Here is a 288,358-nt window from a genome sequence, read left to right as displayed (position 1 = left end):
TAAATGAACTTAAATAATTAATTAAACCACTGAGATAAGAGGACGCTCTACAAATCCATGAAATAGCTAATTTACCCACTGTTTATTTTTCATCCAGTCACCCAGTCTCAATGCCAGCTACTTAACATCACATAAGATACCTCACCTAAACTGAGCTAAACTAGACTCAAATAACGTAACCTCACCTTGCCTCACATCACTTCACCTAAACTAACCCAAACTAAGATAAACTAGGCTTAATTAAGCTAAAGTAAGCTAAACTAGCCTAAAGTAAGCTAAACTAGGCTTAACTAAGCTAAACTAGGCTAAAGTAAGCTAAATTAGGCTTAACTAACCTAAAATAGGCTAAAGTAAGCTAAACTAGGCTTAACTAAGATAAACTAGGCTTAACTAAGCTAAAGTAAGCTAAACTAGGCTAAAGTAAGCTAAACTAGGCTTAACTAAGCTAAAGTAAGCTAAACTAGCCTAAAGTAAGCTAAATTAGGTTTAACTAAGCTAAACTTAGCTAACTTGACCCTCTCCTAACCTAACGTAATTTCGCGCTCTGAGCCACTTCCAATCATGAACACACAACCATTTCAACAATAAACACTAGTTTTAAGAGTTTTTACGAACGTGAGGACGAGTAAACAAGTTATAGTTTACTTACGACTGTAGGAGCTGTGTTCTCCCAGCAGCTGCCACGGAGCTTCTCCACAGGTGAAAAAAGACGCAGCTCCCACAGGCTTCAGAGCTGTGTTGTGATTGGCCGCTGTGAGCTCGATTAGCTCTGCGCTTGATTGGTCATTCTGTGTACCCCGGATGTTTCCCTGAAATTTTTCGACCTGAATTTTTTTTACCTGAATTTTTACAACCTGAATTTTTAATCCCTGAATTATTTTTTTGCTACATGATTTTTTTTTTACTTAAAAATTTTGTACCTGAATTTTTTAAAACAGTCCTTATCTGAAATTTCAATACCTGAATTTTAAATATCTAAATATTTGAAGGTAAATTTTTCAAGAACACCAGATTACACACTCTTTATTTTCAAGAATCATGTTTTTTTGTTTCAGGTTCTGGTGACACTGATTTAACTCCATAAAAGGGCTTATAATGCCTTTCTTTAATAATATCTGTTCATAAGCACATTGTACAATGTAGTGTTGTAATGCACTATAACACAGATTTGGTATATTTTGGTATAATGCATTACAATATGCAGCTATGATTTCTCAAACTAAGCTTTTATATAAGTGAAATGAATTTTCTATGCTTTTTAAACATGAAGTAAATTTTATTATGCCTCACTATAATGTTTTGACAGTAATGACTGTATATAAGGCTTTATAATGTGTTACGCACTTATATAAAAGCTTAATTTGAGAACTCATAGCTGCATATTATAATGCATTATACCAAAACATACCAAATCTGTGTTATAGTGCATTACAACACTACACAGTACAGTGTTCTAATGAACAGATATTATAAGGCATTATAAGCCCTTTCTTAATAAACCCTTATACTTGTAGTTTATAATGTGTTATGAATGTCGCTGTAAGTACTTATGAGTTATTATACAGGCTTATTACAGTCATTATAATGTATTATGCATGTCATGTGATGCATTATTAATGCATTTATAATTATGAATACAGGATTTATAGGAAGTGTTACCGAAGAATGTAGAAGGTTAGTGATGTAAGTGGGTCACAGGCTTGATGTAGCAAGGGTTTGCAACTTAATATGAAGTTTTAGTCACTTTAATCTGTTGTAAGTTTATCTGTTCCAATACTTTTTCAAACAGGAAAACTGTATGAGTTCAGATAAAAGGTGGAATCTTCTAAACTGTGCACAATAGGCCATGCTCTCTCTCTCTCTGGGTGGGTAGAAGGTGCTCTCTCTTTCCCCTCATCACTCCAAAGGGTGATGTAGATCAGCACAAGGCATCTGTGAGCTGGTGTATCAGAACCAAGTCGCTGTGCTTTCCTCCGAGTGCGCTGTGATGCTACTCAGCATTGCTGCATCAGCAGCAGTTTGAAAAGAGGCGGAGTCTGACTTCACATGTATCGGAGGAGGCATGTACTACTCTTCGCCCTCCTGGTGTTGTGGCATCACTAGTGATAGGGGATATACAGCTGAGTAGCAGGTGAATAGGTGTGACAATTGGCCAGATAAATTGGGAGAAAATGGGAAAAAATAATAATAAAAAATTTGAATGAACTGTGTATCAGATCCAAATGTAAATATCTGGAATTAAAAACTGAAATGTTGATCTTTTGGCTCATATTCATCTTTTAATGACAACCCCAAATGTTTTCAGTCTACAGCAGAAATAAAGGAATCAAACTCCAACTGTTCCAATACTTTTAAAGCTTAATGTGTTCCTAAAAGAGGTTCAGAACAACGTCTACAAAGTTTAGTTTCTTAGCCAGACATTTTAACTTCATTTCTATTCTCTCTTAAAATGAATTACATTACATTACATTACATTACATTACATTTGGCAGACGCTTTTGTCCAAAGCGACTTACAATAGTCAAGTACAATGTAAAATAAGTTTAAAGGTAAAAACATCTTTGGATAGGGATAAAAGGAGGACAAAGGGGAATAATAGGATAGAGGAGTGAAGGAGAGGAAGAAGGAAATGAGGTTAGAAGTAGTTAGTGTGTTAGAGGTGTTAAGAGAGTAAGTGCTCTTTGAAGAGCTCTGTCTTCAGGAGTTTCTTAAAGATAGTGAGAGATTCTCCTGATCTGGTAGTGGAAGGTAGTTTGTTCCACCATTGGGGAACTCTGTATGAGAACAGTCTGGATTGCTTTGTGTGAATGTTTGTTTGGCAAAGCGAGGCGACGTTCACTGGAGGAGCGCAGCGGCCGGGAGGTAGCGTAAGCCTTCAGGAGCGAGTGCAGGTAGGAAGGAGCCTGTTCTGACATCACCTTGTAGGCGATTGTAAGAGTTTTGAATTTGATGCAGGCATCAACTGGTAGCCAATGGAGCTCAATGAGCAGCGGGGTGACATGTGCCCGTTTTGGCTGGTTGAAGACCAGACGTGCTGCTGCGTTCTGGATCATCTGGAGTGGTTTTACTACACAGGTCGGGAGGCCAGTTAGCAGGGCATTGCAGTAGTCGAGGCGTGAGATGACGACCGCTTGCACCAGGAGTTGGGTGGCCTGTTGCATCAAGAACGGTCTAATTTTTTGGATGTTATAGAGCGCAAAGCGGCAGGACCGAGCAACTGAGGCCACATGGTGCGTGAAGGAGAGTTGGTCAATTAATCTGTATTAATTGTTTATCCACTGAGGTACTTCTGAGGTGCTTCCAATGACAGTATTTCAGAGAAGTGCAGCCTGGTTTCAGTGATTTCGGTAGAATGGGACAACATGATATTTCTAAAGAGAGACGTCTCCAGTGGAAACCTCCCACCAATCTCAGGCTATTTTTATTTTCATTTTAAAGCAGCATCGTTTCATTGTTTCATCAGTCAGCGCTGGAGCAGACTGAGGAACGAGTGATCAGATCTGACTTTGTGTTCTGGGTGAGCTGAGGCTATGACTGTCTGATTATACAAAGCAGATGTGAATCCTGGGACTTGTTTCTCTCTAAGTTCTTGGAACCAAAGATAAAGTTCTGTAAAAGGAGCTGGAACGCCTTCCTGACTTCAGATCTGGACCTTCTGAGGAAACGTCCCCCAGCTTTCCAGCTGCAGCACTGAGGCCTGACGTGATTTTTAAAGACCACCAAAGATTACAGTAATTAAAACTGGTGGGTTCGACAGCTCTGCGTTTGCATGATTATCAGTTTGGTATATCCCACGCATCGAAGGTGTGATTTTTCCCACTCAGCCTCGGACTTGAGACCGACTGGAGACTCAATGAGCTTCCTGAGACATTGCATAGAAGTAAGAAATATTTACAAAAATCTTATATTATAACCAATATGTTTCACTTATGTTGCTCTTTTGGAACTACGGATGCTGAGAATAATTAAAAACTACAATTATTTAGCAGAAAATGTCAGGAAAAAGTATGGATTATATGTATGTGTTGAATCAATTTGTTGAGTCTACAGGATAGCCCAAACCATTGTGAGCATTTATACTTGTGTGTTGTTGAGTCTGCATTGCTCTGCAGAAGGGATTTACAGGCAGGACCATGAGGCTCAGCAGACCAATCACAGTTGCTGCTATCTTCATTGCCCCAATGTGTAGTAACATTTCTAGGGAAGGGCACATCAGGCTACGTGGAGGCCACGGCATAGCGTGCGCAGCTACGCATAGAGTACAGTGCAAAAGCATGAATTGCCCTTTAGGGAAAAGATATAAATATTGATATTGAACAGTGATAGGCTTTGTAAAGTTGGACAGGGCCCCTTAGCCAGCATGCTAACATCAGTGTAATGAACCTGGACAAGACCTGTAACTAGCATGCTAACGCCTGTGTAATAATTTGGGACAAGACCTGTAACCAGCATGCTGACACAGAAATAACAGCCTCTAAACGCTTCCTATAGCTTCCAATGAGAGTCTGACTTCTGGCTGAAGGTATTTAGGATCATTCTTCTTTAAAAAACATCAGTCAAGTTTGCATACCACAGATTTTCAATAATAATATTCAGGTCTGGGGTCTGAGATGATCATTCTGGAATGTTGTACTTGTTCCTCTGTATGAATGCTGAAGTAGATTTTGAGCAGAGTATATAACTCAATTTTAATTTTATCAGTTTATTGCACCTTATTTCAAAATGAAGCTGGATTGTCTAAATGTGTTTTAGCATACCTCAAGCGACTCTGTTTGTGGCATGTGAACAGAAAAGGCTTCTTCTGCATTTCTCTCCCATACAGCCTCTCCTTGTGTAAAGTGCTCTGAATAGCTGAACGATGCACAGTGAATCCATCTGCAGCAAGATGATGATGTAGGTGTTTGGAGATCTGGAGGTCTGTGGGTTGACTATGACTGTTCTCACCATCCTTCTCCTCTGATTATCTCAGATTTTTTCTTGATCTGCCACTTCAGGTCTTAACTAGAACTGTGCCTGTGTTTTTTTTATTTCCTCACAGTGGAAACTGCAGCTGAAATCTCTGAGAGCTTTCTCTGAGCTTTTTGTATCCTTCCTCTAAACCATGATGTTGAACAATCTTTGTTTTCAGCTCATTTTAGAGTTGTGTTTTGAGGCTCCCATGTTGCCGCTTTTCAGAAAAGATGCAAAGAGGAGAAAAACTAGCAATTGGCGCTAGAATTATTGGTGCCTCATAATTCTCAGGTCAAAGGTCAATGAGCTTACCAAATGTTGTATTCCAATAATTAGTCCTAAAGTAATTCGAATCAATAAAACGATATACGTGCCCAGATTTATGCACCTGCCTAATTTTGTTTAAGGAATTATTGCACACTTTCTGTAAATCTTCTTTCTAAACTTCATTTCACTTCTCAAATATCACTGTGATCATCTTCTATATGATATATTTAACTGAAATTGCTGAGCCTAACAATCAATGACATATAAAGGAAAATCATAACATTTATCGAGGGTGCCCAAACTTTTTCATACCACTGTAGTGGTTATACAATAGCAATGTTGCAAAAATTACACAACTGTGTCAGCAGCCATGGCTAACGCATTAGCCGCTAGCAGACCCGTTTCAGAGTTATTTCAGCAGATAGGTTAAAAAGAAAGCCTCTTATCCTCTCACTATTACACTCTATTGTTTATACTGGTGGTATTAGGCTTATTGTAAAAATGGTGGTGTTTAATCAGACCCGCACTGGCCCTCAGGGAGGGATTAGCAAAGATTAGCGACTGTTTTCATAGCAGAGGATCATAATGAAGAGAGCCCTTGAGAATTAATCTGACTTTAAGTTGCGTCTAATTGGACGTTTTCATTTGCGAATGGCGTCCCCCCACCCCCCCTCGCCAGCCTGAGCAAACACACCAGTGATCTAATCTTCAGTTCTTCAGTGGGGTGGAGGAAGCTTGGCGACAGTGGTTATGGTGACGATGGTGATGGGTTCTTCTGCACAGTGTGAGGGAGTGAGAGGTGTGCAGTATGTTGGAGTGACGCGGTGAGTGACGCAACTTCCGTACCTGCTTGCTGTTTGTTTAGCTCCTCTCTGTTTTAGCTATTTGTTTACGTTTTCTACTACTTATTAATTTTTAACCGTCTTATAACCTTCCTAAACTTATAAAATCCCTCTGGTAGCCATTATTTTTGTGTTATTTATCGATTTTTGCTCTCCTGACACTCAGCGAGGAGCTCGTCCGTCTGGATCAGCAGATCCACCGCCTGCTCGAGAGGCAGTCGGAGCTCCACAGGCAGAGGACGAGGCTGAACGAGCCGTTCAGCCGCCTCTACGCTCTCCACTGCTGGCTGCGGGACTGGTGCTCTGCTAGTGGAGTTGGCTACGTGGACAACTGGGAGAGTTTTCGGGAACGTCCAGCCCTCTTCCACCGAGACGGGCTTCACCCCAGCCGCCTGGGATCCACCGTCCTCTCTGGTAACATTGAGGCGGTGCTACGCCAGGACTGACTGGCTCTAACCAGTCATACCGGCCAGGTTAGTGGTCTAAGTAATGGGCAGTTTAGTAATATACATTGTTCTAATGAGTTATCTTGCCACTTTCCTGTGCATAAGGCTGTGAGTTTTAATTATGTGCCTTTTTCAGATACAAGTGAAAAACTCAGAAAATCTGTTTTAATAATCTTATTAAAATTAAAACAACAGCATCCGTCTCTCAGAGTACCAGCAGCGTCCGTATGAAACTAGGGCTATTAAATATAAGATCGCTAGCACCAAAATCAGTTATTGTTAATGATATTATTACTGATAATCACCTTACTGCACTATGTCTGTGTGAAACCTGGATTAAACCTGATGAATATATCGCTTTAAATGAGTCTACCCCCCCAGGTTTTAGCTATTTCAGTTACCCACGCAGCTCTGGTCGTGGCGGTGGTGTTGCCACAATCTATGACTCAATGTTAGGTATATCTCAAAACTCACAATTGGATGCTAAATCGTTTGAAGTTCTTAGTCTTAAAGTAGCAGGCCCGTCTCCTGCTTCCAAAACGCAGCTTTCGTTTCTGCTTATAACACTGTATCGTCCTCCTGGACCATACTCAAATTTTATTAGTGAATTTGCTGACTTTCTAGCAGCAGTAATTCTTCTTTCTGATAAGATCATAATTGTTGGAGACTTTAATATCCACTTTGAAAAGGACCAGGATCCACTAAAAATTGCATTTAAATCAGTTTTAGATGCTCTAGGCTTTAAACAAAATGTAATTGGCCCCACTCACCGATGTAGTCATACATTAGACTTAGTTTTGACACTGGGTATTGAGGCTGAGAATATAGTTACTCTTTCTCAACATGACTCAATATCCGATCATTATCTAATTATGTTTGAAATAGTTTTTAATCAAAATATCCTCCTCCCGCCCCGCTATATCAGCAAGCGTAAAATAACAACCGCAATTGCTAATGAATTTGTAAGTAAACCATCTCCCTTCCGTCCTATGAGCATGATCTCGAGCACAAAACAGAAAATCTACAAACTGTGCTCCGCTCTAACCTTGACCGCGTAGCGCCGACAAAAATAAAACAAATCAGGGATAAAAAGCTAGCACCGTGGTATAATGACCACACACGTACATTAAAACAAACCGCTCGTAACTTTGAACGTAAATGGCGACACACAAAACTAGAATTTTTCCGGCTAGCATGGCAGCATAGTCTCACAGACTACAAAAAAGCCCTAATTAAAACAAAATCCCAGTATATTTCATCGCTTATTGAGAAAAATAGAGACAATCCTAGATTCCTTTTCACTACTGTGGCTAAACTCACCGGCAGTCAAAAACAAACTAGCTCCGTTATCCCTGTCGACATTAATAGTAATGATTTCATGAAGTTCTTTGATGATAAAATTAATAGCATTAGACAAAAAATTCAGTATCACCCCCAAAATTTACTTATAGATATCGATGAATGCTGCTCCAGCTCTGAGACACACCTAGAGTGTTTCAGCCCGGTTACAGAAAAAGATTTACTTAGTGTAATTAACTCATCAAAATCGACATCATGTATATTAGATCCAGTACCCACACAATTATTGAAACAGGCACTGCCAAAGGTGGGAAAATCATTACTAGAAATAGTAAATTCATCCCTTAGCATGGGCTACGTACCCAATTCTCTTAAATTGGCGGTCATTAAGCCCATTATCAAAAAGCCAAATCTGGACCCCCGTGAGCTTGCTAATTATAGACCAATTTCTAATCTTTCCTTTATAGCCAAAATCCTAGAAAAAAATGTGTTTAACCAGCTGCGCTTGTATCTACAAAGTAATAGTATTCATGAGGTTTTTCAATCTGGATTTAGACAAAACCATAGTACTGAAACAGCTCAACTTAGAGTAACTAATGATTTACTTTCAGCTCTTGATAGGGGCAGTAATGCCATCCTTGTACTGCTAGATCTTAGTGCTGCCTTTGACACCATAGATCACGCTATTCTTCTTGATAGGTTAGAAAATCTTATAGGAATGAAAGGATCAGCCCTCACCTGGTTCAGATCTTATCTGAGAGATCGATTCCAGTGTGTTTACTTAAATAACGAATGCTCTTATCAGTCTAGAGTAAAGTATGGTGTCCCTCAAGGATCAATACTGGGTCCATTACTCTTTACTCTTTATATGCTACCACTGGGTAAAATTATCCGTAGGCATGGTATTAACTTTCACTGCTATGCTGATGACATGCAACTTTACATATCTGCTAAACCCAACGAGGAGCTCTGTATAAATCAAATAACAGACTGTATTAAAGACATTAAAAATTGGATGACACACAACTTTCTCTTACTTAATTCTGATAAAACTGAGGTCCTTCTATTAGGTCCTAATATTGATAAAAACATAAATGTTAATACTGTAGACATAGACGGTCACTTAATTATACCTGGTAAAACTGTGAGAAACCTTGGGGTCATCTTTGACCCAATTCTTTCGTTTGATGCTCACATATGTAGCATAGTCAAAATTGCATTCTTCCACTTAAGAAATATAGCTAAAATCCGCAGTATACTCTCTCTCGAAGATGCTGAGAAGCTGGTACATGCATTCATAACCTCCAGGCTGGACTACTGCAACGCGTTGTTGGCTGGAAGTCCACATAAATTACTCCATAAACTCCAGCTAGTTCAGAATGCAGCCGCAAGAGTGCTTACCAGAGCTAGAAAGTTCGATCACATTACACCTATTCTTTCATCCCTACATTGGCTACCTGTTAGATTTCGTATAGATTATAAAATACTTCTCCTGACGTATAAATCCCTCAATGGTCTGGCCCCGCATTATCTACAGGAACTCCTTACTCCTTACAATCCGCCGCGTTCACTCCGCTCCCAAGACGCTGGCCTGTTATTAGTCCCGCGTATTAGAAAAAACTATGCAGGAGGAAGAGCGTTCTTTTATAAAGCTCCCCAACTTTGGAATAGCCTCCCTATTAATATACGGGACTCAGACACACTCTCAATCTTTAAATCTAGACTCAAAACATTTCTATTTGCTCAAGCTTTTGAGTAATGTCTCATTACAATTTTCTTCCTCTTACAGCTTATCCAGCAAATATAAACCCTGTCCTAATCATCTGCTTTCTCTTTCTCTCCACATGTCCTGAGCTGCTGCTACCAGTGCCCATCCCACTCCAGCAGAGTTTTATAAAACCATTCTAACCCCTTTTTCTTCCCTCCCCTCTCTGTTCTCTCTCTCTATCTTTCTCACATGTGCTGAGATGCCCGGCTGGCCGGTCTTCCTGGATGTGTCCGTCTGTGGTTCCAGCTTTCAGGAATCAGCCCTGTCCTTCTACTCATCAGAATTATTTCACAACCCTTCTAACTCCTGCTTTTTGTTTCTCTTTCTTTCCTTTCTGTTTTCTCTATCTATCTCTTTTACATGTATGGAGATGCCCTGTTCCTGATGTTCCCAGCCTGGCTCTCCACTGCCCGCTGTGTTGTTCTCCGGCTCTGCAACCCTGCACTGATTACCATTAACACACTCAGTATCTGTTTCTGTATTAGCCATAGCTCTATAGTTTGTGCCCATCACATTCTTATATTCATAAATTAGTACCTGTTATATTAGCCATAGTTCACATTAATTCTCTGTACTGTTTTGTTCTGTTATTTGTTTGTTGTTTGTTGTTTGTTTGTACTGAGCGGGTCAACCCGAGTAGGATGGGTTCCTCGGACTGAGTCTTGGTTCCTTCCAAGGTTTCTTCCTCTTAAAGGGAGTTTTTCCTTGCCACTGTGTCACCATAAAATTGGCATCTCTGTGGTGCTGCTCATAAGAGGCGTGGACCTGTTTTTCCTGTAAAGCGGCTTTGTGACAACCTTTGTTGTAAAAAGCGCTATATAAATAAAATTGAATTGAATTGAATATGTAGGTCAGGATCCAGATAGCTGTAGGTGAGGGAAGCTGGAAGCAGTGAAAGTTGTGTTGTACCAGTGAGCCTGGGGCAGGCATGGGAACTGAGAAGTGTCTCTTGATGCCCTGCAGGCATTACACACCTATACCATGATACCAGGTCCTTGTCTGCTCCAATCTGTAGCTAGAACATGGAATGCTCGCCTGTGAATTCTCCTGGCTGTAAAATTCAACATTTATATATTTTAATTTCTTTAAGGTGAGCCGGTTCAAACACTAAATATGTTTTCTCACATAATTGTTGGAAAAATCTGAGTCCTCTGTGTAAGGCAAGGCCCGTTCACATTCTCTCACTTTTATATTTCTTTCTTTCATTCTTTCTGTCTCTCTCGCTCGCATAACAAGGTCATATTTACAGCTGATGCTTTAGCATTTCTCTCGCTCTTTTCTCTCTCAGTACATTTCTGTAGTGCAGCACTAATGCAGAAAAGTACATTGAGTTCTTAAAGCAACATATGCTGCCCTGGGATTCCCATGCATTTTTCAACAAGACAATGCTAAACCACATGCTGCACTTACACCTGAAATGTCAGAACGTCTTTTAAGTAGGGATGCAACTAATGACTACTTTGGTAGTCGACTAATCTGACGATTATTAATTTTTTATTAGTCGCGATTATTTTGTTATGCCCTTCATTTGTACTTCCTACTGGAGAGGGTCCAGATCCAATGCATGTTTTACTACACATTGACTGTTAAACTTTGAGGCCCTAGACCAGGGGTGTCCAAACTGCGGCCCGTTTCCGTTTCCTTTTTTGGCCCACTGTTAAGCAGGTTTTTATAATGTGAGATTCAAAGTTTGAATGCTAGGTGTCAGAAACGGGCCAGAGAGTCTAAAAGCGGTGAGAGTGAAGTTGTAACGCAGAAAAACGGGCCAAAGAGTCTAAAAGCAGAGCGGGTGCTCAGTTGTAGTGCAGAAAAACAGGCCAGAGTCTAAAAGTTGCCGTAATTAAGGAGTTTAATATTAAGAGACATCATTAAAATTAAACATCAATTTACTGTCAAAGATAGATAAGGATAATAAGTCAAGGAAAATGATGTGTAAATGAAAGTAATCAGGAATATGTATTATTTAAAGTGGTATATTTCATTATTTGTTTTATCATAGAGTCTGTGGCCCGTGACTTTAAATATATTTCTCCTCCTGGCCCCCAACAAAAAAAGTTTGGACACCCCTGTCCTAGACCAATTGTGCAGTACACTTTGATAATTTGACGTAGATATATTAACTGACAAAAAAAAATGACAAAGTATATTATATTGAAAACATTCACGCAGGCTGAATTTTACTCTAGGATACATAATTTTAATGTAATGGACAGAATACAGTATTTCCTTAACACTTAGCCAGCTACTTTAACTAACGTTAGTAATGTTACTGAAGGAGTTAACCCTGTTTAAACTCACTATATCAGGCCTTCTGCAGTAGTTCAATCCGCCACAGGTATATACGTAGATGTTAGTGTTAAACTGTGCAGCCAGCAGACCTGTCGTTATTTCACCCCATCCAGCAAAGACAGACTAGAGCAGGGGTTCCGCTCCATAAACTCTCATTGTGAGTCTGAGCCTGGTTTAAACCCTACATTTTTTAGTAAGTAGAAACTGACCTTTTTAACTACAATTCCAAATTGTAGGTGCTGTACCTCCTAATTTCTGCCCCCAAAAGTTCCATCATGTCTGGCGGCCGCATCCGCGACTCCACGTGGTGCGCAGCACACCGATTTAGCAACGGAGCTTTTGATTTAAATGGGCGGAGGCAGCTGCACGTGCTGCACAAAAAACGTTGCTCTACCTCACAGACCATTTTCTTGAGAGAATTATCGGGTCTGAGTAGACAATCTATCGCTCTGTCTCTCGCTGCAAGTCCCACCCTACCTGAAACCTCACTGGCTAACTGAGCATGAGAAGAGGCCAATCAGAATGCTCTATTTCTCACTATGTGCATGTGTGTCTTCCTCGCTCACCCCTTTTTTTCCTCACAAGTGGGCTGCGTCCAGAAACTTTTGCTACTCCTCCTCTCCTACTCCTCCTTTCCTACTCCTCCTCTCCTACCCAGGAAGAAGGTGGAGGAATCGAGGAGAGGAGAGGAGGAGGAATGGAGGGAAGGAGCTGAAATTGGGGAAATGGGACAGCTGTTCCTTTTAGATAGGATGTTGACAACCAATGAACTGAGCCAATCACAACGCTCACTTTCAGCACATGTTTCAGAACCTTACTATCACAGACAGATAAAAATTCAGATATTCCAATAAAATCAGAGCCGCAGCCGCATTTTTGGCCTCATCTCCAGACAGTGAAGCTGGCAGCCCTGTCTGACCTCAGCCTTATGAGGGTTTCAGTTTCCTCATCAGTCCCTAAGTAAAAAAAAAATAAATAAATAGATAAAATAAAATTATATATATTATTATAATAATATATGTATGTATATGTATAACATGTTACAAACAGGGTCATTAATATAGTTTTACTGAACATACAGCTTATCTAAACTATTAATTATATCACTGCTTTACTGGCTGTTTAATTAGATAAGGAACCTAGTTAATTAATACATTTATGATTTATATTTGTGCGTTGTCTTCTCCATTTTTGCGTGCTTTGTGGGCGTAGATGAAGTGATGTCATTAAAAATCCGTAAAAGTCTTCCGGAGTAGGATCCTCCTACAGAAGGATTTTAAGCGAGTTCTTTCGTCTCCTACGGTATTCGGACAGGCGGCAAGATGGCGTCACGAAATCAGTTTCTGGGTCACGGAGGAGAGGAGAAGGATCAGTAGGAAAAAGGAGACACTTTTGGGGTTTCTGGGTTTCTGGACTTCACTCCCTCAATCACATATTAATTCCATGTCAACAATTTTTTATAGTTGACGTTGTAAATGATGTCTGCTTATCATTGCAGGCTTATTTTTAAATGTTGTGGGAATGGCAACATTACAAAGTCATGCATGCTTTTGTTTAGAATATGCAATAGGGCTGAATGCAGAAATGGATGTATAAATATAGGTGAAGTGAAGTTGAGCAGATTAAACATGAATATCTTGGGTACCCACTGTCTGCAATCTAATAAAAGACTAAATAATTGGAAAAAACATGATTTGCATTAACTTTTTTTGGAAAGGGTCATCCCAAAACTGTTCTCACAAAGTTGGGAGCATGAAATTGTCCAAAATCTTATGTTATGTTGAAGCATTTGGAGTTTGTTTCACTGGAACTTAGGGCCCAAACCCAACTCCTAAAAAGAAACGCAACACTATAATCATGATCCCCCCTCCACCAAACTTTACCCTCAGCACAATGCAGTCAGACATATACTGTTCTCCTGGCAAACTATCAAACCCAGACTCGTATATTGGATTATCAGACAGACAATAGTGATTCGTCACTCCAGAGAACAGTCACAGCATGCTTTACACCACTGCCTCCACTGGTCTGCATTGCGTTTGGTGATGTGAGGCTTGGATAGAGCTGCTTGACCATGGAAACTCAACTTCCTACTGTTGTTGATTTAATCTGAATCTACATGCAGTGGCGGACTTAGCAATTTGGGGGCTCAAGGCGAATTTAGCTAGGGGCCCATCAACATTAATATGCGAGAAATAAGTTTCAGATATAACACCATTGTATGTCAAAATGGAAAATATTTATTAAAAAAATAGTTAAAAAAGAAAATTGAAGCTTTCAATGCTAATTGTACTTTTTATATTTTCAATCAATAAACATATCTTTAAATAAAATATACATCCGAATGCCAAAAAAAAAGTAAAGCAGTGTGACTGAGAGTCAATCAGTAATTTTTATCTAGAATTGTAACTGAACTTAATGATAAAGAATAATTATCAATCACATCAAAATGTACAGTGAAAATATGAGAGGAGGCAGAGTTTGTGTAAGGGTGTTTGATCAATAAAATACTAAAAATATTTAAAATGAAAAAAATAATTAATATAAAATACAAACTCATTTAAAACACAATCAAAATCTATAGATAGATATATATAGATATATCTAGTGCGCAGAATAATATCAGTTTCAGTTAGTTTCAGTTTCAAATAATTGAAACAGCTCACCAAAACCTCAACGTATCCTTTATATTTGACAATTTTTTATTAACTTTACAGGTCCTCACTCATCTTAATTTATTAAACTAACATGAGTTTTCAAATTATTTCTAGCCTCGCGCTGAATTCAGCTCTGCGCTGCGGAAGAGAGAGAGCTTTCCTTGTGAGTGACGGTAAACTGTTTGATCCAGCTGTTATATTATATCAGGGATGGGCAACTGGCGGCCCGGGGGCCGCACACGGCCCTCGTCATCACTCAGTGCGACCCGCGAATAGATCAAAAATAATTTCATAATTTCATAATAATAAAAAAAAAAAAAACGTAATTCTACTTTTGACCGCGAGAGGGCGCTGCCAAACAACCACGAAAATTGACATTGACATCCAGTCCATTGTAAGCCAGCAGGCCAAACCACAGCTCTCTCATTAGCTTCAATAAATGTTGGGCCTCTGTGGTCTAGTTTTCTGCTATTATTGAATGAGCTATTTGCAATCAGTTTTTAAATCTTTTTTGTTCTTTGTTATAAATGAGTTCAAATGCCTTTTGCACTTTTATAAGCAAATGTTTTGTCCTTGTTGCTTATGAAGGACTTGTTATAATGAACTTATTTTACACAGAGGAACTACTGTATTTGCAATCAGTTTTTTAAGCAAACTTTTTGTTCTTTGATATGAAGGACTTCCTTTTTGCACTTTTTTTAAGCAAACGGTTTGTCTTTTGCCGTATTAAAATGCATTAATATGCAGAAAATAGTTGTTGATAAATGTTGGTGCTGTAAACATACAGATATAAATTCATATAAAATTTGTTCTTATTGAAAATCATTTGTAGCGTTTTTCATATTCAATTATTTGAAGTGCGAGGTCATGTGGCCCTCCAATGGTCATGCTGAAAAAAATGTGGCCCTCTCCATCATGGAAGTTGCCCATCCCTGTATTATATTATGTTATATCAATACCATTTTAACGTTTTTCGTTTCTATGTTTTGAAATTCGTTAGATTATATTTTTGTCAACATTTTGGGTTTATTTTCGTTTGTTATTTTTCTAAAAATAATAGAATTTACCCTACCTACACAACCCTAGTACGGCACCTCCTAGTCCCCCTCCTCCACCAAAACATTTGGGTTCGGTGGTGCTGACACACTAAAAAAGCTCATTAGTTTTGCAAGAGCATCTGTTTTTAGTTTAGCCTCTTCCTTCTTTTTTCTTTTTTGTAGCGCCACTTCGGTAGTGGCGCTTCATGGCTTCGCTCACAACCCACTTGTACACTTAATTTCACCCTAATTCCGTCTTTCACAAGCAGCGCGTTCGCGGTTCACCGGCATGGATGGAATATTCCATTTTAACGGGAAAGAGAGGGGGTGTGGACGGAATCTGAATTCCTTTGTAATTTATTGTGTTGTCTTTGTTTCCATTTTAAACATACAAGAATCACCATTTATGATCTGTGAATTACTGTCCAAAGGGCCCCAATTACCAGCTGTAGGTCTATGGGAAGTTTGCAGCTAGTCAGGGGCCCCTACAGTGGGCTGCAGTGGGAGGGGCCCAAGGCAGTTGCCTAGCAATGCCTCTATGCAAAGACCGCCTCTGGCTCCATGAAGTTTGGAGGTGTGTAGTGATGTAGTGACACTGACAGTTGGCTGTGGAATATTTAGTAGTGAGGGATTTTTTCACGACTGGTTACCAGAACGCTGGAGTTCACTGAGCTCCTGAAAGCCTGAGACCCATTCTTTCACTAATGTTTGTAGAAGCAGTCTGCATGACTATCTGCTGATTTTATACACCTGTGGACATGCAAGTGATTGGAACACCTGAGTTTACTAAGTATTGCCATATTTATGGCAATATAGTTATACAGCTCTGGCAAAAATTGGAGACCACTTAAAAATGATGAGTTTCTTTGATTTTACCAAATTGAAAACCTCTGGAATATAATCAAGAGGAAGATGGATGATCACAAGCCATTCAACCAAACTGAACGAACTGCTTAAATTTTTGCACCAGGAGTAAAGGCATAAAGTTATCCAAAAGCAGTGTGAAAGACTGGTGGAGGAGAACATGCCAAGATGCATTAAAACTGTGATTCAAAACAAGAGTTATTCCACCAAATATTGATTTCTGAACTCTTCAAACTTTAGAAATATGAAATGGGAGAAATATTGTACACAGTTTATAAACAACAATGTTCATTTTACTCAAACATATACATATAAATAGCAATATTAGAAAAAACTTATTTAGAAATTGAAGTGGTCTCTTTCCACAAGGTAATTTCTCCGTCGTCGTCAGGAAGGACTGTCCACAAACCTGCAGCAGCCAGAAATAATCTGGTCCGGGTTAAGATTCAACAAATCACAATATACTACAGTACTGTTAGCAAGGTGATATACTGTAATAATTTAAATTTCTAAATAAAAAAAAATATATAAAAAAAAACTGTATAAAACATCATGATATTTATACAAATTGATTTAAAAGGAGGACTTACTTTTATCCAATCAGATCAGTGGAATCTAGAAAAAAAAATTCTCTCTATTACGCAATATAAGGGCAGCACCTATATAATTGTACCGCCATATATTAAAATGAATCAATATTTTTTCATAAATCAATATTTGGTTGAATAACCCTGATTTTAATCACAGTTTTCATGCAACTTGTCATGTTCTCCTCCACCAGTCTTACACACTGCTTTTGGATAACTTCATGCCACTCCTGGTGCTCATGTGATCATCCATCTTCCTCTTGATTATATTCCAGTGGTTTTCAGTTTGGTAAAATCAAAGAAACTCACCATTTTTAAGTAGTCTCTTTTTTTTTAAGCTCTGGGGGCCTGTTACAATGCTTTGCATCCCTCTTACAATGTGGCAATATTGTCATGTGTCATGATCACCACCAACACAGTGATGATTTTAGAGATTAAGACATTTTTTAACTCTCATTATTAAACATTTGGATATCAAACATTCTGATCTCAGATCAGCTGCTTGGGACTGTTTGTTGCTTCAGGGTCTGGACAACTTGCTGTAATAAATGGAACCAGGAATATTGCTGTTTACCAGACAATCCTGAAGGAGAATGCCTCAAGCTCAGATGTACTTGGGTTCTGCAGCAGGACAATGATACAAAATGAAAGTTTTGGAGTGGCTGATTGAGTTGAGCTGTTTATGCTGGAAAACAATCCAATGTGGCCAAATTAAAACAAGTTTATAAAGAATAGTGGAACAAATTCATTGCAAGTTATCAGTAAAGCTTGATTGCAGTTGTTGCCACCAAGGGTGGGCCAACCAAATTATTAGGTTTAGGGGGCAAACACTTGTTCACACAATGCTAGACTGGTTTAGTGTTTTTCCCTTTCATAAATAAAACCATTTAATAAATAAAACCAAAATCACTTATTCCTGGTTGAAAATGTGTGGATGCTATTGGACAGCTTGTGTATTTTGCATATAGCACTGCTAGCAATTCCAATGTAACTATGAACTAGAGGTGATAATATCTCACTTTAGAATCCCATGAGCCAATAATATTCAGTTGTGGCTTGTGTAAAAGGGGGCATGACTCGGATAAACCCATCCTCCACTGAGGGCTTTGAACTTATGGGATGACAAATAGATCAATAAAGCATGCAATAAAAGAGCAACGTGTTAAACGTTAATAAAAATGTAGTGCAGAGTTGGCAGCAGTGCAGGAAAAGGCTGTGAATCATCCTGTGTTTGATTGGTCAGAGTGTTATGCTCTGTTCAGGCAGAAAGGAATATATTTTTCTATGTCTTTACTCTTCCCAGACAAGAGTTACTAGTCCGCTATTGAGACACGTAAGAATTTAAATTACACTTAATTATGGTAGAAAATGAGGAAGAAAAAATAGACTGACCAGGTGGTTGTTATGGTGTTGCTATGGTATCCTAAGTGTGTGCAAGGGGGCTGGTATAGAGCAGCCGTTCCCAACCTTGTGCAATTCACGGCCCCTTTTAGCTTAACGCAAAATTTTTCCACAGCCTCCTCCTCTCCACAATGTATATGTACAGCTCTGGAAAAAATTAAGAGACCACTTCAGTTTCTGAATCAGTTTCTCTGATTTTGCTATTTATAGGTATATATTTGAGTAAAATAAACATTGTTGTTTTATTATATAAACTAGGGACAACATTTCTCCCAAATTCCAAATAAAAATATTGTCATTTAGAGCATTTATTTGCAGAAAATGAGAAATGGCTCAAACAAAAATACATATGCAGAGCTTTCAGACCTCAAATAATGCAAAGAAAACAAGTTTATATTCATGACGTTTTAAGAGTTTAAAAATCATTATTTGGTGGAATAACCCTGTTTTTTTTCACAGTCTTCAACATGCCTTGGCATGTTCTCCTCCACCAGTCTTACACACTGTTTTTTTTTTCAGAGCTGTATATTGTTTATGAGAATAGAGCTTAGATCAAGATCAAAAAATCCAGCTTGACTCAAACCCGAACCCACTCTGCCTGAGCCGAACTCAGCCACGCCATAAACCATCAGTATGAGACCAAACCCGATTTAAACCTCATATTTCTTTAGTATGTAGAATATTTCTGCCCCCAAATGTTTCCATTATCATTTGTACTACCAAATCAACTGCTTATCATCTTATTAATTAACTTCACATCTTAAATAACATTTGCTGAACTATTTATATATTGAAAATAATTTTCACTAAACTAAATAGAAAGAAAAATATATTTACCTCTGAGGCACACTGGGGGGGCCACGGCCCACAGGTTGAAAACCACTAGTAGTTACTAGGTGGTTACTAGGTGGTTTCTATGATGTTGTATCCCAGGTGCTTGCTATCAAAACGCTTAGTTAAAAAAAAATAGCCTGAATCAACAACCTGGACCTGGAATGGTGTTAATATCCCGAAAACTGTGGGATAAGCAAAATGTAGCTAAAGAAGAAATATACCAATATTATTTTGGCTTTGCAGTGTGCAATCTTACTTATTTGGAGATTTCAACTGAAACGAAGGTAGGATATCCTGTAAAACATGTGTTAATGGGAAGGTCAGAGGGTGTCTTACTCTCGCAATCCAACAAGTTAGGATATTGTTTTGCACCCTGTGCATGCTGAATTTTGGTTACGGATTATATATTTGCATCTTTACTACTGGGTGAATATTAATTCTGGTAGATTAAACATGGAAATGAGAATAGATTTAAAAAATATTCTTTAAATTTTGTACTAAGCAGCAAAATTTTCCCAAATATTGTCAATGCGTCTTATAATCCGGTGTGCTTATGTATGAATTTTACAAGTCAGGTTGTAAGAAGCAGTAAAGCCACTCGACTGAAATACAGTGTTATACAGGAGTTTCAGTTTAGTTCAGTTTGAGGCTAAAGCAGCATTAGCATTACCTGCTAACTAAACTTAGATCTTTTGCAGTTTAAAGGTGGGTATATTGGACTATAGCCTGCACATTTACCATGATGAAACAAGCGACGTAAGATGAACTGCTAGCTAATATTGCCGTGGCTCACCATAACACTCAGGGTTCCTCAGTGTAGCGCTGTCAAGCTGAATTTACTAGCACTTACTTGTGGCTAGCAGTTAGCCCTAATTCTAATGCTGCTGCACCCAGGCTTAGTGGAAATCTGGAAATCTAAGTTTACTGTAAATAAACGGAAGTGCTTTACTCACCCAAATAAACAGTTTTCAGAAGATAAATCTGTGTAGATTAACATCCAGCGCTCATCTAACTTAAAAAAAAAATATATATATATATATATATATATATATATATATATATATATATATATATTTTTTTTTTTAAGTATTGCAGTTTTGTTTACTTAGCTTAGCTTTACTTAACTCACCACCACCCAGTGGCAACACCTGCTGAATTAGAAGGAAAACATAGCAACACCCCTGTTCCTTACTAGTGTTTCATAATGCACCTTATAATCTAGTGTGTCTTATGTATGAAAATAGACCAGAAAACAGATATTCATTGAAAGTGTGCCTTATAATCCGTTGAGCTTTATAATGTGAAAATTATAGTATATTATATTATAATGTGCAGCCCCTAAATGAAACTATTAATATAAAGCACTTCAAATCTTTAAAACCACAATACTCAATCACACCAGTCACAAAACACCGTACAGACTGTAACCAGTGATCAGTTGTGAATTCTTGGTTCTGCCCGTGCCTCCTCTGCCTTGCTCTGGATCAGAAGTCGGCCTGGAGGACTTGTGTTATCAGTGGGAAGATGGTGCAGGATGTTCAGTGTTGTTCTCGGCAGTGTGGGAGTGCGGTTCGGCTGCAGAGCAGCGGGGAGTGTGGGGGAGAACAGTGTCAGCTGCTGACTGGATTTACGCTCTATTGTTTACCCTGGATTTAAGCCTTGCATGAACTTGTTGTTTATAACCAGTCTACTAGCCGTTATCACGAGCCTGGAGTCGCGCTGCGTATAGATCATCTACACCTTCACACCTCCACCACCCACACACACACAGCGGTTCAGTAGTTCAGTTCAGGTGGAACAAAATATCGATATCAAAATATATCATATGGTTTTTATTTGCAATACTGTATCAATACATGCCGTCAAATATGGATACTATTATTGGAACCTAGGCGATCTAAACTTCATAAACCCTGCCCATAATTAAACTGTTTCATTACCTCACGTGGTGCCGGAATAATCAAATGAACAGGTTAAACCTGCGGTAAAATATATTGGTAGTTAAATTGTGTAAAACTGAGACCAATAAATCCATAATTCCTGGTATTTAATTATTTAGCAGTATTGTATCCACTGCAGTATCACAGATGCTGTGAAGTATCATAGAGAAATGTATTTTGATATATCACAGAGTATCACACAATCACAGTGTAGCCCTGGCTAAAAATTAAACTCTCTAGTTCTAAAATAGAGATACTAATAAATACAGTAATAAATGAAGCCATATAAATTTATAGGGATGGTTTAAAAAAGTACTAAAACGGTTAAAAATAGTCATTATGTTGGTGTAAATAGTTTAAAAAGCATACAAAAGCAGTACAGAGTAGACATTTTATTTATTTTCTGTGTTTTTGCACTAAGGTCACTTAAAAGTGGTTAAGGGAGCTACTCAGGGAGAAGTGTACAGGTGAGGGGTGGAGTACTGGATTGGGAGGAGCCCGCCCACGGGCCAGACAGAGAGAGACAGAGAGAGAGAGAGAGAGAGAGAGAACGGCAGCGAGGCAGGAGTAGCAGGCGAGGAGGAAAAAGTTCCTCACTGGGTGAACTAATAATCAGTATTAATTGCTCACTCGGTAATTTTAAGGACAAAGACGTCCATACTGAGCGGGTTCTAGTAGATAAAGCTGGGAAAATCTCTTTAAGCAAGTTCTTCTGGCCCGGTTAGCTTAGCCAGCTCGGCTAAGTATCTAGGTAGCCTCGTGTATTAGCCTGCTCTGCGCTAGCTCCTAAAGACTGTTCTCTGGACTGGCTCTGGACTCTCTCCCGACTTCGCTGGACACCAGGACCAATAATCCTGCCACCAGATAGCGCTTTGAGTCCCCGCGCGGCTCAAAGTTCCTCTGGCTCCGAGGGAAAACGCTCCATGCGGCCGGAACACGTGCTTTGCTCCCGTTCCGATTCACGGACTCTGAGGTACTCTGAAACCCTTTGTTTTGGCTCGTTAGAGTGAAGCGGCCATTAAGTTTTTAGGGCACAACGCACGCCAGCATCGAACCAGGCCTGCACCATTTTGTTTTGTTTCTTTATTCCGTGAATTTGAGTGTATTATTTATAAGTGGGCCCACATATTTAATGTAAGGTGGTAATTTATTTTATAAGCAAACTATTAAGGATACTAAGGTTAATTTCTGTTTAAGGGTGTAAATATATCACTCAGTGTATTTCTAAAAGAGAGAATAAGGGGTAAATTAACTAATTCTAAACTAAAATCTAAAATCCTGTTCCTAAAATTAATCCTAAAATATAATTCTGAGCTACAATAATCATCAAATAATTGGTAATATTTGGTTATTGAAATAATTAATAGTAATTAAATAATTTGGGTACTGTATAAAATCTGACTTTATAATTGGTGGTTTAAAAGTTACACTTGGGTATTTTTACACTGCATATTTGTACTATTGTTTGTGAAGAAAGGTACTATCTAGCTCTGTTTAAAAAGGATATAACTATTGTCAGTTAAAGCCTGCTATTTATTTGTTTTTGGTTTAAAGCACAGAAAAGGACACTCAATTCTTAGACTATTCATCCTCTAATTTTATACACTCAGTAAAGTACTGGCTATTTTGTATACATCTGTGTGACAGTCCCTTTTGTTGTGTATTATACTTTTAATTATTTTATTTAATTTACATTTATATACTTTATTTAATTTTACCAAAATAGAGACGGAAAGAATAGAAAGAGCTCAGGCCCTTATTTCTTTAATTTAACTGGGGATAGGGGTTACAACAGTATCATGTTATCATCGCTCTTAAGGGCAACATACTGTGATATCATAACGTGAGATGCCCTCTGATAACTTTATATTTTTATATTATATTAACTTTGATATTGTAAGGAGTGCTTGTTACTTCTACATGCAAACTACACACCCTGAATAAGGCCCCTTGCCTCATAAAAGCAATAGATTCACCGGTCATATATATATTTACACTTTTTGTTACACACATTGTCCAAAAATAGCATAAATATTTACACCCATGGAAAATGTAGGATTGTAATGCCATTTTTAAGAAAGATAAATTCATCCAATGCAGCTCTAATATTCTCACACAGTTCCTTTAGATTGTGTGGTAGAGATATAAGAGTGTTGATAGAGCGTCTAATAGCATCCCACACATTTTCTATGATCAGGGATAGGTCTGGAGATGCAGCTGGACATGGTATACAGGGGTTGGACAATGAAACTGAAACACTTGTTTTTAGAGCACAATCATTTATTGTGGTGACGGACAGTTCTTGTAGAAACAGGAGAGTCGAGGTGCACATTGAATTCTGCCGTGATTTGGGTAGCTGTGGTTTTATGTTTGTTGGATACAATCCGGGTTAGCAACCAAACATCCCTTTCAGACAGCTTCCTCTTACAGCGTCCACAGTTAATCCTGTTGGATGTGGTCCGTCCTTCTTGGTGGTATGCTGACATTACCCTGGATACCACGGCTCTTGATACATCACAAAGACTTGCTGTCTTGGTCACAGATGCGCCAGCAAAACATGCACCAACAATTTGTCCTCTTTTGAACTCTGGTATGTCACACATAATGTTGTGTGCATTGCAATATTTAGAGCAGAACTGTGCTCTTACCCTGCTAACTGAACCATCACACTCTGCTCTTACTGGTGCAATGTGCAATTAATGAAGATTGGCCACCAGGCTGCTCCAATTTAGCCATGAATCCTCCCACACTAAAATGACATGTTTCAGTTTTATTGTCCAAACCCCTGTAGTATCTGCAGTGTCTTCAAGTCTCAAAGCTCTTGAGACAGCAGCAGTATGTGGACAAGCACTGTCCTGTTGGAATAGTGCACCGTTAACAGTGTGTGTTCAGAAAAAGTAGTCTGTCAGTCCTGTCACTGTCTATTTTCCCACAATGCACCTGCGCACATCCCTCTATACACGACAGACATGCCTGATCACATGACGCATCGGTGTCATGCTTCGGTGCCATGCTTTTAGATTGCTAGATTGACAGATCTGGACTTTTATAAAAAGCCCCTGCTATCTCCAACATATTGCACTATTCACATAGTTCTTCTACTTCCTGTTACTTTAGGTTTTTTACCGTTTGTTACCAACCTGTTTTCACTGAATATGAATACTTACTCCTCCCTCCCTCCAAGCATTAGCTCTGCTATGCCTGTCTTGTCAGATGTTTGTCACTCTCTCAGAGCATGCTCAAAGTCATGACATGATTGTGATTGGATAATCAGGATTCTCTCAGTAATCAGCAATATTAACATCATCCATCTGCAGCGTATTTATTGGTTTAGAGACAGAAATATGGCATGTCCATTGCAGTGGACGCTGGGTCTGAAGGGGTTAAACTTAAGCGCTTGTTATGTTGGGGCCCATTTAGTGGGTGCACTATAAGAACAGAGACGGAAAATGATTTGGAGAGTTAGATTTATACATCGGTATCGCAACATATTTGATCACAGAGTGTCGTACCTGGGACTAGCTTAAGCCCTGTCCGGACGAGATTAGTTTTTCAGGAGAAGGTCTGTGAAAAAGATTTCACACTTATTGCATTCGGACTGCAATTGAAAAAACAGGAGGACCAGTGAGTTTTTTGGCTTTCTCTATCACATTCAGTAGCTCCTCCATTTCCACTGTTGTGTTTACATAGATCTCTGTGAAAACGTGCGCCCAAAATGTAATGTAATTAAGGAATTGGGAATTGTTTTAAATAAATTATTTATAATGTTTAAGCTACTGTGAACTGTGTTATCTACCCAATCTCAAGAATCTGGAATTTATTGTTTTTATTTTGTTACATTTAATTAATTTTATGTACAAAAAAAAAGTTACTGTTGTTTACAAAATAGACTATTTTTAAGTTTACAGATTTTGAATGTTATGGAAAATAAAACTTTAACATCATAATTAAATAATTAAACAGTATTAGCATCTAATACTGAGTTGTTGATTTCACTGCTCTGTAAAGTCCTCAGTCTCCTGGTGTCTCTCAGTGTTGAATGAATCCAGAGGAATCCAGATGATTTCAGCAGAATCACTTTTATTAGATGAAGGCTTTCAGAGATTCTGCAGTCATTTAAAAACAGCTCATTGCCGGAAGGAGACAGGTGAACCTGGTCTCTGAGGAAGAGTCGGGGGTTGTGGAACAGGATATCCGGGTGATGAATAACACCCCCCTCCACTCCCAAGATGAAATCGGCCATCTCGCGGTTTACCCATTTCCGGGCCGCGTCGATCCTCTTGGGGTGAATGGTGGACCTCCACTGACGTCTTGGGGTGATATCCGACAGCATGATCGTCATGTGTGGGAAACGACGGTGGAGATCAAGCAGATCCACCTTCATCTGTGCGCTGAGATGAACGGCGTTCATCCCTCCAAGATCGTTCCCCCCACAGTGGATGATCAGCACGTCCGGAGCCGCTCGTAGAAATTGGTTAAAGAACGGAACAAGTCCTCGCCACCTCAGTCCTCCCCAGCCGAACCAGCTGATCTCGGCCTGCACTCCCAGGTCACCTCCCAGTGAGCTCCTCGCCATCTCCTCCCCGCGGCGAATATAGCTGTCCCCTATGATCCATACCGTGGGAGGAGCTGTAAAAAGAAAACAATAAAAAGAATATTAAATCATTGTATTACAATCACAGCAGATAAATATATACTTAAATATAGTATAATTAAACAGTTAAAGAAGTACTGCAATACAACAATTCATGCTTCATCACCACCATAACATCACTAGTGCTGTCTGTCTACGCAGAATTAGCTAATTGGTTGCTATGGTGTTGCTACATGGAAACCAGATTCCTGAATTCTGCCCCATAACGCACCTCTCTCCAGCTGAAGCCTGGCCTGTTTCAGTGCAGGAGCGTCCTCATGTGCGTCCATTAACCCGACGTTTCTCTCTCCTGCTGGGGCGGTTGGTCTTCCCGTGCTGGAAGTTCTCCCAGCTCTGCCGGTTGATCTTCACTGGCTGCTGAACCGCCGTCTTTACCGAGTTCAGTAAAGACATTCTGCTAAAGCTGCTCGTCCTCAGTAACTGCAAGATTCCCTCCGAAGTCCTGATACTGCGTCTCCCAGCTCTAGCCTGAACTCCAGCTGACGGAACTCCTGCTTGTATATGCTCAGGTGCGTGATCTCACAACTGTGATGTCAGTGGAATCTCTTCTGCAGTAACCATGGTGACCACCAAGCTAGCAAGCTAGCTAGTGCCACTAAATCCACTAGTTACCTGTTAATTTTAAGGTATTAATACTATTAATTAATTACTGTTTTTAAACATCTTCGTGGCCTTTATTTTAGTGATATGATTGTTAGGTATGTTACGGCTTGGTCTCTCAGGTCTTTATTCTTCTGGATTTGACTGAAAATAAACTAGTAATCGGGATATTGGGATGTTTTCCAGCTTATTTAACCCCCAGATCTGACGAGGACACTTTGTGTGTTGGTAAACAGCTTTAGGATGTGTTTTAGCTAATGTTAGCTATGTTATATATGTGTGTTAGTTAGTTAGCTAGGTTATATGCGGTGTTCTCAAGTCTCACGCTTTGAGCGTGTGACACATGCACCTCAGCGAGTTCACACGCCACACATGGTATTTCTCACGCCTGCCAATCCATCGGCTGTATATTATAATGTACTCTTGTTGAGCCAATCAGAATATAGATCGCTCTGTTGTTAGGCAGACCTAGTCAAAAAGGGTTTCAGCCAGAGTGTCGGGTCAGATTTGAAAACACACATCGGTGAACAACTGAAGGAGAATGGCGGCAACCATGAATGTGTGGCTGCTTCACACACACAGAGATCCAAGAGAAAGAGAGGGGGAGGGGAGCTGTGCAGGAAACTGCTCTACACAGCTACACCAAACTCAAGAGAGAAAGAGATAGGGGAAAAATCGATAGGGAGAAGAATGCCAGCGATGCTGTCCAGAACTCACTCCAAAGCACAGGCAGGAAAACGACACTTGCCGTGGACAGAGCAGAGAACTCACTCGGAAAACCGGCATAGATTCGCTCTGAGGAGCATCAAAGATCCAGCGTTGAGTGGCTGGTTGGTGTTGCTTTTAAGGTGTTGATAGCAGGTGTTTTAGTAATTACCGGAGGATGCCTCAGTTGGCCACAAGCCCTTACAAGAAGACACAATTGCGAGCGTTAGCTGTGAGTCAAACAAGCTAGTTTCAAAGAAAAACACCTCTGCTGCAGTTTGGCAACATTTTGGATTCGTTCCAAATGAAAAAAGAGAGCAAGCAAACCTAGAGGAACCAGTATGTAAGATCTGCCTACAGAAAGTCTCCGCCAAAGATGGAAACACATCTAACATGCATTCTCATCTTAAAACGAAGCACCCTTGCATTGCCGCACATACATCGACCTTCAAGAGCCACGTTGCAGCTGCAAGAAAAGCCCTGACTCAGTTATCACAACAGACTTTAACTGAAGCTTTCGCCAAATCCACAAAATACAAAAGAGACAGTGCACGGTGGAAGGCGTGCAGATTAGCGGTGACAAAATATCTCGCTAAAGAAATGGTTTCATTCCATACAGTCGAAAAAACGCAGTTTAAAAACATGATTAAAACACTTGATTGCCAGTACGAGTTACCTGGTAGGATTTTTTTTTTCTAAAACAGCAGTTCTTGACTGGTACAACAAAGTTTGACAAGATGTTCAGATGCTGATGTCCAGGGCAGACAGTTATTCGTTGACAACATACATGTGGTCGTCAGTGAATATGACACCATACATGTCCCTGACAGCCCACTTCATCACACCCGACTGGACATTACAGTCTAAATGTCTGGAAACAACATTTTTTCTGGAAAATCACACCGCTACCAACATTGTTGATACGCTCCGTGATGCGGTCCGAGATCGGCAATTGGATGAGAATAAACTCGCAGACATAACTACGGATAATGGAGCTAACATTGTAGCCATTGTAACATTGGTGTGTTGGGGCATTACTAGTGATAGCGGCAGTCCTAATGAGTGGCTTGGGTAATTGGCTGTGCTAAATTGGCGAGAAAATGGGAAAAATTTGAAATAAAATTAAAATAATAATAATAATAATAATAATAATAATAATAATAATGTATTGTCATTTTTATTATTATTATTATTATTATAGTAAAAATAATATTGCATGGTAAGCTATCGCTAAACCAGTTAAAATAACAAACAAATTCAATTATAAATTAATGACAATACATATTTTAATAAGTATATATTAAGGTAGATTATTAAGCTTATTTTAAAGTTTTTAGACTATTACGTATGTTAATGAATATGATAACAAATATGAGCATGAAATTATCATAAATTATAAGTTTGACAGGACTGTGCTGCACACTGGGGCTCCAAGCAGACAATGATCGAGCGGATCCCATCACGTGCTATCCATCACGTTCTGGCTGATGAAAGACGAAGCAGTACCTCACTGACATGGCAAGACACAGATGTCCTACAGGCTATCAAGAAGACACTACAACCAGTTTATATCAGTGCATTTACTGATATTCTGCCTGGAGAAAACTGTGTGTCCAGTTCAGCTGTACTCCAGTGAAGAAATTCTAATTGTTAGTCTGAATTTTCTGTAAGAGCTGTTTGTTCATGTATAATAAAACACAAGGGCTTCGCCTGGCCTGGGCTTCCAGGGCTTTAGCCCCGAATAAATTTCCAGTAGCCCCGAATCGTTTGGCTCAGCTCAGCTGTATTATTAGTGAGGAGACAGGCCGCTGTCCGCTGTGAATGGAAAATCTCTTGATGCGAATCACGGAGCCAGTTCAAGGATAAAGTTCCACCTTTGAGGAGAAACAGCCAATCAGCTTGCTGGTTTTGCGGAGCCCCATCCCCCCACCACCTTGCTGGGGAGAATTTTTAGGGTTTTTGAGTTCTTGCACTGGGTTTTCAGTGCTGATGTTAAAACATATCTGAATGTACGTCGATTTTTCTAAAAGAAAGATAACTGAACTAACCATGTAAACTTTGATGATATGTTTCTGATAGCTGGTTAAAAAAAAACGTCTCTGAATCAAAACACACAGATCAAGGTTTGAGAAAATAAAACTATATATGTTGAACTTGCCCTGATGTACCTGATCAGCCAATAACTATTTCATTTTCAGATTGTTTTTATTAATTTAGGATTTCAGGTTTACTGTAAGCTACAATTAATGAAAACGTTCTTAGCTAACCAGTTATCTAGAAGCTGGATGTTGTGGATAGCCAGAGTTTAGTACTATACTTAGTTTAAATGAGTTTCTTAACCGTGGTCACTGCCCTAAAATTGTATGTTTTCCACCGGATCCAACTGATCAGCTAATAAACTAATATAATTAACTGGGCTGAGCCCCGGATTTTTACATACCCAGGCAACGCCCCTGATAATACACATCAAACACCAGAAGCACAGCACTAATCAGGCGCCCATCCAATCCTTCCCCCATCTACCCTCCTGTCATTTCCTCCCAAACACAGGCGCTTGAGCCCCACATGCCCAGGCATGTTTTATTTTTTTTTCCGTGGTGGCGCACCTGCAGGACAGGTGCTGTATTTACAATATAACGGATCATAACAAGTAAGTAAGTAGATGGTGAATCAAAAAAATAATAAGTTATATAACAGGGGGTGCCAACACTGTTTTTTATATTACATAACTGATATTCTGCTTCTAGAAATAATTTTAGAGGGGGGGAGCTTTCTACTTATAGTAGTGAGCCGCTTCTCAATGATGTCAAAGATAGCCAAAAAATACTTGTGCGCTTGTGCCACGAGTGTACCATTCAAATGGCTCTTCAGCACAGCAGGCATTATTATCTATATAACATATGCCCTGCTCGTATCTTGCTCAAGGTAAACCAGTTAGTGTTCCTGGCAAAAAAACTGGAATAAATATAAGAATTAACTGTCTGTTTTCAGGCTGTTTAAATGAGTGAAATCTGTTCAGAATTATCTTAATGAACACAAACACTGAAGAAGCATAGAGCTATTATTTAATAAAAATGTTTAAGAACAGCTACACACAGTGCTGTTTTATATATATATATATAAAATAACCGAGTGGTCCAGCGGTCTAAAGCGCTGCCACTGTGAGCGGGAGGTCGCAGGTTCGATCCCCCGCTCATGCAGATTTGCCATCAAGCTGATGGCGTTAGAGTGAGCAAAATTGGCCCTGCTCCCTCCGGGTGGGTAGATGGCGCTCTCTCCCCTATGGTGATGTCTGCAGCACAGGGCGTCTGTTTCCTCCAAGCGCGCTGGTTGCTCGGTAATGCTGCATCAGCAGCAGCTCGAAAAGAAGTGGTGTCTGGCTTCACATGTATCGGAGAAAGCATGTGTTAGTCTTCACCCTCCTGGTGTGTTGGGGTTCAAGTGATAGGGGGAGTCCTAATGAGTGGGTTGGGTAATTGGCTGTGTAAATTGGGGAGAAAATGAGAAAAATTAGAAATAAATTAGAAAAAATAAAAAATAAATAACCCCACCACACCCCACCCCCCTACACACCCCACCCCCCTACACACTCACACACCCCGGTAATACCATATACCGCCATTTAATCTGACGACAGTATGACGGTATGTAAAACTTCAATACCGCCCAACCATACTACACAGTGTATTCACCAGTGTTAGCACTTAGCTAACTAGTGTAAAACCAGCAATCACACTGTGAGGTTTTTAACATTATCACAGTTAGTAATTAGTTACCATGTTTCTCACTTTATAATACTGTGACATGGTCTGCAGTAATAGTGAACTACTATAATCATTAGTTCAGTACTATCTACAGAGTAATCACTCAGTACTTCCTGTAGTTAATAGAAGAGATTTAGGTGTTAATGCAGCACTGTTAATTAGTTACTGCTTAGTTACCTATTAACTATGGAACAGTATTATAAAGTGTTACCGTAAAGGAAGCTTCTATGCCACCCCCTGCTGGACAGTGTCCCAATGGGTGCCCCTTTCCAGTAGAGTAAATGGGGTGGGTTGCTGAATAACATTCTCCTACAGGTGAGAGAACACGATGAAGTGCCCATTGTGGGTTAGATGTGATGTTGAACCTTATAGGTGCCACACAATAGAAAAAACAGAAATGCATCACAAATTATTCGGCAGCCAGTGGTAGATTAGTAAAATAGTATATTCAGTTGATTTAAGGTAAAATTGCATTGGAGAAATAAGTGTTACTGTACATCAATTTGATATTTATTAATGTACATAACTATATATATATATATATATATATATATATATATATATATATATATATATATATATATATATATATATATAGTTCAGACATATATGGGTCAGTACGTATGGTGAGGTGTAGCTGAAATCTGACAGGAAAAAACACTGAAATCCAATATTAATCCAATATTAAATGCTTCTAATTCTACTTCCACCAAAAGCAGCTCAGTCCTGGAGTAATAGAATAAAAGGGAAAAAATATTTCAAACATTAATATACAAAATCCTACAAAGACCAGAGCCTCGGCTGGAGTGTGCGCTGGACCTTCCGAGCAGGTATATTCCTCCTGTCTGTAATAATCAGCTTATAGAGTCTGAAAGCACAGAAATAAAAGGCTTCATTTATAAATTATACAGCCTTTTACTGAGCTTTATGACCAGCACTCCGATTTATGGATGAGTTGCCATGGGCGACGGTCTGACTCGCTCCAGTTCTGGCCAGAACAAATGGTCTTCTCTTCCTGGTGTCACCAGAAATAAAATCACCTTTGTTCACTCTGCTTCGATTTCACACGCAGGAATGTGGAATTGATTCTTCTGAGAGTGTATAACTGCTGCAGCCCGAGAGTCAGCGCTTTCCTCCCTCGCTCTTTCTCTCTTCTCCTCACCAAACAAACTGTGTTAGAACAGAAATTAAAGGGTCTAGAGGAAGTTCTACCAGGAGACTCTTTAAATAACGTGACTGACATGCTACTATTGCTGCTGCAAAGGTGCTGAAGTTTTAGTTTTTCCCCCTCTAGTGTGGTCCTGGCTAGTTGCCTAGGGGGTTGGCTCCTTCCAGACTTCCATGCTCCAGACGTGACGAGATCTGGCCAATGACGGGGCCTCCACCAAAGACTTTGGGCCCTTTTCTAGCAATCTACAGGCAAGCCGTTGACAACAGTGCGTTAGTGAGTCTTTGCTATCATAACGATGGGAAAAGTACACCTTGCGTGGCTCGAAGCGCACAAAAGGCATAAAATAATTCTCTTAATTATTAATCATGGGTGTGTTTTGGTCGTAACATAAAATAAATCAGTGTGTCACTTGCCATTCCCTTCAAGAGCCAGGTGCGCTCAGACTTTGGTGAATTGCTATTTTAAAGCCACAGCTACCTCAATGTATCCACGCTTCTTAGCAGAGGAAACTGACCTGCTTATCCACATTGTGATGGTCCACTAGCAGCTCATTTAAGAAATATAACAATGACATATAAAATGTGTTAATAGAAGGCGTAAAAATAGGCTGTTGGTTGGGTGTAAGATAGTAATGAGCATCACCATGCACCTTGCACACTCTTTTTGTCCAGATGAGGCATATAGTCCAGATGACCTACTGTACCATCTCAGACTCTGGCTCCTGATATAGAAGCAGATTGACCTACTGTACTCTCTCTCTCAGACTCTGGCTGCTGATGGAAAAACATCGTGACCTACTGTACTTCCGCTTTTAGACTTCTGCTGATGATGAAGAAGCAGCGGGACCTACTGTACTCTCTCTCAGACCCCGGTTGCTGATGCACCATTCATATTGTTGCATCCCTAATCATACATTGTAAAATCACAAATTTTTTTTTTAACAGAAATAAATATAGTATGTGTCACACAAGTATTCAGATTAAGTCAAATTAACGTTAAGCTTCCAGTATTTCAAATTTATTTAATTTATCCAGGCTTACAGTGTGGCTGTAGTACATTTCAGAGAAAGAAATGTCTTTATAAAGGACATTTTTGTCTGTAAAAAGTAACTGTGTCTTTCATCTCACGTTTATATTTTCGTATTTTCCACGCTGAGGCTGATCAGAGATTTCATTTAGAATTTTCACAGGTTAAACATTGTAATGCAATTCGTTCACAATCGGGACCGAGGAGAACGTCCCGCTGGTTTGGCCCCGCTGGATGCTGCTAATCAAAACCGGTCCTGCCAGGTGGTCCAAATTACATTCCACAGTTCAGTAATGAAGCGTATACAGCGAGCGCATGCCCACAACTTCAGGCCTTTCTTCTTTTCCTCCGTCTCCATCACCGGGTGACAGTTGACAGCCTCATCCCCCCCAGATACCTGCTGTCATGTTGGTACTCAAGCCCCGCCCCCAGCATCCCCCAGCTTATCTCATCATATCAACTTTAAACAGGCTTTTGTTGTTGTACTCACCTGCCACAAAAATGTCAGGGAAATGCCAGGCGGTGAACACGGCCGGCACGCGGCGCGTATTCATGCCATGCTAATGAGGTGACCTTGGCGTGCGTCATTCCGCCGGCGTACCCGGCTGTGATGCCCCGACACGGGCACACACCAGCTACATACACCCCATCCCCCCCGCCAGCCACCAGCTCCATATTAAGCGCTGCGGACGCCAGGGGCTGTAATGAGATACGGGGGTCTACGGGGACTTTCTGCTTTCCAGGAAGCTCCATCACTTTTAATGTAATAAAAAAGACAATAGTATTAAGGAACCGGGAAAAAAAAAGAAAAACAATTTAAGTTAAATTCTATAAACTGCTCTGTCTTATAGCACACTGACTAAAATCACTAAAATGTCCTACTTTTTCTTGTTCTTTGTGAAATACTATAGTGGACATTCCAGGATTTTGGTACATTTCAGGGGTGGCCACTTCTGAAAATTTTATCTTCAATTTGATCATTTTTAGTCATATATTTATTAAATACAGATAATAGACTATCAAAAAGTTTGTTTTGGTATCAAGCTCAGGTATCAAAGCAGTTTTTTTAGGTTAGATTATGCAATATATTTGGTAACTTACAGTAACAGGGTTGCGAGTAACAGGGTTGCAAATCTAGGCTAAGTTGTGGTTTACCCCAGGAACAGATGCTAACTGTAAAATTTAGCTATGTATACAAGATCAAGGACAAACAGGGTTATATAAGTATATAAAGAAAATGTTGACTCTGCTCATTATTAGTCTTACAATATGAGTAACAGGGTTGCGTTCACTGGGTGACACACACAACTTGGACAAACATATTTGGAAAAAAAACTTGAAAATTGTTAGAGCACTTACTCTTGGTCTTGCCATGTGGGCAGAAAATGTCCTTGTGATGTCACTTCCTTTGTGCCAGTAGACAAATATTTTAACTCTTTCTCTGCCAGGTAAAATTCCTTATGGTAACAGGGTTGAGCGCATGTTGTGGGACACAATTAAATAGGATAGAAACTGTAACATGCAAAACAATGTAGACCAAAGAAGTTGTTTTCATAAGTAATATATATATATCAACAATATACAAGAGGAAGTCATTTATTTAGAGCTTATTTTAATTGTTAAATTTGCCAAAGGAGTTGGTCACCCAATGTGTGGGACAAGAGAAAACGGCCATTTTTTGAGGTGGTCCAAAGGTATTCAGTCTTTTGAATAATATCTAAGGAGCTTATTTTTCCACCATATTTTACAGTTTGTCTTATAACAAGTACATTTTTCACAAAAAATAGTCATTTAGATATTTTGGATATGTACATTTGAAATTTAAGTGGTGGGACAGGAAATGTACCAAAATCCTGGAATGTCTCATAGATCTCTCTGAGTTGTATATGATGCTGCATATTTATAAACAAGTTAAACAGAGAGGCGTTAGGGTGTCGATGTCAACCAGTGACTTCATGGCTTTGCTCACCTGGGCTCAGGACTGCCGACAGGTGGAATTTACAGCGTCTGTTTACAGAGCTAGTTAATGTTAGCTGCCTTGTGTAAGTAAGTTTAGGTTTAAATCGGATCTCCGGTTGATTCCACGTTTTACCGAGACCTTAAATATACACTAGAGAAGCATGGTTTGACAAGGTAGCACAACTCGACAGTACACCGGTGGACTCTGGGCGGACTCTTCGATGTGGTGAAACTGCACCAAGCACCGAATCTCCAAGTCTGAGGTAAGAGTTTATTAATTACTTAGTGGAGATCCGTCACACTTTTATTCACATAAGAATTTCAGCCTGAACAAGGTCAAAAACAGGACAGCCAGTCAGAACAGTCAGAACGTAGCTCATTTACATACACTAGTCTTTAAGTATCAGAAATAAAAGCAGTGCATTTTCTTGGGGAAAGAGAGAGGTTGAAAACAGGCATATAAAAATAAGTTCTGACTGTTTTTCAGTCATAAACTCCCACAGATATAACATGTCGACCTCAGGGGAAGAATTTAAACATAGGACAATAAAACTCATTTATAATACAGGATAATGGGGAGACGCTGAAGGCGTTTTTACCGTGTTTTGAGTCGATGGCTTTTCTGTTCTGTTACTGTGTACAGAAAATAAATGCATCTATGCGTTTGGTGTGGTAATGGAGCGTACAGTGCGGAAGTGCCAGATATTAAGTGGAAAACCACTGGAGTCCTTCTTTATGGAAAAGTATGTGACATATTCTGTAAATAGTGAGACTTAGCAATGTAAATGCAGAATCTGTAGCATCCCTCTGGCACTGATGCATTTTCTGATGGAGCAGTTTGTGGGTGGAATTATACTTACAAATCTAAAGATGGCAACTTTATATTCAATAATATGCCATATCAAAGGAAACCTAGCTGGAGCTATATATAATATCACTGTATTAAATATGGCAAAGGGGAGGAAATGTCAAACCACCTGAGGACAAACAATATAATATAGGGAGTTAGAATTAGAATTGAATTAAGGTGTGTGAAGATAATGATGATATATAGTATTAGAGTGATTACAGTATTATAATGAAAGGATTTATTAGTTTATTGGGGAAAACTGTGCTGTAACTGAAAAATACTTGTTTATTCCTCTATCCTGGATATAAGATGAGATTGAGATGGTTGGGTATGGAGGTGTACAGGTTCCGTATGAATACTGCAGCACATTTTCCCACAGATTTTGCTTCAGCTGGACCTGTAGATCCTGTAGCTCTACACACATAGGTTGAAGCTGAAGCTGCTCTCATAAACGCTGGATTGGTGATAAATAAATCTGAAGACCAGGATCGACAAGAAAATGTTTAGTGGAAGACAAATCTGGTGTGGAGGCATACCTTGTAAACCCTTGCTGTGTGTGGGTGAATATTATCCTGCTGAAAATGCTATCAGTTAAAAGTTACACGAGTCTGCAGGATGTTCTGCACATATCGCTGAGCTGTTAGTGTTCCTCATGTCACTACTAGGGGTGACTGACTATTGTATGAGATGTTCTCCAGATCATTAATCACACCAGCATTTGTTGGGGCAATGTGTCACCTAACAGCAGAGGCAGGATTGAAGTGTTCACCATGAGGCCTCTTTACTCAATCCTGACAGCTATCAGATTCTAAACAGAATATGTATTTGTTAAAAAGCTAAAGATGATACAGTTGGATTCTGTGCTCTAGGTGGTTTAGGCAAATCTTTAAAATAACCATCCTGCTTCTCTCAGTCTAATGATACACCCTCTCTTAGGGTGCCTTCACACCTGCCTCGTTTAGTCTGGACTTGCTGACTTTTCAGTTTGGTCCGAACCAAAGTAGCAGGTGTGAAAGGGGCCGCGAACCACGGTCCGGACCAAAAGACCAGATTTTGGTTCGACCGAGAGAGGTGGTCTCGGTCCGGATCTTCTGAACCATGGTCCGGTTCGCCTGCAGTGTGAAAGCGCTTTTCTGGATGCGAACCATCCTGAACAACTTTCGGACCAACTACAGGAAGCTGAGCAGGCGTTCCTCAGCAGAAGAAGAAAAATAACAGGAAAAGCAGCAAAAGTGAGCCGTGGATACAGCTGCTTCAGGATGAGCACGTTCGTTTATCGAAGTTGAACTAGAGTACTGTGTTTAAAGTTGCTGCTGCTGGTATTAAAACCACAATAGCAGCACAACTATGGAGACTAAATGAATCTGTTCATTAATTTTATCCTTATCCTGGAAAGGCTTCCCACCGAATGAACCACCCGCTGAATTATCAACACGCCAACGTCAGACGCATGTCCTTCTAAAACCAATCAGCGTCAAGTTAAGGAAAACACATCGATACGTAAGTGATGATGAAAGGATGTAGGTGTATCACACAAAGATCTTTGGTGTGCTCCCTAAACTGCAGTGTGAAAACAAAAATAAGCAAACCAAATATAAACAATGTATCAAACACACGAACATTGGTTCGGACCACGGTCCGGACTTTCAGGTGTGAAAGCACCCTTAAAGCCTGTACACTGGACAAAATGTCTTTGAGTGCATCATGAAGTCATGAATAACAATGAATAAAAAACCCAGAGACTAGTTTAAAGTTGTAAACGTTTAATCTTTAATAAACTGCAGCCATATATATATTTTTTTAAGTTGTCATTAAAAAATCCCTTATCAAATTAGCCAGAGATGCAGCAGAAAAATTTCCAAATTAATTGGCCACAAAGTTGTTGAGAAACAGGCCAACTAAGTTTTTTTTTTTTGACTGAGTAGTGGGTCAATTACTCTACTACTCGATCTCTCACCAAGAGGTACACTGCACAAAAGTAGCCCCTCAGAGCCTCTTTATAGAGCAGCGGGGGAAGCACTTTTACGTGCTCTTGTGGTAAAACCCATTGTCTAATTAGACCATGCAATTACATATGTAATTATTTACATATGTGCATAAGACACATAAGACACAGGAAAGGGAAATAATATTAAACAGAAAGGCAAATAATATTAAACATTTTTCATGTCATAGTCTAATAATTAATCAAATATAGCCGCAGGTGGTGCTTGTTGGGGTCCAAGCTCTTTTTTCAGTCTTGAACAATAAATTATCATTTAAAGAGATATTGCACATTGACAGGAGTTGTAAGAGGTTGGAATCAAAACCACAACCTTGCAGCACAAAGGTGCATATTTTACAGAGAAGCCACTCAGCAGTCATGACACCAAGGTGCCTTTTCAGAAAATGTATTGTTAAAAGAGTACAAAGGAACACAGCACATTCTTTGCAAAATTTTCAAGCTTTGCATTATTATCACTTTTATGAAATATTGCTGCAAAAATCTTAAAGATTTTGTGTCATGATGACCTTGTGGAAATAGGTTCCCAGTTTGGTCAGAGTTTCATAATCTACAATAAAGTTATAGATCCAGTTATTAACACAAACCACTCCGCACTGATAGATTTATGTACTGCAGCCAATAGATATACACTAAAACTGAAGCTCTTATAATTTAATCATTTAATACTTATACATTCCAAAGATTGTTCTGAGACCTGACTTGCAAACATTCGATGGAAATTCAGAGACTAGTTTAAATTTTAAAGTGTTTAATGTTTAAACCATATTATTATTATTTTTTTTATTTTGAGTTGTCCTTAATAAGTCTCTTATTAAAGCTCCACTAGGTAGGATTGAGATTTTGTGCTCGTGGGCTCCCCCTACAGTTGTAAAGTGTAATAAATGTTTCAGGCGGACTAGTTTCTCTTTCTCGTTTTCTGGCTTTCACAGACATATCCGGTCTCTTTCCAGCTTCTGCCAGAGTGTCTGTATGTTAGTTTGTAAAGAATGAACCAGTAGTTCTTGTAGAACTGTTAGAACTAAAGGTCGGAAAGCAGGTCGCAGTTCTCGCGAGCGTTGGTCCCGGCCACCTTAGAAAACTTACAGAGTCTGGTTTGAGCTCAGAGGAGCTCCGGCACAGACACGAGAGCACCGCTATTCCTCCTATTACACCTCAATGCAGCGCTGCAGTGAGTTTCAAGCTGTAATTTTACTTCTTTATAATGATCAAGGAAATCCTACCTAGTGCTGCTTTAATTGACCAGAGATGCAGCAGAAAAAGATTTAAGTTAATTGTGTGTTTAACAAATCTACAAAGTTTCATTGGAATCCCTTCCAGTGATCCTGATCTTTAGCCATTTATGTGAACTAAGCTCCACCCCAGAATGACTAATTTGCAAATAGAAGCGATGTTGTTTATAAATATTAAGATATTTTTTTATGGATCTTGATCAGGTGACTTGTTTTGATACCTATATTGTTGGGATATGTACAAAAATGTGTATTTTGTAGTATTGCTAAATATGGCTGTTTTTGGAAGAGCTTAAAACTCAGAACTGTTTTTTGATACAGAAAACACACTAGAATAAGATGTCATCTCTATAAGACTCAAACATAATCATAGCACATTATAATGCATTCAAAAGACATTATAAACATGGCTATTTTGTCTAAGTCATCATGTCCATGTTTATTATGCAGCATGAACTGTGATTATAATGCATTAATAGCTGTGTTTATAACATGTTATGCGTTAATACCAAGAAATTCAGTCCCAGCTTGCAGAATTATGCATTATGACTAAAAAAAAACTTTCAGCTTATAAACACACCCTCAGTAATCTTAGAAATACATTTTTAACCACTCATAAATTATTATTGTCTTGAATATAATAGTAGTTATAGTCCATTATAATGTATTATAACAGGTCTTTGTGTGCTCCAAGTAAAGTGCCAGACTTTCATTGTGGGACTAGATTATTAACGATAGATATATACTATTTTAACATATATATTATATCACAGCTTACAATGTATTATGATCACAAGTCATAATGCTTAAAAACCTGTTTTATAAACATTTTTATAAATATGTATAGCCATGTTTATAATGGCTTATGAATTCATTATAAGATATTCTGAATGTGGTTATAGAGTCTAATAGAGAGGACATTTATAGAGAGTGTTACCGAATCTTCATGCTAGATGGCACAGTTGCTGAGATACTGACCCAAACGCAAATCATTTCTTTATAGCGCAAAACTTTTTTTTTGTTTTGAGTGAGTAGTGAGTAAATTACTGTATGTATGTGTGTATATATATATATATATATCAGATTGGACAAAAAATAAAGACAAAATAATAATAATATGAAGATATTCCTAGAAACCTTGGGTGCTTGGACCCCTAATAAACCCCTAATCTTCTCTGTTCTCCTATTCTCTTCTCTACACATCACCCACCACAGTGGCAGGAGGTCGGAGGCAGGTGGTGACGCTGTCTCACCGAACACCAAAATGAGGGCAGAGCACAGATTAACCCTGAGGTCAAATTATCAGGCTGAGTTTCTCCAGTCTCTGACAGAACAAACGATCGCATTTCATCACATCAGACCCACAAATTCACTGTGTGAGGATGAATGTGGTTCCATCTATAAACAATAGGCCCATAGCTGTGTGTGAACATTTAGACACTTAAATAACAAACACGACAAGAACAACAGGTACATCAGCCATACTATAAATATTTATACACAGTTACATCAGAATTAGCTTTGTAAAAAAAAAATCATTCAAAAATAAGTTGTTAGGACTAGATAGGCAGGTTAAAAATAGCTGTTATTCAAAACTATCCACCATATGTACTCCTACTTGTCACTGTCACGCGGGCCAAAGAGTAGTCGAAAAACACAAAAGTGGGTAGAAAATAAACAAAAGAAACACTGAGTAGAAGAGCTAGAAACCTAGATTCAATACCCGGCGAGAAGCTACTGAAAAAGAGGGGTATACAATACAGAACAGATGTGGAGTTTTGTAGTAAACAAAAAAAGAAAGAAAAAAATGATATTCTAGTTTCTTCAAAATAGCCACCCTTTGCTCTGATTACTTACTGCTTTGCACACTCTTGGCATCATTCTCTCAGTGAGCTCCATCAAGAGGTAGAGTCACCTGAAATTGTTTTCCAACAGTCTTGAAGGAAGGAGTTCCCAGAGGTGTTTATTAGCACTTGTTGGCACTTTACCTTCTTCACTCTGTGCTCCAGCTCACCCCAAACCATCTGGATTGGGTTCAGGTCCGGTGACTGTGGAGGCCAAGTCATTTTTTGTTAAGTACATAAAACTCCACATGTGTTCATTCATAGTTTTGATGCCTTCAGTGAGAACCTACAATGTAAATAGTCATGAAAATAAAGAAAACGCATTGAATGAGAAGGTGTGTCCAAACTTTTGGCCTGTACTGTATATACTAACAAGACCAGGTGTGGGCAATCAGATGCAGAAGTATAAACTAGCCTTAAGGCGGCAGATCTCCTCGTGCCGTTGTGTCTGTGTTACCTTCTGTCTCCTTTGTTTAAGTTAGGCTGATATAATTAGGTCTGCTGGAGTCACTATCCACATTGAGATAATTCCTTTTTCTTTAATGTATGGAACTAATTCCCTCTCTTTACTTCCCTCTCAGAGTTAATGACTGCCCACATATCAGGCCTGACAGTGATGGAAGTGTTCTACAAATAAATCAGATTCATTTAGATTTCATATAAAATTGCTACATGATGTTGCTTTAGCTGATTAAGCATTCAATAAGTCTCACAAATACTCAAATACTTAAATATTAAAACTTGTCAGAAGGCGCTTCTCTATACCCAGCCCATACAGTCTAGCCATTCCCTTTTTCTCACATCACTTCCGTAAAAAATCAATTACATAACGCTGAGATTCGTAAGCGTGAGGACGGGCACGGCAGCGCGGTGCGGACGACTGCTGTCAACCACAGATCTAATCTTAATTCACACTCATCCTCCCGGCCTGCAGCCGGAGCCTTGTGTTACACTGGCAGGGTGACAGGCGGGGGGTGGCGGCTGTGGTGCTGGGTGGTGGGGGGCTTGTTTGTGCAGTGCCGGGTGCAGGCGGTGTAATGACAAGCCTGGGAGCTGTGCTCCTGTCATTAAAATGCCGGGGGAGAGCTCATCTGGAGCTACCACAACAAATCCAGACGCCGTGATTGCGAAGCAGTTGCAACTCAATCGCGTTTTCCCCGACATCTTTCGGCATGTTCTGGAATGTTCCACTTCATATATGTTGATTCCAGGAAAGTCACACAGTAGCACGTTCTTAACCGCCGGAAGACATGTATATTACATGCAGTGCTGACTGAAGAAGCAATACGTATGTGGCAATGGCTGAAAAAGACAAAAAGGCAATTTAATTCATAGTGAAGTCCCATTTTAAGTCACATTGCAGGGCTTCCTCTAACATGTTTTTAAGCAGCAGGAAGAGCCAAAAAAAGCTAGGTTAATTTTTTTTTTCCATTTCATAAATTACATCACTGTGGTAAATGCACAATAAGAATAACACTGCTAAATAATTAAAGACTAGAACAGCACTGCTGAGGTAAATGTATGATTTGAACAGCATGGCTAAGATAAATTCATGATTGAAACAGCATTTCTGAAGTAAATTCATGATAAGAACAGCACTCCTGAGAAATGTATGATTAGAATAGCACTGCTCAGGTAAATGTATGATTAGAATAGCACTGCTGCGATAAAAGTATGATAAGAATAACACTGCTGAAGTAAATGTATGAATAGAACAGCACTGCTAAGGTACATTCATGACTAGAACAGCACTTCTTAAGTAAATTCCTGATCAGATTAACACTTCTAAAGTAAAGTCATGGTTAGAACAGCATTGTGAGAAAAATCTATGATGAGAATAGCACTGCTGAGGTAAATGTATAATAAGAATAACATTGCTAAGGTAATTGAGCTATTAGAACAGCATTGCTTAAGTAAGTTCATAATTAGAACAGCACTGCCGAGGTAAATTTATGATTAGAATAGCACTTCTGAAGTAATAAAAGCACTGTTGAGATACTGTTGAGGTAAATATATGAATAGAACAGCACTGCTAAGGTACATTCATGATTAGAACAGTACTGCTAAGGTAAATGTATGAATAGAACAGCATGGCTAATGTAAATTCATTATTAGAATAACACTTCTGAAGGACATCACTTCTAGGGTCAGTGCAAGGCGTCTGTGAGCTGACAAGTTAAATTGGCTGGACAATCGGCCTATCTACATCAGGGATAAAAATCCTAAAAAAAGTGTGTAAATGTAAATGTATGATTAGAATAGCACTGCTGAGGTACTGTATACTTTATACGTGGTACATTTAAGCAATTTTTTTGTGGCAAAAGGGGGTCAAATGAACGAAAGCCTGCAAAAAAGTATTTTGGTAATGATTTATAGTAAGGATACATTAATTAACAGTATTTACAACAGAATGTCTTAACTAATTATTAATTGACACTAGTTAAGACATTAATCATATTTTTTGTCTCAGAATTCTTAACCATTAACATTTAGTAATGTTTAATAATGTCTTAACCAAGTGTTTATTATTAAATAGTTGACATTAAATAACCATTAAACCATGTTTATTAGTGCCATTAGTACTGCTAATTAATGTACCCTTACTGTAAAATGGTACCAGTATTATTTTATTTAGTTTGATTTGATTCAGAAATCTCTAATGCTGACTGCAGATGTATAGCTTTAATTGAGTAGAAAGACACTCACACTCACACTGGATTTATACTCACAATTAATGCATGGCCTTTTCGTATTCACACAAAAACAGACTAAAATTGAGCAGACTGACAGTATCACACCACGCTGTTCTTATTCAGTGCCCATCACTGCCCAACAGACGAGGACAATCAGAGCGACCGGTGATTCGGGCGGTATTAAAAGGCTCGTTAGCATCTATGGCCGAGCCCCGCAGTGATTTTGTCATGTACTGTGAATGACCTTTGGGATGCAGCAGATTAAAATGCATTCATCGGCGGCACGGAGCGGGACTAATCACGTCAGTGGTTTATTATTAGGCCGGTGCCGGAATGAGCCGTGGATCCCTACTGCAGTATTAGCATCACGCATCTCCCAGTGGGCCTGGATACGGGTTTTATGAGCTGCCAGCTTCAGTCCACTGCAGAGACTCGGCTCTTACAGACATCATTCGTTTTTAAACAAGGACGAGAATCCTGATATGGCATGCTTATTATAGTTAAGAGATTTTCTTTTTTGTTTGCTTGATTGTGTTATTTAATACCCAGCTAAGAATTTTATTATATTATATTTAATGTGCTTAGAATGTCAAATCTGTCAAGTTTGTCCCCAAATCTGTCAAATTGATCCCATTTTCTCTTTAGTTTACAAGGCCAATTATTAGGACTCCCCCTATCACTAGTAATGCCCCTACACAAGAAGGGGGGGGGAGTGACACATGCCTCCTGCAACACATGTGAAGTCAGTCACCACCTCTTTTCAAACTTTTGCTGATGTAGCATTACTGAGTAGCATCACAGTGCACTCAGAGGAAAGTGCAGCGACTCGGTTCTGATACATCAGCTCACAGACGCCTTGTGCTGATCAACATCACGCTTTGGGAGTGATGAGGGCAAAGAGCATTATCTACCCACCCAGACAGAGCAAGGCCAATTGTGCTCTCTCAGGGCTCCAGCAGCTGATGGCAAGCTACATGAACGGGATTCGAACCAGCGATCTCCCAATCAGATCAAAGTGGCAGCAATTTAGACCGCTGGACCACTCAGAGCCCCCTCAATTTGTCAAGTTTTGTAGATGTTCGTAGAACTTTTTTATTAAATGTGTTTAAAGGATAATGTGGAAGGTGAGGCTGTAGTAGTGATGAAGGCTCTGGCTTTGTGGGATCTTGCTGGTAATGTTGCTGCAACATCATTTTTTTGAGAATTGTTAAGAATTTTCTCACTGAACCGGTTTAAATTGCTCTTGGCCGCTATAAGGCCGGTCAGAGATCCGTCCACAGCTGCACCATGACATTCCTTTTTGGTATTTGGTAGCTTCCACTAGCTCTTTCCATGAGAAATGTAGTTTTTCCAGAGTACTCTAAGGGCGTTTTCACACCAGCACTATATGTTCCGGTTAAAACAGACTCTGCTTCATGCTTAGTGCGGTTCAGTTGAGCAGGTGTGAAAAAACTAATCGCAATCTGGTGTGAATCAAATGAACCGGACCAAGACCAGCCAGGGTGTTTTCACACCAGCACTATTTCGTCCGGTTAAAATGAACTCCGGTCTGTTTTTTTTTTTTTTTTTTTTTTTTTCTTTTTTTTTTTTTTTTGGCCCAACCACCACCCCCCCTCTTCGGAGGACAATTAATACTTTATTTTTATTTATTTATTTTATTTTTTATTATTTATTATTATTATTATTATTATTATTATTATTATTATTATGGGAGTGTTGGATCTTTGCCTGGTTTAAGAAGCAAGGTAATGTTGGCAGAGTTCATGTTTGGAGATATTATGCGGTCCTTCTTGATTTGAGTGACCATTCTAAAAAAAATGGGTTCTAACACAGACCAGAATTCTTTATATAACTCTGCAGGAAAGCCATCTGGACCTGGAGCTTTATTATTTGGGAGATCCTGTATTGCTTTAAAGAATTCGGAAGATGAAAAAGGTGAATCAAGAGTCATAACCTGTTCCTCATCTAGTTTAGGTAGATTTATATTTTTCAAAAATTCTTCAATGTCAGCATCAGATGGATTCATCTGTGATGAGTATAATGCCTCATAAAAGTCTTTAAAATTTTTATTAATTTCCTGTGGGTCATGAGTAATGTTACCAACAGAGTCTTTAATTGAAGAAATAGCTGTTTTTTCTTTATTTAGTTTTAATTGGTTTGCCAGGAATTTTCCAGATTTATTTCCATGCTCGAAGTTTTCCAAACGCAGCCTCTGCAACATAAATTGTGTCTTTTTATCAATGATTTCATTTAGTTCCAATCTTAATTTCCGCAGGGTGTTAATTATATGTTCTTGTGGTGAAGCAGCATAGGCTGTTTCTAATGATTTTATTTTCTGTTCCAATTCTGACACACGAGTTTTTTCTTTAATTTTCTTATGTGCACAGTAAGATATTATTTTACCCCGCATTACTGCCTTCCCTGCTTCCCAAAGAACACATGGCGATATTCCAGGCAGGTCATTATGTTCTAAATATATAGCCCACTCTTTTTTGAAGTAATTAATGAAATCTTGTTCGTTAAGTAATGATGTATTAAATCTCCAGTTCCTAGCTGGTGGTATAACTCTTTTCCGTGTCAAAGACATAGACACCGGTGCGTGATCACTAATAATGATAGGGTGAATTTGAGTGTCTGTGATTTCCCTCAACATAGAGCTGCTAACTAAAAAGTAATCTAAGCGAGAGTGAGATTTATGTACGTGTGAGAAAAAACTATACTCTCTCAGAGTGTGGTGATGTGAACGCCAAGCATCGCATAGACCAAAATCCTTCATGTACTGTTTAAGAATGTCTGCAGACTGCCAGTTCCTTTGACTCACTGCTGTACTGAGCCTGTCAATCTCTTCATTAAGTACCAAGTTGAAGTCTCCTCCTATCACCAGTGTGGTATCAGAGTGATCAGAAAGTGAAGTGAAAAAGGTATGAAAGAAGGAGGGGTCATCAACATTTGGCGCATATATACTAGCAATGCAAAAGTTAATATTTTGAATAGATAAATTAAGTATTATAAATCTGCCTTCTGGGTCTGATATAGTGTTTCTGATGGTGAAGTTTAACTTTTTGTTAATCAATATAGCTACACCTCTTTGTTTGGAGTTATAACAGGCTGAGTATGTGTGAGGAAACTGTGGAAAGGAGAATGTTTGCGCAGATGTTTTAGATACATGTGTCTCCTGTAGAAACACAATGTCAGCCTTTAAATCATTTAATCGATGGGCAATTTTTACCCTCTTTTCCCCCGAACCAGCTCCACTTACATTCCATGAGACAAACCTCAGCATGCTCATATTTGAGTTACCTGGGAAAGTCACGTGTGCTCACTAACGGTGTGTGTGTGTGTGTGTGTGTGTGTGCTCTCGCATGTAACCTGTATGACTGTGTGCTCGTGTGGTAAACATGTTGGGTGCAAAAAAAAAAAAAAAAAACAATAACAAAAAAAACAAAAAAAAAAACAATGAGTGCTTAACATGGTAACAGTCTGCTATACTGATTGACCCGGCATTAATAGTTATAAACAGACATATCTAATGAGCTTTTAGCGGAGAAGGAGTGAAAGAGTCAGAACAGACGTGTTTGTATACAGATCACCTGGTCAGTACAGCCATGGCGTGGTTTCCTGGTCGCGGTGATGACAGCCCGAGAACCTTCCTGGATGTATTTTTTTCGGATAGGGAACAGAACTTTGCGTCGCTCCAGGATTTCTTTGGGAAACTGGTCGTTAACGCTGAAGTCCGTTCCCCTCAGCTCTCGCCCGCGGCTCTTCACCAGTTCCTTCTGTTTGAAGTGTTCAAACTTAGCCACGATGGGTCTGGATCGGTGTCCTCCGGGTCGTTTAGCTCCTATGCGGTGAACGCGAGCGAAGGTGATGGTCTTCACGGTGTCCTCCGGAAGCTTCAGGTAAGTCTGTATGAACTCCTTCACTGTTGTCTCCGGGTTTTCCTCTTGCTTCTCTGGTAATCCAGAAAACACGAGGTTGTCTCTCATGCCGCGGGCCTGGAGCTCGAGGACGGTCTCTTTTATTTTTTTATTTTCCTCTGAGAGCTGGGTCATTCCCTTAGTGAGGGAGTTCACCGACTCTCTGAGGGCAGTGTTTTCCGCAGCGAGTGTTTCCAACTGCTGCTGGCTGAACTCCACAGACTCCCGCAATGCCTGAAACTCCTTATGGAGAATTTCCAGAATGGAAAGGCGAGCGTCGAAACTGGACAGCTTCTTATCTATGGACTCCAGAATATCCACCATATCGCTGGAATGTGAAGTAGCCCCAGGAGAATCTTCAGGGCGACTCCTCTTGGCGGACGGAGCTCCTTTTTTACCTGAGGGAGTCGGCGTTTTGTCTGGTTTCCCCATGACAACTCGCTCGAAACACTCGTCAATAAAAGTTTGCAGACTGTCCAGGTCCTCTTCGCCGTCCTCCAGTGCGCTTCAGGTAGTTATTATCTAACTAATATAAACTTTAAAGCTGTCTAAATCTAAGCTGGCTAATTAATCTATACAGCTAGTGTTTAGCAATCACTGCCTCGCTGCCTTGCTCAATACTGCCGAGATTCGCGTTAAGGTCGCGTTAAGGTCTGTTTGTAACTTTAGTGCGGTTCAATTGAGCAGGTGTGAAAACAGTAATCACACTCAGGTGCGGATCAAACGAACCTCTAGGTGGTCTCAGTCCGGTCCCAAATGAACTCTGGAGCGGTTCGCTTGTGGTGAGAACGTAATCCGGTCTCAATCCGACCCAGCTATTAAATATAGTCCATTTATTTGAGCTAAACTGCTGATAAGGTGCAGTTTAATCTGATATATTAACCAGATAACGCTAATTACCACAGCTCTGAACAAACACTGTGTCCATGCACACGCAGTCTGTGCTGCAATCACTGCTCACAGCCACGTGACTCGGTTTACTATGTAAACATCTGCACTGCACATAGAAACACTGTGTTTAAAAGCGTAGTGTTTCAGCGTTCAGTGTTAAAGCACAGATATTCGAGCTGGAACACAAAATCTTCTTGTTATATATACTTTGTACGTATTTGTATATTTACTCCCACACCAGATGTGTGGTTTATTGGTGCGCATTTTGGTGTGTTTAGGTTTATGTCTGTGTGAAACCAAACCAAACAGACAGGAAAAAATGCTCCAAGTAAACAAACTCATCAACTGATTCAGACCAGAGAAACGAACCACAGGTGTGAAAACTCATTAAGAGATGCCCCGATATCTAAAGGGAAAGTTGAAATGTACCAGATGGTGGAGATGGTAGCACTGCTCCTCTGATTGTTTAATTTAATCAGGTTGTATTTTACTATTACGTCCAGCCTGAACAAGCCTGTTTATTTCAGCACTGTAAGGATGTTGGCTAGGCCAGGGTTTCTCAACCGGTGGGCCGCGGACCACCAGGGGACCTCGAAGCACCCTCTAGGGGTTCGCAGGCTCATCCTCAGAGGGAGACAGTAGTCTGTAGTGAGCACTTCAGGGGGTCTCAAACTCGCGGCCCGCGAGGAGGAGGAGAAGCTGAAAACGACGGAATATGGATTTATACAGTGTTGTGCCAGTTCACAGCTTTTCTGAACTAGTTCAAGTTCAGTTCATACATGCTCAAAGTGAACAGTTCACGTTTAAAGTTCACAGTTTTAATTCTGAACTAGTTCAAAGTTCAGTTCATTTTACTTTTTTCGTGAGATATTCAAATAAATAATTTTTTCACACTACAAGCTAGAAATCACTATACGTTCTTTGAAACTGCTCATTGTAGACATTTGCTCATGACACTGTAATTGTGGGTTTCTTACCAGGTGATGAAAATGTTCATAAGGAGAATCGGTGTCTGTCTCCGTGCATCACTTCCACTAGACATTTTTTTTAAATTGCAGCGCTTTCTCTCACTCTCGTCATTGGTCTCTCTCTCTCTCTCTCTCTCTCTCTCTCTCTCTCATTTTAATTAAAAAACATCACGATACGCCCACTTGGCGAGCCGAGAGATCCAGTGTTCTGTCGAGTTGTGCTACCCGGTCAAACTGTGCTACCCTTCTATGTATATTTAAAGGTAAAAATACAAAAGAAGCACAATATTAGAGCATGTTTCCAGTAAGAAGTTCATGTACTATATTTGGAAAGTTTAAATCACCGCTTCAGGGTAACATTATGGTAGTAAGAGTTTATTATAATCATTTTTATTATTATTATTATTATTATTATTATTATTATTATTATATAATGACAGTAAGTCTAGGTTGTTAAATGCACAAAAAGTACTAGAAAAACAGAATTGTTATAAAACACATAAGAAATAATAATATAAAGTAGGTTAGCGCATGCACAGTGTGCTTTGACTCTTTCAAATGAAGCACTAAAACCTTCAAAACTAAAGCAGCATCTTAAGACTAAACACCCTACACTTGTGGCAAAGCCAGTGGAGTACTTTCAACGAAAACAGGATGGACTGCAACTCCAAAAGAAAACAATCGTTTCCATCGTTTTTGGGGACCTTGATGCTTTCGAGTTGTAAACAGGTGGGTCGTATGGTAGAAAAGGTTGAGAACCCCTGGACTAGGCCACATATGAGCCCACTAAGCAAGTAGTGCTGCTGGAAAAACCAGATGGAGGAGTCCCATGAACCTAAAATTCCAAATACCTGGCGCTGGTAAAGGCCTGCAGAGAGAGTGGCTGGTGCACCTGCTGTGAGCCAATCAGGGTGGGCTGCAGGGGTTTCCTAGGGCAATCTATGCACCGGACAGTCAGGCTCCTCGGCATCAGAGGGTTGCGAGTAAGAAGCGGCATCAGTGAGGCTGCTGAAAAAAGCCTCAAGGTGGCTGTGGATAAATAGAGGAGATGCATGGAGTAGCTTGGACACACATCTGGGACTGATCACCCCCGGTTGTGTCGCCCAGGTGAGGGTGTCAGATGATTTAAGATCGGAGACACCCAGAGATTCAGTTTGTACGGATGCTTGAAATCCTGGAAAATGCTTGAATTTTAACATTCTGTTTTCTAGGCCTGGAAAGTGCTGGAATTTTGGAGAAAGTGCTTGAAAATGCTTGAAATTCTAACTAGATTTACTTTGCTATACATAACTATCTGACTTAATAAATTCACTTAAAGAAAAAATTGCAGAGCGAAAAATTATAAAGGCTTTAATTTAATCCCCTTCTGCTATTACCAAACACAATTCTGGTTGTCACGCCTGGCACTGTCAGAGCTCTCGTTTCCCCCACACTTAGCTCTACCTGCGATTTTGCACCGCAAGACTACAATACCCAGAACACACCACACAGACACTCTGGCAATCATGTGACTCTTCCAGGAAGTAATTCTTCTAATTACTGACACCTGTTTTTTCCGGGTACTTAAGCTCACTCAGAACTCTCACTTCTCGCTGAGTATTGTTCGGTTCGTCCTGCATTACAACGCGTTTCTCTGATCTCTGTTTTGTTACTCCTTGTACTACCTTTTTTCCGTGTACCCCGACTTCGATTTTTGCCTGCCCTGTTTTTTCTGCTCTATTCGTGTTTTTCTGACCATTGGACCGTTTATTCTACTTTGATTTTTCCTTATCTCTGATATTGCCCTGCCTGTGTTAGACCTTGGACTGTGTATCCCCGTTACGGTAGGTTTTTCTCTTTATGTAACGCGGGACCAGACGGGAGGCGGACGTAAAAGTGGGTAACAAACCAGAGATAATAATAACATAAAATAGACAGGAAGCTAATAAAACAAACTAGGAGAACAACAAGGAGCTAAACTAAACAAATAATAAACAAACAGGGCTAGGTATATATAAAAGGAATAAATACGTAAATATATACAGATAATAAACAAGGAAACAGACAGGAACTAAACATGACAGGAAATAAACATAGGAATACAGAGAACTAGAAATAAACAAGAGATAAACGTAGCGTGACAAAAAAACGTGAACCAACTAAGCAAACGTGGCTAGACAAATGACAGAGGAAGGTGCAAAGACCGACGGATAAACATAGACTAACAAGTACTATATATAGTCACATGAAACACCTGGGGGAAAGGGCAGAGCTACAAATTAGACACACGTGACGGAAAATTACAGGAGACACACACTAGGAAACGGGGAAAATGCAAGGAAACATAGCGAGGCCGTGACACTTTATGCATCTGTTTTTTGGTATATAACCTGTTTTGTTCGACTACTCTTTGTATATTAAACCCTTTTGCTATTAAACACTGTTATTTACATCTGCAATTGTCTGAGTTTTGGATAAATATGACACTGGTTGTATTTACATAAACATAATACCATCTCTTGCATTGTGACAAAAAAAACAAATCAATAATTTTGAGTATATGTATGTATAAATGCTCTCAACTCGTCCTGAATTTGACATACTACAGTAACTGTTCAATCAAATGAATAGGCTAAACATGAGGTCAAGAACATTGGTATTTAAATTGTGTGAAACTGACACAAATAAATCTAAAATTCTTGCTATTTACTTACTTAAAAGTATTTTTTTCTCACTAGCATAGTCACTGTGAAGTGTGGAGAATCGTTTTGTGATAAATTGAATATCACTGAATCGCAGTTTTGAGATATCATCGTTATCATTAATTTACCACAGCTGAAATGTGCTGGAAAAACTTGAAAATGGTCTTGAAAGTGCTTGAAAAGTCATTGAATCTTAATTTGTAAAAGGTGTATGAATCCTGCCTAGGGTTAATCAGAATTTCTCTTGAGCTTCCTCTCCTCTGGTGCACTTATGGTTGATCTTGAACACAAGCTTCATTTCCTTGTAGGGCCCATCCAAGAGCAGTGTTGATTGTGATTGGTCCACCTTTGTTGCTTTAATGCGCCCTTAAAGTGGGTGTACCTTTTCTAGATGGTCTGAATTGAGTAGATGCTCCAGCAAGACGTGCACCAACAATTTGTCCTCTTTTGAACTCTGGTATGTCACCCATAATGTTGTGTGCATTGCAATATTTAGAGCAGAACTGTGCTCTTACCCTGCTAATTAAACCTTCACACTCTGCTCTTACTGGTGCAATGTGCAATTAATGAAGATTGGCCACCAGGCTGCTTTAATTTAGCCATGAAACCTCCCACACTAAAATGACAGGTGTTTCAGTTGTATTGTCCAACCCCTGTAAATCTCATATTTTATACATTTTGTCTAGTTTTTAGAAAATGATTTTGGCTTATATTGAGGTTAAAATGGTTTAATTGCACAATGTCTTACTAGTTTTAAGACATCTAAGTGCAAAGCAAAGGCCTAGATAATACTGCTTATTTTAAGAAATCTTACCAAGTAAAAATTGCTTACCCCATTGGCAGCTTTATTTGCTTTATATAAGCATTTAGATCAATTGTTTATACATTTTATCTATTTTTTTTAGTTGTTATTTACTTTTTACAGTGAAGAATTGTAGAGGATTTGAAGGAGCTGAGGGAGGCGGTTCTCTGAATGTTCCTTGTCTTGTCTTCCTGTGTAAAGTTCCTCACTGTGAGTTTGTTTCACAGGTGGACGTGGATAATCACTTTGGAATGAGATGGAGGAGGTTGGGTGTGTATTAGGCAGCATTGTAGGTGCCGTGCTGTCTCTCTGCACTTGTTCTGTTCATCATCTGCTTCTTTACTCATCAATAACGATGTGATGTGATGGGATCCATCAGCTTTGTTTTAGTTTGCTAGTGACCTGAGCTATCTGAGTGGTCTCTTCTCTCTGGGAATTGGAGATTGATTCAATCAGTTCTCTCAAGGACCCCACATTTAGTAGGTCTGTAGTATCAGGGTTCGGGCTGCTGATAGACCTTCACAGGAAGTAATACATACTGGACAACCACTCACTGCAGTTGCTGTTCCTCTCTGCTCCTTGCTTTCTGTAGAGTGGGAGGAAATAGCATGTTCATGTTGGGTCAGGGTGATCGTCTGTTTCCTTTTCTGATCGCATCTTCTATTGGAACATATAAAGACTATAAGTTTTCTAATGAAAGATTACTTTACAAGCATTGAATCATCTGAGAGTTTTGATAAATTTAATAAAATTCTTACAAACATTCAACCAGGACCTTCAGACAGAATAAAGACCACTGCTGATGAAGTTTTGAAGAAAATATTTAAAGCCACTAACACCAGAAAAACAGAAGGCCCAAACAAGTGTATTCCTTTTATTTAAAAGGAAAAAAAAAACAGTTTTCTTCCCAATTTACATTTACCCTACCCACTCATTAGGGTTCCCCCCATCACTAGTGATGCCCCAACACACCAGGAGAGTGAAGACTAACACATGCCTTCTCCGATACAAGTGAAGTCAGTCCCCACCTCTTTCTTAACTGCTGCTGATGCAGCATTGCCGAGTAGCATTACAGCACGCTTGGAGGAAAGCGCAGCGACTCGGTTCTAATACATCAGCTCACAGACACAGCCTTGTGCTGAGCGACATCACCCTTTGGAGTGATGAGGGGAAAGAGCGCCAGCTACCCACCCAGAGAGAGCAAGGCCAATTGTGCTCTCTCAGGGCTCTGGCTGCTGATAGCAAGCTGCATAAACAGGCTTCTAACCAGCAATCTCCTGATCACAGTGGCAGCGCTTAGCCTGCTGGACCACTCGGAGCCCACCCAGTGTTATAACTCTCAATTGACACACACATATACAGTGGAGTGAAAAACTATTTGCCCCCCTACAGATTTCTTTGTATTTGCTTTTTGGTCATACTGATATTTTCCTGATTCTCAAACAAACTCTTCTATTAAACAAAGATAACCAGAGTATATATAAAAAGCATTTTTTAATGATCATTTTATTTATCAAAGGAAAAAAAAAAACAATACAGCCCTGGGTAGAAAGTGTTTGTCCCCCTAAACCTAATAACTTGGTTGTGCCACCCTTGGTAGCAACAACTGCAAAAAAGCTTTACCGACAACTGGCAACAAGTCTTTCACATCTCAGAATTGTTTTATTTCAGCCATATTGGAGGGTTTTTGAGCATGAGCATCCTGTTTAAGATCATCCGACTTTAACTAGGCCACTCCAAAACCTTCATCTTTTGTTTTTTCAAGTCATTCAGAGGTGAACTTGTTTGTGTGCTTTGGATCATTGTCCTGCTGCAGAACCCAAGTACACCTAAGCTTGAGGTCACAAACAGATGGCCGGATATTCTCCTTCAGGATTGTCTGTTAAACTGGTTCCATCTACTGTATTATAGCAAGTTGTTCAGGCCCGTAAGCAGCAAACTAGCCCCAGACCATGTATTCTGTTGGTAAGATAGCAATATGACAAAAATTAAACTGGACCACCTGGGTTTTTTCTCTGAGCAGTGCACTATGGGTGTATACTTCTGTGGGTGTATTTATTCAGTTTCTCTATTTTAAAAGCATGTTTAGTGTTTTAGTATTTTTATTGTTGTAGATATAGAGTTAGCATCATGCTAAAGTCTGTAAAAAAAAGTATGAATAAACAGTTCAGAATGCACCACCACTTATGTAAAATACTCCGGTCATTAGTCACAGTTGATATATACAGAATATACTTTCAGGAAGCAGCTACAGCAGTGCGACTGTATCACACAGTGCTGTCGAGGTCCTTGTCTTGTATATCCTGTATGTGTGTAATGTTCAGATACAGCTCTTCATGCACCATTTGCTATCAGGTCAAGGTCCAGGGAGCAGTCCCAGCTCGCCTCACATTCTTCCTGTTAGATTACTCTCTGCTGTGTGTTATTCCCCTTTACCATCTCTGCTGACAGTCCACCTGTAACTCACTCCCACCGCTGAACTGGCTGGATGTGCCAAGTTCTGCCATATTCGACTGAAATCCGTCAAAAACTCAAAACCAGCTGAACCCAGAGAGCCATGCTGAAGCCATGCTGGGCTGTGCAGACACTCAGACTGACAGAAATAGGCATAGGCTTAGGATATTCCAGTCATTGTACAAACGTTTGGGCTTCTCTGCTCAAAATTTTAGTTACTGTGAATAGGTCAGTGAAGGTGAACTGATCTACAGTATTTATTCTTTTAAAAATTTGAACCCTTTTTTCTAGACTAGAAAAAAGAATAATTTTAAGGGTCTTTTAATTTTAGCAGTGAGAGATTGAATATCAAAAACAAAATCCAGAAAATCACATCGTATAAATTATACACATTTATTTGCATTTTGCAGAGAAAAATAAACTCAAATATTTGATCCTTCTGGCAAACAAGACTTGATACTTGGTGGCAAAACCCTTGTTAGCACACACAGCAGTCAGACATTTTTTATAGTTGAAAATGAGGTCTGTGCACATGGCAGGAGGAGTTTTAGTCCACTCCTCTTTGCAGATCATCTTTAAATCATTACAATTTTGAGGCTGTCACTTGGCAACTCAGAGCTTCAGCTCCTTTAATAAGTTTTCTATTGGATTAAAGGTCTGGAGACCCGCTAGGCCACTCCATGACTTAATGTGCTCTTTTTGAGCCACTCCTTTGTTTCCTTGGCTGTATGTTTTGGGTCATTGTCATGCTGGAAGACCCAGCCACAACCTATTTTTAATGACCTGGTGGAGGGAAGGAGGTTGTCACTCAGGATTTTACGATACATGGCTCCATCCATTTTCCTATTGATAGAGTAAAGTGGTCTTGTTCCCATTAGCAGAGAAACACCCCCAAATCATAATGTTCCCACTTCATGCTTGACAGTGGGGACGGTGTTCTTTGGGTCATAGTCAGCGTTTCTCTTCCTCTAAAACATAACGAGTTGGCGTAATGCCAGAGCGCTCAAATTTTCTCTCCTCAGACCACAGAAATCTTCTCCCAATCACTCTCAGAATCATCCAGCTGTTCATTGGCAAACTTTAGTCAGGTCTGCACATGTGCATTTTTGGGAAAGGGTATCTTGTGGGCACTGCAGGATTTTAATCCATTACAGAGTAAAGTGTTACCAATGGGATTCTTCATGACTGTGTAATTTTGATCTGATTACTGGATTGGAAATAGTAACTCGTTCTATTACTTAAGGATTTTTACTTTGCAAAAGTTGATCTACCGCTCCTTTGCATTACCTCTGCAGCCCACAGTTTGAAAACCACTGTTTTAGGGAATAGTATGAGCTTATAAATATAGGAGCCAATTTGTCCACCCATGTGAAACCCCTGTCTAACATAATACTAAACCCATAAGATAATACTTTTATAATAATATTTTGTTCTGTTTTTACGAAGTTCAGTTCTTCTGTTGTTTATGAGTCATTGCACAGATCTTTTTAGTAATGGTAGTGTTTATTTGTTGTTGATTTTATTGTTAGTTCATATTTATTATTCAATTATTTTATGTATGTATTTTAATGTCTGGTGCCATTTGTCATATTCAGGACAGGACTCAGACACATGCAGATGCAGATTTGGGTTTTATTAAAATAAACAATGGTACAGGGGTAGTCAAAGACGGAAGCAGTGTAACAACAGCAAACAGGAACCACGTAGACAAAAGCATACCATAAACAGGGACAGTCCAGAGGATCATACACAAGAAGGCCAGCAGCAGGGTTAAACCAAAAGGTAAAAACGGTAAACAGTCCACGTCAAACACGGTAAATCCAATAGCAGAGGAACAGGCAAAAATCGGCATTGAAAAAACAAAGAGCAAGGTCATACACGAGATAACAGTGACTAGAGATCCGAAACGCTTTGTAATGAGGTAGAACCAAACAATACTCGGAACAGGTGTGTGCGTGAGGTTCTCTTATATAGTGCCAATAATCAGTACTCGGGACTTCCTGGAGGAAGCAGGTGATGTGTCACGTGATCGGGTGTGTGTGTGTGATGTCAGCGGGTGGTGTGTTCTGGGTAGTGTAGTTGTTAGACTGAGAACCTCCGTTAGAGCTGAGTGTAGGAGAAACAGGAGTGCTTTCAGCACCAGACGTGACACCATTGTTACGGCAAAATGCAGCTGCTTTAATTTCGTTAAAGTTATATTGGAAATAAGCGAGGGGTGGGCTTAGGGCACAGAAATAGCTGGCGCCATCCATGTTAACCATAATCAGTTCAAGCCTGATATGATTATTGTGTGGATGGTTGTGTGTCATAACACATCTGCACATCAGGCATCTCCCTGTGAATTCTGTGATTAGTTCAGCCTGGGTGGTTCAGCGGGTATCGCTGTGGCGCTCAATGAACTGCTGTGCATTTATACCTGATGTTCATTTGCTCCATTTACTCAGTGTCTGGACATCCTCAGACAGACTGATATTCAGCAGTACGCTTCCTGTTGGCTTTTTTTTATCATTGCGACTCTTGGCTTGCACTTCGTGTGTAAAGTCTGGCCACAATATAACGGACTGGAGCTCTGTAACTGCTGTCCTGCACAGTGTGTCCATTACAGGAGGTGATTGTCCCGCTCTTTCAAACATATCACCTCATAAAAGTGCTTGAGGATGGCTATAACACAAACTCTGCATCCATAAAAGGGCACTGATATCTACTATAAGCCAGGATAGGGTTTCTAATAAAGTGGCCAGGGAATATGTTTGATGTTAAAGCGGCTCCGCTCTCGGATAAATTGACGGTATTTGCCTTTATAATCCCGCAGAAAGAGCGTTTGCATATTAATTATGCTCACTCACATGGTCATTATAAACATACAAATCTGGTTCTGGGTGAGAAGCTCATTTCTCCAAGTGTTCTGGTGGGCGTAAATTAGCACTTGTGATTGGTTCACGCGGTTGTTATAGAGATGGATGGCGGGGAAAGGCGTTAAAACAGCCTGGGAAGTCCATCTGTTTGAGGGGGATACCCTGCAGCAGGCTGCCAACGTGGAGCCTCAGCACTAAAGCCCGCACTTGCTGTATTACCCCTCCACAGATGGTAGGAACTACTGCCAAAAATCACCCACACAGCATGCGGGCACACACACATATACACACACACACACCAATGAGCCACAATATTAAGACCACCTTCCTAATATTATGCAGGTCACTATCTTGCTGTTAAATTAGCTCGGCGCTGTTAAGGCCACAGCGTAAGAAGTATCTCAATTAAGGATTGTAAAACTACAGCTATTTACTCTAGACAAGGATTACAGCATATTTCTGTATAATAAGAACAATAATTTAGAGTATTACAGCCCTTTTAGAGTAGGTTTCAGCATAAATAAATGTATTATTAGCATTAGCCTTAGCCCTTCAGCTATGCCATTAAGACGTTACCCATTCACCCCCCAGCTGTGAGGGCTCTAAAGCCGGAGTCAAGAGGCTACTAGCTCCCCCTGAGACCCCAGGAGCTGCTAATAATGAATCCTGCCGTCTATCCCTTAAAGGCGTCCTTCCGCTAAAATTTACTTTTTCTTGTTGTTCATGAAATACAATATATTTCTCTGAGTTCACTCTTCTTCAACCTCCATTGTCTGCAGTAGCTAGTAAAATATATATAAAAATATAATAGAAAATATTCAGAAAAACGAGAGGATCAGAAAAAAGCACCCAATCTGTAAATTGGTATTCAAGGCCTCGCCCACCTTGGCTCGCGACCGCCCACAGACAGCTCTGCAGTGACGTCGTCTTCCTCAGCGCTAGGAACAGCATGGCAGTTCGTTCCTGTATTATTTGTGCAAATAACACATCAGTGTTTTAAGCTTTGCCCAGAAATTCAGAGCTAAGGAAAAATAGTTAAAATTGTCTATGAAACACCACCAGCTTAGTAAAATTAAGATAGGTAGGTGCATTTTTAAAACATGTTCAGTTTACACTAGTTAAAAGTAAAAATCCACCCTGGAATTTGTTCTAACTGCCTGGGCGGCTCTGCTGCTGCTCAGCCAACAAAACCCCGGCATGGTTTTTACTATCAGGACTTGCATTCCCCTTCTCTGCGTGTAACTATAGGATTTACATAGGATCTCTGGTGGATTTTGTGATTAAACTGCACTTAGCAGGGCTTTACACATGTTGTAAAGTAACATATGCCATTGTTATTGGTGTAAAAATGGTTTCTGTTGTTTATCTCACTGCCTCAGCTTACATGGCATTTAATTGTACTACCACAAATAGACATTTAAAAATGAATAAAAAAATGATGGAATGACACCTTTAATACAAACCCCAGATATGCAGCTCTAACTCATCCACTTTATCTACCAAGGTGCTAACTAGCTTACAGTTAGCACAAATACCACTGTTTTTGTGAATATCAGTGGACAAAGGATCTAAGCTAAACATGCCACACTCTGAACAGGAAAAAAACACAGCAGTAGCCATGGCAAAAAAGCACTCAGTCAGAAACTTCACTTCCTCGTTTCTTTGGTTTTACCATGAGTGACTAAGCTTCAGTAAGTCTGAGTTTCCTCTTCTGAAGTCTTCATTGCCTCACCAGCCGTTTGCGTTCAGTAAAACGGAGTCGGATCCTCTTTTAGAGGCTGTACGTGTGACGTAATACGTAAAGATGTGTGACATGGCCAGAAGAACTTGTTAAGCCCCTTTTAAAAAATCCAGGTCTTGAATAATTTTAGGCCTATTTCAAAATTAACATTTCTTTTTGAAGAAAGTTGTCCTCAAGTCTCAAGTTTTGGAGAAAGTTGTCCACCTACTCAGGCCCATAGTGGCTAATTGGGAGATTCGGGAGGATTCCCGATGGGCCGTCTCATGTCAATCTCGAGTTTGGGTCGGTTGGACAGAAAAAATAATTTTAGCTGTCACTTCTCTAATCTTATTCTTGCATTCATTTCCATTCGACTACATATGCATTCTCTATTCATCTGACAGCATAGCCCCTACTTCGCAGTAGATTAGATGGGTTTAACCATCTGAGGGAATTCTCCCCTCCCAAATGTTTGAGTTGGTTGCGCCCCCGAGTGGTCTTTTCTGGAGCAATAAAATTAAATACAGCAACAGAATAGCACCAAGCGTCAGTCGGCTGTGATGGAGGGTAAGAAGAGGCCAGGTGGAGCCGAAAAGGCCAGATTAAAAAAAGAAAGAAGAAAAGGAAGAAGCTGCCAAATGTGCAAAATTAACAAACTTGTTTTTACAGAGGACAGACTCCAGCTGCAGCCGGTAAACAGAGATATGGAAATAATCTTGAATTGTCAGCTATTGCGCAGATCATTAACCTCTTAACACGCCCTGGCCCACCGGCGGGCCAGAAATATGTCACAATTAATATCTGGCTGTGTTTATGAATTATTATAGACATCCAATATGCCATTTTAAAGGACACTCGCTCACATGCCCAGAACCCCCCGCTCACCTCACAGTCCTGCCTCAAACTCCGCTCCACAATCCAGCAGATCCAACAAACCAGTCTCCAGTAAAAAATTAATATCTATTTTAATCCGCTGTAACACAGCTTTCCTGTAACGTAAAGTCTCTTAAAGCTTAAAGTCTCGTCTGATCAAATATGTGTCGGCGGACTCTGGAAAGGAGGGGGCTTTTAAAGAAACAGTGCACAATCTTCTTTAGGAGTACTGCAAAATAAGTTATAAAATAATTATAGTTTTTATTCTTATAAAGTTTCCAGTTCTTTGGAGAAAGAAAATACCATTTCAAGTTTAAATCTCTATAATATCCATAATAACCAGTGAAAGGGAGCAGTTCATTATTTTACATGGTGATTCTAAACACCTTAAAGCAAAATATAGAGCTGAATAAAAAAATTAAAATAGAAAATCTGAAAAGCGGCTAAAAATGTCCTGTTTTTTTTTTTTTTTTTTTTTTACCATATTTTGACCATTACATGTTCAATTAAATAATTTTAAGTGTTCTCAATGAACTTTTTAAAGGCTTCTAAGTAATATTAATTCATAAAATGTATGAATTTAATTTTAAATTGATCTGATTTAAATTTGAATGAAACTTGTTTAAGTGAAGGGTGTTCTGTTAACTTGAACTTATATGCAATAAAAAGGCATTGTAAGAGCTAGCTGCTGTTTCATTTTTTCAAATTCCTCCTCCATGAAAAAAGTGGGCCGGATTTGGGCAAGAAACTCCCGGGCTGAAAAAGGGGCCCACTCCGGCCCTGCACCTACTTATGTGACCACAACTATCTGGATAAATTTCAGTCAGGTTTAAGAGCAAACCTCATCACTGAACCTTGCTGTGTCTGTTAGACAGGCCAAAAAAGTGGTTATTTGATTTATTTTATTTATAGTATAAAATGTGTGGTATTATTGTGAGATTTATTTAGGATTTTTTGTCTATTTGCTGTGATGTGTAATGTGTTTTGGGGTGGTTTGTCACTGATTATTTCTTTAAGACTGTCTAATTACCTGAACAGCTGAAACTGCTACTTGCACTTCCCTTTTTTCTTTCGCCAATCAGAGCAGCGGGAGAGCGTGGGTATGTCGGGACTCTTATTTTAAAAGGTGGACTCTTATCGTGGGCAGGAGAGCAGCAACAGGGCAGGAAGCAGGGCTCGAGCAGGGGACGCGCGCAGACTCAGGAGTGGCAGCGGTGGACTCGGCGTGCGGCATGGTGAGAACGCCGAGAGTGAGCCGGAGTACAGACCGCGAGGCTGGCTGGACAAACAGACTCGAGCGTGACACTTGCAGCAGACCTGGGAGGTTACTGAAGCAGGAGCGCGCGGTGACGATGGCGGCTATCAGGAGCGCCTTGGACTGGTGACCGAGGGTCGAGCCATACACTGTGGGCAAGCGGCTGCTGGTTCTGAGTAAATTAGGTAAATTTATATCCTCTGCAGTAAATATTTCCTGTGGAGTCCCTCAGGGATCCATTTTATGCCCTATTCTGTTCTTACTGTACATGTTTCCTCTTAGCTCCATCTGTCAATAGTATAACACCCCTTATCACTGTTATGCTGATGACACCTGGGGAATATGGATCACTAGACCTCCTTGTTAGTTGCCTTAGAGACATACATTATTGGATGTCAAATTACTTTCTAAAGTTAAAATGAGACAAAACAGACATCATTATATTTATATTTCATTATATCTACCTCTGGCTAGCCTGGTCAAGAAGTTTAAATGTGCTAAGCCAACACTGGACACCTGATGGAAAGTGGTCTGGCTCCTACACTTTAAACAGGGAAGAAGAGGACACCAGCCACAGTTGTGCTACAGGTCAAATCTGCTCTCCTCCAGTGACACTTTTTATGAGTTACTTATGATGTGCTGCCTTTACCCACAAACCTGCAGCTCTGCCTTGGAAAGGATCCATCTTGCCCCCTGTGCTCAGTTCCAGCATAACTCAAGCACATCTTGGTTGGATGCAGGACTGGTCTCACTCAAGGCAGATTCACTTTGAGACATAACAAGGTCCTCAGGTGTCTAGCCAAAAAACTTGAGCGTAAGAGGGTATCCATCAATGCCAAACCTGCTAACAAAAACCATGATGTGAACAGACATCCAATATCATTTGTTTGGGAGAAGAAAAAACAGAGAATGAATCCCTCAACACCTGACCTGAGCCTACTGAATGCAGCAAGGGATTGGCAGATGCGAGTGGATCTGGAGCAGAGATCTATTTTTCCTCTAGAGATTGTAAAAACTTCTTTGTGCCTAGACCTCGTTCTCTGGTCTAATTCCTCCAGAATTGACTATATCATCGAGTTGACAGTACCCTGGGAAGATGCCACTGAGGAAGATTACGAACAGAAAAAGCTGCAGCCACAGCTGTGCTACAGGTCAAATCTGCTCTCCTCCACCATCATGTAGTCATACAGTGACTTAGAACAGTGACTTGGACTTGGAACAGTGACAACTTTTCTGGCAAAAGTCAACTGCAACCAAACGGTGAGCCATGGTGATAGAGGAGGTGCGTCGTCAAGAGGAAGCAACCAGATGTGCCAGAGCAGTAGCACAAGCCAAACAGGGCCGATGGACAATCTGGGAAGGTGTTGAGAAGAAGAACTTCTCAGGGAATAAAGTGTGGGGCATGGAATCCAACAAGCTAAACACATATTGGTTGGATGCAGGACTAGTCTCACTCAAGGAAGATACAATTTGAGCGACAAGAGTGTGAGAAATTATCCATCAATGCCCAACCTGCTTACAACCATGTTTACAGGGGGAGAACCGGAGAACGAATCCTTCAATAACTGACCTGAGCCTATTAAACCCAGTCAGGGATTGGCAGATGTGAGTGGATCTGGAGCAGAGATCTATTTTCCCTCCAGAAATCGCAACAACTTCTTTGTGCCCAGACCTCGTCCTCTGGTCTAATTCTTCCAGAACTGCTTAGATCATCAAGTTGACAGTACTCTGCGAAGATGCTATTGATGAAGCTTACGAATGGAAAAAGCAGCGATACTCCATCTTAGCAGCATAGGCAGAAGACAGAGGATGGAAGATGAAGTTGTGCCCAATGGAGGTGGGGTGCAGGGGATTTTTAGCCAGAACAACGACCAAGCTTCTCAGGGGAATCAGAATTAGGGGACAGTCTCACAGAGAACCTGTGTGTTCTGGTTGATGACCAACTCTCCTTCACGCACCATGTGGCCTCAGTTGCTCGGTCCTGCCGCTTTGCGCTCTATAACATCCGAAAAATTAGACCGTTCTTGACGCAACAGGCCACCCAACTCCTGGTGCAAGCGGTCGTCATCTCACGCCTCGACTACTGCAATGCCCTGCTAACTGGCCTCCCGGCCTGTGTAGTAAAACCACTCCAGATGATCCAGAATGCAGCAGCACGTCTGGTCTTCAACCAGCCAAAACGGGCACATGTCACCCTGCTGCTCATTGAGCTCCATTGGCTACCAGTTGATGCTCGTATCAAATTCAAAGCGCTTACAATCGCCTACAAGGTGATGACAGAACAGGCTCCTTCCTACCTGCACTCGCTCCTGAAGGCTTACGCTACCTCCCAGCCGCTGCACTCCTCCAATGAACGCCGCCTCGCTTTACCAAACATTCACACAAAGCAATCCAGACTGTTCTCATACAGAGTTCCCCAATGGTGGAACAAACTACCTTCCACTACCAGATCAGGAGAATCTCTCGCTATCTTTAAGAAACTCCTGAAGACAGAGCTCTTCAAAGAGCACTTACTCTCTTAACACCTCTAACACACTAACTACTTCTAACCTCATTTCCTTCTTCCCCTCCTTAAATCCTCTATCCTATTATTCCCCTTTGACCTCCTTTTATCCCTATCCAAAGATGTTTTTACCTTTAAACTTATTTTACATTGTACTTGACTATTGTAAGTCGCTTTGGACAAAAGTGTCTGCCAAATGTAATGTAATGTAATGTAAAAAGAACCAGTCACTGGCCGTGGGTTAAGAGGAATGACACCATCTGGGTTGCTAAGGTGAACAGATAAACCCCGAGACACACACCCAGGATTGATCAACCTAAGGTGAGCCTGCCCCAGCAGAGGGTGTCTTATAATAAATTGCCGAAACCCCCTGAGATGTTGAGATACATAACTGATGATGTCTCTCGGTGGGGGATCCATGTAGCCACAATGCAAATAGTGCAAACACCAGGGATTATAACATCTAGTCCTTTTTCCAAATCAGGCAACCCAATTTACACTAGTACCATAGCAAATTATCTGGAGTCCTTATACAAGGTTCTTGTATAAGTATGTAGATGTACATACTCAAACCAAAAGAACCTTGGCTTCATCTTTGATTCTACTCTCACATTGGAGAAGCAAATTAGTACCATTGTACATAGCAGCTTTTTTGCATCTCAGAAATCTGGCAAAACTTAAACAAACACTGTCCTGGGAGGACATGGAAACTTTTACTCAAGCTTACATTTCCTCCCGTCTCCATTATTGTAACTTTATCTATCTAGGTCTCAGTCACGTTTGCAGCTGGTCCAAAACGCTGCTACTGGATTGAGTTTAAGATTTTATTGTATGTTTATAAGGTCTTACATGGTATGGCATCAAGCTACAAATCAGACCTCCTTTAGCTTCACTTTTCCTATTGGTCATTGAATTCCTCAAACCAGAACTTTCTCAGTCTCTGCACCTAAACTATGGAATAGCCTGCCACCCTACATAAAGTTCTCTTCTACATCAGAAACTTTTAAGACTAAATTGAAGACTGAAAATTTATTTGCAGTTCCATTTGAATTCTCTTAGGATTACAGTGGCTTGCAAAAGTATTCATACCCCTTGAATTTTTACACGTTGTCACCTTACAACCACAATATTAAATGTGTTTTAATATAATTCAGATTTTAAGTGATAGATAACACTAAGTATTGCATAAGTGTGAAGTGAAATGAAAATGATACATGGTTTTTCAAAATTTTTATAATGGAAATTTAAAAAAAAAATGTGTGATGTGCAAAAGTATTCATCCCCCCTATATCAATACTTAGTAGAGTCACCATTCTCTGCTCTTTCACTGGGCCATTCAAACACATAAATATTCATTGATTTAAATCATTCCACTGTAGCTCTGGCTGTATGTTTAGAGTCATTGTCTTGAATCTCCTTCCCAGTCTCAAGACTTTTACAGCCTCCGCCAGGTTTTCTTCTAAGACTATCCTGTATTTATCCCCATCCATCTTCACATTAACTCTGACCAACTTTTCTGTCCCTGCTGAAGAAAAGCATCCCCACAGCATGATGCCACCACCATGTTTCACTTTGGGTGGTGTTACTTTTCCACCACACATAGCACTTTATGTATTTAGGCCAAAAAGGTCAACTTTGGTCTGATCTGACCACAGAACCTTCTTCCATATGCTTGCTGTACAAACAGCACTTCTTATGTCTTTGTTTCAACAATGGTTTTCTTCTTGCCACTCTTCCATAAAGATCAGATTTGTGGAGTGCATGACTGACTTATAGTTGTCCTGTCGACAGATTTTTCCACCTGAGTTGTGGATTTCTGCAGCTCCTCCAGAGTGATCATGGGCCTCATGGCTGCTTCTCTGACTAGTGCTCTCCTTTCTTGATCTGTCAGTTTGGGTGGACGGCCTTGTCTTGGTAGGTTTGCAGTTGTAAAATTATTTTTTTCATTTTTGAATGATGGATTGAACAGTGCTCATTGGGATGCTCAAAGTTTGAGATATCTTTTTATAACCTAACCCTGCTTTAAACTTCTTCACAACTTTTTATCTGAACTGTCTGGTGAATGCCTTCTTCAAGATGCTGTTTGTTCACTAATGTTTCCTAACAAACCACTGAGATCGATACAGCTGTATTTTTACTGAGACTAAAATGCACGCAGCTGCACTGTATTAACTAATTAAGTGACATCTGAATGCAATTGACTTTTTAATTTTTACTTCACAATTGTGTGCTACTTTGTGCTGGTTTATCACTTAAAATCTCTATAAAATACATTTAAGTTTGTGGTTGTAAAGTGAAAAAATGTTCTTGATGTCCTTTAAATGTGCTTTATAAACAAATATGACTTTGTTTATAAAGCACATTTTGTCTCCAATATTGTCTCATGTAGACATTATTGGTTATTTTAAGTTACAAAAGCAACAAAGCATCTTCTGAACATGCAGTCTGCCCAAACTTTTGCACAGTGCAGTGTATAATCTCTTACTCTGCTGCTCAGCAATATGAGGCATAGTGCATTTCGTGCAATATACTACTTGCTCAGTGCTGTCCTCATTAATGGCACTGTTTCTGTGTATAATAGCTCAATCAGTTCCATTTGATTCAAAAAACATGACAGCTCCATGCTCCACCCGCAAGTGGAATTATCTATTGTTGTTTTTGTGAAAACGAAGAAAATGTCCTTCAATCTAATGGTTTTAAACAAGGCCTGTATATAAACATGGACGCCATGTTTTAATACCTTCTGTTTGATGGAAATGAAGCCAAAATTGTCCACCATGTTGTCAGACTTGCAACCAGAGTCAGACTCATTTAGTTGATCCTACCCTTTCCCCTAGATCAGGCAATACTTAACAGCACTGTGAACAAACAGCTCACTCAACAGACAGGTCAGAGATAAAGTTGTGGTAAAGTTTAAACCAGGGTTCAAGCTTCAAGCATCTCAAGGAGCACTGCTCAGTCCATCATCCAATAATGAAAAAGAATTCTACAACTGAAAAACCTACCAAGACATGGCCGTCCAGCAAAACTGGCAAATCGAGCAAAGAGAGCACTGGTCAGAGAAGCAGCCAAGAGGCCCATGGTCACTCTGAAGGAGCTGCAGAAATACACAGCCCAGGTAGGAGAATCTGTCCATAGTACAAATATATGTTGTGTTCTCTGGTCTTTATGGAAGAGCATATGGAAGAGCATACATTCAAGGATACTGTCTTAGACAGCCTTCACTAAGTTCACAGTACTGTGGTAAGTACTCTGGCTCAGACAGAGTACTGATACTTCTAACACTACCGAGTCCATTGCGTCTAACTACACTTTAGCTAACTGGTTAGCTAACTGGTTAATTGCTAATGGTTAATTAGCTAACTTGTTAATTGCTAATGTTACTGCAAAGAACTTCGGAGTGTTAATAGTGTTAATGCAACCAACAGCACACAGTGCCAACACATAATCAATAATAGTATTAATGATTGACTAGCTAGTTATCTATCTGACAGCTTGACTACAACTCAGCTACTCCATGTAATGCAGACAACTGGTTTGTTCCAGCCAAGCCTGCCTGTCGATCACTACGTATCTAAGAGTAGCCCTGCCTTTTTTACGCTAATATAGCAGAATAATGTTTATAAACTGATTTTAGGAGGAAAATAAAAATGTGGAAATATTCTTACTAATAGCTAACGGTTGGAATTAGACTCTGCAGATGGAAAGACATGAAGAAAAAAAGAGTGGAAAATCAGATGTAAAATGGACATTCCAGGATAGGCAGAGTCACATGTAATACTGCAACCAGCCAGAAGAGGCACAAGGCCTGTGGCGGCTTCACTGTTGAGGGTTGTTATGGTAGCATTAGCATGTTAGCGATGCTGTAATCTCTGATCTGCCTAATGTTAAGAAGAGTGTAGCAGCCTAGGAGAGCAGCCTTTCCAACTGAAGGTTATGTAATTGCTCTGAACGAAACACACAGCCGTGGAGTTTTAATGAGTGTATTTAGGGTCGGATAGGATTTCTGCCAGTGTTATGTAAAGCTTGGCTAGCTGTGCAACCACTGCCACAAAACAACACATCTGTGGGCAGAGCAGGGGTCTGAACTCGAGCTGCAGAACATTCTGATCATTTTGTGTTGTGTTGTTTTTTGGCCTGTTTATTTTTCTGTTCGTATTTATGACCTATTTGAGAAAGATTTTAATAAATTTTTTGGAACTAGTTTTAAATTTATACACCTATTCCAAACATTTCAGATGGCACTTTGTGGTAAAATCATAACAAAACACAAATACAAAAGTAGTATTAGACATTATGCTGATTTCAACATATTTTGTTAACCTTTTCATATTTTCGTTAACATTTACAGTTATTTATAAATAAACCATAGTTTAAATAAAACCAAATTAAAATAGAACAACTAAACAAAATCGACATACAGTTTCTTGCACAAGTATTCATACCCCATTGACATGTTTTTATTGAGATTTTAAGTGATCGACCAACACAAAGTAGCACATAATTGTACAGTGGAACGAAAATTATACATGGTCGAGCTGTTTGTAGTTTAGTCTCTGTATAAATAAACCTGTTCTGTGAAGACCTCAGTGGTTTGTTAGAGAACACAAAGCACAAACAGCATCATGAAGACCAAGGAACTCACCAGACAGTTCAGAGATATAGTTACAGAGAAGTGTAAAGCAGAGTTAGGTTCTAAAAACATATCCAAAGCTTTAAGTATCCCAATGAGCACTGTTCAATCCATTATCCAAAAATAAAAAAAGTATTCTACAACTGCAAACCAACCAAGACATGATTGTCCACCCAAACTGACAGATCAAGCAAGGAGAGCACTGGTCAGAGAAGCAGCCAAGAGGCCCATGATCACTCTGGAGGAGCTGCAGAAATCCACAGCTCAGGTGAGAAAATTTGCCCTGGCCTTAATGGATATAAGAAGTGTTGTTTGCAGTTGTAGCCACAAGCCATGTAGGAAGACAGCAAACATGTGAAAGAAGGTGCTGTGCTCAGATGAGACAAAAAACGTAACCTTTTGGCCTAAATGCAACTGCTATGTGTGATGGAACAATAAAACTGCTTATCACCCTAAACACACCACACCTTCTTCAGCAGAGACAGGAAAGCTGGTCAGAGTTAAGTGGAAAGATGGATGGAGATAAATACAGGGAAATCCTGGAAGAAAGAAAAGCTGTTGGAGGCTGTAAAAGACTGAAGACTGGAAAGAAGATTCACCTTCCAGCAAGACAATGACCCTAAACATACAGCCAGAGCAACAGTGGAACGGTTCAGATCAGAGAATATACTGTACAGTATGTGTTAGAATGGCCCAAAGTCCTAAAGACCTAAACACCATTGAGCTTCTGTGGCAAGACATGAAAATTGCTGTTCACAGACACTCTCCATCAAACCTGGCTGAGCTTTAGCTATTCTGTTAAGAAAAATGAACCAAAAAACTCAGTCTCTAGATGTTCAAATAGAGACAAATCCCAAAAGACTTGCAGCTGTCTTTGCTGCAAAAGGTGGCTCTAATAAGTATTGATATAGGGTGCCTAATACTTTTGCATGCACACTTTTCAGATTTTTATTCGATTGTTGGTCTATCATTTTAAATCTCAAAAGTTTTAGGTTGCAATGTGACAAGATGTGAAAAAAAATCAAGGGGTTATGAATAATTTTGCAAGCCACTGTATGTGAAAAGGCTAATAGGCTCTTCTCACTAAGTCATTGAGGGCATATTCATGTACTGCATTGCACAATCAATCAGTAACATAATTACTGTGACAGGCCTAGCTGCAGACAGTCATGATCACGACAGGAAGTTAATGACCTGTTCACACCTGGTACTATCCTGATTCCTGGGTGATGTGATTGATCATATTGTGCCATATAAAGTGTGAACAGGTGTGAACAGGATACAGTGCATCTCGAGGAGCATCATCATCCATCACTCAATCCACCATCACATTCAGAGGTGATCTAAGATGCTTATGATATTATTACCGTATTATTAAAGCCGTAACCTCGATACCACACCGTCCACCGTCCGTGCGGGTTAGCGGACCATGCTACAATAACAGGCTAATGGATAAAGGTGATACTTGGTGAAACTGGCTGCTCATCTGGATTTGGGGTGAGGACTCTGGAAGACTTTTATTCTAAAAGACCCAGCCCCCTGCCACGCCCCCCAGCCCCGCCTCTAACTAAAATTATGTAAAAAATCCCACGTCAAGAGTCAAGAGTCCCACTGACAGGAGACGCATTTGCAATCAGATGCCAGTAGTAAATGACTATGAGCTTTGTTAATCGTCTGTGATCATATCACCCAGGAATTCTTTATATACCAGCTGAGAACATTTTTATTTTAAGGTTTTTAACACTTCCTATGAACCCAGTATTCATAATGCCTTATGAATGCATTCATAGTTAATTATACGACATGCATAATACTTTATGATGACTGTATTACGCCTGTATAATAACTCATAAGTACTTACAGTGACATTCATAATACATTATAAACTACAAGTATAAGGGTTTATAAAGAAAGGGCTTATAATGCCTTATAATATCTGTTCATAATAACATGGTACAAATGTAGTGTTGTAATGCACTATTACACAGATTTTGTATATTTTGGTATAATGCATTACAATATGCAGCTATGATTTCTTAAATTAAGCTTTTATATAAGTGTGTAACTCATTATAAAGCCTTATATACAGTCATTACTGAATTTAAGTGAAGTGAATTTTCATATGCTTTTTAAACATGAAGTTCATTTTATTATGCCTCACTATAATGTCATGACAGCAATGACTGTATATAAGGCTTTATAATGTGTTACACACTTATATAAAAGCTTAATTTGAGAAATCATAGCTGCACATTATAATGCATTATACCAAAATATACCAAATCTGTGTTATAGTGCATTACAACACTACATTGTACAATGGTCTTATAAACAGATATTATAAGGCACTATAAGCCCTTTATTTATAAACCCTTATACTTGTAGTTTATAATGTGTTATGAATGTTGCTGTAAGTACTTATGAGCTATTATACAGGCTTATTACAGTAATTATAAGGAATTATTATGCATGTCATATAATGCATTATAAATGCATTCATAATACATTATGAATACAGGGTTCAAAGGAAGTGTTAGCGTTTTTTCTTCACTGGGTAGATGTCTTTTTGGATCTCTATACTATAGCCCTAGTTGAATTTCTGCACTGGTATTAGATTCTAATCTGTTCTGTTCTGGGTGCTGGGGTGGGTGTAAAAGAAAAGTGCATTTAAGTATACTTTTTAAAAGTATGCTTAACATGGAAAAGTACATCCTTTTTAAAATAAAAATATATGCTCTTAAATACATACTAAATGTACTTTTTTGGAGCAATTATGGCAATCTAAGTATGTTTCAGTTGTTATTAAGCTGTATTTAAATACAACATAAAAGCATTAGGGAGTGTTTTTCATGTAACGTCTGCAAACTTAAAGCAGCAATAGGTAGGATTTCCTTGATTTTTGATCTTTTTAAAGAAGTAAAATTACAGCTTGAAACTCACTGCAGCGCTGCATTGAGGTGTAATAGGAGGAATAGCGGTGCTCTCGCGTCTGTGCCGGAGCTCCTCTGAGCTCAAACCAGACTCTGTAAGTTTTCCGAGGCGGCCGCGATCAACACTCGCGAGAACTGCGACCTGCTTTCCGACCTTTAGTTCTAACAGTTCTACAAGGACTACTGGTTCATTCTTTACAAACTAACATACAGACACTCTGGCAGAAGCTGGAAAGAGACCGAATATGTCTGTGAAAGCCAGAAAACGAGAAAGAGAAACTAATCCGCCTGAAACATTTATTACACTTTACAACTGTAGGGGGAGCCCACGAGCACAAAATCTCAATCCTACCTAGTGGAGCTTTAAGTAGATTTAAGTATGTTTTTTGAAACTCATTTTGAAAATAATTTTACTGCAAGTAAACTGTAAATGTACTACTTTACGTATTGATGTACATATTGTTTACACCTTAATGCTACTGAAAAAAAAACATTATTGCTTAAAAATGCATTTTATGGAAATACAGAGAAAGTATATTTAATGTTTATTTTCATAAAATATTTTAAATTGAAAATGTACTTCGTATTCTTTACCTAATTGGAAACATGCTTTTAATGCTCTTAAGTATACTTCCTTTTCACACGGGTTGTGTAATTTTACTACAGCTTTAATAATTGCAGTTTAGAAATCTTTATTTTTTGAAAACCAGATTCTGACACCTTCACCTGAGCACTGAGGAGCGTGTTAGGTATTTGAATGGTGGCTCAGTTCATGTTTGTTTATTTTTTCCTTCACATTCTTCTGTTGTCAGTGACTATTAATTTGTTTACTGAGCATTGATGACTGTCTGGACTCTGGATCCGAATGAACTTCCCATTATTTAAACATTCTGGCTGTTACTTAGCTCAGCTCGCCTTGAACAGCTAATATCTTTCAGGTGAAAAAATGCCATCTTTAGAAGAGTGAACTGTAGAATGTAGTCCACTAATACTTCATACGTTTAATTTATGGGTGTAGAGAGTAAAAATGAACTTAAACCTGCCGTTTTTCTGTGAAAACCAGGTTCTAAGTGGAGCGAGTTGCGTATTTCTGTGACAGCTCAGTTCAGATTTATTTCTTTTCATTCTTTTTACTCAGAGTTATTTATCTCAGTCTGTTTACTGACCACTAGCATCTGCTTTTTTTCTTCTGCAGGAAACTATTAATTTGTTTACTGAGCATTGCTGACTTTCTGCACTTTGGATCCGACAGAACTTCCCGCTCTTTGAACATGGCGTCTACTTCCTCCTCCTTCTGTTGGCTTCACTGGGTTTAGGCCCCCTGACTCCAAAGGCGGACTCGCCTAAAGAAGAACAAAAGCTAAGCTAAATCCAGCTGATCGGTTCTGATCCACATGAACCGAGAGCTAAAGGACACCGGAGACAGCCGAAACACCTGGAAACTAATTGTCCAGGACTTTGTGCAACATCACTCAATTTCTCACCCCATTTCTCACTGCAGGAGCACAAAAGCCTAATTATTCTCAGACAGAACAATGTATGAGCATGTAAGGAGCCAGAACTGAAAAGTGGCGTTAGCTGCTGCTGCCTCATTGCCACCTTCTTATCTCAGCTCCACACTCCTTCAGTATTCAGAAAATACATATGTTACGAATTTCTACATGATCAATTATGTTACCCATACATACATACATACAGGGGTTGGACAATGAAACTGAAACACCTGTCATTTTAGTGTGGGAGGGTTCATGGCTAAATTGGAGCAGCCTGGTGGCCAATCTTCATTAATTGCACATTGCACCAGTAAGAGCAGAGTGTGAAGGTTCATTTAGCAGGGTAAGAGCACAGTTCTGCTCAAAATATTGCAATGCACACAACATTATGGGTGACATATCAGAGTTCAAAAGAGGACAAATTGTTGGTGCACGTCTTGCTGGCGCATCTGTGATTGAGACAGCAAGTCTTTGTGACGTATCAAGATCCACAGTATCCAGGGTAATGTCAGCATACCACCAAGAAGGACCAACCACATCCAACAGGATTAACTGTGGACGCAAGAGGAAGCTGTCTGAAAGGGATGTTCGGGTGCTAACCTGGATTGTATCCAAAAAACATAAAACCATGTCTGCACAAATCACGACAGAATTCATTGCGCACCTCGACTCTCCTGTTTCCATCAGAACTGTACGTCGCCATAATAAATTATTGTGGTCTAAAACCAGGTGTTTCAGTTTCATTGTCCAACCCCTGTATATGTACAGGGTGAGTCTAAAGTTACAGGACATCCTTTTATTACTGAAGTGAAAAGGAAAATAACATATCTGACATATCCCTAGCAAATAATGTGAGGCGGCCTATGATTATATTTAGTATTCTAATCTAATTCTAAGCTATTTTTTTTAACGACCAGAATAAGGTGTAAAAAAATCTCCTTGATCACATTCTGTTCTATTATCAGACAGTTTAATCAAAATGTACTTCACTTTCTCTATGGGATCCAGTGGCTCACAGTGATCCACAATAAAATCGCTTTTGTGCTCTGATTAAGTCAGGCTAACATGGTGACACCCTTTTTCACTTTGATTTAGGCATCCTTAGTAGTGCACAACATTAAAATCAAGAAAAAGATTTTAATCACTGATTTTTAAGCACAGATTTAAGCACAGATGTTTAAGCACAGATTTACAACATTGTTAATGATACTAAAATACTGTTTTATGATGTGATTGATAAAGTAATGTGATGTGAGGATAAAGTTTAAGTCTAACTATCTCATAACTATGTTATTTCTAAGGTCTTGGGACTCCAGAGAACCACAATGTGAGCTATTATTCACAAATGGAGAAAACATGGAACACTGGTGAACCCTTCAAGGAGTGGCCGGCTGAACAAAATTATCCCAAAAGGTATGGACAACTCATCCAGGAGGTCACAAAATAACCAAGAACAACATTTAAAGAACTGCAGTTCTCATGTGCCTCAGTTAAGGTCAGTTCTAACGATTCAATAAGAAGATGAGTTCCAAAGCAAAAAACACTGCTGACCTAAAATTACACAAATTTCAAATTTACCAACAAACATCTTGATGATCCCCAGGTGTGTGTCCCTTTACAGCTGGTGTAAAACTAACACATCTTTTCAGTAAAAGAACCTCATACTGAATGTAAAACATGGTGGTGGTAGTGTGATGGTCTGGGGCTGCTTTGCTGCTTCAGAGTTTGGACAACTTGCTGTAATAGATTAAACCAGGAATTCTGCTGTTTATCAGACAATCCTGAAGGAGAATATCCGGCCATCTGTTCATGAGCTCAAGCTCAGGTATACTTGGGTTCTGCAGCAGGACAATGATCCAAAGCACACAAACAAGTCCACCTCTGAATAGCAAAATAAATAAATAAAATGAAGGTTTTGGAGTGGCCTAGTCAAAGTCTGAACTGTTTATGCTTGAAAGCCCTCCAATGTGTCTGAATTAAAACAATTCTGTAAAGAAAAGTAAAGCCAAAATTCCTCCACAGAGATATCAAAGACTCATTGTCATCGATAAAGCTTGATTGCAGTTATTGCTGCCAAGTGTGTGTGTGTACAAATATAACTTTTACATATGAGAGTATGCAACAGAAAAGCACATCTCCACCGTCCTAGTGTTTATAAATAGCTCAATACAGCCTAGTTTCGTGTGTAATGATGAGTGCAATATAGAGAAAACAGGTCTGTGGATCGAGGTCATCAGTTCTGGTCCTGGAGGGCTGGAGTCCAGCACAGTATAATAGATGTGTTCAGCAGGGAAATCACCCAACTGAACTCCAGCCCTCCAGGACCAGAACTGATCACCCCCATGCTACTGCCAGTCAGGTTTATCAGTGCTTTTTATTAGTTTTGGGTTTTTTTTCTATTTGCTTTCTGCCTTTTCACCAGTAGATGGCAGTATTGACCTTTAGGGCCAGAAAGGGGCATATTTTACTGCCCAGGAGTTTTGTGTTAAGAGAGTAGCCTTTTGTTGTGTGGCAGCATTAGATTACAGAAATATTTGCTAATAAAGCACTAAATGCACAAAAAAAGACTTCCTTTTAAAATGGCTTTTAGACTTGCTGCTGATAACAGCCGGAATCTTCCATTGCATCTTCCATCTGACTCCCTTCAAATGCAGGTTTGTCCTGCAGCAGATTGAGAGTCACAGGTTTCCTTTAGATTCCCTTAATTTCTGTTTAATAATAAGGGTTAATCTACAGTTACAGTAGATACAGAATCACCAGCACTGTAATCTGCTGTACCCATACTGCTGCGTGACGCTCCTACACGTCATCAAGAGGAGTCAGATTACACTACAACACCTCTTCTTTTTCTTCTTCTATTGTTTAATAGGTGACGATTGCCTCAACTGACTCAACTTCCTGTAATTGATCAGAACTGTCCAAAAAAAGTTTCGCACTGAAAGCCATCAGGATCATGGATCAGCTGATCTGGAACGAGAACACGTCTTTTGGTCAGACCATTTTGTTCCTTTCATCCAGATTGTGAACACTTGCTATTTTGTCACTTCTGTGTGTCTGCCATAGAGTTTTTTTTTTTACCTGTGATCATTTGAAATTCCGCCCCCTCATTACCTGTCCACAGGTGTGTCCTGTTTCCTGTCTACTCCTGTTTGTATATATAGCCTCTTTGTTTCTGTGTTCCCTTGTTGGTTCTTGTGCGTTTTACATCTGTTTAGGTTCCTAAGTCTTGTGTTTCTTGTTTTGGTTTATTTCTTGTTTTGTTTATTTCTAGTTTATTCCTGTATGTTTGTTTATCTGCTCTTTGCTGTGTAACCCTGACACCCAGTGAGCATAAACATCCAAAGTGCAGGCTTGGAAAAGTAAGTGAACCTCTTGAATTTACTAACCTGTCAATCCCACTTTAACAGCAATCACCTCCACAAGATATGTAGCTTCAAATAAATTAGTAATTTCAGATTCTGTCCCCAGTGCTATTGCATTTTATTTCAGCTGTTTTTTGGCACAGCCCAAAATACAATTTTTATTCTTTTTAAAATGTTCAGTATCTATTCAGTGGGAGGTCATAGAGCTTTGAATTCACTAGTCCTTCCTGGATCACAAGCCATGCAGGCCCAGTTTGTAAAGTCTTTTGTAGATCATTTGATGTTACCCTTGGGTTACGTGTAACCTCTGTGCCACTGCACTAAAAGAAAGCATTTTATTCAGTGTAATTTGTTTGGAATGAAAAATGTTTTATATCTCAATGCTTGTCCAGATTTGCAAAGTCCCAGTTTCTACATGCAGAAAGTAGAATGAATGTAGAGCGAACACTGATCTACTGGTAATGTGGACTATAACTGGTTTGTATTTGGATTAGCAATCATTTCAGGGATCAGGTAAGGATAGCAATTATATGTGTTCAGGCGAGGTGAGATGAAAAAAGAGAGAAGTGTTCAGATCTAGCTCCAGCATTTAACGTGTCTTTAATTGGACTTGCGCACAAATATTATCCTGGTGCAGGTATCCAATGTGTGTGTGTGTGTGTGTGTGTGTGTGTGTGTGTTTTCTATAAAGAGAATAAAGAGATGGTAAAAAAAAATGCTAGAAACACAGAAAGATTAGAAAGATTTTTTATAATATATTACTTATATGTTCACAAGAATGCACAGGATTTAACAGCCTACCACAATGCTAAGATCTAGCTATTTATAGCTATGAAAGGTACCACATAAATGCTACCAGTACTTCACTCTGCAAAGTATACGTCACCAACATTGAGGTATTTCACTTAAAAAATAAGAGCCACAGACATGTATTGTGTCATCTACAGACCTACATGCCTTATTTAGCTAATGCTAAGTGGCTAGTAGCTAACTAACAAAATATTAATAAACTATTATCACACTTATTACACAAACGTAGTGAAAATACAATTTGGGGGTTAAACAAACAAACAAAATAAAAAACACACAAATAATATAACTCACTTTCAAAGGACGCACACAGTGAGACTGATTAATACACTTTATTCACCTACATCACCATCGTCTACCAAAATGAGGCTGGGGGATGAAAGTAGCCTTGTTCTGCTGGGCCACCTCAAGAAAGAAATGTTATGAAGGTCAAACCTTCCATAGTTTCTCCAATTGTACTGTGCTAGCTAGCTAAGGCTAGCAATATTAGTATTACCCAGCCAGTCAAACTAAACAGATGAAGCCAGAGTATGACTTCATTAACCCAGAGTTATTTTCTTGTTTTTTTTACAGTCAAATCGAGTGGCGGGGTAAAATTAGTCAAGCTGTAGCTCTTTAGAATAGCCTGCTTCACTAGCTAGCTAGTTAATATCCTACTGATGGCAGCCTGGTCTTACACACGTTTACCTTGCATGCTTAGCTGGACTGTATTTGGCTGTATTTACCGGTTGTGTTTATAGTCATTTTATGTCTGATTTGATAATACAGATTAATGTGGACACAACAGTAAATTCAGAACACAGTCTTTAAAGAAGACAGTTTCTTTAAAACACTGGTTGGCATGAGAAAATGGTTATTTACCTGGACAGATAGTTTAGTGATGCCTGTAAGGAGGGCTGTTGTTAGACAAACTACAGGATATTTTTTTCAGTCTCTAAGTTAGTTAGTAACTAACTAGCTAGCTAACGCGCAAGTTTTCAATACAGTAAACAAAGGCAATTAGTTAGCTACCTTCTATGTCATGCGCATAACCCTTAATCCAGTTACTGTAGCCTTTTAGTAAAACAGCTCGGGGAATCCCGCACTGATTTTCTGCCCAATTTTCTTCTACTTTTAATCGTTTTTTATGGAGGTTGTTGTAAATCAGGGGTCTCAAACTCATTTTTGCCGAGGGCCACATTGGCATATTGGCTGTCCTCTGAGGGCCAGATGTAACTTATAAATATAAGAAAATGTAACCAGATGTAATACAAAATGAATGTAATTACTCCTTAATGTTAAATAACTCTCAATATACTATTTATTCAATCAAATATTACAGTTGCATGGAAAAATGGTTGCTTGTTGCTCTATTAACATAAATCCTTTTAATTTATAAGTTATATTAACTTTGATCAAAACGTTTGATACTGAAATAAGGCTTAATAAATATAAAATCAAAAATTGTGAGCTGTGACAGATTTAGCATTTCCTCAGATTTAGCAGTTCCTCATCCAACCACTAGTCGGAGCTGCAGCTGCAGCACCACAAGCCCGCAGCCTTTGCTTAGTCAGAGCTACAGCCCAGCCACGGGCTACAGGGCTCAGCAGAGCCAGTCTGGAGCGTTTTTAAAAATTTGTAAGTTCTTCTGTGTATGAAATAAAATAACCCCACTAACCGGATAATACAGCTCTCTACAGTTCATCTTTCAGCCCAAGCAGCTAACAGCAGCAGTTTAGAGCAGCGTCACGGAGGCACTGCTCGGATTACATTATAAACAGGTCAGTTAGCGCGCTGCTAACCTCAGGATGTTTATAACTACGGAGTTTAGTGGACACACCACGGCTGCAAGGTTAGACTGTTGAAGGCTACTGAAGACTATTAAAGCAGGCAACGCAGCGTAAGCAAAAAAACAAAAACCACACACACACACCAAAATACAAGTTAAGATAAAATATGAAAACGAACATAATAAAGCATAAATAATTAAATTGAATTGCGGGCCAGATGTATGTTTATTTTGTTAACCCGTGAGGGGCCGTATGAAACCGCGTCGCGGGCCGCATGTGGCCCGCGGGCCGCTACTTTGAGACCCCTGTTGTAAATTGTCCACACAGGTGCTGCCATTTAAACTGGTGAATATTCTGCCGGCTCTCTATTCTGTACCGCGTTAGTGCAGGATTGTACACGGGTGCAAAAGGTACCACATAGTGGCTGAGATGAGAACTACATGCAAAACCCTAAACTACAGACATACTAAACTAGAGGGCTTGCAAACAAGCAAATGGCAATTTTTTGTCCAAAAACAAAGTGTCTCTAAATAAACTGCGTGACTGAAGACACCTGGTGGAGATAACAAGGGGGCGGGGTTAAAAAATGATTACAGATAAGAACACTGATGAAAGGGCAGGGCTAGGGAGGAGACAAGGCAACAACAAAACAGAAACAGCCAGAAATTCAGGAAAGAAAGAGGAAAAATACAAAGAAAGTAAGAAAATGTAAGACGGAAAAGGTACAAGATTTTGTATCATTGAGGGTTGCTATATTTTTATTTTGGTCAAAAAAGTACCTAGAATTGATCTATATTTTCCTTTTTTTTGACAGTGAAAAACGTACCATGCAAAAAATCTTGTTTTATAATGAAAACGATGATCTGTAGTGTTCCAGCACGGCAGACGTGCCCAAAAAAGGCCCAGTATTTTAAGGGTTTGGGATCCAGCAGCTGCTGTGTGTTTTAGTCTTGATGTTCTCTGACAGTGATATACTGAGCCTGTTTCCATCACAGAGCACAAGCTGCTCTTATCCACCAAATTGCAATCTAGAGGATGTGCCCGTTCCGTAATGTTCCTTTCTGGTGTCAGAACTCGGACTCAGACTGGACTGAGCAGAGAACCATGAGTCTGAGGCTATTTGCATAATAAATCTTATCCAGTGGCAGGGCTGTACCATATCAGAGACGTTATTAATGAAGAGACTAGATACTGACTGCAGTAAGACTGACTGGAGTTCTTCTTACACTACACAGTGATTTAGCCAGTAAAGGATTGTACAATTACAGTAATTTACATTGTAGAATCATTTCAGCATATTACAGTATTTTTTGCACTAAAGTGCACATAATCCTTTAATTTTCATAATTTAATTGTCAGTGTGCCCTATAATCCAGTGCACATTATGTATGAATTGTATCAGGCAGGTTGTAAGGAGCAGTAAAGCCACTCCACTGAAGTACAGAGTTATTAGCCGCTAACCTCGCTAACTTTCGCTTTTCAGAGGGCAGTATTATCTGCCTGTAGCCTGCTGCTAACCCTGGCTAGCATTGCTGGAGCAGCATTAGCATTACCCTCTAACTGCACTAAGCACTAGCTCTTTTGCCATTGAGAGGTCAGTATTATTGGCCTGTAGCCTGCTGCTAACTCCGGCTAGCACTGCTGGAGCAGCATTAGCATTACCCGCTAACTGCGCTAGCTCCTTTGCCATTCAGAGGTAAGTATATCGGCCTGTAGCCTGTACACTTACTGTGTTAAAACAAGCTATGTCCACTGTGTAACGCTGTTGGGCAGCATTGTAAATCTAAGCTTACTGTAATTAAACAGAAGTGCTTTACTCCCCCAAACAAACATTTTTTAGGAGAGAAATCTGTGTAGCTTAACATCCAGCGCTCGTTTGACTTTGTTTTTTTGAAAATAGATTTTTTTTTAAGATTTACAGCTTTGTTTACTTAACTTATCGTAGCATAGCAACACCCCTATTCCTTACTAGTGTCGCATAATGTGTTTTTAATTCGGTGCATCTTATGTATGAAAATAGACCAGAAAATAGAAGTTTATTGATAGTGTGCCTTATATTGCGAAAAATATGGTACTAAATAACAAGCATAGTCATTTACAGAAAATCAGTATTTTTTTACTATAGGTTTGGCTTAGGTAGTTATTTTACATTAATACGTTATTATACTGTAAATGCTTGGGCTGATTGGAGTTCACAAACAGTAGTTTACTTTATAGTGAAGCCAATAAAAAGTTACTGTTTTGTTGTGATAGAAAAGACTACGCACTGATGGTGAGTGAGAGGTAAGGGGACCCATTATGCAAACAAATGATGCCATGATCCAATAGCAAAAAATATTGTTATGTTTGTGTAATATTCTAATTAATGTTATGTAGAAAATAATTCTTCAAATGTATTAAGTAGATTCTATTCTTTTTTTAAAGTGTATAAAGTTACTGAAGGGTTAATACTTTTTACCAGAATCCCTGTTTGACTTTCTGCAGAGAGTGTGTGTGTGTGTGGGTGTGCGTGTCGGTGAACAGGCTAGAGTCTGTGTTTCAGGCTATATTAATTTGTTGCCCCCAGTTGGAGGCGGAACAGTTGACTGAGCATCTGTGCTGTTTTGCTGTATAAAAGCCCCCCACTGAGTCCCGATCCTGCCACTGCTGCACATAAAAACTACAGTCTGAACCAGAACCTAATGCACACAAGCATTTAATTGCAGTTTTTCATGCAGTGTTTTCACTATAATATATATTTTGAAATTGCAGCTACAAAACTCTTTCATTTCATTTAAAACAGGAATAATACAAGGTGGATCCCCCACACCTTGATCCCCCCTCCACCAAACTTTACACTCAGCACAATGCAGTCAGACAAGTTCTGTTCTCCTGGCAACCGACAATCCCAGACAAAGAATTGTGATTGGTCACTTCAGAGAGCATAGCGAGAGTCTTTATCGCTCTAGAGTCCAGTGACCGCATCCATTACACCAGGGGTGTCCAAACTTTTTTTGTTGGGGGCCAGAATGAGAAACATATTTGAAGTCACGGGCCACAGACTCTGTAATAAAACAAATAATGAAATATACCACTTTAAATAATACATTTTTCCTGATTATTTCATTTACACACCATTTTATTTGACTTACTATCTTTGTCTTTGACAGTGTTGTGTAAACTAAGATTTTTCAGATTGATGTTTAATTTCATGATGTCTATTAATGTTAAACTCCTTAATTACGGCAACTTTTAGACACTTTGCCCCGTTTTTCTGCGCTAGAAATGCACACCCTCTCCCCTTTTAGACTCTTTGGCCCATTTTTTTGCGCTAGAAATGCGCACCCTCTCCGCTTTTAGACTCTTTTGCCCCATTTTTCTGCGCTAGAAATGTGCCCTCTCTCCGCTTTTAGACTCTTTTGCCCCGTTTTTCTGCGCTATAAATACGCACTCTATCCGCTTTTAGACTCTGGCCCGTTTTTCTGCGCTAGAAATGCGCACTCACTCTCCTTTCAGACTCTTTTGCCCCGTTTTTCTGCGCTATAAATGCACACTCTATCCGCTTTTAGACTCTTTGGCCCGTTTTTCTGCGCTAGAAATGCGCACCCACTCTCCTTTCAGACTCTTTTGCCCCGTTTTTCTGCGCTATAAATGCACACTCTATCCGCTTTTAGACTCTTTGGCCCGTTTTTCTGCGCTAGAAATGCGTACCCACTCTCCTTTTAGACTCTTTGGCCCGTTTTTCTGCACTATAAATGCGCACTCTATCCGCTTTTAGACTCCTTGGCCCGTTTTTCTGCGCTAGAAATGCGCACTCACTTTGCTTTTAGACTCTTTGGCCTGTTTTTCTGCGCAAGAAATGTGCACCCTCTCCGCTTTTAGACTCTTTGGCTCGTTTCTGACACCTAGCGTTTGAATCTCACATTATAAAAACCTGCTTAACAGCGGGCCAATTTTCATTCTATTTCTAAAATACCTCGCGGGCCGCTCCAAAAAAGGAAACGGGCCGCAAATGGCCCGCGGGCCGTAGTTTGGACACCCCTGCATTACACCATTATTTTACACTGACAGAGCAAGTTGCTGCTGTTTCCAGTCTCTTCCACTGTGTGAAATTTCACGACTGGACTTGTTGCACAGGTGCTGCATCCTATTACAGTACCACAGTGCTGGAGTTCACTGAGAGCCTGAGACCCATTCTTTCACTATTGTTTGTAGAAGCAGTCTGCATGCCTAGCTGCTGCTTTCATACACCTGTAGCCATGGAAGTGATTGGAACACAACAACAAGTGAATACTTCTGGCGATATAGTGCATATCGTTGCTGTCCAATAAAAAACACTTATCTCCAAAACAGCAACTTTACAGGAGAGAAAACAAAACTTGGAAACTTTCAATGGAAGTCAATGTAAACAGAGTTTATTCCAGGTCATTTTAAAGGGTTTCTATTGGTCCGTTCATCAAGACATTTTGGCACAGTGTAAGGGACAGTTTGTCTGATCAAATTATATATTAAACTAAAAATCGTCACAAATGGAGGTAAGTGTTTTTCATTGGACTGCGACGATATTGATATTATTGTCAAGTACTTACTATTGCCCATAAGAATGACTAAAGGAATCATTAGAGAATTTTTGTGCATACAGTTTAACAATAAAAACTTTCATTAATATATTTTTAATTGATGGTCAGTAGATGTAAAGAAAGCATTAGTTCATCAGAATTTGAATATTAACATATGTTTAAACATGGCACTTGATTATCAGCATGAACATTTATATTTAGAAATGTTAAAAAATCAGTGGCCCATCAGAATTTGAACATTAATAAATCACTAAATCTGATACATTTTTATCAACGGCTGTCAGTCCTGATTCTGTCAGTCTGTCTGCTCTGGACTCTGCTCTGAACTTATCAACAAAGACTCATCACATCGAACTTCCCTGTCTCTGCTGATCACGTGATGCCACGGTGTTCACGCTCTCCGAGCTTCTGATTGGTCACACCTGGTCTGTCCTGTATATATACTTTATATATACCTGTATATTTTCTCTGTCTCTCGCATTTCTTTTGTTTGTTTTCTATTGTTACTGACCTGTTTTTGTGTTTTTTGAAAACTCCTTTGCTTTGCTCCTTCTATCATTAGTTTACCTTTGCTGAACCTATTTTTTGTTTTTAGACTAGTCTTTTTGCCTAGCCCCTTACCTTTTGGATTTTCCCGTATATTACCTTTTTCTTGCTTAATCTGCTACGTTGTTTATTATTGCTGCCATTTTGATACTGACCCTGCCTGTCCCTGACTACTCCTGTAACTTTACCCCTTTGCTAATAAATTGTTTGATTGGCAACGACAAGTGTCTGTCCTTGGTTTGGCCTGCATGACAAAATACCCGGCCAAACCAAGGACAGACTCTCACAGATACCAAGTCAAAAAACACAAAAACGGGTCGGTAACTATAGGAAACAAACAAAAGAAACGTTTAGTAGAAGAGCTAGAAAGCTAGATTCAACACCCGGCGAGGGACAGAGAATACAGGACTGAACAGGTGTGGGCAGTCAGAAGCTCGGAGAGAGTGAACATCGTAGCGTCACGTTGTCAGGGAAGTCTGATATGAGTGCATGCTGGGTATTGGACAGGAGTCTTTGTTATTAAGTATAGAGTCCAGAGCAGGCAGACTGACAGCATCAGGACTGACAATTGCAGTTCATGTTGCCAATGCTTTAATTAGTATTTACACATATGTTAGCAACATTTTCGTTCCTTAAAATGTTAAAGGTATAGTAATTTATCATTAGTTTAAGGATATATTAGTGAAAGTTATTACAATGTGTTACCAAAAAAAAAAAACAGAAACCACATCATTTAAATACAGCAGGGAGGATTTTTTTCTGAATGCTCATTTTAATATGAAACTGCAGCTCAGTGACTCGCTGTGAGTTTCACATGCACGTTCAGAAACCCTCAGAAACCCCTGCACCAGTGTCCTGCGTGCACTGCGTCCTGGTGTTCAGGCTTTTTACAGTAATTTACACTGAGAGAGGGCGAGGCTGCAGCCGTTCTGACTAATTCTGAGATTAATGTGTGTGCGCTGAGTCACGGCACTGTAATTGCCCGGCGGCTCCACCGCGCGCCGCTTCAGCGAGGACCTCGCCTTTGTCCGATAATTTCAATCTGCATGCGTTTGTTCAGGAGAGGTGTTCAAACACTGTTGGCTTAATGGGGGAAAATGAATGTGCGGGGCTGTGGATTTTGGTGTGTGGAGGGGGGTTTGTGGGGGCTCACAGAGAGGGAAATGGAGGTCAGGCTTTGACCTTGAGCTCAAAATCTCATCACAGAGTGCTGCAGTAATACAGCCCATATTACACGAGGAGGCAGGACTACTATTAGAGAGGCATTAGAAAGACCCATCCCGTCACTTATGGTACTCACAGCCAGAACACCAGTGATTTCTAACTCAAATAAAAAAAAAAGCCAGGATTGAAGTTCGGTTGCTATTTTTTTTTGTGTGTGTTCTTCTCAGCACCTACATCGGCTAGTTGAAATTTCAGATTTAAACTGTTGAGAGTGGAGTGTAATTTTATCTCATTGGGATTTAAATTATTTAATTATTCTCCACCCTGTTACCCAATTATTATTAATCACTATTACATCCCTTTAATTCTCCCAAAAATCGTCAGTGTGCCTTATAATCCGGTGCACCTTATGTATGAATTTTACCAGTCAGGTTGTAAGGAGCAGTAAAGCTACTCTGCTGAAGTGCAGCCTTATACAGGAGTATAATCAGTGCATTTAATTCACTTCTGGCTCTTAAAGGGAATGGCAAACACGCTGATTGGTTTATTGCACGTTATACCAAAAACCCACGCATGATTAATTAGGAGAATTAGTACTTGTGTTTTGTGTGTTTCGAGCTGCACATGGTGTACTTTTCCCGCCGTTACGATAGGAAAGACAGACTAGCATGGCCTAACACAAGCTGTGTGCTGCACGGTTGTGTAACACGGAGGAGGCAGGATGCAAGCGCAAGTCGGTTTTATTCTCCATATTAGAAACACTAAACAAAAAACAAAACACTACGGAATAATATAAAGAAAAGGTAACTGAAACTAAACACTAAGAAACAGAGGATAAACTAAAAGACTTGAAACAAACAAGCAGACAGGCTAATGTGTGACAGTTGACTGCTCGTCTATAGATCGCTAAAATATGACCCAATGTGTTGCCCATGCTTTAGTTTGAACAGAAAGAGCCTAGACTAGCTTTTTTAATTACTTTATTACAGATAACAGATAAATCATATTAGTTCTCATTTAGAAGTGAATCAGAATAACTGTCAATATCAGGAAAGGAAGTAGAGGGTGGTATCATGCTGTCCCTGTAATCTGTACCTGATGACCTCTCTGCACCAAGCACAGAGGCTGCTGGTTTTGGATTGTTCCTCTGCCCAATCGTTCAGGTTCTGTATCCTTTAAAAGCTGGAGGCTGGTATTGATTTGCTAAATCTGATTAGCTCAACCCCTAAGTGGCGATGGTCTCTATGCCCTCGGGTGATGTATAAGTTGTGCTGATTAAAAATCCAAACGCAGTTAAGCCCTGTTAGATTCCGTCTCTTGTTTTCCTCCAAAAGCTCCTGTGAAACATTTAGAAGCTGTGCAACAACGACCACTGAGTGCAATTAACCCTCACAGCAACATCAATAAGGCCCAAACCCCGGCCTTATTGCTCCAGAACTGTTTCTTGGGCAGATACGTAAATGATTACTGGTGCAGTGGGGAGTGGAAAAGTGTTTCCCCCACTGCACTATGAAAAATCTGCTACAGACTGGAACTGTATCTTCTTTAGCAGAGAATCCAGGTTTTGTTTGGGATCTGATGATGGTCAGGTTTAGGTATGGAGGCCTCATGGTGGTGTGCGGGACTTCAATTCTGCCTTTGCTTTGGAGTGACACACTGCCCAACAATCCGCTGGTGTAATTGATGATCTGGGGAGCATCACATGCGACAGTCGGTCACCCCTAGTAGTAAAACGAGGGACACTAACAGCTCAGTGATATTTGATATGTGCAGAATATCCTGCAGACTCAAGTGGTGCTGTCTCTCATGGCAGGACTTTTAACTGATAGCATTTTTCAGCAGGATAATGTTCACCCACACACAGCAAGAGTTTACCAGTAATATCTCAAACACCTGATTGCAGCACTAATCCAGAGCCTCCTTTCAGTTACAGAAGAGTTTCCGCAATTAACTAATTAAAAACTCTAATACTGTAACTACTCTAATATAGCATCACTTCTTATTGTTATGTTATTTTTTTTTTTTCAATTAATGTACACAAACAGTACATACACTGAAAAAAAGATACTTTGGACCAACCTAAAAAAATACTCAAATTTGTTAGACCTAAATATATTAAGGTTTTTTTTTAACTGATTTTATGATTTAGTTCAAATCTATCATTTTGATTTAAAATCAATCAATATATTATTTAACCCAGGTACCAAAAAGCTATTTAAAACAAAGAAACAAAATGATTAATAATACCCTTTTTTACACAATTTGTTTTTACCTAAAAAAACTATTACTTTCTATTATAGCCATGTATAGTTTTACCTTTAAATAAACTAATTAAATCATTTTAATTCTGTTAGTTAATTTAAAAAAAAACTTTCCGTAATTCCATTTTCAGCCAAAATTCATCATTTATTTATATATTTTTATAGTCACAAGTATAAAATCTATTAAAATGTTAAAATAACTCAAAATAATAGTTTATATTAAATTACAAAGACACACAAAGACAGTATAACTGTGCAGAAACACAACTGTGAACACTGCAACACTCAATCAGCCTAACCCCACATTCAACAAAAAAGAAAAGAGGAACTTGCTCTTACAGCCTACAACACTGCATACAAGCATTTAGCCATTGTATAAATCTTCTCTAACTAGCTACGAGAAGATATCCTAAAGATAGATAGATACTTTATTTATCCTGAAGGAAATTTAGGCATCCAGGAAACATAAAGGAACCAATGGGAGGAGTTTCAGATTGACTGAGAGAAAATCTTCAGGATGAATGATCTGATGTGATGATGTCATAACCTCTGAAATGAAGTGAAAAATATTATTTGAGTTAAATTATTTATTTGAAGTTGATTTGCTTTCAGGCAAACTGAGAAAACAGGTTTGAACCAGAAATCATAATTTTTCGTGAAACCAACATTATAAGGCACTTTAAATCAATGACATGGTTGTTACACTTTTTTCAGTGTATAAATAAATATATATTTAAAATATATGGCCTAGATTTGAGGAAGATTTGGGAGTTTTTACAGCATATGTTATTCAGAACATCTCTCAGTTAACCACAAGCAGTCTTATACTGTTCATATTGATATCGCAATTGTATTGTATCGACCAAGAAATCAAAAAATATACTTAGATATCCATTTTGACCATATCATTCAGCCCTACACTGAACCTTTGGTCTTTTTTGTCTATATATCTCCGCCTAGAACGAGGAGGCAGATCTGTAGAATACTTGTTTTTTTTTTTCAAATTCAGTCAGTGTCTTCTTATCTTTCTCTCCTCAGATCTCTTGCTCACATTACACAGAAGAGGGTAAGGCAAAAACATCCCATAATCCTTAGCAGCACAAACAAAGCAGCACTTGCGTTCTCTCTCACCAGATTTCACCATGGATACAATCCTCTTACAAATCACGCCTGAATCAGACACGAGAGAAACAATATGGTACACTGAGCTCTCCAGCGCCGTAATTAGGATGGAGCTCGTCCCGGCACATCACACTGGCTAAACACCAGCCAGAACCAAACACACTCTGAGATCAGATTCAGAACCCCAACGTGGGGGGGTCGTACAGTCCTTCAGAGCCACTATTTTATATACACCCAGGAAACAGGCTACTATAACGAAACCTAACATGTATGCACAGTATGAGGAGATAAGCCAATTGTTACAAGTTCAAAACAAAATATTGTTTTATTAAGAAGTTACAGCATGAAAAATGTTACAAATCTGTAAGTAGTAAAGCCACCTCCGGCAGCTATACAAGCCGAAACACAGCGTGGCATCGAATCAGTTAGATCACCAGTTAGATCAACTTTAAGAACTTTACGCCCTCATTCACTTTACCAGCTTTAAGCTATATACCATATTTGCACTACTGTTTATACAGGTTCTATTTATACTGTCATTCCATCTCAATCACCATCAATATTGCACTATTGTCTTCCGTCTTACATATGTCTATTGTGTCCTTGTTGTATTGTACATATAGTGTCTCCCATTCTTTTATATTATATATCTTATTTCACCCCCCACCTTGGCAGGCCAAGAAAAATCAGAAAGGCAGAGAAGAAGAATGGTGAGAACAGTCAAGGACAATCCACAGACCACCTCCAAAGAGCTGCAGCATCATCTTGCTGCAGATGGTGTAAAGCACACCTCAGGTGACTCTGTTTGTGGCGTGCCTACAGAAATCGCTTCTTTCGCATCACTCTCCCATACAGCTTCTCCTTGTGCAAAGCGCGCTATTGTTGACCGATGCACAGTGACACCATCTGCAGCAAGATGATGCTGCAGCTCTTTGGAGGTGGTCTGTGAGCATTCACTTTTACTTAATTACAATTTTTCAGTACTTTTTCCACCTCTGCATGTGTCTGAACTTGCATTGTGTTTCTGAAGGAGGTAAAGGCAGGAGTTCACATAGATCAGGAGGAAAAGACAGGCAAAAGATACAAAACAGAAAAAGAACCTGACTGCATATACCCCCCGAATTACAGGTGTGGTCTGATTAGGCACATTCTTACCACAAGAGGGCATATAAACACTTCCCCTACTGTTCTATATAGGCTACTGTTGGGTAGTGTACCTCCTGCTGAGAGATCACTGACTAATAGACATGCCTCTCCAGATATGATCTCCAGCTCAGATCTGATCTTCCTAAAGTTCCAGCTAGAATTTGGGGGAAATGAGATGTTGAATATCACATTTAAAGACGTACAGTTAGGATTTCAGTTATTCACAGGGTAAAGATCAGCCGTTTACTGGAACACAGAAATATAAAAAGTAACATCTCTGGCTTCAACACTTGGAATATTGTCACCAACATCATGTTGCTGTTCCTTATAAGTGTTAAAGGGTAGTGGGATCTCTTTTTTGGCCACAGGCCTGGTTGGTTTGTGTGATATTTCAGCTTTTCTGGATCACATTGTCCAGTCAAGTGCCCTCACCAGCATTTCACACAGGGTCAGAAGTGGCTTTCGAAGCATTTCTGAGTATTTCTGCCCTTTTCCCGCACTCTCGCTTTCTGTCTGAGCCGTTCTGCAGGGGATTGGCTCGAGTGTTTTGGATCTCAGTCCTGCTGCAAGATTCATTTCTGGTTCAGCTTCAGCTTTTTGACAGATGGTCCCACATTCTGCTCAGGCATTGTCTGGTACATTGTGTGATTCAAGGCTGCCCAGGCTCTACAGCTGCTATGAGCTCCGTCCATTCAGAAGCTGCTTCTGCAGCAATCATGGCATCTTGTGTTCTGTGATTTAACTCGTTTATGCAAAAAACTAACTATTACTGTTCTCATAAAGTGATTCTGTAAGTGCTGCTGGCATGCCTGCTTTTAAATGAGATACACAGAATCATTTAGATCAGTCACTGATGAATAGTAGTGTACGGTTGTATATAGTATGTACTAGTATAATGTAGTCTTATACATAAACATCTTGGAAATGTTTGATCTTCAATTTCTTTGAACAGGTCATTTACAAGTAGTGAATTTTATGAGAGTTTATAAAGGTTTACATACTTTTTAGGTGGCTTAAGCACTCATAAAAGTGAAAAATAAGTTGAAAAGTTGTGTTTTTTTGTAACATAGGGAGCAGACGGGTAAGCAGAGCAGACGGGAGGCGGATTTATAAGCGGGTAAGACAGACTTTAATAAATAACAGATAAACAAATAAGGGAATAACGAATGTATGTACATAAACAAACAAACAGGGAGTGACATAAAACAGATAATAACAAAACAGGGCTAGGGATATATATACAGGGATAAAAACGTAAATAATATACAAAATAAACAATGAAACAAACAGGAAATAAACGTAAATATAAACAAGAAATAAACAAGGAAACAAACTAGAGAAATAAACAGAGAATAACTAATAAACAAAGAACTAAGGGACGTGGAGATAAACTACTATAAACGTGGCAAGACAAACGACAGAGGAAGGTGCAAAGACCGACGGATAAACATAGACCAAAGGAAACCTATAAATAGTAACATGAAACACTGAACACCTGGGGAGACAGGTAACGAGGGGCGGAGCTACAAATTACACACACGTGACGGAAAACTACTAGGGAAAAACACAGGGAAACATAGCGAGGACGTGACATTTTTAAACAGAAGTGTGTTTCTGATAAGCTAAAAAAATGTTAAAATCAGATTATTAACAGAAGTTTAATTAAAAAATACAGCAGTGCAAATATACAATCATGACAAAAATTTAACACATGTATTTATACAAGCATTTAGTAAGCTAATACTGTAGACTGAAAATCAGACACTGTTTAAACTGAAGTAAGAAGGGCTATCTGTGGTGCTGCTGGTCAGTTTGTGCATTTATATTAAAGGGGAGGTGCTAGACTAGTACTGTCTGTCTGTATATCAAATAATTAAGCAATAATACACGAGAGAGAGAGTGTTTATTAAAAGATTTTGAGTTAAATAGGACGAGAACATACAATCTGTTTGGTTATAAAAACTCCGCACACTAAAATAGTTCCATTGCTACTCTGTTTGTAGCTGCACTGCATTGTTGCTAGGTTAGCATGGTGGCTAATTATTCTATTTTCAGCCATTTCACCCAAAATTGTGGAAATCTAAGCTTACTGTAAATAAACGTAAGAGCTTTACTCACCCAAATAAACATTTTTTCAAGAGAGAAATGTGTGTAGATTAAAGTCCAGCCACCGCTCGTTTGACTTTGAAAGAAAATGTTCTTTTTAAGAATTAAAGTTTTGTTTACTTCAGTTTCCCCCCAGCGGCAAGACATGCAGAATTACAGTCCCCTATTTTCGGCCACCTTACATTCAGCTTAAAATACCCCGTATTAACTGAAAAACAATATACACATAAGCTTTAATATTAATAATAACAGCTCTTACCCTGATATTGGTGGCTGATAATGTGTGTAATGCATATTTTCGAATTGCTGGGCTTGTCCGTTTGTGGGACCACGTCTTTGTCTGCTCCGCCTATTGGAGACATGACGTTTCTTCTCTGTGTCTATGGGATCTAGCGCCTCCCAGTGGTGTAAAATGATATTGCATTTGCTTTGTATTTGGTTTGTAAGCACTGCATCATTGCTAGGTTACCTGTATGTGCATTACTGGCTAGTAACGTCACTCCTAAAATGCCTCTAAGCCAATCACATTGCAGGGTCGGAACTAACTGTGGTATAATTAATATTAGTTATAGTTGTAAGTAGCTTTCTGCTTTTAGCTATTTAAATGCAGCTATGGGAGGTGTTTTAATAAAACATAAAAGCTATCTGCCCATTTTATCTTCTTATCTGCTGATGTTAAAGAGATGTAAAATAAAAGTAACACGTAATACACCCGTCCCCTGTACATAATATAGAGTCCTGGGAACTCTCCTAAAACTCATTCACAGTTTTTTTACAGGGAGGGAGGTACGGCTTGGTGGGTGTTTAGCACCATTAAACCTCTATTCCTAGAATCGCCCCTGTTTTTTATTACAGGAGTGTCATGCCTGGTGCTGAAAGCGTACCTGTCTCCCCTCCAGTCAGCTCTCATCTTCAGTTTCCAGACTATCTTACCCAGAATGCACCGCACTCTGACATGAAACACTCACGTGGTCACCTGACTCTGCACACAGCACCTCCAGGAAGCCAATCACCGGAATATTAAAATCACCTGTGACCGCAGTACTTAAGACCCTTCAGCACACATACTCGTTGCTGAGTATTGTTTGGTTCGTCCTGCTTCCTTCTTATAATAAAGTCTCTTATTTGCATCTGCATGTGTCTTAGATCTGCCTAATCATGACAAGGGGATAAGCCATAAATAATTTCTGCAACCTTTTTTCAGAAAGCACATTCTGGTGCTTTATTTCTCTCTCTACATGCTGAGACGTCTAGCAGGTTGTAGTGTTACACACTACTTCTGTTACACCTACTGTATTTTCTATATCAGTCTAAACTTATAATCATTTATACTCCCTGTTAACTTAGGTCTTCTTTATGAATAGCATTGCAATCCCACACTTCCTTCTGGGTGCAGCTCTTATTTTTATGATGAGTGCATATATATTTTTTATATGAAGTGTATTGCAAAATTCCAAGCACAGGCCTCATATTTCTGATTGAGTTGAGTTCAGGACCTTGTCTGCAAAACAGCCTCAGAACATGATGCTCCCACCCCCATGCTTAAAAGTTGGTACCATGTTCTTTGTGTGGTTATTGTGGCCATACAACAAGATCTGTGTCTCGTTTGACCCTCATCTTCTGACTAAGGTGATGGGGACATTGTGACATAAGGCTTCAAACCAAAGTACAGTTTCCAAACATCTAAGCAATTCCTGACATTTACATGTACAATCTACTCCTCAGATCTGCTGGATTTTCTAGACCTGAATTTTCCAGTTGTACTGTGTGTGTGGGTGTATCCAGTATGTGCTGTCAAACAAACCCGAATGATGTGGCACAGAGAAGATTCCAGCTGCTCGTTATTATCATAACTTACAGGACATTATTGAACAAGAAAACCATTACTGAATTACTGAATTAATCATTAATGAAGTTGGTGTAAGTTATATCTTCTCATGGGACAACACTGACAAAATGACACTTTGACACAATGAAAAGTAGTCTGTGTGCAGCTTATATAACAGTGTAAATATATTCTTCCCTCAAAATAACTCAATATACAGCCATTAATGTCTAAACTACCAGAAACAAAAGTGAGTACACGCCTAAGAGACTACAACCCTAAATGTCCAAATTGAGCACTGCTTGTCATGTTCCCTCCAAAATGTCATGTGACTCGTTACTAGGTGTTACTAGGTCTCAGGTGTGCATAGGGAGCAGGTGTGTTAAATTTTGTAGTACAGCTCTCACACTGGTCACTGAAAGTTCCAACATGGCACTTCATGGCAAAGAACACTCTGACGATCTTAAAAGATGAAGATGGGCAACACCCTGAAACTGAGCTGCAGCACATTGGCCAAGATCATCCAGCGTTTTAAAAGAGCGGGGTTCACTCAGAGCAGACCTTCCGCTGGTCATCCAAAGAAGCTGAGTGCACATGCTCAGCGCCACGTCCAATGCTGTCTTTGAAAGATAGGCGCAGGACTGCTGTCATTATTGCTGCAGAGACTGAAGAGATGGGGGGTCAGCCTGCCTATCAGTGCTCAGACCATATGCCACACACTACATCAAATTGGTCTGAAGCCTCTTCTGAAGTCTGTACACAAGAAAGCACGCAAACAGTTTGCTGAAGACATGTCAACAAAGCACATGGATTACTGGAACCATGTCCTATGGTCTAATGAAACCAAGATTAATTTGTTTTGTTCAGATGGTCTCAAGCATGTGTGGTGGCAATCAGGTGAGGAGTACAAAGATAAGTGTGTAATGCCTACAGTCAAGCATGGTGGTGGGAATGTCATGGTCTGAGGCTGCATGAGTGCAGCAGGTGTTAGGGAGTTACATTTTATGAACATCAATACGTACTGTAAAATATTGAAGCAGAGCATGATCCCCTCTCTCTGAAAACTGGGTCATAGGGCAGAGTTTCAGCATGATAACGACCCCAAACACATCCCTAAGACGAGTACTGCCTTATTGAAGAGGCTGAGGGTAAAGGTGATGGACTGGCCAAAAATGTGTCCAGATCTAAATCCAATAGAACATTTTTAGGGCATCCTCAAGCACAAGGTGGAGGAGCGCAAAGTCTCAAATATCCACCAGCTTCGTGATATTCGTCGTCATGGAGGAGTGGAAAAGCATTCCAGTGGCAACCCGTAAAGCTATGCTAAACTCCATACCAAGGAGAGTTAAGGCAGTTCTGGAAAATAATGGTGGCCACACAAAATATTGACACTTCAGGAACTTTCACTAAAGGGTGTACTCACTTTAGTTGTCGTGGTTTAGACATTAATGGCTGTATATTGAATTATTTTGAAGGAAGAATATATTTACACTGTTATATAAGCTGCACACCGATTACTTTTCATTGTGTCAAAGTGTAATTTTGTCAGTGTTGTCCCATGAAAAGATTTACTTAAATATCTGCTGAAATGTGAGGGGTGTACTCACTTTTTCCTCAAGTTATATATGTCTGATGTTAAAGTTTGTTTGATAATCTGAAAAATGTACGTTTGACAAAAATCCACTGTACATTTGTATTCTATTTATTAAGAATTACACATTTAATAAATGACACCACAATCACTGTGTCACCATACCGTTTGAGTTCCACTTTAAATGCAGGTTTACTGTTCTTCAGATTTTGATTTTTGAGCAGCAGTGAGCTCTGTGGAATAAACCCTGGAGGAGGCCTCTGCTGAAGGAAAAATATTAAAAAACCAAGACTGTAATTTGCTTAAATGAATATTGACAAGCTGCAAAGCTTCTGGGAAATGTGTTTTGGACAGATGAGACAGAACTAAAGCATTCTGGGAGTCACATCAGCTGTGTGTTCACAGACGAACACGTTCCCCTACCGTGAATCATGGAAGAGTTGAGCTGAATTGTCAGACTGCATATTATTTTCGGAGGATTTTCATCCATTCTCTCTGGCAAGATTCATCCAGTTCTTTTAGAAAGTTCTATTTATCTTCCAGACCTAAGCTTGTTCTTCATATCTGTTACCATTTATTTTACTATTTTACACCTTGCGCAGGACGTGATAATGGCACTCATAGAAGGCCTTTCAGCCAATCACATTGCAGGGTCAGAACTAACTGTGGCATAATTAACGTTAACACCTGTAGTTGGTTTCTTTGGTCCAGATAAGTTAATGAGTTCATTTACTCCCTCTGTTTGGTTTGGTTTCATTTAGGCATAAACCTAAAAGAACCAAAATGCGTACCAATAAAACACGCAAACACATTGTCTCCTCTGATTGGTCAGAGCTGTCTGGTGTATAGTGAGATATATAGAGAATTATATAGTGAGAAGATTCTGTGTTCCAGCTCTGTGCAGTGTGAAGCTGCTTTAACACTGGATGCTGACTAGTGACTAGTGAGCGCAGCACAATCTGCAGGTGTAAACAGCATGGAGCAGAGACAGCATTTGTTATTATCTGTGGTAATCAGCATTATCTGGCTAATATATCAGATTAAATGGCGCCTTATCAGCAGTTAGGTTAAAATAAAAGGAGTATATTTGATAGTTTGGTCAGATCGAGACCAGGTAATAGAGTTCAATTGGGACCGGAGTGTGATTACTGTTTTCACACCTGCTCAATTGAATTGTAACAAGGGTACAAATGAACCAGATTAAATAGTACTGGTGTGAAAACGCCCTAAGTGTTGTTAAAATATCCTCCACTTGCTGTCATGTTCAGAGCTCTACAACTGCTTAAAGGAGCTCATAGCTGCCGATTGTTGGAGTAAAATATTGTATATTATTTATATGAAACACATGGGCCATATTATTGTTTTATATATGGGCCACTCCTGTTTTACATGCAAGTTTTTAGATTCAGTACTGCCGTATCTGTGTCAAAAGTGGACCAGTTGTGTTTTGGTACAAGTGGGCCACTTTTGATCCAGCCCACATCCACTAATACTGGCTCACTGTCTGCACTGATAATGGCCAAAAGTAGCCCAAATATTGAAAAGGCACATTTGGTTCAATTCTGGCACAGATAGTGTGGCCACTGGAAACCTGCATGTAAGACAGGAATGGCCTACTGTATTTTTCACACTAAAAAAAAGCACTTAAAATACTTAATTTTTACCAAAAATCATTAGTGCGCCTTATAATCCAGTGCACCTTATGTATGAATTCCACCAGTCAGGTTGTAAGAAGCTGTAAAGCCATTCTGCTAAAGTGCAGCGTTTTAAAGGTGAGTTTTCTCCAGGGCTAAGACTGGAGCAGTACTAGCATTAGCTGCTAACCGTGCTAAGGGCTAGCTCTTTTGCCATTAAGAGGTGAATACTACACTGCAAAAAAATCTATTGGCAAAACTAGACAAATATATGTAAATAATGATGCAAATGCCTAAATGAAGCAAAAAATCTGCCAATAGGGTAGGAAGATTTCTTAAAATAACCAATTACAAAATCTCAAATGAGTAAAGTAAGACTTAAATCAAGCCAAAATTCCTTATTTTGTGAGTTTAAATTATACAGAAAAATCAGAATGACTTGACTCGTGACTTTGTGCTTATTTTAAGTTTAAATTACTTAAAACAAGGTGAAAATTCTAAATAAGTGTCATGGTGAGCACAGAATGCAGACACGTGCAGATACTGATAAAATTGTGTTTATTATAAAATAAACAGATGTAAGACGTAGTCGATACAGAAAACAGTTAATCACCAGAAACCAGAGCAATGAAGACAAAACCATACCATAAACGAGAGACAGTCCAGAGTTCATACATGAGATATCCAATGTCAGAGGTAATCCAAGAGGCAGTAGTGAAAACACGGTCCAGGTAATACACAAGCAATCCAAAATCAGAGGCAAAGGCAATAATCGGCGTCGAGAAAACAAAGGCAAGGTCATACACAAGATAAACTGAGAAAAGAGATAAAGTAACGCTTTGTAAAGAGGAGAACCTACAATACGCGGCGTGGGTGTTTGTGTGGAGTGCTCTTATATAGTGCCAGTAATCAGTATTCGGGACTTACTGGAGGAAGCAGGTGAGGTGTCACGTGACCAGGTGAGTGCGTGATGTCAGCGGGTGGTGCATTCTGGGTAATGTAGTTGTTGACCTGAGAACCTCCGTCAGAGCTGGGTGTGGAAGGGACAGAGGAGCTAACAGCACCAGACGTGACAATAAGACTGAATTCGATTATTTTTCCCAAAATTAGTATAGCAATCTTACACAAAACAATACTTATTAAGTCCAAAAAAATTATCAGAGAAAAGTATAAGATTTATTGCCTTGAAATTATATCATTTCACTTGCTAAGATTTCGTTTTTTGCAGTGTATCAGCCTGAAGCCTGCTACTAACCCCAGCAAGCACTGCTGAAGCAGCATTAGCATTAACCGCTAACCGCACTACGCACTAGCTCTTTCGTTGAGTATCTCAGACCGTAATCTGTAATTAAAACAAGATCTGTGGGACGAAACGCTAGCTAATATCGCCCTGGCTTACCAGAACACTCAGGGTTCCTCAGTGTAGCACTATCGGGCAGCATTTACTAGCGCTAACCCTGGCTGGTCTTAGTGGAACTCTAAGTTTACTGTAAATAAACAGAAGCGCTTTACTCACCCAAATAAACAGTTTTCAGGAGAGAAATCTGTGTAAATTAACATCCAGCACTTTTGAAAAAAATGTTTTTTTTATTATTATTACAGTTTTGTTTACTTAACTTAGCTTTACTTAGTTAACCCACCACCACCAATCGTTGAGACCTGCTGTATTAGAAGGAAAACATGGCGACACCCCTGTTCCTTACTAATGTTGAAAAATGCTCATTATAATCCAGTGCACTTTACATATGAAAATAGACCAGAAAATAGACATTTATTGATAGTACCCCTTATAATCCGGGGCGCCTTATTGTGTGAAAAATGTGGTACATATAAAAAATATTTTTAAACGTGCTTATATGTGGGCTTATTTCAGAGCTATGACTGTAAATTACCTGTGATTTATCTGGTTCAGTTTATGATTTATAGTTTTAACAGATAAGATCTTACTATTTCGTTGCTACAGGAAAAGTGATTTTTGCTGTTGGTTTTAGTAGAATGTCATTGTGTGTTGCTATCTGTGTTGCTATCTGATTTTGAAAATAATAAAGTTATATAACATTTTTCCTTCACACAACTGACATTAAAAAGAAATAGTTTGTTTCAGAGAAGTCCTAATTACCTGTAAACAAGAACTTCCCTTCAAAAACAAACAAAAACAAAAAATAAATAAAATGTTTAAATGTTACCAAGGGTTTAATTAACCCCACAGTTCTGTTAAAACTGCATTAAAGGAAATACTGGTCAATAAGAACAGCTTTAAACGCAGAGAAACCATGACATAACAGAATTCCCAGCACAGACCTGCTGCACCCAGGGAACAGAAGGAGCAACAGTGCCCCCTGCTGTTCTGGCATGCAACATTCTTTTTTTTTCAGTTCAGAGTACTGGATTAATATACAGCAAAAGGAACACAATGAAAAATAATAAATTAACCTGGTTTATGGCCCTTATCAAAAATAGAATTCTTATTTAACCCTTAGAACCCTACGGACGGATTTTCTGTCCAAAATCGCACCTTGTGTTCTCATTTTAATTACTCAGGAATACCTTACACATAAACATAATCCATATATGGTTAGAAAGGGCAGAACGTACTCTTTCTAATACTAGCAGAAATGTCCCAGTGCGGTAAAGCATCTGCAAGAAACCCATTGAGAAAAAACACCTAAAAAAGTGAGATCTCCTTCCCTAACCAATATTATTTACCTTTAGTGCTTCAAACATATTTATATGATGTTTCAAACCAAATAATATCAGTAAATGACTCAAAATTGTCCACAGAAAAAGTGTGAAACTACCTGCTTTACTCAAACTTAAGCTAGATATGGTGTGCGCACTACTTTATATAGTTTTTATTTTACTTGCACATTTTGCACTAAACATTTTTATTCATTTAGACTAAAAAAGTTTAAATTGTTGTATACAGTTTTCTTTGTGTGTTCTGAATAAAATACTGAAAGGCGTAGGCTGCTCTGAGTGTTAGGCTTTTAGTAATCTACATGTATCCTAGAGGTGTGATTATCAAGAAAAATAAGTCCACCTGAAGTAATAATAAGTCATGTAATGAACTATGATCAATATTCTTATGCTTTCAGCTTATAAACACTCTAGTCTAAACATTTTTGAAAATATATCTTAGGTGTGAATATATTTAAAGTCTATACAGTCAAAATTAAGTTAAAAAAAAAAACAAAAAAAAAAAAACAGGCACTTGGTAAAATTGTGACCAAAACATGATCAGTTCCAGGAAAATATAACAATTCTGCTTCCTTTTACATTTTAAATGATTATATTTTTGAGCAGCCGTATTACTTCTGGAGTAAAAGAGATCAGAGCATGTGGCTGTCTGATATAATTACTGTGTTATAAGACCTGAAAGAGGAACTGACAAAAACGAAGAAAAAACACAAAAAACAGGCTAAGGTTCAAAGGGTTGACATTTAATAGTCTTGAGAATGGGCATTTTAAAAAATGCAGAAAAATGTAAATTTAAAGTTGTCAATTTTTTTACTACAAACTCAAGGGCAGTGTTCATAAGGCAGTGTGTCATTATTAACTATAATATAATTAACTTAAGCTGGAAAAGACCTATTAAATATGCTCACAGCAAATGTTGTGCTAAAAGTTTGCATGTGATCTATGTAAATCATAATTTACACCTATTAAACCATTCATAAAGGCATAATTACTGTTGGCATGGGCTGTTATAACAGAGACTGAGGTTAAATAACAGAAAAACGAAAGAATACAGTCTATATGACTTGTTTACATACACTGGCATCCACCTCTCCAGAGTCTGATCAATTTTCCTGAAGATCTTAAGTTCTGATAACCTCGACTGTTCCCCTTATCTGCTGAAATCAGGCTGATAGTCGGGATAAGGTTCGAGGTTTGCATCACTTGACCTTTCCTAACAATAACTGTGAACAATCTGTAGCTCTAACAAGCTAACAAAGGTCATTTTCTCCCCAATAAAGCTGAGCTAAATAACCTCACTAGGCCTCCGTCTATTACTAGTAATTCCCCCAACACTAGGAGGGTCAGGACCAGTGCACACCTCTTCCAATACATGTGAAGTCAGACTCCGCCTTCTTTCTAACTGGAAGAGCAGTATGACATATTGTACTCTCTCAGACTCTGACTGCTGATGGAGAAACAGCACAACCTACTGTACTGTCTCTCAGACTCCGGCTGCTGATGGAGAAGCAGCATGACCTACTGTACTCTCTCTCGAACTCCGGCTGCTGATGGAGAAACAGCACAACCTACTGTACTCTCTCAGACTCCGGCTGCTGATGGAGAAACAGTATGACCTACTGTACTCTCTCTCAGACTCCGGCTGCTGATGGAGAAACAGTATGACCTACTGTACTCTCTCTCAGACTCCGGCTGCTGATGGAGAAACAGTATGACCTACTGTACTCTCTCTCAGACTCCGGCTGCTGATTAAGAAACAGTATGACCTACTGTACTCTCTCTCAGACTCCGGCTGCTGATGGAGAAACAGTATGACCTACTGTACTCTCTCTCAGACTCCGGCTGCTGATTAAGAAACAGTATGACCTACTGTACTCTCTCTCAGACTCCGGCTGCTGATGAAGAAACAGTATGACCTACTGTACTCTCTCTCAGACTCCGGCTGCTGATGAAGAAACAGTATGACCTACTGTACTCTCTTAGACTCCGGCTGCTGATGGAGAAACAGTATGACCTACTGTACTCTCTCTCGAACTCCGGCTGCTGATGAAGAAACAGTATGACCTACTGTACTCTCTCTCAGACTCCGGCTGCTGATGAAGAAACAGTATAATCTACTGTACTCTCTCAGACTCCGGCTGCTGATGGAGAAGCATCGTGACCTACTGTACTCTCTCTCAGACTCCGGCTGCTGATGGAGAAACAGCATGACCTACTGTACTCTCTCTCAGACTCCGGCTGCTGATGGAGAAACAGCACAACCTACTGTACTCTCTCTCAGACTCCGGCTGCTGATGGAGAAACAGCACAACCTACTGTACTCTCTCTCAGACTCCGGCTGCTGATGGAGAAACAGCACAACCTACTGTACTCTCTCTCAAACTCCGGCTGCTGATGAGGAAACAGCATGACATATTGTTTCTCCGACTGCTGATATATATCCAAACTTTTGACTGGTGCTGTTTTTCGAAAAAAGGTTTTTACATACATAACTATGACTCAAATTCATATATGAGTATTTTAAATTGTTCCAATTTCTAATAAGCTTCCTATGTGTTGGATATTTGTACATATTGTTTTCTTTTACTTTATAAGGCTATATATTATATATGTGACAATCTGATATGTGCTTACTATTTCATTTTTAGATATGGAGAGAGTACAGTAGGTCATGCTGATTCTCAGTCAGCAGCCTGAATCTGAGAGAGAGAGTACAGTAGATCATGCTGTTTCTTCATCAGCAGCAGGAGTCTGAGAGAGAGAGTACAGTAGATCATGCTGTTTCTTCATCAGCAGCAGGAGTCTGAGAGAGAGAGTACAGTAGATCATGCTGTTTCTTTATCAGCAGCCGGAGTCTGAGAGAGTACAGTAGGTCTTTCTGTTTCTCCATCAGCAGCAGGAGTCTGAGGGAGCCTTACAAATGATAGAAGGAGGAGTAATGTTTGGGAAGTGGTCTTTTAAATTAGAAATATATTAATATATATTCTGAAATAAATTCAGATGTTGTGTTGAGCAGTTGAGTAGATTTCCCAGTTTCGCACTTGTTCACACACACTTTTCTATTTCACACTGTAGAGTTGTGATATTGCAGAGTTTACTGAAATACGCCGGTACAGATGTAGAGCTGAGTCAGAGTGAAACCCAGGCTGGAGGGGAGCTGGTCTTATTTCCTGCTGTCAGAACACTCCACCCCCTCTGATTAGTTCTCTCTCTCTCTCTCACACACACACACACATACACACACACAAGCTGAGAGTTCGAGTGCTGGAATAGAGTGAGTTCTGAAACACCAGTAAGACTCTTATTACTGCAGATAAACTCTATCTGAGCACAAGTTCTGCTTCAGGGCAACTGCTGTAGAAAATGGTAAAGAAAAACACACCAATAAAAGCCTTTGAGATTAAAAGGGATTCATTAAAAGTGGAATAAAATGATAAAGCTTGTGTTTAGCATTTTATTATGTGCTAGATATTGACCCTTTTACTTCACAAACTATCCCTAAACAGCAAAAAAAAAGGAAAAAAAAAAAAGAGTAAAATGAGTAAAAATGAGCTCTTATTTATTTCCCTCATTGGCTGTAAAGTGCTGCCACACCCTAATGTCTGTGTTACTGTTTTTTTTTATTATTTAAATCATGCTGTTTCTCCATCAGCAGCCGGAGTCTGAGAGAGAGTATAGTAGGTCATGCTGTTTCTCCATCAGCAGCCGGAGTCTGAGAGAGAGTATAGTAGGTCATGCTGTTTCTCCATCAGCAGCCGGAGTCTGAGAGAGAGTATAGTAGGTCATGCTGTTTCTCCATCAGCAGCCAGAGTCTGAGAGAGAGAGTACAGTAGATCATGCTGCTTCTCCATCAGCTTAATTAACTTAATTTGATTTTCCCGTGGTCTTTAGAAGAACCAACTGATGTAACTTTAATTCATGTTTTTAAATGACATATCTTACTTTTCAAATTATGTATTAGCAATGTAAAATACACTGTGCTAAATAATTAAAAAAAGTATTTTAAAGTTATTTTGTTATTTAATTTCCTGGGGACAGATATGGCACCCATTCGGCGGAATATGCCCTTTAATGAATTATTAGCATTGACTGCCAGCCTGGTAGCTAGCTACCTAACATAGATATTACATAGACATTATATATTGTTGCTCGTCTACTAAACCACACAATTTGTACATGTGGGCCTAAGTTATCCAGTGTAAACTATCACTTACTGCTATTCTGTATTTTCATTTGTTCCTCTTTCTATCTTTTCTTTCTCTTCTGGCTTCCTGATTGATAAATTCACTTAATGATGCTGAGACTAAAAATCAACTGTAAAATGTTTAAATAAACACTGCAGTTACTCAACAGTGCATGACCATGACCAGCTGTGAAACACTCCACTCACCAGCGTGGACTTTTCTGTAGCACCCCCGGTATTTACCAGAACAAGCGTAATGTTTATTTTTTCCCACACCAGTACCAGCGAGAACCACACTCCACGCCCAACACCAGAGCTGCTCACTATCAGACCTTCTCATCTGATAAAACTCACTCTAAACACAGCTGTTCTAAAATACAGGTCATTATTATTATTATTATAATCATTATTAATATTGTTATTAGCGCAGAATCAGAATAAAAAAATAAAGTTTAAATAAATAAATAATACAAAATAAATGACTCATTTTGACCCATGTTGCGCATTAGTGGGGTAGTGATACAAAAAGGGCTTTTATTCAATGAATGAGTTAAAAAATAAAAAAATTAAATGAGGATGTATTATAATCAAAAACAAGTTAATTGAGGGATACCTTAAATACTGAATGATTAAATCAATTTATTGCAAAGATATAAAAAATTTAAACTCACTTTTTAACCCATGTTGTGTATCAAAGGGTTAATGGGTAGTTATAATGTTTTATGGCCAAATTCTTCATAACGAGCATAAAAAAAGATTGCTAGTATTTTGTCTCAGTAGCTAGCTAGCTAGTTAACTTTCCTGTTCCACCCTAAATGGTACATCAGATGGCAGAGACTGCAGCATTTAAGGTGGAACGTAAAAATAAAATAAAAGCTAATCAAATCTAATTTCAGAATTTCAGCTCCCTATCACAGTGGAATTAGGCAATGGGCAATAATAATTCATTTCTGCACCATTTCTCCCCTTTCTGAAGACATACAATACAATAAAGCCCTAAAGTTAACTAGTTAAGCAGCAGCTAGGTAATTGAACTAGGGGTAAGTGGGAGGACCTTAGTAAACCCCTAATTTGTTTTCTTTAAAATAGATAACTAACATACTACCACTACTACTATAATATTCAATAATGATAATTAATGGAACACAAATTAGGAGCATTATAAGGATGTTATTATTGGCATGCTCTTTGCTCAGTAATGCCTGAATTAGACATTCTTATTTTTGTATTATTATTATTATTATTATTATTATTATTATTATTATTATATTTTAGAGCTAGATCAAAACGAAACATATCGCAGCATTAATTACAAGAAAGTAGAAAACAACACTTTTTATGCTCATTTTTTTCCCCTCATTTCCCCAAACATTTTTGTCTAACCCAATCATACAAACCCATAATAGAGCAAGATTAAATTACATAATAAATTAAATCAATAATAATAAAAAAATTATGAATGAATCCAAATTATTATAGTTCTCCAATTTCAAGTTCATTCGGTTGGCAATGTTGAAAGCGAATCAACATAGGAAAGAAAAGAGTTCCATTTGGTGTAAAATGAGGTGGAGTTGCATTTAAAGGTTCATGACATCCTTTCTACTTTAAGAAACTGCATCACATCTTAAAGCCACAGAGCAACAGAAGGAGGCTTTAAGGAATTCCTTAAAAAAAGAATATGGTGTTTAGCCATTATGGAGTTAAAGGCCAAGACCTTCGTTATAGGGAAAGGCCAAATATTTCCACCGGTGAACACATATCTATTTCAACCTCTAAAACCCTGATATCAAAGTAACAGGACCAGTAGACATTCTTAATTAATGTATTAGTTTATTTAGATATTCAGTGCTTATGAAGGTGTTATACATTCCTGAGTCATAGCCTTCAAATACAGTGTAAGCAGAAAGTTTTTCTTCTGACTTGTGAAACTGTGAAAATGTTTATGTTGTGTCACACGTGAAACAGGAAGTGAGGGCATGTTATTATGGTAAATGACATATCATAAGTGTGTGTGTGTGTATGTGTGACACATGCATGCGCCGTAACACACGTGTGTAACCCTCAGTGATGAAATCCCACAGTGGAGGGAGGTTTGGGTGAACAGCTGAGAGCAGAGCTGCAGTGCTGAAAAATGCTGAAAATGAAGCAAAAGCAGAAGTGAAGCACATTCTCACAGAAAACCACAGATACAGGAGATATCCTCACTTTCCAAACTACTTAACAACGTTTCATATCATACAGAGAGTCAGGGTTTACAACACCACGTCAAGCAGACAGCAGTGAGCATGTTTAACCCTGTTATTCATGCTAAAAACACATTCAAAACTAATCATCATTTATTAAACTCAATTAGGGGTTTAGTCAATATCCCAATAACTGATCCAATCAATAATTAAGAGAGTAAATTACCTGAGTGGCATCCTATTCTTAATCCATAGTGTTAATATGATTTTGGCCCTACAACACTAACAGCTTCAACTCTTCTGGGAAGGCTTTCCACAAGGTTTAGGAGTGTGTTTATGTGTTTATGGGAATATTTGTCCAGATTTTTTCACATTTTTGAGGTCAAACACTGATGTTGGGCAAAAAGGTCTGGGTCTCAGTCTTCACTCTTATTTATTCCAATGGTGCTCTGTTAGGTTGAGGTCAGGTCTTTGTGGAGTTTGCTTTGTGCACTGGAGTGCAGTAGTAATGTTGGAACAGGAAGGGGTCATCCCCAAACTGTTCCTGTAAAGTTGGGAGCATGAAATCTCTTGATCTGCTGAAGCATTAAGAGTTCCTTTTAATGGAGCTAAAAGACCAAACCTAACTTCTCAAAAAACCACAACAACACTATAATCATTTTCTACGACGGCGTTTTAGGGCCACTCTTAAAAAAAAGAAAAAAAAAAAACTTCACTTTGAGATTAAAGTGGTAAATTAAAGGGGTTAAAATCGTAAATTAACAAGAATAACGTCGTAAATAAGCAAGATTAATGTTGTAAATTAACAAGATTAAAGTCATAAATCAACAAGATTAAAGTCGTAAATGAACAAGATTAAAGTCGTAAATTAACAAGAATAAAGTCATAGTATTGTGAAGGAAAAGCAGGATAACTAGTTTGTTGTAGGGGGCTGCCAGTTTTTTCGGCCACTCCCCGCAAAAAAAGAAGATTATTTTCTTCAAGTCCGTCTGGTTCTTTCTTCTGAATAAACACAGTTTCTTGCACAAATGTTTTAGCAGTCTTATACTAATAACAATCCTGTGCTGATGGGACAGCAGATTGAGTATTTCTTTATGGTTAAAACTGATACGAAAGTATAACTTTACCAAATCCGACACGAGGAGATTGCTTCCTTAATATAATGCGACTTTCTCGGTTGTAATGCCACTTAATTCTTGTAATATTACGACTTATTCTTGTAAATTTACGACTTTGATCTTGTTCATTTACGACTTTATTCTTGTTAATTAACAACTTTATTCTGTTATTCTAGGACTTAATTCTCGTTCATTTACAACCTTATTCTGTTAATCTAGGACTTTGTTAATTTATGACTGTATTTTCCTTCATTTACGACTTTATTCTCCCTAATTAACGACTTTATTCTCCTTAATTTATGACTTTAATCTTAAAGTAAAGTTTTTTTTTTTTAGTAGTGACCCTAAAACGTTTTAGCTTTACACAATGCAGTGAGACAAGTAACTTCCTACTGGCAACCACCAAACATACAGGCTCGTCGACTGGTTTGCCAGAAGGAGAAGCGGGATTTGTCTCTCCAGAGAATATCTCACCGCTCTAAACTCCATCTACTACGTCCTTTACACCCCTGCACATCACTGAGCATTTGAGAGTGACTTATTATTTTACTAATGTTTGTTGAAGCAGTCTGCATGACTACCTGCTGTTTTTATATACAGGGTAACAATTTATAATAACTTTCATTAAAATATCTTATGTACTAGCGAATTACAAATGTTCAAATTCTGATGAGCTAATGATTTGCTAACATTTTTAATATGAATATCTACGCTGATAAATAAGTACCATGTGTGAGCATTTGTTAATATTCAAATTCAAAAGTACTGCTTTTAAAACTTCTTAAAGTATAAAAGTAAAGGGAAAAATAACCTTCTAAATTAAAAATCTATCCCAGGGATTAGGTTCAATTACCTCCAGAGCCACCCAGGCAATTGGAGCAAAATCCTGGGATGGATTTTTACTTTTTGGACCTAGATTACCCACTAAAGTACACCTAAACTCATCAAATACAAACCAAAAGAGGGTCTGAATAGTATGTTTATACTTGTTATCCAACCACAAGCTTTCTGGATGGCGCGAGTTATCTTTTTTTTTATGTTAACCAGCCGGAAATGAATTAAGCCGGAATAAAATATGAGTAATAAGGCTATTTTAAAAAATGTATTAAATAGAAAGTACCGATAACTATATAAAAAGGTAAGAAGTAGAAGTAAAAAGTCATCTAAAAACGAATTACTTCACTAAAGTATAGATACCCAACATTTCTAGCAAAGTATTTCTACTTTGTTACCTGACACCTATGCTGGTCATTAGTTAAAAATATAGTAATGGAAGTTCATATAAAGTGTTACCTATATACAGTATACAACTGTGGGCAACAGTGATTGATATACCTGAATTAAATTATTTGGATGGTTAGAAGTTAATAGAATTTGAATTGTTAATACCCCACACACCCACATTCAGAACACATCATATTCTATTCCTTTTGGATGTTTTGGTTGAATGCATAAGTGAGAGAATAATATGATAAAAAAATGCTGAAGAAAACTAAGAGTATTTTTTCTTAAATTATTAAAACCCTTATTGTCCAGCAGGTGGCAGACTGTACCACCACTCTGATGCGCTTCCAGCCACAGCTTCTTCTGTAGTGGAACTGAACTGACTTCATTCATTGTCTTCAGGCTACGCTAATCATTACGCCGCTGTTGGCTCAGTACCAGCCTGTCAGAGTTTTAACTCGTGAGGAGGAAGCGGCGTTCCTCCTCTGATGACTCCACGGCCGGCGCTGAACCTTCGAGGAAGAGCGGCGGTGTTAACAGGACCGACCACACGCTCTTCCTGTTGTTTAGGAAGAAAGCGAATGGTATGTTTTCCTCCAGAGCGAATTCTCCACCGTGAGAGAACGAATCCACTGATTCATACTGGGTTTGAGTCAGGGCCTACCCCAGTTCCAGCTGCCGGGAAGCACTCAAAGAGTTAAGTCACGCATGAGTGAGTCACCGCGTCGCAACAATGTGTACATTCCTGCCAGTGCCTGTAGTAACCTACGGGTGAAAGCGGCGAGCGTAGATTACGGGGCAGGACCGCCAACAGTTCCCAGCCTAACCAAAACACCAAGGTTTGAGGCAGGGGCGCAGTAGGCACTGTTTCACAGGTTCAAACCACATCACAGAGCGTGTGTACGTGTACCATCTACCTCCCGCCAAGTTACCTCACCTTTACAGTAACTGTACACGGCAAAACGTCAAGCGCTGTATTAACTCCCACAGAGATCATTTCAACTCTTTTCCAGAATTTATACAGCACCAAACTCGATATTTTCATAATAGTTAAGCCCTTAACAGGCCCGCATTTTTGTCAATGATATTGCACGCATAAATCTTAAGGATTTCTATTTAAGCATCACTTAAAAAAAAGGTTTCATGTTTGATAAGAAACTTTACTGAAAACTGTTTTTAAAATTATAAAAAAAAAGTTGTAAAATATATGTTTGCAATGATCAAAATACAATGGATAAAAAAAAAATAACGAATTAGCGCTTTCTAAAACTTCATTTTAAAATCCATGCAAACATTTTTTTTCAATACAAATCAAACATTTCATGTCCTCCAAACCTTTTATTTTATTATGGTTGTCTAAATGTTATGTCTAATTTTAATTTTGAAGAATTTGGGGTTGATTCCTGTTACTGATCTGAAATTTTTAAGTGGAGCAGAGAGTGAACAGGCAGCTTCTCCTGTAGCAGTGTCCTGTAGTAGTCTGGATGGGGGGGTTATTCCCATCCGTAATGACCATGTTTGTGTTTTTCTGAGACGTCCTCTGAGAAAATTACAGGCTGAATTATCTTTACAGTACAGAAAGTGTTTACTTGCTCTTATGTCCTACAACATTGCGGACAAGCAAATAACCATTATATATGTAAGATACCCAAATACATACCTGTCAAGTTTTGGATTTAAAAATAAGGGACATTTTTCACTGCCCTACAATAAGATGATCAGAGTCTGATAGGTCTACCTTTGTTGACACTGAAATGCTGTGGACATTCCTACATATATACTTCTTATAATACAGCCTGAATGAAAGCACTTTTCTATATATTTACATTAAGTCTTTACTTTCTGCTTTTTTGGCAGAAATGCACTCTTTTATATGTTATATGTTTTATTCAATTGATTTAAAATTGAACAAAGGGTGCAAAAAGTCTGCAAAATGACTGTTGGTGACCTAAAAATAGTATCATGAGCTATCAGTGAATCCATTCCTCGATAAATTATGCAAAACAGTACATCAACAATGGATTTCTTGTAGCAATGTAATAATGTAAACAATTCACTTGTTTCTAAGTTGTTCTTTTACCTTTTATAACACAGGGAAACAAATTATTAAAATAAACATTAATAAATATTAGTCCTAAGAGTCCTACACAATTAATAATCTTAAATTATTATTTTCTTCACATTCGGATTTGCCTGGAATCCCTCTATTTACTCATGAGGTCTTAGTGTGGTGTTACTGTGAACTATGAACAGAAGTCACACTAGATCAGTGTTTCTCAACTCAGTTTTTACATATTCTACTGCATATTCCCACTGTTCTGCAGATTCTAGAGCTTTCTCTGCTTCTCTGCTCAATGCACTTAATCAAGTAAGTGGTGGTATGATGTGTTTAATACAACTACTGGATTTACATAATGATTGATTTATCGTCCACAGTGGGCTAAGGGATTTTAACAGGTAAACTCAATAAAGGATTTTTTTTTTATTAGCTCATCAGTTGGATCATGTGAAAAACACACAGTTTTAGGGCAGAGGCCAGGGTTTAGAAACTGCTTTAAACTACCAACATAAAGTACTGGTTCTGTGCTGGGATTAGAGCTGGAGTCCTTAACATCAGTGGCAGAGAGGAGAGCCCTCAGCAAGCTGCTGAACATCATGGACAATGTTCACCAGCCTCTGCACAGCACCATCACCAGGCAGAGGAGCTCATTCAGCGGCAGACTGCTGTCCCAGTCCTGCTCCACTGACAGACTCCGAAAGTCTTTTGTCCCTCAGGCCATAAGACTTGTTAACTCCTGTCAGCACAGCAAACTAAAGACTCTGTGACACTTTTTCACCATGGACACACCCCCATCTATGGTCACACTCTCAGTCTTGCTGATGCCTATAACACTATTTTTACAGTTCTACCCTATTTTGCACTAGTAGTTCATTCACTAGTTCACTCATCTACTGTTTACGTATCTTTTGCACTGCTAAATTTAAATTATTATATAACTGTGTATTTGCACTTTCTGTATGGCAGACATCAGTTATCCTCACTTTATGCACATCAACTGGTGTTCACTGTCTATTGTGTTCAGCTGCACTACCTCCATTCTACATTACACACACACACACTAAAGACCTGTACTTTTATACTTTTCATTTTATTTTTTATTTAATTGTATTTATATGTATCGTTATATTTTATCTTTTTGTAATCAATCTATCTCAATCTACTGTACTAAATTCTGGCTATCCTCTACATCCAGCTTCAAGCTAACTACTTTGCTAAATTATTTTTCATTCATTATAGCTTACAATATGCCTGCAATCCTAAACAAGCAGCTCCAAAAACAATGACATTATAGTTTACATGGTTAATTACCTTTCTTTTAGAAAAATCTCCGTATATCCGGATATGTTTTAAGGTCAGCCGCTCCAACTAGCTGCCTGAACTCACAGTGATGGGGGGAGGGGGAGGGATCTTCCCCACACTGACCCTCCTCTGCGCTCTGCAAAACCAGCAAGCTGATTGGCTGTTTCTCCTGAAAGGCGGGACTCTCTCCTTGAACCGGCACCATGATTGGATTTAAGAAAAGAGGGGTAAAATATGGTAGTTTCCTGGCCAAAACGGGAGACTTGACAGGTATGTGAATACCCAAGGGAAAGTAGCACCGGTAGGCAAGACCATACACTGATGTTGAGCTAGGTTGGCGTGGGACATGCCCATTACGCAAATAAATGATTCCAGGAGCCAATAAATTTAGATTTTACCTCATTTTAGTGTCTAATCGGTTATCCAATTTAGGTAACACCGACTGAAACTAATGGGTAAATTATTCGTTTTTTTTTATTGGGTAACAAAAAAAAATAGAAAGGAAGGGTTCTATTAAACCTATGTGGAAGTTCAGAGCAGATTGGTTTGTTTGGTTTAACAATAAAGTATTAACTCTTCAAAATCCAACAACATTTAAATTCCATTGAGTTAAATTACACTTTAAAGAGTGAAAATCAACTCATAACTTTTTGCTGTGCAAGTTCACTCTTTATTTAGAGTTGCAAATAAAATAGGCAGTACAGAAACTACAATATTTGAGTTATAGATATCCCAAAAACTTCATCAGTTTAACCATTGCACAGAAATCTCTTTGATCATTTCTGATGAACCAAATCAGTCTTAAAAGAGCTTTTAGGCATCACTGGAATTTCCCTTTAAAACAAATAGACAACAGTGGGCACTTTAAGTAAAAACACCGCCATACAAAATTTCATGTTCAAGTATAGATATGTGAGTGGGAGGAGCCTTCTAAATGTTTAAACCACCCCCACATTAGAGTGGAACTTTTACACCGTGTGAAAAGACTTTAAACCTCTAAAGATTCCTCCCACTCACAAACTAACCTTTTTTAGCAATGGTTCATTATGGAACCAAATTAGGTTGTTTTGTAGCAGCGCTTAATGAACCTGTTTTAACATTACCTTTTTTTCTATGTGCTTTAAGAATAATGAGAAATATTTATTGTACGATACCTATGAGGTAATATACATCTATGAAAAAAATACCACTTAAAAATGATGAGTCTTTGATTTTGCCAAATTGAATACCTCTGGAATATAATCAAGAGGAAGATGGATGATCACAAGCCATCAAACCAAGCTGAACTACTTGAATTTTTGCATCAGGAGTGGCAAGTTATGCAAAAGCAGTGTGTAAGACTGGTGGAGGAAAACATGCCAAAATGCATGAAAACTGTGATTAAAAACCATTTAAGCTGAAGCTCTGCATCTTGTTTGTTATTTCAGCCATTTCTCTTTTTTGCAGTGGAGGAAATCTGGCCCCATAATGCATTGCGGACTGAAGCTTTGTGCTGCTGTTATTGTTGTATTTACTGTTGTAACGTTATGTTGTTGTGTTGTGACTCTTAGTAACTGGTGATTAAGGTTTAATGAGTGTGATCAATTTGTATCACACAGTTCACCACGCAGCAGTTCACTATCGCTATTTTTGTATTTGTTCAATGTATAAGTGATGACCATTAGTGTGTAGTGATTTTCCCCCAATCTACCCTAGGTAAACTTGTATATTATGATAGGCCCAATTCTTTAGCCAGGGCAGTGGTAGTGTATTGGACCGAGACCCTGAAGTCATGGGTTTGATCTTGCGTGAGAAGCAGTGTGTTTATTTATTTATTTTTTCCTTTCTTCTTGGGTTTACCTGCTCTGAGATCAGCTGTTCTACTATTGGGTTCAACAACCCTCTGGCTGGAGAGCTACTAGTCTGTAGCTCCATCCCATTAAACTTCATTTTCCAAAACAGATTTATTAATGGTTTGGAAAATATCTGGCACGCGACCCAAAAAAAACAGTTTCCCTTATTTGCCGACTCCTGCTATAGGATGTAAAAGTAAGCATCAGTTTCTAAACTGATAACTCCTGGTAACTGGTAACTTGTCCCTGTGCTGTACTGTTCACTCTACAGCACTTTCTTTTTCCAGCTATTTCATATCAGTATTTGCTCATAAAATTAAAGTAAAATTATTATTTAAAGCAATTGACATAAATTAACTCAACTCAGGTAATTAAAGGTAGCAAATTCCCTCAAATAATGTAAGTAATTTCAGCTTATTCAGGCTTACCCTGTAGAAACACTGGAGGCCTGGATCATCCAATGTACTGTTCAAATAATAAAAACACTGACAGACATTTATAAGTCAAGTTCTGATCTCTGCTGACATCACTAAATATTTTCAATTTATTTCGAGTGTTTGAATCATGAGGAAAGTATTTTCACTATCATTCTGAGGGGACATCTCTCAGCATTATCCAGTACAGCAGAGCTTTATCCAGAACCTGGTTCTGATTAGTTGTTCCAGAGAGAAAGAGCTATTAATCTAAACGTGTAGGAGAGCAGGTTTTACACACAGCCAGTTCACACGATTTCTCACATCTGTTTCAATCAGCCAGATAACAACTCACCACAAAAATGTGCCATGGGGGACCCGTGCCGGGTTCTGATTGGCTGGGGTTTTCAGGCAGCCTAGCGACGTATGTTCTGTTATAAATAGACCTCTATCTAAATACCTGGGTCATTCTGGGACATTATTTCCTCATGTACGGAATATTTTCAGTCTAATTACTTTATAACACTGATTTGAGAAACACTGGTCAAGTATTGTGAAACACCATTTTCACCATATTTTATTGGAAAATATTTCATATGAAACATGTCTCAAGAAAAAAAACTTTACTGACCCTTTTGTTACTCCTGTAACATCAGAAGGGACTACTGTTGGAACTCAAATACAGTGGCTTGCAAAAGTATTCATACCCCTTGAACTTTTCCACATTTTGTCACCTTACAGCCACAAACTTAAATGTATTTTATTGAAATTCTAAGTGAAAGACAAACACAAAGTATTGCATAAGTGGAAAGAAAATGATACATGGTTTTTTAAAATGTTTATCAAATAAAAATCTAAAAACGGTCACATGCAAAAGTATTCAGCCCCCCTATATCAATACTTAGTAGAGCCTCCACTCGCTCTACTCGTCTTGCCACAGAAGCTTAATGTGATTTAAGACTGGGCCATTCTAACCCATGAATGTTCTTTGATCTAAACCTACTGTAGCTCTGGCTGTATGTTTAGGGTCATTATCTTGCTATACAGTGAATCTTCTTCTCAGTCTCAAGTCTTTTGTTGCCTTTACCAGGTTTTCTTCCAGGATTGTCCTGTATTTATCTCTAACCATCTTCCCGTCATCTCTGACCAGCTTCCCTGTCCCTGCTGAAGAAAAGCATTCCCAGCATAATGCTGCCACCACCATGTTTCACAGTGGGGATGGTGTGTTCAGGGTGATGATAAGTGTTATTTTCCTCCCCATACAGTGCTTTGCATTTAGGCCTGAAAATTCAACATTGACCACAGCACCTTCTGCTACATTTTTGCTGCAACTGCAAACAGCAATTCATATGTTTCATTTAATAATGTTTTTTTTTTTCTTGACACTCTTCCATAAAGGCCATATTTGTGGAGCGCATTACTTATGATAGTTCAAAAAAACATGGTGACACCCCTGTTTCTTACTAGTGTCACATAATGTGCCTTATAATTCAGTGCGCCTTATGTATAACAAAAGACCAGAAAATGCATGTTCATTGATAGTGCGCCTTATAATGCCTTATGTGCCTTCTAATATGGTGCGCCTTATAGTGCAGAAAATATTGTATTTCAAATATATATGTTATTTAAATACAAAATAAAAAAATGTACAAAATAATTAATTAATATACCAAAACATCAATTACATTAACTATCAGTTAAGACATAATAACTACAAGTTTTAAGTTTAATTAACTTAAGTTTTCAGTGAACATTGACAAAAAAAAAAAAATCTATAGGCGAGTGATCCACTGTGCACTGTGCAGCTTGATTTAGGGTGTATCAGTTTGTCTTATTTACAGGAACAGCAGTGTTATTTTATTTAGTATTCTGTTTATTGTTGATGTAAAAGTTGTGTTTGTGCTGCTGTGAGTTCATGTGTGTGCAGCGCATCTCTGTTACCAAGACTGTAATAAACGTCTGTCTGTTGACGTCTGTCTAGGTTGTATTCAGTCAGTGGCGCACCTGTGTTTTTCGTTGATAGCAATACACCAGAAATGTACCTGAAAACACCTTATTTCCAGATCACTACAACCATCAGTATAAAAATATTCCCAATCAATGTGGCTATTTAAACGACGCAGGTGGAAAGAGTGAAAATAGATTGTTGGTGGGGTGTAAGATAGCAAAGAGCACCATGACGTGCTTTTTGCAGGGTGTAAGATAGGGCCCATGTCATAAAGCAGAAGTCATTAGACTGATATCATGAACATGTCAGTGTGGCCAGTGCTCTTCAGTGGTTGTCCTCGTCACCAGATCTGAATACAGGCTACTGAATATCTGAGGTGATGGTGTAATATTAATATTTTGATAAGTGGCCTAGTTTTATTATAGTGTTCCCAATAAAGCAATAAGTGTAATAGGAGATTATTGATTTATTGATGTCTTCATATCTGATATGACTGAATAAAGAATTAAATAAAGAATTAAAATGTAATGATTACCCTATTTGCCTGTTGGAAATTTATCCTTAATCATAATCAGTTTTTAAAAAATTCTGCAAGTGCAAGAACCAGTGTACCTGCCACTGAAGCTAAAAAAAAAGAAGAGAAGAACTAAAGGACGGATGAATATATCTTAATTAAACAATTAATAACAATCTGTCTTTACTAAATAATAAAATGTTTTATAGATTTTCAGAACATTCCCATGATTCCAAGTATTATGCAAGCAAATACCTAACTGTAATTTTACAATGAATCTGATTAAAAGCTGAATGCGTATATGAGCTGCTTGCGTGTTTTGTAATATGAAGGAGAAATGTCATGTTTGCAGCTGAAAGGTCAAACGTGCGTCACGGTGTTTGCTGAGAGGAAACCACATCTCACACCATGTAGTGTTTTTGTTAGCTGTGTTATCTTTAGACTAAAAACAGAAACAGACGTAGACGTAGTCTGGACGTGTTTTTTTGTCCTCTTTATTTTATCTGTTTGATTTCCACTGTTTACTAATTTAAGTGTGGAATTAACACACGATTAACTTAGTAGATTGCTAATCAGATTATGCAATTACAAAGAGCCAGCTAATAGAGAATGTTATAAGAACGTTTGGCAACATTTTGCAAAGATTCAAAGAAAATAAGCCTGTTTGCAGAAATAATGTTCCAGGAATGTTTTAAAAAAACATACATGTGACAATAATTTATGCTATTTAAACATTTCTCACATGAGATTTCCTAAAGCATAAATGAAAACACTGACACAAGTCATCTTATAGTCATTTTATACAATACAAATTTGTTAATTGCTAAACTTTAAAAAAATGAAAACCTCATTTAGCAGTTTTCAGTCAATTTGCAGTAAAGGAAGGAGTAGCTTGCTCTTATAGCCTACAACACTGTGAACAAGTGAAGAACTATTATAGAAGATTTAACTGATTACCGAAAGGAAGGTAGTCCTGGTGGGGAAGTCTACACCCTAAGCGTGAGTTAGGATTGGGGGTCACGCCCACTATGCAAATAAGTGTACTTTTTGTGTAAAGTATTTCTAAAGAAATTCTATATAAATGTGACTATGTTTGGTACCACGTAATAAATAAGGCTCCTTTATAAACAGTTTAAAAATTGTTTATAATGGAGTTCATTAATGTTTATGAATGAAGTTGCAAAATTTTTAACATTAATACATTAATAAGCATCTACAACACATAAATAGAAAATAACTTTTTTTAATATATCTGATAAAATAATACAGGAAGTCCAGTTTAGTCCTTTAATATGCTATTATAGTTAAATTAATAAAGTTATTAACAGTAATGTTAATGATGATTGATGGAAAAGACGAAAAAAAGATCTAGTAAGCATCTAGTAAAATGTAAGAGTTTTAACAGTATAAATGAATGTGGAATCACTATATGGTAAATGGCAGACCACTGTTGCCCTTTCTATGAATGTGTTGTAACTACGTATTAATGGTTTATAACCTAATTAATAACCATTAATATACTCCTTTATGAACTACTGATACACCCTTCATAAAGGAGCCTTATTTTAAAGTGGTACCCCGTAATTTACAGTATCTCTGAGTACATATTTGAGTAAACTAAACATTGTTGTTTTATTCAATAAACTACCAAAAACATTTCTCCCAAATTCCAAATAAAAATATTGTCATATAGAACATTTATTTGCAGAAAATGAGAAATGGCTGAATTAACAAAAAAAAAGATGCAGAGCTTTCAGACCTCAAATAATGCAAGAGCAAGAGTTCAGAAATCAATATTTGGTGGAATAACCCTGGTTTTTAATCACAGTTTTCATCTTTTCATATTCTCCTCCACCAGTCTTGCACACTGCTTTTGGAAAACTTTATGCCACTCCTGGTGCAAATATTTAAGCAGTTCAGTTTGGTTTGATGGTTTGTGATCATCCATCATCTTCTTGATTATATTCCAGAGGTTTTTAATTTGGTAAAATCAAAGAAACTCATCATTTTTAAGTGGTCTCTTTTTTTTTTCCAGAGCTGTATGTTTTACTTTTTTATGTTCCAGGTTATCACTGTTAGCAGTATCAGTGCAGTATGCTGTATTTTGTGCATTTAAACAGCATAGAAACATTCACAGAGCTAGTAGTTGTACAGTATGGTGTGTAGGACTGATTTATTGCAAACAATAATAAAAGTGATAAAAAACTGTATAATACCTATATAATATAATAATTTTCTATGGTTAATGTTCCATCTTGGGTTTTGGACTTTTTACCGGGGCAATATTTCCTACCTGGAACTCAAAAATAACAACATCCTGCTTTAAATACAATGCAGCCATGTTTTAAAAAAAGCAATATTCGATTCCCTCTAGAAGTGATTGCAATTTCTACTAGTATCATTTTTGTAAAACCTGGAATCATTTGTATTTTGTTTTTATAGATTTTAGAATTATGTTTTTTCACTGTACTGTAAAAAAGTAATATATATTATTATGTAATTAAATGAGCAAACTTCACTTAGTCACCAACCAAACACTCATCTTACAGCCTTTTTTTTAACTTTCAGTTCCACTTAATTGCATTGTGAAAAAGTGTACTTATTGTTCTAAGAGCAGATTACTTTAAACACTTATGTAATAATAAAGAGCCCTGCTAATAGAGAACACTAAGAATGTTTAGCAACATTTTGAAAAGGTTCCAGGAAGGTTATCCTATTTGCAGAAATGGTGTTCCAGTAAGGGTCAAAACAAATATGTGACATAATAATCACAACAATGGTTTGCATCACAGTGTTATCAGAACATTTCTCATATATAGTTCCCAGATATATGAATACTAACACTATGGAAATGTAAAAAAAAAACAAAACTCAGTGGCATTGCAGAACCCTTACCAAAATGTATAAAATGCTAAATAAAAACATTCTAGGAATCTCTAAACTTGACAGATTGAATATTCGATAATTGTAAAAAAAAAAAAAAATATTTGCTGGAACTGTGTTGTGAGCATGCTCAGTAGCAACATTCAGTCTCATGCTCCAAACTGGACTGGCGGCCATATTGTGAAGTTTCATGTAGTATCCTTTTGGATAATGTTTGGGTAGAGCAACACTGATGAGTAAAACTCCATCCCCATTGGCTCCTGGCACCACCTATTAGCGAAATGGGCGTGTCCTCCTGTCATTGTCAATAAACGTCAGTGTGCAGTCGTGGTTGACTGTCTGATCTCATTGTTGTAGCCTATAAGAGTAAGTTAAAGAGCGACAAAACCTTAAATCTTATTTTTTTCATTAATAGCTGAAATGTATTCCTTTAAACCAATGCAATATACCTGCTTTTGAAACACTGAATTAAATATTTCCCAACCTTTAAAAAACGCTTTTAATGTAGTAATTTCTGCCTCTGCAGCGCCCTCTCAGGTTCAACTGTGCTAGAGGCGTGGATGATGTTTCCGTGTACTTTCGTGTACAATATTCAGATCAGTCAATCAGTTATTCCGCTCCCCTGCTGACGTCCAGCTATCTGCGTCTCACTGCTTTCAGAGGCACAGCTCAGCCAATCACCCAGCTCTCCCTCCTGCCCTGCCTCTAAACCCATACATCACCCAGGGCCCCTTCCATACTTCCCCTCCTATTTTTTGTAGCCTTTTTCAGATTTAAACAGGGGCTTTAGTGCCCCTTCAAAGCTTTCTCTGTTGGAGGGTGTGTATTTATAATGCTTAAACACCACAGTGATCACATATTCACTAATGTAGAAACATGGCATTTAAAACGATAGTGTCTAGCAATATTTCATTCATTAAGAAGCTCTTAAACTTAATTAAGAGTTTAGTTAGCTCTAACTCGCAGTATTCAATAAAAGCAACTTTTCTTAATTGTGATTTTGACTAATGTCTACTTCCACAGTACATTTTAGTACAAGTCTGGACTACTATTAGGAGTAATTAACTTAATCAAACTCAAATGTAGGGAAAATATATGAAAAATCTTGGTAAATACAACATGCAAAACCTATTCCAATTTATTTAGTTACGGCAATCAGTTAGCCTAAACTAATTTACATTTACAGTGTAAGGACAGTAAAGCTACTAGTAGTTTTGGATAAAAAAAAAAAAAAACAGAAACAGGCGTAGACGTACACTGTAAAAAAATTATTCATTGGCTCAGTCAAGTCCTTATTTTGCTTTGACTCAAAAACAAAACAAAACAAAAGTTCTGTGGGCTTTAATAATTTAGTTTATTTAATATATATATATATATATATATATATAGGTATTCTCAACTTATTAAGCATATATTTGTTGAACTTCCAATACTGACAGTATTGTCAGATGGTAAGATGGTAAGTAAGGTAAAGGCCACACCCATTATGCAAATATATGGTGCCAGGAGCATTAAGGGAAAGAAGTATGAACCAACACTGTGGAAAGAGCCTTGACACGTGTAGTTTTCTAAAAGTTGTTTGGAATCACATTTTTTCATTGGCTCAACAAACATTTTTAAGTTTTTTAGGTTGAAGTTCTCTGAACTCAAACTTGATAAAATTAGTTTTTCTGACTAAAACACAAAATGACTTTTTAGAGTGTAATTTGGTCGTGTTTTTATCTCTTTATTTTTAACTGTTTGATTTCCACTGTTTATTACCAAGTCAAATCAAATCAAATTTACACCTTCAAAGCTTTTTTTTTTTATTAATCAGCTGTGTTTGATTAACTTTGTAAATTGTTAAACTTACATTATAAAATTAACAAGAAGATTGTTTACTCAAAACGACTTTGTTGTTGATTGTTTTCTCCCCTTACATAGAAAAAACTTCATCAAGCAGTTCTCAGCCAGTTTATAGTAAAGAAAAGAGTAACTTGCTCTTATAGCTTACAACACTGCAAACAAGCAAATAACTATTATAGCAGATTAAACCAATTACCAAAATGAAGGTGGGCCTGGTGGGAAAGGCTACACAATGAGGGTGAGATAGGGTTGGGGGACACGCCCATTATGCAACTGCATGTACTTTTGTGTAATGTTCTGAGAAATGTTTTAAAAAAAACACATTATCATGTTTTACTGTGTTTCAACTGTTCAGTTTAGGTAATATTTACTCTAAATACAGGGTGAACTCCACTTTTTCACAATTTCACAATTTTCAGGCTTTGAGAGATCTGCAGTGTGAAATCCACCAAACAGCAGAAGTTCTTAAATGTAGCTCGTTTAAAACAAATCATGGAGAATGAAGCAAATCTGTGAAATAAGGAATATACCGTGATGCGTGGAAATTGCTCTCCGACGGAAGAGCTTCTTTGATGTTCTCTGCAGCGCCCTTCACTTCCTGTGCTGCAGTCTGAGCTTCTGAGCAGCAGTGTGAGAAACCGCCAGGCTCAGGGCTTAGCGAGGGGCCCTTTCTCAAAACTATATCTCCACAAATGAGGGAAAAACACAATAATTCTGTGATATGTCCTCCGTAGTGCTGAGTGGTGCCTGCCTGCTGTGTTCCTTGGTCTCAAGTGTATTATGGTCTTTATGCATAATTCATTCTTTTTCATTGTACGAGGGCTCTGTAAAATAATACGATAATAAATAAACCAAAACTGTATAAAATGGGTAACCTTAAGTTAGTCTGAATTTAAATGAATGAAGTGAATACTTAAAACTACTTTTAGTTAGATGCCTTTATGCCTTCAAATAGATGACCTTAGTCTGTTGCCACTGGTAACTTCTTTTCTATTGGCTGCTGCCACCATCTATTAGCATACTGGCTGTGTTCTTCAGTCGCAGACACTCTAACCATCAGTGTGTAATCATTCACAATATGTAGCTATTAGAACACTTTCAGTAAAGTTGAGTAAATGTAATGGATATGTGCCTGATCAGGATGCTGTAGGCTATAAGAGCAAGTTACTTTTTTTCTGTCTGTGTGCAATATTGTTCACTTTAGAGTGTTTTTTTCTTTATGGCATCAGAATTATATTAGTGTTTGGTATGTAGCTGATATCATTCCTATAAAGAATTTAAATGTTATTGGAGTTATGAGGTTGATGACATTTAGTGTTCCCTCAAGATTAATTTTGAAGTTTGTTTACTTCTGAACTATAATAAAACAAACACAAAACAGTTCTGAGAAAATCTATTTCTCTATGAATATTTCAAATCATTTAAATGATTTTAGCTGACCTAGGGAACTGGGTGATGGGTTTAGAGGGAGGGCAGGAGAGAGAGCTGATTGGCTGAGCTGCAGCCGATAGCGGTGAGATGCAGATGATGTATTATTGATTGTCTGATCTGCATGTTAAGATGTTTCTGCGTACCGAAGGTCAGAAAGTGTAACTGTATTAAGCACGCAGAAAAATGCTTTTAAAGTGGCACTAAACCATGTTTTTCATTATTTTTCAATATCCAACCATCTGGGTCTCACTGCTATCAAAGGCACACAGCTCTGCCCAATTAGCTCTCTCTTCTGCCCCGCCCCTAAACCCATATCCAATTGATTTAACAGTGTAAGGGCAGTAAAGCTAATGGTCTCAGGCTTTGAGAGTTATGCAGTTTTAGACAGCTCATAGTGTTACCGTGTTACTGAAAGGTTACTTTCACTGAAAGAGAACTGCCCCTTTAAGTAAATTTGACGTTTTCAGGGTCTGAGAGTGGCAGGAATGTGCCCAGTAGTGAGGGCTCCACAGCGCTCAGGCTAAAAATACTAACGTTCCACTGTGACCACAGGAGGAAACAATGCTCTACTGCACCTGTAACGACAAACTGAGATCCAGCACCAGCCCTGAGCGCCGGCCTGCTGACGAGAGGAGATCACCCACAAAACCCTCCGTCCTGCTCAAGTTCAAATGTGTTTATATAGTGAGCATGTGTGTGTGTGTTAGTGCTGGGCGGCATAACCAAAAATGCATATCACGCTATATCACTGTATTTTATCTTATTTATGTATTTATTTATTTATTGCAAGACTGGGCTTTTATATAGGTTTGTGATTTTCTTTACTGTTAGGAGTACATATAATATCAAACACTAAGACTTTAAATTAAGGCTTTGATTACTACTGGGTTTACTTTGCCCCACAAAATTAAACAATATATGAAGAAATCTGACTTCATTCGCAGAAAAACAGCTGAAGAATGTAAACAAAAGAGCTTAGAAAAAGACATACGCCAACAACTTTAACACAGCTTTCCTTTTAAATAGTTCCATAAACACTACAAATGGACCTAAAATACTCAATATTTAAGTATTTAAAAGAGACCCTTTTTCAAAAGCTCTATTACACAAGTCAGAAACACGTTTAATATTAATTTACAATGTTTTTCTGAAGACATTAGAGGCATTAAAGTATTAAAATTAGCCACAGTTCCCTTCTTTCTCCAGTTAACAAATAAATTCCGTTCACTTTAGTTTACAATTATCCTTTACAGTATCAATATATTTAAAAAGGCTATAGTTAGTTCCTTATTTTTTTAGAGTTTTAGGGAGTTTAATCTCTTGTGCTGAATAAATGACGGATTCTGGGCTTGTCTGGGGCACGAGAGGAACATTTCTCCGAGCTGTGGATTGATTGCTAGTGAACAAGTGCAATTTTGCCCCTTTCTTGTACATTTTACAGCAAGTTAATGGCAAAAAGTTGTCAATAGAGGACCGAAAGATAACAGTATATTGCTATGCAATAAAAATCTTTACTTTAAACACACAACAGATTTTTACAGCTTTTTTATAAAGTAGGTTTTAGAAATAATTAGTTAACAACCATACATTCATAAAACTTCTGGGTTCTTTAGTTTCTGACAAACTGCTGTAAAGGAGCAGCACTATACAGGAAGTAGAAACACTTCAAATCTACAGCTTTAAAGCAAGATAAACATCAACGTGCAACTATGTTGTGTAACACTCTAGTCAGACAGTCAACCATCATATTATATATACTCAAAAACCCACACTGATGGTAATTTAGGGATGTGGGACACACCCATTATGCAAATGACCTGTTTTTCCTCAAATGTTACTTAAGCAATAGAACACGAGAGGGAGTGTGTAATGGCGAATAACATCACGGCTGTGATGATCTCTGGCACTTGCCTTTAGCTCGTGCCTGCGAACAAATCACGGCCGTGATGTTATTCTCAGTAACACACGACCTCAAGTGTTCTATTGCTTTTCTACAACAGTTTTTTTTTTACAAAATAAATAAAGAAAATAAATCAAAGAACCGTAAGAAATTAAGAATGAATTTGCCAACACCGCGAAAGTTAGCTTGAAGTCAGAAGTGGGAATAAGTAAAGACGGTAAAGATGCGCAGAGGAGTTGTCTTCAGGTGAAAGCTGTGCATTTTTTAAGCATTTCTGCTTGTTTTGCTGGGTGTTATTGGTTAGCTAGCCAGCTGGACTGTGGTTAGGTTAGCATAGCTTGCTTTAGCTCAGCATTAACTTAGCTTAGCCTAGCCTGGCTGGTTAAGTTACCGTTCTGGCTATCAGACGGCATTAGCCAAGCTATTTTCCTTCCCTTTTTTCACAAAAGACGAGCCAGTGCTGCGGGCGAGTGTGCCGTGGCTGAGTGCTAGCCTGTGCTAAGCTAACGCTGCTGCTAGTGCCGCTGGAGGCGATGATTCAAAACTGTCCTGTGTGTGTAAGCCGTTACTCAGCAATGTTGCACTGTTGTATAATGTGTTGTTATATTTGTTAGTTTAGATAAATAGGATTTAGTTGTAGTGGCTCTATTGGTGGAGCGTTATTCACACTCTTGGTGTTGGGTTGGAAGTTGGAAAAGGGTCTTCACTAGAAAATATTTGTGCTATGAGAGAATTAAAGGGTCGCTATTTTTGTTATATTTTTGTTGACTCCACCCTGAGCTTAAATTTAAAAAATGGCTAAACAGATGGGAGAAGTGGTTTGGGAGAGGCACTGGGTGATGTATGGGTTTAGAAGCAGGACAGAAGGGAGAGCTGATTGGCTGAGCTGCAGCAGCAGTGTGCCGCTGTTAGTGGTGAGACGCAGATAGATGGACATCAGCAGGGGGAGCACATCCAGGCCTATAGCACAGTTGAACTAGAGAGGGCACTGCAGAGGCAGAAATTTATAAATAATAAAAGTGTTTTTTAAAGTTTAGGAAATGTTTATAAATATTGTAAGTAGAACTAGACTCATTACTTCAAAGAAAGACATTTCAGCTATTAATGGAGAAAAAATATGGTTTAGGGTTTAGTGGCTCTTGACTTTCATGTTTTCATTTCATCCTGTTCTAAGTAAAGGTTACTCAGAATAAATATATATAACGTCAGATCCTGTTCCACCTCAGTTCCACCTATTGCACAGTTTTCTTTTGTCTCTGTGCCAATAACATTAAGGAAACTGAAACAAATAAAACGTCAGCTCCTGCCTTCAACAAACACTTAAACTTTATCTTTACCAAAAATCACATCATAAATCTTTATTTTAGTATAGTTAACAATGCTGTAAAACTGTGTGGAGTGCGCACTTCATTTAATGATGTGCACTATTAAGGATGCCTAAACCGAAGTGAACAAGGGTGTCACCGTGTTTTCTGGACCTAATCAGAGTACGGAAGCCCACACAGGACAAATGTGATCTTATTGTACGTCACTGCGAGCTGCTGGATTCCATAGACACAGTACAGAAAAGCCACGCTGTTTCTCTTATAGGCATCACAGGCAAAGTTGCGGTCTCACATACGTACAAAGCCATATGAAAAAATGCATTATTACACACATTATCAGCTGATAATATTAATTATATAAAATAAAAGCTTATGTATATATATTGGAAAAGTTAATATGTGGGACATTCCAGGATTTTGGTACATTTCCTGTCCCACCACTTAAATTTCAAATGTACATATCCAAAATATCTAAATGACTATTTTTTTGTGAAAAATGTACTTGTTATAAGACAAACTGTAAAATATGGTGGAAAAATAAGCTCCTTAGATATTATTCAAAAGACCGAATACCTTTGGACCACCTCAAAAAATGTCCGTTTTCTCTTGTCCCACACATTGGGTGACCAACTGCTTTGGCAAATTTAACAATTAAAATAAGCTCTAAATAAATGACTTCCTCTTGTATATTGTTGATATGCATCTCCTTTACTTATGAAAACAACTGCTTTGGTCTACATTGTTTTGCATGTTACAGTTTTTAGGCTATTAATTTGTGTCCCACAACATGCGCTCAACCCTGTTACCATGAGGAATTTTACCTGGCAGAGAAAGAGTTAAACATATTTGTCTACTGGCACAAAGGCAGTGACATCACAAGGACATTTTCTGCCCACATGGCAAGACCAAGAGTAAGTGCTCTAACAATTTTCAAGTTTTTTTTTCCAAATATGTTTGTCCAAGTTGTGTGTGTCACTCAACTGTGTGTGTATTACTCATATTGTAAGACTAATAATTAGTAAAGTCCAAGTTTTACTTTATATACTTATATAACCATGTTTGTGCTTGATCTTGTATACATAGCTAAATTTTACAGTTAGCATCTGTTCCTGGGGTAAACCACAACTTAGCCTAGATTTGCAACCCTGTTACTCGCAACCCTGTTACTGTAAGTTACCAAATATATGCATAATCTAATTTAAAAACAGATTGATACCTGAGCTTGACGAATCAAACTTTTTGATATTTCATTACCTGTATTTAATAAATATATGACTAAAAATGATCAAATTGAAGATCAAATTTTCAGAAGTGACCACCCCTGAAATGTACCAAAATCCTGGAATGTCCCATGTGGTATTTTAAGGCAGAAAGTAAGGTAGATAATAGTAGACTCAGCAGGTCCTCAGTAACCAAAGGTAATTAAAAAAAAACAAAAAACATCAAACAAAATATTTATCTACACATATTTCTCTCCCGAAACCCGTTTATTTGGGTGAGTAATTGTCTTTTGTTTCTTTACAGTAAGCTTATATTTCCAGTGTTTTGATTGAAATGGACAGTAATAGAGCACAACACACTAGTTAACCCTTAGAACTCTAGGCTGTTTCGGTTTTTTTTTTCTCAGTTTTTGTCAGTTCCTCTTTCAGGTCTTATAACACAGTAATTATATCAGACAGTCACATGCTCTGATCTCTTTTACTCCAGAAGCCATACGGCTGCTCAAAAATATAATCATTTAAAATGTAAAAGGAAGCAGAATTGTTATATTTTCCTGGAACTGATCATGTTTTCGTCAAAATTTTACCAAGTGCATGAGTAATTAAGCTGAGACGTCTGTAGGTTCTAAGGGTTAAATAGGTAATATTTTATAATCTACTGCCGATACTGTAGTGGAAGTTAGAAAAAGTAAAAAAACAAAACTAATGCATGAAAATATTAAAGTAAATTAAACTTAGCTCTGTCTATAAAAAATAAACAAAATTAACACTTTTTTAAAAAGTTAATTATTCTGAATAAACTGGTATATTTATGTTTACACTTTAGTGAGTGGGACCCTTTGTTGTCTGGTACAGGGTTAAAAATGCTATAATAGTTAATTTAACACTGTCAGTTATTTCTGGTTACTGTTTACTGTTGTAGTACATAGCATTAAATTGGCAGGTTAATTACAGCAGTGCAGGGTTTAAACTTGTGATCTGTGAATAGATCTGCGACGACTGACAACTAAAATCAATATTCAGAGAACGCTAGTAACAGTATGACTGTACTTTCAGAATGACTCTCTTCATTCTGACAAACCTACTGAAAAACTAGAGTGATTCACCGGTGTGTTGAACAGGTTGAGTAATAGAGAGATGGATGGTGATATTGTTCTTTTTTTTTTCAGTGTTAAAACAGACATTTCTTTGTTATTTAAACTCAAATAAGCTTGGGGGGTTTTTAACCTTCCTCCGAATCTGAATGTTCCACCCGCTCTGTGTTGTGAGGTGCAGTCGGCCGTGGGGACGGAAAGCCTTTATTCTGCTGGTTATTTTCAGAATTGAAAACAAGCCCCCATATGGAACAATGAGCCCCTGCTTAAGGAAGATATAAACTAGGTCATAGATGTGCTGTAGATCAGATTACGTAAAGGTCAACACAGAGGGCAAACCAGGAAACTGCGCGTCCCCGGAGAGAGAGAAGAATGATCTGATCTGATTAACTGGTCAAAGATTGTGTGATAAATAAATGTAGTCACTTATTAAAACTAAAACACGGTTACCATAAACACTAAAACAGATATAAAGAAGTCTGTTTAATCAGGTGTGAGTAAGTCACTGATTGTGCAGATACAAGTTTCTGTTGCAGTCACCCTGGGTCATATTTCGACCTCAAATATTGATTACATATTTATGGTTTTTATGTTTTTTAAAAGTTAAACTAAAACCATGTTGTTGTATTGTACTGCATCTACATTTTTACCAGTTGTCACTTTTCTCCACGATGTGAGCAGCTTTATGCTTTATTAGACCAATAGCAATGCTCCAAAATTAGCATTTCAACGTAGTTCCAAAATATTAATACAAAATATAAGCCTTATAATAACCTTTTATATTAAACGTATATCAGTGAAACAGATTAACTGATTTATTTAGTTTCTCAATAAAGGTTTATGATGTAAAATATAAAATGGGTCCTATTTCAAACTGTCAAAAAATGGTTACATACTTATGTTTTTTAAAAGTTAAACTAAAACCATGTATCTCCATTTGCACCAATTTTCACTTTTCTCCATATTGTAAATCTGTCAATTTCTGTCTTAGAATTAATGAATTTATATTATATATGTATTTTATGATACATTGACCAATAGAAATGCTCCAAAGTGAACATTTTGGCTAAATTACAAATACTTACAAAATATTGAAGCAAATACAAGTATGTTTGTGTATAACAAAGTAATATAAGCCTGTGCGTGTTTCCTAATAAAGGTTTATGGTGCAGTCACAGTCATGTCATATTCAAACACTTAAATACATATTAACATATTTATTATATATATACACATATTCATGCTAGTTAAGTTAAACATTATGTTGTTGTAAAACTATGTATCTCTTTTTTTAAAAATAAAAATTCAGTTTTGTCCTTATTGTGAATCTGGCTATTTGTTTTTATATTGTGTCAAAATTTCATGATACATTGGCCAATAGAATTGCTCCAAAATTAACATTTGGCTAATTATAAATACTGAAGGAAAAATTTGTGGAAGTTTGTGCGTAACATATGTGTCATATACACATATAAATGTTTCTTAATAAAGGTTTATGGTGCAGTCATAATGTGTCATATTCAAACACTTAAATACATATTTACATATTTAAGGTTTTAAAATCTCATCTCATGTATCTCATGTTTTACCAATTTTCAAATTTGTCCATATTGTGAATCTGGCAAATTGTCGTTATACTGTATCAAAATTTCATAATAAATTGACCAATAGAAAAGAAGCAAAATTTGCATTTTGGCGTAGTTACAAATACTTACGAAAAAATAAAGTAAAAATATAAAAGTTAAACTGACATCATGTTGTTGCATCTTCATTTTTATGTTTTATATCATTTAATGTTCAACTAAGCTCCTCCAACAAACAATAATCAACTATTTCTGCTTTTATAGGGAGTTGTTCTCTATATATTTTGTAATTTCACGATAAATGGACCAATAGAAATGACTTGGCACATTATTATACAGATTTTTATGTAAAGTTTAGAAGTTTTTTTCCAGAAGTTGGAAGTAAACATTTTTTTTCCTGATCTCAATAATAATCTTAATTTTCAAACGTTCCAAAATGACTTGGCATATTTTTAATTGCTGTAAATATATCACCATTATTACCACAATTTTTTGACCAACCATTATTTTATAGATTATCATTTTCAAAACTTTTGGCTTTTTTTTACCTTTTAAAAGCTATTAACCTTTTTTTTTATCTCTCACCACTATTACCACTATTTGTGCACTGAGTTCTAAGTTTTGAATTTTTTCCTTCTGTACTTTTAGAGGTAAGAGGCTTTTTTCTGACCTCTATAATAATAATCATAACTCTACTATAATCATTTTCAGCTGTGACTGAACCAAAGCGAGTCTCCGTTCAGAGTCTGATTCAGTGTCTGATTTGAGTGGCAGGGCTGTACTGGTTTGAGTACAGTGGGAGGATGAGCAGTATGAGTAACAGACACTGTCTGAACTCATCATTTCTTCCACAGGTGATCATCCTGTGTGTCTGTACTGTTTTGCGGGTCGTGGTGAGGTGGGCACTGTACACCTGATAATGGAAACCTGTCCCACCACGTTTGTGTTCAGTAGATTATTCATCCAGCAGTGCTGCTAATTCCGCTCTCTCACTGTGCACTGTTTCAGATTATTATTGTTGTGGTGAAAGAAAAAGCTCATTTATACTGTTTATATCAGCTTTAATTATTTATTAAAGCAGCAGTCCCTAAGATTCCTCTTTTTGAATTGAAAGCAGTAGTATTCTCAAGGCAGAAGGAGGAGCTTATTTTTCCACTATATTTTACAGTTTGTCTTATAACAAGTTCATTTTTCACAAAAAAAAGTCATTTAGATATTTTGGATACGTACATTTGAAATTTAAGTGGTGGGACAGGAAATGTACCAAAATCCTGGAATGTCCCACATATTAACTTCAACTATTTGAGAAATATAAGTTTAATATAAATCACATTATAAACAATCTGCTAAAACTTACAGCTAGTGATGTCAAAAACTGAATCGATTCATTTGAATCACAGTGTTCTGATACTTATATCAAGATTTAAAAAACAGGTTTCGTTACATCACACGGTTTCGAAACGTTTTCAATCTTTTTGTTTGCGTTTTGGTTTACAGCAGCTCATCTGAGATTGGAATTGTTTGTGCTCAAATGTTTGTAAGTTGAAAAATCTGATCTCTGATTAAACATGAACTGTGTGTGTTGTTAATATGCCACACTTTAAAAGCATTGTGACATTTTTCTTTTTTTTTTTTTGTGGTGAAGAATCAAGCATATGCTGCATTGCTTTATTATTTATTTGTCAAACCACTAACACTTGGAAGCATTTTTTTTAGATGAAAGCATCCAAAAAAAAAGACCTTGCTCTTACAGCCTATAACACTGGAGAAGGGAGAGCTAGCTTTGGGAAAATAACTACACAATAATAGTAAGTGAATGGGCGGGCATGTTCAGTTTGCAAATATATAGTTCCAGAAGCCAATGGTAAAATGTATGTTTTATGCTCTTTCATCAGTGCAGGTTAATAATAATACATACATATTTCCCGATGGATTCTGGGTTGAAGTAAAGTTCAGTGAATCAGCAGAGGGCGTCTGTGAGCTGATGTATCAGAACCGAGTCACTGCGCTTTCCTCAGAGCAAGTGCGCTGTGATGCTACTCAGCAATGCTGCAGCAGCAGCAGTTCAAAAAAGAGGCGGAGTTTGACTTCATGTGTGTCGGAGGACGCATGTTCTAGTCTTTACCCTCCTTGTATTGTGATATCACTAGTGATGGAGGACACAGCTAGTAGCTGAAAGTAGTAGCTGAATGGGTGGGACAATTGGCATAGCTAAAATCAAAGAAAAATGAAAAAAAAAAAGAAATAAAAAAAATATATAATAAAAGGTAGAGTTACAGTAAAATGTGTGACATTGTCAGATAGTTTGAGATTATTTTTAGATCACTCTTTGTTGTTTAAGGTAGTTTTTTAGTAGTTTATTTATAAGGTGTTGAGGGGCATGATTCCACTCCTCTACTTTTGATCCACATTTACTGCTTTGTTGCAGGTTGAAGTTTGTTGTAATTTGTGTTCACATGAGACACACTAAATAAGGTTATGTTTACTTAACATTTAATAGTACATTACAAAAAAAAGTATATCATTCCTTTTGGATCCTGGCATCAATTATTTGAAAAATTGGCAATCAGTGTGTAGTCTTTCCCCAAAACCGGCAACCCTCGGGCTGCAGTGTTGCAGGCTATAAGAGCAAGTTACTGTTTTTTCTTGCTGTAAAGTGTGCGAGAGCTGCAATGCAAGGAAAGCAGGAATTTTATTCTGTATTAAGAAAGAAAAACACAAGCTAATCGTCCCTGAATAAGCATGGTTAGTAATATTGACTAATAACTAATTAAGAATATGACATAGATAAAGAATCATCTAATATAAGCATGTTTTAAAGCATTAGTTAAATACGAAGAAGAAGGAAGAAGTTGACCCTGGTCAGCAATACAACACACTAATAGTGAGTTAGGATTGGACAAACACACACACACACACACACATTGTGCAAATAAATGATGTGTGATGTACTAAGAAATGGTAGGTAAACATTACATTTACTCCTGATAATAGTTAACCCTCAGAACCCGACTGACAGATTTTACGTCCAAAATCGCATCTTGTGTTCTCATCTGAATTACTCAGGAATGTCTTTACACATCAGCATAAAACATATATGGTTAGAAAGGGCGGAACTTACTCTTATTTTTTTTATTGTAATTGCAGTTACATCCCAGTGTGGTAAAGCATCTGCAAGAAATTCTTCGGGAAATACACCTAAACAAATAAGATATTCTTCAAAGTTCCTTGTTTTATTCTTCCATTATAACTCTATTTATTTGCTCAAAACACATAATCAGTTGTATTTACATTCACTCTTAGGTCTCTGAGTAAATCACATGACCTCATCATCACCACTGAAAAAAGAAAACACAAAGAATAAAACGTGCAATTTGTTTTTCCCCAACCAATATTATTTACTTCTAGTGATTCAAACCTATTTATATAATGTTTCAAACCAAATATATCAGTAAATGACCCGATTTGTTTATTTAGACTAAAAAGTTACATTTTGGTATATAGTCTTCATTGTGTGTTCTAAATATTTTTTTTATCTTTATTATAATATTTGTTGTTATTATAAGCAGCTAAAATTAAATATCTAGTATAGTAAATCAGTTTTGTTTTTAGTTGGAATATTGGCCATATTGGTCCTGATCAAAATCCTGAAAGGCTACATGTATGCTAGAAGTGTGATTATCAAGAAAAATAAATCCGCCTGATGCTCTCCATGTATTTTGTCAAAATTATAAGCCCTGTAATAAACTATCATCAATATTCTTATGCTTTCAACTCATAAACACTCTAGACTAACCATTTTTGAAACTATATCTTAGGTGTAAATATATATTTTAAAGTCTATACTATTTTAAAAATAAGTAAAAAAAAAAAAAAACATGACCAAAACATGATCAGTTCCAGGAAAATATAACAATTCTGCTTCCCTTTACATTTTAAATGATTATATTTTTGAGCAGCCGTATGGGTTCTGGAGTAAAAGATCTCATGGCTCATGTGTCTGTTTAATATAATTACTGTGTTATAAGACCTGAAAGAGGAACTGACAAAAACTGAGAAAAAAACACAATAAAACAGCCTAGGGTACTAAGGGTTAAATTACTGTAACTTTACCCTAGAAAGAGTAATCAATAATCACACATACACTCAAAATGAGTTCATCTGAACTCACAGGGAGTTTATTACAAAAGTCACAATTTGTTGTGTGGATTTATTCAGCTCACATTCTATGAACACAACATGTCAAATCATAAATAGAGGATTGGATGACCAAAATAAATCATTTACACAAAATCAAGCCTCCAAAACACGTCAAATTCACTTATTTGTTGCAATAAAATGCTCTTCAGGCCCCACAGTGATCTTCTGAGATTAAGCTAATTGTTGTATCCTCCGCTGCAACGTGTCAGGTCCATCTGTTTTACACGGCTGGTGAAATGCACTAGGAATGTGGGACTGAACCCAAAGCCACATTTTCCACTGCATTTCTACTGCAGAGCCAAGAGGAAATAGCAGGAACGCTGGCACAAAGGGAACAGGCCTCACACAAGACTGCTTTACTGAAAAGCTGTAGATTTGTTCAAAAAACTGATCCACACAATCAGAATAGAATTATTATATACAGGATTTTTATATTATATTATTATTAAGCATTTAATGATATATATATATATATATATATATATATATATATATATATATATATATATATATATATATATATATTTAGCAAACCGATTCTTTAGTGTACAATATAAATGGGCTCTTTGACTCAGTAGTGGAACCTTTTTGGTTTTATCCATCTTCTTCCTCTATGCCCACTTACAAAAATATGTCAATACCAAGAACCACTCATTAATTATACTTATGGTAGATGTAGATGTCCATTGTGAAAATATGAGATCAAAACTATGAATGAACACGTGGAGTTTTATGTACTTAATAAAAAAAGGTGTCATAAGTAAAACAAGTTTTATATTCTAGTTTCTTCAAAATAGCCCCCCTTTGCTCTGATTACTGCTTTGTACACTCTCGGCATCATTCTCTCAATGAGCTTCAAGAGGTGGTCACCTGAAATGGTTTTCCATCAGTCTTGAAGGAGTTTCCAGAGGTGTTTATTAGCACTTGTTGCCCCTTTGCCTTCTTCACTCTGTGGTCCAGCTCACCCCAAACCATCTGGATTGGGTTCAGGTCCGGTGACTGTGGAGGTTCAGCTCATTTTTTGTTAAGTACATAAAACTCCTCATGTGTTCATTCATAGTTTTGATGCCTTCAGTGAGAATCTACAATGTAAATAGTCATGAAAATAAAGAAAACGCATTGAAAAAGAGAAGGTGTGTCCAAACGTTTCGCCTGTACTGTAGATAGATAGATAGATAGATAGATAGATAGATAGATAGATAGATAGATAGATAGATAGATAGATAGATAGATAGATAGATAGATAGATAGATAGATTTAATAACAACATTTTTTTTTATTTACTTGTGTTAGTCCTGTTGCTGACTGTTTGCTTGACACGGACTCCAATCTTCCAGATATGCTGGATGATGTGATGCTTCAGCATTCCGGCTCACCTGACTTTCTAGATTGCCATTTCCTGTCTTCCTTGTATAGATACCCCCCTGTTTCTGTTCCCTGTCGCCAAGTATTGTACCTTAATCCTTAGCTCTGCTACCCTGCGTTTTTTTTTTTGCTACTTTGTTATCCGACCTTGTATCTTGCTGCCCTTTATGATTATATACCATGCCTGCCCCACATAACTCTAGTTCATCATTTAATTAATAACATTTATGTAAAGTATTTGCAAGTCTAACTCTCATCTGGCTCACGTGACAACTTAAAACAAAAAAAACATTAAAAATCACCAGAGTAAATATTAAACAGTGCACACATAGGTGTAAACCATGTGACCTACCAGATTTTAGTAATGGGTATTTAAATGTAAATAGAAACAATAATTTTAGATTGGCAAAATTGTATTATATTTATATTAGTGGTGTCAGTCGCATAAAAATGTGCTGTATTAATCACCACAATATTAGAATCATGATTCATGAGTTACTGAGTTTAACTGCTGGTAAAATGCTCGTAAAGCTGCATATTGTGTGTGCCTGAATGTTTCACCCACTCATATAATTATTTTGAATCAGTGATCCGGATCTTTTCCACCTGAAAGAATAAATAAAAATAATCTTCCTTCTGAAGTTGGGGTCAGTTGGGTCCAAACTCAAAAACCTGTGAGTTTCCAAATGAATCACATATAAGATCAGTAATGCTGATTTGTTTGTTTGTCCACAGACAGAGTGGTGACAGAAACAAGGTCATTCCGCTCAGATACAGACTGAAACCAGCGTTCTGCAGACACATAGACACTTATAGACACATATTGACGCTTATAGACGCATAGACACTTATAGACACATATTGACGCTTATAGACGCATAGACACTTATAGACACATATTGACGCTTATAGACGCATAGACACTTATAGACACATATTGACGCTTATAGACGCATGGGAGCCATGATGAGCTCAGTCTCTCCTCCACTTCCTCCAGCAGCCATCATCCACCTCCTTCTTCCTCCAGAAGATTCCCTCCCATTACCTCTCCACCCTCACACCTGCCTGCCTGTGCGGCTGGACTGACTCATGGTCGGGGTTTTGTAGACGTCAGTCTTGGTTATCTTTTAATACACCATTTGGAATTTAATATAGTGTTAATGTGTGATGCCTATTTATTTTATTCACTGTTAATAAGTTGTGATGGAAGTGGCCCAAAAGTGTCAGTGGAGCATCTGTGGTTATTGTTGTACTATGTGGGTTTGATACCCATATCTGCTAAGTTCATCAGGTTTCTAAGGGTCCTGGAAAACCTGGAAAGTCATGGAAAATAAACATGCTAGTCATGGAGAACAGTGTAATGAGCTGGTGTCGTAATGGTGTATAATAATATAAAATGGTGAATAATAATATAAAACACAGACTTTGATAGCAGCATTTATAATTTTCCATGTACAATCTCGGCCCGTATTTCTAATGACCGTGCACATTTCTGGGTGTGGTATCTCGAACGTGCTTCACGTTGTTTGCTAGCTAGCCTGCACAGGCTTCGTTCAGTCAGAATTCCTGGGAAGTGTTCGCTTAATCAGCAATCACATGGCGGCATGGAGTTACTGCTGTAGAAATCTGTCATTGAAAATATGGGTGAGTCTGCAATGAAAAATCATATAAAAAGAAGAAATCCAACAAGTATGTGTTCCTTTATGATGACAAGATATTTTCGCTCACAGTTTATGGAGCAAGCAGACTCTGGCAATATGTTAGAGCAAAGGACGGCAATTAAGTTTGGACGTGGGCCAAAAATAGTTTTGGAAAATGAAGTGTAATGGGATGGAGTGCTACAGACTAGTAGCTCTCCAGCCCAGAGGGTTGTTGAACCCAATTGCAGAACAGTTGATCTCAAAGCAGGTAAACCCAATAGAAAGAAAAAAAAAAGATAAACACACCGCTCCTCATGCGGAATCGAACCCATGTCATCAGGGTCGCTGCCCCAGCTAGTGAATTAGGACACAGCCGGGAAAAAAATACCCTTATAATGCCCTTATATAACGAAAAATGAGAATGGGCGGAAGCTAAAGTCACGCAGAGCGCAACAGAGAGAGAGACAGGGGAGGTATGTAAACAAAAGCTCGTCAGAGAAGCATTTTATTTATTTATTTATTTTTCATTATCGTTTATTATAGTTCAAACCACCTCTTGGGCCAGATGTTTCATGCTTGCGTGCCACATCTAGCATGTGGGCCGACTATTGCCGATCCCTGTGCTACAGTATGTTAACCAGTGTGTCGATAAAACTAAACATCTGTGAAAACTGTCAATGGATGCTTAAAATTAAACTGTAAATTTGTCAATGATGGATGCGGCTCCCTTGATAAAGTCAGCAGATGTATTTGCTGAGAAGGCAACAGGACAGATTACATGGATTGCCATGGATAGCATAAGAAGGACCGCAATGGAGAAGCAGAATGAACCGGATGATGTTAAGCAGACGATAGCATCTTTGCTATCTTTCTAAAATGATGCAACTAAAAATTATACACAGTTGCCATACGCTGCCCTTTGTAGCATTTGCCTGCGGTCTGTAATTTAAAATCACTGGTGTCTTGCAGTTTACTTTAATTTAGTATTATTTGTTAGCAGTATTATTTAGTAGTATGTAGTATTGTTTGTTATTCTTTAGTATTTTGGTACTTGATAAGTCATGGAAAGTATTTGATTTTGAACCCTGTAAACTGCCACTGTGTAAAATTGTTTCTTAATTCTCAAATGGTAATATAGAGTGGGTTTTACTTTTTAAATTCATGTTCCTGTGGGGGGCAGCAGTTGGTTGTTTTTAATGGCTGTAGGCCATAAAAGCTAGGCCCTGACTCCTAGCTTTCCAATAATGCTCTTTGATTCTACAACAAACTGGACATTAGAATTTTGGATCCAGATTACCGGATCAGATTAAATATATATCAAAGATTAAATACATATTCCTTGCAGGCACATAACAGTATTAAACGTTATACTGACGTCATGACAAACATTCAACCTGAAATTGACACTGGTGGTCAGTTGGGTGCCCATGAATTATTAATGGGTGTACTGACTGCAGTACAATTTAAGATTAATATTGACCTATTGTTACTCATAAGTGATTTTAGTTTAGTTGTTTGTCATTGCCATGCCAGCCACAAAGAACGCACACACAAAAAACTGCACTGATGTTGGATTTTACAAGTACCTGTCAGTCAGTTTGTGTGTGCAATGCAAACCCTTTGAGTAAAATTCACATTTCATAGTGAGTGTACCCCCATCACCATCAGTGTATAGTCATTCCCACCAGGCTACCTTCCCCTATTTACTCAATTATAATCTACATTATTATTGACTGCCAAACTTAGAGAAGAAATGTCTGTTTTTTAAACTAAAACAGCTTAAAGAGAGGGGAGCCAAGTTAGACATAAAAGCATGAGTTAAAGTAAATGGTAATGGTAATTTCTTTTTTTTATTTAACTTTAACTTTATTTTAACTTGAATTTCTGTTTTTACAAGCACGTTCATTAAAACATTCTTATTATGATTTATTAAAACTGTTTTTATGAGTTTTTGATCAGTATAATGTTGGGTGACCTGGTAGTAAATCTGTCTCATTATGTCATATTCTGAATTAATGTTTTTATTGTGAGGGTGCCACTGACTGACTTACAGTCAGCTGCTTTTATTGGCTATTTCTACATAATGGAAAAGCAGACTCTAGGCATGGGAATCCACATAAGGATTCTGGGACAAGAAGTGGATGATATCTGGTATCATTTTGAGTATAACATAAATGTACTTGTTGTTGTGTGCATGCTTTACTGCTTATCATGCCAGTTAGATAGTGGTGTAATTTAGCGTTCATGGCAAGGGCACTCTATCATTATCTGAAGGGTCTTAAACATGAAGTGCAGCTCTCAGTGTGTAACTGGGCCAGTGCTAATTAAAGAGAGTCACTGATTTAAAGAACTGGGTTTTGAGTGACTCTTGAATAGTAAACGAATATTGTTTTTTAACCCAAATAAATGAGCTTTTTTTAACTATACTCCATTATTTATTGTAGACGCAGTGTAGTTTATTTGAGTTCAAACTTCCACACACAAGGTATGAACCTTGCTCACACCTTTACTCACTAGCTGTGATCCATGCTCATACCTAATTTCATTGGCTACTGACAGTTTGAGGCTGGAGAGTACCTTTTCATGGTGTGGTGATTAATTTTTTAATGGCTTATGTTTGGGTAATGTAATCTAACTCACTGTCAGTGTGTAGTCATTCCCCCCAGGCTACCATGCCCATGTGATTTGTAGCATGTGTTTCCCTGAGTTGTGTTAATGTTTTACGCTACACTCCAAAAGTTCAGTATTACTTCTCATCAGTTCTTATCAGTTTGCTCTGTTTATTACCTGTTTACTAATTGGCCGTTTTCCAGCTGACGAACTCTGGAGCCATTGGTGAGAACATGATCTGGCCTCAATCTGACCCAGCTATTAAATATACTGCTTTTATTTGAGCTAAATGGCTGATATATTAGCCAGATAACGCTAATTACCACAACTATTAACAAGCACACCAGACAGCTTTGACCAATCAGAGGAGAGAATGTGCTCACCTGGTTTATTGGTGCACATTTTGGTGCGTTTATATTTTTGCCTGTGTGAAAACAAACCAAACGGAGGAAGAAACTCATCAACTCATCAACTGATTTGGACCAGAGAAACCAATTACATGTGTGAAAACTTCCTTTATTACATAGGAGACCCTAGCAAATATCACATACAATATACAGTAACCACCTGGCAACACCTTAGCAACCTGTTTGTATATGACAGCAACTGCTTAGCAACCACTCAGCTACACCTAAGGAACCACATATCATATCATAGCAACAGCTTATATCAAATCTATCTATATATCTAACAATAAACAACCAAGTAAATGTTCAATATTTAGTTTATTATGTTAAATGTATTTAATTTATTTGATTTAACTTTTAATTTTTAAATTGTTGCAGCAATGCAATGAGTTCCTCATGTATGGGTCGGGAGAACCACATATATGCAGGTTAAATTCACCCATCTTCCCCCTGTATACACCGTTTTAAATTAAAATCCCTAAAATAAAGCCTAAAAAGATCTTTAATATCATAACTAACATACTGTATCATTTTTATAGAAATAATCAGGATCATTCACAGCAGTTAAATGAATTAAAATTAAATGAATTGGTATGAAGTTGTTTTGTCTGTTTCTGAACTGAGTGGTGTTGTTGTGCGTGAGCTCATTAACACTTGCAGTGAGGGGGAAGTAAAGACCCTCCGACTCGAGTTATTTTGAGGTCCTGAAAGTCTGCAGAGACGTCCTCCTCTCAGCTCATGGGTTCTGCAGCCGAGCGTCGGTGATGACCACAGGAAGCTGTGGCAGACCCTCTGGAACACGCCATAACGCCGCGTACACAACCTAAAGCATAGCGGATATGACCTCACGACCAGCGCAGAAGAGTGTGTACGCTAACGTACGGAAAAAAAACATGTTCTAACCTTTGTTTGTTTATGTGTTATTTGCCATCACACCCAAAGACATGCTATCTTTACCCAACATCACAGTTTAGATTAGCAGATTTCATTTTAGCTACTGCTAAAGATACTAATCGTCCCACGCACTTAGCACATAGAATAGTGCTGTAAATAATACTCCGACTGAAACTCTTTTACACACTTTACACAGTGAAGGAAATAATTATTTGATCCCTTGCTTATTTTGTAAGTTTGCCCACTGACAAAGACATGAATAGTCTATAATTTTAAGTTTATTTTAATTTTAACAGTGAGAGGAAAATATAGAAGATAAAATCCAGAAAATCACATTGTATAATTTATACACATTTATTTGCATTTTGCAGAGAGAAATACGCATTTGATATCTCAGGCAAACAAGAGTTGTAGTTGTAGTTGATGATGTGGTTTGTGCACATGTCAGGAGGAATTTTGAGGCTGTTGCCTCTTTGTAGATCATCTCTAAACCATTAAGATTTTGAGGCTGTTGCTTGGCAACTCGGACCTTCAGCTCCCTCCTTAAGTTTTCTATGTGATTATGGTCTGGAGACTGGCTAGGCCACTCCATGACCTTAATGTGCTTCTTTTTGAGCCACTCCTTTGTTGCCTTGACTGTATATTTTTGGTCATTGTCATGCTGGAAGACCCAGACATCATGCATTTTCAAAGTCCTGGCGGAGGAAAGGAAGTTGTCACTCAGGATTATGAAGTGCATGGCTCCATCCGTTTCTCCATTGATGTGGTGAAGTAGTCCTGTTCCCATTAGCAGAGAAACACCCCCAATGCTTGACTGTGGGGACGGTGATCTTTGGATCATAGTCAGCGTTTCTCTTCCTCCAAACACAGTGAGTTGAGTTAATGCCAAAGAGCTCAATTTTTGTCTCATCTGACCACAGAATCTTCTCCCAATCACTCTCAGAATCATTCAGGTGTTTATTGGCAAACTTCAGACAGGTCTGCACATGTGCCTTTTTCAGCAGACAGACCTTGTGGGCGCTGCAGGGTTTTAATCCATTACAGTGTAATGTGTTACCAATGGTTTTCTTGATGACTGTGGTCCCAGCTGCCTTGAGATCATTAACAATCAAGTTTTCCCCGGGTAGTTATAGGCTGATCTCTCACCTTTTTTATGATCAAGGAGACCCCACCTGGTGAGATTTGACTAACTATTGCACCAACAGTTGTCTCCTTCTCTCACCCAGCCTCTTACTTATGATTTTTTAGCCCATTCCAGTCTTGTGCAGGTCTATGATCTTGCCCCTGACATCTTTAGAAAGCTAGAGTCTGACTGATTAGATAAAGTCTATGGACAAGAATCTTTTATGTAAAGGACAATTTAAGACATCTCTCTTAAATGCAGGTAATGAGTTATAAAATTATACACTGTTCATGTCTTTGTCATTGGGAAAACTTGCAAAATCAGCAAGACATCAAATTATTATTTTCTTCATTGTATATATACTGTACATGTATTGTGTTTTTTGCTGGATATTCCAAATTTTCTCTTGTGTCACTATATTTGGGACATATTATCTAGCTTCGGCAATTGTCAATGGAGAAAAAAATGAATAAATTGCATCTTATATTAGAATAAAAACTCCATTATCTCAACAAGGTCTATAAAATATAGATAATTCTGACCAGTCAAAAACATAATATTTACATAGCAACAACCAAACATTAGCCAGCTTTGCTTAGATTTGCTTGTCTTAGTTTAACTTAGGTTGATTTAGCTTCGTTTAGTTTAGCTTAGATTTTTTTTAGCATGTCTTAGTTAGCTTTAGCTTATTTTAGGTTAGCTTAGCTTGTTTTAGCTCATCTTAGTTAGCTTTAGCTTATTTTAGGTTAGCATAGCTTGGTATAGCTTATCTTAGCTTATTTTAGTTTAGCTTAGCTTTTTTAGCTTATCTAGTTAGCTTTAGCTTATGTTAGTTTAGCTTAGCTTGTTTTAGCTTATCTTAGTTAGCTTTAGCTTATTTTAGTTTAGCTTAGCTTGTTTTAGCTTATCTTAGTTAGCTTTAGCTTATTTTAGTTTAGCTTAGCTTTTTTAGCTTATCTTTGTTAGCTTTAGCTTATTTTAGTTTAGCTTAGCTTGTTTTAGCTTATCTTAGTTAGCTTTAGCTTATTTCATGTTAGCTTAGCTTGTTTTAGCTTATCTTAGTTAGCTTTAGCTTATTTTAGTTTAGTTTAGCTTGTTTTAGCGTATCTTAGTTAGCTTTAGCTTATTTTAGTTTAGCTTAGCTTGTTTTAGCTTATCTTAGTTAGCTTTAGCTTATTTTAGGTTAGCATAGCTTGGTATAGCTTATCTAAGCTTATTTTAGTTTAGCTTAGCTTTTTTAGCTTATCTTAGTTAGCTTTAGCTTATTTTAGGTTAGTTGAGCTTGGTTTAGTTTACCTTAGTTAACTGAGCTTAGCTTAGTTTAGCTGAGCTAGAGGAAATGAAAGTTGGGTTGACGTCAAAACCCAGCGTCAGGTTGATATTAAGATTCAATGTTGGGCAGACACTGAATTAAGGTTGGTTATCAGTCAGGTATCACTTAAAAATGAACATCAGGTTGACATCAAGCTCAAATGTTATATAAACTGTATGCGCATTTAATAGTAGTTTGAATGAAAATTCAAATTAGTTTGATGTCAAATCCTGTAATTGCCTTGATATCAAGCTCCAAACATAGACAGATGTTGAATTTAGGTTGGAAATCAATCAGTCAATTATCTGTCAAAAACCGGACATTAGCAGCCAGATTTTTTCAAATCCATATTGAAAAATCAACATACTGAACAAAAATTGGATTGTCAATATCTCAAACAGACCAAAGTTATTCATTTTTAATGTGTGGATTAAATGGCCAATACAACAGGATATAAAAACCCTTTAAAATAATGTGCTTACCTTGTTTTTAAAGCAGTTTTTCACAAAATAATTTTATTCTAACAGTAGTCAATGCAGAACTCCACCACTAACAGGAATTAACAGGAACTTCAAAAGTAACAGGAATGTTTTAAAAGTTTTAACAGTCCTTTAAGCTGATTTTTTTCTGCCACCTCCACCCATCCTATCTGGGGCAAACTTTAAACAGATGGCGACCGCCGCTGCAATGTCTGCCTCTGTTGCATCTGTGGTCTTCTAAACACTTTCGGTAAGAATGAGTAATACAGAATACAGTAAGCACTAAAACACTGTTGTAGACGACGTTATGGGCCATTCACATTTACAACCCCAATTCCAATGAAGTTGGGACATTGTGTAAAACGTTAATAAAAACCGAATACAACAATTTGCCTGTTGAGCAACTGAAGTTTTACCATCAAGCCAGAATTGGAATTAATTTAAAGTACAAAGCTTTAACTATTAGTGCACTTATTGAGTGTTGTTAAAATGAAAAATGCCCCTGTCCCAACCTTTTTGGAATATCTTGCAGGCATCAGATTTAAAACAAGTGAATATTTGCAAAAAACAATAAAGTTTATATGTTTGAACATTACATATCTTGTTCTTGTAGTGTATTCAATTGAATATATGTTGAAAAGGATTTGCAAATCATCACATTAGCTTATCTCAGTTTAGCTGAGCTTGGTTTAGCTTACCTTAGTTAGCTTAGCTTATCCGGGTGTTGTGTCCAGTTCTACTAATCAATATATGTGTTATTTAGTGGCTCAGTGCGTTCACACCCCCACAGTTTTTAATATTTTCATGTTTTTTTTTTTGTTGATAATCCTGTTTTCCTCTGGCGCATTATACAATATGAGTTTCATAACAAGCCAACACAAGAATTTTTTGTAGCTTATTTATTTAGCTAACACATTAACACCCATTTCAACAGAAATTTCATACAAGACTTACTATTAGCATATCAGCTTTTTATTAAAATGACTTTTCATTTTACATGTATTGTCTTGCAGTTGTAAACTGTAATTGATAAAGACATTTCCACATAACAGCACTAAATGTGTGTAAAATTGCAGAAAACAGAACAAATATAGAATGTTGTATTTATATAATGTTGTAAATATATAAACATGTATTCCTCTTTTACAAAATAATTTGGTATAATTGTGACACATTTATTTATTTTTTTTTTTTGGTGATTTTTGGTATGGTAAAATATAAAAAGAATTTTATAACAAGGTAAATTATAGATGTGCTTTTAGAAAATAATCTATTATAAATGTGATTTGGGAATATGATCTATTATGACTTTCTGAAAAAGTAATTATTTGAATATAACATGTATGTTGTTGTTTTTTTTTTTTTTTTTATCAGGGTGCAGTCAGGATGTCCAAACTTTAGCATGCCACTGTACAGTGCAACTAAAAACAAAACCACACTCAGAAAATCTGTGTTAAAAGTCATGTTCCGCTGCCAGCCTATTCTGTGAGTAAACACTCGGTCTGACGTAAGAGGAAAAAGTTAAATATAATCAGCTGAGTTCATCAACCCACCAAATAGTACATCACATTAATAACATATTAAATATGTGTAAATAACTCTGTGTTTAGAACACTGTGTTACGTTTAGCAGAGGCTACGTTAGCCCAGCTAGCGCTGACTGTGAGTCATTTATATACTAAAGTGATACATTTACTGTTACAGCCTCATAGAAACAGAGATAAAAAGTGTGACTGATACACAGAATGATGATGTCACCTTTAAGGAACAATAACTGTCTGGTAGGTGAATCTTTATAAACACAGTAACAGTGCAACAGTTCAATCAGTTACAATTCACAGATAAAGCTGTAATGGGAAAAATAGATCATGGTCAAAATGAACCTAAACAAATCAGTTATTATTTATCCCAGTGATAGTGTGTGTTCAGCTTCCCCTTTATTTATTACAGTATTAGTTCTTTATCTACAACATTAATGTACCTAAATTATTGGAAGCAAAATCGCTTCAGTTTTAAGTAATGTTAACTGAAAAGTACCTATTGTGCCTGTTACGGAGGGAGATTTTTATATTTTTCTTTGTTGCCTTCCCTTTTCTAAGCTACCTCACTCTTGCGCTCTCCTTCACTTATTCTATCAGTCCTGCAGGTTACCTGTGAGAGGGAGGAGCTGATTAATTGATCCTGTTCCTGCGTCACAATAAAGCGCTGGCCGATGTGGAGTGCAGCGCGACACCCGACCCATTCAACCACCACGCCGCCCAGACCAAACCACCTGTCTTTCTATTTTATTGTTTGTGAGTAAAAACGGAGCTGTTTAGATAACTAAAGTAGAACACATGTTATTTAACTTTGTCATAATACTTCTGTAAATACACTTCAAATAATACTAAAAGCCAATGTAGCACTGTAGGGGATAAGGCCTGTTTCTTTGGGAGGGGGTTTCTTTTCTCCAGTGGTTTGTTATTTAGGGAGGGAGGGAAGATTTATTTTTATTATATTTATTTTTGTTTCCTTTTTTTTTGTAAGGTAAGTTAGCTTTAAATATCTAAGTTAGTTTTGTTTGTTTGTTATTTTAGGCATTTCTTATCCCCGACGTAAATGCTACTATTTATTCTAAATAAATCTTTTTGGCTTGTATTTCTGTGGTTGGTATCATCTTTGGTCTGGGCCTAAAATGCGTGAGCAGGTGTCGTCCTATTATGTTACTGGTCTGGCTTTCCAGGCCGTAACAGTGCCTAAATATATTTTAGGAAAAAGCTTTTTGTTTAATCATAAAAACACTATAAAGACAACAGTACAGCACACAACCTACACTGAATTAGTCTCTGACTCTTACAGCCTACAACACAGAGGCTTTACCATTAACCATAATAGACGTTTACACATTTACCTAAAGTAGCCTGGGGGAATCACTATACACTGACTGTGAGTTTTAGACACAGCTAGCAATTAAATAAATTGTGCCAAAAGCCAATGGAAAAGAAGAGGTCATTATAATTTGATTAATATAAGATTTAATAAGTTGATTAAACTCAAACAACTTAGTTTTAATGTATATGTGACCACAAATGTTCACATAACTTAAAACAGTTGAGTGTTGTCTGAAAATATCCAATTTTAAGTAAAGAGTTCAACAGAGTTATTTGAGATAAAATAAATTGTGGGTTTACAGTGTAGGTTAATAAAAATAAGAATGTTGATTAAGCAACTGAATGGAGAATTCTTGTTTTTTGTAACGCATCTATTGTAATTTTATTTTTTTACTTTTTTTACTGTATGTTGAATTGCAGTAGAATAAAATTATTTCTATGGTTATTTTGCAGTACATGTCTGCATTCCAGTTCCTCTACTCTATGTTATACTGAAATGAAGTGTTTTCTAAAATTGTAACTTCCATCATAAATGGTTAATATTTCCTATTGGCTCCTGTCATCATGTATTTGCATAATGGGTGTGACCCCCAACCATAACTAATTGGTTGCTATTTGAAAATGTGAGTAAAATTATGCATTTTTGTCAATTCCTTTTTTTTTTTTTGTTAAAAAAATTTCCCCCCAATTTACTCAGATATTACCCAACCCACTCATTAGGATTCCACCTATCATTAGTAATGCCCCAACATCAGGAGGGTGAAGACAAGCTAAAGCTAGCATTATGGGATGTAAACAGTGGTTTTTAATAAGCTTCTTGTGCACTTTCCACCTGGATAACAGTGGAAAAAGCTATTTTTTTGGGGCAAATTATGCCCTGTGTCACCCAGTCTGAAGGGTGTTTGGACAAACTGTTAAATTTCTGGATCTCGGTAAACTCAGTAAGCTCATATTTTACTACACCAAAAGTCCATTTTACACCGAAGTGTAAAATGTGGATTTACTGCAATGGACCCTTTATGTATTTAACAGTATTTTACACTGTAAACACACAAATAGTTTGAGTTTAAATTAATTTCCAAACAGTACACACCTATTTTAAATTAGATGAACGTTTGTGGGCACATACATATTCAAACTGAGATCTTTGAGCTGAATCAACGTACAATAACTAAGTTTAGTTTAACCTATTTGCATACAGGGTGTGTCTCCCAGTTTCTGGTAATTACAATCAGTGTGTAGTAATTCCCTCCAGGCTACTTTAGGTAAACTTGTCAAACTTGTCAAAATGATTAACTGCCTGTTCTCTGTGAAGTACAGTATGTTGTAAAAGCAAGCAGTGTTTGTGTGTATCTTGTTCACTTTGCACTATTTATGTTCTCTATTTCTCCATATTTTTATAAGGTGTTTAAATATATAGTTTACTTAGATTACATAAAAAGAGCACTGAAAATATTTTATTCAGTTGATTGTAAAAAAGAATTATTGTGCAAAACAATTGATATAACAAAAACATAAATTAACAATTAAGGCATAACACAGAGTTTATACATGTTTTAACCAATAGATTTCCATGACTTTTCAACACCTTCAAGGCAAATTTTCATGACTAACAATAATAAAATAATAATAATAAAAAAAATAAAACTATAATTTAAACTGATTATAGTAGGTCTAAATGAATCAGATAAAATATTCACACACAATCTATAATAATAAAATGTTAGCTAAATTACTGAATTAACTCTGAGCTGATGTATTTGTTAGCTCAAAATATATTTTCTCCATCAATAAACGAAAACACAAAGATTTGTAGACCAAATGTATATGACTTTTCTAAAACTCTGTGGATATTTTTGTTTTTCCAAAACTTTTCCAGGCCTGAAAATTGCTATTTTCAAATTCCATGACTTTTTCCAGGTTTTTTATGACCGTAAAATGAAGGCACAAAATTCTACTTATTGAGGCTTATAGGGTACAATTATTATGAAATAGAGTACAAATACTGTTTTTAAATCCACAGTAAATTTACTGTTACTTATTACATTGTACAAAAATAAAAGTTTGGCTACAAAGGCAAGAAAGCTCAAAAATTGTTCCACCCTTCATACACTTATGTAATACATTTTACAATAAAACACACACACACACACACACACACACACATATATATATATATATATATATACACTCTGAGTCAGCCACTGAACTGAACTGAACTGAACTTTCACATCTTCATACATTATTGACTCATACGCTACAGTCCCTGAGCAGCCGAGCCTTTCCACAAAAACATGTTCATCAGTTTCTCAGATAAAACGGCTGATCATTCCAGATTTTTCCTAAGAACTGTGTGAATGATTCAGCAGATGCTATACGAGTGGTTCCAGAAAATACTGGAAATAAACTGCCTATACAAGATAAAGAAGCCGTCAGTGTGATAGTACTTCAGTTCTGTGACACTTTTCTGACCTTCAGCCAGTGCTAAAGGAAAGTCTTATCTTTAACAGGCGATTGACAAATCCTATAGGCCCATAGTTTATTCACATAAGAAGATAGACAAAATGGTATACTGCAAAAAATATATAGAGTTGAAATTTTACAGTTCAAAAGTTTAGAATTTCACACTCACACTGTAGTGTTCAGTGTTGGAGTTAAATATTTCAGTGTAACTCAAATAAACCAATATACTGCCCAACTGCACAGAGATTTAATTAAACAAGATGTGAGCACCACTCTGTTACCCAATTATAGACTAAAAAAAAAAACTATAGAATCTATTTACAATACATTTGAAGTAGCAATTTGCATGATTATTCATAGTGGTTGACCAAAATTAATTTTAATTAAATTTAATATTCTAGACTATTTACATTACATTACATTTGGCAGATGCTTTTGTCCAAAGCGACTTACAATAACGATATACATAGACAAATAGAAATTCAAAGCAAAATTGGCCCTGCTCCCTCCAGGTGAGTAGATGGCGCTCTCTCCCCACATCACTCCTAGGGTGATGCCTGCAGCACAGGGTGTCTGTGAGCTGATGTATCAAAACTGAGCTTTCCTCCGAGCGCACTGTGATGCTACTCTGGAATGCTGCATCAGCAGCAGCTCGAAAAGAAGCGGTGGCTGACTTCACATGTATCGGAGGAAGCATGTGTTAGTCTTCACCCTCCTGGTGTGTTGGAGCATCACCTAGTGATAGGGGGAGTCCTAATGAGTGGGTTGGGTAATTGCCCGTGTAAATTGGGGAGAACATGGGAAAAACTAGAAATAATAATTATATAAAAATGATTATGTACAAATTTATAAAAATATATAGAAGTTATATACAGATTATGTTTCAAGAGTAAAAGGATAAGAAAGTAAAAAGGTAATAGGCGTGGTGGTCTGGAAATGGGGTGTGTTTAGGTACATTTCTGGCGTACTACTGTCTTGGCGGCAGAAAACACAGGTGCTCCACTGACTGATTAGAATCCTGACAACAGACATTAATTTATATTTTGGCGACGCAGAAGGAAGTGCCGCAGTGTGCATACCCAACTTTTACATCAACAATAAACAGAATAATACTAAATCCTAAACAAAATAACATTGCTGTTCCCGTAAACGAGCTGCTGGTGCACCTTCACAAAGTGAACTAGTAGATCAGTTTTCTCTGGTGAGAAGAGTTGAAAATGTGCATCAGAAAACTCCCCCTTTCTCCAGTCAACACACAATGATGACACATATAAAGTAGCCAACATGCTTATCTTTCAAACGTCCATTAAAACAATTAAACCAACTAAAATATTACTTAATCTAAAATTCACATTCAAATAGTAAAAGTTTATTATCAAGACAATTAATATTGCTTTTTTAGATCATTATAACTAATTTTGTACTTTTTAATACTTATTAGTATTTTCTGTGACACTCAAATGGGTTTTACTTTTGAATAAGCTAATTAAATCACTAATTCTAATCGTTAATTTTCTGAACTTTTCTCAAGATATTTTTTGGATTTAAGACAAGCTAAGGTTTTATTGTTTATCTATATATTTTCTTTAGTCAGAAGTAAAAAATTAATAAATTATGTCAAAATAATTAACAAAGAGTTGTTTATTGGATAGATGCCAAGCAATAATCTGATTACTAATAAACTCAGTTTTCCATTGTTGTAAATGCTTTGTTTGTATTTCTAACAAACTGTGATGTTCTAAAGTAATCTGATTATTATAAAGTGCATGTAAAACATGAAGTAGCCAGTTTCAGTGTAAAAATGAAAAAATTGAGAAAACTCAAAATTCTAAGGCAAATTTTTGAGGCCAACAAGTTTTGAAGAAAAGCACCACTGGTTGTGCCAACTAGAAAATATTAGGTCTCACCAACTTAAAAATGTACTTTTTATTGATGTTTTAAGTTGGCCTAATTTACTATGAAATGTGAGTTGTAAGTTTTGCTCGCTATCGTTTAAGAGGAACAAAAAATTAATATGTTTTACATTAATCAAATTAATGTAATGTAGTGTGTTACTGTATTATTTTTAAAATTAAGTTAGTAATTGGAAACTTATAACAATTACTTATCAGTCTTATTACCAGTCAAATAAATTTGCAGTAATGCAAATGTGGACCAGCTGGATCAAGCAGCCATATAGTCCCACTCAGCAACACAAAACACAGCAACTTGCTCCTATAGCCTTCAACACCAAGGCCAGGCAATTAACTAGTATATACAGGGTTACCAGGTCCAACAAAAATGTCCAGCCCAAAGTTGGTCTAAAACCCGCTCTTCAGCAGCTTAAACCAGCCCAAAATATCTGTCTGTCACACGTTTGAAACAAATGGAAAAACAACTGAGTGTACGACTTAGTATTTTGTTTAAAGGGATTTATTATCAGTATTGCTATTTATTTTAAAGTGATTAATAATATTGTAACATTAGTGTTTTATTAGTTCTTTTATAACATTTAATAGTAACTTAATTAGCATTTTTTTTTCTTGTTCTGGCCCCTCCTGAACTCTCTTCTCTCCTCTTTAACATTTTTGTTCATCACCTATGGATTTCTGGTTACACTGTAATTTCTCTCTCTCTCTCTCTCTCTCTCTCTCTCTCTCTCTCTCTCTCTCCTTCTCCCCTTTGCATGATGTTCCTTATGTCATTATGTTCTCCTGGTTCTTATTGTTGTATTCAATCTTCCAATGAAGATTGATTTTAGTGTCAAGTTTTTGTTTTTGCATCGAAACACCCATTTTTTTTATTTTGGGTTTTTTTGATGGTATTTTTTTTTTTTTTAAGTAGCCCAAAATTTCACCCATGACTGGATTTCCAAAGCTCGATTTGCCAGGAAAATTACAAACCTGGCAACTCTGTTCATTTAACACATACAGTATATAAATCCCTCTCTGGAGTTTGATTACACAGTGATCGTGAGTGAGAGGTGGGAGGACACACCCAATATGCAAATATATATTGCCAGATGCCAATGGGAAAGATGAAATTGGTCCTTAAAATGGCTGCAGTGCAAACAAACAAACAGTGTGACCAGCATCAGGTGAAACCCCTGCAGAATTGCTCAGTAGACCCTGTTTAACTGAAGAGTCGAACTGAGCATGTGCAGTAGTGCAGAGTAGTTGGCTTAGCCTCAACTAAAATTCAACTACAGACTGCCAAAACAGATGATTTATTTAGCCAGAAACTTAATAAAGATAGTTGAGGTAGTTAGTTTGCTACAGTTTAAGGAGAAAAAAACGATCTTTGTTGGGAAAGTTCTAATCATCAAAACTTCCATTAATCTATAAATCAAATCCCAGGCCTGTGTATGAACACTGTGTTCTTCTAGTTTTGCAAGATACTGCACTCTATCTACTGCTGGATTACACAGAGCTGAGCATGGCCTTCACTACAGCACACTGTAATCTGTAAATATACTGTGTTTTATATTTAAAGGCTATTTCAAGGTTCCTAACCTGATATAAGCATACATTTACTGAACAGTATCAAATGACTGGAGTCTAAGTTATCATCCTGGGTATGATTACATTACACAGATTACTGTGCTGTTTGATTTTGTATCTACTGTAACTGTAGATTAACCCTTATTTTTAAAGAGAAATAAAAGAAATCTGAGGGGATTCTATTGCAGGTCGCTTCTGCATTCACCTTCTGTAAACCAATCAGTGTAAAGTATAGGGAAACTCCCCCCACGTAAGTGAGGATGGCAGGATGTAGTAAAAGTTCTTTTTTGTGCTCAGTCACTAAACTGCAGTGTGAAACTAAACATGTGGCTCCGACCAGCAACAGATTAAACTCATTATCTCCCAATGACAGTTACACCATTGCACCACTTGGAAGTGCCCTACACTTCATCGTATTCCCATTACTGCTATAACATCACTGATTAAAGCAGCAGTTTATATTATTATTTGAAAGCAGTAGAATCTATGTGTGAAATTTCTGATGTATATTCCTTCTACAAAAGAGTGGTTAGTAGACAGTATTTTGTAAATTAACAGAAACAAAACAATAATTAATTGTCAGCAAATTATTGAAATTAACCTGCATTAACTGTACTCTTACATTGGGCTCAGAGAAAAGCCCTTCTACTACGATTGGGAGATCACTGGTTCGAATCCCGTTCATCTAGCTTGACATCAGCTGCCGGAGCCCTGAGAGAGCACAATTGCTCTTGCTCTCTCTGGGTGGGTAGATGGCACTTTCTCCCTACATCACTCCAAAGGTTGCTGTCGATAAGCAGAAGGTGTCTGTGAGCTGATGTATCTGAACCGAGTTGCTGCACTTTCCTCCGAGTGCACTGTGATGCTAGTCTGCAATGTAGCATTTCAAAAAGAGGCGGAGTTTGACTTCACATGTATCGAAGGAGGCATGTGCTAGTCTTCACCATCCTGGTGTGTTGGGGCATCACTAGTGATAGGGGAGTCCTAATAAGTGGGTTGGGTAATGGGCCTTGTAAATTGAGTGGAAATTAGAAACAATAAAGAAATGATATAGAAAAAAAATAAAGATTGGATGTTCTAAGTACGTAAATTGTAACGCTCAGAAATCGTTCTAGCAACCAAAAATTGTTAGCTGTGAACGTGAGTTGAGGATCATCCCTGAATGCAATCAAATCCTCCCAGGAATGCTCTGAAATCTGAGAAAAGTCTCACCAGAACAGTAAAAAGACTACTTTAATACCCTTTTAATTTGTCTAGAATGTATATTCCATTTACTGTGCTGTGTGTATCATCACACTAATTATAGTAAATGCTTTTGCTGCATTTGATCTTTTATTGTGTTTGTACAGAATATAAAGGAGAAGTAGAGATCATGTGTCCCTGTGTCTAAAATTAGACTTCAAAAATGTAGCAAAGCAGAAATGTATATGCTTTATAACCATGACTGTTAGACTGTTGTCTATAAAAACATCTAAAAAAAAGTCCAGCATTGGCTCAGAGGCCATGATATGCAATAATGTGGAAACTGACCGGAAAATAGTTCCTCGTAATATTTCTGCAATTAAATCCAATCCACACACTTCCCTCGCACTTAAAACTCTATAAAATTTGAGTTCAAATTTCAATAAGCAGTAAGTTATGCAGCTAAGAAGCCGACATTAGCATTCGGATCATTTAATATATTTGCATTTAATTTACTTTAACTTTTAATAAACTTGAAATATTTAGTTAATAGTTTTTTACTGTGAATTTATTAAGTGGAATTTTGAAAATGCTTTTTGTGTTCTGAAAAAAATCTGCTGTTGGAAAAATTATAGTTTAAAAAAAGCTTTTCAGAAAAAAAAATCAGGTGCATACATTTTATACCGTATTTTTCGCATTATAAGGTGTAATTAAAATCCTTTAATTTTCCTAAAAATTGACCGTGCACCTTATAATCTGGTGCATCTTATATATATGAATTTGATCAGTCAGGTTGTAAGGAGCAGTAAAGCCACTCCGCTGAAGTACAGAGTTATACAGGAGTTTCAGTGTTTCAAGTTTCTCCAGCACCCAGACTAGAGCAGTATTAGCATTAACAGCTAACTGTGCTAGCTCTTTCGCTGTTCAGAGGTGAGTACTATTGGCCTGTAGCCTGCTGCTAACCCCAGCTAGCACTGCTGGAGCAGCATTAGCATAACTCACTAACCACGCTAAGCGCTATCTCTTTTGCCATTCAGAGGTGAGTATATTGGACTGTAGTCTGCATGTTTACTATGTTAAGACAAGCTGCGTGGGACGAACCGCTAGCTGATTTCGCCCTGGCTTACCGGAACACTCAGGGTTCCTCAGTGTAGTGCTGTTGGGTGGCTAGCACTAGCGGTTAGCTGCTAATGCTTATGCTGCTGCACCCAGGAAATCTGGAAAACTAAGCTTACTGTAAATAACAGAAGCACTTTACTCACCCAAACAAACTGTTGTCAGGAGAGAAATCTGTGTAGATTAACATCCAGTGCTCTTTTAACTTTAAAAGAAAATGTTTTTTTAAGAATTCCAGTTTCGGTTACTTAACTTAGCCTAGCTTTACAGGTCTCATCACCTAGTGGGGAGACCTGCTTGCTGAATTAGAAGGAAAACATGGTGACACCCCTGTTCCTTACTAGAGTCGCATAATGTGGCACCATAATCTGGTGCGCCTTGTGTATAAAAAAGACCAGAAAATAGATGTTTATTGATAGTGTTATAATCTGGTGCACCTTATAGTGCAAAAAAACACGGTATACATTATTTAAACTGGTTGTTTCACCTTTAGTCTAGATTCGCATTTGAGTTTTTAATCAGATTATAATACTGCTACTTTATTCTCAACATTTTACAACTTCTTTACCAATTCTTAATATACTTTCCAGATTATTTTTTAAATAAATGCAAAAGCATGGGTAAAATTCAAATGTATTATATTTCAAGTTATTTAAAGTGTAGGTAAATTTCAGTAAGAAATATAAAATTCTCAATAGTAAATCAGCTTTCAAGCTTCATTTAAGTAAAGCTAAAAAAAATACCAGTGTGACAAAGCGTGAACTGTGTTTATGATGCTGATGAGAGATGAGAGTTCTGACTCACCCTCAGCTAAACTTCCGCATTCACATCATGTGCCGGTGTGTCATCGTGGTTTTATACACAGATCACTGTTCACTACAGGGAGCGACACGTGATACCAAAACAACACCAGCAAGCCAAAACACACTTCCCCCAACAAATCTGATCAGCTAATTCACAAATTCAACATTAAAATAGTTACATTTAATACAGTCTCTTGTATAAGAACCACAACCAAAGTGTTAATTTAACACTTTACTAATATTTCTAACTGTCTAACTAAAATTTACACTTGTAAAGATCATTCAGTCCAGTGTTACAAGATTATACAACACAGTAGAAAAAGAGAGTAAAATTAACTCTATAAAAGTTGAATTTATCACTGTCTCTGATAACATATAGTACATTACAACACTGCATGGACTTTTATAATAACTCTAATCAATGTTAACACATTTTTACTTCACAGTGTTCAATTTAATTTACTTTTTCATGTAGTTATTTTCTGCTTACCATTAGAAAGACTCTTATCCACCCTCCAACCCAAACACCAAGAGGGTGAATAACACTCCACTAATATCCTAAATCTAAATATCTAAATATTTTCAAAGTATTGCACTTTTACTCTCAGAATATGTGGTTCTTAAAACAATTATGACTTTATTCTCAATATATTCATGGGCGCAGATGGCACTGGGGACGATTTATAGTGACCTCATCCGAAATCTATCATCTACAAGCATAAACGTTGGGGTTTTAATTTAATTAACTGTACGTTTGTGGAATTCTGTGTTCCACAATGCCCTCGTTTTTAAACTAGGAAGCGTTCAGTTCAGAGGTTACATTGTTCGGAGCTCCGTGTTCCAGTTCCAATGTAAATTTAACGCACCTTCTCAAGTCCGGGGTTCTAAGGAGCTGGTAACTGCCTGTAGACTACAGACACAGGCAGTTACCAGCTCCTTACGGTACGTGTCCACTGGCACTTTTTTTTCAACGCAATCCGCTGCGCTGGATCTCCTTGCTCGTTTTTGAATTAAAATGAAGCAACAGAAGTAGACAGTCATACGTTTAATATTTTTATTTTTTTAACAACCTCACTGTAACCTATAGCTCTATAAATCCATATTCTGCCGCTTTCAGCTTCTCTTCTGTGGTTGAAAGGCGCCTGTTCTCTGTGTGTGTGTGTGAAGACGCAGCCTGCTCTTCCCTCATTGGCTGGACGCAGCCTGCTTTTCCCTGATTGGCTGGACTGGACACAGTGCGGCAGCCGGATTTATTTGAATAAAATTGAGGCGGAGGGCGGAGCTGTGTTAAACACAACGCAACCCGGCATGCACCGAGGTATGCAGCAGCTCTCTCCATTGATTTTAATTTTTTATTTAATTTTGTTATTATTATTTTTGCACATAGGTTCTTTGATTTTTTGTTATAATACAGTTTCTTTCAGTTTTTTTTTCAAGTTTCTGTGCTGAGATTGAGATTTTTCATCTTGTTGACATCAGCAAATGTTAAAATAAAAATTTGCAGAAGGCATGAAGTTTTGGTGTGTGATATGGAATAGTAGGCTGTCAGTGATTTGGCATCATGGTGTAAGAATGCGCGCAGATGGCACTGGGGACATATTGACATACCAGACCAATAACAGTTTCAGTATGGCTAGTGTTGATCAGAAAAAGTGAATATTCTAAAGTTTATTGCAGCATATATATATATATATATATATATATATATATATATATATATATATATATATATATATATATATATATATATATATATATGATTTTGCAGCTTGGTCCCCCCTTGGTCAAAATTTCCATCTGCGCCCCTGAATATATTACAACTTCACTTTCAAATTAATAAGAATTTGTTCTCTAAAATTGCAACTTATTTATAATATATTTATTTATTAATAAATTAATTATGTTTAGTTTTATCTTAAAGATTAACAGTGGCACTAACATGTATGTTTGCAGATTTTTAATTTTTTTTATTTTAACAGTTATTAACCATGTGATGTTTCATGTTTTCCCTGATAATGTTTTACTTAAATCATTTTTAAAGCTATTCTATTTTTCTGTTTCAGGAAACACCTCCTTTTCCCTTTTAAACCCGAAAAACATTTTACTGTCCTATGATCACCGGAGCTCAGTACCCGGTTCTGGCTAAAGAACGTTAGCGTGAGAAGCAGATCTGAGACAGAACAGTGCAGGAATGTGGTGGGACTGGATCCAGTAATCAGAGCACTGAAGTAGAAATACAGCTGCTGCTGCTGCTGCTGGCTCTGAGTCTCATAATAACCCTTACAGTTTATCTCATCAGATAAAATATATAATCAGAAAGTTTTACTGTAATCTTTACAGTATCTCCCAGCTCACATTTCTGCAAATATTTTATAGTATTGTTTCATGGGAAACACTATAGTAATGAAACTATAATTTATATAATATAATTTAGGGTAGTCAGTGTACAGCTTATATATAAGTATAGCTTTACTGTCCTCTGTACATAACTCAACCCACAGACATTAATGTCTAAATATCTGCAATTTTCTGAACTTGTTCAAGTTCAGTTCATACATGCTCAAAGTGAACAGCTCATGTTCAAAGTTTGACATTTCACAATTTTAATTCTGAACTAGTTTAAAGTTCATTTCATTTTACTTTTTTCATGAGATATTTAAATAAATACTTTTTTTCACACTACAAGCTAGAAATCACTATACGTTCTTTGAAACTGCTCATTGTAGACATTTGCTCATGACACTGCAATTGTGGGTTTCTTACAAGGTGATGAAAATGTTCATAAGGAGAATCGGTGTCTGTCTCCGTGCATCACTTCCACTAGACATTTTTTTTTAATAGCAGCGCTTTCTCTCACTCTCGTCATTGGTCTCTCTCTCTCTCTCTCTCTCTCTCTCTCGCCCTCGCTCTCCACGTCGTTGTTCCTCTCTCTCTCTCTCTCTCGCGCTCTCCGCGTCATTGCTCCTCTCTCTCTCTCTCTCTCTCTCTCGCCCTCACGCTCTCCGTGTTGTTGCTCCGCGCTCTCCACGTCGTTGCCAGTATGTTATTAACTAGCCAACGTTCATTTACACTGGCAAACAACATTTTCATCTAGCACTGCCTTAACCCTCTTGGGTATGGAATTCACCAGAGCTCCACCTTTCACTTGAGGATAAGGGATGAGTTATGAAGACATACTTGGCCAGTCCATCACCTTAACCTTTCTGAGGAAAGCAGTTGTCATCTTGGAGGTGTATTGGGAGCAAAAGAATAGGCATTTTAATTATTTATCTATTGTCGTAAAAGTATCATGCTATTTAAACATGTCCAAGAATTCCCTGTCCACCCTGTTATCAGACATCATCAGTGACATCCCAACCTTTATACTGTTTTATTTTAAAAGGGGCTGAAGACTCTTTTACTGCTGCATGTTCAGCTATTAATATTTTTGATTCACCTTTATATTTCTCATATTGTCTCCATACTGAGCTTAATCTTTAGTCCACCCTGTGACTGTAAAATATCACAGTGATTATTATAGTCATTTTAGTAAATCTAAATGTACAGAATAAGAACAGGATGAACAAGTCAACGTGTCAGCAGCTCCAGATCAACCACGTTTCCCTCAAATGGCAATTTTCTCTACAATGATTTCCTTTGTAATTGTACACACTGTCATACGGTTTGCTGCAACAGGGTGGGTGCATGCATGACAGGAAATAAAAAGTGAAAATATAAAATTATTAAACTGGGAACTATTTTTCTGTGTAATCTGAAGTCTTATAAATAAGATGAATATTTATAGTGAATAGTTTTAAGAAAAATTATGAGATGATGTTATGACCAGGTCTAGCAAACAAAACCAACTAACAAACAAAGACAAGACAAAGGTCTTTCCTTGTCCAATCAAGGTCCTGCACCATAAAAAAACTGAAAGCACATAAACAGGCACACAAAAGGAAAGATACAACCATGAGTCGTACTAGATACCAAAAGACACAGTATTTAAATCATGACCCCAAATTCCCCCTATTAAACATATTAAACTATTTTAGAGAAATCACACATGCTCAGCGCACTTGTTTTTTTTCTGCTGCCAAGATAGCAATACACCAGAAATTTACCTGAACACCCCTCACTTTCAGACCAACACACCCTTCAGCGTAGAAATATCGTCAAAAAATGTGAAAATAGACGGTTGTCGGCGTGTAAGATAGCAATGAGCACCACAATGCACTTGCACAAGGTGTAGAATAGGACCTTTAGTATTAGTAAATTAACTGTGTCCAGTTTTCAGTCCTGGATTATATTATTACAGTAAGTTAATGGAGCAGTTTAATGTAATTAATCGGCTCCTTAATGTCACAACTACCAAGAATGACAAAGTTGTGGACTGGATACTGGATTGAAGGTGCAGAATTAAAATGTGCTTGATAAATACAATACGTACAGCTCTCTTCATTTATTTAACTAGATCATTGTTTGTACTCAGATCAGTGTGAAATTTAAACTCAGATGTTTAAATTATCAAAACTCAAATGGTTTGAGGCAGTAAGTTTCCTAAAACCATTTGAGTTTACTCGAGTTTAAGGCAGGGGTCAGTCCAGCAGCTTTAGCAGCTTTTGCAGACTCGCTAACTCACCTGTGAAGTTAAACATTACACAATAGCAGCCAGTCTGCCTGCGGGATGTTTACAGCACCGGGCCGGCGGAGTTTTTAGAACCCGGGTGAGACTGTTTGCTTATGAAACATGTCTTCTGGTGCTAAACAAATCAGAGAGCAGCTCTGCTGGAACTCGGCCAGGCTGAAGAATCGACGCTTTCAAATAGCCGGGCTCTGCATTCTCAGCGTTTTTCCCTCCAAAATTCCTCAGAAGAACACAGGAAACTGCGCTAATCCTCTGGAACGGTCCGTCCACTCCGTTCCAGATAAAAACACAAATCAACTCCAAATCACTTTCATGGAATTCCAACCTCTGTGGAATTCATTTAAACATCGTTATTACTTATTATTTCTATGATCAGATAAAGTGTGACTTTTACACACCCAAACAGAAAGGAGATCAGTCGTCAGACAACGTCATCCTCTCCATGGAAATTCTTGCAACATTTTGATATTTAAGGTTTAGTTTAATATAAACTGGACATTTATTAAAAATAGTGCTGTTATGTTTTTTATTTAACATAAGGAAAAAAAAAATATTCCAGGAAATTAAATTAATCATAAAGTCTAAAGCTAAAATCTGCACTGTTTCTTTCCCCTCAGGTAGTTACAGTTTTTTTACAACTGTTTACATACATTTTCCAAGCTCTGTGTCTATTTTACAAAACTCTACACACAAAACCCACAATTGCTCACACAAAATGCAAAATGCCTCAATGACACACAACATTCACTGTTGATCAAAACCTAAAGCTCTTCTTTCATTCATGGGATTCTATGTTTATTTCCATACAGAAGTGCAGAGAGAAGGTGAAATACTCACAACACACATAAACAGTTTTCAAACCCAAAATATATATATTTTTTAAATCAATGTTCGGATTATGGCTGCCAACGTGAATCGGACCCGCAGTCCAGCCTCTCTCATGGTCAACCCATGTAGCCCTAATCTCATCTGAGACAGCTCTTCTTGCTTCCCTTCTTTGCCCTTGTCCTCTTCCCTGTCCAGCTCGTCCTCTTCCTCCCCTTCCAACTCCTCCTCCTCGAACCCGAACTCCTCATGGACGTCCTCTGCCTCTACCAACTCTCTCGGCTCTCTCTTCGTTCTCATTCATGGTTCAAAACAGACATATTGACATTTGACTATTTATTGGTCTATACTTGATTCGTTGGTGTTCAATAAAGTAATGAGTGTTTACACATGTGAGGGGTGGGAGTAAAGCACTGGTGATTTAGTGTGGCATTTTGATAGGTTGTGTTTAAAAGATGAAATCAAGTAACCTCCTGTTTGATCTTTGTGTGTTAGGTAGAAACTTGTGTGTAGAGTTTTGCAAAATGTGTGTTTGGAAATTGAAAACTGAGTCAGACACTGACAATTAGTGTGTGGTTTTGCAGATTTGGTGTGGGGTTATGGTGTTTGAAGGGCATGTTTAAAAAATTGTGTGACAAGCAAAGATTTAGTGTGTAATTCTTAGATAGAATTTTAGTTCTGTTTCGGCAGTTTTTCCTCAGGCGAATGGCACCATCTATTTGCATGCTGGGCATGCTTTAGTCTCTGACACTCACCATCAGTGTGTAGTCATTTCCCTTGGCTTTGACCTTAGGCAAAATTCTTAAAGTTTATATTGTGCTGTTTAAAATTGTGTGGCCTCCATGTTGTTTGCTGCAAAAAGCAAGTTATTATTTTCCCTGCTGATGACTCTTTACTTTAATAGTTCTTTAAATAATGAAACTAGATTTAACTTAACTTAAGGTTCAGTAGCAACATTTGATGATCCTTTATCATTTATTTTATTTGTTTATTTCTGAGCTGCTGCTACAAAATCATCCTATTCCCTATGAAGATTTTATTAGAATGTTCTATAAATCCTGTATTCATAATACATAATGCATAATACCTTATAATGACTTTATGATCATATGCTTGTGTAACATACATGCCAGGTTATAAAAAGATACATGTATTTCACTTCATAAAGACAGTTTTCATTATGCCTTATATTAGTATGTACACTGTTATTATTATAAACAGGTATAATAAGGTATTAGGAAAAGTTTTCGGTAAATGTTTTTTAAATTCGTTAAGGCAACTTGTTTTTCTCAAATAACTTAAGAAAATTGACTCATCAAGGTTTTTCAGAGAAGTTTAGCCAAAATAAAGCAATTAACACCTAAAAAAGATTGCTTAGCAACATTTTGAAATGGTTTCAGAAAGGGTATCCTGTAACATTACAGAAATAATGCTCCAAGAACGTTGTGAAAAGTGTGAAATAATGTTTTGCAACGTTATATAATGGTTTCTAAAGTTATTAGAACGTTTCTCACATAACTTTCCAAGCTGGAAGAATATTGTAACATTATAGAAGCATTAAAAGTAACATTCCCAAAAATACAAATTCTAACTTTGAACTTGTCAAAGTTAAATCATTGTGCAAACAATCAATAACAAAAAAAAAACATTTAAGGCAACCAGTAAACTCATCTCATCCAGGCGTACAGTGCAGTGAAATTCACAGTTTAGCTAAACTAAAAGCACTTTCTGAACAGTTTATCATCTCCAACACTTTTACTCCCTGATATAAATCATGCAAAACCAACAGGTTTCCACCAAATGGCCCAGAAACCCGACCCGTCCCACTCCGGCCTGAGTAAACAGCGTTCCATCAGGCCCGGCTCACCAGCGGCCTGTGACTAATACCACCCGGCTATATTTCACTCACTAACTGAAGGAGATCCAGATGATAGGCAGTCCAAGGAAATTCACCAGCAAAATGAGGAACATGTGGAGATAAACCTCAGCCACATTCCAGCTCTGGAACTGGGCCACTGGAGGCAGGAGGAGAACTCCCACATAACTCCACTGCTCTAAACTCCCCCAACCGTTTCCACCACTTTCACAGGAATTTCACATTTAGCTCAAACGCAGGGAAATTTACTGGAAATCTGAAAATGAAACATTAACTTTAAAATTAGAAAGAGTTTAAAGGTAAAGTAGGCTGTCACACAATTCAGCTCAACCTCACAATTCTTTACGTAATACAAATTATTTTCCCTCACTTAAATAAACCCAATAAACCCACAATCCATACCACTACTTTACTGGGTAAAATTAAAGCAGATCATCCATAACAATACTAATTGACAATAAACAAAGGCTTAAATATTACAGATCACAAAACTTTTATTTTAATCCAATTTTCACACCTATTTTGTTTAGTCTGAATTACCTAACAAGCTTGAAATAGATTGCAAACTTGAAACAGATTGGATTAGATTGAACTGATTTAGTTTGGTTTAGATTAGATTGGGTTTGTTTGGTTTGATTTGAGCATGGTTTGGTTAAGGCATGGCCTGGTTTGGTTTATGGATGGTTTGGATTGGTTTAGGCATGAATTGGTTTAGTTGTGGTTTGATTTGGTTTAGATGTGGTCTGGTTTGGTTTAGACGTGGTTTGGTTTAGGCATGAATTGGTTTAGGTGTGGTGTGGTTTAGACGTGGATTAGCTTAGGCACGGTCTGGTTTGGTTTATGGATGGTTTGGTTTGGACGTGGTCTGGTTTGGTTTATGCGTGGATTGGTTTAGGTCTGGCCTTATTGTAGACGTGGATTGGTTTAGGCATGATCTGGTTTGGTTTATGAATGGTTTGGTTTAGGCATGGATTGGCTTAGGCATGGTCTGGTTTGGTTTGGTTTAGATGTGGATTGGTTTAGTTGTGGTTTGGTTTGGTTTAGAAGTGATTTGGTTTGGTTTAGGCGTGCATTGGCTTAGGCATGGTCTGGTTTGGTTTACGGATGGTTTGGTTTGGTTTAGGCGTGGATTAGTTTAGGCATGGTCTGGTTTGGTTTATGGATGGTTTGGTTTGGTTTAGACATGGTCTGGTTTGGTTTAGGCGTGGTTTGATTTAGGCGTGGATTGGTTTAGGTGTGGTTTGGTTTGGTTGGGTTTAGGCGTGGATTAGTTTAGGCATGGTCTGGTTTGGTTTGGTTTATGGATGGTTTGGATTGGTTTAGGCGTGGATTGGTTTAGGTGTGGTTTGGTTTTGTTTAGGCTTGGATTAGTTTAGGCATAGTTTGGTTTATGGATGGTTTGGTTTGGTTCATGGATGTTTGGTTTGGTTTATGGATGGTTTAGATTGGTTTAGACATGGTCTGGTTTGGTTTAGGCGTGGTTTGATTTAGGTGTGGATTGGTTTAAGTATAATGATATCATAATGACTGTCTGTACCATCCTTTTGTAATGACTATCCTGGCCTGTGATACAGTGTAACTGCACAGATGAGTCAGTGTGAGTCAGCCACGCCCACTGACTGGATGCAATTGAACCCCGCTTGCTGTGTAATAGTGGGCTCCACGTTCACCTGCTGAGTTGATGACCAGCGGCATCAGAAACCCTGTGATAAAGCACTACTGCAGGGCTCCCAGAGCTCATCTGGTTCTTCTTTAGAGCTTAAAAAACCCGCTGAGTCATTTCTAAACAACCTCCGTCATAAAGATCGCTCCGGTACTTTACATAATCACCTTTATACACAATGATCTGAATTGACAAAATCCTCAAAAATTGAGACGTATATGTTTATATTGAATAAAAAAATCTCCCAGTATGGTGAGCCATGTTTTCTAATTTTTTCTCTCCTTTTTTCTCCATCTATAATTAGTTACGAGAATTAGCTTATACCTTTTGCGCATAATCTCACAATAAATGCTTGGCAAAACAAAAATTCTTATCAGAGAAAAAAAGGATGTATTTCCTCAAAATTAGATAATATCCTTTGCTAAGATTTTGTTTTTTGCAGTGCACATCAGTGGGTTTGAATACTTTTTCTATTAATTAATTAATTAATTAAAAAATGCACACCAATCAAAAGTCCAGGTCTCGGTAGGTTAAAAACTCCAGCAGCACTGCTGTGTCTGATCCACTCACTGTACCAGAACAACACACACTAACACCTTATACACCACCATGCTAATCAGTGCTAATCACTGCAGTGCTGAGAATAACAGCTGCTCTGTGGTGGTTTTCTCTCCTGTGGGGTTCTGAGTATTGAAGAATAGGGTGAAAGGAGGGTGATAATAAATATATAGATACAGATACAGAACTACAGTCTGTAATTATTATAAAACTACAGCGTGAACTGTATGATCAGTGGAGCTGACACAATAATGGATAATAATGGGTGTAGGAATAAGTGGGTGGTCATTATGTTTTGCTTGGTCAGTGTGTATTCACACTTATTGCTTTAGTCTGTCGTGTTCTTTTGTTCACCTAATAATAGAAGCTATAAACATTCGTAATGTGTTACAGGGGCATTCCTTCGCCATGTCCCATGACCACACGCATTTTAATGAGTTTGGGTTTTTGCCATGTGTGTGAATCATCGTTAGTTCTTTTTGCTGGTCCAGTGTTTTTGTTTTTAGCTTGTTTTATGTGCATTTGTGCCCTCTGTGACCTCTGTGTCTGCTTTGATGGCACTGACTCAGCACTGTTTGTCTTGTATTTTAATTCCCCGTAAAAAAAAAATCAGCAGCATTCGCTCTCAGGATGGGTGTGGCTCTGTTGCGTAAGGAGCGGCACCAGCTATGCATCATACTGACACCAAGCTGGTGGAACCAGTTTCTGGGACCGGGTAAGTGTAAGGAAGTCGACTCCTGATGAACCACCCTAGCGTCCCTGAGGTACGTGTCATTTCTGCCTAAAGTGCATTGTCACATTCAGGTGAGTCAGGGCCATTCGTTGTTACCTAATCCCTGTTATTTCCAGCTTAGCTGTGTGAGGTGTTGACACCGGGTCACCAGCTAACATCTTCTGAATGTTACAATTAACATTCTTACATTGTTTACTCTGTCAAGTTTTCTGGATGTTCTTAGAGCCTTCCTGTTCCAACATGACTGTGCACCACATGGATGAGCTTTGAGTTTGGTGTGGAAGAACTTGACTGGACTGCACAGAGTCCTGACCTCAACCTGACAGAACACCTTTGGGATAAAATAGAATGGATACTGAGAGCCAGACCTTCTCCTCCAACATTAGTGTTCAAAATGGGCTTCAGGAAGAATGTTGAAAACTTCCCATAAACACACAAACACACTCCTAAACCTTGTGTAAAGCCTTCTCAGAATAATTTAAGCTGTTATAGCTGAAAAGGGTGGGCTCATATTATACTAAACTCTATGAATTAAGAATGGAATGTCTCAAAGTCATATGAGTGAGAAGGCAGACAGGAGAATACTTATGTATAAATTGAATAGACTATACACTGGTATACCAAATGTCAAGGGACATAAAACTAGTAGTCCACTAGTAGATTTTTTGCCAAAAATGAGTTTTTTTGCACTGACAATACTAGTCAGATGCTGCTGGTCACCATCATTAACCCCCCTGCACTGTCTATTGACCTCACTACAACTCCCATATTTCACCTGCACCCACTATCAGACCTCACTCCAACTCCCATTATTCACCTGCACCTACCATCAGCCCTTACTACAACTCCCATAATTCACCTGCACCCACTATCAGACCTCACTACAACTCCCATAATTCACCTGCACCCACTATCAGACCTCACTCCAACTCCCATCATTTACCTGAACCCACTATCAGCCCTCACTACAACTCCCATAATTCACCTGAACCCACTATCAGCCCTCACTACAACTCCCATAATTCACCTGAACCCACTATCAGCCCTCACTACAACTCCCATAATTCACCTGCACCCACTATCAACCCTCACTACAACTCCCATAATTCACCTGCACCCACTATCAGCCCTCACTATAACTCCCATGATTCACCTGCATCCACTATCAGACCTCACTCCAACTCCCATAATTCACCTGCACCCACCATCAGCCCTTACTACAACTCCCATAATTCACCTGCACCCACTATCAGACCTCACTCCAACTCCCATCATTTACCTGAACCCACTATCAGCCCTCACTACAACTCCCATAATTCACCTGAACCCACTATCAGCCCTCACTACAACTCCCATAATTCACCTGCACCCACTATCAGCTCTCACTACAACTCCCATAATTCACCTGAACCCACTATCAGCCCTCACTACAACTCCCATAATTCAGAATTTGCTGTGGCATGATCTTAAAAGGCAGATCATGCTGGAAAACCCTCCTGTGTGGTGGAGTTACAACAATTTTGTGAAGAAGAGTGGAAGAAAATTCCTCCACAGTGCAGTGAAAGACTAACTACAAGTTTCCGCAAATGCTTGATTGCAGTTCTTGCTGCCAAAGGTCACCCAACCAGTTATTAGTTTAAGGGGAAAGCACTTTTTTCAAACAAGACCATGTAGGTTTGGATTTTTTTTCTCCCTTAATAAGAAAAAGCCTTATTAAAAAAAGGCATTTTGTGTTTACTAGTGTTGTCTTTGACTAATATTTAAATTTGTCTGATGATCTAAAATATTTAAGAGAGACAAACATGCAAAAAAATAAGAAATCATGAAGGAGCGAACACTTTTTCACACCACTGTATTTATCACACAACAACAACAACAATACATCAACTAGTTCTTTTGAATAATTTTCTAATGGACAAAAGGTCACATGTTCATTTGAACGATCTCAGCACTAGTACTAGAAAGCCGTTGGTATGATTGATGTTAAAGCTGGCTACAAATGACTGGCTGATTCTGTTATCATTTTTGTTTCTTATATTTCCAGGTTTTAAATCCCCGATAGACACTTTAGAAAAACATCCATCCGGAGCCCTGAATATACACTGCAAGTCTGTTTACTATCAGAGTTGCCTTGAGCGAGACATTGAACTCTGATATGTTCTGGGCTGCTGTGGCTTATATCTGACATTTCCTTTTAAAAACAAGATAAAATCAATATGACAAACATAACCAGCTCTAGATTACTGCTTTATCTGAACAAATGCCTTAAGAGTTCCCCTGGTCCTGTTGGTCAAGTGCTAATGCCAAAAACTTTTAGATATGAAGAGTCACAGTTTATTAAATGAAATAAAATAAAAGCAATACTTTGAAAGTAAGCTTATCCCCATATAAAAGCTCAGATAATTACACCAGTCAGGCATAACATTATGACCACCTCCATGTTTCCACATATACAGTATTTTCTTTTTTTTTAGCTCCCCTGATCATGTAGTACACTGTGTAGTTGTATAATGCTCAGGATCTCACAAGACCATCACAGAACAGCTACTATAGTTTGGTTGGTGGATCATACTCATATACCATCTTATATCTCATCCATTATCTCTATAAATAACAGTAATTATTATCCCCACTCTATAGTGGATTGCCTCTCAGGTTCCTATAGTTTTCAATGAACTGGGAAAATGTGCTTTTAGCTACACAGCACCAGCGAAATGGAATTCACTACAGGAAACACTAAAACATTTTAAACTTTTAGTTTCTTTTACATTGTATTTATTTTATTTATTTAGTCATTTTATGTATTGTTTTACCTTTGGCCTTTTTCTTTTTTTTATTTATTTTATCCTTTTTAATTTTTTGTTGTTTTATATATTTTATTATTCTAATTATTTATCTCTTTATTTTTTTGCTTACATTTTAGACAGCCCTTACTACCAAGTAAAAATAAAGGTTGATTGATTGATTTATTGATTGATTGATTAAAACACCTCAATTTTACTGCTGAACACTGTCCTGTGAGTGATGCTCACTGATGGAGAACTAGAGGATGGTAAACACTGTAAACTGTGCAGCAACAGATTCAGAGATTCTGTCTCTGACTTTACTTTATCTACAGGATGTTTCAGCTGTAGGTATGAGTGTGTAACAGAGTGGAGGACAGTGAGAGATTAAACACAGTGTTTAAAAACTCCAGCAGCACTGCTGTATCTGACCCACTCATACTGACATAGCTCAACACACACTAACACCTCATACACACAGGGGCGTTGCAACAAGGCAAGCAAATCGATAAATTGCCTAGGGCCCAAAGCTGGCCTGTCCTGTGATGAATTAAAGGCAATGATAAACTGTGCGAGCACCCCTTTAAATTCTGTGATGGTCAATGCAGGAAAGGCCCCCAGACAACAAATGAATACAAATCAAATGCAAACTGTAAGAGAGGCAGATTAAATTATGTGATGATTAATGCAGCAATTTACAACATTGCACTGTTATCAGAATCCCAATTAGGGGGGCCTATCTCATTTGTTACTGACAGTAGAATATAACCAGACTGGAACATGTTCAGCAGTATCCATATATGCCAGCTGTTCACTGTCTGTAACACTAAAATGGATATAGCTACAGACTAACTGACATTAGTTTCATTTTCAAATTATGGAAACAACACACCAAACCCTCAACCTCTTCTTTATATTTGACATTATTTGACTAAATTTACATGTCCTTATGCGTGAACATATACAGTGTGCCTATGCTGTGGTTCCTGTAGGCTTTGGACAGGGCAGGGTGTTGCATGGTGGTGAGGCATAGGCATATTTTGCTGTAGTCCAGGGTTATCCACGGGGAGGATTTGCTTGGGGCCCCCAAATGTTATAAAACGGCCCTGGATACACCAGAACCCACAGTCTCTCACGACAGGGCTTCCAGCTGCCATGTTTCAGCAGAATAATGCTGAGGTAGGGTTTTTTTTACAATTAAACAAACAGAATCACTTCTACAGGTGTGAGGTATTACAGCAACTGATACATAAACACAATCCTAAACCTGAGAGCTGAAGACTGAACTCGTCAGCCAGGTGAAGATGATTAACTCTGTGTTTATCCAGCGGTGTGCCCATCAGCCCTGACAGCTTCTATAGACCTCATTCCAGAAACACCAGCTCAGATCTGCTGTCGGGACTCCGTCACTGAGACTCCACAGGAAGTGGAGGGGAGCTGGGCAGGAAATCCGCAGGAATAAACCCTCGCCATGTGCATGTGCAAAATACACTTCACAAAGTGATGGAGCTCGGTGGATTAACCCTTTATCACTCACACACCAGCTCTTATATACAATTACATGACTGAGTAAAAACAAAACAATAAATGTGAGCCTATAGAAAAACAAGTATGATATTTAGACAAACTGATTTAATCAAACTGATAACAGAGCATGTACTTAATTTCATTCCCCCCAAAATGTAGTAATATTAGGTACATAATATTTAATAATGGATACTGAAAAATCCATATTAGGCACTAAAAATTCATAGGTGATGCTGAATAATTCATAGTGGGTACAATAATTTATAGTAGGTAACAGTGGTGTGCAGTGAGGCCCTTCTAACCCTTCAGAGAAGGGGTGACAAGTAATGTAAATAATGTAAATAATTGTAAATAATGTAAATAATTACATACTTTTTAATCAGGAAATATATATTATACTTATTGTAAGCGTAAGAATTTATTTTATAAATTAACTAAAATAAAAAAACAGCAACTAATTTAAAGCATTAGTCTGTGTTTTTCAGTTGCTACAGGACTCTTATCCGACAGCGGTTCAAACCAATCAAAACTTTTTAAAATGGCTTCTGCCCCCAACTTGACTGCGTGACCCTTCTACTGATTTTGAGAAGGGTGTAGTAATGAGTCTATTAGCAAAGTCGAAGCAAGTCTAACCAATCAGATTCATGATTTTCACTACGGGGGCGGGGCCATGCCTTTCTAACCCCTTCTCAGCACTGTGTCATATTATATTAAAAGGACTTTTTTAAAGGCTCTCCTTCAATGTGAAACTAATTCACAATAATAGGCGCCTGACTGGTGAGTTTTTGTGTGTACTTAATGTTTTGGCTGCCCTGCTGTACTGTAGACATACAAATAAGTGATCTTTTTTAAACGCCTGTACTTATAGGCAAATTAAGCATTTATTGTTGGGTCTATTGTATACTTTTGTAGTTTGTAGCTGTATTTGTGGGCTGTTGATGTGTATTAAGTTAATATAACTAAGTTAAGACAGAGAATATGTAGTTATAGTAATATTCATCTATGTGTCAGTCGGTTGGCAGCGGGGTGGTGGGGATGGGGTGGGGGGTTATGGGGGGGTGGTTGCAGAAGGGGTATCCACTATATTCACTGCACGCCACTGGTAGGTACTCAACATTTCATAGCAGATACTAAACAGTTCATTATGGTTACTGAACATAAAATAATTTTAAATAGTAAATAGTAAAATTTAAATTATAAATTCATAGTAGGTACTGAATAACCCATAGTGGTTCCTAAATAACTAATAGCAATAAATACTTGTAATAATAATAATATTACTTATATTGGATACCGAAGTATATATATATATATATACTATATATATTAATGCATGACACCCTATTACAGACACTAGTTTAAAACTATAATCAGTGTAATTCTCTCATGGCTGGTGTATATTCAGATAGACTAGAAGGTTCTAGGAACTAGTAATACTAATAATATGTGACGTGTGTGAGTACTGACCCGTGTGCGGGTTTGAGTGGAGGTGTTCTGACTGTGGTAGAGGAAGCCCATGTGCTGCTCTCACCGCGGCCTGTTTGCTCCAGCAGGGTAAACAGTCACATGTTAGATTGCAGCCGGGCGCGATAAGCTCTTACGTATGAGCTCACAGAGCAAAGTACTGCAGAGTCCGCACTGTTTACCCTCCCCAAACAGGTTTCGTCACAACACCCCCATCTGACCCGAATCCTCCTGCCTGTACTGTATACACAGCTCGGTGTACGTGTGTGTGAGTGTGTGTGTGTGTGTGACTGTGTGTATACACACACATGAGTATGTGTAAGCTAAATATACTTTAATAATTTGAGGAAATAAATATAAAAATTAAAAAAATGAAGCAATATTTACTGAAAACTTCTTCAGTTCAAACATGTATTCATTCTTTTTTTTACATATGGGTAAATAAAATTTACCCATGAAATGAAAAAAAAAACTTCCCAGCTAACAAGTTTTGGCTAGTAGAACATTTTCCAAACATTAGAGCAAACATTCTTAGAACATTCAATCTGGATGTTTTTAAAAGTTTTATATTCACTGTTTTAATGTTAACGCTGTTGAACTTCGAGTGTATTACTGCAATTATACCACAGTTCCATTATCGCATTATTGTTTATTAATGAGTTATGGAGGATGAGAAAATTACAATCTGTTTGGTTATAAAACAGAACCAAAACTATTTGGTTAAAATAGTTCCATTGCTGCTCTGTTTGTAGCTGTTTGGCTTGTAAGAGCTGCTTCATTGTATGTGGCGGAGTAATACATGGAGAGCTTCGGTTACAGTGCATTACCGGCTGATAATGGCACTCATGGAACACCTCTCAGCCAATCACATTGCAGGTTTGGAGTAAACTGTGGTATAATAAATGGAAAGGAAACAGTAAATGACATTGTAACACACTGTGACACAATAATAATTCTGAAATTTTAAATCTAGATTTATTATTTTCTGGAATAATATTAGTTATATGACAAATATGGACTGGATAATTATGTTGCAGTTTAAAAAAAAACATAATGAAAACTAGCTCATATAGTGTACAACAAGAAGGCCAGGCTATTAACCACAATATATGATCAACAAATATTTGATCTGGAGGAAATGACTAAACACCGTTGGTGAGTGTCAGTGACAAAGGGACGTACACAATAAACAAATGGATGGTGCCAGCAGCCAATAGAAACGAAGTTGACGAAGTTTCAGTTATTCTGAAACAGAATAAACTCATTATTATTTTATTGGTATTTTAAGTTGATTTAACTTAAAGATTGTGTTCAACTGTACAAAGCAAACAAAGGTTCGCCTAACCCAAAGTAGTGGTACAACGTCAACTCAAACAAATGTGGGGTTTACAGTCTAGGTGTTTTTAGCCATAGCTAGAAACAGCAGAGGTAATGCGCATTGGGAATTATAGGCTGTATGTATTTGATATGAAGCTCGGCCTTGATATCACTTATTTAATCAGTTGCTCTCAGTCTTCTCCCCAATGATTAGATATTCTATATAAAATATTTATCTGACTGGCTGGAATTGAAATATTCAGGTTATAAAATAAACACAGTTGTGAAAAGGCTCTCAAAATATATGAGTTATATAGAGTTTAAACAGCGTGATAATAACTTACAGAAATGTGTATCTGTTGAAGGAAATGTTGAGCATTTGAATGATTAAAGAGGTTTCCACTGGTTGCTATGGTGTCCCAGGTGGTTGCTAAGTGGATGGTAAAGTGTTGCCAGGTGGTTGCTAAGGTGCTACTAAGCAGATGCTATGGTAATGGGCTGGTTGCTAAGGTGTTGCTAAGCAGTAACTTCAGTGTTGTTAGGGTGTTGCAATAGTATAGCTGTTGGTTGCTGAGGTTTTATTTTGTGGTTAAATGGTCACTGTAGATCGTGGGAGTTTATAAGTAATCAGATCAGCACATTTCCATGAACTTGAGTAATCAGTTAATGGGTAAACTCAGAGTTAATATGACTCAATAATCTGATTTTTATTTTGTAACCTGCCAAACTCATAGAAAATCACTATATACAGTATATACACACGCAGTATATATTAATGGAATAATCAGATAACTCCAATGAATCAGATGATGAACGGATGTTTGAGTGGCGGGTGGTTGTAGGGTAGGTATGTTGGCGGGGCTTGTTGTGACGGCTCCTGTAGCTCTCACTCTCACTGTGGAAGGTCATTCCTCTGCGAGTGTAAACAGAGCGCCGGTGCCAGAATCAGAGAGTAAGTGTGAGAGCAGCTTTCCCCCGCGGGAGGATCAGCAGCTCTCAGCGAGAGTGTCCTTATTTCCTATAAAGTAACGCTGTCAGCATTAACACACTAATCCCAGATTAATCACCAAAGTCTAACACACACGATTAATCCGCAAACTCTTACACTCATGATTATTCCCCAAACTTTTACACACACAATTAATCCCCAAACTCTTACGCACATGATTAATCCCCAATCTCTAACACACACGATTAATTCCCAAACTCTTACACACATGATTAGTCCCCAAACTCTCACACTCATGATTAATTCCCAAACTCTTACACACATGATTAGTCCCCAAACTCTCACACTCATGATTAATTCCCAAACTCTTACATACATGATTAATCCCCAAACTCTTACACACATGATTAATCCCCAAACTCTTACACACATGATTAATCCCCAATCTCTTACACTCATGATTAATCCCCAATCTCTAATACACATGATTAATCCCCAAACTCTTACACTCATGATTAAACCCCAAACTCTTACACACATGATTAATCCCCAAACTCTTACACTCATGATTAATCCCCAATCTCTAACACACAAAATTAATCCCCAAACTCTTACTCTCATGATTATTCCCCAAACTCTTACATTCATGATTAATCCCCAAACTCTAACACACACGATTAATCCCCAAACTCTAACACACATGATTAATCCTCAAACTCTTACACACACGATTCATTCCCAAACTCTTACACTCATGATTAATCCCCAAACTCTTACACACACGATTAACCCCCAAACTCTTACACACATGATTAATCCCCAGACTCTTACACACATAATTAATCCACAAACTCTTACACACATGATTCATTCCCAAACTCTTACACTCATGATTAATCCCCAAACTCTTACACACATGATTAATCCCCAAACTTTTACACACATGATTAATTCCCAAACGCTTACACACATGATTAATCCCCAAACTCTAACACACACAATTAATCTCGAAACTCTTACACTCATGATTAATCCCCAAACTCTTACACACATGATTAATCCCCAAACTCTTACACACATGATTTATCCCCAAACTCTTTCACACATGATTAATCCACAAACTCTTACACACACTATTAACCCCCAAACTCTTACACACATGATTAATTCCCAAACTCTTTCACACATGATTTATCCCCAAACTCTTTCACACATGATTAATCCACAAACTCTTACACACATGATTAATCCCCAATCTCTTACACTCATGATTAATCCCCAATCTCTAATACACATGATTAATCCCCAAACTCTTACACTCATGATTAAACCCCAAACTCTTACACACATGATTAATCCCCAAACTCTTACACTCATGATTAATCCCCAATCTCTAACACACACAATTAATCCCCAAACTCTTACTCTCATGATTATTCCCCAAACTATTACACTCATGATTAATCCACAAACTCTAACACACACACGATTAATCCCCAAACCCTAACACACATGATTAATCCCCAAACTCTTACACACACGATTCATTCCCAAACTCTTACACTCATGATTAATCCCCAAACTCTTACACACACGATTAACCCCCAAACTCTTACACACATGATTAATCCCCAGACTCTTACACACATAATTAATCCACAAACTCTTACACACATGATTCATTCCCAAACTCTTACACTCATGATTAATCCCCAAACTCTTACACACATGATTAATCCCCAAACGTTTACACACATGATTAATTCCCAAACTCTAACACACATGATTAATCTCCAAACTCTTACACTCATGATTAATCCCCAAACTCTTACACACATGATTAATCCCCAAACTCTTACACACATGATTAATCCCCAAACTCTCACACTCATGATTAATTCACAAACTCTTACATACATGATTAATCCCCAAACTCTTACACACATGATTAATCCCCAATATCTTACACTCATGATTAATCCCCAATCTCTAATACACATGATTAATCCCCAAACTCTTACACTCATGATTAATCCCCAATCTCTAACACACACAATTAATCCCCAAACTCTTACTCTCATGATTATTCCCCAAACTCTTACACTCATGATTAATCCACAAACTCTAACACACACGATTAATCCCCAAACTCTAACACACATGATTAATCCCCAAACTCTTACACACACAATTCATTCCCAAACTCTTACACTCATGATTAATCCCCAAACTCTTACACACAAGATTAACCCCCAAACTCTTACACACATGATTAATCCCCAGACTCTTACACACATAATTAATCCACAAACTCTTACACACATGATTCATTCCCAAACTCTAACACTCATGATTAATCTCCAAACTCTTACACACATGATTAATCCCCAAACTTTTACACACATGATTAATTCCCAAACTCTTACACACATGATTAATCCCCAAACTATAACACACACAATTAATCTCCAAACTCTTACACTCATGATTAATCCCCAAACTCTTACACACATGATTAATCCCCAAACTCTTACACACATGATTTATCCCCAAACTCTTTCACACATGATTAATCCACAAACTCTTACACACATGATTAATCCCCAATCTCTTACACTCATGATTAATCCCCAATCTCTAATACACATGATTAATCCCCAAACTCTAACACACACAATTAATCTCCAAACTCTTACACTCATGATTAATCCCCAAACTCTTACACACACTATTAACCCCCAAACTCTTACACACATGATTAATCCCCAATCTCTTACACTCATGATTAATCCCCAATCTCTAATACACATGATTAATCCCCAAACTCTTACACTCATGATTAAACCCCAAACTCTTACACACATGATTAATCCCCAAACTCTTACACTCATGATTAATCCCCAATCTCTAACACACACAATTAATCCCCAAACTCTTACTCTCATGATTATTCCCCAAACTCTTACACTCACAATTAATCCACAAACTCTAACACACACGATTAATCCCCAAACTCTAACACACATGATTAATCCCCAAACTCTTACACACACGATTCATTCCCAAACTCTTACACTCATGATTAATCCCCAAACTCTTACACACATGATTTATCCCCAAACTCTTACACACATGATTTATCCCCAAACTCTTTCACACATGATTAATCCACAAACTCTTACACACATGATTAATCCACAAACTCTTACACACTAATTGTAGGCGCTGCATTGTTGCTAGGTTACCCGTATGTGGCAGAGTAATACATGGAGAGCTTCGGTTACAGTGCATTACCGGCTGATAATGTCACTCATAGAACGCCTCTCAGCCAATGACATTGCAGGGCTGGAACTAACTGTGGTATAATACATGTTATAGCCTGAACATCAAGTGTATTATTTTGACAACACTTTATTATACCACAGTTCCATTATTGCGGTTTATTGAAATATTTTCAGTTAAAGAGAATGGGAAAATACAATCTGTTTGGTTATCAACACTCCACCAGTTAAACTAAATCCATTTAATGGCATGACGCTAAAACACAACACTATAATAGTATAATAGTATAATATTACCCAATAATTATAACAGAGGGAAATATACACAAATACAACTAATTATAAAATTGTATTTATCAAAAGCAAAGTACAAAAACTATTGGTGTTAAATTTATTAAAATATAATAAATAAAAAAATCTGGCTCCTCACGGAAGTAGCATTAGCTGTACCCGAAAAATACCAGAAAAAATGTCTGAAAAAATGTCTGAAAAAAAAACCCACAAAACTATTTCTCACAGTAATTACACAACATACTACGTCTCGCTCTGTGCGGTTGGCATATGCTCTGACACATGCATATCTGGTGGATTGTTAAAAAAAAGAAAAATCAACTATGAGTGAAGGGTATTAAATCAACAATGGACCTCTGACTACTTTTTTGTGTAATGCAAGGAAGAGGCTGTTTGTCTCATATGCCGCGAGTCAGTCGCTGTGTTTAAAGACTACAATCTGTGCCGCCATTGTGAATCTCGCCATATAGACAAGTTCGGCTGTCTGACAGGCCAGCTTTGAAGAGAGATGTGATGGAGACTCAACAAAATCCCTTTTTAAAACAAAAACACCCAAATATATCATCAGTTTGAGGTAGCTTTTAAGTGGCTAAGCTAATAGCTAGCATTAAAAAGTCATTCACAGAAGGGAACTTAAACTGTAAAACAGTGCCTGACTGCAATTGTCAAAGATATGTGCCCAAAAAAAGGCGAACTTGTTTAGTGAGTTTGTCAGAACTCATCGATGAAGAATGGAAATGGTGCCTTGATTTCTTAACAGATGTAACCGTCCTACTCAACAGTCTTAACGTGCAGATCCAAGGCAAGGGAAGACTCATCTTCCTTGGAAATTTTGCAACACGAATTTCAGGCTAGATTTCGAGAGCTTTATGCCCACGCCAAAGACATTTGTTATTTACAGAATCCTTGTGCTGCAGACATTGACTGCATCAATTCAATTTACCAGCTGGTAATGGCTGAACTACAACATTTTGACCACCTTAAGCATGTTTTTTAGTCCACCCCCCAAAAGACTGAAGAACAGTGAGCTGGCCCTTTAGTTAAAAAGTAAAATAGAATTACTGGTTAAGAGTTTTTAAAGCAGCTCTGGGCGGGTTTACCCCTCAGGCCTGTGTAGCCGTCACTTCCTTAACTGCATACTTTTCCTTTAAAAGGAGCAGGAAGGCTGAGCGGCAGCCCGAGTGGCAGGTTGAGAGGCAGTGCCGGGCCTGTTACCAGCAGCGCATGAAATCAGGGAATGCTGACAGACGGAATAAAGCCCAGATAACACACATCAATCAGAGCGTGAGGCCGCCGGTGACGCACAGCAGCCCCGCCCACACTTATTCTCCATACCTAACCTCAATCCTTCACTTCCACTCCTTCACTCCCTCCTTCTCTCACTTGCTCGCACTTTTAACTTTCAACTCCACTCTTTGCATTCCGGCCCTTATGTCAGGCTGAATTTGTTCCAACAAAGAGAAATACATCACTACTGAAGAAGGCTTTTACAGCTGAATATCTGGACCAGGGTCTAAACTGAACTTAATGTGTGTGTTACGTTGTTTACTGTTCTGTATTTAGTCACAACATCCTGTCATTGTCAGCTACATAGATAATTGTCAGAATGCGTCTCTGTGTCCTTTGAGTGAAGGTTTGTCTTGCAGCAGAATGAGTGTAACAGTTTTCCCTCAGATTCCTTTTATCTCTGGTCATAAATAAGAGTTAATCTACAGTTACAGTAGATACAGAATCACCGGCACTGTAATCTGTTGTACCCATCCTGCTGTAGTATTTAACTAACACCAGTTAACTGTAGTACTTATAACTTATACCAGTTTATATAGAAATTAATTTTACTATTGTACTTTAGTTAACATAAGCACTCAACGTACACTAGTTTACTGTAGTACTTAATTTACACCAGTTGTACACGAGTACTGTTGTAAAGTGGTGTACGTTGAGTACTATAGTAAACTGGTGTGAGTTAAGTACTATAATTAACTGGTTAACTTAGTTAGTGAGTTAAATACTGGTGCTTAATGTATACCAGTTCACTATAGTACTCAACTTATACCAGTTTACTACAGTACTCACCTTACACCAGTTTACTATAGTACTTAACTTACACCAGTTTACTATAGTACTTAACTTACAACAGTTTACTATAGTACTCAACTTACACCAGTTCACTATAGTACTCAACTTACACCATTTTACTATAGTACTTAACTTACACCAGTTTACTACAGTACTCACCTTACACCAGTTTACTATAGTACTTAACTTACACCAGTTCACTATAGTACTTAACTTACACCAGTTCACTATAGTACTCAACTTACACCAGTTTACTATAGTACTTAACTTATACCAGTTTACTATAGTACTCAACTTACACCAGTTTACTATAGTACTTAACTTACAACAGTTTACTATAGTACTTATCTTACACCAGTTTACTATAGTACTTATCTTACACCAGTTTACTATAGTACTCAACTTACACCAGTTCACTATAGTACTCAACTTACACCATTTTACTATAGTACTTAACTTACACCAGTTTACTACAGTACTCACCTTACACCAGTTTACTATAGTACTCAACTTACACCAGTTTACTATAGTACTTAACTTACACCAGTTCACTATAGTACTCAACTTACACCAGTTTACTATAGTACTTAACTTATACCAGTTTACTATAGTACTCAACTTATACCAGTTTACTATAGTACTCAACTTACACCAGTTTACTATAGTACTCAACTTATACCAGTTTACTATAGTACTTAACTTACACCAGTTTACTATAGTACTTAACTTACACCAGTTTACTATAGTACTTAACTTACACCAGTTCACTATAGTTACTGGTGTAAGGTGAGTACTGTAGTACACTGGTGTAAGATAAGTACTATAGTAAACTGGTGTAAGTTAAGGACTGTAGTTACGCCAGTTTACTGAAGTACTTAACTCATACCAGTTTACTGTAATACTGGACTGGACCAGTTTCTCCAGTGTAATTCTGCTCATTTACAGTACATATACAGCAGCTCACAAATACATTCCACTGCTGATACACTGTTTTGTTTGTACACTGACATGCCGAAAGTCATGGGACACAAAACTAGTTCTGCTGCTCTCTGCAGTTCAGCCTGAGGGCTGGGACTGGGCCGTAGTTTACAGCTGCAGATGTTTTCTCCACGATCGCTCGGGACGTCCAACCCTGCTTTCACAACTTCACTCACTATCTGTTTCTCCATCTCTCCATCTGTCACACTCTTCGGCAGGGGGGAGAAAATTTCAGAGATTGCAGAACAGGTCCTCAAACAGTTCAGAACATCCAGTTTCCTTCTCTAGAGCCCCCAGAACCCACCCCTCCCCACCCAGCTCGCCAGTGTTCCTTTCCGTCCCAGTTTCTCTCAGTCCTCCCCTCCTCCTCACTTCCTTCCCTGCATTGCTGAAGAAAATATGTCCAAAAACAAAGGAAACGAGAGCAGAGCCCATTCCCCTGGAGGAAAAAAGGGTGAAATCTGTCAGTTCAGCTGAACTGTGGTGGAGTTCAGACGGAGGACGAGTGTAAACGCTGAAAGGAGTGAAGTAGATTACATAGTTAGCATTTTTTCGTTCTCGCTATGCTCACACAGATAACGCAATCCAGGGCCCGTGACGCATTCAGTAAATCCAGCACTGAACACAATTCCTCTTTCAGGATGAAGGCTGAGGTTTTTTTCACAGCACATAACCAACCGCTCCAACAAGAGGATGGCCCTGTTCCTCTTCCCTGTTACTCAATGCTAATACGACAACAAGCCAAAATCATATGAACGATTGTTATGTATCATAAAGAAATTATTTATGTATTTATTTATTTGACCTTTAATTTAAACAAGCAGCCCATTAGGAATGGAAGTGAATCCCAGTAAAGGTCCAAACCTTCCACTTAAATGCACTTTTTCTTGTTCTTTGTGAATTACTATAGATCTCTCTGAGTTGTATTTGCATGCTGCACATGAAACATGTTTCGCAGCCTTTATTGTCTGCAATAGCTAAAAAAAAAAAAAGCCTCAGAAAGATGAATCGATCAAAGAGATATTAGGTGTTTAGTTTAACTCGTGAGTTCATGGCCTCGCTCACCTCGCCTCAGGACCGCCCACAGGCAGTGCTAAAGCTGGGCTGCAGCAGAGCAAACTCTGTTAGCTTACAGCTATGTTTGCAGCAGCTAGTTGGCGTTAGCTATCTTGTAACTTTAGGTTTAAATCGGATCTCCGGTTGATTCTGTGTTTTACCGAGACCTTAGATATACACTTGGGAAGCACAATTCAACAGAACAACAGTCAAAGCAGGTGCCGTTTGTGTCAAATTTTATGATATAGAGCGGACTCTGGGGCTTCGACTTTGTGAAACTGCCCAAGCACCGGATCACTGAGTCTGAGATAAGAGTTTAGTAGGGTTATTGATACTTTTTCTTCTATTTTACCTAGCACTCAGAGCTATATCTTTATAACTTAGGCTGTATCTCTGAAAACATTTTGTCCTTTGAGTTTTAGAGCTGTAAAATTGACTGTGGGAGAAGGCAGGAAGGCTTCTCGGCTGCATTGCTGTTAACCAATCAGAGGCTATATGTTTGCATGTATGAATATTCATGAACAAGAGCCAAATCCTGTCTTTCTTCAGAGATCACTAATTCAGTGAACTAAAGCAGAGCTAAATAGAAACACCTGATCACTTTTTTTCACAAAAACGTCTCACATGGCATTCATTCATACTGGAGACCACAACTAGACATTTTAAAATGAATGCAAAAATTATGAAATTAGACTTTTAAGTGGAACACACTGAAACCATGAGGCTTCTCCAAATGAAAATTCAACATCCCAGTAGAGCCGGGTTGTCTATTTTGTACCAGCCGAAGCCAGTCGAAGTCGGCCAACCAACGGCTTCTTCAGAGACATTGACTTCACGTCAGCCAAAGCCTAGAATAATTACTAAGGATCTCTTAGAAGAAGCAGAGAAGGACGTTTTTTGGCTCTGGTTGAGGAGAAACGATCAGAGTTGGGGAAAGCAAGGCTGTTTCTCAATACGAGTACGCAAATTTGTACTCCCATACTTTGGAATACCAGAACAGACTTGACTTGGCTAGCGAGCGCGTACTCCAGAGGATGGGAGGAAGCTTGAGGTTTATTCTGTAATTGGAACAGCCATGTGCTTGATGACATCACCCTGTCAGGGGAGCGGAATGCACTTATTTAGAAAATTTAGAAGCACGTTTTTACATAGTCGCTTCCTTAACCCTTAGAACCCTATGGAAGGATTTTCCGTCCAAAGTCGCACCTGGTGTTCTCAGCTTAATTACTCAGGAATCCCTTCACACATAAACATCATCTATATATGGTCAGAAAGGGTGGAACTTACTACTTACAGAAAAAGTGTGAAACTACCTGCTTTACTCAAACTAGAGCTAGGTATGGTGTGCGCACTACTTTATATAATATTTATTTTACTCGCACATTTTTACCAAGTAGTTGCACTAAACATTTTTATTTATTTACACAAAAAAGTTTATATTTTTGTATAAAGTTTTCTTTCTATGTGTCCTGTTCAAAATACTGAAAGGCGTAGGCTGCTCTGAGTATCAGGTTTTAATAATCTTCATGTATCTTAGAGGTGTGATTATCAAAAAAAAAATCCGCCTGATGCTCTCCATGTATTTTGTCAAAGTATTAAACCATTTAATGAACTATCATCAATATTCTTATGCTTTCTACTCATAAACACTCTGGTCTAACCATTTTTGAAAAGATATCTTAGGTGTGAATATATTTTAAGTCTATACATTCAAAAATTTGTAAAAAAAAAAAAAAAAAACACGCTTGGTAAAATTGTGACATGATCAGTTCCAGTAAAATATAACAATTCTGCTTCCTTTTACATTTTAAATGATTATATTTTTGAGCAGCTGCATGGCTTATTGAGTAAAAGAGTTCAGGGCATGTTTCTGTCTGATATAATTACTATGTTATAAGACCTGAAAGAGGAACTGACAAAAATGAAAAGAAAAAACACACAAAAATAGCCAAGGCTTTAAAAGGTTAACAAATAAACCACATATCTGAAGCCTAAACCACTACATTTTTCCCTAAAAATAACTTCAAACATTATTAAATCATACAGCATTGTTATTTTCAAAACGTATAATTTACAGGTAGGTACCTTCTCCTCCACCAATACTGCTGCAAGGTGCATTCTGGGTTATCAGGCTGTAAGAAGTCCACACAAGTCAACTTGCATGGATCATCAATAATGTGGGAGGAACAAGAACACATCTGGGTATTTGTTGCGTACTTCTAAATGGAACAGTTCTAGGGCTGTGACTGGTGACGCTTCTCGACTTCACAAGAACACAAGTACAGACAAGAGTGCAGATTGAGAAACAGCTCAGGAGGCAGGGAGCAGCAGGGAGACGTCCCTGTCTGCAGCCCCACCATCCTTAGAGATGTTCTGGAGATTAAAGGGGTGAAACATCAGTGAGGGCTGGCTCCCAGCTGAAAACACTGCAGCTGGTACTTTGGCACAGACAGAGGTGCGTCAAGCAGAAATGCTTTTGCAGATACAAACTAGTGGCCTGGGAAGTATCAATACAAACAAACAAAAAGTATTATAGAATTATAGGGCCCTATCGCTACCTCAAACCCCGTCAACAGCCTATTTTCACACCTTGCACTGTTAATAAAACGCTAAAACGTTTAGAAATAAATCTACACTGATGTGTGTGGTGGTCTGGAAGTGAGGTGTGTTCAGGTAAATATCTGGTGTGTTGCTATTTTGGCAGCAGAAAACACAGGTGCGCCACTGATTGAAATGAACCTAGACAACAGTCAAGAGTCCATTCCTATAGATGCGTCATGTGCCTACTCATAACACACACACACATACACACCCAGACATGCGCTATAGATCGCTAAAACATGGCCCATAGAGTTTTACTAACAAGTACAAATATCTGTTTAAATACCTTTAACGTCTACATATATTTGAACAGACATCCACATTAAATGCAGGAGACTCCACCCACATATCCCACAGCTCATTTCAGCATTCCTCAGCTTCCATGGGACATGGAAAAAGTTTTGTGGCATAATACTAGCTCATGTCCCATGACTTTTGGCATGTCAGTAAAAAGTATCACATAGAAGTATCTTCTGCTATCAGTTTACAGTGTACACAGACATTTACAGCATACACAATACTTTCAAATGTTATTAATATAAATATAATATAAATATAAAAAAGTAAATGTTATAATATATAATAAATATTGTATACAAATTAAATTTAGTTACAGTGAATTGCAGCGTAGATATTTCAATCTGTTCACACCCGTCTTTTATTTTTGTATATGTGACATGTCTGCAAGTGTGAAAGAGTGTGAGAGAGAGGGAGAGACAGAGAGAGAGAGAGAGTGCTGATGGAGATTCACACTGCTGCTGAATGGTGTAGCTCACTCTTGACTGGGAGATTCTGCACCCAGTCTAAACCCCCATACCGCGCTGGGCTGTGAGGAGCAGGCCCAAACATTCCCACGCTGGAATGTACCATTCAAAAATATACACTAACCAAGCATAACATTATGACCACCTCTGTTATTTACACATTTTTAGAAGCTCTTAATCTGTTGCTGCACAGGGAACACGACCAGCATCCATAGCGCAATACACAGGGAGAACATGTAAACTCAATCCAGAGTGGGACTTGAACCCAAGACCCCAGTGCTAGAAGGCCCAATAACAGTGATTAGTCCAGGGACTGTATACACACACACACACATGGAAGTAACAGGAAACAGGAAACACCTGGGGACAGGTGCTCTCTCAGTGCTCCGATAGCCGATGACAATCTCCTGATCATAGTGGCAGCACTTAGCCCGTTGGACCACTCAGAGCCCAAATACAAATTTTCACTAAAATTGTCCATATTGTCATCGTACATCCTGCAGTTGTGCAGTTTGCCATAACAGAGTGGACAGATGCATGCATGACAGGAAATAAAAAGTGAAAATATAAAGTGATTAAGCTGGAAAATATGTTTTTTGTGTAGTCTGTAGTCTTATAAATAAAAGATTGAAGGTCAAAAGGCACAGTATTCTGATAATAACTCATGTATGTGATCCATTAGGCCTTTATTAGTGCTTTATATATACTTTTGTTAAAACTCTGATTCCATTTGCTCGAAAATGACGAAACAGCCACAGATCTGGGAAATAAAAATGAAGTGCTCTGTTTTTAAATAGCGGCTGCATTGTTGGCACGCACGTTTCTAATAAACAGAAGGATTTCGCAACATTTCACAAAAGTACCCTGGCACTACGGCACAGGCACAGGCAATAAATGAGGAACACACCGCAGCCAGTTTAACCTTATTAGGAAGCAGATTCTCTTCCGTAAATATTCTTTAGCAACTGTTGAAATATTTGGGTTCTTCTTTTTTTTTTAATATCACTGACGTTAGAGGCCTGAAAGATTTTACCTCCATCTTAAACTTTCCATGACTTATTTTAAAAATGCACAATGACGATCAGGAGGTGCCATAGACATTTTCAAAATGTCAACAATGGTTAAGAAATAGTTGAAGAAACATGTGTGAAATAAAAAAAAGAAATTCATTCAGTTTAAAAAAAAAGATTAAAATTTAAATGTAAATAATCAACTATATATCCAAAGAAAAATAAATTCTATAAACTTCTAATTACAGTGGAGAACCCCCATGGGCTTCCAGACCATCAGATATGATTTAATATATTTCTAGAGATAAATAATAAAGATTATGTAATTTTCAGCACATCATACTTACTAAATTACATGTTATTATCTTAGCATGGCAGCACCCCAGCTAATGAGGCATGTTATCATGAGTTGCTTAGGAATGATTTGTGAAAAAAAAGTTATTCAGAATAAAAATAACAATGTAAAACATGATTATACTGCAGTGAACAAATAAATACAAATTGTGTATTGATTTTTTTATTATTTAAGTGCATCACAGACAGAACCCAGACATCTTATATTTCTTTCATTATTGGAACATAATTCAGGTGTTCTTACATCATTTTTCCTCAAAGGTATTCATTTAAATGTGTCTGCAAACTTTTGTCAAATCATTCAAACTTGTTTTAAACTTTATTTTCACTCTACACTTCCCTGTGTGTAATCTATTCCTATAGCCTGCACAGTTGTCTTACCACAGCAGCACCTAGCAACTGCCTAGCAACACCTTATCAGCCAGCACTACACCTGAGCAGCACCCTAGCAACTGCCTAGCAAAACCTTAGTAGCCAATACTTCACCACAGCAGCACCCTAGCAACAACTAAAGAACCATAGCAACACCTAACACCACCTTACCATCTGCCTAGCAACACTGAAGGCCTTAGAACACAATGGCTGCGTCCGAAATCGCGTACTTAAGCAGTACGTACTGGATTGGGGTGAGTACGCACTGCTCGCCGGGCAAAGCAGTACGCTTTTTCAGTACGCCAGACCGCAGTACGCACGCAGCCTTCGGACGCACTACATCCACCATCTTACCTCTGACGCCCTTTCACCTCTCACCCCTCCTAACCAGCGGCACACTTTACAAAGCTTTACCCTAATTAATTTCATTAAAATCCCCTCATTAATCAGCTCTTTTTAATAAATAAACCCCCACTGTCCTATTTAAATAAACTGTCCTATTTAATCAACACTGACTATATAAAACTTAAAATTAATATTTCCTCAAATATGAAATATTTAATAATAAATATGAACAGACTGTTTAATATTCTTGAAGTATATTAATAATACTTGCTTATGCAACAAAACAATTATCAAAAAGTTTCAAAGATAAATACCAAAATGTTAATTAATTCCTGCCTTTCCATTTCACCTCAGAATTTCCTTTTCTAGCATAAATATTTAAACACATGATCCTTATTGTTATACATTATCTTTTACTGACTGCATTAAACATAAAGGCAACATATATGCATTACTGATGTAAATAAAATATGCTAGAACCAGTCAGTTTCGGGAAAACTGGGGATCATATTTGGCAATAAAATGTAAATTAAAAAAATATTTTAGTTATTTTATTTAATAATTTTCCCTCACGTGCATATTTACACAAATACATTTCCCACAAAATACAAGAATGACAAGTCTTTAAAGTAGCTTTATTTATTTTTTTTATTCGTTGTTCATTTTTCTCCCTCTCTTCATCTTCATCCTCTCGAGTAGGAAGGATAGTTGAATCTGAAACACACACAGATTAAAACAGTTTAGCTTGGTCATTAAACAAATATAATATAAATTCTGAACAACATAAAAGTCTTACCATCCTGGCTGGTTAGCTAGCTATTTAATAAAACTAAATAAAATGGTCAGATTTGGGTTATAATTTATTAATGTGATTTTTGGCAACCAGTCTGTCTGTCTGTTGAAAAGCCTCTCTGATATCAGCAACCTTTTTTCTCAGATGAGTTTATACAGACTGATCAGTATTAAGTTAAAACTGCCCCAGCTCCTCAGAACTGCAGCAGTATACAGGGCTGTAGTGAGTTAGTAAACGCTGGTGCTGCAGAACAGAAGATTAATAAAGAGTTGTGATAAGTTTAATAACTCTAGCTAAGCTAACTGATCTCAGTAGCACAGGGCTAATGCTGCTCAGTAAAGCAGTTCAGATACGAAAATAAAGTTATTCTGTCTGCAACAGCATTAATAACAAACCCACACCCCTATAACTCGCTACTTTAACTTAAACTAACCCTCATAAATCTCTCATTTACAGCCTGATATCACAAACAACCAAAATAGTTTATATATCTGAATCTCCTCACCTCATAAACTTCTCTCTCTCTCCACTCCTCTCCTCTGCCGCTCCGCCGCTCACTGACTGGTCACTCAGCTCAGCGCGGCTCCCGGTGGATTGTGGGAAATATTAGCGGGTGAAGTGTGCTGGGCTTGTATACTTAAAAATGTCTCCCGGTGCAGTACGTCATGCAGGAACTTTTCGCGTACTCAAACTCGCCTACTGCGCATTCGGACACACTACCTGATCTCGCATACTGCTTTTGCATACTGTTTAGTATGGAAGTACGTGATTTCGGACGCAGCCAATATCTAATCATTCTGTGCTGGCAGGATGGTAAATGCCAGTAACAGCAGTTCTGTGTCTTTTTCTCATTATTCCTCTTTTAGAGGCTGGGATAAAGATTCTGATAGTTTTCCATTATAAAATTACTAACATAAAAACGAGGAACCTAAATCACAGCCAGTTTCACTTTATTAGGAAAGCAGATTCTCTTCCTTAAATATTCTTTGCATGTGTTGAAATCTTATTATTATTAATATTGCTGACTACACTGAACACTGGTCAATGTTATAAACACATAAAAACATAGATATACATACAAAAAATGAAATGAAAGTCATAGATCTTTCATGAAAATCAGGATTGATACAAACAAGTTAAAATTTTCACAAGGACTCTAAGTGACTACATGTAGGATTCTGTCAAATCACAAATCAGCAGCCAACACTTCACCACAGCAGCACCATAGCAACTGCCTAGCAACACCTTAGCAGTCAACACTTCACCACAGCAGCACCATAGCAACTGCCTAGCAACACCTTAGCAGTCAACACTTCACCACAGCAGCACCATAGCAACTGCCTAGCAACACCTTAGCAGTCAACACTTCACCACAGCAGCACCATAGCAACTGCCTAGCAACACCTTAGCAGCCAACACTTCACCACAGCAGCCCCCTAGCAACACTTTGCAGCCAACACTTTACCACAGAAACACAGTAGCAATTTCCTAGCAACACCTTTGCAGCCAACACTTCCCCACAGCAACTGCCTAGCATCACCTTAGCAACCAACACTTCACCACAGCAGCACCCTAGCAACTGCCTAGCAACACCTTAGCAGCCATCACTAAACCAGAGCAGTGCCCTGGAAACTGCCAAACAGCACCATAGCAACATATAATATAGCAACACCTAACACCACCTTACCATCTGCCTAGCAACACTGAATGCCTTACAACACAATCATCTAATCATTCTGTGCTGGCAGGATGGTAAATGCCAGTAACAGCAGTTCTGTGTCTTTTTCTTATTTTTCCTCTTTTAGAACCTAAAATAATGATTCTGATAGTTTTCCATTACTAAATACGTATATAAAAACGAGGAACCTAAAACACAGCCAGTTTCACCTTATTAGGAAAGCAGATTCTCTTCCTTAAATATTCTTTGCATGTGTTGAAATCTTCGGGTTGTTCTGTTTAATATTGCTGACTACACTGAACACTGGTCTGTGTTATAAACATATAAAAACATAGATATGCATACAAAAAATGAAATGAAAGTCATGGAACTTTTATGAAGATCAGGATTGATATAAACAAGTTAAAATTTTCACAAAGACCCTGACTGACTACATTTAGGACTGACTGGCTTATTTCTTTAATTATTAAAATAACATAATTTAAATACTACAGAAATTAGGGATTACTTAAGCTGATGACCAGAATTGAACAACAATGAATAGTTTAGATACACACTCAATATAGCCAGTACGTTTAACCTCTTGGCATATTTTGAGTTAAGGTGAATTGATTTAATTGAGTTATACTGACTGCAGTGATCTTTAAATAAAATTTAGTGACCTTTAAGATGTCTTTCCCACCCCTCATCCCCCTTTTATTTCCCTATAAGTTCACTTGTAATATATATCATGGTCAAGTCAAGAGGCTTTTATTGTCATTGCATCTGAGTACAGGTACACGATGTAACAAAATTAAGTTCCTCCAGAACAATGGCGCAACATGGAAGAATACAATATCAAATGAGCAACATAAAACTATAACACTACAATAAATACAGAGACAAGGCCGTTTAACAGACAGGACAGTGCAGTACCATTATGGTACAATGAAATGTGGATGTGTGGTAATGGGAAGGGTCAGCTGCATCTTGTGTTGAGGAGTCTGACTGCCTGGTGGAAGAAGCTGTTGCAGACTCCTGGTAGTGGGAGCTCGGACAGCATCAAAGGTGTGAGGGATGGGTGGGGTCGTGCACAATGCTGGTGGCTTCGCGGATACAGCGTGTGGTGTTGCAGTTCCCAAATCAGACGGTAATGCAGGTGCTCAGGATGCTTTCTTCAGTCCCTCTGTAGAACATGGTGAGGATGGAAGGTGGGAGATGTGCTTTCCTTAGGGTGAATCCCATTTCTCCCCTTGGCCCTACCCCTTACCCTTACCCCTTCTTTTCGAGTGTAATCCTTCCCCTTGGAACGGAGTTACAAGGGGAAGGGGTAAAATCCTACCCCTAGGAATTGGGACAACCCTTCAAGCACCCGGTGAAAGGTGAATCTTATTGAAAATAGCCTCCATAATATACTAGAAATTGTATATCAAACTGGTTCCCAACACTGGTCCTGGAGCAGGTAATGTGTTACAAAAACAATATAATGTGCAAGAATATGGGTCCTCAGTGACAGAGGAATCACTGGTATATCACAATGACGTTTGTCAATGAACAATAAATACATAAATAAATAGCACTGATTTATGACCAGGCTACTAGTGGTGGTGTGTAGGTGACCCTGCTGGGCTGATGTGATGATAGCAGTGGAGCGCTAAAGTTCAGTAGCCTAGCTGCTGGTTAACTAGTTAACTTTAGGGCATTGTATGTGTACAGAAAGGGGGCAGGAGGTGCAGAAATTAATTAATATTGTCCATTCCTTAATTCCTCTGTGATGGGGAGCTGAAATTAGCTCTGATTATTTTTTATTTGATTTATTTTTTCCGTTCCGCCTTAAATGCGGTAGCGCCTGCCGTCTGTTGCACCATTTAAGGTGGAACGGGAAAGTTAGCTAGCTAGCTACCGAAACGAACTACTAGCGAACTTTTTATGCTTGTTACGAAGAATTCAGCCATAAAACATCAAAACTGCACAATAATACCCCTTACCCCTACCACTTCATCCTAACAGGAATCGGGACACCCCTACCCCTTGATGTGCACGCGCAAAACAGAGGGGTAGGGGTAAGGGGTAGGGCCAAGGGGAGAAATGGGATTCACCCTTAGTCTCCGCAGGAAGTAGAGGCGCTGCTAGGCTTTCTTGGTTATGATGCTGGTGTTGAGGGACCAAGTGAGGTTCTCTGTGATATGAACACAGAGGAACTTGGTGTTCTTCACAATTTCCACTGCAAAGCTGTTGATGTTTAGTGGGTGGTGGACACCTGGTGCTCTCCTGAAGCCAAAAGTGCAGCTGTCTGGTCTCATTAATGAAGGCTGTGGGAACATGTTACCATTTCTCTGCTGCTGAGAGTGGCTTATATTAATAAACGTATATTAATAAACTGTGCTGGACTCCAGTTTCTAGCCCTGAGTTTTGTTCTTGCTGGAAGTTAGGGGAACAGATGTAATTGATTGATCACTTAGCGACACACCTACCAAAATTGCAAAATCCAGCTCTGGATACTGGATTGAAGGTCTAGTTCGAGTAATGTCAACTTAAATAGAGTAAGTATGGTTATCTTAATGTACGTTAAGCTTAAATTAAATGTAATTAATTGGTTTCAAACCATCTGAATTTACTTAACCTTTCAGGTTTGACAGTAAAGAAGCTACTCAGAGAAACAGCTCTCTCAGCAGTTTATATCTAGTGTAGAGATGCCAGAGCTGGTTGGATATTCTGGGAACAGGCTACAGACAGTTTTTCAGTGAGACAGAGATGATAATACTTAGAGTCTCAGTGCCGTAAGTGGTTCAGGAGGGAAAGGTACTTTCCCTCTTAAAGGCTTGTAAATATAGGCTCAGGTCCAAAATCGCCACCCACTAGTGCTGAGTCAGGCCCGTGCCTCGTTTATGAGATTGTACTGAAGGCAGAGTACACAAGGTGTCAGCTGAGTCTTTAATATACAGCATTCTGCAGGCCTGACTCGCCCAAATTACCCCAGCAATGGTATAATAGAGCTGGAACTGTGACCATGACACACTGTGCTACACCCTTGTCCTAGAATGGAAAACGAAGGCTTGGATTCATGAAATCATGAGTGATGAGTCTGAGGAAATGGGGAAAGGAGAAAAAAACAAATGGAACATCTTTGACCATCATGAATACACAATTTATTGTGGGGTAGGGTGTGTTGTTTCTTGTTGGGATAGAGTAGGGTGTGTTGTTTCTTGTTGGGATAGAGGGGTTTGGGTGTGTTGATTCTTGTTGGGATAGAGGGGTAGGGTGTCTGATTCTTGTTGGGATAGAGGGGTAGGGTGTGTTGATTCTTGTTGGGATAGAGGGGTAGGGTGTCTGATTCTTGTTGGGATAGAGGAGTAGGGTGTGTTGTTTCTTGTTGGGATAGAGGGGTTTGGGTGTGTTGATTCTTGTTGGGATAGAGGGGTAGGGTGTGCTGATTCTTGTTGGGATAGAGGGGTAGGGTGTTCTGATTCTTGTTGGGATAGAGGGGTAGGGTGTCTGATTCTTGTTGGGATAGGGGGGTAGGGTGTGTTGATTCTTGTTGGGATAGAGGAGTAGGGTGTGCTGATTCTTGTTGGGATAGAGGGGTAGGGTGTCTGATTCTTGTTGGGATAGGGGGGTAGGGTGTGTTGATTCTTGTTGGGATAGAGGAGTAGGGTGTGCTGATTCTTTTTGGGATAGAGGGGTAGGGTGTCCTGATTCTTGTTGGAATAGGGGAGTAGGGTGGGCTGATTCTTGTTGGGATAGAGGGGTAGTGTGTGTTGATTCTTGTTGGGATAGAGGGGTAGGGTGTCCTGATTCTTGTTGGGATAGAGGGGTAGGGTGTGTTGATTCTTGTTGGGATAGAGGGGTAGGGTGTCCTGATTCTTGTTGGGATAGAGGGGTAGGGTGTCCTGATTCTTGTTGGGATAGAGGGGTAGGGTGTGTTGATTCCTTTTGGGATTGAGGGGTAGGGTGTGTTGTTTCATGTTGGGATAGAGGGGTAAGGTTTGTTGATTCTTGTTGGGATAGAGGAGTAGGATGTGTTGATTCTTGTTGGGATAGAGGAGTAGGGTGTCCTGATTCTTGTTTGGATAGAGGGGTAGGGTGTGTTGATTCTTGTTGGGATAGAGGGGTAGGGTGTGTTGATTCTTGTTGGGATAGAGGGGTAGGGTGTGTTGTTTCATGTTGGGATAGAGGGGTAGGGTGTGTTGATTCTTTTTGGGATTGAGGGGTAGGGTGTGGTGATTCTTTTTGGGATTGAGGGGTAGGGTATGGTGATTCTTGTTGGAATAAAGGGGTAGGGTGTGCTGATTCTTTTTAGGTGAGATAGGCAGGTTCTGCTTCTGATGTCAACTGTTGTGTTAATATGATATTTCTCTTATCAGGGTTTATCTATTCGACATCACATGAGGTAATAAAGTAAGACTTTGCTCCAGAGATCAGTTTATGAGATAGTAGTGTCAGAGATTCCCCTTAGGGTAATTAACAGTGAAGAATGAACTAGGGCTTGTTCAAACGGGCGAGGGGTGGAATTTGTGTCTGAATGATACTACAATGCAGAAGTGCATTTTCCGGGGCTTCGTAATGAATTTTGTGAGCAGAAAAAAAATTGAAGAGTAAAGTTGACACCTTCCAAATTGGCTCTTGGCAACAACTATTTGTACACTTGTTGATTTTTGCCCCTTCACACACCACCAATGCTGTATGACACAGACAATCAAATTTTTATTTTTTATATTTATCTTATCACTGACTTTATTACTGCAATTCCCCTGCCAGACCTCTTAATCCAGTATTAAGCTGTTGCCATGTGGGTCAGCCAGACCTTTTCCTGTACCAGTTTTCTCTAGTTTTGAAGGTACAGGAAACAATACACATCATTCTCTAAAGTGTTTCTGTGTCTTTTTTTTTTAATTATTATGATGAAAGAGAATATGTTGTAGTAAATTCTGCAGTATATCAGCTGTAAACTGTTAACCAAAATGTCTTGTTTCCTAAAGATGGTTTAACATATACATTTCTTTGAGTTTTACTTCATTTATTTAAGTTCTTGCTTTTGTACCATTTCAAGTTATTCACTTGACCTGAAAAGAATAAATACAAAACAATGTGGTGTACTGTATATATATATATATATATATATATATATATATATATATATATATATATATATATATATATATATATATATATATAATGCAAGTGTATGAAACAGCAGTGTGTATTCCCGAAACTCCCTCAGATTCTCAGAGTGCATTCCCATTGCTCACGAAAGAGGATTTAGGATATATCTGGGTCCAGCCGTGTGATTCATGATATATGATTCATATCCGGACAGAAGCATCAAAGCACAGGATTCCCAAAGCTGACAATTCCCAGTTATCTGTGTTTCAGTCAATGTCTGCTTTTATAAAAACACTTTTAAAAACAGAAGAGTGTGCTGCTTAAATCCTATACAATTAATCAGGGTTCCCGTGGGTCCTTAAAAAAAAAAAAAAAAATGTCCTAAATTAAAATCTGGGTATTTAAGGTCTTAAATTTACTATAAATTTGCTGTAGGTATTACATTTTCAGACGGTGCGTTTAACGACAGTGGAAAAACACAGTGGCCCAATGTAAACATATAGCGGCAAGCTAGCTAACACACTAGCTTTAGCAGCAAGCTAGCTAACATACTAACTTAAGTGGCAAGCTAGCTAACACACGAACTTTAGCGGCAAGCTAGCTAACATACTAACTTTAGTGGCAAGCTAGCTAACACACGAACTTTAGTGGCAAGCTAGCTAACAAACTAACTTTAGCAGCAAGCTAGCTAACACACTAACTTTAGCAGCAAGCTAGCTAACATACTAACTTTAGCAGCAAGCTAGCTAACATACTAACTTTAGTGGCAAGCTAGCTAACACACAAACTTTAGCGGCAAGCTAGCTAACATACTAACTTTAGCGGCAAGCTAGCTAACACACTAGCTTTACCAGCAAGCTAGCTAACATACTAACTTTAGCGGCAAGCTAGCTAACACACTAGCTTTAGCAGCAAGCTAGCTAACATACTAACTTTAGTGGCAAGCTAGCTAACACACGAACTTTAGCGGCAAGCTAGCTAACATACTAACTTTAGTGGCGAGCTAGCTAACACACTAACTTTAGCGGCAAGCTAGCTAACACACTAACTTTAGCGGCAAGCTAGCTAACATACTAACTTTAGCAGCAAGCTAGCTAACACACTAACTTTAGCGGCAAGCTAGCTAACATACTAACTTTAGTGGCAAGCTAGCTAACACACAAACTTTAGCGGCAAGCTAGCTAACACACTAACTTTAGCAGCAAGCTAGCTAACATACTAACTTAAGTGGCAAGCTAGCTAACACACGAACTTTAGTGGCAAGCTAGCTAACACACTAACTTTAGCAGCAAGCTAGCTAACACACTAACTTTAGCAGCAAGCTAGCTAACATACTAACTTTAGCAGCAAGCTAGCTAACATACTAACTTTAGTGGCAAGCTAGCTAACACACGAACTTTAGTGGCAAGCTAGCTAACACACTAACTTTAGCAGCAAGCTAGCTAACACACTAACTTTAGCAGCAAGCTAGCTAACATACTAACTTTAGCAGCAAGCTAGCTAACATACTAACTTTAGTGGCAAGCTAGCTAACACACAAACTTTAGCGGCAAGCTAGCTAACATACTAACTTTAGCGGCAAGCTAGCTAACACACTAGCTTTAGCAGCAAGCTAGCTAACATACTAACTTTAGCGGCAAGCTAGCTAACACACTAACTTTAGCGGCAAGCTAGCTAACACACTAACTTTAGCGGCAAGCTAGCTAACACACTAACTTTAGCGGCAAGCTAGCTAACATACTAACTTTAGTGGCAAGCTAGCTAACACACAAACTTTAGCGGCAAGCTAGCTAACATACTAACTTTAGCGGCAAGCTAGCTAACACACTAGCTTTAGCAGCAAGCTAGCTAACATACTAACTTTAGTGGCAAGCTAGCTAACACACGAACTTTAGCGGCAAGCTAGCTAACATACTAACTTTAGCGGCGAGCTAGCTAACACACTAACTTTAGCGGCAAGCTAGCTAACACACTAACTTTAGCGGCAAGCTAGCTAACACACTAACTTTAGCGGCAAGCTAGCTAACACACTAACTTTAGCGGCAAGCTAGCTAACATACTAACTTTAGCGGCAAGCTAGCTAACACACAAACTTTAGCGGCAAGCTAGCTAACACATTAACTTTAGCGGCAAGCTAGCTAACACACTAACTTTAGCGGCAAGCTAGCTAACACACTAACTTTAGCGGCAAGCTAGCTAACACACTAACTTTAGCGGCAAGCTAGCTAACACACTAACTTAAGCGGCAAGCTAGCTAACATACTAACTTTAGCGGCAAGCTAGCTAACACACTAACTTTAGCGGCAAGCTAGCTAACATACTAACTTTAGTGGCAAGCTAGCTAACACAAACTTTAGCGGCAAGCTAGCTAACACACTAACTTTAGCGGCAAGCAAGCTAACACACTAACTTTAGCAGCAAGCTAGCTAACATACTAACTTTAGCGGCAAGCTAGCTAACACACTAGCTTTAGCAGCAAGCTAGCTAACATACTAACTTTAGTGGCAAGCTAGCTAACACACGAACTTTAGCGGCAAGCTAGCTAACATACTAACTTTAGTGGCGAGCTAGCTAACACACTAACTTTAGCGGCAAGCTAGCTAACACACTAACTTTAGCGGCAAGCTAGCTAACATACTAACTTTAGCAGCAAGCTAGCTAACACACTAACTTTAGCGGCAAGCTAGCTAACATACTAACTTTAGTGGCAAGCTAGCTAACACACAAACTTTAGCGGCAAGCTAGCTAACACACTAACTTTAGCAGCAAGCTAGCTAACATACTAACTTAAGTGGCAAGCTAGCTAACACACGAACTTTAGTGGCAAGCTAGCTAACACACTAACTTTAGCAGCAAGCTAGCTAACATACTAACTTTAGCGGCAAGCTAGCTAACACACTAGCTTTAGCAGCAAGCTAGCTAACATACTAACTTAAGTGGCAAGCTAGCTAACACACGAACTTTAGTGGCAAGCTAGCTAACACACTAACTTTAGCAGCAAGCTAGCTAACATACTAACTTTAGCGGCAAGCTAGCTAACACACTAGCTTTAGCAGCAAGCTAGCTAACATACTAACTTTAGTGGCAAGCTAGCTAACACACGAACTTTAGCGGCAAGCTAGCTAACATACTAACTTTAGTGGCGAGCTAGCTAACACACTAACTTTAGCGGCAAGCTAGCTAACACACTAACTTTAGCGGCAAGCTAGCTAACATACTAACTTTAGCAGCAAGCTAGCTAACACACTAACTTTAGCGGCAAGCTAGCTAACATACTAACTTTAGTGGCAAGCTAGCTAACACACAAACTTTAGCGGCAAGCTAGCTAACACACTAACTTTAGCAGCAAGCTAGCTAACATACTAACTTAAGTGGCAAGCTAGCTAACACACGAACTTTAGTGGCAAGCTAGCTAACACACTAACTTTAGCAGCAAGCTAGCTAACACACTAACTTTAGCAGCAAGCTAGCTAACATACTAACTTTAGCAGCAAGCTAGCTAACATACTAACTTTAGTGGCAAGCTAGCTAACACACGAACTTTAGTGGCAAGCTAGCTAACACACTAACTTTAGCAGCAAGCTAGCTAACACACTAACTTTAGCAGCAAGCTAGCTAACATACTAACTTTAGCGGCAAGCTAGCTAACACACTAGCTTTACCAGCAAGCTAGCTAACATACTAACTTTAGCGGCAAGCTAGCTAACACACTAACTTTAGCAGCAAGCTAGCTAACATACTAACTTTAGCGGCAAGCTAGCTAACATACTAACTTTAGCGGCGAGCTAGCTAACACACTAACTTTAGCGGCAAGCTAGCTAACACACTAACTTTAGCAGCAAGCTAGCTAACATACTAACTTTAGCAGCAAGATAGCTAACATACTAACTTTAGCGGCAAGCTAGCTAACATACTAACTTTAGCGACAAGCTAGCTAACACACTAACTTTAGCGGCAAGCTAGCTAACACACTAGCTTTACCAGCAAGCTAGCTAACATACTAACTTTAGCGGCAAGCTAGCTAACACACTAGCTTTAGCAGCAAGCTAGCTAACATACTAACTTTAGTGGCAAGCTAGCTAACACACGAACTTTAGCGGCAAGCTAGCTAACATACTAACTTTAGGGGCGAGCTAGCTAACACACTAACTTTAGCGGCAAGCTAGCTAACACACTAACTTTAGCGGCAAGCTAGCTAACACACTAACTTTAGCGGCAAGCTAGCTAACACACTAACTTTAGCGGCAAGCTAGCTAACATACTAACTTTAGCGGCAAGCTAGCTAACACACAAACTTTAGCGGCAAGCTAGCTAACACACTAACTTTAGCGGCAAGCTAGCTAACACACTAACTTTAGCGGCAAGCTAGCTAACACACTAACTTTAGCGGCAAGCTAGCTAACACACTAACTTTAGCGGCAAGCTAGCTAACATACTAACTTTAGCAGCAAGCTAGCTAACATACTAACTTTAGTGGCAAGATAGCTAACACACAAACTTTAGCGGCAAGCTAGCTAACACACTACCTTTAGCGGCAAGCTAGCTAACATACTAACTTTAGCGGCAAGCTAGCTAACACACTAACTTTAGCAGCAAGCTAGCTAACATACTAACTTTAGTGGCAAGCTAGCTAACACACTAACTTTAGCGGCAAGCTAGCTAACACACTAACTTTAGCAGCAAGCTAGCTAACACACTAACTTTAGCGGCAAGCTAGCTAACATACTAACTTTAGCTGCGAGCTAGCTAACACACTAACTTTAGCAGCTAGCTAGCTAACACACTAACTTTAGCAGCAAGCTAGCTAACACATGAACTTTAGCAGCAAGCTAGCTAACATACTAACTTTAGCGGCAAGCTAGCTAACACACTAACTTTAGCGGCAAGCTAGCTAACATACTAACTTTAGCGGCGAGCTAGCTAACACACTAACTTTAGCGGCGAGCTAGCTAACACACTAACTTTAGCGGCAAGCTAGCTAACATACTAACTTTAGCGGCAAGCTAGCTAACACACTAACTTTAGCGGCAAGCTAGCTAACACACTAACTTTAGCGGCAAGCTAGCTAACATACTAACTTTAGCGGCAAGCTAGCTAACACACTAACTTTAGCGGCGAGCTAGCTAACACACTAACTTTAGCGGCGAGCTAGCTAACACACTAACTTTAGCGGCAAGCTAGCTAACATACTAACTTTAGCGGCAAGCTAGCTAACACACTAACTTTAGTAGCAAGCTAGCTAACACACTAACTTTAGCGGCAAGCTAGCTAACATACTAACTTTAGCTGCGAGCTAGCTAACACACTAACTTTAGCAGCAAGCTAGCTAACACATGAACTTTAGCAGCAAGCTAGCTAACATACTAACTTTAGCGGCAAGCTAGCTAACACACTAACTTTAGCGGCAAGCTAGCTAACACACTAACTTTAGCGGCAAGCTAGCTAACATACTAACTTTAGCGGCGAGCTAGCTAACATACTAACTTTAGCGGCGAGCTAGCTAACACACTAACTTTAGCGGCAAGCTAGCTAACACACTAACTTTAGCGGCAAGCTAGCTAACACACTAACTTTAGCGGCAAGCTAGCTAACACACTAACTTTAGCGGCAAGCTAGCCAACATACTAACTTCAGCGGCAAGCTAGCTAACACACTAGCTTTAGCAGAAAGCTAGCTAACACACTAACTTTAGCGGCAAGCTAGCTAACATACTAACTTTAGCGGCGAGCTAGCTAACACACTAACTTTAGCAGCAAGCTAGCTAACACACTACCTTTAGCGGCAAGCTAGCTAACATACTAACTTTAGCGGCAAGCTAGCTAACACACTAACTTTAGCAGCAAGCTAGCTAACATACTAACTTTAGTGGCAAGCTAGCTAACACACAAACTTTAGCGGCAAGCTAGCTAACATACTAACTTTAGCGGCAAGCTAGCTAACACACTAGCTTTACCAGCAAGCTAGCTAACATACTAACTTTAGCGGCAAGCTAGCTAACACACTAGCTTTAGCAGCAAGCTAGCTAACATACTAACTTTAGTGGCAAGCTAGCTAACACACGAACTTTAGCGGCAAGCTAGCTAACATACTAACTTTAGTGGTGAGCTAGCTAACACACTAACTTTAGCGGCAAGCTAGCTAACACATTAACTTTAGCAGCAAGCTAGCTAACACACTAACTTTAGCGGCAAGCTAGCTAACATACTAACTTTAGCGGCGAGCTAGCTAACACACTAACTTTAGCGGCAAGCTAGCTAACACACTAACTTTAGCGGCAAGCTAGCTAACACACTAACTTTAGCAGCAAGCTAGCTAACATACTAACTTTAGCGGCAAGCTAGCTAACATACTAACTTTAGCGGCGAGCTAGCTAACACACTAACTTTAGCGGCAAGCTAGCTAACACACTAACTTTAGCGGCAAGCTAGCTAACACACTTACTTTAGCAGCAAGCTAGCTAACACACTAACTTTAGCGGCAAGCTAGCTAACACACTAACTTTAGCGGCAAGCTAGCTAACATACTAACTTTAGCGGCGAGCTAGCTAACATACTAACTTTAGCGGCGAGCTAGCTAACACACTAACTTTAGCGGCGAGCTAGCTAACACACTAACTTTAGCGGCAAGCTAGCTAACACACTAACTTTAGCAGCAAGCTAGCTAACATACTAACTTTAGCAGCAAGCTAGCTAACACACTAACTTTAGTAGCAAGCTAGCTAACATACTAACTTTAGTGGCAAGCTAGCTAACACATGAACTTTAGCGGCAAGCTAGCTAACATACTAACTTTAGCGGCAAGCTAGCTAACACACTAACTTTAGCGGCAAGCTAGCTAACATACTAACTTTAGCGGCGAGCTAGCTAACACACTAACTTTAGCGGCAAGCTAGCTAACATACTAACTTTAGCGGCAAGCTAGCTAACACACTAACTTTAGCGGCAAGCTAGCTAACACACTAACTTTAGCGGCAAGCTAGCTAACATACTAACTTTAGCGGCAAGCTAGCTAACACACTAACTTTAGCGGCGAGCTAGCTAACACACTAACTTTAGCGGCAAGCTAGCTAACACACTAACTTTAGCAGCAAGCTAGCTAACATACTAACTTTAGCGGCAAGCTAGCTAACACACTAACTTTAGTAGCAAGCTAGCTAACACACTAACTTTAGCGGCAAGCTAGCTAACATACTAACTTTAGCTGCGAGCTAGCTAACACACTAACTTTAGCAGCAAGCTAGCTAACACATGAACTTTAGCAGCAAGCTAGCTAACATACTAACTTTAGCGGCAAGCTAGCTAACACACTAACTTTAGCGGCAAGCTAGCTAACACACTAACTTTAGCGGCAAGCTAGCTAACATACTAACTTTAGCGGCGAGCTAGCTAACATACTAACTTTAGCGGCGAGCTAGCTAACACACTAACTTTAGCGGCAAGCTAGCTAACACACTAACTTTAGCGGCAAGCTAGCTAACACACTAACTTTAGCGGCAAGCTAGCTAACACACTAACTTTAGCGGCAAGCTAGCCAACATACTAACTTCAGCGGCAAGCTAGCTAACACACTAGCTTTAGCAGAAAGCTAGCTAACACACTAACTTTAGCGGCAAGCTAGCTAACATACTAACTTTAGCGGCGAGCTAGCTAACACACTAACTTTAGCAGCAAGCTAGCTAACACACTACCTTTAGCGGCAAGCTAGCTAACATACTAACTTTAGCGGCAAGCTAGCTAACACACTAACTTTAGCAGCAAGCTAGCTAACATACTAACTTTAGTGGCAAGCTAGCTAACACACAAACTTTAGCGGCAAGCTAGCTAACATACTAACTTTAGCGGCAAGCTAGCTAACACACTAGCTTTACCAGCAAGCTAGCTAACATACTAACTTTAGCGGCAAGCTAGCTAACACACTAGCTTTAGCAGCAAGCTAGCTAACATACTAACTTTAGTGGCAAGCTAGCTAACACACGAACTTTAGCGGCAAGCTAGCTAACATACTAACTTTAGTGGTGAGCTAGCTAACACACTAACTTTAGCGGCAAGCTAGCTAACACATTAACTTTAGCAGCAAGCTAGCTAACACACTAACTTTAGCGGCAAGCTAGCTAACATACTAACTTTAGCGGCGAGCTAGCTAACACACTAACTTTAGCGGCAAGCTAGCTAACACACTAACTTTAGCGGCAAGCTAGCTAACACACTAACTTTAGCAGCAAGCTAGCTAACATACTAACTTTAGCGGCAAGCTAGCTAACATACTAACTTTAGCGGCGAGCTAGCTAACACACTAACTTTAGCGGCAAGCTAGCTAACACACTAACTTTAGCGGCAAGCTAGCTAACACACTTACTTTAGCAGCAAGCTAGCTAACACACTAACTTTAGCGGCAAGCTAGCTAACACACTAACTTTAGCGGCAAGCTAGCTAACATACTAACTTTAGCGGCAAGCTAGCTAACATACTAACTTTAGCGGCGAGCTAGCTAACACACTAACTTTAGCGGCGAGCTAGCTAACACACTAACTTTAGCGGCAAGCTAGCTAACACACTAACTTTAGCAGCAAGCTAGCTAACATACTAACTTTAGCAGCAAGCTAGCTAACACACTAACTTTAGTAGCAAGCTAGCTAACATACTAACTTTAGTGGCAAGCTAGCTAACACACGAACTTTAGCGGCAAGCTAGCTAACATACTAACTTTAGCGGCAAGCTAGCTAACACACTAGCTTTAGCAGCAAGCTAGCTAACATACTAACTTTAGCGGCAAGCTAGCTAACACACTAGCTTTAGCAGCAAGCTAGCTAACATACTAACTTTAGCGGCAAGCTAGCTAACACACTAGCTTTAGCAGCAAGCTAGCTAACATACTAACTTTAGTGGCAAGCTAGCTAACACACGAACTTTAGCGGCAAGCTAGCTAACATACTAACTTTAGCGGCGAGCTAGCTAACACACTAACTTTAGCGGCAAGCTAGCTAACACACTAACTTTAGCAGCAAGCTAGCTAACACACTAACTTTAGCGGCAAGCTAGCTAACATACTAACTTTAGCTGCGAGCTAGCTAACACACTAACTTTAGCAGCAAGCTAGCTAACACACTAACTTTAGCAGCAAGCTAGCTAACACATGAACTTTAGCAGCAAGCTAGCTAACATACTAACTTTAGCGGCAAGCTAGCTAACACACTAACTTTAGCGGCAAGCTAGCTAACATACTAACTTTAGCGGCGAGCTAGCTAACATACTAACTTTAGCGGCGAGCTAGCTAACACACTAACTTTAGCGGCGAGCTAGCTAACACACTAACTTTAGCGGCAAGCTAGCTAACACACTAACTTTAGCGGCAAGCTAGCTAACACACTAACTTTAGCGGCAAGCTAGCCAACATACTAACTTCAGCGGCAAGCTAGCTAACACACTAGCTTTAGCAGAAAGCTAGCTAACACACTAACTTTAGCGGCAAGCTAGCTAACATACTAACTTTAGCGGCGAGCTAGCTAACACACTAACTTTAGCAGCAAGCTAGCTAACACACTACCTTTAGCGGCAAGCTAGCTAACATACTAACTTTAGCGGCAAGCTAGCTAACACACTAACTTTAGCAGCAAGCTAGCTAACATACTAACTTTAGCGGCAAGCTAGCTAACATACTAACTTTAGCGGCGAGCTAGCTAACACACTAACTTTAGCGGCAAGCTAGCTAACACACTAACTTTAGCAGCAAGCTAGCTAACATACTAACTTTAGCAGCAAGCTAGCTAACATACTAACTTTAGCGGCAAGCTAGCTAACATACTAACTTTAGCGACAAGCTAGCTAACACACTAACTTTAGCGGCAAGCTAGCTAACATACTAACTTTAGCGGCAAGCTAGCTAACACACTAACTTTAGCGGCAAGCTAGCTAACATACTAACTTTAGCGACAAGCTAGCTAACACACTAACTTTAGCGGCAAGCTAGCTAACACACTAACTTTAGCGGCAAGCTAGCTAACATACTAACTTTAGCGACAAGCTAGCTAACACACTAACTTTAGCGGCAAGCTAGCCAACATTAATTTATATTAATTTTAGCTAGCTAAAGTGAGCTACCTAACGTTACCAAGAATATGACTAAGGTTAGCGGAGAGCTAGCTCACATTAGCGACAAGTTAGCTAACATACGAACATCAGCAAAAGGTTAGCTAATGTTACCTGGGAAAGAACAAAAAAAAAAAAATTTGGGGTCTTAAATTATATGTATTGAGGTATTAAAAAGGTATAAAAAAGCATTAAATTTGACTTTTAAAATGGTGTAAGAGCCCTGTTAATTCCAGTGATATTATTGTTTTTATTATTATTATTATTATTATTATTAGTGGCTGCTCTTTACATGCGCATCATAACCTGATTACTGCAGAACACTACAGTTATAAGAGTCAATAATCAGATCACAGAACACATTTACATGAACATGTTTAATTAGATACTGGAAAAAACAATAATCAGATTTTTAACACCTCGAACCACAAAAAAAAGTGAAATCCTCCTTAATATAGTACAAAATAAAATTTCTCATTCAGAGATTATTATAGAAATAAAAAAGATTTAATTACTATTTTCACATTTTCTTGTAGTTTTTTAAGTGATTTAATCTACTAAAATGTATATTTGTATTAGATTTTACGTCCTAAGATTTTGCAGTGTCATCATACATCAGCTAAAATGCTTACAAAGTGTTTGGGCGCTGTGTTATATGCTTACATATATCCACTATTGTTCATTTTCTTACACAAATTATTCATAATCAAGCTGAAGTGACCTATTAGTGATGTAAACGCAGCATCACTTCTGTCGAGTTCCAGATGTATATATTTTTATTGAAATGAACAGGGTGTGTACGGTAATGAAAAACCTGAAAAAGTCATGGAATTTGAAAATAGCAATTTCCAGGCCTGGATTAGTTTTGGAAAAATAAAAATACCCAGAAAGTTTTGGAAAAATCATGAAAATTTGGTCTACAAATCTTTGTGTTTCTGTTTATCGACGGAGAAAAATCTATTTTGAACTAACAAACATGTCAGCTTAAAATAGTTAATTCAGTAATTTAGCCCTACACAATCTGACACACATTAAATTCATAAAAATTTAGTCATAATTTTATCTGATTCATTTTAGGCCTTCTATAATCAATTTTGATTATAGTTTTAGCTGTTTTTTGGTTTTATGGTTCATGTCTGCACTGTGTTTTTGCCATGAAGGCATGGAAAAGTCATGAAAAAGTCATGGAAATTTAGTAAGGTGACTGTAAAAGAGCCCTAACCATTAATCACGATTAATCACAGAATAATTAATCATATGATTTTTGTTTTTAAATGGGCAGAGGAACTGCTCTATCTGTATGATGGTCATGATGGTGGGTTACCGCACCTTCAGAAGCACCGCTGATGCGACAGTCAGTAGAGCGTGGCGCGTTATTAAGAAACGGGAATGACACTGGGGGGAAATTTCCATGTGTCATGGGCTCTTTCTCAGCTTTTTATTCCAGCCAGCCCGGCACAGTGAAGGGACACAGAGCTATTTATAGCCAGGCATGAGGAGGCATGCCTGTTTTTAGCCCAGGCTGTGGCGGGCACAGTGTTAGGTGGGACTGGGTTTTAATAAAGCCTGTAGGTAAACAGGCGCGATGACTCTGTGGGTCATGTGCTATAATAAGGTACGGTCAGGCTGATGTGTGGAGTAATGAGGGAATTTTACTTGCCCTACAGCTTCCATACACACCACTCATCAGTCCTGCAGCTGGTGTGAGTCATGCTCAGGATTATGGTACACAGGTTTGACAGGTGCACTGAAGTTATTTAAGAACAGAAAAGAAATCTACTGACTACAGCAAGTTCCACGTCAAAACATACTCAGCACAGCCGTCTATATATATATATACAGTATATAACCTAACCCTACTTTAAACTTCCCCAGAACTTTATCTCTGACTTTTGTGGTCTCAGTGTCAGTTCAGCTGTTTGTTCACTAGTGTTCTCTAACAATCCATTGAGTTTTAGAGTAAAGGGGATGAAATAATTTAGCTTATAACACTTTTCAGATTTTTATTTGATTAAGATTTTTTAAATCATGTATCATTTTCGTTCCACTTCACAACTATGTGCTACTTTGTGTTGATCTATCACTTAAAATCCAATACATAAATAAATATACGTTTACAATATACAATATACAATATATAATGTACGTTTAAGTATTTAAGTTTGTGGTTGGAAGGTGACAAAATTTGAAAGAATTCAAGGCGTATGAATAATTTTGCAAGCCACTATATGTATATATATATATAAATGAAGAGACCACTTCAGTTTCTGAATCAGTTTCTCTGATTTTGCTATTTATAGGTTTATGTTTGAGTAAAATGAACTTTGTTGTTTTATTCTACAAACTACTGACAACATTTCTCCCAAATTCCAAATAACAATATTGTCATTTAGAGCATTTACTTGTAGAAAATGAGAAATGGCTGAAACAACAAAAAAGATGCAGAGCTTTCAGACCTCAAATAATGCAGAGAAAACAAGTTCATATTCATAAAGTTCAGAAAAAAGTTTAGAAATCAATATTTGGTGGAATAAACCTGCTTTTTAATCATAGTTTTAATGCATTTTGGCATCATGTTCTCCTCCACCAGTCTAACACACTGCTTTTGGATAACTTTACGCCACTACTGTTGCAAAAATTCAAGCAGTTCAGCTTGGTTTGATGACTTGTGATCATCTTCCATCTTCTTCTTGATTAACTGAACATCTAATTTTTATCCATAGGGTTTAATATGATGAAGCTCCACCCTTTACAGCTAGAACAGCTATAACTCTTCTGGATTACAATAATACATGTTCTCTTTGAGTGTCCAGCACTCAATATACAGTGCCTGGGCAGAAAAAAGTCACACACTGTAATATTTGATTGGAGCGTCTTTAGGTTTGATTACTGTACACATTCACTGTAGCATCGTTTACACAACCTCCTGCAATGTTATAATCTAATGGAATGCTCTTACCTATTTGCCTAGTTAAATCCAATTGGTGACGTCTCTTTGGCCAGGCAGTGTAAAATTGCCAATTTAGCTAGAGTTATTGCTGTATTGTCTTAAACTAATAACATGAATTTATTTGTGAATTAATTGTAGCTGAGATCTGTTATATTTGTATGTAATGTGGACTGCAGTCAACTGTAATTAGAAAAAAGTTATTATATTTAAAAGTTTTCCTAACAAATTGCTTTTTCAAAAAAAAAAAAAAAAAAAACTATATAATCAAGAGGAGGATAGATGATCACAAGCTGCCAAACCAATCTGAACTGCTTGAATTTTTCACCAGGTGTGTGCATCAAGTTATCCAAAAGCAGTGTGTAAGACTGGTGGAGGGGAACATGCCGAGATGCATGAAAACTGATTAAAAAACAGAAATTAGAAAACTTATTTCAGCCAAAAAACTTCTAATATACTGTACTGGAAATCACTGCATGTGCTCAGGAACACTTCCAGAAATCACTGTCTGAAAGAGATAGTGAGAGAGAGAGAGAGAGAGAGAGAGAGAGAGAGAGAGAGAGAGAATAGAGAGAGATAAAGAGAGGGGAGAGAAAGCGAGAGAGAGAAAGAGAGTATCTGTTCATATAGTATGTCGTCCTCGTGTTTTTTTTTTTCACTTACAGGAAGCATAATTAAAAATATAATAGTAACCTGGGGGATATTTCCCTGAGTGAATTGGCGTTTTCCTTTCTCACAGACACGCAGAGCACAGAGCTCACATAACAACGTGACTGATACTGAAACCAAGGTCCAACTGATATCACTCATCATTCCACATTTACGATGACCAATATTACTATCTCAAAATAAACTGGGTTAGAGAGAGAGAGAGAGAGAGAGAGAGAGAGAGAGAGAGAGAGAGAAAATCAACAATCAACAATCTTATAACAATCCTAAATAAATACGACTAATAATACTGTTATTATTACTTTTTGTCTAGAATACAGTACTTTAATATTCTTTACTAGTTTATTCGTTTTTTTTTTCATTTATAAAATGACTTTTGTATGTTGTAAATACGTCTATCTATTTTACCTTTGATCCTTTGATTCTTTATTGCTTTGGCAAAATATATTAATTGCAATTCATGTCAATAAAGCTATTTAAAATGTAAAAAAATAGAAAGATAGAGAGAGAGCAAATCTTCCTGGAAAACTTTTCTTATCCCATAATTCCTTAATAGGGGTTCCCTTTGTTCTTCTTTCCTGCTGAATGACTTACGTTACATAAATCATAACCCTCATATTTAGTGGAAAAAAATAACCACAGCTGCCAAAACATCCTCTTCAACCTGCCTTACGCAATCTCACTTCCCTCCTATATACAAGCCCAATCATCACTTACCATCAGTTGAACACAAAGATCTAAGACTAATTCTATGTATCCAAACCACTGTGTAAAATTCATATATTTAGATATAATAGTGTACTTGAACTATATGCAGAATAATTAAAGTATACTCTTTCTCCTTATACTTAGATTTCACCTACTTAATCAGTATTTTCATATATTTTATTTAGCTGTTCTAATTGTGTACTGCTGATGTACTTTATAAAAATAAATATTTTTTTATTTTATGTCATAAAACTGAGCTTTTTATTATAAAACTATACTTTTACTAAATGTGTCCTAGGAGCCTATGTTTCTGCAGTAAAACTGTATATAGTGAAATTTGCTTCTAAAACATTAATTTTGTGTTGCTTGTACAAATTAAAACTGTGCTAATAATTCCTTTATGTGTTAAAACTTTACTTTAGTTGGTTTGGTGAGATAAAAACATTAACAGATAATGCTTTGTTTTTAAACAAATAAATAAATAAATGTTATGTTAAATCTACTTTAATCACACTTTTAATATGTTTTCAATGTAATATATATCAAGTCATGTAGTTTTATTGTCTATACTGCATATGTACAGGATATACAAAGAATTTAAATTACGTTACGTAACTTCCCAAAAGTTACAGCAAGTACAAAAAATAAAAACCTGAATTGTATTAAATAGTGGATAAAATAACATACAACTTATATCAAGTAATTATTAAGTTCAAATTAATTATTCTAGAAAATCAGTCAGTATCTGGTGTGGCCACCATCTGTCTCATGCAGTGCATCACATAGAGCTGATCAGGTTGTTGACCTGTAGAACGTTGGTCCTCTCCTGTTCAATAGCTGGGTGAAGTTATTATATTATGTCAGGAACTGGATCCAGAGCATCCCAAACATGCTCAATGTGTGAGAACCTGTCCGCTGAGAATGCTGTTTCAGGGATGTGCTGGGATGTGTTAGTTCTCCATAACATGTGCCTGCCCCCACTATAACCCCACCGGTTCATTGCAGTAACAGGGATTAATCTGCTAAAATAAAAATTCAATTCTATCATAAATTAAAGATAAAATCAACAGAATAATCTTAATAGACATTAAAGGAAAATAAAAGTGCATATCATATAGAATTAATTAGAAACAAAATGTAACATTTAAGTAAAATGAAGTTATGACGATTACATGATCTAATCATTTAAATCATAAAATACAAGGAATAAATAATAGCATTGTTATAAAAAAAATAATAGTTATAAAAAATAAATTACAATTAATAAAAACTAGAAGAAAAAAAGGAACCAAAGTAGGAACTAACTAAACACATGTTGATCTCTGACATCAGAACTGATTTATTTGTCCACTTTGGTCTTATGCTGATTTAACATTAATTCCACTTTGTTTTTGTAGGTATTGTTTGTAGTAACGTATAATAATAATACACTTAAAACAATAATTAATAATAATAATAATAATAATAATAATAATAATAATAATAATAGTCATCCTACACAAAGGGTAAAATATGTCACATGCAAGCATAATCCAATGTTTATTTAATGTTTTTTTTTCCTGTCTTGGGTGTGTTGTTTCATCATTGTTATATTATTTACAGCTTTGAATCTGTTTTCCATAAGAAAAATACTAAATATTTAATAATAATAATAATAATAATAATAATTATTATTATTATTATTATTATTATTATTATTATTATTATTATTATTATTATTATTATTATTATTATTATAACAATAACTTAATAATAAATTAATCAATAATATATTATTGATCACATCATTAAGTTTAAAATGTGTCATATGCAACCATAACACAACGTTTATTTAGTGTTTTTTCCTGTCTTGGGTGTGACGTCGTTACGTCATGGCACGTCATTCTGTTTAAATCTTGTTTAGTAATAGAGAGAGAGGGGTATAGAGCTGTAATGTGATGATCACAGTTTGGGGGGGGGGGTATAGAGCTGTGATGTGATAGGTTGTGATGATCACAGGCTCGGGGGTGGGGGGGTGATTATCTGTATCTATATGAAATAATAAACCTTCCCCACTCCGGGCGCGCGGGAGAGTCGCGGCGGCGGTTCCGGTAAAGCGCTCCCAGGTTCTCCCACTGCTCGAAACTAAACACACACTCAATCACACACACACAAGTTTACTAGCGTGTGTATGAACGTGTGTGTGTGAGAAGAGAGAGAGAGTATGTGAGGGGGCGGGCGCTCCGGGAACTGGACCCCGCCCACACTCCCGGCCCCGCCCACACCCCCGGCCCCGCCCCCTGGCCCGGGCTCGTGAAGGAGCCAAGCTCATAAAACCCGCAGCTCCGCTTCCAGAGCCTCACAGAGCGCCTCACAGCTCACTCCCGCTCACAGAACCGGGCGAGTTCTCACCCAGACTGTCCTCACTTTTACCGAACAGAACTTCAGCCAGCATGTCTGACACGTACGATGATATTCTGATGGTAAGAATCGCCGCAAATTCAGCGGTATTTTACACTCAGCGGCCGGCTGAGGCCAGCAGCAGCTCTGGAGTTTAGAAAGCTCGAAAAAAATAGCTAATTATGTAGGTTTTATACACTTTCTACAGGTTACGGGTGTCTGTTGTTTCTCTGAGTTTTCTCTGGGTGTATTTTGTGCCTTGTTGTGTTGTTTCAGTCTACTGGATACTTTTATTTCTGTAGAATCAGCCTCTGTATATCTCTGTTAGTCAGTTATAGTTAAAGTTATGTATCTAGTTTTGTTTGATTGCAACATCTAGGCTACTTAATGTTCCTCTAAGTGTGTGTTCGCCTGCTGTATTTTGTATGTCATTGTGTTTTTTTTTCAAAATATTTGGATGTCTTAATGTCTCTTATTGATCTTCAGGATCAATAGTAGCTAAAGTATATATATCTTAGTTACTTTTATATTTGCCTGCATAAGATGATTGCAACTGTAGGCTACTGTACTCACTGTTCTACTAATGTTTTTATATATTTTATATAGGCTGTATGTATCTATTCTTTATTTGGGAGTGTGTATGTGTTTTTGTTTGATAGTTTTTTTTGTTGTTTAAATCTATTGTTTGCCTTAATTTCTATTGAGATCATTAACAAAATATTTATCTATTATATGGCAGTTTCCCCGATAGGGATTATGCCTGGTTCTAGACATAATTTAATTTGAATCAAACAATATCTATTTAAAAAGCTGTAAAGACTAGGCTTAGGCATTCCTGTCTGGGAAGCTGCACTTATGTGTCTGTATATCTATATATCTATCTACGTGGCAGTTCAGCTTAGCCCTTGGAGTTGTGGAGTTTCCTGTGGCAGTGAAAACACTTCAAACACTTCTTTGTAGTATTTGTTACAGTTTATTTAAACTTCTATTTTGTCTTTCCTTTCTTTCAGAATCTGGTCAACATTGGTTTAAACGACCACTTCCTCCAGGAGCACGTCAAACCGACTCCGCCCCACCGACCATCGCTTTTCTCTGCCAAGAGCCTGAGCTCTGAGCAGTTGAGCGATGAGTGGCCTTTCGACATCTGGAGCGAGAACTCGCCTAGCACCCCCCAGTTGCCCTACCGGGCGGACCGATCCATGAGCCTCACTGACAGCCTCACCTCCCTGCCCGCCTTTGGCAAACCCAAGGCTGCTGAAGTGCCTCCTCCACCCGGCTTCCCCCCACTGGCACCACAGCCGTCCAACCGCTACAAGACAGAGTTGTGCCGCAGCTTCCAGGAGCACGGCACCTGCAAGTACGGCAACAAGTGCCAGTTCGCCCATGGCGAGAACGAGCTGCGCGGTCTCTACCGGCACCCCAAGTACAAGACGGAGGCGTGCCGCACCTTCTACAACTTCGGATACTGCCCGTACGGAAGCCGCTGCCACTTCATCCATGAAGATAAAGCCTCCGACCGCAGGAGCAGCCAGCACTCGCACCAGATCCCCACACAGCACCCACGGCTCCTCCGCCAGAGTGTCAGCTTCGCCGGCTTCCTCGGAGCTCGCAGTGCTTCTCCCCCAACCTCCTACGAGCCCACCGGCTTCACGCGTGCCCCTTCTGTCTCACCACCACCAGCAGATTCCGGCATCCTGTCTCCTGTCTTTTCTGACGCCTCCCGTGACATGTTCACCTTCCCGCAGGTGAGGAGGGGCGGGGCTGTCATCACCGCAGAGATGCAGCCTCGCAGGTCATCCTGCTGCGTGTGCCATGGCCACGGAAATGGCAACGGAAACAGCTTCCAGGCCACGGCGGCACCGCACGGCAAAGAGAACCGACTCACCATGCAGCGCTTCCCCTCTGACGACTCACTGTCAGACCGTGAGAGCTACAGCAGCAGCGGCTCAGAGTCACCAACCTTCGACAGTGCAAGCGGCAAGCGCCTCACCGTCTTCGCCCGGATGTCAGTTTCTGAATAGAGGACTAAAAAGTGTAAAACATGGAATATACACACAAAAAAGTTCCCCAGTCAATCGATGTGCTTTACGAGGGCTGTAAGACATCACCAGCTCTTAACTGTAGTAATAATACTGATAATGATAGGCTAGTACTGTTGTTAATTTGCCTTAAAAATCAAATAACAGACCAGGGACTTTTTTTATTTTAATGCTGATCCAGGCACAGCACGGTCCACAGTCGAGTGTTGATCTAAGGCTGATCTTCAGTCCAGTCAATGACTAACTGAAAGAACCCACTGGATGAGTATGCTCGGTACTGGGGGCTTTGCTGTGCAGTCCAAACAATCCAAACAAAGCTATGTAGCTCTGTTTTTAAAATGGTATTGTCTTTGATTTTGTACTCTACCCTCATGTCTTCCATTCTGCTTGCTTGGCTGTGCAGTTTCTGTTCTGCAAAACAGATAAAAACACTGGGCAGAATCCGCAAACAGTGATAAAAGGACTCGAGCTGAGCTCGGGCCTATACAATCATTCCTTAACCTTCAGCTGACACAACAGAAACGATCCTAAACCAGCAATGTGACAAACTTGAAACAAAAAAGCAATGCTAATGATTAGCTATACAGACATACTCACTAAAAAATGCACTTTACACATCATGAACTGGGAGAAATGTAGCATTTAACCAAAGCATTATGATCTCATCATGTGCCTGTTCTGACTTTTATATCAAAATGTTTTTATTTCTATTTTTTAAGAAATTGCTGTCCCCCAGCACACGACAAATCTTAAATCAATGTATTTATGATTTATTATCTGTTGGACAACGACCTGTCTGAGTTGGGTCCGTATTCAACACTTGTTTATTTTCATTATCAGGGATTGTAACATTACAGTATTTCTCTATTTTCATTTGCTTTCATTTGCATTTGTTATTATTTTGTAATTGTACAAACTTATATAAGTATTTATTAAGTATTTATTGAGAAAAAAAGTTATATTAACAATGTATTTTGTACTTATTTATCAAACCTTGTCCAGGTACGAGAAGTGTTGCCAGAGAATGTTGTTGGATTTATTCCTAATTAACCAAAAATTATGAAATAAATGCCAAATGTCAAAAGATAACTTTGGGCTGTTTGTGTCTTGTTCACAAAATGTCATCTTGTAACACTTTATACAACTAAATACATCACTAAAAACACCGTACTTAACACATAACACATCTAACATCTAACAAGTTTTGCTTAGTAGAACATTTTCTGAACTTTACAATTAATTAAACCTTTTTGTTCAATGTTTTTAAACGTTCTGAAAATGTTACTGCAACACCATTTGTGTCTATGTTTTCATTTTGTGTTTTGCGAATCTTTAACCGTCATTATAGCACATGTTTTCAGAACATTCCAGGAACAATACTTCTGTAATGTTACAGGCTAACCTTCCTGGAAACTTTAATGTATTTTTACAGCATATGACAATAAAAACAGGTGATGCTTTTGTGTTAATATAAATAGAGGAGTTATGCAGATATATAAAAATAACCAAGACAAAAACAAAAACTTCCACCCACTTTTAATTTTAACATTTCATACTTCCAACTACATTACTGTCATATTTAACATCAATTTCATAGGCCTAAAAACAGGACCCTGAGGGACTCCGCAGCACATGCTAAACTAAATGGTTACCAAATAATTCACACTAAAATGAATAAACTGAATAATAAACCTAGGCTTTAAGGGTTAATGAAAAAACGCATCATTTCTATGTCAAAACTTCACAGCGTAAATGTTTTCACTTAATATCAGTCCAACATGTTGAAAATGTAAACAGGAGGAAGGAGAACTTCTTCTACATCGTGACGCTCGTTGGACAGACTGCTGGTGTTGGGGATTTTTGACTTCCCCTTCCTATTGTGTAGATTGTGTAGTCAGATCACATTATTTTACTTACAAAAGACCAAATCCAGATAGATTGGATCCAGGCCAATGGACTTACCAGACACATGCACTGCACTGATGCTAGATTGGCACAAATACAACCTAAATGATGATAAATAATAAAGTGAAATCTCAGTTGAGTAGACAATAGCTGCATCACAATTGCACACTGGTTACTAATACTAGCTAGTGTTTGAGTGTAAAGTGTGCAGTTTAGATGAAAGTGTAAAAGTTGAGTATAGAGGTCTGCGCGGGACTGTTTTTTTAAACCCGCTCCCGCCCGCTCCCGCGTCTTTTTGTCCCGCTCCCGCCCGCTCCCGCAAAAAAATCACTTCTTTTAATCCCGCTCCCGCCCGCCACATACACATTCCCGCCGCTCCCGTCCCGCAGTCCTAATATGAATTGAATTAATTACATTTAGTGCTTCAAATTTACATATGTATTTATTAAAACAGCAATTCAGTTCGCAGTCCAAACACATGCCATCAGGTGCATCAAGAATCCTAGAAGTGGATTAGAAGTGGATCTATATTATATAAAATAATAAATGTAAAAATATATAAAATTAAATTCAATTAGTTTAATTAATATTTGTATTATTATTATTAATAATAATAATAATAATAACAATAACAATGTTATTGTTATTGTTATTATTGTTATTATTATTATTATTATTATTATTATTATTATTATTATTATTATTTTGCACCAGTATAGTAAATGTCGTCCTTTAAATTACACACCCCCCTCCCCCCCCCCCCCCCCCCCTCCTCTGCACACGCCTGCTGGAGATGCTGAAAATGTGTGTGTGTGTGTCCATCCTCCGAGAGATTTTTCTTGTGTTTTTTTGTTGCTTGCATGGGAATCATAGCGTGATTATTATAATTTTCTTAACTATTTATCAATTTGCGGGAGCGGGACCACATGTTAATGTGGTCCCGCTCCCGCATGGCCTGTATTGATTAAATTACCGCTCCCGCCAATAACAATTCAGTTTTGTCCCGCGCCGCAACATATTCTGACGGGTCCCGCGGGACTCCCGCGGGAGTGCAGACCTCTAGTTGAGTATACTCAAATAGTCTTGATACATAATCAGAACTAGTCAGTTTAAGAGTGTGATAATAATAGACACAATGTAAGGTCCTGGCCCTGTTTCCTGTCTGTCCTCGTGCCTGTGTTGTCCCACGTGACCCGTGCCCCTGTGTTCTGCCTGTGTTTTTCCACTCACCTGTGTTCTTTTGTAACTCCGCCCCTTCGTCCCAGGTGTTTCATGTTTCCTGTGTGTGTGCACCTCTATTTAAGGTCCGTGTTCCATTTCCCCGGTGTCGATCCTTGTACGTTTAACGTCTGTCAGTGTTCCATGTTTTCCCCAGTTTCCTTAGTCCTGTTATCTGTAAATCCCTGTTTATTTTGTATATCCTGTTTCGTTAATAAATCCCGTTTATGTTTACATTTGCGTCCGCCTCCTCGTCTACCCTGCACCCCAGCCTGACAGAAGGATCGACCAGAACAATGGACGCAGCAAACCCGTGGACCGGCTCCAGGTTGGCGATTCGCCACGCTCCATGCGGGACCCCGGCGTTGGAATCCCCGAGGCCTAAAGGACGCCACAGGCCTCGGGGTAGACGTTCTAAGGGGTCCCGCCAGCCGAAGGAGGATCCCTTTTCCGGGGAGGATTTGCTTGGGGGGGGCGCTGCGGGTGTGTGCGGGGAGCCTCGGGACTCGTCTCAGGTTGGGTGAAACCTACGAGTACCCGAGGCTCGTGGAGCGGAAGCCATGGGACTTCCTCGGTTGCGCTCCCAGCAGCTCCGAGGAGGAAGAGGAGCTCTACCCCGCACCAGCCCGTACTCCATTGCCGTTTCCCCCAGGGGCTGTACTCTACCCGCGCTCGGCAGCGCCGCTCTCTGAAGCTTCAGCTAAGCTAGCTAGCCTGCTAGCTCCACCACGCTGTCCAGCTCAGCCGGCTTCCAGCTCTCCAGCCCGTCCGGCTTCCAGCTCTCCAGCCCGGCCGACTTCCAGCTCTGCAGCCCGGCCGGCTTCCAGCTCTCCAGCCCGGCCGGCTTCCAGGTCTGAGGCGCTGCACCCCATGATACAAGCGGTGGCCGAGACTTCAGCGGCGGCCGCGCCGCTCTCCCAGACTACAGCGGCGGCCGCGCCGCTCTCCGAGATTTCAGCGGCGGCCGCGCCGCTCTCCGAGACTTTAGCGGCGGCCGCGCCGCTCCCCGAGACTGCAGCGGCGGCAGCGCCGCTCTCCGAGATTGCAGCGGCGGCCGCGCCGCTCTCCCAGACTACAGCGGCGGCCGCGCCGTGCTCCGACACTTCAGCGGCGGCCGCGCCGCGCTCACAGACTGCAGCGGCGGCAGCACCGCTCTCCGAGACTTCAGCGGCGGCCGCGCCGCGCTCACAGACTGCAGCGGCGGCCGCGCCGCTCTCCGAGACTTCAGCGGCGGCCGCGCCGCGCTCACAGATTGCAGCGGCGGCCGCGCCGCTCTCCCAGACTACAGCAGCGGCCGCGCCGTGCTCCGACGCTCCAGCGGCGGCCGCGCCGCGCTCACAGACTGCAGCAGCGGCAGCGCCACTCTCCCGAGACTTTAGGCGGCCGCGCCGTTCACCCAAGCACAAGCAGTTCCAGCTGCTCCGGCTCCAGCTCAAACACCTGCAGCTCCCAGAACTATGTTTGGGCCCAGGCCCCGTATTTCCAGGCCTGCTCCAAGGCCTCCTGACTTTGCCCCCAGTCATGTGCCCAGGCTGTCCCCACAGACTTTTGCCAGTCCTGGGCACCCACCTATGTTTTTGGTCCCCCTGTCTCTCCCTGTCTTGGTCCCTGTATCTGTGTCAGTTCCAGTTCCTGTCCCCGGTGTTTTTTCTGTTCCCGTCCCAGTCACTGTATTTGTTTCTGTCCCCGTCACTGTTATGGTCCCTGTTCCCCTGTCCAGTTTTGTCCAGCCCCCTGTCCAGTCTCAGCCCCGTGTCCAGCCTCCTGTCCAGCCCTATGTCCAGACCCCTGTCCAGTCTACGTCTCCGTCCTCTGTCCAGTCTTTCGTCCAGTCTCCGTTTACATCCCCAGTTCAGTCCCAGTTTCAGTCTGTGTACAGTGTCATGCCCCAGTCTCCTGTCCTGTCCGGTGTCCAGTCCCCAGTACAGCCTTATGTCCAGTCTCTGTCACCTGTCCAGTCTCCGTCTCCCTTTGTGTCCCCTGTCCAGTCCCTGTTCCAGTGTCCATCCCTGTCTCCTGTCCAGTCTACTGTCCAGTTTCCGTTCCCTGCCCGGCCCCACGTCCAGTGTCCGTTCCCGGTCCTGCCCCCGTTTCCTGTCTGGTCTCCTGTCCAGTTCCCTGTCCGGTCTCCGTCCTAGTTCTGTCTTGTCTTGTTCTTTGTTTTCCGCCCTCTCCTGACCTGCTCCTGGGGTTTCGTTTTTCGCGCCCCGGGAGTTGCGCGTTAAGGGGGGGGGTTATGTAAGGTCCTGGCCCTGTTTCCTGTCTGTCCTCGTGCCTGTGTTGTCCCACGTGACCCGTGCCCCTGTGTTCTGCCTGTGTTTTTCCACTCACCTGTGTTCTTTTGTAACTCCGCCCCTTCGTCCCAGGTGTTTCATGTTTCCTGTGTGTGTGCACCTCTATTTAAGGTCCGTGTTCCATTTCCCCGGTGTCGATCCTTGTACGTTTAACGTCTGTCAGTGTTCCATGTTTTCCCCAGTTTCCTTAGTCCTGTTATCTGTAAATCCCTGGTTATTTTGTATATCCTGTTTCGTTAATAAATCCCGTTTATGTTTACATTTGCGTCCGCCTCCTCGTCTACCCTGCACCCCAGCCTGACACACTATCATCCCACAATATTTTTTTGAATTATTCATGTTGACCTTGTTCTGTTTTTAAAGATACTTTTTGTTGTCATGTTCTACTATTATTTTAATAGTATAAAAAAAAATACTGTGATATATTACTGCAACAGAGTGGACATCTTAAGCTTTACCTCTACTAAGTATGGAGAGTATGGAGACAATATAAGAAATATTAAGTGAAATTAAATGGATGGGGTTATTCCAAAAGGACAGGGTGGTTTTATGAAATTAGCTTATTAAATACAAAAATACGTGTTGATTTAACCACTTAAAAATTAAAAAGAAACTGTAGATGGTCCTTAAAAGATTAAGTTTTATCATAGGTGGTACGTCACCTATGAAGTTTGAGAAGCACAAGCTGAGTTAGAGTATTGAATGAATGGTTTTATCATGTTTGCAGTATTGATAATGTAGAGAATGTCCGGTGGTTATGAGCTACACAGCGCAAACTAGCACAGATTGCCTGGTTTCCTGCAAATGAAGCAGAACTGAGTCTTTATCTTGAGCAACAGTGGGATATATAGACTTGTTTCACAACACAGTACAGCATCGATCACTTCTCCAGTCAGTTAACACAGAAAAAAACAGTGTCAAACAGAAGTCACCATCCAGTCTACACGTAGCGCTAGCGCTAACTGTGCTAAGCTTCTAGGGAGTGTATTCCTGAATCAGCAGGCTGTGACGTAGGATCTGCACTGCATACCTTACCTGGAAAAAGTCTGTTGTGTCAACAGGAGATATAGGATTATGACAATATTTGGCACACGTGGCTGAATTTCAAAACAAATATACCCCGACCCAACCCGCCTCTCTGACGGGTATTCATATTCTCTGTTCTGCTTGGTGGAACAGCTTTGTTTTGAGGTGAGTTGGCTGATCACAGCTTTTAAAACAGTCCTTTTAATGGCTGTGCAACAGAAACGCAATTAAATGTTATTTAACGGTGTTTGTATTGTTTCATGCATTACGGGTGCTCAGGCCGAGGTAGTTCATTCAAGAATCAGGAGATTTAGAGTATTTTAGTACATCTGTTATAAAAAAATATATATATTTATAATCAAAACAAGGCAGTTTATTCAAGAATCAGGAGATTTAGTGTATTTTAGTACATCTGTTATAGAAAATGATATTTATATTCAAAACTATTGAATTATTAAAAATTACACAGAATTATTAAGAATTACACAGATGAAAAAATATATTCAGGTTGATGTGTGTGTGTGTGTTACTTTGTATTCTGTATGTTTAGTTTTGATTTCACACTGCAGTTGAGCGCACTAAACAGCTTTACTAACATCCGGTCATCATCACCTACGTGGGCGGAGTCTCCCTGTACTTCACACTCATTGGTTTTTAGAATGTTGTCAGCTCAGCGAAATTGCCAGGTGTTGTGCTGAATTCTGCCTCCCTGGAAGAATGTGACTACCTAGAAGTGCAGGTGTCCCAATATTCCATATTCCATGTCCATATTGTGCAGCTTCCCTCTTAGCAATGACCAAATATGTCATAGCAACCATGTAGTAATCCCATGTAGAAATCACTTAGCAGTACCATCACAGTCACCAGTAATCCCTATAGCAACTACTAAGCAATTCCCAGCCTGAGCTGCATCTACTCAAATCAAGGCCCAATTCTGGCCCAAATGCTGGGCCAGAGCTGGTTGCGTCAACACCCCGTTTGCCGAGTATACTATAGAAAATGCCCCAATTCTGAATGGGTGATGCCAAGTCTCAATTCTCAATCCTGCCGCAATTCTCCTGAAATTCAGATGATTTTTCATGCTATCTGGGTCTCTTGCAACCACTTAAGATACTATAGGAATTGCATAGCTACACCCTCATAGCAACCATAGAATGAACAGCCCAAAACAAAAAAACAGAACCTGTTTAACTTAACCTGCTGCCTGCAGTCAGTCAGTACTGTAGTACACTCTTTATATTCCATCAGTATTGTCTTCTGGGTTCCCTCCCTGATACTATTGTTCACGGCCTTTGCACTCACTCTGTTATTGAGGGCGTATATCTCTACAGGAATCGAGAGGCTATTGTTCTCATTGTAGCACAAACTATTCAAAGCCCTCAGGTGTAGCCTGTGGACTATGATTACAACAGTATTAAAAATATCCATAAAAGATAATAGCAGCATCACGGAACACCCACCTTCAGTGCAGAATCCACTTAAATAAACAAAGCATTATTCCTTTAAAATATATATTCATTGATTAATAAAAAAAACACATGTAAATTAAAATACAAAATATTATACACTGCCACTCATCCTGTGGTCATGGAAAAGATGTTAATTTGTTTCAGATTATTGGAATGCATCAAGCAAAGACACATGTAAGGGCGTTTTCACATCTGTAGTTGGTTTCTATGGTCCGGATCAGTTGATGAGTTCATTTATTTGGAGCTTACTACTTATTTCTCCCTCTGTTTGGTTTGATTTCACACAGGCATAAACCTAAATACAAAAAAATGCGCACCAATTAACCACACAAAGACTTTGTCTCCTCTGTTTGGTCTGTCTGGTGCGTAAACAAGAAAGTAAAAATAACAAGATTCTGTGTTCCACTGCATATCTGTGCAGTGTGAAGTTGCTTTAATACTGAGCACTGAAATGTTGTGCTCTCAAACAGTGTTTTAATAGTATATGTGGCAGAGATGTTTGCAGACGAGTCACACGGCTGCGTGTAGTAAACGCAGCACAGGCCGTGTGTGTAAACAGCATGGAGCAGAGACATGTTTGTTCATATCTATGGTAATTAGCGATATCTGGCTAATTTATCAGATTAAACTGCGCCTTATCAGCAGTTTAGCTGAAATAAAAGGACTATATTTGATAGCTGGGTTAGATCGAGACCGATTCACTTTTTCACCACAAGCGAAACAAACAAACCTGAACCAAATAGTGCTCATGTGAAAATGCCCTAAGGAAATTACTAAAGAGAAACTAATAACATATGGTTAAAAACTGTCCAGGAAGAAATGTGGTTGGAAAAATGTTGTGAATGATAGTAATCGACTATCATTGTATGGTAAAATTTAATAGTAGAAAAACAACACTAGAACTCAGGGATATGTTTAATAGTGAAAGTAAGAGCTTTTCCACTCACACAATGCAGTGACGGGAGGGGAGCTGACGGGATTGAGACTAAACAGCTTTGTAGTTTACCCCACTGGGACCCTGGAGCTAAAGTGTTGTCACCTCATAATCCCAGTGTTTCAGTTTATTAGCTCTGTTTATTAGCTCCATTGCTAATCTGTCATCAGGAGAAATAGATGGTTCTCTACAGATTTGCGACCTAGTTTAGGAGTGTCTGTGTTACAGGTGTATTCAGACGAGTTGTGCTACTATAGTGTCTGTTTATAAATAAAGCTAACAAGCTAAATAAAACAGTAGGAGGATATTTGGGCTAAAAACACTGTTTCAGAAAATACTCCCAGCAGATTTATTAAAGGCAGGACATTAATCAGTGTAAAGAGAAAAAAAACTGTTTCTAATAACAATAATGCTAATAATAACAGTAAGCCTAGATTATTAAACATACCCAAGCAAAGCAGAATTATCACTAAAACTCACTGCTCACAGCTGAACGATATTTTGTTTTGATGATACAGAGCACAGTGGTCCTTAAAATACACACTAAAAACTAGACAGGAAGTAAAACACGTCATGGCCTCTAGTTCACAGAGTATATATATATATATATATATATATATATATATATATATATATATATATATATACTCTGGAAAAAATTAAAAGACCACTTCAGTTTCTGAATTAGTTTCTCTGATTTTGCTATTTATAGGTATATTTTAGAGTAAAATGAACATTGTTGTTTTATTCTATAAACTACAGACAACATTTTTCCCAAATTCCAAATAAAAATATTGTCATTTAAAGAATTTATTTGCAAAAAAACAAGAAATGGCTGAAATAACAAAAAAGTTACAGAGCTTTCAGACCTTAAATAATGCAAACAAAAAAAGAAAACAAGAAAAAAGAAAAAAAGTTCAGAAATCAATATTTGGTGGAATAACCCTGGTATGTATCTTGGCATGCTCTCCTCCACCAGTCTTACACACTGTTTTTGGATAACTTTATGCCACTCCTTGTGCAAAAATCCAAGCAGTTTAGCTTGGTTTGATGGCTTGTGATCATCCATTTTTATAGCTCTCTCTCTCTCTCTCTCTCTCTATATATATATATATATATATATATATATATATATATATATATATATATATTTTTTTTTTTTTATTATTATTATTTTTATTCTATATGTTCTATTTAAGTGATTTCTTGACTCTACAGCTCTGGCAGTAAGCAGACCTGGTTGTGGCTACTTTAACTAAACTCTGCCTCCCAAAAAGTGTAATTAATCACAGTTAATTTATGGGTGAGGGCAAACACTTTTTCACAGGGTTAGATTGGTTTCGATATGTCCTTTTTCCCTAAAATAAAATAAAAAAAAATTAATGAAGAAATGAATAAATAAAATCATAATTGTTAATAATAATAAGTGTTTTTTATATTTACTAATCTTAAAAATGTAAGTATGACAAAAATGTAAATGTTTTTTTTACTTAATGCATCATCTTTTTTTGTGCCTCTATGTACTGTACATATATATTCAAAAACATATGTACAACATAATCACCTGAGTACTTTTTTTTCTTTTTTTTTTGGTAATGTAAGGTATAATGTGAACATTTTATCAGATTAATATTTTTTATATCACACCATGAACCTTGTCTAATCTTATCTACACAGTACATTTAACGCTGAGCTGCTCCAGCTCTAAGCTCAGGGTCGGGCGGTTGTGACTCGCGTCGAATCACGAGTTGTGTTTTGCCAGCTGTAGCCCACCTGAACCCACTCAGCAAGCAGCAGATAGGGAGCGCTGCCACGCCGGGCTGAGTCAGGTACTGTCAGAGTCGGGGGTGAGATGTGTGGGTTCTTCTGACTCAAAACGCCTCGTCATCATCTGACTCCACCACAACTACCGTCTGCACCACCTGCCCCTTCCTATCTATCTATCTATCTATCTATCTATCTATCTATCTATCTATCTATCTATCTATCTATCTATCTATCTATCTATCTATCTATCTATCTATCCAGTACAGAATCAGTACAGTTTGTTATATTAATGCAGTGATTTCCAGTACAGAATCAGTACAGCCTGTTATTAATGCAGTGATTTCCAGTACAGAATCAGTACAGCCTGTTATTAATGCAGTGATTTCCAGTACAGAATCAGTACAGACTGTTATTAATGCAGTGATTTCCAGCACAGAATCAGTACAGTCTGTTATTAATGCAGTGATTTCCAGTATAGAATCAGTACAGCCTGTTATTAATGCAGTGATTTCCAGTACAGAATCAGTACAGTCTGTTATTAATGCAGTGATTTCCAGCACAGAATCAGTACAGTCTGTTATTAATGCAGTGATTTCCAGTACAGAATCAGTACAGTCTGTTATTAATGCAGTGATTTCCAGTACAGAATCAGTACAGTCTGTTATTAATGCAGTGATTTCCAGTACAGAATCAATACAGTCTGTTATTAATGCAGTGATTTCCAGTACAGAATCAGTACAGTCTGTTATTAATGCAGTGATTTCCAGTACAGAATCAGTACAGTCTGTTATATTAATGCAGTGATTTCCAGTACAGAATCAGTACAGTCTGTTACATTAATGCAGTGATTTCCAGTACAGGATCAGTACAGTCTGTTATTAATGCAGTGATTTCCAGCACAGAATCAGTACAGTCTGTTATATGAATGCAGTGATTTCCAGTACAGAATCAGTACAGTCTGTTATATTAATGCAGTGATTTCAGTACAGAATCAGTACAGTCTGTTATTAATGCAGTGATTTCCAGTACAGAATCAGTACAGTCTGTTATATTAATGCAGTGATTTCAGTACAGAATCAGTACAGTATGTTATTAATGCAGTGATTTCCATTATAGAATCAGTACAGCGTAGAAAGATGTACTTTTGGATAACATACTAAGCAATGTATAAATATATATATATTTTTTCATGAGGTAAACTGTCCTTTTCATGTGTTTATGCATGCTTAACTCCAGAAATTTGCCATGTGTGCCGCAGACATTGTAGCCAATACAACCGGGCTCTTACATAAAGAACAGCAGCAGTATCTTTTGCATGAGGACGCAAATCTGAACCTATCACATGTTTTGCTGTGGCTCCGAATGAGGATCTGGAAGGCTTGTTTAACGATCTGAGTGTCCACACACTAAAGAGCAGTAGTTCCACTTCCAGTTTTCCCACCATTGTGTCATGTGTAAGCAGCAGATCAGCAGGGCGAGGGTATTGCACGTACAGAACCCGCATGGAAAAATACACTGTTACAGGAATTTCTGCAGCATTCCTGAAAAAAATACAGCGAACATGCACTAAACCACTATTACAGATTTACTATTGTGATATATTGCATCATTTTAGTTTGGAATGTTTGATTAGAATACTATATTCTCAGCAGTGCTGAGAATAATGATCCACCACCCAAATAATAACAGCTGCACTGTGGTGGTTTTCTCTCCTGTGGGGTCCTGAGTATTAAAGAACAGGGTGAAAGAAAGACAATAATAAAGTATGTACAGTACAGGCCAAAAGTTTGGACACAATGCGTTTTCTTTATTTTCATGACTATTTACATTGTAGATTCTCACTGAAGGCATCAAAACTATGAATGAACACATGTGGAGTTTTATGTACTTAACAAAAAATGACTTGGCCTCCACAGTCACCGGACCTGAACCCAATCCAGATGGTTTGGGGTGAGCTGGACCACAGAGTGAAGGCAAAGCGCCAACAAGTGCTAAACACCTCTGGAAACTCCTTCAAGACTGTTGGAAAACCATTTCAGCTGACTACCTCTTGAACTCATTGCGAGAATACCAAGAGTTTGAATTTTGAAGAAACTAGAAAATAAAAAATGATTTCAGTTATTTCACCTTTTTTTGTTAAGTACATAAAACTCCACATGTGTTCATACATAGTTTTGATGCCTTCAGTGAGAATCTACAATGTAAATAACAGTGGTGTGCACTGAGGCCCTTCTAACACTTCAGATAAGGGGTGACAATATGTGCATGTGAATCATTACATAATATTTAATCAGGAAATATATATTATATTTATTGTAAACTATAAGCATATATTTCATAAATTAACTCAAATAAAAAAACAGCAACTAATTCAAAGAATTAGTCTGTGTTTTTCAGTTGCTACAGGACTCTTATCTGACTGACAGCGGTTTTAACCAATCAAAGCCGCTCTTTAAAATGCTGCTCCCCTTGTGTTTGTGTGGCCCCTTCTGCTGATTTTGAGTGTAGTAATGAGTCTATTAGTGAAGTCATAGGATAGTCTAACCAATCAGTTTCATGATTTTCACTAGAGGGGCAGGGCCATGGCTGTGTAACCCCTTCTCAGCGTTCTGATGAAGGGGCTACGTGTTGCTTAGTCGTAAAACGGAGAGCATGCTGGATTAATTCAATAGTTAGCTATTAAATATATTGTGTCACATCATAATAAATAGAATTTTTAAAGGCTGTCCTTCAATGTGAAACTAAATCACAATAAAATGACGCCTGACTGGTGAGCTGGTGGTGGGTGTTGCAGAAGGGATACCCACTATATTAACTGCACAACACTGGTAAATAGTCATGAAAATAAAGAAAACACATTGAATGAGGTGTATCCAAACCTTTGGCCTGTACTGTACATACAGGGCTTTAGAAGGGTTTTAAACACCTATTCAACCATTTGAACTTTTTCTCTTATATATCAGCACACACACACACACACACACACACACACACACACACACACACACACACTCACAGATACGTGCACAGGATACGTTACCACAACAACAGAGACAGCCCAGCTAAAGTAAATATGGAGCAGAGAGTAGACACAGGCTGTACTCTGGGCTCTCGCTGCGTCTGACACAGCAAACAGAAGCAGCTGTTTTATGGTTTGTAAAGTGCGGCCTGAGCGCAGTAATAACAGTGAGCAGGCTGCGATTACCACACTGTACTCTACATTACGCCTCCACATTCTCACACTGCCTCATCTGCTGCTGCTGCTGCCGCACACTTTCTGCTGCTCATCCTCTAGTCCTTCATCAGTGCCCACAGGACACTGCCCACAGGACGCCGCCCACAGGACACTGCTCACAGGGTGCTGCACATAGGATGCTGCCCACAAGCTGCTGCTAACAGAACGTTGCCCACAAGCAAAAAGCCCACAGGACACTGGCCACAAGACACTGAACACAAGACGCCACCCACAGGACACTGCTCACAGGACGCTGTCCACACAGGACACTGCCCACAAGCTGCTGCTAACAGAACGTTGCCCACAAGCAAAAAGCCCACAGGACACTGGCCACAAGACACTGACCACAAGACGCTACCCACAGGACACTGCCCACAAGCTGCTGCTAACAGAACGTTGCTCACAAGCAAAAAGCCCTCAGGACACTAGTCACAAAACACTGACCACAAGACGGCACCCACAGGACACTGCCCACAGCATGCTGCCCACAAGATGCCACCCACAGGACTCCACCTACAGGACACTACTTAGAGGATGCTCCACACAGGACACTAACAGAACATTGCCCTCAAGCAAAAAGCCCAAAGGACACTGGCCACAGGACACTGACCACAAGATGCCACCCACATGACACTGCTCACAGGACGCTGTCCATACAGGACACTGCTAACAGAACATCGCTCACAAGCAAAAAGCCCACAAGACACTGCCCACAAGATGCCACCCACAGGACACTACTTAGAGGATGCTCCACACAGGACACTAACAGAACATTGCCCACAAGCAAAAAGCCCAAAGGACACTGGCCACCGGGCACTGACCACAAGATGCCACCCACATGACACTGCTCACAGGACGCTGTCCATACAGGACACTGCCCACAAGCTGCTGCTAACAGAACATTGCCCACAAGCAAAAAGCCCACAGGAAACTAGCCACAAGACACTGACCACAAGGCGCCACCCACAGGACACTGCACACAGGACACTGCCCACAAGCTGCTGCTAACAGAACATTGCCCACAAGCAAAAAGCCCACAGGAAACTAGCCACAAGACACTGACCACAAGGCGCCACCCACAGGACACTGCACACAGGACACTGCCCACAAGCTGCTGCTAAAAGAACATTGCCCACAAGCAAAAAGCCCTCAGGACACTAGCCACAAAACACTGACCACAAGACGGCACCCACAGGACACTGCTCACAGGATGCTGTCCACACGGGACACTGACCACAAGCTGCTGCTAACAGAACATTGCCCACAAGCAAAAAGCCCAAAGGACACTGCCCACAGCATGCTGCCAACAGGATGCTGCCCAAAATACACCACCCACAGGACTCCACCTACAGGACACTACTTAGAGGATGCTCCACACAGGACACTAACAGAACGTTGCCCACAGGACACTGACCACAAGACGCCACCCACAGGACACTGCTCATAGGACGCTGTCCACAAAGGACACTGCCCACAAGCTGCTGCTAACAGAACATTGCCCACAAGCAAAAAGCCCACAGGACACTATCCACTAGACACTGACCACAAGACGCCACCCACTGGACTCCACCCACAGGACACTACACATAGGATGCTGCACACAGGAGGCTGCCCCCTTACATATAGAACACTACCCACAAGATGCTGTCCACAGGAAACTGCCAACAAGCTGCTACTTATATTAAGCCACCAGCAAGACGCTGTGCACAGGACTATAACCACGAGCTGCTGCCCACAGGACCCCACACTGTTCTTAGTACAGCAGAAACACTGAGGTGTTTAAAAACTGATCTGATCAACTTTTACCAGCACAACACACACTAACGCCTCATACACCACCACCATGCTAATCACTGTAGTGCTGAGTATATACTGTAGATATATTCTCCATTCCAAAAGTTATATACAGGGACACCAGTATATAAATAACAATAGTATATATATATATATATTTTTTTTTTTTTAAACTGGTTAATCTGTTACTCACCACACATACAAATTAATCATTAAAATGATTATCACATGATGTACTCTAAAAAAATGCACACAGTAAAAAGGTCACATCAGTAAAGCACCGGAGTGTTCAGTGTTTAGTAAAGGTAGGGCCTCTGGCTGCAGGACCGGACAGAGCCATTCAGCTAGCCGGGCTAACCGCGTTCAGAGCCGATAGGAGCGCGGCTCTATCCGGGAAGACCCGCGGTGGAGGCGTGTGTGTTTACATCAACACGGAATGGTGTAACAACGCTGTGACTGTCCCCAAACACTGCTCTCCGCTGGTGGAGTTCCTGATAGTCAAGTGCAGACCTTTTTATTTAGTACGGGAGTTCTCCGCCGTGCTAATAGCTGCTGTCTACATTCCACCCAGCGCTAGCATTGGTGCTAATGCTAAAGAGGCTCTGTGTGAACTCTATCGGACTATCAGCGATCTGCAAAACAAACACCCAGACGGACTGTTTATTATCGCCGGAGATTTCAACCACGCAAATCTCAAGTCAGTGCTCCCTAAATTCCACCAACATGTGAACTTTGCAACGAGAGGAGCGAGCGCGCTGGATCTTGTTTACACAAACATCCCCAGCGCGTACCGGGCGGAGCCCCGCCCCCACCTCGCTTTCTCGGATCACATGTGTGTTTGGCTGACACCAACATACACACCACTCATCAGACGCTCCAGACCAGTTCAGAAGCAGGTGAAAACCTAGCCGGCAGGCTCAATCTCTGCCCTTCAGGACTGTTTGGAGTGCACTGCATGGGACATGTTTAGAGAGGCTGCTACTGAAGGCGATTCTGTTGATTTGGAGGAGTATGCAACATCAGTCACTGGCTACATCAGCAAGTGTATTGATGATGTCACTGTCTCCAAGACCATCACCACACGCCCAAACCAGAAGCCTTGGATGACTGCTGAGGTACGTGCGCTGCTGAGGACCCGCGACTCCGCCTTCAGAGTGGGTGACAAGGTGGCCCTGAGGAAAGAGAGAGCCAACCTGTCAAGAGCTATCAGAGTGGCAAAGCGCGCACACGCCCAGAGAATCCACAGCCACTTCAAGGACACGGGTGACGCGCGGCGCATGTGGCAGGGCATCCAGGCAATGCCACCGTTCTGTGAACGTGATGCCTCCCTCCCTGATGCCCTAAACAACTTTTATGCACGGTTTGAGGCACAAAACAACACGATGGCGAGAAAGACCATGCCCAAGCCGGACGAGCAGGTGTTGTGCCTGACTGCAGTGGATGTGAGGAACACTCTGCGCAGAGTCAACCCACAAAAAGCTGCAGGACCAGACAACATCCCCGGCAGAGTGCTCAGGGAGTGCGCAGACCAGCTGACAGATGTTCTCACGGACATCTTCAACATCTCCCTGTGCAGCGCCACTGTCCCAACGTGCCTCAAGTCCACCACCATCGTCCCCGTGCCGAAGAAGTCCACAGTGTCCTGCCTCAATGACTACCGTCCCGTTGCACTTACACCCATCATCATGAAGTGCTTCGAGAGGCTAGTTATGAGGAACATCAAGACACAACTGCCCTCTTCACTGGACCCCCTGCAGTTTGCGTATCGTCCCAATCGCTCCACGGACGATGCCATCACCACCACCCTTCATCTCTCCCTCACCCACCTGGAGAAGAAGGACACTTACGTCAGAATGCTGTTTATAGACTTCAGTTCAGCATTCAACACCATCATCCCACAGAACCTCACCAGGAAGCTAAGCTCGCTCGGCCTCAACACACCCCTGTGCAACTGGATCCTGGACTTTCTGACGGGGAGACCCCAGTCAGTCCGGTTCGGGGGCAGCACCTCCAGCACCATCACACTGAACACGGGGGCCCCCCAGGGCAGTGTCCTGAGTCCTCTGCTGTTCATCCTGCTGACTCATGACTGTGCTGCAAAACACAGTTCTAACAGCTTTATCAAGTTCGCCGATGATACAACCGTGCTGGGTCTCATCACCAAAGGCAACGAGTCAGCATACAGAGAGGAGGTGCAGCGGCTGACAGACTGGTGTACAGTCAACAACCTTCACCTGAATGTGGACAAGACAAAGGAAATGGTTGTTGACTTCAGGAGAGCACAACACACCCACTCTCCACTCAACATCGACGGGTCCTCTGTGGAGATTGTTAAGAGCACCAAGTTCCTTGGTGTCCACTTAGCAGATAACCTCACCTGGACCCTGAACACCAGCTCTACAGCCAAGAAAGCCCAGCAGCGTCTCTACTTCCTCCGGAAGCTGAGAAAGGCCCGTCTCCCTCCACCCATCCTCACACTCTTCTATAGAGGGACCATTGAGAGCATCCTAAGCAGCTGCATCACTGCCTGATTTGGGACCTGCACCGTCTCTGACCGCAAGACCCTCCAGCGTATTGTGAGGACAGCTGAGAGGATCATCGGCATCTCTCTCCCCTCCATCACGGACATTTACACCACCCGCAGCATCCGCAAAGCAACCAGCATTGTGAATGACCCCACTCATCCCTCACACAAACTGTTCTCCCTCCTGCCTTCGGGAAGAAGGTACCGCAGCATCCGGTCCAGCACGACCAGATTCTGCAACAGCTTCTACCCCCAAGCCATCAGACTACTTAACTGCAGAGACTGAACTGATGTTTTTTTCTGTACATGCACACACACTCTTACCCCACTTACCCCAGAAAATGGAAAGCACTAAAAACCCTACTACCTCACTGGACTCTATTGCACACTGTGTAATAGAGTAATTACTACCTCACTGGTCTTTTTTGCACACTGCAAAATTTGCACACTGTCTTGTTATTTATTATTCTTTGTCTGTATGGTGTTGTATTGTCTGTCTGCACTTTTGTACTGTTGCACTATTGTTCTGTCTACACTGTGTTTATGTGCACCATGGTCCTTGGAGGAACGCTGTTTCGTTTCGCTGTGTACTCTGTATATAGCTGAAATGACAATAAAAACCACTTTGACTTTGACTTAGACTTGACTCAATAATGTAACAGGATATTAAAGATATTAAAGTTCCTGTAATGAAGACCAAAGATGATCTGGAATTGTACCAGATTAAACACTAGACCTTCTGGACGTGTTACGAGTGTGACACCATCGACTGTGTGAGACTCTTGCAGTCAAAATTAATAGTGACTTTAATGTACAGGGCTGAACCAAAAAATGTAGTCAGAGAACAAGCTAACATGAAAACCAAAGACAAGCCCAACCAAAACATCTGAGCCAAAACACAGAGCCAAAGAGTCTGTATGTGATAAGAATGGTCAAAAACCAGCAAGCAAACAAACACCAAGGTAAACCAGCAAAAAGAAGCAAGACAAAAAGCTAAAAAGAGTAAAAAGCTAAAAACAGGTCATACACGGAAATAGACAGTATTTATACATGGTTTAACAGCTGAATGGAATCAAAACTCTGGTGAGGCTGATCTAACAATCAGGTGCTGATTGGCTGGCTGAGACACATGATTGAGAAATGCATTCTAGGATTTAGAGTATATAAAAGTGAAAAAGTCTGTTAAGGAACTGGACAGTGTGACAATGAGAATAGCATGTTGCGATACACACTACTTCTGTATGTCTTAATCAGTAAATATTATTCATAATCATTTTATTGTTCCTGTAAACTTTTATCATTCTTCTGAATAACATCACAATCCCATACTTCCCTCTGGTGCATATATTTACTGGTGATGAGTGTGTTCAGGTTGTGTCTGTACTCCGTGTTCTCAGAATAAGCAGGGTAAAGGCAAACTTTAAAAAAATCCATGCCCTTTCCATCTGGTCACTGACCTCAGTCTGATGGACGTGACGCAACTGGACACACACTATAGCTTATTTACAAAATCTGGATGATCATTTCAGTTTCAGAAAAGAAGTGTGAACTAAACACAATGAATAGGTCATGACGGATGTCATTCACTGTCATCAGCGTCATCACTGATTGTGTCCAGTAATATGACCGGGTCATAGTACCATTACCAGTCAGTGTCATACCAAATTATCACAATTACAGTAAATTACACTGTTATTTTATCGGATGTAATCAGTCATGAGTGTGTTTACATTATTTTTATGTCTTAATGCATTTAATTAACTTATTATGGGGCATAATATCTTATGAATTCCCATCATAAACTAATACACAGCAGAAATTTTAACTTTAAGTTAAAACTGAGTCAGAAACTATAGAATCTTCTCTATATTTAGCATATTTTTGCAATATAAGGCGCACTTAAAATTCTTTAATCTTCCAAAAAATTGTCAATATTCCTTATAATCCATACATAAATGTGCTTATGTATTAATTATATCAGTCAGGTGGTTGTAAGTAGCAGTAAAGCCTTTATACAGAGCTTTATACAGAGTTTCAATTTAGTTCTCCAGCACCGAGGCGGGAGCAGCATTAGCATTTGACGCTAACCATGCTAAGCACTAGCTCTTTTGCTGTTCAATCAGCCTGTAGCCTGCTGCTAACCCATCCGTTAGCCATTCAGAGGTAATTGGACTGTTGCCTGCGTGTTTAGCTGCTAATGCTAATGCTGCTGCATTTAGCTTTAGTGAAAATCTGGAAATCTAAGCTTATTGTAAATAAACGGAAGCACTTTACTCACCCAAATAAACAGTTTTTATGAGAGAAATCTCTGTACATTAACATCCAGTGCTCATTTGACTTTAAAATAAAATGCTTTGTTTACTTAGCTTAGCTTTACAGGCTTGTTGAATTAGAAGGAAAACATGGCGACAATCCTGTGTTGCATATTGCACCTTATAATCCAGTACCCTTGTGTATGAAAATAGATGTGTATTGAGAGTGCGCCTTATCCTGTGTACCTTATAGCGAAAAAAATACATATTAAAATACTTCTACTTATTTTGGGTAGAGTTTACCCCATGTTTACAGTAAATATTACCTAAATGGAACATCTGAAACACAGTAAATAAATAAAGTCTACCTAACATTCCTTAATACATTAATGGACGTGTCCTCAAATTCATAACTTACCGTCAGTGTGTAGTCTTGTCCACTAGGGTTCCCTTTCCTTTGGGTGTTAAGTTATATTTTATATAATGGATGTTTGGCTGTCCATAGCGCTGCAGGTTATAAGAGCAAGTTACCATTTCTTGGACTGTAAAGTATATCAAAATTCTGGCGATGCACTAAAAAGACTGGCGGGGAGGAAGTTTTATTCTGTATTAATAATCAAAAACACAAGCTTACCTTCACTGAATACGCAATAATTAGTCACACTGGTTGACTAATCTTTTTCTAGTTAATTTTTTATCTAATTTTTGTGTTAGATTAACTAGTTATGAAGTTAAATCAACCCAGCTGTGAGTTAAAAAAGGAACTCTGGCAAAGTACTAAATGTCACAAAATACAAAATATTAAAATACATTTATTGCAAATTACAACAGGAAAAACGCATGTATGCCAAGTCAGTATTTATTTGGAGGTAGTTCACCTTCAGTGGCCTGTAAACCCCCCCCCAAACACACACACACACACACACACACACACACACACACACACACACACACACACACACACACAAACACCACACCACACACATACGGACACACACACATGTATACACACCGCCATAACAGTTTTTAATGTTTAACAGTGTTGAGTGCTGCACTTTAACCCCTCACGTCTGTTCATAAACCTTTAACTCCATATAAAGCAAACAGAGTCCGGGTGATGGATGAATATTACAAAAGCTCTGAGGAACACGGCCTACGTCAACATTCAGAACACTTCCCTATTCACCAAACTGTGATAAATGCTTTTATAAGCTAGTCTGATCTTTACTGTGACGTTTAGGGCCTTTGGTGTATCTGTTTCATTGTATACTGTATATTTAGTCCGCTTAGATTTAGTGCAGTTTCACACTGGAAATTTATGACATCCTGTAATCATCACCAATGTACGCGGAGTCTCCCCATATTTGACACTGCCTTTACTCAGGTGTTCTACTAAATACCTGACAGAATTATGGTGCAGAAGCATACCACAGCAGATTACCCTCAGATTCCTTTTATTTGTGTTTATAATTAGGGTTTAATCTACAGTAACAGTATATAGGGAGTAAGGCTATTATATCTCGTGTTTTGGGTTCAGTTCACTTATACCGGCCACTGAATATTCAACATGGCACTTCATGGCAAAGAACTCTCTTAGGATGTGAATAACAGAATTGTTGCTCTTCACAAAAATGGCCTATAGGCTATAAAAACATTGCTAGCTCCCTAAAGCTGAGATACAGCACAATGGACAAGGTCATACAGCAGTTTAACAGGATGGATTTCTCTCAGGAACAGACCTTCTTAGAGTCGACCTAGTGCACGTTAAGAAGTTAAGCGCATGTGTTACGTGTAAAATATTCAGAGGTTGGCTTTAAAAAATAGATATATAAGTGCTGCCAGTATTGCTGCAGAAGTTGAAGGAGTGGGAGGTCAGCTTACTGTGTCCAGGACAAACACTGCACACTGCATCCACCCTGTCTGCATTACTGGAACTAAAACAATTTCTTTCAAAGTCAAATTAGATCTAGGTATTAATCTTTACAGATTTCTCTTACGAAAACTGTTTATTTGGGTGAGTAACGTGCTTCCGTTTATTTACAGTAAGCTTAGATTTCCAATTTTTGTCTAAGAGTGAGTTTTCAGTGAAGTTTCTGCAACACTAAGGCTGGGTGCAGCAGCATTAGCATTAACCGCTAACCGCAGTGCTAGCAAAACGTAAACGCCACCCAATAGCGCTACACTGAGGAACCCTGAGTGTTTTTTGGTAACCCAAGACGCTTTCAGCCTATGGTTCGTCCCACGTCGCTTGTTTTTACACGACAAGCACACAGACTACAAGCACAGACTACAAGCTAAACTTTAACCAGGATATCTAAAGCTAAAGATAAACATGCACACAGACTATATACTTGCCTCTGAACAGTAAAAGAGCTAGCGCTGCGGTTAGTGGCTAATGCTAATGCTCCTGTACCCAGCACACAGTACTTCAGTGGAGTGGCTTTACTGCTCTTTAATACCTGACTGGTAGAATTTATACATTATTAAGCACACTGATGATTTCTGAGAAAATTAAAGGATTTTAAGTGCACCTTATAGTCTGAAAAATAATAATAATACAACCCCTGGCAAAAAGTATGGAATCACCAGTCTTGGATGAGCACTCCTTCAGACATTTCATTCTGTAAAACAAACTCTGATCAAAAACATGATACAATAATAAGGTCATTCCAAAGTGCAACTTGTTGGCTTTCAGGAACACTCAAAGAAATGAAGAAAAAACATTGTGGAAGTCAGTGAATGTTACTTTTATTGACCAACCACAGGGAAAAAAATATGGAATCACTCAATTCTGAGGAAAAAAGTATGGAATCACTCAAATTGAAGGTAGAAAATAAGGACACACCCAGTGAATTTCCTTTCCCTAAATGGACACCTGCCTCAGATTAGATCTGCTCGTTAGTCTGCAGTTAAAAACACCTGCAGTCATGACACCTTGGAGGGCTGCTGGACGAATTAGAGTGGCAAGAACCATGGCTCCAACAAGAGAAATGTCTCTTGAAACAAAAGAGAGGATTGTGAAACTTCTTGAAGAAGGTAACTCTTCACGCATGGTTGCTAAAGATGTGGGCTGTTCACAGTCAGCTGTATCCAAGATATGGACCAAATACAAACAGCATGGAATGGTTGTTAAAGCCAAGCGTACTGGTAGACCGAGAAAGACATCAAAGCGTCAAGACAAGCAACTTAAGGCCATTTGTCTTGAAAACCGAAAAAGTACAACTAAACAGATGAAGCATAAATGGGAAGAAGCTGGAGCCAATGTATGTGACCGAACCGTAAGAAATCGCCTAAAGGAAATGGGATTTCAATACAGGAAAGCTAAAAGAAAACCATCATTGACACCTAAACATAAAAGAACAAGACTGCAGTGGGCTAAGGAGAGGCAATCATGGACTGTGGATGACTGGATGAAAGTTATCTTCAGTGATGAGTCAAGAATCTGCATTGGACAAGGTGATGATGCTGGAACTTTTGTTTGGTGCCGTTCCAGTGAGATTTATGAAGAGGCCTGCCTGAAGAAAACAACCAAATTTCCACAGTCCTTGATGATATGGGGCTGCATGTCAGGCAAAGGCACTGGGGAGATGACTGTGGTTAATTCTTCTATCAATGCACAAGTTTACATTGACATTTTGGACAGTTTTCTCATCCCTTCAATTGAACAGATGTTTGGAGATAATTAAATAATTTTCCAAGATGACAATGCATCGTGCCATAGGGCAAAAACAGTGAAGGCATTCCTTGGAGAAAGACACATTCAGTCGATGTCATGGCCTGCAAATAGTCCAGATCTCAACCCAATTGAAAACCTGTGGTGGAAATTGAAAAAAATGGTCCACAAGAAGGCTCCGACCTGCAAAGCTGATCTGGCAACTGCTATCAAAGAGAGTTGGCACCAAATTGATGCAGAATACTGTTTGTCACTCATCAAGTCCATGCCTCAGAGACTGAAAGCCGTTATAAAAGCCAAAGGTGGTGCAACTAAATACTAGTGATGTATTTTGAATCATCTTTTGTTTATCTGTTTTTCATGATTCCATACTTTTTTCCTCAGAATTGAGTGATTCCATATTTTTTTCCCTGTGGTTGGTCAATAAAAGTAACATTCACTGACTTCCACAATGTTTTTTCTTCATTTCTTTGAGTGTTCCTGAAAGCCAACAAGTTGCACTTTGGAATGACCTTATTATTGTATCATGTTTTTGATCAGAGTTTGTTTTACAGAATGAAATGTCTGAAGGAGTGCTCATCCAAGACTGGTGATTCCATACTTTTTGCCAGGGGTTGTATATTGACATTATGAGCACAATTTGGAGTTGTTTGTTAGAGTTATTCGAAATTAAAGTTATTAGTAAATTTATACAGCTTTACAAGCTGTACACTGACTTTATTTTATACTGTTGTTCCATGAAAATAAGTGTAATAAAATATCTATGTGAGGTATTGTATATAATACCTTGTATGGAATCTAAAAATTTTAAACAGCTTCTGGAAATTGTCTATGAGAGAATAGTTCCTTTCAGGAAGTTCCTTCAGGGAAAAGAAAAGTGTTTTTCTGAGATCAGAGAAGTTCAGTGGAGCCAAAGGTTCAGTGGAAGCTCAAAGCTCAACTGGGTGAAAGTTTTAGGAATAAAATAGGAGCTTTTTTCCTGGTTCATGCCGCGGTTTGAAGCGTGGAGTCGAAGGTGAAAGTCGGCCTAACGCTGGAGGTGGTATATTAAACGGGTATTGCGCAAAAGTGTCCCGAGTGCAGACGTGCAGAGCGTCATGGAAAAGCATCTGCTTTCTGTTCAGCTCTGAGAGGAGCTGTTAAAGCCTGTCAGAGAGCAGCGGCTGCCAAGAACAATACAAGGTCAGGTCCCAGCCTGGAGAGCTTTAGCGCAGAGCACATACGGCCAGAAGTCTGAGAAATCAGGCCCAGCACTGACAAATCCATTGCATAGTGTAGAGAAGTATGCTGAGTGCGGTGAGGGGTGGGTGCAGGGGGTGGAAGTGGGTGATTTCCATCTTAAAATGTTACAAATCCTATTGCAGCTTCCTGTACAGATGCATCTATTTTAGGACAGAATGTCAGTGTGAGGCTGAAAAAGCTTGAAAGTCCCCAAAATGTTGTGCTGTTTTCAGTAAATGATGCTTTTTCTATAAATAGTCTATAAAAAGTCTGCTATAATTCACTGTTCTTGCTCTCCTCTCTGTAAAGAATGGGCGGTCCTAATGGGGTTACTTCAGTATACCATCGGCCAATCATAATGCTAATGTTAAAATGGCTCCGCTCTCTCTAAAGCTAAACTTTAACCAGGATATCTAAAGCTAAAGATAAACATAAAGAGCTAAAGGTAAAACTAAAGCTTAACTTGGGTTTTAAGGAGAGGTGGACAATATGATGCTATTTTGTTGTATTGTGATATTTGTTCTTATATACAATATACTTTTTTTAAACATCAGAGTTTAAAGAACACTGACCCAACTGCACTTATGATTACATAGAGCATAATTAGGCCAGTTTAACTGGATGAAAGACAGGATATTTTAAATTAAATTACTGTACTCAGCATATTAAAGGTTAAACTAAAGGTAAACTTGTGAATTTAAAGGAGAACTTCGGTGTAAAATGGACTTTTGGTGTAGTAAAACATGATAAAAAGTACTTACCTTTGATGAATAGCCCACCTATTATCCAGGATTAAAGTAGCTCCACACCTCCTTGCTAGAATCTGGAGAGCCCAGACATTTAAAACGAGGCATTAATAACTTAAAAAGTGCCCAAGAAGCTTAATCAAAACCACTGTATACATCCCATAATGCGAGCTTCAGCTCAGAGCACCGCCATCTTTGTACTGGTAATGTCTTAGACATTTTCTTCATCTGATTAAACTAGACTAATTATTGTAATGCTCTATGTAATCAAATGTGCAGTTGCGTAAGTGTTCTTTAAACATGGATGCATAAACAAGTATATTGTCAATACGAAAAAATAATATCACAATACTATAAAAAAGCATCATATTGCCCACATCTACCTAAAAACAAACACAACTCTAAGATGACAACTTCTATCCTAGGGAAGATAAAGGTAAATATCATGCATTGGCCAAGACTTAAATCCAATTGAGCACCTGTGGGGCATCCTCAAGTGGAAGGTGCAGGAGCTCAAGGTATCTTAACATCCACCAGCTCTGTAATCTGTGTCATTATGTAGGAATAAAAAAGGATTTTAGTAGTAACTCGTGCAGCTCTGGTGAAGTTGATGCTCAAAAGGGTTAAAGCAGTGATAGATAATAATGGTGTATTCACTTGTGTTGCAGATATTTACAGACTAATGGTCGTGTGTTGGGTTATTAGAAATGATTAGAAGTTATTAGTACATCTATACTACTATACACTGTCTACTCTAGTTTTTTTTATTTCTATACTGTTCTCCAAAGGAAAGGTGTATTGATACATTAATATTTGTATGAGGTATTGTATAGAATATCTTGTATGGAACCTGCTGAACATTTGCATTAAAAAAAGTATACTGTCATTAAGAAAAAATATCACAATATGATAAAATAGCACCATTCTGCCCACCTCTACCTAAAACGTACAAATTTTGGTTTTATAAAAGAAATCAACGTATTTTCAATACATCAAAATGTTGAGTAAAATTCAACTCAACAGTAAAAGCAACAACAGAGTATGATTAAGGAAAAGGTTTAGACTGCAAAGCCCCACAGAAATGTGTGTCATTGTGTGTTATTACAACTCTAGTTCAGACCTGCACCCTTCACAGGGCTTTGGAATATACGAGCATACTTTTACTTTTACTGCCTGTGGTCTGAGATTAAAAGTAAAAGTCAGAACTTAAGTAAGGGTTTTCCCCTTGTCTTCCCTGCCACCTTCCCTCGCCCGGCCTGCTGGCGTCACAGCCGGGCAGCCTCCTCCTCCTCCTTCTCAGGCCGCCGAGACGAGTCCCGCTGGAGGAAGGAATGTACCAGAGAGAGAGTGTGGCTATAAAAGGAAATTACTTCCACTGCCGAGGCTTTGACGTCAGAGGCCTGCTATTTCCCCCTTTTCCCTGCACTTCCCTCGCCCTGCTGCTGCTGCTTTTCCCGCCCATTCCTCTTTACACATACGCAGCTAGATAAATCTGCGCCAGCACCGGCGTTTTTCTGCCTCCGTCTGTAGATGGAAGGCAGCTGAATGTGTTTAAACAGGAGGAATGGCATGCTTGTGTTTTTAAGGCCAGTTTCTCAACACATACGCAGAACTGAGTAAGTGAAAACTGGGTGGATGCAAAGGTATTCAAAACAAAGAAACTGAGGACTGCAAATACGGGATAATGTAGGATTTACGTCACTCTCACCCTTAGTATAACATTTATGTGGTGGAAAATTCCTGGCTAAGCACTGAAAAGTATTCACACCCCCAGACAACTCATTGAACTCAGGTGTTCCAATCATTTTCACCTCCACAGGTGTTTATATAAAAAGAATCTTGTCATGCAGACTGCTTCTACAAACATTAGTGAAAAAATGGGTCACCCTCAGGAGCTCGTGTTCTATCTGTAAAGGGTTGGCCGACATCATATTAAACCCTATGCATTAAGAATGGGATGTCTCTCAAGTTCATATGCATGAGAAAGAAGACGAGTGAATATTTTTGGCAATATATTGCATATTGCAGAAAAAGCAGCGAGGTGACTGGCCCTCATGTGTACTGAGTACTGTCATTAGCCCTCAATTAATATTTTGTTTGTGTTTTCAGTATCAGCGAGGTCACTCTATCTGACTTTCCAGTTCCACAGCAGTGCCGTATTCAGATACACTAATGTGAATTACAAACCAGATGATTAATGGCCCTCTTCCCTCAGTCTCCTGTTCAGGCTCTATTGGTCCATCAAGGCTCAGGACCACCCCAAGGCCCAAGGCTGGATGTGTCAGTCAGGTCGAGCTCGGATTATTTAACCAGTGTGTCACTATGTGTCAGTGTGTGTGAAGAAACTGATAGCGGTGTGGTCCTGTTGTGAAAGCAACCACACAATAACACCAAGATAATCAACGCTTACGAAGGGCTTGAGGTAATGCAAATACCGCCGGTTGGCACGACTACAAAGAAACCACTCATTCCAGACTAACAGTTCCAGAGTCTAACATTCAGCTCAGAGGATGTGGATTATTCTCTCTCGGGGAGCTACTTTGTTATTTGCAGTGCTGTGCAAAAGTACTATCTCAGCAGTAACTCACAATGACTATGTTTTACTTCAGATTTTTCCTATTTTTACTGAGGTTGCTATGCTGTTTCAGGTGGTGGAAAAGTGTCCACCACCTAGGAGCACATGAACTACACCATAGCAACAAAATGAGACTATTATCAACTATTTAAAATACCTTGCCAACCACCTGGGATACCAGAACAACCACATAAAAACACAAGAGCATCTTGGACCTTGGACACTTTCACAACCCCTGGGATGCCATATTAAGCACACAGGAGCACATTAGCAACACCATAGCAACCATATGGGGCACCTTAGCAACCACTTGAAAAACTTTACTAACCAACTAGAATACCAGGTAAAGCAACCATGTAAACCATAAAATGGTAAACCAACCACTTGGTATACCATATTAATTACATAGGAGCACAAATGCCACACCATAGTAACTACATAAGTAAGCACCATACCAAATGCCCTGGCAACCATCTAGGATATCAGAGCAATCACATAACAAACACATGGAAACCACATTGCGAATTTGAGTAACTCCCTGTACTACCAAAAGTTTTAAGTAGTTGCTATGGTGTCTTGAGGGGCTGTAAGGTTGTTGTCATGTGGTTGCTGTGCTACCCTATGAGCTTGCTTGTTGTTACTTGGGTTTGGGTTTAATAAAGATCCTTAATTAACCTCCTCTGGTGAATGAAAGAGATGAACAGTATGGAGATGATTCCAAGTACTGAGCTGATGGGAACTCTTCCAGGTTTAGAAGAAACTAACAGTTTAATTCCTAAAAAGAAGGAAGCAAACTCAGCGACACCACACAGCCTGAAAGACCACCGAAGTCTCATAAATAAATGCTGAATTATTTTGTTGGTGAAGGAAATCCCCTTTATAACATAGAGGAACAAGAACACAGTTGAGAAGGCAGGCGCAACGCTGTAAGTCACTAAAGTCAGGAGACGGATTGATCAATGTAATTACTGAGGGGATTTTTTTAATGCAAATGTAGTATCATATTTTTTAGACTATAAGACTATAGACGTATTATAAGGCACACTATCAATTAACGTCTATTTTCTGGTCTATTTTCATACATAAGGGCATTTTAAGTGTGTGTTGCCCTGTTTCCCTTCTAATTTAGCAAATCTGGCCACTGGGGGTGTAAACAAAACTGTAATTCTGAAAGAGAACATTTTCAAGTCAAACAAGCTCTAAATGTTAATATACACAAATTTCTTTCTTTATTTTTTTTCTAATTTGGGTGAGTAAAGTGCTTTAGATTATTTACAGTAAGCTTAGATTTCCAATATTTTCAACAGAACAGTTAGCAGCAGCGCTAACCGCAGTTAGCAGCAGCACTTAGTGCTAGTAAATGCTGCCTAACAGCACTACACAGAGGAACCCTGAGTTTTCTGGTAACCCAGGGTGCTATGAGCTAGCGGTTTGTCCCACGTAGCTTGTTTTAACACAGTAAAAGCACAGACAACGGCCCGATAATAATCTCTATATAATAAAGCCTCTGAACAACGAAAGTGCTAGCGCTTAGCATGATTAGTTGCTAATATTGTTGTTGCTCCAGCAGTGCTAGCAGCAGGCCGTTCTACTCACCTCTGAACGGCGAAAGAGCTAATACTGCTAATACTGCTTTAGCCTGGAGAAATAAACTGAAACTCCTGTATAACACTGTACTTCAGTGGAGTGGCTTTACTGTTCCTTATAACCTGACTTACAGAATTCATACATAAGGTGCACCAGATTATAAGGCGCACTAATGATTTTTGGGAAAAATAACGGATTTTAAGTTCGCCTTATAGTCCAAAAAATACTCGTAATTTCCAAGTGTTGGCAACTTACATCAATTAATATGAAGTTAATATATAACTTCATTTGCTGTATCTTAGGAGATCTTACATAAATAATGTATGCACCACATTAATCGTGCCAATTATGTTGGTACTCACCCCCCCACACACACAAACTCACCATCATTGTCTACTCTTGTCAACAGGGGCTACATTTCCATGGGAATTTGGTTAACACACTAAAAAATAAAATGCTTGCCAGTATATATTTATTACACCCCTAAATATTATTAACTATTGCTCAAAATGGTAAGGATAGCTTGCGTTTTTGTTACTTCATAAATGGGAAAAAGTATCCAGCTCAGAGTTGCTTCATTGCATAGCCACTATCTGCATAGGTCCATCATGAGTTCACAGCAGTAGTTCTCTGGACTGGTGTTGTTCTCTTATAGTGTTTATAAAAAGGCTACAAATGTAAAATATTGTTGATCATCAGCACAATCAGTCTCTTACTCAACCCTGTAGGAAAATACTGTGCTGCTGTCACTTCTAAAAATAAAAGAAGACATTATGTTCTGGGCTGAAACTGCAGAAGTTACCAGCGCTTCCTCTTTCGGGTTCCTTTGTGAAACATGGTAACATGCTGTGTGACAATGTGACAAACTTCATCTAAACACAGACCCGGAGTTTTTCTTTCTTGAGATAATGATCATGATTTGAATATGTATCCAGATGTGTTGTGTCTGAATATTCATTCCTGGAACCCACACTCTAAAAACTGACTTTGTTTTCTTAATGTATTCCAGTTTGAGCTGTGGGTTTAGTGTATATTTACTGAAAAATGTAAGTTCAGACAGTGGGCCATGTTAACTGAATTAGTGCACGGTTGTAAAAACTAAATAAATGTGTTATATCAAGTTTGTATAAAGTTGTCAAAATTATTCTTTTTTTTATTTACAACACTTAAAATAATCAATAAAAAACAAAAATGACTTTTTTTGCCTAAATCATCTCTGCCTGATGCTGCACCACCTGTGTTAAAATCTCCTACACTCTCAAATGATCAGATAATTTAATGCTACCCCCTTAAGAATAAATTGTTATAAACATATATATGCTATAAACATTGTATAGCTGTTTAATTTTATTATTGAGTTTTATTGTGTTTTGAGTCTGAATTTAAGTCAGCAAAATAGTAAATAGAGATAGATAAAATTGCTCTACAGTTTGTGGCTTTTAAACTGTTAGAAAATGTTAAAATATTAATTGTTTTCTGTTGTCCTTGATAGATTACATGATAAACTCTCCTCTTAAACCATTTTTTTGTTTTTCATTTTTAAATAGCCATAACAACTGTTATATATATATATATTTTTTTTTTTGTTTGTTTGTTTGTTTGTTTCCTGGAAAACTTAAAAATGAGTTATGAATTGTTTTAGGAAGATGTTGTATATTTAGAGTAGCTTTGTCAGTGCTGTAAAATAGAATCGACTTCAGGCTTAATGGACTTTTATATTGTTATTATTTTGTCTTTTGATATAATAATCAAAATTGGAATATTTTCTCAGATGTGTTTCTAGGAATATTCATTCCTGAAACTCACACTCTAGAAAGTATTTTTTTTTGTTTGTTTTAATCAGATTAACTGGTATTAACATGTTGGGGCATCCTACCAACCAGCACATCACAATAACAGTTCAATGATTTCAAAGTACCTCAAACTGAAAATGTAAAAATGTTTGTTGTGTGAAAAAAATGTTATATCTGAAAATATAGCTTACAGGAACTTGTGTTTCGAAAGAGGTTTTGGGGGGTGGGAAGGGTAAAAAAAACGTTACTTCCAGTCTAATTACTGAAAATGTCGTGTATATATAGCGTATATTTAGCTTTGTCAGCGCTGTAACGTGAACTTCGGTTTGAAGTCAGTGTTTTCGATGTTTTTGAAGTATAGGTATTTTCCTGCTGAGAGTGCAGTGTTGAGGGGGGGCGGGCCCGGGGCCAGATGCTCGGACTTCAGATGAGTAATTAGGATTGTGTTTTTTTTTGAGTCTAAAATAAGCAGCGTATTCAGAAACGGCGCTGCTTAGTGCAGAACAGAACAATCCCTCTTTAAGAGCGGCGTATTTGAACAGGTGTGTGAATTCTGAGAGGGAAGTATGAATGTGAGTGTGGTTAAACAGGGCAGTGCCCCCCCCCCACCGGCTCTGCCATACCGCGGTCACGGCCTTTACAGCAGCGCAGATTCCTCACGTACTGAACGGCAAAATAATCCATCACGGAAAATTACACCATATGAAATGATAGGCTTCACTTAAACTGCGTACAATACACCATAAAACCCCACACACTACAACAGGTCTGTGCTGGACAGGACCGGTTCTGACTGCTCTCAGACCCAAACTGCTGACCTGCTAAAAATATAACGCTAAAAATATAAGGCACACTGGATTATAAGGCGCACTATAAATGAATAAATAAGTCACATTATGTCACACTAGTAAGGAATAGGTGTCTCACCATGTTTTCCTTCTAATTCAAAAGGTCTCATCGGGTGCAGAGACTGTAAAGCTAAGCTAAGTTAAGTAAGCAAAACTTTAATTCCATTTATTTACAGTAAGCTTATATTACCAGATTTCCACAATAGCTGGATGCAGCAATATTATAATTAGCAGCTAATTGCTAGCAAATTCTGCCTGACAGTGCTACACTGAGGAATCCTAAATGTTCCAGTGAACCAGGGTGATCTTAGCTAGCGGTCTGTTCCACGTAGCATGTTTTAACATGGTAAACACGCAGGCTACAGGCCGATAATACTCACCTCTGAATGGCAAAAGAGCTAGTGCCAAGCATGGCTAGTGGCTTAAGCTAATGCTGCTCCAGCAGTGGTAGCTGGGGTTAACAGCAGGCTACAGGCTTGTCATGTCCTGGTCCTGTTTCCTGTCTGTCCTCGTGCCTGTGTGTGTCCTACGTGACCTGTGCCCCTGTGTTTTGTCTCAGTACTTTTCCACCTTTGTCTATTTGTAGCTCCGCCCCCTAGCCCCAGGTGTTTCCACTTCCCTTGTCTCTTGTCCTTCCTCGGTCTTTGCACCAACTCCTGTTGTCTGTCTTTTCTCGTTCCCTCGTTATTCATTGTGCTAGTTCCTTGTTTATCTTCGTTCTGTGTTTAATCCTAGTTTATTTTCCATTTTTCTTATCTCGTTTATTTCCATAGTTGCCTGTTTATTTCCATTGTTTTCTCCCTTGCCCTGTTTAGTTTATTTATTCTAGTCTAGGGGTGGGTTTCCCGAAAACGATCAATCTTAGCGAATAACGAACGAACTAACGAATGACGTGTGTAAAGAACGAGCCAGTTCTGCGAGTGTTTCCCAAAGAGCTTCGCAACGTGAAAATTAACGAACGAGGTTAAAGAACATCTTTGTTGACTCCTCCCCCGAAACAGCGCGCTCAATCGATCCACAAATATCGATTCGACACTGCAATATGCAGTATTTATTCACTATTACACCCTAAAAACGTAGAAATGTGTTGTAATTAACAACATTATACTCCTAAAGATACATATGACTAAATAAATACTCGAAAATCTAATCTATTTTAAAACATTAAACTTATTTTTACATTTTTAAAACTATTATTGTTAATATATATTATATTAATAGATATTATACTAATATTATTAACAGTAATATTGATAGTAATATTAATTTATTATTATTCTAATTTTTAATATTATAAAAATAATATAATAATACATATGTTCCTGTGTGTGTGTGTGTGTATATATATATATATATATATATATATATATATATATATATATATATATATATTACATTTTAAACCAACAGAAATATGTTTTGTACTTTATACTGTGAAGCTCAAGCTCATCCTAAATCACCATCTCAGTTGGGTTTATGTCAGGGGATTGTCAAAGCCATGCACCTTTTTGTCTACTAATTCCATTTGCGTCAATTAGTTTTCATGGTTTTAATATTAATCGACAATGTAAAAAAAAAAAAAACATGGAATGAGACGTGTCCAACTTTTGACTGATATTTGCGAGCTGACACACCCCAGAGTTTGCCCAGATGAACTTGGTGACTTTGCAGCTTTGCTTAGACCGTGAGCATCATCTACAGGAATTGACTGATTGCATTTCTTGCAGCATTAATGTCAAGACTTCTATCATCGCTAATCTGGATTTAAATAATTTACTCGTGGGTTTGATTGCCCAGTTAGACTACAAGCCACAGTTGGCATTATAATATAATATTATATAATATAATATAACTTATTCACTCATTTACTCACTCGTCAACCGCTTTATCCGTTAAGGGGCCCGGGGGGGGGTCGATGCTTGGTGGCTGGAGTCTATACCAGCTGGCATCGGGCTGAAGGCAGTATACACCCTGGACAGGATGCCAATCCATCACAGGGCAGACAGACACAGACAGACACACAGACACATTCACTCACACCTAAGGGGCAATTTTTATCCGACATCTAATTAGACTGAACTAATTTCTTTGGACTGTGGGAGGAAACCGGAGCACCCGCAGACACGGGAAATAATATAATATAATATAATATAATATAATATAATATAATAATTATATAATATAATAATAATGATATAGTAATATAATTGATTATAATTAATAGTAATATAATATATTAATATTAATAATTATATAGTAATATAATTGATTATAATTAATAGTAATATAATATATTAATATTAATAATTATATAGTAATATAATTGATTATGATTAATAGTAATATAATATAATTGCTTCAAACACGGAAATTATCATTTTTCTTCCTCAAAATTGGCGGTCCCTGGTGTTTAAGGTGCTGAACTGCAAGTCGAGATCCCCTAAAGAAGCTCGTTAAAAATAACGACTGGGTGAGAGCACTCGTTAATCTGCGATCGAGTTTACGTAGTACTTTAGTTACGCACGGGTTTGGGAAACACTCTTTAATTAACGATCAATCTTAAGTACGAGTTAACGAAGTTCTTAGCGTTACGAAGCTTTCGGGAAACCCACCCTAGTTTAGTTCTTCCTTGTCTAGTTTAGCTTCTTGTTGTTTTCCTTCTATATATATATCTCCGCCCTGTTTAGTTTTGTATTTATTTAGTCCCTTGTTTGTTTCTTTGTTTATTTACTCCCTGTTTGTTTATATCATTAGTACTTCTTGTTTGTTTAGTTTTGTTTATTCCTTGTTTATGTTCTTAGCTCTGTTTAGTTTCTCGTTTATTAGCCTCCCTGCTTGTTTGTTAGTTTTATCTCACCTCCGTTTCTTGTTTATTTCTTTATTTCTTGTTTATTTGTTTCTTTTGTTTACCTTAGTTATTTATTTAATAAATTATTTTTTTCGCCCTACCTGCACTTGCGTCCGTCTCCTCATCTCCCTGTCTGGGTCATTCCTGACAAGGCTGATAATACTCACCTCTAAAGAGCAAAAGAGCTAGCACTTAGCTTTGTTAGCGGCTAATGCCAATACTGCTGGAGAACTAAACTAAAACTTTTGTATAACGCTGTACTTCAGCAGAGCGGCTTTACAGCTCACTATAACCTGACTAGAAAACTCATACATAAGGCGCACCAGATTATAAGGCACACTGCTGATTTTTGGGAAAATTAAAGAATTTTTAGTGTGCATTATAGTGCAAAAAATATGGTATATACAAACTAAAGGTATACTGTACGATATTTTAGTGGTGTCAATCATTTAAAAGAAGCAGAATCACCACAGAATTATATGATTAATCTGTATAACCACACTTTTCTTCTTTTTAACACTTAACTGTTAATAATGTGTATTTTTTATTGTAAATAAAATAATCATTGTTGGTTTGGCAAAATGGATGGGAATTGTATTTACATTAGTGGTGTCAATTGTATTTTTGGGAGGGGGTTAAAATATTTAAGAGCTGTCACTCCTGTCTCTCCTGCACCTGCCTTGGATAACTCTTACATGTAGACTCCATTTCCCGGCATGCACCAGACAGAATGTGTACTATCAATAATGATGCATTATTGGAGTTTATAGTGCCTCAAAATCATCCCAATTCTACTTCATGATTTCGACACTCAGAGAAAAATGGCTGACGTACTCAAAAGTGCCCTAAATAGTAAGTAGGGAGCCATTTTGGTCACAGACCCTGATTGCTTTCACCTGTTTCTAGCACTGTATATACCTGCATGTTTTCTTTGTTTCTGGCTGAGTATTGTTTTGGTTTGTTCGGCATTACAAAGCATTTCTTCACCGTGCATTTGTCATTTTCTGCCGTGTGGCGACCCTAGACTGTTTCATATCACCTGGTATGTCTAGTGTTTCACTATTGTGGCTGTTCCAGAGCCATCGATTGCTAACGTTCCTGCTCCCGTCCACTGCTGATCCTGTACAAGCTTTAGAACTGTGCCTACATGCAGAACCTACATGAGAGATTTAGCAATTTGCTCTGTGAGAGGATATGGATTCTCAAAACTGACTGGAAAGGATACAGTCTGAGGAGCATGGGTGCTGGGTGCCCACCAAGACTGTGGTGGCATCATTAATTTGCATAATTAGCCCCCTCAACCCTCACTCACCATCTATGTGTAGTTTTCCCGTGGGGCTTCTTTACTTTGCGTATTTAGTTATATTGTTGCAAGAAAAATATGTCATTAAATGTGTTCTGATCTTCATCTAAGTCACAACAATAGACAAACACAGTCTGTTTAAACTAATACTGCACAAAAAATGATATGATTGCATTGTTTTATTGAACAAAACATGTTAACATTTACAGTGCAGGGTAAAAAAAAAAGGTTAATATTGGTTAACTGTAGATTGTGAAGAGATTGAGAAGAGATGCTAATGTTTAACTAACATTTGTTTCCTATCTTTCCTACTGACACCAGGTATTTTTAATATTAGCATATAAGCCCTCACTCACCATCAATGTGTAGTCTGTCGCCCCCAGGGTTACCGTTGGCTGGGTTAACTGCCAGGCTAAACTATTTTTGAGGGGTGAGAGGTTGATTTTGGTTAATGTTTTGTACTGTATTGTGAATCTGCTTTATTTCTTAGAAAAATACAGCATTCCATTCTAAAGCAATTCAGATAGTTGTGATGTGTGGGTGGGGCTTCCTCCTGCCTGTAGATTGTGCAGTCAGCCTGTTGGGAATAAAGGAATGCTTTGGTTTTAGAAGAAAAAATAAAACACAGGTCTATTTAAATTCTGTTCTGAACAGTGCCCAAGTTTGAGGCCGGGGGCGGAGCACGGTCAGTTCTTCAAAGGTTCTGAAAAGCCAGTGTGTTTCTGACCGCGCTCTGACTACAGCTAAAACAATAACACCTCTGATTCAGGCAAAACAACAGCGTTCCATTATGCCATCCAGAGGTGGCACGGCTCTAACCTCCCCGCCGACCACAGTGTAACGCTTGCCTCACTCGTTTCCACCTCAGTCAGAGTTGCCAGATCTGTATAAAACCAGCTCTTTAGAAATTTAAACTAGTTCATAATGTAAGGTTTCCATTCAAAGCAAAAACAGCTAGAACTACTTTTATTAAGTGTACTACAACTAACACCTCTTTAAATCTTATTTAGTTTTTTATTTTAAGGTTTATTTATACTATTTTTTTTAAACATTTAGTTTCTTATATTATCAGTAATATTGTAATATTAGTTTTTAATAAGAATTTTCTTTTATAATAATTGCTTGAAATAAAAAGGCTTTTGCTGTGGTCAATGTCAGTAAATCAAGACATTCAATACGTAGAGTTCCTGCAGAAGTGCTGTAATGATTTGCAAGTGTTTCTTTTTGTAGTATTTCATCAGTGTTTATTTTTTATTGGTTGGACTTCTGGTGCCCTATTTTAGTGATCTATAAACAAGCCATCAACCATGTATCGTGCACCCTGGTTTAGGGCATGTCAATGTGTCTTTGCTATCGTAACGATGGGAAAAGTACACCTTGCGTTGCTCGAAACACCAAAGGCATTTGCTAATTCTCCTTATGAATGACAAAATCTGATTAAAATTCCTTGCCATTCCCTTTAAGAGCCAGGTGTGCTCTTACTTTGGCAGATTGCTGTTTTAATGACGCAGCTACCTGGACGTGTCCAACACTTCTCAGCAGAGGAAACTGATCTGCTCGTTCACGCTGTGAAGGTGCGAGAGTCAGTGGTGCGCCTTTGTTTTCTGTCGCCAAGATAGCAATACACCAGAAACTTCCCTGAACACTCCTCACCTTAAGAAATCACACCTATCAGTGTCGATATATTTCAAAACCCTGTCGCTATTTTAACAGCACAGGCAAAAGGAGTGTTTTAAATGTATGACTGTTTGGCAGGATGTTAGATAGCAATGAGTATTGCAGTGCGCCTTGTGTAGGATGTAAAATAGGATGCCATGATATATCTCTCTCTTAATCTTAGCTGAAAATTTAAAAATAGCCCAACCCGTCATCTTTATTTTTACATGTGACTATATTTTCAAACAAGCCTAATTTGGCAGGAAAACCACAACCACCTGACAACCCTGACCTCAGTGCAGCAGAACTCTTCCACTCTTCTCATTCCATTCTACAGTTCAGAGCTCAGCTTGAGGGAGGAAACTCAATTAGCATAAATAAAGTCATGCAGGAAACACATATGAGAGAAAAGCAACGTCTACACACCTTTAAAAACAACAGCTTTACACACGTATATAATAGGAAAAACCTTCACCTGCTGGAAGAACTTTTACATTATTATAGTTTTATTATTTAAATTTCGAACAAACACTGTGTATACATTTTATATAACATTTACTCTGAACACCTTATTACTCATGTAGAGGAATAATGTTAACCTGTACCCTTTTACATTTTCCACAGGTTCCTTTAATGTTTGAGGTGTTTGTCATGTTTGCAGTGCGACTTGGTTGAAAGTAGTTTAAAAAAAAAAGTTTTAAAAGTAAAGTATCAAGTTATTTCAACGTTTTCAGAATTTCCTGTCCACCCTGTGATCTCGGGATAACCCCGCCCCTTTAAAAAGTAGACTTTGACATCATCAGTGACATCACAACCTTCAAACTGTTTTATTTTAAAGGGACTGAAAACACTCACTGCTGCATTTTCAGCTATTAATAATATTAATTTACCCTAATATTTCTTATGTATTCTCCACACTGAGCTTAAAGAGGTAAATCCTAATCTTTAGTAATCTTTAGTCCATCCTGTCACAGTAAAATATCACAATAATTAAAATCATTTTACAAAATCTAAATCTTTTTGAGAGCATGCAGAACATTTTTAAAGACTAATGTGAGGTTCTCTCTGATTTATAATCAAATAACAAAATAATTGTATGCTATATGGAAATGGTTTAATATATTCTAGTCTTGAATATATTCCTCTTTTTCAACATTTCAATCATTATTTCACACATTTGTTACAAACTGGAATTAATTTGATGATCTTTTCTGCTCAGAGTCCACTTTTGCACAAAATGATTATATTTGCACTATAATGCACACTTAAATTCTTTAATTATCCCAAAAATCAACAGTCAGGTATAAGGAGCAGTGCTAACTGAGGCTAGTGCTGCTGCTAACCACAGCTAGCAATTCTGCTAACTGAGGCTAGTGCTGTGGGTAACCACAGCTAGCAATGCTGCTAACTGTGCTGTTGAAAATATTGAAAATCTAAGCTTATTGTAAAAAAACTAAATGGCTTTACTCGAGCAAATAAACAGTTTTCAGGAGAGAAATCTGTGTAGATTAACAACATGGCGACACACTTGTTTCCTACTGTTGTCGCTGAAAATACGCCTTATAATCCAGGCTGTATATTATGGATGTATATTAATAAATAAAAACCAAGATGAGTAGATAAAATATGAAATATTTGGGTTCATACTGTAGGAAACACTGTGTTTATTAATTGTTTTCATTTTGCTTGTTGTCCAAACCTTTTCTGATTTAAAGTTGTATGATGGACCAGTTAAATAAGGCATTACCTATCTTTTTTCAAATCGTTTGGCAGTAAATATCCTTCATTGTAATTTATTATTGAGTTACTATAATATCCAGACTGTAAGAGCTCGGTTTCTGTCGGCAGTCTCTTTAAAAACAAGCCGCCTGTCCGAACAGGCCTGTGATGGCTTCACACAGGTTCAGTTTTCAGTGAGGAAATCCATGCTGACCTGGTTTTAGACCACCTGCAGGCTGTCCACCTTATATAACCTGCACCTTATATAATCTGCGGGCAAATAAACTCATTACCAACATGGTTTCAAAACCCGAAGCTGAGTTTTGACACTTTGAGCTCTGTGTGGGCCGCTGGATTTTGCAACGCTAACAGATGAGCGCTAGTCATTTACGCTGTTACAGCGCTAACCACAGCGGCAGGTTGCAACACTCTGGAGCAGCGCGGGGTTAAGTCGTCTTGCTCAAGGCCACGCCGGCACTGCTCAGAACAAAGACGCTTTCAAAGAAAGAAAACAGACCTCGGTGCCCAGCGGTAAGCAGGACATGCCCCCAACTGCCCACCCATAAGCTACTGCAGAGCACTCTGAGTACGGAGGCTAACCGATCTGGTGGCTTTTCAACAGGACACGGTTCGGTCTGGAGTGCTTCAAAACTGTGCTGGATTTTCTCAGTGCAGTTAGCTAACATCTATTATTTCCCCTATTATTTCTCTCTCTGCCAATCGGATTGAGAAAATTTAAACACTTTAACTTTATCTTCATAAAAAATTACATCATAAAACCTTATTTTAGTATCACTTACAATCTTGTAAATCTATGCCTTAAAAACTGTGTCAAGCGTGCACCACATTTCCATAGCGTGACGGCTATTTTTATTTTTTATTTTAATGTTGTACACTACTAAGGATGTATAAAACGATGTGAACAAATGTGTTGCCATGTTATCTTGACGTAATCAAAGGACAAAAACAATTTTATTTTACACCACTGCAAGTCGCTGGATCCCATAGAGTGGGATACTAATACTGTTCCTCTTGTAGGCGTTGCAGGCAAATACACGCTCCCACAAATAAGCCAAGTAATTCGAAAGTATGAATTGTTACACACTTTTACTGAGAGGGGCCTGAGAGACCTCTGCCTATTGGATAGCTAGGTTAGGCTGCCAGCATAATGACAAAATCTACAAAATATACTCAATACATTTAAAGCAACAATTTGTACTCACTTTGCTTACAACACTGTGGCCAGGCAATCAACTGTTATGTATAATATACAGGGGTTGGACAATGAAACTGAAACACCTGACATGTTAGTGTGGGAGGTTTTATGGCTAAATTGGAGCAGCCTGGTGGCCAATCTTCAGTAATTGCACATTGCACCAGTAAGAGCAGAGTGTGAAGGTTCAATTAGCAGGGTAAGAGCACAGTTTTACTCAAAATATTGCAATGCACACAACATTATGGGTGACATACCAGAGTTCAAAAGAGGACAAATTGTTGGTGCACGTCTTGCTGGTGCATCCGTGACCAAGACAGCAAGTCTTTGTGATGTATCAAGAGCCACTGTATCCAGGGTTATGTCAGCATACCACCAAGAAGGACCAACCACATCCAAAAGGATTAACTGTGGATGCAAGAGGAAGCTGTCTGAAAGGGATGTTCGGGTGCTAACCCGGATTGTGTCCAAAAAACATAAAACCACGGCTGCCCAAATCACGGCAGAATTCAATGTGACCTCCACTTTCCTGTTTCCACCAGAGCTGTCCGTCACCACAATAATTTATTGTGGTCTTAAACCAGGTGTTTCAGTTTCGTTGTCCAACCCCTGTAACTGAATACTCAAGGGAAGGTGTGGGGGCTGTGGGGGAGACTACACACTAATGGAGAGTCAGGGTTTGGGGGGACAATTATGTAATTGGGGTTGTTCAGGTAATAAAGGGTTATCAAGTAATTAAAAGTTAACCAGTTAATTGAGGCTGATCAGACAATTAGGAATGATCAGGTAATTAAGGATGATCAGAAATTTAAGGGCTAATCAGGTAATTGGGGCTGATTAGGTAATTATTGGTTAATGATGTAATTGGGGTTGTTCCGGCAATTAAGAGTTAATAGGATAATTAAGGGTGATCAGGTAATTAAGGGTTAATAAGTTAATTATGGTTGATCATGTAAGTATGGGTTAATCAGGTGATTAAAGGTAATTAAGGGTGATCAGGTAGTTGAGGGTTGATCAGGTAATTAAGGGTTAATAATCTAATTAAGGGTGATTAGGTAATTAAGGGTTAATAAGGCAATTAAGGTTATCAGGAAATTAAGGTTGACCAGGTAATTAAGGTTAATAGGGCAATTAAGGCTGATTGGGACATTAAGGGTTAATCAAGTAATTGAAGATGATCAGGTAAATAAGGGTTATTCAGTTAATAATGTGTTAATCGTTTAATTAGGTGTTAATCAGGTAATTAAGGGTTAATCAGGTTGGGCATTGTCTGTGCTGAGTGGTGGGAACCCTACGTCAGCGAAGCGGGAACCTGTTCTGGAATCAGGTGTGATGTCACACCTCTAGCAGCTCTATGTTTATAGAGCCGGGCTCAGCCAAACACAGCGTCCACATCACTACCATCACTAAGCAGCAGCCTGCGCTTACATCACACGCTTACGCAATTTCCCTGAAGAAGTAGGCCAGCTCCACTCGCCCTTCCCACATTACAGCCTCCTGAAACTGTTTACTGCTCAGCGAGAGAAACACATCACAATTAAACCAGCATATGAACTTTATTTGGATTAAAAATGACATTTATCCTGTTTCTAATACACAGCTGATTCTTTCTTCAGCTACAGTTAACAGAGTGAAATCAGCTACAGTAGGGATACACTGTAAAACACAGCTCATAGAATTTATTAAACCACTGAGCCACAACTTTTTTTTGAGTTTTCCCACCTCAGTTATAATCACAACCTTACTGTAAAGCAGGTTCACCTTCATATTTTATCCATAATTATGCATTAACATTAAGATTTTATTTCATTTTTATTATATATTATATATTATATATTTTGACTCTCCTGTAAATTAAACATCTTCAATGAAACGTTTTACCTCATATTTTTTTCTTATCACCAAAATATTAATAAAAATCTAATAACAGGATTGAAACTGCAACATTGTTGAAGGGACAATCCACATATGAATAAAGCATGGATCAATTTACCTGTATAATGAATAACATTAACTAAAGACAGTTGAACGTGACAGAGTTGAGTGTGACAATGGATGTTAAGTGTGACAGGATGGAGTTTGACGGGGTTGAGTGTAGACAGGAGTGAGTGTGATGGGGTTGAGTGTAGACAGGGTTGAGTGTGACAGGCTTGAGTGTGATAAGGTTGAATGTGATGGGGTTGAGTGTGATAGGGTTAAGTTTGACAGAGGTAATTGTGACAGGAATGGGTGTAACAGGATTAAATGTAAGGGTTGAATGTGACAGAGTCGTATGTGACAGTTGAGTGTGACAGGATTCAATGTGTCGAGGTTGAATGTGCTGGGTTTACCATGACAGGGTTGAGTATGACAGGAATAAACATGACGAGGTTAAATGTGAAGAGGTTTAGAGTAACAGAGTTGAGTTTGACAGAGTTGAACATAACAGGGATGAGTGTGGCAGGGTTGAGTGTGACGAGGTTAAACGTGACAGGATTGAGTGTGACAAGGTTAAATGGGATGGGGTTGAGTGTGTCGTGTTGAATGTGACAGGATTGGATGTGACTGAATTAAGTTTGACAGGATTGAATGTGACAGGTTTGAATGTGACACAGTTGAATGTGACAGGGTTAAATGTACAAGAGTTGACTGTGACAGGGTTGGGTGTGACGGGGTTGAGTGTGATGATATGATGATCATAATGATATCACAGAAACTGATTATTCATTTTATAGTCGGTAAAGTGAATGTTATAATGGGTTGAACATTTTGAGAAAAAATATATTTTAGTTAAAATAGACAAACATATGTTTACATTAACATTAAAAAATGGCATTAATGCCAGTTTATTATTTGTCTGTTGATCACTCAAAGTGTAATGATTGTCAATGGGGACATGCAAATATGTTTGTAAACAATATTACTTTTATTTTTTATCATCATAATGCAAGTAAATGTAGTTCTATTAAATTATAAGCATAAAATGTATTTGGTGGATTTCATTAATTCAGTGTTTTGAAGTAAGATTGTGGGAGGTAAGGGGAAACGGATTGTTGTTTCTGTTCTAAGAGATGGCAGTTCACTTCCACAAAAACAAGAGCTTCCCGTAAGACTGCAGCAGGAAATGAAGCTGTGAATATTTGAGGAACTCTGTCCTGTGTTGGTTCTGGTTGCCATGGGCGTCTCTGAGCCGCAGCGCCTCACAAACCAGTTCCATAAAGTCTGTTAATACCTTCATAACCGCAAAACCTGTTATCTCCTCAGAGATCTCTTTCATACGGCATCTCACAGCTCAATCGTGTTTTGACAGGCGGAATGAAGGTGTGAATAAAGAGCTCAGAGGGAGGAGAATCCGAGGGCCTATTCTACAGCCTTTACAGGAACCGTTCAGAATAATTTCTCAGTGATGCTGCAGCACTCAGCAGCAAATACATACCAGAACCCAGAAGGAAGTGTGGGATTGTACCTCTATTTAGAAGGAATTTCAAAGTTATCAGGAACTATATATATATATATATATATATATATATATATATATATATATATATATATATATATATTATATTATATATATTATATATTATTATACATTTAGGCTGATGTGGGTAATATTTTTTGATCTACACATGCAAAAGTGTGATGCATGTGTGATGCTGCAACATGCCAGAGGTCTCTGCATGTAGAGAGTTGTAGAGGTTCCTAATGTTCTTCCTGTGATAATTCATCCCATGTAGCTCCAATATTCTCACATTACATGTTTCTGCAGATTGTGTGGTAGGTGTATAAGGGTCTTGATAGAGCATCTAATAACATCTCACACATTTTCCATCAAGGATTGGTCTAATAGATAGTGTCCTAGGCTAATGGATTTGTTTGTCGTTTTCCACCAAAATGGAAGTGGGTTATCTTAAGTGACGAGTCCAACTTTTGCCTTTATATAGGTGACCAACAAATAATGGAGGGTGTCATCATTTTTGGTCTTCATTACAGGAACTTTAACAGCCCAATGTTATTTTAATGAGGTCCTCCAGTGCTCTATTCCAACAGGACGATGCTCGTCCACATACTGCAAGAGCTTACCTTGAAGACGCTGCAGATACTGTATCATGTCCATCTGCATCTCCATGAATCTAAAAAGTTGATGGATTATCACAGGAGGAACATAAAGAACCTATACAACTCTCTACATGCTGAGACGTCTGGCAAGGTGCAGTGCTACACGATTGATTTTTAATAGGATTAATAATTAAAAACTCAAATGATTCAAATGATCTTCACAACACCACTGTGCACTTATTCACTCTTCCAGCCTCCAATCTGTTTGAATGGGGAGGGAAAGACTAAAATACTCTAAGCTGAAGGTCCAGTTACCATTTGGACACTAGTTCAGTTTCTATGAACCCTACAGCAAACACTCAGCCAGCAAAACAGATTAGATAATCATCTGTTGACTTTGCTCAATAGAACAAAATATTCTCTCACTTAGAGTCTCTCTTATTGGCACATCACAGTATGTATACTACTTATAGACTCATATCAAAACAACCAAAACATTAAGTCTTCAAAGTCTACATGTAATATTTAAAGATTAACTAAATACCTGGCTTTTTTTTAAATCACTGTTTAGGTAGAAACCCTTGGGATCAGTGGTCATTATTATGAATGTAAAAAAAAATAAATAAATAAACTGTGTGTACTGAACTTTTTTTGGCTTTCTAGAAACCCAAGGACGCTTTACAGTTTACACATTTTACACACAACCATTCATACTCATCCACAACTCGGCACTCATCCAAACATCAATGAGAAGCGTCAGCCAATAGCACACAGCGCACTCTCAACCGGAAACAACCATCCACCTGGAGGACTGCTTCGTTCACCACAGAATTTACCCAGGACAGAGTGCCAATCCATATCTGGGCAAAGTCATACATACATGTTTTTTATACACACACAATCCTATACAACACACATACCTAAATATACATATACAAATCAATTTAGAGTATTCCATTTTTCTAGGCAATTTAGAGTCTCCAATTTACCTGATCTGGACTGTGGGAGGACACTGCAATGGAGTCTCATGGAAACTCCACCCAGATAGGGACTTGAACCCAAGACTCCAGTGCTGGGAGGCAAACGTGCTAACCACTATTTTTGCAAATATTTGATTATATATTTTCATAGGACAACACTGAAGATGAAATGTTGATACAATGTAAAGTAGTCAGTTTACAGCTGGTATAACAGTGTAAAGTTACTGTGTAATCAAAATAACTCAACAAACAGCTATTAAAGTCTAAATGACTTGTTACAAAAGTTAGAACACAAGTAAAAATGGCTGAGTTGTGCCTAATTAGCTAATTATTTTCCCTGTGAGAACCAGAAATGTTGCTCTATACCGAGGTGGGTTAGGCTTTAAGAAGATCACTGACACCCTAAAACAATGGCAAAGTCATATAGCAGCTTTCCAGAATGGGTTCCACTCAGAAAAGGCCTCACCAGGGTTGAGTGCATGTGTTTAGTGTAATATCCAAAGGTTGGCTTTAAAATTTGACCTATGAGTGCTGTCAGCATTGCTGCAGAGGTTGAATAAGTAGGAGAACAGTCTGCAGTGCTCAGACCATACAACACACACTGCATCAACCCTGTCTGCACAGCACTGTCCTAGAAGCAAGCCTCTTCTGAGGCTGATACACAAGAAAGCCTGCAAACAGCACTCCTGTACTGTGACATTCTAAAGCAGAGCATGAACTTTACCTCTGTGAACTGGGCCACATAGCAGTACCTAAACCATGTTGAGCATTTCTGGGGCATCTTCAAATATAAGGTAGAAGAGCGGCTCTGTGATGTCATCATGAAGGCGTGGACGCAACCTGTGGAGTTCTTTTGAGGGCACAGCAAATGTAAACTTTTATAAAAGCTCTACACTGACAACTTTACATGGTGCCAGAGTCTCATATCATCTGATGAAAACACTTATCTCCAAAACAGCAACTTCACAGGAGAAAGAAAAAACCTTGTAAACTTTCAATAGAAGTCAAAGTAAAAAGAGTTTATTTCAGGTCATTTTGAATAGTTTCTATTGGTACATTCATTAAGAAATTTTGGCACAATGTAAGGGACATTTTGTCTGTTCAAATTATGTAGTAAACTAAAAATCGAGAAAAATGGAGAGTTTTTCATTGGACAGGGATGATATGTTTAATTAATTTTATTTTAAACACTTTTATTCAGACATTTATAAGTTTATTTAGTTGTGTTCAAAGTGTAGATGTTAAAGGGTTAAATTGGGTTGTTATGACAGTTCAGCACGGAGGGAACATGATTGTGCAATTCATTCACATGCGTTTTTCTAAACGCTTCAGGCATCGGGACGAATCTGCACACGCTCCCTGGAAAACTGCGCCAGGGCCTGCCAGCTGGCCACGCCCACTTTCCAGTGTGTGTGTGTGGGGGGGGGGGGGGGTCGATGGTGGGGGTATGGGGGTGTCTGTTGGTTCTGAAGCACATGTGGTAAGTGGAGGTTCAGTGTGAGAATCACAAAGACGGTCATTCAGCTCTGAGAGGATATGAAACCAGCCACAGCCCAGCTAACACCCCCCCAACACCCCCACCACCCCACCACTACCACCAGCCCAACAGACTGCCTCCAACTTCCTGTTCTCTCCATTAGAAGGCCCCACTTCCTCCTCTACCCAACACCCCTCCTCTCCTCTTTCTCTCTCTGCTCTCTATCTCTCTGTCCTCATTCTCTCTGTGTCTCTTCCCCTTTCTCTTCTTTCTCCCAATCTGTCTCTTTTATCTCTCTCTCCCTCTCTTACTCTCTCTTTCCCTCCTTTCTCCTCTCTCCTCTTTCTCTCACTCTGTCTCTCTTCCTATCTCTCTCTCCTATTTCTCTCACTCAGTCTCTCTTCTCTCTCTCTCTCTGTCCCTCCCTCCCTCTTTATCTTACTTTTTTGCATTCAGCTGATACCTGAACAATCTGTGTTCAAAGTTTAAATTAATAAAGTTACAATATAAATAAAATATAAATAAATATAAATAAAATGCTTAAAGACGAATATCATCAAAATAAAATTGTGTGGTTAATTATTTAATCTTATTTTAATCTTTTAAGTTAAGTTGAATGATCCCTCCTATTATAACATGACTATAACATACTTTTGACCTTTTTGTTTCTGTTGTTGCAGCATAAAAAGGCAGCTATTGCTTTTACCATAACAATGAACCTGTTACCATAGCAACTGCGTATCAACCACCTCTCAACACCATAGCAACCAACGCATGACACAACACCCTATAATCCACCTCTCAGCAACTGAACAACCACCTATTAACACATCAAGCCACCTAGCAACCAACAGCTTTAGCACAGCAACACCTTAGCAACCAACAACCAGGCCTTTTGCTTAGAGCTTATCAGTAAATTGATCTAAAAAATAATAATAATTATATATTTCTGCTCTCTTGTTGTTTTCATGCTGAATGACAGCCTGTGTCACTTTCATTAACTCTTCTTTCCACATTCAAACAGAGGGAATTCTGGTCTTCTATAAGTGAAATAATTAACCTGCATATAAAATCTTTGGATAGGCTAAAATCATTTTAGTAGTACATTTTTAGTTCTTATCTGTAAATCAGTTCATGCATATAGATAGTTTTTGGTGGATTTTTTAAAGGTATGCTATTTTAACATATTATAGTCTTATAGGTTATGATTAGTTTAATGTTAAGCTGAGCTAAAGCTGTTGCCATGTGGGTCAGCCATGTGGGTCCTCCTGTGAAAGTTTTATTCAGTTTCCAAGAGTCTTTTAAAGGTGTAGGAAACAATACTCACCACTCTTTGGTTTCATCTGTAATTTCTCTACAAAAAGACTCCTCCTTGTAATAGTTACAGGGTTCTCTGTGTTTCTGTGTTTTTTGTTCTTGTGATTATGATGAAAGTCTGAATGTGCTTAGTATAAGTGTGTAAATAGAGCTGTAGAGAGTGCAATAATACCATCTGTTCCAGCACTGCTTTACTACAGACAAATTCTACATTAAAAATATTGTCATTTAGAGCATTTATTTGCAGAAAATGAGAAATGGCTGAAATAACAAAAAAGACCCAGAGCTTTCAGAGCTCAAATAATGCAAAGAAAACAAGTTCATATTCATAAAGTTTTTAGAGTTCAGAAATTAATATTTGTTTGAATAATCCTGGTTATTAATCACACTTTCAGGCATCTTGGCATGTTCTCCTCCACCAGTCTTACACACTGCTTTTGGATAACTTTATGCCTTTACTCCTGGTGCAAAAAATCAAGCAGTTTAGATTAGCTTAGATTATATTCCAGAGGTTTTCAATTTGGTAAAAAAAAAAAAACTCATCATTTTTAAGTGGTCTCTTATTTTTCACAGAGCTGTATATTGTCTTAAAGAAATAATACAAAAATAAATAGCTTTTTGTCTTGGTGAAGACCTTAAAGGGTTAAATGAATAACCTCAGTGCATGCCATTCATTTCCAGCAGTTTTTGTAAGTGAGGGGAGGAGATGTTCTGACTGGCTCGTAAAGTAAAGTACACAGAGTGACGTCACTGTAGTCCTGCAGACCCAACAGAGCAAACTGCTGGGAAACACCCATATCCGTTCCAAAGAACTGGCTAATCAGCACTATTTTCTAGGACTAGTTCAACGCCCCTGAGTTTAGACAGTTAGACTGATTTGTATATATTTTTTTTTATTTTGTCCTAGATATTAGTGTAATACACCGATCAAGCATAACATTATGACCACCTCTATGACCACTCACCTGTTTGTATATCCAATGTTTAAAAAATATATATTCAAAACAGTGTAATAAAAAAATATTAAATTTAACCCCTTCAGAGTATTGTGTAACTAAACCAGGCACCCCCCCACACACACATCAATGAAAACTGAATGAAAAAAGGGTGAAAGGAACATAATAACTACAGTATGTAATTATACAAATATAGAGTGTGCTATAAAAATAGAAATATGTTGTATAAACATATCACTAGCTTGGCTTACTATTTCATGATGTAGCCCAAATATTAGCATTTTCCAATCATTTAAGGATCAATAAAACATTTATTTTGTGTTGCAGCACAGTAGGTTAATTGTTTATATTTCTCATATATATATATATATATATATATATATATATATATATATATATATATATATATATATATATATATATATATATATATGAATAAAGATTTACTCTGAATAGATTAATATAGTTGTTAACCTTGACTTTAAAGAAAAAAATCTTCAGTTAATACAGTTTTCTTTGATGCATCTGTAAAGGGGTGCATGGTTGAGATAACATATACCATGATTAATGATTAAGAAAATGTCATATTTTTTTATTACAATGTTAGTACCTTGATGTAATTTAATATAAATATCAGGCTATTTACATGTGTGTAAGAATTCACTGTCCACCCTGTGATCTTGGGATAACCCAACCCCTTTAATAAAGTAATCTCTGACATCATTAGTGACATCATAACCCTCTCACTTTTATTTTTAAAGGGAAATATGTTGTGAAATATGTATAAATGTATATGTATAAATCAAGCAAAATGTTTTATTTGTTAAGTAATAATAATAATAATAATAATAATAATAATAATAATATCAAAACTCATGTGATATTTGAAAAAACATGTTTAAAAGCAAGTTCACTAATTCCTTTTTCTCAAGAAAGTCTGTATTTTAAAAATATGGTTCAATGCATGTTCAAATATATTCATGTTACTGGCACTCATTCCTGTTACTGGCACTTATGCCTGTTACTGGCACTCACTACTGTTACTGAAACTCACTCCTGTTACTAGCACGCATTCCTGCTACTGGAACCTATTCCAGTTACTGGCAATCATTCCTGTTACTTTTTATATTTTGAGTAAAAGGAATGAAAGTAACAGGAATGAGTTTTTAGCATAGGATTAGCAAAAACATGAAAAATAACTAAACAGCGGCTAAGCTAATAGCATGAGGACACTAAGCACATTCCAGTGATTTTCACAAAATTTGTATTTTAAAAATAAACAAATAAGATCTAATAATTAATTTAGGTAACAGGCCAGAGTGTTAAAATTGATCTTCTCAGTCATAGATAAAATAAGATCAAATATACAGAAAAATAATTAGGGAACTTTAATTTTTTTCAGAAGAAAAAGCTGATGTCACTTCCTGTTGTAGATGTGACTTGTAGCATGTTCCAGGAGTGAGTGAAACCCAGGGACACAACTAAAATGTGTATTTTAAATTTAATATTATGGTTTATTATTAAAAAATATTTTTAAAGCTTAGATGGTATTTGGAGTACATCTCTGAATACATCTCTGAAGAATTTTAATAATTATATTTCATGGTAATGTTTATAGTTAGAGAGTGGGGACAGATAACAAATGCTATTTTTTCAGTGTTCTAAGTATTTTTTTTTTAATTGCATATCTTATTTTTGCAATTAGGTCAATGTACAGGACATGATGCTTTGTAAAAAATATATATTTAAAAAATTATTTTGTGTGCAAATTCATACATGTAATTTGCTGTGGACAGAAATGGCATCCATTCGGTGGAATGGCCCATGTGTAATTATTATTTGTGTGAGGAACTGAGGCGTAGACCTGCATACAGTGCAGTTCAGGCCCGCTGGGGCCCGACATGTAGTTACATTTCAACATAAATGGCTGCCCTGAACTGAAGACGATACCCAGATGACGCATGCATTGCCTTAATGTCTGAATGCACAGGCTATATGACACTTCACTGCCGGTTTCTGTCTCCCCAGTCAGTTCCGCGCCTCCCTGCATCCTCCACGCGCTGACTCCAGTCCCTGGAACTGGTTTCAACATTCATCGGTCTACGGGGGCCGAGCTCTCGGCCAGTGCTGCATGCTGGGAAAACAGGAAATGAATAAGCATGAGCAGTGCGTACCGTAACAACCCACGGCCATATGAGCACGGCGATGACGTCATACGGTGTAGATAAACTATACAGAGCTAAAGACAGGCTGTAACAAACCGTTTACCATTTCGTCCATCTGCAGAACATCGGACCTGTTACTATACACCCATACACACATAATCAGATAATGGAAAAACATAATCAGAGTTAATCAGATTTTTCCACACATCTGCTTTCACCGAGGCGTCATTTCAACTCCCATAATTCACCTGGCCATGCCATGAGCATGCTGACCAGTGTTCAATCTCACTCACAAGATATCATCTCACAACATAAAGAGATATTTATTTACAACACAGTGATCAATGGAAGGAGAAACTCCCTCAAAGCTGCAGAAGAAAGAAACACTGGGAGAAACGAAGACTCACATGTATCTTATACTATCACCTGTACAATCTCATGTACAATTAAGGCTAATATATGAGAGGGGACCCATCCTCATTTGGTCAGAACTCATGCATGAATGTTACATATATGAAAGACATTCTACATCCACACAGGTCTAATATATTCAGGTGAAAAACTACACCAGCCGTAGGAGGAGTTAGAAACATTCTAGTTAGAGTTTATACAAACTTAGATATAATCTGTAGTGGGGAGTGAGCAAATAATCGGAGGCAGGTATGATAAACTGGGCGGAGAGCAGCTGATATGTGGTGGGTGATAGGGAAAGCTGACTTCCAAGTGTCCGCTGAGGAAACACACCAAGATCAGTTTATATACTGCTTACATGAACTTGAGTAATTAGATAGTAATCAGATTTTTGCTTTGCAACCACCCAATACATTTAAAACAGAATGTAGGATTTAATGTAAAATTACATAAAACCCAAACCTCCCGCTGCAGTTTTCTCAAATAAATTGAGTCTAGTCAATCAGACCATGTTCAGACCCATGTTCAAATGTAATTTCCAAATACCATGTACTGTAGGTAATGTGTGGACTTTGCTCACTTTTGCAATTTTGCAGATTATTAATTATTGATTATGGTCAGTAAAGTGTACCTACTGAGATGTCTCAGAAATCTTAAAACAAAAGGAATAATAGGAGTGCATCTCCTTGAACCCCTGGTTAATTATTCAGTTAATGTGTCAATCCTAATGCAGGAACTATTGGGAATGATGACTTACACATAGTTCTATGGTTCTATGGAATGTAAAGCTAATAATAATACTAGAACTTTAGTTATCAGAGTGAAGAACTAAATTGTGGATTTACAACTGTGGTGTAACGGGTTACACACTGAACACAAACAAATATATATATATTTTAAAATAACAGATAAAAACTTTAAAGGGCTAATCCTTTAAGTTTTGTGCTTCCATTGTGCAAATTTTCTGAAGTAATCTAGCTTTCCACCCTAGGATGTTAGGGGTACGCCCAGTGATACACCTACCACAGTTTGAGAACCACTGCTATTAAGCATGCATTTTACCTGCTAAAAAGGAGACTGAAGGTAGTAACAACCCCAAAACACTAACTAACTGAAAGGCTGAAAAAGCATTGCAAGAGAAGAATAAAGAGTTTACTTACATCATTGGGCCACAGGCTTAATGCAGTTATTGCAAGCAAATTTGCAACTAAATATTAGATTTTAATCTTTTCACTGTTAATGTTTTAGAGTGCTAAAGGAGGTATTATGTGAACTATGTATCAGATCCCAATATTAAAACGTGGAAATAAGAGCTGAAATGTTGATGTACATATTCATATTTTAATATCAAACCCAGATGTTGGCATGAATAAATTACAGTAGAAATAATGTGATCAGCCTCACTGTACCAATATTACTGGAGGGGAGTATAACTGGCCGGTGGTGTTGGAAAGATGGCCGCCGAGTGAACTGAGTTTTCTATAGACGCTCATATGAGCGTTCATGTGTGTGTATGCAGTGTTGAGCAGGTCACGCTTCCTCTTTGTGGGCTGCTGGCATGCACGTACATGAGGGAGGAAATGAAGTAAGAGGGAACAGGAAGTGAAACTGGCCAATTGTGGCTCTAGACGCAATGCTGACAGCTGCTATTCTGGCCAGTGGAACCCTAAAACCGTTCCTCAGACCAGCGCTTCAGAGACTTGGCATTATGGTGACAGCATGGCAAAAACAGTTCTGACCACACGGATCGCCCACACGCACCAGAACACCTACAGAACCTCGTATTGAGTAAATATAGCCTGTGTGAGAGATAACATCACCGAACGTAAACCACAACGCTAAACAACACATTAGCCACTTAGTGTTAAAGTTAGAGACTCTAATTAATAATGTAGCCCAAATGCTAACACATAAACCTACAGCCTACAAAACACCACACTACACAAACACTACACTAACACTATACTACACTCACACTTTGCTAACATTACAATAAAACTACATTCAAACTACACTGCACTAACACTACACTCACACTATACTAACACTACACTAAAACTACATACAAACTACACTGCACTAACACTACAATAAAACTACATTCAAACTACACTGCACTAACACTACACTCACACTATACTAACACTACACTAAAACTACATACAAACTACACTGCACTAACACTACACTAAAACTACATTCAAACTACACTGCACTAACACTACACTCACACTATGCTAACATTACAATAAAACTACATTCAAACTACACTGAACTAACACTACACTCACACTATGCTAACATTACAATAAAACTACATTCAAACTACACTGCACTAACACTACACTCACACTATGCTAACATTGCAATAAAACTACATTCAAACTACACTGCACTAACACTACATTCACACTACACTGCACTAACACTACACTCACGCTATACTAACACTACACTAAAACTACATTCAAACTACACTGCACTAACACTACAATAAAACTTCATTTACAATACACTGCACTAACACTACACTCACACTATACTAACACTACATTAAAACTACATTCACACTACAGTGCACTGCACTAACACTACACTAAAACTACATTCACATTACTACACTCATACTAGACTACCACTGCACTAAACCACACTACACTACACTGTAGTGAGGTGTAGTGTTAGTATAGTGTGAGTGCAGTACACTGTTAGTATAGTGTGAGTGTAGTGTAGCGTTAATGTAGTGCAGTGTTAGTTTAGTGTGAGTGTCGTGTTAGTATAGTGTGAGTGTAGTGTTAGTGCAGTGAGGTGTAGTGTAGTGTTAGTATAGTGTGAGTGCAGTGCACTGTTAGTATAGTGTGAGTGTAGTGTAGTGTTAGTATAGTGTGGTATAAGTGTATAATAGTGTTATTGTAGTGTGAGTGTAGTGTTAGTACAGTGTGAGTGTAGTGTTAGTACAGCGTAAGTGTAGTGTGAGTGTAGTGTTAGTGCAGTGTAGTGTGAATGTAGTTTCAGTGTGTATCCAATGTGTAGCTTAGCTAATCAATGCTAACTGATTTAGCATCACTAAATAATGAATTCAGGATGTGTGCTGCTGGCAGAAATAAAGAGAGCTATACAGGAGATACAGAGACTGGAGTTCAGAGAAGCAGTTCAGAGTACAGTTCCGTGTAATTATGCAGAATTTATGTGGTAAAGGTAAAAAAAAATAGGATGCTGTTACTAAAAGAGCATAGTATAAAGTAGAGTATACTGAACTGTATACTCTACTTAATAGTTTACTGTAAACTGTAATGAATACTTTACTGTATAGACTACTTTATAAGTTAAGTGTATACTGTATTGTATAGTTTACTGTATACTTTGCTATATACTCTACTTTATATTCTATTGCACACTGTACTGTGTAGTTTACTGTATAGTCTATTGTGTAGTTTACTGTATACTGTACTGTATACTCAATTTTATATTCTATTGCATAATGTACTGTATAGTTGACTGTATACTCTACTGTATAGTCTACTCTACACTCTACTGTATATTTTACTGTATAGTCTACTGTTACTCTACTGTATCATCTACATATTACTCTACTGTATAGTCTATTCTATACTCTACTGTATATTCGACTGTATACTTAACTCTACTGTACAGTCTACTTTTACTCTACTGTATAGTCTACTCTATACTCTATTGTATACTCTACTGTACAGTCTACTGCATACATTACTGCATACTCTGTTGTATATTCTACTGTTTACTTTACTGTTTAGTTTACTGTATGCTCTACTGCAGTTACTCTGTATATAACTAAAGGACAGAGTGTTCTAATGTGTGTTGTTTCTGTAGGAACGGTTCAGGGTAAAACATGCATGTTAGATATTACTCATTATTGTACTGCCCTCTGGTGGTGAAGGCCCTTCAATACCTCACACCAGAGAGCATTAGATTGACAAAACACCAAACCATTTTCCCTAGACTAACTAACTAACTAAAACAACAAATAAATAAATAAATAAATAAATAAATAGTAAATATTCATTTCAATTTAATATTTTAATTCTAATATTCATTAAATGACTCACAACCCACACATTGCAGCATAACATTTTCAGGTTTCTACAACATGTTCCTGATTAGCACTGATATGCATGGTGGTGGTGTATGAGGTGTTAGTGTGTGTTGTTCTGGTACAGTGAGTGGATCAGATGCAGCAGTGCTGCTGGAGTTTTTAAACACTGTGTTTAATCATCTCTCACTGTCCTCCACTCTATTACACACTACCACCTACAGCTGCTCCACCCTGTAGATAAAGTAAAGTCAGAGACAGAAGCTCTGAATCTGCTGCTTCACAGTTTATAGTGTTGATTATCCACTAGTCCTGCATCAGTGGGTACAGGACTCCACCCACAGGATGCAGCATATAGAACACATATAGTTCTTTGCTGGTGGACTATTCTCAGTCCAGCAGTGACACTGAGGTGTTTAAAAACTCCAGCAGCACTGCTGTATCTGATCCACTCACTGTACCAGCACCTCATATACAATAAGTCACATACAGACCTGTGAGGGAAGTTTGTTCCACTCTTCTTTAAATAATTTTTTTAAATTCCACCACATTGAAGCAGTTTTGAGCATGAACCGCCGTTTTAAGATTATGCCACAGCATCTCAACAGGGTTCAGGTCAGGACATTACCTAGGCCACTCCAAAGTCTTCACTTTGTTTTTCTTCAGCCATTCAGTGGTGGACTTGCTGCTGTGTTTTAGATCACTGTCCTGCTGCAGAACCCAAGTCACTCTGTCACACAGGCCATTTTTCCCAGTCTCTTACCTATGGTGGAGTCATGATCACTGACCTTAACTGAGACAAGTAAGGCCTGTAGTTCTTTGGATGTTGTTTGTGAACTATTGGATGAGTCGTTGCTGCACTCTTGGGATAATTGTGGTTGGCCGGCCACTCCTGGGAAGGTTTACCACTGTGCACTTGTTTGCTATTTGTGGATAATGGCTTTCACTTTGCTTCACTTGAGTCCCAAAGCCTTAGAAATGGCTTTATAATCTTTTTTTTCAGACTGTTAGATCTCAATTACTTTTTACTCATTTGTTCCTGAATTCCTTTGGATAAGGGCATGATGTGTAGCCTTTAAGTATAATTTTGTGGACTTCACTTTGTCAGGCAGGTTCTGTTTAAGTCATTTATTGATTGAGAACAGGTGTGGCAGTAATCAGGCCTGGGTGTGGCTAGAGAAATTGAACTCAGGAGTGATAAACCATAGTTACCTTATGGTTAAACTGGTGGTGCAAACACTTCTTCATACAGGGCCATATAAGTTTCAAAACTGCATTTCGTGTTTACTTGTGCCGTCTTTGACTTACGGTTAATCAGTTTAATGATCTGAAACATTTAAGAGTGGAAAAACATGGAAAAAATCATGAAGAAGCAAACACAGCTTTGAAAAAAAATTAAGAGACCACTTCAGTTTTTGAATCACCTTTTCTGGTTTTGCTATTTATAGGTAAATGTTTGAGTAAAATGAACATTGTTGTTTTATTCTATAAACTACAAACAACATGTCTCCCAAATTACAAATAAAAATATTGTGATTTAGAGCATTTATTTGCAGAAAATGAGAAATGGCTAAAATAACAAAAAAAGAGTTTTCAGACCTCAAATAATGCAAAGAAAACAAGTTCATATTCATAAAGTTTTAAGAGTTCAGAAATCAATATTTGGTGGAAGAGGGGTGTTTTTTTATCACAGTTTTCATGCATTTTTGCATGTTCTCCTCCACCAGTTTTACACACTGCTTTTGCATAACTTGATGCCTTTACTCCTGGTGCAAAAAATTAAGCAGTTCAGCTTGGTTTGATGGCTTCAAAGAAAAATCAAAGAAACTTTTTAAGTGGTCTCTCATTTTTTCCAGAGCTGTATATATTTATTTTGTCTCAGAGGGACAGTCATCATTCTTTACTCTATCCCTTTCTCTCTGTACAGCACTAAACAACAGGCCTCTCTTCCCCTCCATCCTCCACTCCTCCGGCTCTCTCTCTCTCTCCCAGAGACTCTATTGTACATGGCGGGCGGGGGCGGGGCCTGAGTGTGACCTGCAGTGCGGGTGAATGTGGCCATCTGCTCAGGATTCCTGATGATCCGGCTCTGTGTGAGAATGCGCCGGGCCTTTGTATAAACTCACTGGGCGATGTGGGAGAATCTGTCTCACGCACAATAGACAACAGTGCGCCACTTTAACCCTTTCCCCGCCCAGCCTTCCTCAGCAGCCAATCAGACTTCAGTACAGCTCCCTCAGGGGGATAAACACTGTGACAGTATACCAGTTCACATCTATACACTCTGTAACAGAATATACCGGAACTGCCAATACTGACAAAGCAACAAAGACTAGTGTAGAATTCTGTGTTCAGTCCTGCATTAATACAAAATATAAACCAAAATGTGAATCTCTATAAATACAGGAGGATTGCATTAGATCAGTGGTTCTCAAACTGTGGTACGGGTACAACTGGTGGTATAAAGCATCCCAAGGTGTACCCAAGTTTCCCCCAGGAATTTTTCTACATTAGTTAGTGTTTAGTGCTTTACCCGTTAGAACCTGTATGTAAGTTACGTTAATCTATTATCAGTTAAGCTGGTAAGCAGGTGTGGCATTTGCATTTGGAAGCTGTTGCTGGGAATCCACAACATGCTGTCAAAATAGATTTCAACCCAAAAGAAATAGAAAATCGTCATTAACCTTAAAAAACGTGAAGAAACCAATCAGAGTATTTCAGAACAAGGAAAAAATTCAGACACTGAGAGATAGTGGAAATGAGTGGCTAAATCCATACCTGTCAAGTTTTAGATTTAAAAATAAGGGATATTTTCCTCTGTCCGCTTAAAGTCGTCCCACCAGCCCAACGAAGATTCAGTATCCCTTCCATTTTAAGACAGGTTTACAAAAAATCTAAAATAACCACATGTGAACCACTTACACACTACAATTAGATTATCAGAATCTGAAATTTTGTGGACATTCCTACATGTCATTCTTTACAGCCAAATTAAAAACCCTAAAAATAGTATTATGAGCTTTTACTAAAAGGACATGGACCACATATATTCCATCAGTAAAAATTAGTCCTAAGGGGTCTACACAATTAATAATTTTTAATTAATACTTCTTTCTTTTGATCACTCCTGATCAGTTCAGTTAATGTCGGTCCTCTCCACATTTCTAGTTGTTTCTAGTCACAAGCTGTAATTTTTTTTTATTTTAAAAGGTTTAATCTGTGTGTTTTATTTCGGAGACGAGTATTTTTAAGCAGCTATCAGAAAAATCTCATCACAGTTTACATTATTAGCCTACCGTTACCTTTCTTTAAGAAAAATAGCTGAATATCCAGATCTGTTTTAACAACAGCTGCTCCGACTAGCTCCCTGAACTCACAGCGACGGGGGGCTTTCCCACACTGACCCTCCTTTTCAAGCTGATTGGCTGTTTCTCCTGAAAGGCGGGACTTTCTCCTTGAACCGCCTCCACGATTGGTTAAGAGACACAGAGCGGTCAGTGCCCTGTCTCCTCAATAATATACATTTTTTAATTTTAATATAATACGGGAAATTTACGGGAAATACTAATACGGGGGGACGGCGGGAAAGAGGAGTAAAATACGGTAGTTTCCCGGCCAAAACGGGAGACTTGACAGGTATGGCTAAATCCCCAGTTTGGTACATTCTGAAAAAAGAGTGCAGGGGTGAGCTTAGGAACTCAAAAAGACCTAAATGTCCTTGAAAGGCAACAGTAGTAGATGATCACAGCTGCAGAACATTAATAGAAAGGTCAGATTAGACTTTACAAAAAAAACATCTAAAAAATCTACTTCTCTATTTTTTGGACAGGTAATCTAAGAGGAAAGTACAAAGAAGGCTTGGAACGGTTTGACACAAAGCACATCACAGCCTCTGTTAAACATGGTGGTGGTGGTATGGGCATGCATGGCTTCCAGTGGCACTGGATTACTTGTGTTTATTAAAGATAAGACAGAGGACAGAAGGATGAATTCTGAAGTCCTCAGGGATGGATATACTTTCTGCTCAGAATCATCCAAATCCAACAAGGATTTACAGTACAGATGGACAATGACCCTAAACAAACAGAGAAAACAACCCATACGTTTTTTAAGGTTAAGAAGTGGAATATTCTGCAGCAGTTGAGTCAATCACCTGATCTGAACCTGATTGAGCAGCATTTCACTCACTTAAGGCAAAACTAAAGCCAGAAAAACCCACAAACCAGCAACAACTAAAGATGCAGCAATAAAAGCAAAGCATCATAAAGGTGGAAACCCAGTGTTCGGTGAGCTCCATGGGATCAGACTTCAGGCAGTCATCGTCTGCAGATTCTTTTCAATTTTAATTTTGAGAGAATCTTACTTTTTAGAATTGTGTAACAGGCCTAGATGAGATTTTGCTTTTCCTTATTTTTTTATAGAAACAAAAAAGATCATAACTCCATCTGTCAAACTGTCTAAACAAAATACATTTCCAGTTTTGATTACCAAATTTCTTATGCAAGTTGAGCTAACAATGTAAGGCAGGGGTCAGTATAAAATTAATATCTTTGGATAAACCCAATTTTGCCCTGGACCCTATTTCTGCTTTATTTAGACTCATCTTCACTCATTGTCACTAATAACTAAGGCAGATTCTCTAATTTTCTAATCAAATCCCTTTCTCTCACTCTTTCTTTCTCTCTCCACTTTCTTTCTCTTTCCATTTCTTTTTCTCTCTCTCTCCCACTTTCTTTTTCTCTGCCACTTTCTTTCTCTTTCCATTTCTTTCTTTTTCTCTCTCTCCCACTTTTTTCTCTCTCTCCATTTCTTTATTTTTCTCTCTCTCCCACTTTCTTTTTCTCTCCATTTCTTTCTTTCTCTTTCCATTTCTTTCTTTTTCTCCCTCTCTCCCACTTTCTTTTTTCTCTCAGCCCCCCTTCTTTACCTCTCTCACTATATCTCTCTCTCCCCCCTTTCTTTACCTCTCTCCACCTTTCTCTACTTCTCTTTCCCATTCTCTACCTCTCTTCCTCTTTCTCTACTTCTCTCTCTCACTCTCCCTCTCCCCCCTTTCACTACCTCTCTCTCACTCTTTCTTTCTCTCCCCCTTTTTCCACCTCTATTCCCCTTCTCTACGTCTCTTTCTCTCACCCTTTTTCTCTCCCCCATTCTCTACTTTTCCTCTTTCTCTCTATATTCTTTCTGTACCCCTCTCTACATCTAACTCCCCCTGTCTTTCTTTCTTTCTCTCTTTATTTTATATATATTTATTTTATGCATCATCATTATTATTTCTCCTGGATTGATGTTATGCTTGATCAGTGTATAATGATATAAAGAACAGTAAGTGATCTGTGATCTGACAATTGCTGTGATTTTGTAAATATACATCTGATATGTGTACATGACTGTATCTTGTTGAGAATAAAAATAAATGTAATGTAATAAAAGTTGCTGTAAATTCTGTTGTAACATAATGTGACTGGAATGAAGAAAACCATATACCTGGATGAGACTGGCTTTAACCTAAAATAAACACACTGTACTGACAGCCCTGTCTGTCAATAAATTACAGTATAAACAGTAAAATCATAAAAGGTGTTAGGGTCCACATTTTTTGCAGTCATTTTCTCATCAACAGTAATGTGTAATTTTGTACTGATGAATTGATTTATGATTCACAGGAAGAAGTGCACAATTAATTATTAAGTAATTCTCGGTCAGACACCAAAACATTAGTACTGAAAAATCCTTTGGGTCATAAACTACAGATTTAGGGTGAAGTACAAGCATTAGCTGCTCATCCATTACTGTAATGCAAATCGTCGCTGTCCAATGAAAAACACTTATCTCAAAAACAGCAATTTTACAGGAAAGAGAAATAAGCTTGTATACTTTCAATGGAAGTCAATGTTAAAAGAGTTTATTTTAGGTCATTTTGAAAAGTTTCTATTGGTCCCTTCATCAAGAAATGTTGGCACGGTGTGAGGGACAGTTTGTGTGTTGCAATAATGTAGTAAACTAAAAATAGACAAAAATGGAGATGTGTTTTTCATAGGACAGCGATGAAATATTAATTCTGACTTGAGAAATGCATCAAAGCAACTGAGAAATCTAAGTGATTGACACTAATATAAATATAATTTAATCTTGCCAATCTAATGCTGCTATTCCTTAAAAAGAACTCTTAATAAATAAACTGCATCCAGCAATATGTTTATGGAAAATATTTAGAGATTAATGCTGTTGTCCAACAAGATCCTGAAAGATGAAGCCCTTCCTGGTGACAGTAAAATGACAGTTAAATAAATCAGTTGTGTGAGAGTAATTATCACTATGTTTGGGTTACAATTTAGAAAAAGGTATTGAACAAAGTATTATTTAGGTATCAGAATCAAATTCAAAGTGACATGATACCCAGTCCTAGAGAAAACACCTGTATCAGATCTGACGTAAAACCTCAGATTTTGGCCTCTTTTACTGGCTGTGTGAATATGTTCATATTTCTTACAAAACTGTTGATATAATGTAATCTACTGGAAAGGATTATACATGTACATGACCTAATGTCAGGTCATGCATCAGCAGGCACTTACTGCAGTGAAGAGTCACGGATAAGGAGGGGGGTGTTAGTGGTTGTTTTGAGGAGGGTGGGGGGTGTGCTCCATCATTTCCATACCAGATTAGATCAGCCAGCACCCCCACAACCCCCACTCACCATTCAGAATAACAATAGACCTCCACAGTGCCCCCACAGAGGGGTGTCACTTGGCCCCTGAGCCAAAGCAGCACCGGGACACGCCTGTCAATCCAGTACACAACTTTAACACAGCTACTGAAATCCACAATTTATTAACAAAAAAAAAAAAATCAAAATTACCTGTTGATTGTATGCATTATAAATATTCTTCTGCCCTTTGTACAGCAGTTCCATCACAATAACCCAACTGTTAATTATAAAAAAAAAAGGAAAATTTACATTTTTTGTGGATTTTTTTAGGAAAAAGGTGTTTATTTTATTTTTTCATTTTCAGATTTGGTGGATTGTGGCTTAAAGGAAGATAGACTGTAGTAAAATAGACTACTAATCTTTGTTGAATAGCCCACCATAATTTTGTGCTTTTTGCCCAGCACTCTTTACAACGGCCACTTCGGGGCATCCAATTGCCCCTGCAGATAAATAGCTTTTTACACCGTTATACAGGCTCAAAGAAGCTACACACCAAATTGGTAGGAACCCAAAGAGCCTTAGCATTTAAAACAAGGCATTAAGAACTTTAAAATTGCACAAGAGGCTTATTAAAAACACTTTACACCACATAGCATAGCCAAATTGCCAGGCACCTTTACTGGACAAATAATGGTAAGTAACTGGAAAGTGATGGCAGCGCTCGGAGATTAGGTTACACTATGTGTGGTATACAGTGGTTTTTAATAAGCTTCTTGTGCACATCTCTGGATTCTACCAATGTGGTGTGAAGCTTAAAAAAATGAAAAAAAGAAAAAAAAAAAAAAAAAAAACAGGTATTGTAAAATTTTTGACTAGTATAGAAATGTCAGTATGTCAGAGTAGTCAAGGTTACTACAGTACTATACAGTAGTTTCTCCTAAGAGAAGTTTAATAAGGAAAAAAAAAAATAATAATAAAAAAAAAATAAATAATTCCAGTTACAAGTCTACAGTACCTCAAACTGTTATACAGCAAAATAAATACGATGTTTCCACTACGAAAATGAGTTAGCTATGGTATCCCAGGTGGTTGCTGAGATTTGGAAAAATGGTTGCTAAATGATTCCCAGAAGACTGAAAAAAAAAAAAGAGAAAGAAAAGGAACAAGAACTCTACATTTTTTGGAAATGTTTATTTTCAGTACAAAACGAAACTGTGGGAGAAATAATCAATATATTAACCTTAATACAAAACATCAATGAAACTTCTATAAATAGAATAAAATAAATTAAAAAAAGAAACTGCTAAGAAGTCAAAGATTCTACAGCTCTACAAAACACTGTACCATCAGAACCATCTATGCTATGAAATGATCACAAAAGGGGAGGTGAAAAAAATAAAAATAAAGTTACTAAAGTTTCACACAAACCTGCCTAAATTTACAAAAAGTACAAGATCTGGCCAACAAAACCAACACAACACAAAATATAGAGCTGAAAATCGAATAGAAAATCCTCCTAGAAAGTCTGGAAATGAACCAAATAATCCATTTAAATACGAAGGAAAAACTTTTTGGACGCTTGAAAACTGCTGCTCGACTTAAACAACTTTTTTTTTTTTTAAAAACATTTTACTTAACACAGCCGCAGCCTGCGCAAACAATCCTGTATAAACGGACTGGAAGGCAAATGGATATTCACACTGCCCCACATTTGACTTTTGGCATCTTTTGATTGTAATGGTAGGTTGATGGTCTGGACAGCCAGAAATTACATAATCAGATTTCTGAAAAAAAAATTATAATAAATAAAAATATATAAATTGTGTGTGTTTTTTATGTGATTAATCAGATTTTTTCAGATTTGTCTGGACACAGAAATCGTGTCAATTACAACAGCAAATGAAATCTGACGATAGTCTAAAACGAAGACTGTGTTCAGACTGCTGTCCCAAATCTGATTCTTGCCATATCTAGAAAATATTCAGCGTGATTGATAGTCTGGACAGTTAGAAATTCCATAAAATCAGATTTTTGGATTTTGTTTTTAAACTAGTTTACAGTGTGATTATAATCAGATTTGCACAGATGCCCCCCAGTTAAATCAGTGCGTCTTTTGCATCATCAGGTTTCCCAAATAAGATCAGTCTGCTTTATCAGAGTTAAATTGATGAAATCTGATTAGCACATACAGATGTAAAACTGTAGAAATGTAAAGTATGTAAAAACCACATCAAACCACCTTCAAATGTGTTAGACCAGTTTTGCAGAAATTTGATTTAAAAAGTGGTTTTAACAGTGTGGATAACCAGAAATCAATCCAGACAAATCATGTATGCACTCTGAACATAGACAAAAAAAAAAAAAAAAAAAAAAAACTAATCCTAACCTACGTTTAGAAGTAACACTCTGGAATCAGTGGAACATTCACATGGACTAAAGGCTAAACTGGTCAGACTCTTTGGCTTCTGTTTTTTTTTATATAAGCTTTTGGTAGCAATTTAAATACTTAAATACTGTCTGCATCACACCATCGTACAACAATTACAACTAGCCAAATTACATCTCTTTTTTCTTTTTTGTAAATCCCCCAAGAAAAGACTAAACAAAAAAAATAAATCACATTGTGATCACTCCACCTAAAAAAGCATCAGGGAAAGAGAGACAATCCCACTTTGCTTTACTGGTTTGAAGACTTCTCAATCTTTCCCCCCCCCCTCTCAGCTGAATGTATAATAAAGGAGCCGTAGCTCTGAGCTTAGAAAAACAAGTGTCAAGTATTCGCCCAAATATATATATATATATATATATATATATATATATATATATATATATATATATATATATATATATATATATATATATATATATATATATATATATATATATATATATATATATATAGCATATCCTGGTATACCACAGTTTAGAGTCTTTCAGTCTTTCTACCGTTCTCTGCTCTTGTAAGGCTTTACATAGGCTCTACAGGAAGAAGCTGGGGCTTCCACTGCTGCCACCAGTGCTGCCCTCGCTGGAGAAGCCATCATCGGGCACAGAGAGCTGGCTGAAGATGGGAAGCCTCCTGTTCGCACCATCAAACACAGAGCAGGAATCAGAACCACTGAGACTGCTGGCAGAACTGCCACAGCCGCCCTCGTGGTCCGAAAGAGAGGTGAGTGACAGGCTTCTGGAGCCCATGGAGACACCGCTGCAAGGAGGGCTCTGCCTTGGAGGACACCCCTCTGGCAGGCTGGGTGGCAGCTGGGAGGGGGATGTCAGGGTGGGCGCAAGTTCTCCAATGGAGCATCCAGAGTCTGGTGAAGGCAAGAACTGAGCATCCCAAGCTTGGTCTGTGCTGGGCGATGTGCAGGACCCTGTGTCAAGTTCTGGGAATGCCAAGTTTAAAAGGTCAGAAATGAGGTTCGGGGCAGGTGGCAGGGCTGTGGAAAATGAAGGGGTACGGAAGAATGAGGACGACTGGGCGAGTGGTGGCTCCAAAGGCTGGAAAGTAGACGGAAAGCCTGCAAAGCTAAAGCTCTGTTTGAGGAGAGGTGGCCGCTGGGTGGTTGGAGCCGAGACCTGTGGCTGGGGTCGTGTTGGGGGCGGGGTCTGTCTGAGGTCATCCTCGTTGTTGTGCACAAAGTGGCAGCGGATGCCGTACGGACAGAAGCCGATGGAATGAAAGGTGCGGCACGGCTCCGTCTTGTATTTGGGGTGTCTGTTGATGCCACGTAGCTCGTCGTGCCCGTGGGCAAACTGGCATTTGCTGCCGTACTTGCACACGCCCCGTTCAGAGAAGGTGCGACACAGTTCGGTCTTGTAGCGGGATGAAGCGGTGGCAGCAGCGGAGAGGGCAGACACTGATGTGGGCATGGACAGGGTGCTCTGCATTGTGCCGGGTTTGTCCAGGCTGGATTCAATGGACGCCCAGTCCAGTCCTCCCGTGTCGCCTTCCACCATGCTGACAGCTCTCTCAGACCAGAACGCCATCTTGTTCCACCGTGATGGCAGTGGCGCTTCTTTGTGCTGGGTCCAGTTACTAGAAGTCATTGACCGGGACTCAGAGATTGTCCCAGTTGAGGAAAACGTGCACGAGGCTCCTGGATTTTTATATCCAACTGCTGAAGTAGGGAGTGCCAGGGAGCTTGGCTGCTCTCTGAAGTCCAGGCCCAAAAGTTGCTGTAGGCAAAAAGAAAAGCCTGTTAGTACATGTTAAATAATTAAAAGCATTTAAACCCCCCCCCCCCCCATATTATATTCATTTTAATAAAAATATCCATTTGACCAGTAGAAGCTACATTTCTGCTCAAGTTTGATGGCTTAGTTGGTCAACAATATTGGTCGGACCAACCTACGCATAATATAAGCCTGCTAGTTTGTTCTACAATGAATGACTTTACATTTTAACAAAACAAACTAGAGATAGTTAGAAAATGTTAGAGATCCAATAAGTTTTTCAACATGTAGTCAGACAGCAAAAGTCATTTTGCGATTAACTATTTAGCTGCAAATGCAAATACTAACAGCCCAACATGAACAGAAAAATGGGCCATGGGTTCCCTGTTGGCCCCACATATAAATGCCCACCAGAGTCTTTGATGGACCATTGGAAGATTAGACATTAGCTCCATCCGGGTAGCTGCAAGCCATCTAGTCTGCTTAATTGTATTGTAGACAGGAAAGCAGGGCATCTACCAGTATGGGGAAATTACTTTTTAAAACTTTGGGTGATTTTCAGCAGACATAGATTAAGTCTAGTCTTGAATGGAAAGCAATGGTCTATCAACATGCTTAAAACTATTCCAGCAGACTGCCCCAATACTTCAAGACCCCTTTTTACAAACAGACACTTTTGGGTAGTTTCTTTCCTTCACACAGGAAGGCTTCAAAACAATGTTATTTAAGGGCTGTTTAAAAAAAAAAAAGTGTTTTTTTTGTTGATTGAATGCATCCAACATAATGATGTTTACTCAATATTACTCCATCTATACTATATATTTACAAACAGTGCATCTTTTTTTAGACAGATTTAGCCATAAAATCCAGCATTTTCCATCTAAAGTGTGAGGTGTACCGAGTGTATGCATGTTAAAAGCTACACATGTGGGGCATATCCTGAGGTAAAACAGCGTACAGGCGCGAGTCACAGAGAGTCTGCGCAGTGTTTTTGGCGCAGAGCCCCGCAGCGCTCCGCCTGTTTACTTTTAAACCGCAGCGGCCGCTCCGCACACTGACTGACCCTCTGCCCCAGCCCGATTCAGCTCATAACCCTAACCAGACCGAACACCGCAGCGGTATACTTTAAACCAGTTACAATAAGCTGCGAGGAGAAAGCAGCAAACTTCACTCCGTTATAAACTTTCAGAGGAAGATAGGTTGGCGTTGTGCCGATTTGTGCATCCTCGTCACAAAGCGCATCATATTTCCATAGAGCATGTTTGTTAAAATCTTAAACTAAAAACACAGGTGTGATCTTTTCGATAACCTACAAGAATCATTAAAAAAACACAATTGGTCACAGTTTTAGAGCAATTAATGTGGTGATAAGCCAACTACCTATAGTTTTACTTTTTGTTAAATGGAGGTTTGCAACACTCAAACCAGGACGAACCGTGGAATAAAACTGTAAAATGCTCATCTTTAAAAACCACCACATGATCAAAAATGTAAAAAATAAATACATAAATTAGTCGACGCATGCGCAGAACTACAAACTATGCAGCGAATAACCAAATTCTTACTTTACAATAGTTTGAGTTTATGTCGATTTGTGCAACCTAGTCAAAGTGTTTCCCAACGTAAATGTTTTTTTTTTTTTTATCTTAAACAAGTTTCGAGTGTTTAGATATGCCACAACTATATCAACATTTTAAACAGAATAGTATAGTATGTTCTATTTGACCAAGTTACCCACCGAATTAGAGCTAATTATTTTATAGGTTTTTACCCATCTACCTATAGATAACCTTAATCTCATACTAAACTATTTTCTTTAAATAATTCTAAAGCAGTGCAAATAAATGAGCAAACGTTATAACTCAGTTCACTTTTGAACAGACTGACTTCATGCAAGCCAGTCATAAATTATATTTTAATGTTATTTTTTCCTTTTTAGCCAACTCAAAACCACTTAAACCAATTAGAAAAGCAAGATAAAAATTTAAAGATGCACTTCGGTAAAACTGCAGGCCTATAAAATCATAAACATGCGAAACGTTTAAAACGCTGCATGCGAAAAAAACGGTTTGATAGCACAAATCGCCGGGTAGCACATCTCGACACAACACCTACAGACTGGAGTTAGCCGCGCGCTGTTCCGCACAGCTGGCCGCACTTACCGAAGCTAGCGTTAGCTAGTTAGCTTTTTAAGCTAGTCCGCTAGCCTCGCGGTTTAGGAGTTTCTACACCGAAGTTCGAGGGTTCCGCGGCCCCCGTTACCGGAGTAAAGTAAGCTAAAGTTTAGAGAGTGTCTGCGCCAGATAAGCGAACACACACCGCAGTGTACAGCGAGGGAAGGAACAGCGCATGCGCCACAACTAACTTTACTCCGCCAACTTCTGAAATAACGAACTATCGTGAAGTCCAGCCGCGCGCGCTCACCTTACACAGCGCCTCCTCCACATCCACGAACTGGTTCAGCGCGTAAGACGGCATGTTGGGCCCGCCAGAGACCGCAGTGTTCCTCCGGAGCTGCTCGCTGAACCTCCAGAACCGAACCGGACCGAACTCTTGTTGGCGGAGCCACGTGCGGTTTTTGAAGAGGGGCTGCGGTCACACCCCCACTGCGGCCACGCCCACGGGTCGTGACATCACCCGGGCTCGGGGCCGCGCGCTGCTGTGTGTTTGTTTATTTTGCTCTGGCCTTTTTACTGCAGAGCGTTTATTATACAAACACTAACTTCAGTTATATTATTATTACATTTAATATATATTTATATTTAATAACTAACCTGAGTTACAGAAGATACTCCCAAAATACAATATTACTCCAGTAAACACAGAAGTCCTCCCTTCAGACCTCTGTTTCAGTAAAAGTACAAGAGTATTTCCCTTTCCCAAGGTACTGCAAAACTACCCAAAGTAAAAGTAGCATGATTTATTGTGACTAGTGCTTTATAAGCATTTTGTCAGCTCATTTTACGTTAAAAGACTCTAGTCTTGAGTTAGTGATGTCTATTAAAATTATCAAAACAAAACAAAAATGGCAGAAGGTAAACAATTTTCATTACATTAGAACCGATTTTAACAAAAACTTGATTTAAACACTTATTAATTAGGTTTACTAAAGAGTTGATAGTCTATTAGTATAGTCTATAGTATATTCTATAATCTACAGACAACATTTCTCCCAAATTCCAAATAAAAATATTGTCATTTAGAGCATTTATTCGCAGAAAATGAGAAAATTGAAATAACAAAAAATATGCAGAACTGTCATACCTTAAATAATGCAAAGAAAACAAGTTTATATTTATAAAGTTTTAAGAGTTCAGAAATCAATATTTGGTGGAATAACCCTGGTTCATGCATCTTGGCATGTTCTCCTCCACCAGTCTAACTCACTGCTTTTGGATAACTTTATGCGTTTACTCCTGGTGCAAAAATGCAAGCAGTTCAGCTTGGTTTAATTGCTTGTGATCATCCATCTTCCTCTTGATTATATTCCAGAGTTTTTCAATGTGGTAAAATCATAGAATCTCATAATTTTTAAGTGGTGTCTTTTTTCCAGAGCTGTGTATATTACATAATTTATGCAGCATAGCCACGCCCACAATTTGACAGGAATGCACTGATGTTGAACTGTATGGGGGTGCAGAATCCAAGATGGCCACCCAGCACATTAGCAGTAGCAGTAGCTGTTATTATATACAGTTTATTATAACTAATATCTTTCACATCTTGCGGTAACACAACAGAAACACTTACTAATGTAATCGAAGTATACAGAACTAAGCATACCAAACCAAACATAACTATCTACTATAAACAAATATATTAATCAACAAAACATATATTTAGATAGACAGTTACATCATTAGGCAGTAACAGCTGCAACATTTGCAGAATAGCACCGTTTAATTGTAAAAAAACATATCCTTTCAGGAATAAGGTGAAATTGTAGGAAATAATAATTTCTAAAAGACTTGATTTGATACAGGACATTTAGCTGATTATGGTTATTCATTCTGCATGTTTTATTTTTTATCTTTTTAGAATGTTCTCTCTAAATGATGGAACCCAGAGTGGCGGAGAGACGCTGTGTCATGTGACTGGGTTCAGATAGACTCCTTGAAGGTGTCTCACCACCCGGGTGCTGTCTAAACCCGAGCTGTCGAACCCTGCAGGGGCTTTGATATGAGCTGAGAAGGTGTGGAAAGCAGCACCGTTAGCAGGTTAGTGAGCCTACTTTAAAGGCGTTCATATAGTCGGGTCTGGAGGCAGCAGACATGCTCACTGTGCTCCCACTGTGACATGAGCCGGAGCCGGTTCTGTGGGTCAGAACCGAGTCTGAGGACAGTTGGCTGCAGGAGACACGGCAATGTAACTGCTGTTAAAAGATAAAGAGGAAACAGCCAATAGTATCTAAGCTATATGGTCCAGTATCAGTGAGGGGTGGGACAAAATATTGTTATCGTGATATATCGTATTGTTTTCATTTGCGATAGATTATCGATAGGTGTGTGGTCAAATCTGGATATTTTTATTAAAGCACTGGCAGGTTGCATGACACCAAAATAGCATTTAATTTTTAATTAGTGTGAAGAATTGTCTTGTGTTATATATATATTGAGTATCAGCAAATCACAGTAACGCATTATTGTCATTAAAGTGGGTATCGTATTGTGATAATATCGTATCATGAGATGCCTTGTGATTCCCAACCCTAATATGAATTATCATGTATTTTGTGTCACAGCATATTTGTTTAATGTTTATATAAACACTGCATGAGAATATATTTTTCACCATATACTCTGAATGAACACAAAGAATTAAACATACAGAATAATATTAACCTTAACTCTAGAGAACCTTTTCTGCATTTTATACAAATTACGTTGATGTCCAAGAATTCCCAGTTCACTCTGTCACTTTGGGATTTTAACAAAGTATCAGCGACATCACAATCTTTACATTTTAATTTTCAAATGGACTGAAAACACTTGCTAATGCATGTTCTGCAATTAGTAATATTCATTTCACTTAATATTTAAATTAACACACTATTTCCATACTTAGATGAAAGAGGTAAAGCTAAAGCTTTAATCTACCCTATTGTAAGAAAATATCTTAGAATTTAATTCATTCTAGAACATAAAATCACATATCTTTTAAACAGAACAAGGGTACCAGGAACAATTTACTGGACACTAGGCCTGTGAACTTATAGGCAATACGATACCTATCATGATACTGGGCTTACGATTCAATATTTCAGGATATATTGCCACACAAGGCGATATATTGGGATAGTTTAAATCATGTACATTGTTTAAATATAATGATGTCATAATATAAAACACACCATATTTTTAAAAACTTATTTTTTATCCAATCATAATAAATGATGACAGAATAAAACATGATCAAGCTATCTAGTGGGCGGAGTTTAAACAAAACTCTAAATGAACCACTCTTTGACAACAATCTTTACATCTAAACTAATAATTAAAAATCAATTACTGCAAAACAAAATATTGCGATTCTTTAATATATTGATATTTTCTTAAACCCATAATGGATGCATCTATGATATATACAAATATAAAGAGATTAGGCTGAAAAATAAAATGCATATGTAGTCTGATGTCTTATAAATATGATAAATAAAATAAACCATTTTTTAAAATGTTTTAAAGACCAAAAGGTGCTGTGATTATCTGTAGATGGCCGGAACTCCAGTGGCCGCTGAAAGCTGAGCTGTGAGCTCTGTTTTAGCCAGCGTTTGTGTTCTGTATAGACGCTTATTGGAGACTGTAATTTTACCCTCTTTGCCTTGAAGTGCTCCACACTAACAAGCTTTCCTCTATTGTCCCCAAAACCAGACAAAAGACTGAGGGTTAGAGGGGCTGAGACGTCAGCTCACTCAGAACTCTGAACTGAAACACAAGAGTTCTTTTATTAGAAACCAGAATAACCCAAACTCACCCACTTCCAAACCCCGTAACTCCATCTCAAACAACGAGCGCTAACCTGTATTTACACTGTTAACAGCGGGGAAATACATTACCCAAACAAATCACACACAATAAAACATACTGAACAAAACCATGCTGGTAGATCATGATATTTTAAAAGATTTTAATGATACACAATATTAATATAATCATCTCTGTACACATGATTTTAGTCAAAATACTATTCTACATTAAAAAGAACTATATATAGTCTCTGTAATAAACTGTGCAGTTGAGTCTGTGTTCTTACAGCACTGATCATTGTCAATGCAGTAAGAACATGTATCACACTACAATAAAATTCCCAGTACTACTATTAAACAAATGTATATACATTTTTTAGCCAATCAATTCTAGAATCACGAGTGATACATGAGATAAAACTAGTACCAAAACAAGCCACAAGATTAAGACTGTACTTAATCAATAAATGTACTTTAT

The 288,358-nt window shown here is 38.5% G+C and overlaps 2 protein-coding genes across 3 annotated transcripts; one reads left to right on the top strand and one right to left on the bottom strand.

Annotated features, from left to right (window-relative positions):
- Positions 1-211,975: 211,975 nt before the first annotated feature.
- On the top strand, positions 211,976-215,169 carry zgc:162730 (uncharacterized protein LOC564559 homolog). The gene is made up of 2 exons (XM_007234509.4): positions 211,976-212,124; positions 213,052-215,169. The coding sequence occupies exons 1-2, from the start codon at positions 212,095-212,097 to the stop codon at positions 214,060-214,062; spliced, it is 1,041 nt and encodes a 346-aa protein (XP_007234571.3). The 5' UTR covers positions 211,976-212,094; the 3' UTR covers positions 214,063-215,169.
- Positions 215,170-280,614: 65,445 nt separating this feature from the next.
- On the bottom strand, positions 280,615-284,497 carry zgc:114130 (uncharacterized protein LOC570332 homolog). 2 transcript variants are annotated; one of them, XM_007234510.4, is made up of 2 exons: positions 284,340-284,497; positions 280,615-281,918 (listed from the first exon to the last, which is right to left on the bottom strand). In XM_007234510.4, the coding sequence occupies exons 1-2, from the start codon at positions 284,391-284,393 to the stop codon at positions 280,722-280,724; spliced, it is 1,251 nt and encodes a 416-aa protein (XP_007234572.2). In that variant the 5' UTR covers positions 284,394-284,497; the 3' UTR covers positions 280,615-280,721. The 2 variants fall into 2 exon arrangements, with proteins under 2 accessions (XP_007234572.2, XP_022519116.2); XM_022663395.2 differs by lacking the exon at positions 284,340-284,497 and adding an exon at positions 284,078-284,216.
- Between the last annotated feature and the right edge of the window lie 3,861 nt (positions 284,498-288,358).

Source organism: Astyanax mexicanus, chromosome 18, assembly GCF_023375975.1.
Source record: "Astyanax mexicanus isolate ESR-SI-001 chromosome 18, AstMex3_surface, whole genome shotgun sequence".
NCBI lineage: Eukaryota > Metazoa > Chordata > Actinopteri > Characiformes > Acestrorhamphidae > Astyanax > Astyanax mexicanus.
Note: the sequence above shows the minus strand (reverse complement) of the source record. Positions and strands in the feature narration are given on the sequence as shown.

Excerpts from the sequence above, each read along its gene's own strand:
- zgc:162730 (XM_007234509.4), top strand. The coding sequence starts at position 212,095 with ATGTCTGACACGTACGATGATATTCTGATG. Across the intron at positions 212,125-213,051 it reads CGTACGATGATATTCTGATG|AATCTGGTCAACATTGGTTT; the intron begins GTAAGAATCGCC and ends CCTTTCTTTCAG.
- zgc:114130 (XM_007234510.4), bottom strand. The coding sequence starts at position 284,393 with ATGCCGTCTTACGCGCTGAACCAGTTCGTGGATGTGGAGGAGGCGCTG. Across the intron at positions 281,919-284,339 it reads TGGAGGAGGCGCTGTGTAAG|CAACTTTTGGGCCTGGACTT; the intron begins GTGAGCGCGCGC and ends TTTTGCCTACAG.